General features: G+C 42.1%; 5 protein-coding genes and 1 long non-coding RNA gene across 14 annotated transcripts; 4 read left to right on the forward strand and 2 right to left on the reverse strand.

Annotated features, from left to right (window-relative positions):
* Positions 1–13402: 13402 nt before the first annotated feature.
* Positions 13403–43725, reverse strand: LOC141952452 (protein spinster homolog 3-like). Its single transcript, XM_074889868.1, has 12 exons — positions 43483–43725; positions 39726–39791; positions 39132–39268; positions 38461–38612; positions 37504–37570; positions 36384–36574; positions 34356–34508; positions 31081–31270; positions 25643–25708; positions 17984–18082; positions 15030–15198; positions 13403–14530 (listed from the first exon to the last, which is right to left on the reverse strand). Exons 1-11 carry the CDS (start codon positions 43688–43690, stop codon positions 15031–15033), a joined length of 1497 nt encoding a protein of 498 aa, XP_074745969.1. The 5' UTR covers positions 43691–43725; the 3' UTR covers positions 13403–14530; position 15030.
* Positions 43726–59678: 15953 nt separating this feature from the next.
* Positions 59679–86755, forward strand: UBE2G1 (ubiquitin conjugating enzyme E2 G1). Of its 6 annotated transcripts, none has more exons than XR_012631746.1 (7): positions 59679–59948; positions 74985–75087; positions 78119–78216; positions 79289–79467; positions 83169–83292; positions 84885–85076; positions 85408–86755. XR_012631746.1 is itself a non-coding variant. In XM_074890609.1 (7 exons), the coding sequence occupies exons 2-6, from the start codon at positions 62870–62872 to the stop codon at positions 83253–83255; spliced, it is 495 nt and encodes a 164-aa protein (XP_074746710.1). In that variant the 5' UTR covers positions 59680–59948; positions 62667–62869; the 3' UTR covers positions 83256–83292; positions 85408–86755. The 6 variants fall into 6 exon arrangements, 4 of the variants coding, with proteins under 4 accessions (XP_074746710.1, XP_074746709.1, XP_074746711.1 ...); XR_012631745.1 differs by lacking the exon at positions 84885–85076 and adding an exon at positions 85251–85286 and having other exon boundaries at positions 59680–59948; XM_074890609.1 differs by lacking the exon at positions 84885–85076 and adding an exon at positions 62667–62897 and having other exon boundaries at positions 59680–59948.
* Positions 86756–90169: 3414 nt separating this feature from the next.
* ANKFY1 (ankyrin repeat and FYVE domain containing 1) lies at positions 90170–124392 on the forward strand. 2 transcript variants are annotated; one of them, XM_074890560.1, is made up of 25 exons: positions 90170–90232; positions 95335–95527; positions 97108–97226; positions 99582–99717; positions 101243–101366; positions 102931–103080; positions 104020–104185; positions 106318–106522; positions 107286–107354; positions 108084–108283; positions 108696–108793; positions 109182–109404; positions 110371–110469; positions 111748–111901; positions 112826–112994; positions 114197–114315; positions 114660–114816; positions 115775–115975; positions 117039–117215; positions 117649–117796; positions 118051–118141; positions 118469–118593; positions 118809–118955; positions 119449–119539; positions 120252–124392. In XM_074890560.1, exons 1-25 carry the CDS (start codon positions 90223–90225, stop codon positions 120382–120384), a joined length of 3504 nt encoding a protein of 1167 aa, XP_074746661.1. In that variant the 5' UTR covers positions 90170–90222; the 3' UTR covers positions 120385–124392. The 2 variants fall into 2 exon arrangements, with proteins under 2 accessions (XP_074746661.1, XP_074746663.1); XM_074890562.1 differs by lacking the exons at positions 99582–99717; positions 101243–101366; positions 102931–103080; positions 104020–104185.
* Positions 124393–125264: 872 nt separating this feature from the next.
* CYB5D2 (cytochrome b5 domain containing 2) lies at positions 125265–130249 on the reverse strand. Its single transcript, XM_074890563.1, has 4 exons — positions 129979–130249; positions 129700–129840; positions 128442–128628; positions 125265–126891 (listed from the first exon to the last, which is right to left on the reverse strand). Exons 1-4 carry the CDS (start codon positions 130223–130225, stop codon positions 126675–126677), a joined length of 792 nt encoding a protein of 263 aa, XP_074746664.1. The 5' UTR covers positions 130226–130249; the 3' UTR covers positions 125265–126674.
* A 225-nt stretch (positions 130250–130474) lies between these two features.
* ZZEF1 (zinc finger ZZ-type and EF-hand domain containing 1) lies at positions 130475–192716 on the forward strand. 3 transcript variants are annotated; one of them, XM_074890710.1, is made up of 55 exons: positions 130475–131008; positions 135155–135299; positions 136428–136622; positions 138578–138749; positions 139393–139592; positions 140665–140875; positions 142323–142439; positions 142666–142844; positions 143849–143947; positions 144961–145052; positions 146057–146205; positions 146741–146852; positions 148046–148261; positions 149677–149777; positions 150093–150262; positions 151037–151170; positions 151470–151540; positions 152002–152116; positions 152735–152894; positions 153862–153983; positions 154070–154180; positions 154836–155002; positions 155616–155697; positions 156331–156532; positions 157734–157882; positions 158732–158972; positions 160468–160547; positions 161774–161867; positions 162424–162937; positions 163587–163751; positions 165028–165147; positions 165993–166154; positions 166808–166937; positions 167198–167336; positions 167543–167708; positions 168274–168536; positions 170119–170291; positions 170866–171013; positions 171582–171721; positions 172169–172446; positions 173521–173695; positions 174231–174363; positions 175964–176160; positions 176742–176861; positions 178123–178311; positions 178677–178777; positions 179305–179440; positions 180478–180837; positions 182686–182829; positions 183732–183900; positions 185782–185880; positions 186648–186813; positions 188347–188497; positions 189045–189116; positions 189598–192716. In XM_074890710.1, exons 1-55 carry the CDS (start codon positions 130646–130648, stop codon positions 189670–189672), a joined length of 8934 nt encoding a protein of 2977 aa, XP_074746811.1. In that variant the 5' UTR covers positions 130475–130645; the 3' UTR covers positions 189673–192716. The 3 variants fall into 3 exon arrangements, with proteins under 3 accessions (XP_074746811.1, XP_074746812.1, XP_074746813.1); XM_074890711.1 differs by having other exon boundaries at positions 171585–171721; XM_074890712.1 differs by lacking the exons at positions 178123–178311; positions 178677–178777; positions 179305–179440; ... (6 more) ...; positions 189045–189116; positions 189598–192716 and adding an exon at positions 177512–177712.
* A 15010-nt stretch (positions 192717–207726) lies between these two features.
* On the forward strand, positions 207727–213912 carry LOC141952706 (uncharacterized). The gene is made up of 3 exons (XR_012631699.1): positions 207727–207870; positions 211400–211516; positions 213529–213912. It is a non-coding gene; the product is annotated as an uncharacterized LOC141952706 (long non-coding RNA).
* Positions 213913–222209: the final 8297 nt, after the last annotated feature.

Below are 222209 nucleotides of genomic sequence, written 5' to 3' on the forward strand. Positions count from 1 at the left end.
GCAGGCACTCGCTGTGCTCTGTACAGCCAAAGGCAGTGACAAGGCACATTCAGAGAGTCTATTCACAGATGGGGACGTTGTCACTTAAAGTAGATGACAAAAAATGCTCTGCACAGAGTTTACTCTTTTAGCCGACAAATGGCAGACTGCTTGTGTGCCCATCCAAGGTGCATATAAGTTTTCCTCTTCATTGTGCTAGTCATTAGGTATTACTTTTACCCTAGACGTAAAGGGAACATAACTGAGAGGAATAGCAATGTCTGACATCAAGCCCCTCCACCTAAAGGGAAGCTCCTCTGAGACCCCTGCAAGCAACAACAAAGAGAGTAACACTGCTGGGGGTACGGAGGCTATCCACGAACCAGTGCACTCTTCTTGCATAAACACCAGTAAGGTCACCTCCCAAACACATGACGGACAGTTGTACATTTTATCTTCAGTTTTTGTATTCAAGATGAAGTAGTCACAGGCCAACAACTCATTCAAAGGATAGTTAACCAAAACTTACCAACACCATCACTAGAGATTCCCTTCCATAGTCAGCAGTCTTACTGTAGATGGAGAGAAAGATGCTTTATTTTTTTTCCTTCCTAGGGCTGTTCTTTGTTCCATGATGCTTCTTACACCTCTAGCTCATATGGCTGGATAAGAACTTGGAGCTGCTTGAATTTCTATTTCTCTACAGATACAGAAATCTGTCTTAATGCCTCAGAGGTTTTTAGTATATGTTAAATCAGCCTTAAGCATCCCAACACGTACCTGTTGCTGGGGACTCTAGTTAGTAACATCCTGAGCATGACAAACCAGAATTGGCTCCGAAACAAAGCAGCATTAGCTGCATTAAAGAATTTGTAATTTACAATAAAACAGTTGCCACTAAGGGAGACATGCAAACAGAAAATAATTGAGAAGCCTAACTAAAAAAAACGTAAGTTCTTACAAGACTTCAAAGACTACCTGTACGTGGGACAAGACTGAAGTAAGATTGCAGTGATCTAATTTAAAATGAGAGAGAACACATGGTTGCTATTAAAGGAGTAATCAGCATAATTAACATCACCTGTAACATTTAAAGCACTTGTAAACTAGAAAATAAGTATGTCTGAGCACCATGTGCCTTTATAAAACATTAGCAAAATAAATATTTGACAAGATTGTTTGAAAAGATTTTAAAATAAGAGTAGTGCAAGTGCAACATGAAGTGATTGACAGAGGTACACTAAATAAGGGCAAAGTACATAGCCCAAGATATAGTTTACAAGTATGTAAAATATGTAATTTATGTATTAAAAGCTACACTTCTGGTTTCAACAGTTTTCCTGCGAAGACATCAATGTTGAATACCCATTCCTGCTACTCCCCTACTAAGTCAAAGAGATCAGGATTCTGAAATGGTCAGGGTGAGGATGTTAGTAACAGGAGTTTAACATCCCTCTTCTGGTTTCTGCTGTACAAACATAATGTAACATGATTAATTTTCATAGAACTTTTTGGAGGTGAAATGTAATTAAATGACATATTTAACTGCATTGTCTAGCAGGACTCTGAATGACTGGTTTTTTATTGTAATAAACGCACTGCTACCCCTGAGTTTATCTCTCAGTGGGAGCTTCTCAGTGACATAGAGAATTTAGAGCTGCCACTCCAGCAGTGCTATGCCAGGAGTTAAACCAGGACTTTTATCACACAGGTGAGTAATTCCTACTTTGGAGAGAGCCATACAGACAGACTCACACAGTGATGTTAAAATAACACCACCTGTGGCTTGCTAGGAGTGTGTAGCTATTGCACTCCCTTATAGCCAGCTTAGTGTCTTCTCTTTAAAAGCAGGTGAATATATTTTCCCTTTGCCTCTTATCACTACAAGTCTTTTCACCACAGAGCAGATCAAGACTCTTATTTTTTAAACCAGCGTGTTCAGTGAACACCCTCTGCCAGGTTTGGCAAGTTTCCCTGCATGCAGGATTGTTTATTCTTGACAGACTCCAGCCACCTATGGAAATGAATCTTCATCCATATTTCATCCTTTCACTTAAGTAATTCCCTTTCTACTTCAGGTCATTATATTTTTATTTTTTTTTTAGAAGTAATCAACACATGTCCTTTATTGTGTGTTTTATCCTGTAACACAGAAAATAGGCTTGTTGTCACTGAAGCTCTACAAAAATACTTCCAAAGCTGATTTTCACTAGATTAGATTTTTCAGAAGCAGAAGCTATGTCTGACCAATAGACACTTTTCAGCATTCCCTATGTCCCTTCTGCTGTCACAGAAAGACAGATGGCCCTTCCGAGCACCATGTAATGCTAAAGTAAGAGTATGCTTCTCTCAAGCTCCAACTGTTGGGAAGCAATGGTCAAGACTCAGTTCCCTCTGCCTCCCCCCAATTAATAAGTGACCAGATTTTCCAGACTGCTCTGCACAGTATATCCATCCTGTAGGAATGCTGGCCAAATGTGTAACAATCTCAGCTGAAGACACAAAATATTCTGGAAAACTCAGCATTTCTTTAGGTAGCTCCTAGGGATGGTGCAATGAGTTTTCCAGTGGTTCAATCTGTATATTCCTCATGTGTCAGATTTGTTTAAAGTGAGATCTTGCATCTTGACCGAACAGACCTTGATGATATAAAACAATTCAATGCTAGTCTCAAACTGTACATCATTGATGTGTATCAGCATTTTTGCAGATATTAACAAAAAATTTTGCTTTCACTGAAAATTTTGGCAGCATCTTCAATCAGGGGAGGCACAAGAGTGATTTTATCAGATCAGACCAGCAAAAAACTAGTACCTCGCCTCCATCATGGACCAGCCTGGATTACTTTAGGAAAAAACACAAGAAACACTGTATAGGGTTTAAAACTACCCTCTAATCTTATAATAAAATGGTTCCCTAAGGAACTAAGAAACAACGTACCTGTTGTTCATCTCGTGGATTTTTTTCTTGTTGCCCACCAAAACCTTTGGAAATGTTTCTTTGTAGTTAACTCTGAGTACTGCTGGTACACAGGAAGGTACTCAGTGGTCTTCTGGTTTTGTTTTTATTTTGTTGGTGGGAAATGCTTTGCTTCAAGAAATCTTATGATAGTTTTGGACAACAGAGTTCCACAAGCCAATTGTGCAAGGACAAAATAAACAGCTGGAATTTTAACTTCATAGCATTCTCTCGTGATTTTCGTCCTCTTGTGATTCCTTGGTCTTTTATTGTGAAGGAGGGTGGGTGAAGCGTGTAAAACACATCATCTTTGCTGGGATAGAGCAGCAAAGTTTTAGAGAATCTTTTTCTATCAGGCACTGCATAAATGCAGCCCTTTCACTCTTGTTTTGTCTCCTCTTCAGAGCAAGTGGTCACAACCATTCAGGAACTACCTCTTCTGAATAATTTTGTCATTTGAGTGTGCACACAAAATTGTCACTTGCCATATCTTGGGTGAGGGGGTACAGATGTATCCTACTGCTACAGCTATTCCACTGGCTTGAGTCCAACTATCTTCTTAGTACTGTATTTTGTGTATATATATATGTGTGAAGCATCAGACTGCAATGTTTTATGCACCCATAAAATTACAATGCAACCAATAACAGACACTAATTAAACAATGCCCTCATTTTATAAATAGACCTAAATTGTCTCCAAGCGTACTACACCATTTTAAAAAGGAGTGTCACAGACATCATACTTTTTAAAAAACAAACACAGCCCAGGGTTATCACAAAGTGTAAAGTAAAACAATGTTTGGATAGCAATTATAACATTCTTCACTGTTACATATAAATATCAGAGGAATATTAATTACTTTGATCTAAGGAAGAGGCAGTGTAGTATTCCAGGTAGAGTTTAACAGAAATTTATGTCATGAAAAGCTTCATTAGCCTGAGTCATTTTACATCACATTAGCTTCAGACACTCTGTTTTAGCATATGTTCACTTTCTTCCACTCTTACATTCCACCCTCATCTGTCAAATCCTTCCTGAATGCTTTTTCTATACACCATCATTAGCTTCCAGCACCACCTGTTGCACACTACACCATTAAAAGATGCTGATTCAGAAAATACTTCATCTGGCACTAAAGAAACCCTCTAAGAGGAAGGCTGAAAGCAGGATTCATGTTGGCTACAGAAAATTCATTTTTCTAAACTTTAAATTTACATACCATGCTAGATAGAATTCCCTTTCACATCCTTCATGATACAGGATCTAGTCAACAAAAATTGGTGAAACTTCCACATCCCCTAGTTAGAGAGATCACTACACTGAAGAGACAAGAGGGCATCAACTCTTTGTCCTGGAACTCCTGTGTGAAAGCCAATAGCTTCCTACCTAACTAGAGTACATCTTTTAATCAGATATTTGGCAGCCCCTTTTCTCCTTTTTGTGGATCCCCACTATCTGCCTCTAATCCTATCAGCTCTCCTTTGATTTTCTCATCTTCAGCTTTCTTTTTGTTATAGCCCTGGCTTTGTGTGCCATTTTTTGTGTGCAACTTCTAAGTTATGGCACTAAGCATGTTTAAATTCCTGTCAATTAAAATTGCAGACCAGTGAGCCCTCCAGAGAACACTCACCAGTTTTCTGCTGGTTTAGGCTGTGAGAACTGAGGATTTGGAAGCTTTGCTTTCGTCTCTGTGGAGATCTGATCTTGAAGGTGGCACTCTGCTGGCCCTTTGCTGGCCCACATCCCCTGCTCTGGTGGCTGTTATTTCAAAGCCTTTCAGAACAGTCTTCTCCCCAGCTCCACTCTGAGTAAAGGCAGCAAGTGGTCGCACAAAGCAATCTGAGTGGAAGAAGCGTGTGCCTTCACTCACTCCCCTGTGAGCTCATAGGCTTCAGGTTCCCTAGGTGGCTTTTTTGTACATTCAGAACTGTCAGAACAAACTTTATTTTTTTTTTAGAAGATGGAAAATAGAAACTGGACAAATCTGGAGGAAAGTCAGCACTTCAATGCTATGAAATAGCCATGGGTTAGGTACTCCATCTTAACTCATTGCAGGACATTTTTCTAGTTCTAAAAGAAATAGCAAGATAATTGAAATCTCACCAGCACTGGCAACACTATCAGTGAATACCAGTGGGAACATTTTTAATTAGCATTTTAATTATCAGAATCTACTTTGGAGCCCTCTTAAAATCTTTCTAAACAGATCTGTGCAAAGAGCACCTTGCTGCTACACGAAAATGCAAGGCTGGGTCATAGTTTCTTTGGGTTTCCATCCCTACCAATGCATCAGTCAGTGTGCTGCAGTGAATGGGCAGTAACGCTCAGTTACTCTTCTAATCTACATTAGGAATGGTGCTGTAAATCCAAGGGCAAAACTGCAAGGGACAAGCCTAAGGGACACTAAACCCACCTGTGGCTGCTGCAACAGTGTGAGCTCTGGACACTCACCAGAGGGAAGCATGAAGCACTAGCAGGGAACATACCAGCCTAGGAGTTAAGACATTCAAGTTCAAATCCCAGCTGCACCTTGACTAATAGACTTCTCTGGGCTTTATTGCCATTAAAAAAACCCAAGGATGACCCTGATCCATCTTAGTGAATTACTACTCTGTTGGGTGTTTTTTTGGCTAGTTACAAGTGAACTGAGTGTTATATTCTTCCCTGCTTCCCTTTTAATTCCTTTCTAAACAGACATGATCTCATAAGATGGGAGAAAACTACAATACTGGTGCCAAAGTCCTCTTGTCGGTCTCTTCAGAAGCTGAGAGAACTACTGGCACTAGCCCAGGACCAGCAACAAAGAACAGTACAAGTTTGGATAGCAGCTAGACTTGCAAACCTAAGAGCAATGCAAAGTAAACCAAACACAAAATAGAATGATGATTGGCAGGGATATGATGACTCTACTGCTGGAAATGAAAGTGCTATGAATAATTAGCCACCTCTGACCCAGGAAAACATTGACTTCATTTACAGCACAAAACTGATTGCAGATGGTATTGGGGAGGAGAATCAAGCTATTCACTGTGCTTTCCCCTCGTCAGAAAAATTCATTTCCTCTCTACTGTTGAGCAGTGAAATATACCTGATTGGATCTGCTGAGACGACTTCACATAGAAGATTTGGAATGAAGAATTAAAGAGCCCATGGGGTGATGCTGAAGGTAATCCTATTAAAACAGTGCACTAGAGGGGAAATTGCACGTATATCTCCTATTTTAATAAAGAACTAAAATAAATCCCTAAAGGAACAAATTTATTTGGACATTTCTTTGAAATCTTAATGTCATTGTTGCTGAATGGGATGCTGGATATCAGTGTGCGAATGAGGACATTTCTCATTCCCTACTGCTCCTCCTGTTTGTTCCCATTACTGCTCACTTCTTCCTACACTGCCAGCTGCCTCCTGCCTTCCTACTCCACTGCTTTCCCTGCAGGGCCGCCAGCTCTCCCTCCTTCTGACTCATGTCCTTGCCGAGTGCCAGTTCTTGTCCAGCCTTGTCTGCTGAGAGCTCCCACCTTCACAGGGATGACAGCTTCATTTGGGGCTCTCAGCACGCCCTGGCCACTGTAATACATTGCCTATAGCCATGACTCCAAGGCTTAAGAGAGAGAAAAAGCAAAGATACATTCTCACAGTAGGCTGAGATACCTGTCTCCTGTATGCTCTTGTCAAACACCTTTACCTCTCCTCAGCTGACACCAGAAGAGTGAGGCATCTCAGACTGGAAAGAAGCCTGAAGATGAAGAATAGCATCTCTCATTATCCCCTGCCACAGCCTTTGGCGAGGGGAGGATAGGACAGAGCAAAGCCTGCCTGGGAAGAAAATACAGCTCCAACTAACTGTCTCTGGCAATCTCCATTGCCTTCAGCATGTACAACATGTTTGACATATGCAGGTACTCGTTGGAAATCAGATATTACAGCCCCTCTGTTGAATGCTGCCTCAGAACAAATGAGTTTTAACACTGGCTTTCCAGGGCCATTAGAAATGAAGTCTAAAGGCCAGGAGGAGGAGGCGGCATTTGGATCCTTTTCTTGCGCCTCCGCAGCATCATTGGAGGGCAGACATTTCTCACATCTGGAAGAAAAATAGGCACCTTAAAGTAGGCGCCTCAGCTTGGTTTTAAGGCAAGTCTGCAACGCTCAAGAAGCTCAAAGCACTTACTTGTAGTTAAAGAAGTCTGCTCTGGAATTGTTGGGACCACAAAAAAGCCAATCACTTGTTGAAGCAGACGCATCCTGTGGCCACACCTCTTCTCTAGGCAGTTAAAGCTCCCTGATAGATCTCTCTCTTCACTTAAACAAGCTTTTTTTTTTTTTTTGGTTAAACATTTGCTTTTTATGGAACATCAGCAAATGTAAATCTTTCCCCTTTCCTCCCATATCTTGCCCTTAAAAAAAGATAAAAGCTCCGTAATAAACTTGGCAAGTCCAGGCAACCCCAGTAAGCATAAAAATTTTCTTTTCCCCAGACAAAGATACAGAATTCCTTCAAAGCCACCAATGTCCATGCTTCAGTCCTGTTGTTTCTGTCAGTCTTGCCCTTTCCAGCAGCACTTTGAGCCTTTGGTAAAGTGCATCAAAGAACATTAGTCATCGCACTAAATCAGGAGACACAGACCCCCTAAGACAACATGACAGTGTTTAACAATACAAACTAAATTTACAGGGGAAAGCAGCTGGTATGAAAATAACTGCATCTGCTTCACTACCAACATTCTCCCACTTGCATGCGCTTAGCGGAGATGATGATGAATCACATTTAATCACATGCTATTAGAGGAGGATCAGACCACACAGTGTGACCAGGTTAATAGGTTGGAGATACGCATATCTGATGCCAAATTAAAACAACTCTAAAAATAGGACTGCAATCTTCTGTAGGAGCTATGCTTCCTTACCTTACAGATCAGGCAAGGAGCTCTGTCCTCCATGACTTCCAGGCAAACAAAAGGCCAAAGAAAAATAATTCCCTTGCTCAGAATCTTACCATGCAGTTCCCATTGAATTATCCTAAGTTATCCCGATTAAATGGAAGGGTGACTAAGAGAGACTGCTGGCTTGCAGAGGCTTTTGTGGCAAAAATCAGACCATGAACAGGATAAGAAAAGATAGATAGGATAAGATATTGCTTAAACACTATCTAGCTGCCATTAACCATCCTTTAGGTGAACCATCTCTAGTCATTCCTAATGCAAAAACCAGACTAATATGTTTACTATAAAAAGAACTGGATTGCTTACCCAGCATTTTTCATCCATCACCTCTCCTCCTCACCTCTATGCTCATACCCACATACCTCTCTTACATCATAGCACAGGGCTGTCTTCCTGCAACGCTCTTAAAAATCAGAGATGGGGAGTCTGTCCCATGATACTGTGATCCACATTTTATTTCACTACTGGATGAATCCACAGAGTTATCCAAATAGGTTGAAGAAATGTCCTTTCACCTGGTTTTTCCGAGGAAATATCCTCAGCAAGAACTCAGGGGTTCTTCTTCACTTCATGTCCTCTTTTACTACAGCTCTGTCTGCTCTCAGCTCTGACATACCAGTTCCAGTGACATCTCCTCTGTGGTGGGTTGTCAATACACACAAAGAACAAGTTCATTCACTGAAAATTTAAACTATAAAGGCAAAAAGCTATGAAGATGTTAACAGCTGCAATATCTACCAGACTGAAGATTAAGATGTACTCGCAGACCTGCATTTCTTTAAGTGATGTTTTCATTTAGCAGTAGAGACATTCCTGAAAAAAAATGTTTACAACCAAGACTGCAAAAATGAGGTGCCTAAGATTAGGCTTCTAAGCCCATAATTAAGTCTTTAAGTAAATGGCCTGATTTTCTTGAGTGTTGAACACACAGCTGCTCAGACCGCCTTCATTAGGAACGGAGGGATGCAAGGCTCTGACAAAAAGGAATGAAGAAAGAAAAAAGTCAGGCCACTTCCTAGGGTACATTATGGTGAAATTAAATAGCTAGCTTGAAGTCAGTACTTTCAAAAATGGTTACCTTCATCCATTTTACATCAGTTTCAAGTCTACTGCCCTACACGCTGCATACTGAAAACTATTCCTGCATACATGAATGCATTAATTTACCTTCCAATTCCATTTAAAAGCATTTTTCATAATAATATAGAAAAATATTAACTGTAGGAAAAAACCCACCACAATATATGAGCAGATAAAAGTCAGATCTTAGTACCACAGTATGAGCCAAGTCCTGTACAGGTCAGATTTGTTCATTGTAGAGAATCCTGATTTTACAGAGACAGTGTCCATTTCTGGAGCCCTGCTCTATCTCCACTGGCAGGGTTAGGCCTACAGGGATTTGGTCACATTCCAAATCCGTGTACATTTAACAGTGCATTCACAAAGGACTTTTCTACAGCGGAATTTGACAGCACTTACTTAATCTCTCAAAGTTACACCATTTTATTACTGCAGGATATGTAGTCCATTTACATACTAATAACAAAACTGTTATGAAAACATTAAATTACACAAAATGAGATGAAGACAATTTTGGTCAGCAATACAAGAATCTTTTCATATCAACCTTCATTTCACGTATAAACAAAAAGCTTTCTAAGAACCTTTCCAAGGCTCTATTGGATTCCAATAAAGATAATTATAGAACTGAGATGAACCCAGTGGCTCTCTTGTAATGGAATACAGCCAGTTCCAGCTACTTGAATGCCAGCACAACTTGGCAGGGACCCACAGCCTGTTCTTTCATGGCTTTTTTTTTACCTATCTATCTCAAGGGAGGAGGTGACTTCTCGCCAGGTCCCAGGCACCCTCACAGGCAGCAGTAACTTGCAGTATTGCAGGCAGGGTAGGAGAACCCAGTACTTGAAGGAGGTCTGAAGAGTGAACAATGTTTGCAAAACAGCAGAAGGAAAACAGCAGAAAAAAACTTTGCCATAAAAGTTTTGGGATAATGGGGGATTTTTAGGTTTCTTAATTATTTCAGAATTTATTTCAACAGATACTGCATCTGCATTTTAATGTGAGGAGGGGAAGTTAAAAAAATGGAGATAATGGATCTAAAAAAAACTAATGTCAGCTACAGATAAATTTGGCTGATCTGGCCTTTCTGTACTCATATTATGTTATTGTCAGGTGGACAGTGGCTACTTCTTTTAGCTTACTTTCCAAACAAAATCAGTTAATTATTCTACAGATTCTAAACTAAGAGGACATATATACCTAATCATAAAGGCACTGGGTGAATCTCTAGCCACTAGACAATGGAGTGAGTACAAGGGAAGACAAGTGCAGGGGAGACAAGCAAGACAGAATCCACCCAATTATTCTGCAATAGAATAGTAGGGGGGAAACTGCCAATTTGTCACTGCTGGAGTACGGACACAGGCCACCTATGAAGGTGCTGAAGCCTTCTTCAGTGGAAGTTAGGAATGAGTTAGAAAAACAGCCATCGGGGTTGGTACTGTCATAACTGATCCAGTCTCAGCACAGGTCCCTCAGAATGACAGCGGCGACCCTGACCCTTTTTTTGAAGCTAAATGACACTTTTGACACCCATGGCTACATCAGTAGCATTATAAAGGATCACAGCTGTTCTGTAAAATATTTTGCAAAAGACAATTCAGCTGCACAAGTGATTAGGGCAAAGAGGAATAAAACACAAGATCTTCTTAGGAGAGAGCAGCCTAGACAATATATAAATCTGTCTCCTGGAAAGCTGTGGTCTGCCATCTGCACACCTTCAGCCACAGTACAGAAAGATTTCTTAGGTACTGCGAAACCCCTTTCAGGAGCACTGCACAGGGCTACTTGTTGGGAAGGAGAGGGGGAGGGAGAGAAAAAGTTACATGAAACGTCTTTGACAATTAAAATACTGCTGATAGCAATCACACAGGACATCACTGGTGGAAGGAATCACTCTGGAGAAGCAGTTATACACCACGGTACTGTTGTATCTTAGACATGTCCTGCCCACTTGATGCTTTTACAGGCATTTAGCAGAAGCTGGAAATAATCACAACTCTGAAGGCAATTTTTAAACCCAGCAGAGTTCTAAAACTTGTTTAAAAAATATCCACATAAACAGCACTAAAGGTCAGTACCAATCACCTGTCCCTGCTTTGGGTTATGAAGGAAGGGGAGGAAAAGATCAAAATCATTACCTGAATGGACTTATAAAATCACACCTTTGGGAGCTGTTCCAAAGTGCCTCTTACCCACTATTTTGGATGGAAAGATCAAAGAAAAAATGTTAAAGGTAGGAGGAGAATATACAAACAGTTACAAAAAATACAAGTTTTGTCACCTTGTTCGATTGTCATCCATGTGGTGGAAGGGACACGGATTCCAAGCAGCTTGAATGCTGCAGAACTATCTCAATAACCAGCAGCTTCCAGCAGCAGCTCTTTCCAATCTAGACAGAGCAGCAAATGAAATAACTTCTTTAAGCCCTCCACCTTTTTCTTACTTCTACTCAGTTGGAACCATAGAAAACAGCTGGTATTTCAATTGATGCCTAAAGAGAACTTCTGTTCCTTCACCGGCCGTGTGACAGGACTCTGTGACTTTCTCCAACAGAAGCTTTTGATGGCATGCAAAAAGTGTAATGTCTTACATAGCTACAATGCACAAGGGCCCCCTCCAGCACTAAGAACCTGTTGTGTTAACTCCTCCGTGCAGAATTCGGTGCCACCTGCTAAGAAGCAAATGCAAGACATGCAGAAAATTTTAAGAAATTCTACTCCTTTTACATATCTTAGTGAGGAAATTTTATCTTTATTTAAGACACAGAACCAAACAGATCATGAAACCGTCTCCCTGCTTTGGAGGCAGAGCCTCCCAGGGCTGTTTCACCCAGGCACTGCAACTTTGCATGACCTCTAAGTCAGCAGTTCTCAGCAAGACAGAGGACAGTGCAGCTCCAGGGAGGCCCAGGCAGAGCTCAGAGCATCCAACCTCTTGGCTTAGATGTTAGTCTTGCTAAAATGCAGAAAAAAATTTAAGAAAAATAAAAGTCCTCTCTCCTTACAAAGAAAAGAGAGGAGCATTTTGAAAGATGGAATTGAACTAGTCAGCATGATCCTGCTAATTTCTAGGCACTGATTTTCACAAAGGAGATAAGAGTAGGAGTAGGAATGAGTTTGTCACGGACTTCATGTACCATCTACAGAACAGCATTTGGCATCTCTTGCTCATATGTCAAATGCATGCCTCCGCAGTATTCCAGATACAGTTTCTGATTTTATTTTTTCTAAGAAGAATTTAATGCTGACTTAATAAAAGTGATAAATAGATCATCTGTTTACAGGGTAAATCATGAACATACCAATACAGAAGTACTATCAAGCTGCTTAAATCCTCCCATAGCTGAATAATGGGTAAAACTACGCTCAAGATCTTGGCCTGTCTGCCTGAGTTTCAAGGAATCAGCTGTGGTGTTGGGGGCATCTGTTTTGCAGCTGTCAATGATTTTAGCAGTTGCAAAATTAATCTCTAGAGTTTGGCAACAGAGGTAGAATCTTGTGATTCTATTACTGATCCTCAGAGCTCTGTAAATCCAAGCTCAACACCTTTCAGAGTATCAGGTTACCTGATACTTAGATTTCTTTACCAAAACCAAATCATTACCTAATACTAATGTTCCCAGAAAATTTCAGAAATAGGCTGTACATAATATACGTGTCTATATATTGTGTACAAAAGACTTGAAGCACAATGCAAATCTTTATGGTGACATGCTTATGTGCAGCTTCTGAGAAATTCTGATAAAATACTAAGGAAAGATCTGGCACTGTTGTCACCAGCAAACATCGTAGGATTAAACAAAGTCAAAATAATTTTATGGCCTCAAATACTGATGTGTACTTGTCACAGAACTCTTCTATCAGTTTCTGGGCGTAAAGTGATGTAACATTAAATGGTTTCTAGTGAAGGTACTGCTGTACAATATATTGCGTGGGTGAATTTCACCTCACATCAGAATTTAACTTTTTGACAAAGCAGCTGTTTGCCAGAGCCATGTGGATATCATCAAACAGTACATGTGGTACAGTAACAGTGTACCAGATGAATCTCAGGATCTTGCAAGTCCAACCTCAAGTGTGCAGTGAGTTGAGAAGGCCTTAAAGAATCTTTCTAGACCTCTCAATTTCATCCTACACTGAGGCATTGGTGCAAAGTGAATTGTTCTCCCTCTAGCTGGAAGACAAATGCTACAAATTTCACCAGGTCTGCCAAATAGAAGCAAGAGGTTTCAATTCAAACACTGCTACCAGGTAGCTTAAAATATAGCCTGAAAATGTTAAGATGAGCCCTGGGGACCTCTACAAGCTGATGCGTCCATATCCAATAGTAAAAATCCCTTGTTGGACAGGGGTTCTCTGGCACAACATGCATTTCCAAAAAGTCAGTGATATAATGGCTTTGGCTATTTTTCACAACCAGAAAAATTTGCTCAGTCCTTCAGAATAACGACTTTTATTTTAAAGACAATTATTATACTCTTACTGAGTATCACAAGAAAGTTTCTCTATTATTTCCCATAATGGCATAAGTTCTGGCCAAATTTCACTACCTGGGTTTAAGACAGGTTTCAGAACAGATTTTTTAAACATGAGGGAAAGAAAGGGAGGAACAAAACCCTGCAGTTGCTGAATTATGCTGTTTATAATGACATTAGATATTCACAGTCATTACAGGAATATTGTGCTTCATGATCCTTATGATTTCCTGGGAGAATCAGTCAAGATTCATAATACTTCACAATTCACTTGCTAATATCTTCCTTGGGCTTTGGCTTTCAGGTACTGCTGGGAACTACACCACGTCAAACAATGAAAGTTGGCTACTAATCATGTCCTGTTTGGCACCTGGCATGATATTATGACAATACACACCACATCCAAAGTCTTATGCACTTCAGAGATAAGAGCTCAAATGGATAGTTATATTTAAGTGGTTTTACAGCTACTACTGTTCACTCATGAGAGGAGATACCCAAGGCCTGAGGATACACTGAAGAGCCTCAAAGGATTAGAAAGAGGCCATTAACATGTTACATATAAAATTATCACAACCCTCCACTCTTAAATCTGACACTGACTTCGATAGTTTCTGCCTCTCTTGGTCATTTCAGACAACTGAAAACACTTTTTGTACTATCTACATTTTCCAAATTTTATAGGCACATCTTATCCTGCTGAGAATTCATAGGCCTCCCTTCCTAATCTCCACGAGACATTCTGCCTTAAACGCTACTGTCTTGTTTAGGTTAGCAGTTGTGCCTGTGACAGCTCTATACACTGCCTTCTGGAGCTCCCCAGCTCCACAGAATACTCGTGCCTGTTTTGCAGATGGGGGAGGGTTGCCATATGCCAATGCAGTAGAAATTTTTGACTCACAGTCAAAAGCATCCAAAAAAGTCAGTATGCAGGATTTTCGGCCATATGGAGGAATTGTTATTTGGCCTTTTCTCTAGCTGTATCTCATTAAGCAAAAAGGAAAGAAAAAGGGGAGGATATTATTTTCTTCTTTGCAAATCTTGCCCCAGAGTTAATCTTCACTTGAAAGACAGCGTTCATTTCTGGTACCTAGAAAACCAAGAAGGAAGTTGTAAGAATCTCAGTGATTTAGGACAATGTTCTGTCCAATTCAACAGGTTTTCTTTAAGTCTTTTACACTTTGAATATGACTTCTTTCAGGGAAGAGGAAGACTTATTACAGAGAGCTAGGACTGGTTCTACCGGGCTCAGAAAGACCAGAGTAGAAAAAGAACCACCTTCCCTTCCATGAAGTCTGTAATGGTGCATTACAGTAAAGCTGTTTTTTTACCTCCATATACTGCAGCATTTTGAAGGTGTCACTAGTAGCACTTCCCTGATCCTTGAGTGTTCTGCAGTCTATTTTGCTAAATATGGGAGGTTTGTTTAATCTCAGACTTTGCTGGGATTTTGCCTTTACAGAAACTAATGTGGTATTAACATAATGCAGACATTTGTGTTTTAACTTTACAGAGCCAATATCATGGCTAGTGTAAAAACAGAAAAGCAATCAGATACTTGTTTAAAAGTTATAAAGACATATAGAAACCTCAAAGCCTCTCCGCTTCTTTACGATCTTCCTCAATGTAGAAAGATGTCAGGAGGAAAAAACCTCCTCCAAAGACACCAACAAAAGCACACACTATAAAGCTGTACTGCAGGCTCCAGAAACTCCACTGGAATGAGCAAGCATTCTTGGCCTGGATAGCATTGGAGATCTAGGGAGTGAACAAGACTGTCATTAATCTGGGATAGCATCATCCTCCTCTCTTGGTTTAAACAGACTGTTTACAGTGTGGTCCTTGAAAAGAATGAAACCAGGCAGATAGGGAGGAAAGCTTGCTACCGAAGTTTGTCAAACACAGTACCCAATACACCTGCACTTCACTGCTGTCCAGCTTCCATTTGGTCAAGGTATCTCATGTTCTTTTATACTTTCAGTTCCTCCAGTCACAAGATAAGGAAATACTGCAACCAATGTTTATAATGTTTGGTAAGCATTAACTCATTTTACCACTTTCTAGCTCATCTCCAGATAGTTAGCACAGGACAGACATTTGGCAATGACCTTTATCATTTCTTGATGTTATTCCATAACTTTATACCTCCCTAATCAGCATCAAATTGATAGAAACAGGGGGCTAGCATCAATTCAGGCACAAGCAGCAACACTCATTAAAAAGGAAGAGCTGGAAATTAATTTGACACAGGAGTGGAGTCTGCTTTTGAGCCAAAGGCATTTGAGGAATCATGGAGTGACATTATGAGGAACTGGGAAGAAGAAGATACCAGGCAGCTGCTTTGTGCACTAGCTGAAGGATGAGGTTGTAAAAGCTATAAATGATACACATGGATTTTATTTTTGTAGACAGAAAGAAAAGCTGTATTTAAAGAAATTCACTAAGATTCAATACAACCCAGGAATTTAAAATCTCTTCTTAGCATAAACAAAAAGATGAATGTTGAATGCAGTCATTTTTATTCCCTCATTTGTTCTTGATGGTTAGAATACGCTATGTGACTTGAAATACATAAATATGAGACTCTTCAACCTTTGCTGGATTTAGTATGATTATTTATGACAGTTTAGGCAGATAAGAGCAAGATCAACTTTAAATGGGCACCTAGGGACTACAGCAAGCATAATGGTCAAAATACAAACTTAGTGCATTTAATTTTTAAATGCTTAGTAAGAAATCTCTGGAGAGCAGAAGGGGGAAAAACAGACTCTGAAGAAGACTGTTCCCTGACTCTCCAGCCAGTTTTTAAGCTAAAGGATTAGCTGAAGCAGGTTAGTAAACAACAGCAAGACATGAATGCAGAAGATTTGGTGTTTAATCAACAGCAGACATGGGCAGTGTTGGTGTATTGGTTCACAGAAGCATTCCAGAAGACAATGTTGTGGTCTTAGCATAGGATCCCACTTGGACATACAATAGTTCTATTCCTGGATTTATTGTCTCTGTTCTTTGCAAAGTAGCAAGGTTACCTGAGGTTAATCTCATCTGGATAAGCTTTTTTTGTCTTCACACTTTTCGATTAGCTGCTATTTAGGGCAACTGCATGCAAGGTACTGCATAAGAAGTATTCTGCACACAGTTACTAGCAGGATGCAGCCACATCCAGCAGGAAGCCTCAGTTCTGCCTGTGCCTCAAAGATGGCAAAGAACAGTGGGTAAGAGCTACAGACATTTTAGTCTTTCAGGCAGGAAGCATAAATCAATAGAGTAGTCAAAGGAAGAATGCACCAGATATATTTCAGCTTTTAAGATACCTCCCATTTTTGCATATCATTTCAGGCATTTTTCATGACACAGGGATGTCGGTTATTATGTTCCCCCATCCATACAGCCCCATCAGTGAGAGGGCAAGAGTTTCATAATACACACCAATGAGCAAAGTGGTCTCTTCACTTGCCAAAAAAAAGAGAGCCAGCAGGAGGAATCTCTCAGTGAGAGCAGGCTGTCTTCTCTGCCAGCTACATGACATAGCTGAGACTCTGCTTTTCACCCAGGACAAGGGGGATCTCCTGTCTGGCTGGACCAGCAGCAGCTGTGCATGCAGGCACAGCTCACTCGGGCATTTCTGTCTGGCCCTGTCTAACCTTAACACTGTTAACATGTGACAAAGAAAGAACAGATATTCCTGAGGTGAACATCTTAAAGTAAACTTCCATATAATCAAAACTTTAAAACAACAACAACTCACTCTCTCTCCCATGTCCAGTAAAGCAGAAAAATCAAAGTGGGCAATTGTTTAGCTACTGTGTGCAGAATTACTGTGTCTTAAATCAAAAATAATGAAGGAAGGAAACAACAGTGACACATATCATCCACTGGAAATAAAACAAATGAACAGCAAGGAGAAAAGAGGACTAGGCTGCTTTGTCCAGAAGCACCTAAGATTAAGTAAATGTAGGAAGGGCAGAGAAACCAGGTCTCAAGCAATATGGGAATCCAAGGTTAAGGTCATTTGAAACCAGAGTTTTGAATGCCAAGTAGTATCAAAAGGCAACCATTGCAGTCACTCTTGTTCTCATTTTCAAGAGACCATTGACTAATTGCAAGATTCCAAACCTCAAGATCTGAACTAGGAGTTTAGGTTTTATGGTATTTGATTAAGTTCCATGAAACTCCTCACAAACTTAGCAGAAAGTGCTTAAATCCAAGTACAATACCCATAACACAATCTTTGGAAAAATGTATGCCTTCATAATTTATGAGTTTGCAAATTCAGAATCAAAATAAATTTCTACACACTGCATGGAACTACTCACACCTAAAGGTGTAGGATTATCTTCTACATACCTGCAGTGTCACAGGACCAGAAGTTGCATGCAAGTAAAAATGGTTAGAAAAATGTCTGTATTCTAGTATCAAGGCCACCAATTTGAATAATTTCTAGTTTTGGACCAGGAAGTGCCTACAATTCTGTAAGTGTCTGTCTTTCAGTTTCTAAAAGTTTTACTCTATGGAAAGCTCAATAAGCAGAAGGTTCACTTACAATCCCAATGAGATATGGGCTGCCTGCATCTCCCAGCAGATGGCTCACCAAAATCTGCAGGGCAATAGCTGTAGACTGTCGTCTTGGTGTCACCACATACTGAAACAAAACACAACCCACAAGAGAATGAATATTAACAGAATGAATGTCATGAATGGTCAGCTACTGATATAACAGCCTAGAGAGATGAATATATTAATTTTTATGTATTTCATATTCAAACACTGGTTACAAGTTTGGAGCCAGAGAAGTTATTCCGAGCAAAAGAGTACACTGGATGTTTTGTTGAGGAAAAAAACCATTCAAGAAAGCAACACACACGGCAGCATGACAATGGAGTAGAAAAAATATGACTTTCCTGCCTCCATTTGTAGACTCACAGCAGCTTGTACAGATTTACTTGGCCATGCAACTAGCAGAAACCTCCAGCCAGTAACCCTTGCAGTCATACTGATTTACCAATAAGGAGATGCAGCACTGACAGCCTCTGAGAAAAATCCCTTATGGCACTGTGTCAGCAGGCACGGTCTGGGGGGAAACTGGGGTATCTGGAATTTGAAATATCTGCCATCGCTATAAAGGATGTCAGCTGAGACCTTGCAGACCACATGAAGACAGAGGGAGGGGACCCAGCCTGTCAGACCAGAAGGTGCCTGATGGTGCTCTGATGACAGCTTTGACGGCAGAAGTTTGTTGCTTATAACCAGATAGCACCTGAGATATAGCTACTCTGGTAGCATCACCTCAAAATGATTATGCTTTTGAGTGCACACAGCTTAAATAACAAGTTGGAGAAGAAGATGTGGTGCACATCCAGAACACGGCAAAGCATAACATAGATTAGAACTATTTTTTAAAATGAAATGTAGTAATTTTGGGGTAATAAGGGCTTTATGTCTGTGCTACTAAAGATCGACTGTGCCTGAAGAAGTACAGAATGATTCTATGCAATTTGTGTTTCTCTCTTTCAAGAATACATTTACACAAAAAGCATTCAAAGGCAGAATGAGACAGAAGCAATTTTAAACCTTCATACCTTTGTTTTCCAACCACTTGCTCATAGCAGAGACAAAATGCTTAATATTCTCCCAGTCCTCTATTCCCCAATCTTATTTTTTGGGAAACTGATCTGAACATCACTTAGGGTGTCTCAAGCACTAATTAATAGGGTGACTGGTGTTTTACCAAGAGACAAACTCAAGGTTTACAACCCATATTGTGGCTCTAGAGCCACCTTCAAGGAAACACTAACATGCATGGCAAGTTGGGTTTAGAAGAAAAAAAATAAAAGATCCTGCTTTCACATTTGATTTAGAGTTTTATTATCATTCTTTGTGTTTAAAGAGGCCTCAGAATATTAGAGAAAAAAATATTTACCTACCACTAAGATGTAGCTATATCACAGTAGCAACATTAATGTCACTTCTTTAGGGTGAGTGGAACTGCATTAATGGACATTAAAACAGGTGGGTAAGTCCAAGACACCAAGGTTTATTACTCTTGTGAGAATAAGAGCAAAAAATACTTCAGTGCCACATGCAGTCAGGACCTATACATACCAGTAAGTTACAGCATTTTAACTACACTGAAACTTCAAAGCCATAGCATGGATGCAGAAACGGGAAGGACAATAAGCTATATTAATGTAATGGTTTGCATTCAGGGGTGGTTTGACAGAGGATGCTGTAGCACTGCATTCCTTTCCCTCTTGCAGCCCCCCATCTGCAGGAGCTAGCATGACATACATTCTTGGTATGAAGATTGGGCCACATAGATTCAAAACACCTAAAAATGTTATTTTGATAAAAACCCATTCATAGAGTAATCATGATTTACATCTTGTAATTTAAGTATCATGCCAAGCTTTTTCCATTGCTATGGTTTTCATGCTGTATGTCTCTCTCTCACAAACATCCTTCTACCATTTTCTCTCATGTTTGACAAGATGGATGTGCTGCAGAGTCTTTCCCTAAAATGAAGCTCTTCTGGGGGGTGCCAATCTGGATCATTTTTCTCAGCAAGGTCACCTGTTTTCACAAGGCTTGTATGAACTCAGGTCTTCCCAAGGTCTCAAACTCTTTATCAAACTTGGTTGAAATCCATGGTTTCAAAACTTAAAGAGAAAGCAGACACAGACTGTAGTAAGTCTTGTTTCCTTAGGAAGTGAGGCTATGAATCCCATTTAGATTTAACAGAGCATTTGATCTAAAATGAGAAAGAAAACATACAGATTTCCCCAACACAATTAGCAAAAATTATAGCCAACTTGGCTATCTGTCCTTTTATCTCTGCCTAGTAAACCCTTCTTGTAGCCAGGGTTTTCTAAGCAGTAACATGCCTTACACCCTGCTGGAATGCCAGAAACACAGCAGTGATGTCCTTTTTCTTACAGCCAAATTTCCTATGTTCAGAGAGGGAGTTTCTCAAGAGCTCACATAATTAATTCCATTCAGTGGGAGCCTTTTGGTCCTGCTTACACCATATTGCAACCAGTTTCAGTAGAAAACCAGTCCACACTGGCAGTGCCCCTCTGAGCCAGAAATGGCCACAGCCTTGGATACACAAATCACTCAATATCTTAAACCAGCATCTTTGCACCTAGTAAGAGTACTCTGTACAATGTGGTTTTATTAAAAGACATAACCTCCTTCCTTACTTTGTACACATACAGCTAGCTTGTATCCCTTTCCATTCCTAGTGTCTCCAAAGTAGATATTTCTAACCATGGATGGAACATTTATTTTTCATTAGGAAAATTTAGATAGAGTGCTTCAACAGTAATAAATATTAAAACAGGGATGTCTTGGAGATCTCTTCAGAGTTACAGAAAAGCACTTTAATGTCCTGTTGCTGTCACACTGCATCCAGACCCCTGCCAGCCTAAGAACAGTCATGTGAGACTGGCTGATCTGGAAGCTGAAATCCTTGTCATCCATGAGATGGAGGAACAGTCCAACAGCTCCTCCTCACTGTGGTCATGGCACACTTTGGCCTAGCCTGAGGGTGTTCAGTTTACCCAAGTTCTGTTTTCTCTCAGAACCTGCCTGGAGTACCAGTTGAGCAGCTGCACTTTGGGAAGAGGTTCTTGTACAGGAAGAGAGATAAAGAGTCTACAGTAGAAAACTCTGAGCTTGGGAAGTAGACCTTGCTATGACAGACTGTACCAGACTGGAGACTGACAGCTCTTGGCTCTCCAAGGATATCATGTCATCTGTCCTAGACTCAGATTTCTTTTCTTTTATTGATAATGACAGGCTGTGTTTGAGAAATACAAATCAAATATTGTTATGCACTTAATATATTGTGCGCGCTGCAGGCATGAGGAAAGATAAATGCACTTTCGCTCTCTCAGTGCCCTGCACCACTTCCATACCACATTTATTTAATATATCTGTAACTACAAGAGACACATGGAACAAAGCTGTAACAAGAAAAATGGAAGAGAAGGATAGGACATTTCCTGTAGTTACGAGGCTCATACCAACTCTGCCTGTGCTATTATTCAGGTTCTTCTGCACAATGGAAACCATATGCAAGAGCTCAAGCCACTGCAGAAAAAGAAGAAACCAAACACTCCCACACACAGGGACTATGAAATAGCCATAGCATCCTGCCTGTCCACAGTGACTGCCCAATTACCCACGCCATGTCAACAATGCGAATGACATCCTACACACTGTCATCTCCCAGGAATCCCAGTCCAGAAGCCTTGACAGATAAGCAGGATGCCCCAAACAGATATCGTTTGCAAACCCTGTCATACTGTCTCTGGAGGTTTTAGAGATCCTCCTGCAGACTGTGACAGAGTTGTCAGCTAAAAAAGCAGATGGAACAGACAGGCTGGTGAACGCTCTTATACCTCCCAGGGCACTTCCAAACAAAGACGGGGACATGTTGGTAGCCTTCCCAAACCCCATATTAGCTTCCAGTTCCAGCATCTCCTACACTATTAGCTGCCAAAAACCTAAAAGACAGAGTCCCATCACCTCACAGATGGCAAACATATTTCATAAGGGACACTCCATGTACAGCCTCCCAGTAAGCCAGCGTATTGCAAGCAGAGCAGCTACAGCACTTCTCCACTTGCACATTATGACTGTAGTTGTACAGTAGATACCTTCATGTTTACAGCTGAATAAGAGGCACAAAGGTTGCTACATGCAATGCATCTTGATGTATTAGCCACAAAGGAAGAAAGTCCTTATCATTCAGTCAGCATCTTCCTTTGTCTTCAGCTCCACAGGTCGCAGGATAAATGAATTTCTAGCTACATTGTCTGGCTAGTAGTGTCATGTGGGAAGAAAGAAACATCATTTTCATGGCAAAATAAGAACCTGCATTAGCAAATCCAGCCACATTATCAGAAATCCTACCAGTTCACACGGGAAACAACGCAAAAAGAGAAATTACTGTCGTTATCTATGGCACCCTTCAGTCAATGTAACAGCAGTGATACACTGAACCCATGGATTTTCAGCAGGATGAAGCACAACTCCCAAATAAGATTGCCACTGAATGAGCAGACATCCACAAATTCAGCTGAATTCCATCATTTTTCTGATAAGACAATTAGTAACATTTAGAATTCAACAGATCCAACCCGAAGCACATTCACTGAGTGTCTGCTCTTGGGGGAACACACCACTACAGAGCTCTGCTCTGCCAAACTTTTCACCTTCCCACTTGTTGCCAACTGATGCAATATTGCTTGTACCTTAATCTGAAAGATTCTAAAATAAATACAAATAAGGGGTGTCAGTCACTCGGGAGACAAGAGCTTCCTTCCCTTCTGGATTTACATGGATCCAGGATATGGCAACAACACTCCCGATAGACTTCCTGCAGGCTGCAATATGATGCAGCATTCCCCAAGCAAGCTGAGACCTGAGTGACTGCACTGAATGGAAGTGCAGCAGCTTGCAGATTTTGCAGTCTGGATTCAGAAAGGAACTGAAGGAAGAGCTGACAATAATCACCTGCCTTACTTTCCCCATTGTATAACAACAGTATCTAACTCAGTGATGTTGCCCTCCTCTTTAACAATGACAGAGGAGAGGATTAAAATGCAGATGTAGGAGTTCAAAGAAAAGTAAATTGAGAAACTTTTAAAAAAATCCTTCAGTGGTGCCTCAACTGATGTAAAAATAATTCTAATTGTAATAGTACTTGGTTCTGTTGCAAAAACCCAGTGATTTCAAAATAAACTGAAATAGAAGCTAATAAAAAATTTAATTTTGGACCAGTGAGTTTTTCTGCACCTGTTCACTGCTTCAAGGCTACAGCTCTTTTCTCATAGGATAATTGTTTCTGACCATTCTTTGAGAGTCAAAGAAGAAACAAAACCCTCTTGCTGCTGGTTGAGGTTTTAAGCAGACAACCAATTCACTAATGCCAACTGCAATTTTTTAATTAAAATTCCAGAGTGCAGAAAAGTGACATGTAGAAAGCAGCACCATGAAAGAGTATCCTGAGAACGTAACACAATAGTCAATATCAGCAGTGTTTTGTTGAAGAACCATGAAATATAAGTTGTTTCATTCTTTCATCTCAATCATAACGTAAAGAAAGATTCTTCAGGCTATGAAGTGTGAGGATAAACAGGCTCATGTCAACAAGGCCAGGTCAAGTCAGTGGAGGGGGTGTTCTATAGTGCTTCACAGCTAGTCCCTTTTGTCACTAGACGGTGCTCAGCATTTGGCTATATACTTTCACATGGAAGACTGCAATAGAGATACTTTTATCTCTGCTCAGCTTTTCTACCGCTTGTTTTTAGTTAGTTGTTTGGAATACCAAGCAAGTTGTACATCTGAGTAACTAAGACCATAGTGACAGCAACCTCAGTTGTAAATTTTTCAGTTCCTGTGGTAGCAAGCAGTGATGACAGCCTCGTAAGGAACTGTGTTCCACATGAGCCACAGGCTGCAAGTCTTCTTTACTGTCCTAAACTCTTATGACATGTTATTGTGCATCAGTGCATGTTCTGCTACATATTAATGCATTCACTGTGGTTCTTATATGAAAGATTTATTATGACAGTAGAGTTTGCAGTAGCAATTGGCAAATAGGTTTGAGCTCCCTTGGAATGAAAAACTGTTACATAAAACAGAAAATGCTCACATGTCTCTTGCTTAGGATCTCTTCAGCTACTGGTTTTCCATCATTAGCCTGAGGATGGGAAACAGTCAGAGATTTCTGTTCTGCTTTGCCCTGACCTTTGTGTCTTCTCTCACATGTCCTGACGGCTTTACACAGTTTCCCTACTCGCCTTCCATCAGTACCAACTGCATCAGCATTTTGCCCATGCCATGCTTGTCTCAACAATCTCTGTCTCTCAGGTAGCATCCTGCTTGAGATGTCTGGGTTACAGTCACACCCACCGTTCTGCAACACAGTGATCCCACAGCAGAAGATTCTCCAAAGTAGAGAGTCTGGGTCTCATTTGTGATACAGTACTCTACTCTTTGTAGAAAAAGATAGTGCCAATTTAAATGCTTTGTCTTATGCACATGGGCAGCAACAAAAGGATTGTCAATCATTTTAATAGCTCTGGGTCTGGTACTTAAATCAGCTTTCTGCAGTCTGATTACTAGATATGAACAAGGTAGACCATTTCCTTGCTTATTTGACTGATATTCAGGTTGTTCATACTATGGATTTAATAAAAAAATCATACAAACTACTTCATAAGACTGGTGACCTGCGTAATTCAGTGATAGTAACAACAGTATCTGTCCCATGTTTTACACAGACACTGATTAGTGACTGTGGAGCTACAGCATAAACCAAAGGTTGCTAATTTTTTCCTTTGAGTGAAAACTCAAGTACATTCAAAATTACTAACCCTAAAAGCCTTGGCAATAATAAATTAATAGCTGCTTGTTGATACCTAGACTAACTGTGCCACAAGATGTGTGCTTTTCACATCACTTCTTTTTAAAGAAAGTTACTGATGACAGAATTCAAATTAAATAATGCACTGCTATTCTTTAGGCTTGTGGTGTCAGTCCTGCAATCTCCAAGAGTCTCATAAGCGTTGCTCCTTGCCTAATGCTTTGGCAGTGTAGCACCACTTACGAATTTGACTTGCAAGTGCTGGAATTTATCTGCACTGTATTCTGGAATATGGGAACTTGCTAATAGTTCACAGAATGATGAACTGTAACAGATTCGCTAACTTTAGTTTACAGAATATTGACTTTCCCTCATTTGGATCATCTTTTCAAACTTTTGGAGCACAAATAGAAAATCTCCGATTATAGACAGAAAGTGACCCTCTCTGGTGCAGACCATGTTCTGGCAGACATCCAACAACACAGAGCTGTACAAAAAATCCAACCTAGTGTGGGTACAGGAAGCTCTAGATAGTTCCACTCACGTTCATCCAAATCAGTACAGCTCCTTTCTGGGCTTACAAGAAGCTCGGACTGCTGCACCACCACACCCGTATTGTTACTGGCACCCTTGCACAGCAGTACATTGTGGCATGTGATTGCAGCCCCAATGCTAGCAGGGTAACAATAGATATTCTTAGTAAGAGTTCATTCTTCTCTTCCTAGGAGGTGGAGGTCCTTCTGGCCACCGAGATGCAGGCTTATGAACAATATTATGTTGAGGAAGATGAAAAACTCAATATAAGGGAATAGTTTCACAAACACTTACCAACAGTATGTCTGTCACAACAGCCCAGTTTACAGATAGAAACAATTCTCCAAATGCAATAAAAATCTGCAAAAAAGAAGAAAGCAGTGACTGTACACACTGCATTGACCTTCTTTATTGTGAAGATGAAGGCAGGCTCACTGACTATGCTAATTGATGTAAGGGTTGTTGTGCCTAGCCACCTACTTATAAATGAAGCATCTCTGTCTATGTTTACAAACCCTAACTTCATCTTTAAAGGGGGAAAAGGAACCACAGCAGGTATGTGGGTTGTTTTTTGTCACAAATCTTCAGCAGAAGAGCCAAAATAGGAAACATACACCACCCTCCCAAATAAACATTAATGAACTGCTGAACCCAAGAGGAGGAAAGCAGGAACCTGTAAAGAGAAACACTCAGCACAGGTTTAAAAACTGGTCAAAGATCTCCCTTTGCTTAGGTTTCCAAATGAAACAAATAGAACACCTCTGTACCAGTGCAAGTACTCTTAAAGCTCCTCCAGAGACACAACTTCCAAGATGAAATGGACTCCAAGAGACAGGCAGCCTCAAAGCCTTGGTGCCCTGTGGGAATTCCCTAATTCATCACAGATGGAGACTCAGCCATCAGGAAAAGGGGAAGGGCCCCCAACAGTTCTTACACCTGTGGTCTTAGAAAAGATTAACTCTTTCAGCTAGCCCTGGACATAGATTTGAGCAGGCTGTACAGACTAATCGATACTTGAGGAAAGCATTAAAAACTACACTATCAAGCTGGAGCCATTCTAGAAGGCAGAATCTATTTAGTGACAGAGGTCACAAAGTCAGATGGCACCTAGGAAATAAAATCCATTACAACAACAGATGCCAGCATCTTGTTCAGTAAGGTCTTGGTCAAGATGTTGCATCTGGTTGATGAAAATGTAGTCCTAAGAAAGGCAGAGTGGCAAACTCTCAGATGTTTTCAGAGGGGTAGCTTACATTCTCCTATGAAGAACCAGACCTATTATGCATCTTCCTATGATACCCCTCCCTCCTCTGTGTTTCTTGCCTGTACTGTTCATGTCTTTTCCTTTCCAAACCAGTCTGGAGAAAAAGGTCCTTGAAGTACAGAGATATTTAGCATAGACCTTTATCCAAACATCTTTTCCTTCAAAATGCTTTATATAGGTTTTCTAATGTGCAGCTGAATCTCCATACATAACTATTTTTCTTTAAGTTTTATAACAAATATCACTTGTTTCACATACCCCTTGACTATGTCTTAGCTCTTGGATTTATGCATCCCACTAGCAAAGTCTTTCCACTGATACAACCTTGGCAGACCTTGCCCTGGCAAGAGACAGAATGCAATCATTCTTCTCCAGTTTCATGACTGTTACAATAACAGCCTATAGACTGCAAAAACCATGCTGCATGCCAGTCTTAGCTAGAAAGCAAGTGACACACCCTTTATTAGAGAACTTTGGGCCAAACGCAAATTGAAACGTGCTCATTAACGTGGGTAGCAATATCACACAGTTCAGCTTTTTGCCAAGCCACCTGGCAATTAGGACTACCAATGTCAAATCTTGCAGCCACCAGAAAAGATTAGCCCTTTATTATCTTAAGATAATACTCTCTGAACTCTCTTGGAAGACCCAAATTCATAAAGGATCTTCCTTTCCTTTTGCCCCTTGATTCCATACAAATAAACTTTAAATGTGCTATTACTTAACTTAGAACTGCAGCCTGTGAAGTGGTCAAAGTAGTACTCACAGAGGAATTACAGAAAAATGCAGAAGTGCAGTTGAATCCTGCTATACAGTGACAATGGCATGAACTTATGTAAATTCTGTCAGTTGTGCCATAGCTAGCAAAAGATAGTGTATGCTAAAGTGAAACACAAAGGAGAAAAAGAACAAAGGGATTTATTTAAATCCTGACTGCTATTTTACATATGACAAGATGCAAATCCAACAGTTAGAATAGGAGGTTCTGAAGACTTCCAAACTGTTCCTAGATACCATCAGTGGAGTAGATGACTATCTGCCTTTATACATCAAACGTTCTCCTTTATAGGAATCTTATGATGTTCAGCACTTTTAAAGTGTTTTTTCCAGTTCTCCTTTCTCTTCATGCTTTTTCCAAGTTATTTAGTCTCTACAAGCCCCTAAGAACAAGAGCATGTCATGCCTAGTGCAAGAAAAGAAAGCTAAATTCATCTTTAGGAAATAAGTTATACTCTCAACCTAGATACCAAAGGAATAGGAATTAATGAAAAATTATCCATGATAAGAAAACATGATATTTAGTGGTTAAGGCTTCATACTTCAGAGAATAATTATTTCATACATAATTGTGTTAACATTAAAGACCAACTTTGTTAGCTTTTCTTTTCTTTCCTAAGATCTTGTGTGGATTGCAATTGTAGGGTCACCAGAAAAATTTAACCCAGACAGCTTTGGAAGATAATAAAACATTCTACGGATTCTATTAAGGTATTCTGTCTGCAACCAATATCAATTTTATACTTTCTCATGCAGAATAAATGCAATATGGTTGAATAGCTAGCATACTAAGCCATCCAACTGCAAAAAAAACCCTGTAGTCAATAAAGAGAAGAGAGTTTTATGTTCTTTTCTTCAAAACAGGTGGACACATCCTGGAAGTACTGTACTTGGTTAGGGAGAAGGGCTGAGGATGGCAGGAAAACAACAGAGCAATGCTCTATTTAAAGTGCATCCTTCTGTTCCTACCATCTCTCAATATTCCTCATACTGTCTCAAGTTCTTATTTTAAATTAGTATAGAAAGGGTTTCCATTAAATTTGTCCAATCATGTTTGTGGCATGTCCATTCTAATCTGCTAAGTGTACCTAGAAAAGAGTGAAGCATTGTATTTTATTGCTGCCACCTTCTACAGGATCCCCAACATTTTTAACAAACACTTAAAGCTGGTCTCCAAAGGATACAACCAGAATAATGTCCCAAATTTTAAGGGGATTTTGCTTTGTAGATGACTGTTTACATTCATACCTAAGCTAATATGAAGAGAATTAGATTGTAATCAATGTCAGTGCCAAGCACACATTCTGATTTTAAACAGTCACATGCCTCAACAACAAATCAGGGAATCAGTATGGCTGGACCATAAGTGAGCAATGATTTCTGTCTTTTTTCAAAAAGAACCACACCAGGCAGGTGTATCAGAGACAAGAGCTGCAGAATGCGTCCTTCAAAGGCAAGCTGCAGGTTAAGACAGCATCCTGATACAGCATTACCATCAAAGATAGGTCTGTTTAAGTTACCGCAACACCAACTATTGTCCAAGGTTCCTAGTCGTGACTTTCCAAAGCATCTGCTGCACTGCAGAGAGCACACATATTTCATTTTGTTTTGGAGACAGGAACAGATTTAGACAGAGACTGCTCTGAGATAACGAAGCCAGGTAATTTTTCTCTTGTCTTTTCAAAGGCAGTCTTTGAAATCAAGAACTGGGTGTCCAGAGAGAGAAGAGAAATCTCATTACATTTCAGTTCACCTACCCCAACAGAAACCTTTGGAAGTCCAGCCATATTTCTGTGTTAACTTGAGAATTCTTGTGCTTTGAAACATTTCTTCCAGCTTTGGCCATAACTGATTAAACCTGGTTCCCTTTTATTATCCACCCAAGACAGTGGAAAGCACCATACAGAAGCCACTGTAATTGCACGCTGATGCAAGTCTGCTTTTTTGCTTCAGTAGCTTCTGCACTGTGAAGTGATGGAGACAGGTCTGCTAACATCAGTGTGCCTGAGTAGACAGTGACTGGAAAGCCAGTTTCCTGCTAGTGTCCTACACAAATGGAAGATTTGTTTCAGTGGGACCTTCAAATTAGATGCAGCAGCTGGCACGCCACTCCAATTCTCACACCAGTATGACTAATGTCAGATCTTGTTTAGAAAGCAAGGAGAGGCACGGCTGGTGCCAGAGAAGCAGTAGTTAAGCAGCTGTAGTGGTAAAAGTACTAGAAGAATCAGGTGCTTAGATTATGTACAATTTATTACCACTGCACACTGTTGACATTACATGTTGGAACACCTGAATCTAGCACATCAAACAAAAGACAAAATGGCAAAGTCTTTGGTTAAAAGACCAACTGGTCTGCCCATGGGAAGAAACTTCAGGAACACAGTTATCCATATCCCAGTCCAGACTTTCCTCCCAGATAACACACTGCCTGGAAACAGAATGCTGCTTGCAAGGGGAGAAACATTTTAAACAAATTCCTTTTTATCAGTCCTAATAAAAGGTATATTTTGGTAATTCAAAACCAATATATTGATTCACTCATCTAACACAGACTGGCAAGTGGAACTGTTGCTCTCTACCTTTAACGACAAAAAAGAACTGCAGAGCAGGACTATGTGGGAACCTGAGAAGCAGCAAAAGAAAATGGCTAATTCTTTTGGCACTCAGATCTCCACTTTTGAATCTAAAAATAATCTTCGATTTCACATTTTGCTTTGTGTACCCACAGTCGGACATGCAAATCCATTTGTTTTCTCCCTTGGTGTAAAGGTGTTTTTCCACAGGAATACACATTCCTGAGGAGTCAGAAGGAAAATCTCTTTGAATAAGTGTTATTCTTAGAAGCAAAAAAACTGCAAAACTGCCCTTTTGCAGAGAACTGTTGATTACTGTAATTAACTTTACTTGGATCCTCTTATTTATGTTAATCATGGTAATTGTGTCTATGAAGTCACAGGAAAAAAGCTTGAAGTCTTTCCCTAACACTTTAGCAGATTATAGTTAAAATAAGGTTTACATTCAGCTCCCTCTCACAGGGAATTTTTGGAACTATTCATTGTTCCTAGTAAGTTTCTGTTTTACCATTTACTGACAACAGAATTTAAGCGATTTATACTTCAGTTTGCATTGCCAAAAGCTTGAGTTTGAAGATCAGCTAGTGGTTTGGGGCTTTGAAGGTGATGGCTAAATTATTCTTAGCAAGAACTGTGCGTAGTGTACAGTCACAAGTACACCAATCTTTAAGTATTCAGAGAGCAAAAATAAGTCAGAATACTAAATTAGTCACATAGCATTAAAAATTAACATAAGATTGAGACTTCCTTTAACTACATTTTTGGATAAGGGACACTCTAGCTTCCTGCAGCTAACTACATAGGCTTACTATTCTCTTCTTTAGTGTGGGTGGACTGTATAGGTCCTGAGGCCCAATTTATAATGTTCTGACTGCCTGGGCCAAATAATGCACAACATGGCTCTCACAGGACAGAGCGCAGCTGCAGGCAGTATTAGAGCAACATGCACAGTCCTTAGCTGGTAAGGCCACCTTGTCACAAGTCACTGAAACCTCTTATTGGTCTAGAAGATTGCAGAGAATTCTGTAAAAGCCATCCCTTCCTCCTCCTCCCCCTTCCTTATGTCCCCAGGATCTTAGAAAACATTTTGCTAATGATAGCAGATCGGCACTTACAAATGTGGAAAGGATGTTTGTCTCAGCCACCATCAGAGATATGTAGAGGCACAGAGCAGAAATGAACATGCTTGTGGCACAGATCAGAGGATCAGCTTTATTGTTTATCTTCCTTAATCTTCTTGCAGCTTCTGCCCCAGTAATGACACCCAAGATTCCCGTCCCGATGGTGATGCCTCCAAATATTAAGCTGGTGACAAAGCAAAGGATTCAGTTGAGCATAGTAAGACCATACTGTGGAAAAAAATTGGTGTTAGTTTATACCTTTAGTTTCAGAGGACTCTTTACTGGGGGACTTGAATTTTATTCCACTTGATCTGACCCTCCCACTCTTTCTAAATGGATTTAATCCCAAGCCTCAACTGAAGCTATGCCTCTGCAACTGAGCCTCTATGCTGTGGAGCAGGTATTTGCCCATTTACAGAGCAGGTGTTATGCACCCAGGCTCAGAGAGGACTCTTCTCAGTATGACCTGGCTTGGCCATCCAGTGATTTAGAGGAGACACAGTCATCTTGGTTACCCTGTGAACCAATCTACTCAGTCATCCCTAAAACACAGATGGAATAACCCTGTATCACAATCTGCTGTCTTGGAAGAGATCCTATCACATGGAATTATATACATCTAAATTACAATCCTCTAGTTAGCACAGCTGAGATGAGTCGCTTCTCTGACTATGGGAAACATCTACCACTTCCCAAAAGAGTTGAAATACTGAATAGTTAACCAGAGGGAGGTCCATGTAATATTTTCTGAATGCAGAATGTCAAATGCCACACAGCATTGTGTGTCTGCAAATGTGTTCTCCAGGAATGACAAGTTCATGTTTTAAAAGTATGTGTTTGAATAGCTTAGAAGATTCAGCTTCCAAAGGGACTTCTGTATATGCTTTTCTCTCTGTCCCAAAGGAGATCGTAATGACAAAGCAAGTCTCTTGCTACACGACTAGTGATGCCACTGATTGTTTAATGCATTGTAATTCTCCTAAGGCAAAGGAGGACAGGAGCACAAGCGCTTCTAAATATTTTAGAGTGCTGCATGGTAAGTTCTGTACATTTTCCTAAGCTTCCTCTGACTGCAAAGCAAAGTAACCATCTAGGATATGATCTGTTCCTTTAAACTACAGTGCACCTACTTTTTAATTTCTTTCTGGCTGATTAGGAAGAACTCAATACTTCTACAAGGAAAAAAAAAAAAGTATTTCTATACAAGATAAAACTTTAAGCATATTTGTACTCTCCCTTTAAGTTCTTTGGGATTCTGATCCATCACTCAGTATAGCTTGATGGTGACAACATAGATTGTCTCTAGGCAGAATAACTATTTTAGAGATTTGTCCGGGAGAGGCAAGTTCCAAAGTGACATTAGTTGATCAAAGCATTCATGGAATTGTGTTTAGAAGATTCTTCTGTTGTAAACTGAAGTTGAAATAAACCTACAGCTGGAAGGGAACAGCCAAAACTAAATCCAAGCACAGTTCAATGGACAGGGAGTAGGAAAGTACAGAAGCCTAGTCCTGGTGAAAGGCTCCTTTGGGATGTTTTAAGGTCTGAGAATGCTCACTTATCTGTCTGATCTGTTCAAAAGTGTCTGCACAAGGACCTGAATAAAAACTTCATACTATTTATCTACCTTCAAAGGCTTGAGACCTGAGTCAGCTGTGGTGCTGTTTGAATTTGTGTTTCCAGTGAGTCTAAGTGACACAGCCCTGATCCTTAAACAAAGCCTGCAACTGCTGAACAGCCAGAGGGGAAAACGTCCTTAAAGTACCCCTGGGCAGGTCTGGGAATGTGCAGCTCAGTTCTTCCAGCACCATCAGCTACAGGTCTGACATGGTTGTTTATATCACGTTTCTTTGCATCCCACTGGAATAACAGTCTAAAACTGACCCTATGCTGCTTCTGGCACTACCTTATGCCAAGGCTATTTTTAAAGCATCCTGTAAGAAGCAGTACATGAGGTTAAACTATCAGGTGCTCCATTTTACTTCCCTGAAGACCATGTCTGCTCTAGCAACACTACCGTGGAATAATAATTCAGAAGGTGGATTAGAAAACAAAACATAGGCTAACACCTTCAGCTTAAAAAAGGAAGTAATTAAACTGTGTGCCTTCTCTGCCTACCCTGAGCTGGACTCCTGAGTTCTGCTAAGTAATGTGCCAGTGGTGACATCCGTGGAAGGACAGTTGCATTCCCCACTGAAGTACTTGTGGATGACTATTCAATCTATCCAGTTACACTGCAACTTGGAAACCAATTTTGAGTTGGCTCGGTTATTCCATTGCAGAAAAGCAAAAGAACCCAATTACCAGAGGACACCCTCAAGGTATGATTACTGCTTTTCTCTTTAATTGTCTTTGCCTGGAAAGACAAAGTAGTAAGCAGTTAGTTCTTGGAAATCCATCATGAAGGCAGCGACTGAAACCGGATTTGGGACACCTCCAGAAGAAAGGTAGGGACACTTGTATGGAGGCCACTGGTAGGGAGTTGGTACACAGAAGAGAAGTGTCCCAGTGCTCACTGTTACTGAGGGCAGTCGTGAAGACTCGAGAGGAACACTGAATACATTTTTCTATTCCGGTTAACACATTGTAAGGAAAAAAATTCTCTTCCTAGCTGGGGAAAAGTGATCTCCAAAAAATTGTATTATGATTATTTTGAAGTCCTCTCCTGTTGTAAATTCCTCTTGCCCACCCAACATTTGATACTTATTCATGAATCTTTCTTCATCTGGATAGCCTCTGTAAGCAGAGCTCTGCTGACAGATACTCACAAGACCAAATTATCCTGTTTTGACATAACATGATACTAGATCAAATTCATTGAGCTTGCTTTATGCTGGGAGTCACAATGACCTGACCAATATAGCAGCAGGAGTTTTAAAACCAGACTAACAAGAAGGTAATAGGAAAGTTACCAAAACACAGGATCTAAACATACTTAAATGAGTATTTAGGTAGGTTGGGGTGCACAGTCAGTTGTCAACTGAAGTCCCTTTGCTAAAGCTACTCCTTTCCCTGCAAGTGTTCCTGTTACTGCTTCTTTCCACTTTACTTAAATAGAGTGGCAGCATCTTTCCAGTTAACCGAGTGACTATAAACAAACAACTAGGAGTGTCTCAGCATACCTAGCAGCAACCTACTCTAACATTCACACCCAACTGTCTTCACGAGAAGTGTTGAGGGTCACATCCTACCTTCTGCCTTTGGAAACAAACTTGACTCAGCACTGTGCAGTGTTTCCCAGCATGTTTCCACAGTCGTGCACACCTCACCTGTTAGATGAATTGCTTGATTTTTGGAGGCATGGTGATACAGTGCCCTGGACAACCTGAGCCCTGTAAAGAAACTGCGGCATCCACATTCCCAGGGCTCCAGTAACAAAGGCCATGGCAGTCAGACCCAGCGAGGACCAGACAAAACTCCAACTGAAAGTTAAAAGAAAGAAATGTGAGATACTAGAAAGAATGGGGTGTGAGGAAAAAGGGAAAGCCTACCTGCAATATCCAGGATTTCAAGCAATAATAAAACAATTCATTCAGGCATCTTATAATCAAAATGCACTCCCTTGAAGATACTAATTTTGATGAGACTTTATCGATGAACTTCAACAGTAAATTACTATTAGACCTACTGATTTCATGCTAAATCCCAGTCCTGGTCTCTTGCAGATTTCATTGCCAACTTCTGCTAAAACAATTGCTATGAAATTTTTGATAGCGGAACTACAACAATAGAGAGTGGGCAAGAACTTAATGGCTTAGTAGCTAAATGAAAGTGTTCTATGTGCAAGTCTAAATGCCTCAGGATGGTTTTAAGTTGTTTGTGTAACCAATATAAATGAGAGTAACATCTAGGTCTTCCAAACTGTTAAGATGCAGTGGCTGAACCACTCCTTAACTCTACCTGAGGAAGTAAAAATGGACTCTTAGTCTGCACAGAGAGTTTTCAGACAAAAGGAGATACGTTGTAAGAAACTGTCCAAATCTTACGTTCCCTCCTGCCCTATTCTAGGAGTGAATTCACTTTTTACTGGTCTCTTTCTAGTTAATAGTTTAGGAGAAAATTCCCTTTGAAGGCAATAGGGAGGTATGAAATCTTAAGACTACATAAAAGCACTGCAGATGACCAGGTGACCAGCAGACTAGAGGATTTGTTAAGATATGAATCTAATTCTTCATCTTCTAAAGATAAAGGGCTCTCAGAGTTGAATAAAAGCTGAACCACCTGTTTTTTTGGCAGTATGTCCTTATGCTTTGGAAATCAATTGCTAAAGGAAAAGCAAATTAAAAGCTGATTTTACAACATTGCTGGAGGTTGTGAGGAACAACTTTGTAGGAAAACAACTTCGCCGTTAGTCAGAAAGGTTTATTTTTGATTCACCTCAGACTGTACTGCCTACAAATTGTGATCCAGCAACCTGGATCTCTAACGCACTTGGTATTCTGGATGCAGACAGGACGCAAATCTAACCGTCAATTAGAAAACGCTGGATCCTCCACGAGAGGGACACTCCACAGACAGAGGAGGTCTCGGGCAAGCAAGAGGGGCTTGTCTTTCCCGGGAAGCCCTGCCGGGGCGGGCAAGCAGCGGCGCCGTCCGGCGGCCCGGGCGCAGCCGCGCAGCGGCACCTGCCGTTCCCCCGCAGAGCCGCCGCTCGGCTCGGTCCGGCCCCCGGCGGGGCTACCGCGGGCCAGCGGGCTGCGGGCCTCAGGAGCCTGCCGCCGGCCTGCGGGTCAGCTGGGGTTGACTTTAATTTCTGTGGGGTTGAAGGGGAGGAGTCGTCTGGCAGCCAACAGGTTAGGCGGTCAGACACCTGCAGTTACTTCATGAGCCGTGTTGGGCTCTGGCCTCTTGTCTCAGAGGCACAGCAGGCTCACAAATACCATATAAAAGCTGCCAGAGACGTGCTGATTCAACCTTCCTCAGGCACCGAGAATTACAGATAAAGTTACACCTGCAAAATGTGCTTCTACCCACCTAGCTTACCCTATGTGTTAAAGCAAGAGGGAAGGGGAAACTTAGTAGAAAGCAGAGTTGGATTTAAATAGGAGCACACTGCTATCACAACTTTGCCTCCTTCCCCTTCCTCAGAATGGGAGAATAGCAGAAGCAAGGAAATTTTTAATCTATCGTGCAGCATTCCTGTAAAAGAGTGGAAGAAAGATTTTTATTAATTGTGTCTCAATAATCTTGTACACAGCGTGCGATACAAAGGAGCTGAGCAGGATTTGATGGCCTATTTCTAATAACGGAATGGTCATTCTTCAATGGAGGGAACCTTTACTGCTAAAATCACTTACTTCTTGGCAAGTGATACGACATCGTGACACCAAGTAGTCTTGGCAGTTCTCTGTACACCCGGTTTCTCAGCTGCTACTCGTATTGTGCCGGAGATGCTCAGTGCTCTGTGGGCTGCTGTCCTTCTCTGGGTCCTGTGAGGGACCAGGAGAATCAGAAGAACCAATGCTAGACCTCCCATGCAAGGAGTTACCTGTAGGCACAAGGCTCATTAGATCAAGGACACCTTTTTTCTTACAGTGAAAACTCCACAGCAACTCAAATTCAGTGTTAGAATGACATATCAGAGAATTGCAGGTATGTTCAGAAGCAGATGTGACTTACTGTTTGTAGGTCATATTTGTAAAGAAGAAGGGTGACTTTGGTGATTTATGGTGACTTTGGAGAAAAGATAACAGATCCTCCCTCCCCATCATACAGATATATGATTGCTCCCTCCAATTTTGGATAAAAACATGTGAAGAAAGGAAACTGTACCATAATAGTCTGACCACAAATGCAAGAATCACTGGTGCACTGAGTAACATCAGACTGTTACTCCAGTAAACATTCTTCCCTACTCATCCTGTACTTGCTAGTTAATTTTGTAGGTAAGTTAAGAGGATCTGACAAAGTACTTCCAAAGCACTAGGTGCTCAGTATGGTGAGAAATTATGATGACATGACCAGAACAGAAGAGGCTTTTTTCTTGAAACCCTCAAATAATAGAAGTTGTTCCCAACAGCATTTCAGAAAACAAACTCTTTTGATTTTCCTGAAGAATTATACTGGTGCTACCAGTATAAAGTCCATTTTAACTTCAGTTTCCTCTGTTTGAGGAGGTCTTGGTGAACTGACAACCATGCCAAGTGTGTCCTCAGGTAAGAGGAACACCAGCACCTGCCCTGGCTGCTGTACAATTTCACCTATGCCTGCTTTCATTCTGCAAGAGCTAGGCAAAAATCATCCACTTGTCCTGCAGGAAGAGTTCTCTTAAACACCAAGTTCATGACCAGTCAGACAGTAGAAAGTCCTCCCACTGCTCACTTCTTTTAACACAATGAGCATAAGTAATCTAAACTCCAGTGATGATTCTGATTTTACAGTGATGGCTCAGCCCCTGAGTGAAAGTGAATAACTCACCCTGAATGCCCAGTGCCAGTCACCTGTGACATCTGCCATGCCAGCTGCCAGGACATAACCAAGACCACTGTAAGCAACAGAACAATCAGTAGGCACCGAATTCTTGCTGGCTGAAATGACACATCTTGCCAGCTAAGGAGCACACAGAGAAGTATTCTGTCATAGTTTTCAAAACAGATAAACAGAAACAACCCTTATGGTCTATGCCAGTCTACTTGCCAGCCAGTACTAAAAAGACAGTCTAACCTCCTCAGAGCAGACTTGAGATGGTGGCAATAATGTCCCAGATTCCCCTTGGAATACAAGTTCTGTAGAATGACACTGCAAATCCAGATCAGACAGCCCATGAAGCAGTTTATTATTTACTGTTTTCTGTGCTAGCGACATGAGTTAAGCCCTGCAGGAATTCCTTTAGTTTTAATCTGCTTTCTGGGCTCAGCCTTGGCTGCCTGCTCTAATAAAGAGTATGCCTCTGAACCACTTAAAAAGTCCTTCTCTACCTCTTCTTCAGACACAATGTCAATTTAACTAAAAGAGCAGAGGGAACTGCCAATTCTTCCCTGGGAGACACTTAATGGAGCATTCTTGAAAATTTGTCAAGTAAACAAATATCTAAAAGCTTTTGTGTTTCAAAACCCAGAAATAAATTACCTACCACCATGCACATATTTCTTTTAGAATTGATTCAATATTTTATTCAAAACCTACCAGTTTTCAGAGTTTAGATTCTCCCTAAAAAATGTGGGCGGGGAAAAAGTAAATTTTTCTTCAAGATAAACACAGAAATAAGCCTAACCAGCTCTATAGAAATATGCTAAGCAAGTGACAAATCCTTCTGCAAGAGCCAATGCAGATATACATCAAAATATGTTTAATCAAGACTCAGGTCACAATGAATTGCAGGCATGGTCAGACAGAATTTCAAAAGGCAGGTCAGTTACTAGCAAGAAAACCAACCTTCCCACTGGAATGAAGATATAGAAGATAGACAACATTGTGGTCCTTTTTCCTTCCTCAAACAGGTCTGCAATGATGGTAGGTGCTACTGTGGAATAACTGGCCGTGCCAATGCCAACTAGTCCTCGTGAAATAAAGAATATCCAGTAATACTGCAGGTGAAAGACACATTATAGTACAAAAAAGCCCATGCAAGAAAGAACGCTTACTATTAAAGAGGTGCATTTCAGTGGACCAAATGTACGAGAGGAAATAAGACTTCACTGTCTTTTGCGTATGTCTGTGTTCCCTTCACTCACACCTGCTTCCCTCGTATCCCACTGCTGTGCTTTTTACTTTCTGCACAGTAGTGACTTCTTAGAGTGACACCCAGAGGGAATTACAGGATAGAGTTGATAGACCACAAGCTTGCTGAACAAACTGCTAGCTGCAAGGTCATAATCAACAAACAGTTGGGATAAAAATAAGACCCCATCATTTGCAACAGTAATGTGTGTGTTCTCCATTGCCCAGGCTGGACTCCACCGTCCCATAAAGCATTCCATTGAGTCCAGGCTTGAGGAGTGAGTGCTGAAACAATAGCTTTTCCAAACATGATCAGAGGGGACTCATCAACTTCTGCAAGACATATGCAGATTATTTTCATAGTACCCTCCAAAAAAGCAACATACCGATTCACTGATGAATGAACTGCCTAATGTTACACCAGACCAGAAGAAAATACCAGCTCCAAGGATGATTTTCCTATTGTACCGGTCACCGAGGTATCCAAAGATGGGGGCAGCCAGCATGTAACACAAGATGAAGACTGAAAATCCAAGAAGGAGCAAAGACAATATTGGTCAAATTATTTTTAGCCTATGTACTCCTCATCCCTCAGACAAACTCAGGTTATTTTTTAGGACAGAGGTTAAAGTCAGACTTTGTAGAACTAGTAGGTAGATTGACATTTAGAAAAAGATAAATGCAGATTCAAAAAAAACAATACAAAAATAAAATATGTGAATTGCTCAAGTTCTGTATTTCTTGAGACATTCCTTCATCTTTTGTGATTCACATGCTATAGGATTTTTGAAGGACTCAACTGCTTCCCTGAACCAAAGACTTTCGGTTTTGCATTATAGTCAGCCTGCCCACAAGTGGAAGTGAGCAATACCACACACATGTAGGAACTAGAAGAAATAAGTAACTAGATTGTGTTTTAGGAACAAACCCGTGTAGATGCAAGGCAAAGTAAACTATCTGAACTTAAGTGATTTTATTACCTGTTTGCAGTAGACCTGTATCCCCATCGCTAAGTTTGAAGTATTTCTGTATATCTAGCAGGATCCCTGCAACAGACAAACACCGAATGACAGCAAAGTACCCTGCTCATTCCTTGTAATTCTATTAATTTGCCAGCTCAAAGATGTATTTGAAGAAGAGTGCTTGCAAGAACTGCAGCACATTTAGCTTGTTAGTTTACATGTAAACCATTAGTCTACCACAAGCACAGATACACAAGAGAATTAAAAATTCTTATCACTATAGATAAAATTCATGATCTTCCACTACATAGGTCTTATGAGAGTCAGTTTACCCACTATTTTAATCACAACTGTTCTGTTTCTTTTGCACCATTAGTACATAAACACATAAACAGTTTACAGTCCAAGGTTTAATGGACACAATGTGGAAAAAAACAGTGGCAAAGTTTCACAGGCAGGAGGTTGCTATCTTCATGCAACTAATCCTAAAATTTTCTTAATAACCTTAAAATGTTAGGATGAGTTGAAATTCCTTCTGTTAAGAATACCTGTTAATATTTTCAGTATATACAGTATTCCAATCAGTGCCTGTTGGATTTTTCAGGATGCGAATGGCTACAGTCTTCATTAGCCAATGGTGGCTAAATCAGCCCCATAGCCAGGGAAATACTACTGTAATACAGATCATGGTTCTGATCGTGTAATTCTGTTCATATTTCTATCACAATTTTGCAAAGATCAGATGAGATATAGATAACTGCAGATTTACAAATTAACATTTTTAGTGGTGACAATGACAGACAGATTTCACCAAAAGTGATCATTTCTATTTGTGATAAACAGCTGACAGAAATTCCATCTTGATTTCTAACCATTCAATAGCTGTGGAAAAAGGTTAGAAGAGTTGTCAAAAAGTGTGGAAGAAAGTCACACAAGCAACAAACTGAGGGAAGATCCATGGATCTGGCACCTCAAGGATGCATGAATGCTGTTGAGACAAAAAGGTCATTTCCATGTCTACATCATGCCAAGGCTGCAGATCTACCATCTCACCTATCTTGCATTTCTTCATTATATTCCTGAAAAATAATTTAAAATAGCAGAAGATACTGCTTTGAATAAGCGTACCTTTGCTCCAATATTAAAAGATATCAATTAAAAACAATTTCTTCTCATGTAGCTTTGGTTTTGCCAAAATAGTCAAAATGAAAACTTTATTAAGAGGATGAAGCCACCACTTAAGAAAATAAGTTCTGTGTAACCTGTCTGCTATGTTCCCAGAAGCTGACCTGCAGCAGAATGGAGCTCAGGGTGAGGTTAGCAAGAGGTACCTGTTCTGCTCCTACAGGGTATTTTACGTGTTATGCCATACACTAAACTGCTGCAGCCACTTGAAAGCATTCTTGAGCCAGTTAAAGCCAAATGCAAGCTCTCCCACATGCTCTCCCCGTGGCTGCAGCATAATCACTCTCCTCACTGTTTACTGATGTGACTTGAAGTCAGTGTAGATCAAGGTCCAGCCTAACAGCAGCACCAGAGCTTTTAAAGATGTTTCTCCGTGACCCTCGAACATACTCTGCATTTAGGATTTTCTTAATGGTTTCAGAAGTTTAAGTCAGTAGCTTCATGCAAACATTTTGTATCATTAAAACAGGACAATCAGTTTTATCTATTCTTTCTGGTAGCTGATTATCAACACAAAGAAATACTGTTATTATAGGAACTTCAGTTTTAGACTAATAGAGCATCTAGAACAAATCACAGCTAACACAAGACTTGAACTGAACCACAACTTCATCTCAAACTAACTTTCACACTGAGCACCACTAAAATGTTATCCCCTCCACATAACTGAAATAAGTGGCCTGACCAGTTATTGGCAAATTACAACAGCTTGGAACAGGGTTACAGATCAGAGGGGGAAGAGTCTGCATGATCACCATTTTTAACAAACTGAAGACTCAATTCTAGCAGACAAGTAAGTAGAAGTGCTTGTTTTCTGTGTGAAGATTGATGCAAACTCTGTCAAAGCCTGTGAGCAAAACTGCCCGGAAACCACAACTTCATAACTGCCACCAGCTTACTTTTAAACAAATATTCAAGCCTCTCCTTTTTCACTTTCCTGTTAACTCACATTTAACAATATGTTCATATATATGGACAGCCAAACTCAAAAGTACTGATGCAGGAATTCTGCAGTGCAGCTGAATTCTAGCAGATGAATGGTATACTGCTGTGGTATAAATGGCAATTTACAGATTGCCTCCATGGCCCAAGAGGTCCTAGAGTTACCTAAAAAGTGTTTTAGTCATATATTGTAATTAAAGTAGATGTCCGATATTTCAAAGGCTTGAACACTATCCCCACCTCTGTTCTTGAATTCTTACATGTCCCTGAGGGCACCTCACTCACAAGAAACTGAGCCTGTTAACAAATAGGCAAGTTTTACTTCACAGGCCTTCTTGAAAATTTTAAGCTCTTAGCATGGACAGACACCAAAGAATAGTTCAAAGCCTGGAATGAGCCAAATGACTGCTTGCACTTAATACTTCCAGGTGTACACCCTCCTAGCAGCCCAGTTCTTGCTCAAAGATATTTTCATCCTCTTCTGTCCCCTGCCCTTCTCCAGGGAAAGTCATTTGACAATAAAACCCATACATTGAAGTTGTTCACTAACAGTCTTGCAGTATCATTCAACATGCAGTACTACTTGTTTCCTTCCCCCTTGTATGTGTGGTTAAGAGTTATTCAAAAGAAAAAAGATTAAACTCCTAAACCCACTAACTTAAATTTTTAAAGATACCGTTTGGTACTGTCACTAGATATTTAATTCCAAATTTAGAAATCCATCCTTTGGTTTTTTTCAAGGTTTTAAAACATTTATGATTTCCAGGCCACTCAGAAGTAAAATATAGCAAGCTCACAACAAGTGTTTCCTCCTAATTTATAAATCAGATCCCTGGAAGCATGGTAGATGCTTTGGAGTGATGCTAAACAGAAGAATTTACACAGACCACAGTTTACATGTGAGGAAAAAACATAGATTTCCCACCAGTTTACTAGAAGCAATTCTTTGCTGCTCATGGCTAGGTAAAAAAAATAATTTAAAAATCACATTTTGGAAGAAGGATATTATTATTAGCAAACACATTGTAAATTTGGTAGGTCATGCCTAAGGAAGTGTGTCTCTGTTCTCTTTACACAATCATGTTACGCTCTTCATTGCAGAAATCACACAATTTCCAGAAGATCATGAGAAAATTAAGCCTCCCCTAAACAAACCTGCACAAAGATAACACAACTTTTGTACTTTCAATGGGGGGAATGGCATCACTATTCTTTAGATAAAGGAATGCCATATCTAATCTACTAGATCCAAAGAAGGCCTGGTAAGCTGCTGTATACAATAAAGGGAAGCTTCTTAGTCAAATCTCTGTAGAATCCAGACACAAAAATAGACTAGTTGTTCTGTATGCTGAAGTCTGTTTATAAGAGACTTAGATTTAAAAATATGAATCTTAAGCATTTAACAGATATGATTTTTGTAAGCATTCTATTAACCATTAAGAACTAATACGTCATTTATCAGTCTTCCAAGATTCATAATTGGAAGTTTCATTAAGAGTATGACCAACAGGCTAAAGCAGATAAGTGAGAAACATTAAAAAGACATAAAGCATATCCTTACTTTAGAAAACATTTTTAACTACAGAGTAAGTAGAGCTGTTGAGAACTTAAATTTCTTTTTCCTTAGAAGGAGAAAATAGGCTCTCACCTGGTACAATGAACCAATCCATGAAATTTATTAAATTTGCATAGCACAGCACAGCAGCTATCATGTAATCTCTCTTTGCTGGACCCTTCCTTGACACAGACACGAATGGACCTTGTCTCACATGTGCTGCAGTAGCTCCATAATTCTGCTCCACAGGGGGCAGCTGGGGCTGCAAGCTTGTGTTTTCATGTGCACCAGGGTTTTGCATATTTCCCAGTGCAGAAAGTCACCATGAATTATGAAGTGTTTCCTTAGTGCACCAAGTCACAAGTCGATTTTATGTTCAAGCTATGAGGAACTTCAATCACTATGGTCATTTCCGGTGATGAAGCCCAGCCACTAAAAGCTGAAATTAAATGTTCCTTGCAGTAGGAAGAACTTTACAAAGAAAGAAGCTGCAGTCCTGTGTTTTTGCAAAAGTGCTGAAGTGCTGTACCTTGAAGACAAGGAAGAGGAAATGTAAACAAAAGCAAAATAATCCGTTGTGCATCCAAGAAATACAAGTGCACAACTTTGCAATGATCTCTCAGAAACTGCATATGCAAAATTGATGATAATCTTTGATAAGGTCTCAGAGAACTGCCAGAGGTAAAAACAGCCTTTCTAGAGAAGAGAGGGAAATCAAAAAAGAGAAGCTCATTTGCTAGATGCTAGACCTGGTACCTATCTTTGACTTGAGCCCTCCTTTACCACAGACTTCTTGTGCAACTCTGGAGAAGTCATTTGCTTTCTCTGCAGCTCAGATCTTTATCCCTGCCACACACCCATACACACCGCCCTGGCCTTTAAAATAGGGCTACCTAGCCTTGTCCTTGCCACCTGACCAGTCACTTCTCCCTGTTACTGCCCATCTCCTTTGCACTGGCTGGATCTACCCTCAGAACAAAATCCTTCCCAACAAGGTTCTGAGTTTTTAGGTCAAATCAGTAATTTAAGCAGAAGACTTACACTCCAGACCACTTGCTGGTTTTTTTTTTTGTTTTTTTTTTTTTTTGGGGGGGGGGGGGGGGGGGGCGGAATACCAAACAAATCCAACAAGAAACCAATCCAGAATGCTACAGTAAACAGAGAAAGGGAGATGGAAACAAAAACACTCTTCTTCAGTGCTGCTGGAACTGTGCACATTCCACAGTTCTGAATTGTGCAACGGGATTTCTTCCCCTTTCTCTCCCAAAAAGGGGTCTGAAAGGGGAAGAAAGGAGGACACAGGAAGGCATTCTAGTTCTTTCAGGGTGTGTAGATACCTTTCTTCCCTGTCCTTCTACTGACCACTCAGATTTGAAAAAGTATTCTTAGTTAATTCTTCCAGCATCACTTTTCCTATTATATTAATTATTTTTTAGACACATAAGTAGTCACATGTCTTCTGAGACATTTTTTGCATTACCAACTTCAGAAGGTAATTTATTTTTTGCACCCTATTAGGAAATTTTAAAGTGAAAATTAACAGTAAACTGTAAGAGTTTAAGAGTGAGGCAGCTAACTGGAGTGAGTCCTGATTACAGTTTATGACTCATGCATGAAGACAAGAGTCCACAGTTGGGTTTTTTTTAGAACTGTGTGTTTCACACTTCAGACTAAACAGAAAAACAAAATAACACCTAGTATTCTTGGCTATTTTGTAAAATCCAGACTCCTTTACTTTTGCATGCTCAACACTGTAGTATTTAATTCTATCTTAATTTCATTAAGATCTAGTTTAATTTAATCATGGATAAGTCTATATTATTTCAAGAGGGGTCTTTTTTTTTGGTAACAGCTCTCAACTTTCTAAGGGAGGATTTAGATATAGATCATGGGCATCTCTCCCTACTCCTGCTCAAGGGAGCTCCACGTAAATCAGCTCGTGTTTGAAAATATTTCAGGGTCAACTTACTATCAGGAAGCAATTTTTGCTCTCTGTTCGGTATTACCACTACTACCGTCTTCTCTGCTATAGACTGTAGAACCTCCACTGAGTAAATGTCACATTATTTACGCATCCCACTGCTTTATTAAACCAGTGAAGTCAAGAGTTGACTGTACTCGGGAGCAATAAAGAACCAGCACAATTTTGGAGAAATTAAAAAATTATCTACAGGCCCAACCGTGGATTTAAAAAGGTGAAAAAAAATGAAAATTCCGTGGCAGAATCCCGGTTGTTTTCAAAGCTGAGCAAGGTGCGGGGCCGCAGCCCAGCCCTCGGCGTGAGGGGGCGGCGGGGCCCAGCCCGCTCCCGCCCGCCGGTGCCGCGCCGCGCCGCTGGGTGGCGCTCACACACCGGCTCACACCGGCACACACACACACCGGCACACACACACCGGCGCACACACACACCGGCACACACCGGCACACACCGGCGCACACACACACCGGCGCGCACACACGCCCGGTACCCCCCCCGTCACCCCCCGCCCCGCCGTTGCTGACCAGCGCGGCAGCGCCTCGGCCAAGCGCTCCCCACTGCCAGGTGTTGATTTGCTTTCAAAAAAAACCAAATAAAAAAGAAAATCCACCAGCAACAGGCAGCAGTAGAGCCTGAACGGGGCGTTGGAGACTCAGACTGATGAATCTCAGCTGCTGGCGGCAGAGGGGTTCCTTAGCAAGAGGAAGTGAAACAGTACAAGTTGCACTAATTTTTTTTCATCTTTGTTCTCTTCAGAAGCAAGGCAGTAGTGGATCTGGCCTCTATATCCTTTAGTAGGAATATTTTCCATATTTGATGCCCAGCCACATCGCAAACCCTGTAAGGAAGGCCCCACAGGGCAGCTCGTCAGGATCTAACTCTGACTCTGGATAGCTGAAATGACTCTTGATCCAAACATCCTTTGAGTTTCTGGGGCACATCCTGTATTGCTCTCAACTCCTGACATCTACTGCTGGACTGGATGTTTATAGACAGACATAAGCAGATTTCTAACTGTAACTGTTGTGGCAAGAACTCAGTTCTGCTTTCCTAAAATAGAATATCCAAATTCCAAATTTTCCAAAGATAGAGCCTGGTTAAACAGAAAATGTTGCTCACAAACACCAAACCACCAGTTCAAAACTCTTCTTAAACTTTTGATTCCCTTTTTGCCCTTCATTAAAGATTTCAGACATCACTTCCACTTGATGCTTTTTGATGCTGTATTAGCTGGACATTTTTCTGTCTGCAGCACCAAACTTGTGAGCCAGGTTGTCATGTGGGACCTCGATGCCAAATATACCTCAACTCTGCCACCGTTACGGGTACCAGACATCACCCGCCCTTTGCATCGTCCTCCCTCTCTCCCTTACCTCAGTGTCACAACCCATATCCCTCCATCCACTCCACTGTCACTGCTGGGTACAAGTCTGCAGTCACTTCTACAAGGCCCTCTGGCTTAGCCTTACTCTGTCAGCTTTTGTAGCCACCATTCCTTGACAACTATCCTGCCTTTAACTGCCTATTTGTCCTTTTCTCTGATTATGATAGTCATTTTCACGCAGACAACGCCATACCAAAAAATTCCTGCAAAACTCTGTGATGATCCACTTTTGCTGTGTGGGTTACAGAATGCCACCCTACAATACAAGTTAACTTTTGTTAGGCAAGATTACAGCTCATTTCTTTATAGCGAAATATTTTGTTTATCCTTATTGGTTCATTTCTGTCAGTCAGGGTATGGACTGACTCTCTTGGCACAGTGCAGTGTTTGCCTACAATAGCTTACACGAGGGGCGCCAGGTGCCAATGCAATATAAAAAGTAGCTTTTTATCCCTATCATGCTCCTGTCACAAGCTCCATTCTCTTGATGGTTCATTTAAGCATGAGACCTCATAGCTGTGTCATGCAGTTAAATCCTTCTATGGTAGCAGCAAGTCAGAACCTGTTTATTCGAGGCATTTGGCACTCGTCCACACACACACAGCAACATATTTTCTTACACCATTCTGAATCTGGCTGTGGTACTGAAAGTTGTTTTGACGGTTGAACCTGACAGATGCAACTGAGACTCCCCAGATGAACACGCACATTTGGTGATGGCTTGAACTGGTTGGCTGATACTCAGCAGGCCAAGCCATGGGAGTTTTCTGTGCTTAGGAAGCCGGCTTGTTTCAACTAGAGCATTCAAATAAGTTCTCCTTGGCTACTGCTCTTCTAGAGCGTCCCGTCTGTCTGGGCACCCGCTCGGCATCTGGGCAGCAGTTCTGTTAGGTCCTCACTCTGTGCTATGTGTTCTGCCTGAGAGACTGAGGAACTGCCCTTTCCTGGCCACAACCCTACCCTGTGCTGCTGTTATTAGCAAGACACAAGCCATTGGTGAAGAGATGCCTGGTGCGCTCCAAGGCAGGGCTACGTTAACCCACTAGGACTCATGGAAGCAGCATGTGTAACAGCGCTGGTGTACTCTTGTCAGTTTAACTAAACCCAGGTGAGACACTGCCAACAAACGTGCCGTGCCTGCAATCCAGACACGGCTGTTTAGAGACAACTGATGGGAGAGCGTCCAAGTTTTCCCTGAAAGGATTTCCAAGTATTTACTACAAAATGCCTCTGAATGTATTTATTTATCCAAATCTCCATTAATGGTGGATGCTGCCACATCCATGAACAGTTTTGGAGGTTTTGCCAGAGCTTTCCCAGAAAGCTACATCAGAAGGGGCATTAATAGTGAACCAAGATGTTAGAAAGATATAAATTGAAAAATATTTTAGTATCCTGATTAACTCCAAACCATTTCTATACATGTAACAAAAAGAAGCTTATCAACCCACTGAATAGCAAACAGCAACAAAGTCTGTGAAATAACTGAATATGGAAATAATAGTAATTGTTAACTAGATCTACCAATACTGATTTTAGGAAGAAAGAAATAAACTGCTTTTGGTGTCTTTCCTCTCTCGTGCATCACCCAGAGAACATAAAGTAGCCAAAAGAAAAGACATGCTTGTGTGTGTTTGCAAGTGTATATGGGAATGGTCTGCATTTTGAGGTGTACGTATTTTAAACCTATTGTGATGGAAGCAAATTCATTAATCATAAGATTCTGCAAATATGGATTTCTGCAAGACTTACTCATTTTAGTGTCTGACAAGATCAGAAAAATGAAATTCAGCATAATTCTGGTAGGCAGACAGCTTAATAAATGCATGCCTGGACCTACCTGAGATATTCCACTCCAAGGAGATTCAAAGACAATGATAATGATTACAAAAGAGCTGCAGAGTGACAGAGATTTAGGTAAGAGGCTGTGGGGTTTTTAAGGTTTGTCATTGTAGCCTCTATCTGAACCAAGGCTGCACAATAAATCACTTTTGGTTTTGAACCCAGTCTGCAATGATAACACATAAAGACAAACTCAGACTTAGACATTAGTATCTGGGTTGCATATCTGGAGGGACAGTAGTTTGACCTACAGTTTAAACCAAACAGTAACCAACCTGACATAAGAGCAGGCTACTTGAGTAATGTAATCATGTGTCAAATTCAGCGCGATTTTCAGTTTCAGATATATTATTGAATCAATAGTCTCTCCTGTTCTCGTAAAAGGCCATATTGCAAAACTCCAGGGATGACTCATCTACTAACATGTATATTTTTCTTGCATTTCAGTCCGGGCTGATGTACATTTGCCAAATTGTTATTACCTTGGAATACACAGCCTGTACTAGCCAAAAGGGAGGGAACCTGAGTGCTCTCCTTCCGATGGAAGTTTGAGAAATTCTGTACCTGTAGTTTGTTGAATCTGTTCTATCTCAGTGTATTGCTTGTGGCCACATTTAGTCATGATTAACATACAGGTAGCAACTGCTAATGACGTAAAATACTGTTATGAAATATTTAGTATTTTAGAATAAAATTTAGTAGCTGAATAATCAAGACTTGATTGCCAACAGTTTCTTTCCAGACCTTTGCAGGCAGAACTAGCAGTATGAGCCATTACATGTCTGTCTCTTGCCTTTGCATGCATCTTGTGGAACAAAGACGTAGCAAGGGACTAAACCATACAGACTGTCCCGTACACTTCATGAGCAGTCTTCTGTTACCAAAACACTTCAAGAAAACCAGCTGGACCACCTGTTCCACTATACACTTAATTGGAAAATATCTGCTTGGAAGATTCTCATCTGTGAGTTTCAACAAATGCTACATTTTTAGTTACCGTATCCTTTTTACCCCCTCAGCCTGAATTTCTTTTTAAAATGCTGCCTTTCACATTGCCTGGGTAATAGCACAAAACACAGTGTGGATCCAGTGTAAGCATACTTTAGCCTTGTGATAGCAGCAAATAAAATTTACACATTCTAAATTATAAAATCCACTTTTTTCATTATTACTGACAAATAAGCTATATATAACTTCAGACTTCCTGGGATGCAGATCATGCTTTTGGTTGGGCAGGGAGGCTAGTTCAGACTCTTCTGCTACACCAATTAGGAAACAAACTGCAACTTTATGAAAAATTTCTTGGGGTGCTTACCTAAATAACTTATTTCAGAGGTAACATTGTCCTCAGTTGCATCCATATAATTCTGCTTCAAAAGGTACAGCAGAAGAAATGACAGTTCCAGCACATAATCACAGAGCAGTAAAAGATGAAGACACTACAATTCTATGAACTGTTCCCTCCTTCTCTGGGGGGAAAAAAAAAAAAAAAACCAAAAACAAAAACAAAAACCAAAAACCAACCAAACAAAAAAACAACCTTCTTTGCAAGTGAGAATATTTTGCATTAACATCAGACAAAGGAGGAAGCCGCGTATCACTGGAACAGAGCTTCCTCTTCTAGCTGAGATTTATTTAAACACAGAACAGCTCGTGGAGGTCAAGAGAAGTGAGGCATTATAGAAACTATTTTGCTAACCAATTTAACTGCTTTTGCCTGTACCATTTTTTAAACTCAAGCTTACTTTTATTGGTGTATCCTATAACTGGATTTTTTGCATTTTAGGATTCTGGATGTTTCTGCCACAATTATAGCAGAAAAGGCTGTGAAATCTGCATGGATCTGGGAAGAAAACTGTGCAATTAAATGTCTGTTTAACATATGTTTTGACCTTTTTGCCACAGTGAAACATTTATCCCCAGAAGAACCATTACTTGACCACTGCAGTCTTCACTTTTATACACCAGAGTCCTCTTAATTAAGAAGACAGCATAACAGATAAGGGGCCATTTATTATGAGTAATGACAAATGGACAAGCATTGACAGAACAAAAATGGAGGCCTTTCCCTATGAGGCCTTTTTTTTCCTAGCCTTACTACCTCCAGACTGAAAGAGAAGACTATTCTGTAAGTGAACACACTATTTTAATCACTACAGAGAATGTTAAGGTTAGAGTTAAGTAAAAATTTGAATAAACATAGATTTAAATTAAGAATAGTCTAATTTAGTATCAAGAATCTCTTTGCTTGCCAGAAGAGTATCCTGCAGAAACAAATTTACTGTCACTCTCAATGCTTCCAGTAAGTCAAAGTGCAAACTGTATTCACCCTTTTGGTAAGGGTAAGTACATGAACTCCCTATAGCCATGCATAATTGATAGCACTGGGAGACAAATTCTGCCAGCAACAACAGAAAACTTTCATCATTTTGAAGCTCTTAGTTATACTAACCCCAGGATGCTGATGATTATGACAGTTATTGTGCAAATAATGTGTAAATAATTGTGTAAATAAAGTTCTTAAAGTTATGAAGCAATTTAGATAGCAAATTGGGATTAAAATATGTCTATACTATCACTGATAGGTACCCACCTCAGGCAGAGGGTAGCTTCAACTTCAAGACAAGAGAACAAATGCAGAAAGAGGCCAGAGTCACTCTTCTCTGGGCATCTTTGTTTGATTTTAATCAGCTAGTGATAAAGAAGTCTGTAAAAACCTTGGCCAATCAAATGCCTGGTTTGAATGAAACAAAACCAAAAAAATCCATGAACATGGATCCATGAATCCAGGGAGCAAGAAAATATAAAGTGTGGGAAGGATATCAGTTATATTGGTTATCTAGTAGATGAAGAGTTGGGAAGAATTCCTTGCTCTGCTACCATCTTTGCTAAAGCAAAGGGACCTCAAGTTCCTAGCTCTAAAGCAAATGGTACCATTGATCCTTAAAAGGGAGAAAGAAAACAATAAATGTTAAAACTTTGAAACAGTTCTACTTAACATCTGATTTTTGTTAATTAATGCACAAGACGTTTTCAGGCTTCAGCACTTGGTTCTTCAGGCTCTGTTTTGCATACAATATTCTTTATAAAATTTGCAACCACAGTAATAGAACCATGATATGAATTATTTATATTTATTAATTACTTAGCAATACTAAACTAAAAAGTAGACATACTCCTACCTTACACTTTTCTTCTATCTATACATTCCATTCATTATCTCCTTCCATCCACTCTTTATACTACCAGTAATTTTACCTGGTCTGAAGATGGTCTCAGAAGGTCTTCCATATAAAATTAAAAGGTATATGAACAAAATCTGGCCTTTCTTTCTTGCCTGGAATCATGCTGGCATTTGCACACTTTACACACTTTCAATACAGCGTAATAACACAGAATTTCAGGCTGCTAATAAAATAATTTTATTTTCATGGCTTTAGTAGCTACTTTTGCTTATGACAAGTTCAGCACCAGTGAAAGAACTATTTTCTCTTTGTTCTTATGAGGCAGCAACTAGCAAACTCTCTACTCCATACTTCAAAGTAGCTTTTCAGATGCTTTTCATTAATACTTAGTTTTTAATCATGCTCTCTTCTAATGTAACACTGTTGTCTTAAGCTAAAAATAACACGTAGCAGAAAGTAATACTCACATAATGCTACAACTCTAATCAATAAGAGCATTAATATCAACTTCAGCTGGCGTATTTTCTTGAAAAAAAGCGTTACGAGAATTTATAGTTGTAAATCCCTAAGTTAAATAAAGCTAAGAAGAACCTTTGTTTCAAAGCCTAGAACAGTTGCAGGAGTTTAACTAGCTTCATCAAAGTCACTGAAGAACTGCAGTCACTCACTTTTCCAAAGTGTGAAAAAAATATTTTCTTTACCTCACAATAAGGCTTATGTCAATAGACTGTTTTCTGACTTAGTTCATTAAGAAGCTTCCTTAAGAAAGAATTAAAATTACAGAATAAGTACAGCGTAAATCAGCAAAGTGATTAATCTGTTCAAAAAAGCCAAATATAACTCAAGCCACCTGTGTTTTCACTACCTCCATTCCCCCTCCCCTCTTTTCTCCTCCTCTGAGAAGTTCATAGTGTAGCCTAACAGAATAACAAACCAGTCATACCCAGCAAGACATTAAGATCAAAAAAATCCGGCACTGTAGCAAGATTGTGGCAAGAAGTTACCAGACTCCACAGGTTGAGAGGCATTCACCCCTTTCGCCCACTCACCTGTTTCCAGAAACAGGCCTGCTTGGTATCTCCTTGTCTGCTTCAAAGCCCAGTTTTTCCTTGGGCTTCTGCTGAAATTAAATTCAATGCCAGAGTACCTGTGTATATTGTAAGAATTACAGTAGTATAATTTTCTAGTAGAGGCAAATATTGTATTATATGATAACACTACCGCCCATCAATGTCTGTAGTTATACTATCTTAACATATTTTGCTTCCCATATAGGACTAATCCTCATACATTGTATAACTGCATTCACATTAAGGGTTTGCCACTTGCACGATACCAGTATAAGTCGTGTTGCTTATGCTCGTGTACAGCCCTTGTGCGGGTTACAATTATATCCGTTCTCTGTTAATCTCTATGGTAATTTGCTACGAAATCCCTACCCGTCATGCATACATATTTTCTTCCCTTTTGTGCACTGTACTAATTTTGTACTAGCAAAGGCACTAGAACGTGTCACATATAAATATGAGTGCATCTCAAAGAACTGCAAGTTTACTGTTCTAGATAATTCCAGGAAACAATTTACTTTGTTCTGAGTCCTTCATATACCTCCTAATCAACAGTTGTCAGCCACAATTTGAGGTAAGTGGTATCAACTGTGATACATTTTGCAAAATGTGAGCAAAAGCAAAGAATTTACCAGTTTAAAAGGCGAAACAATTTTTAAAGTGTAATTCTTTATTTTAAACCAAGTATGTCTGTCCTTTTAAAAACAGCCCTATTTAAAATAAAATGTGAAATAAGGGCAGCCTACACTACAGTGAAATCTAGCATCACTAAGTACAAAATAGACAAGCAGTCCAGGCTTGCTGCAGAAATTTCAGAGAAAGTCAAAACACCGAACTGGTGGGTGTTACTGAGTAAGTGGCTAGAAATAGCATGTTGAGTGCTGAACCAGCTTTTTACAACACTAGCTTCATCTGCAGGTGCAGAAAGAAAGTGAATTCGTCATTTCAGTTTATTCAACAAGTTCATTTTGATGACTGGTTCATTCAGAGATGAGAACTAAACTGGGATTTGAAAAAGGAAGCCAGCTTGTTTCTCCCTTTTCCAAACCACGCGCAAAATCAAGATGCAGGATGATTAGCTCTAACTTGTGGGAGGATGAGATCTGGTAGTATTAATATCTTGGAAGTTGTGGGAGCTAAAACCAAATTTTCATCTCTAATGATTCCTTTGGGCATTTTAAATGAATCTCATCTAAATGTAACTTAACAGAAATAATCAGTTAAAAGCTCACAGCATCTAACAAGCAAAAGATCTCAAATAGACTTAACGACTCAAAAAACCAAAATCCAAAGTTTGAATAGATATATGTTGACGTATCTTAAATAAATGACTACTCCTGTCCTTCTCAATGACAAAAAGTAACATCCTGCCAAGCACAAGGAATCTGCTTTTAAGAAAAGAATTAAGAATTATAAATGTAAAATAAGATTAAAATTAATAATGTAAATTAAGATTTCCTGCTTGCCGTTTTAAATAATGAATCAGTTATTTAAATCTCTGGTATAAGCCAACAATAAAAAAAGGAAGTTGTGAAAACAGTATTTTAACTTCTGGCATCAAATTTATATACAAATAACCATTCTCAAATATATGTCCTTGTTTTCTTCGGGTAAGAATACTGCTGTTTATTTTCTTCCAGTAACATGCCAGCATTTCAGAAAAGGCAAATCAATTACTACCTGCCTCATATTTCACATCCTGGTATCTGTTCGAAGGATTGAAAACTGACACAGCAGTGGCTCTCATCACTGCTTTCCATCAAGTATATTAACTGATGGTCAATTAGGTCAGGCTTTGCAAGTAGCAAAGCAAAAATTTCTCACACTCGGTTCTTCAGAAATATGAGCTAGAAAATCGCAATTTTCATTTTAGTTTAACCCTCCCCATAACTATTTTGGCATTCAAGCCAGTCTTTCATCATTGCTTTAATTTCTGCTGCTTTCGTTTGCTGTCTTACTCTGAAGTCAACTGTTTCTCAGTAGCAGTAAGGGAAGAAATCCAGTGTATCCTGAAGAAATGATGTCCATGTTGTGTAAAATGAACACCTCTCAGGTGGGCATTTAACCCTGATCCTAACATTAATGATTAGGCAAACTCTCAGTTTCCCAGCTGAAAATGCTATCTGTTTAAGTAATAGTTTAAACGTATACAAATAAAGTTTAGAACAAGGTCATTCTGAATTATGCGGGTCTTAAACAGCACCTTCCTGCCAAAAGTCTGAGTCAACACCACTATAAGAATCCATAAGGATTTCCTGCAGTTCCAGAGACTGTTTTACCATGGCCATTCCCGTCAAGGTTGATTCATACCAGAAATCTTATCCAGAAGTCACGTCAAAACATTGTTTAGGTGTCACCCTTCACTGAACAACTTAGTCTACATCTACGTGCCTTCTCGCTGGCTCAAGCTATCATTTTCCACACTTCGTGCCACAACCGAAACCTTTATCTATGGTCAGTGACCTAGGTGGAATACTACTGGGTTTATTAAGGAATGACAGACAGACACATGGTGAGGTTTGAACGTTGAAGCCATTGAGGTTTCACGTATCAGGGAATGGAAGCCAGGACCAGTTCCTATTTCTGGCTCCAGTACAGGCTTGCTCTGGCGTCTTGGGCAAGACATTTTAGCACCACTCACTGCCACACATGTTCATCCTAACTATTTGGACTCTTATGGAAGAATGGAGATTCTCACCTCTACAGGAGATCATCAGGGATTAGTGTTAACCCAGCAGGACTCTGATCTGAGTTGGAGAATCTAAACATTGCTACAATACAAGTAAATATAAACATTTTCATCATACTCTGCAGGGAGGTATGTTCTGAAGCGATGTACTGTAGCAGCTGCAGCAATTCCCATACCAGCTTTCTCTCTGTTTGCCATGCTGCTGATTCACTGGTCCATTTTTTCCAGGAAACCCTGCTTCTTCACATACACCCCCACTTCCCAGTGAAACATGAGCCCAACAACATCTGAGTAACAGCTGAACTCTTGAACTTGTTATGTAGGAGTAGCCTTGAACTTACGCAAAATACTTCTGGCCAGACTGATGTGTTCAGCCCAGGTTTAGTCCTCTACTTTATTTATAGATTTATTTATTTATACCTAATTGGAAACGAATCAGCTTTTAGTCCTTGTTACGCTCTTATTCAAGCCAGCAGGGAGCCATGAACCAAAGACAAGATACAGTGAATTGCTGACTCCTTTTTCCCAAATTCTCTCTTAACAAGGAATTTTCAGAGCATTTGGCTTTATGATACGCATCCATGGTACTGGCCAACTGTTACCTTTGCATACAATATATGAAGAAGTCATTTGGATTTTACTACTCACAAGCAAACTCAGTCAAGGCTTATTCAAAGAGAGACTCCTTGGAGCAAACTACTTGTATATCAGCAAATGCACAGCAAAAACAAGTGTAAGGGGGTAGACCAGTACGCCACAGCTCAGCCAACCGATACTGTTTCCTGGTGACAATTTGGATCCAGAATATAAGCCCTTAAAAATTCTTAGCCTTACTGTTAAGAAAACAACTTGTTCGCTAGATATCAAATGCAAGAAACTCAAGCCTGCAAATGTTATAATGGACGTATAAATGGTCCCCATTTGCCTAACAGGAACTTTTTATAAGCCTAAAAACTGATCCCTCACATTTAAAATGTCTCTTCACTGACTCCAGCATGTAAAAGTAGATGAACATTGCAGAACATGTTACTGGGAGCTATGTCTATCTTACCATCAGCTTTTTGTTTTTGCCAAGAAGCTGAAGTAGGGGAGCAGATGTTGCTAGCAGTGTGAATCCAGCTGGAAGACTCTCCACTGAACAGAAACTATCTACTAGTGTAATCTGTGATTTGTGTCGTGAATGAGGAATTGGGGAAGAAAGTCAAACAAAAGACATCATATTCAAGCAAAGTAAAATGCGGAATGTGAAACCTTGATCCTTTTTAAGGTGACAGAAAAACTTCCAGGATTTCCTGTTCTATCCACAAGATGAATGATTATGATAATATACCCTTGTCAAGGGAAAAGATTAATGCAGTAAGGACCACAGCAAATGGCTGTAAGATCTGAACAGTCATTATACAAGAAATGGTCTGAGGAAAGAGAAAGTAATCTAAGTTCTTTTTGCCCTTCCATTTAATGCAGACTTGGGAGAGACAGTTCCAGAGAGGCTGCATGCCAGAGACAGTAGAACAAATTTAAGAAAACAATCTCTCCTATCTTGAGATCTTTTCCTAAAATGTGCTGCATGTTGCCTCAGCAAACAGTAGGATAAGGTGTTTGTGCCTAAGGTGTATAGAAAGTAGATATTAACAGAACAGAACACTTCATCTAGCCAGGGAAGGACTTCTATCTCTTTTCAGATAGCCTGTTGTGTTTAAGGACAGGCAACATGAACTGTGAGCCAACAGAGTTGCCACTCTGCTGTGGCATGACGGCTTCATTTTCATGACAAGATTCCACGGAGTCTTTATTGCTGTAAGAAAACACTAAACTAGTTTATGCCTTGGTCACACACCTGCCCTCACAGCAGTAGTGATGTTCTACATTTTGCAGCTTCACACAAGGTGATTTGACAGGGCAAGGTTAGAGTACTTTAAGTTGCCAATGCTTCCTATAATGAAACACATATTACTTCTATAAACTAGGGTTGAATCTGCTGCCAGAATAAAAGAATCCAGGTCATCTGTGCCAGCTCAGACCATATCCTTTCTTTCCCAATCCACAGCTTCCTATGTTCCTTACAAGAAAAATCATACGCAAGCCATAGGAGACCGTAGAAAACTTCCCTTCTTAAGATGTCTGCCAATGAGTGACCTAATGGTGAACAATTCAGGATAATTTTGATTAACAGAATGTAATAGAAATAGAGTTGTTTCATATAACCTTTCAATCTTCAATGCTGTAGTTAGGTCCTCTATTAATAGAACTGTCAGAAATGTGTATTCATGCCTGAATTGACATCAGGTACAAAAAGTAGAGTGAGTGAATTTAGTGCTGGCTTAACTGACATTGTGAACAAAGCCTACCTTTTATTCCTGAAAGAGAAATACCATCCACAATAGTGTCACTTCCCATCAACACGCCTGAATTCCAATCTGGGTGACTGTCTCTTAGCATAATAAGTTTACAAAATGCACTTGCACATGATAGCCTTCTGTGTTTAAATGAATAGATTGTTTTTTAAGATTGAATGAAGCTGACTGAAGCAATACAAAATACATTTAGGAATTAGAGTGAACCTACAAAGGAGAAAGGCTTTCACAAAGATTTTCTTTGGGTAAAAACATCATTTATGAGATGAATTTCAGTAATAATATCATACACCACCTTGTATCATCCTAGTTTAATCATTGAAGAGGACACAGATTTAATCAGAACTGCAAGAATATCTGGGAATAGTATTCTGATTAATTGTTCTAGCACAGCAATGAAACTCTCAGACTGTACTAGGCCTTCCAAATTGCAGCATGGGAAATGATTTTAGCATTGCCAACCAAAACCATCTCTCTTATAGGCTTATTCCCTTTCCTTCATTGCAAGCCAAATTTGGTGTCCACAAACAAAATAAACCCCTTGTAGTCGAAAAAATAAAGATGGCTGTTTTTATAAAGGATTTCAACATTTTGGCAAACCGATACAGGATAAATCCCTTTGTAGTAATTTCTTTCTGCAACAGAGCAGGGAGTTTCCTACTTTCTGTCACTGGTAATAATGGTTCATCCAATTAGCCAGAAACTGCTTTTCCTTGAGAATTAAAATGTAAACTCACAGAATCCAATAGGATGCTCGAAGCCTGGGGCAGAGAAGCAGAGTAGCCCATACTTTTTATCTAGAGTCTCACACACCTATTTATCACAGTATATTTTTCACAGTCAACACATGAATATACAGACAATTTGTATTTTTGTCAGTCCTTCCCTGACCATTTACTTAGTTCTCTGGGACAAACTATCTTAACTTTTATCTCTCAGACTTGCAATCTTCCAAAAGCTCCTTTTCTGAAGGCTTTTGCTGGAGATCCAAAACCAAGCCTACATCCCTCAGAGGTAAACTAATGCAGGAGAGCCCCTTTACCTCACAAGCACAACAAGGGGTTTGACTTAGGCCTTTTACACCTCTTTCTCTTTTCTGGGCACATCTTCAGTGCAGCAGCACGCTCCCCCTCACACAAGCATCCCCCACAGACAAAAATCTCCTACATTTTGCAGCAATCCTGCATGAGCAACTTTCATCCAGCAGCTGCTAACTGTTCTTTTTAGCCCCTCCCCAAAAACTCATGTATTTTACTGGGCTGGGGAGATGACAGCAGCCTGAGAGCAAGCCAGGCTTTGAGGAGAGACAAAATGCCCAGATAGCTTTTGTTATTTACTGCCCTGTATCTAATAGTCTTGTGCAGTGGGGTAACTGAGGGAAGACGTGTCTCTGACAGGGAGCAGCCAGATGTCCCTCAGGGGAAGCCCCTCTGCCCTTAGAGGAGCCAAGCAGAGGCAGCCAGTACAGCAGCCAGCAGTACCACCACCATGCTGTGGAGGGACGGTGCGCTACGCCTCTCCTTGAAAAAAATTCTCCTCAGCAATAGCTCTTTTTCTCCTTCCCTCCCTCGCTGCAGGCTACGGCTTTAAAAGAGAGGGGAAAAAAGGCGCGACCTTCTTAACATGGCGGCCGAAGGACGGCTCGCCCCGCCTCCCCGCCCTACGGCCCTTCTCAAGATGGCGGCGCGGAAGGGCCGGCGGCCGGTCCGGAGTGCGCCTGCGCGCCGCGTCCCGGAGTGCAGCGAAATTCCTGGCGGGCGGGGGGAGGAGGAGGTGGTGAGGAGGAGGAGGAGGAGGAGGAGGGAGGAGGGCGGCGGCGGCACGGAGCCACGGCCGCGCGCCCCTGCCAGGGACCCTGCGTGCTGTGGCGGCGGCCGGCGCGGAGCCAGACCCCCGGGGGGCGCGGTGCGGGCAGGCTGAGGGCCACTCGCCGCCGCCTCGGGCTCTCGCAGCACCAGGAGCCGCGCCGTCCCCGCCGCCGCTGGGACTCCCTCCCCGGGCAGAGAGGGGGAGAATGACGGAGCTCCAGTCCGCCTTGCTACTGCGGAGACAACTAGCAGGTACCCGGGCTGCCGGCCGGCGGCGGGGAGGGGGGCGATCCGCGGCGGGGGAGCGGTGGGGAGGGGGGTGGAGGCCGGCCTCTGAGGGGCCGGGGCCTGCCGTGGGGGAAGGGGCGCCGGCTCGGGGGAGGGGGCGGGCGGCCAGTGAGGGGGGGGGGGGGGGGTGCGGGGGAAGGGGAGATTACGGCCCCCCCTCGCCGCTCTCCTGCCCAGCCGGGAGCTGAGGGAACTAGGCCGAGGGGGGGAGGGGGAGCCTGGCTGGCGATCGCTGCCAGGGGAGCCGGGGGGAGGGGTGCGGAGGACCGTCATGGCGGGGGGGAGAGTTTCCTTCGCTGCCCCCGTCCCGCCGGGGAAGTGGGGGCTGGCAGCGGCCCTGCTCGCCTGTCCCGTTCCCCCCGCCTCCCCCCCCCCCCCCCCCCCCCCCCCCCCCGCCCAGCGCCTGGCAGCCTCCCGGGTCCCTTGCGGCCCTGTCTTCCCGGGGCGGGTGGGGGAGAAAGGAGTCGGAGCCTTCCTCCCCGCAGCGTGGGGCATGTCCGCGGGGAAGTCTCCGCGGCGTGAGGGGATGTTTGTCAGGCACCGAAAAGAAGCGGAGGAGGGACGGTGCCCGCCGTGGAAACGGCACCTCAGGCTCGGGGTAACTCGCCCCGCTCCACACACCTTCCTCGGGGGACCTGAGGTGCCCCCGTCCGGCCTCCCCTCCTCGGCTCCCCCCCCCCCACGCCCCTCACCTCCCGTGCCCTGCGCCGGGAAGGGCGGATCGGGACGGGGAGGCCGCTTCTCCCTTTGTTATCAGGAGAAGAAGAGTCAGGGGCTCTGCAGGCACGGGCTGGGGAGAGGGGGGAGGACCGGGCAGCACCGGGATCCGGGCGGGGATGGGGGGGGGGGGGGGGGTGGAGGCGAACGCGGCTGCCCGCCGCGTGCTGCGGGGGGGAGGCGCAGGGAGGGGCGAGGGGGTCTGCCGGGGGCGAGAGGGCGGGACGGGTGCGGGGAAGGAGGAGTTGGGAAACCGGGTTCGGGGACAGGAACGGCCGGAGCGCCGGGCCCGCGGCGGAGGGGCGCGGGGCGGCCGCTCGGCTCCGCGTCGCGAGTCGCCGCGCCCCCGCCCCCTCCCTTTGTCCCCGGGCGGGCGGGCGGCCGCGCGCGCTGGCCCTGCCTGGGCCGCCGCCACCGCCGAGGGGACCTGGCGCGGCCCGGCCCGGCCGCAGCGCGCATGCGCGGGGCCGCCCGGGCGGCGGGGCGCACAATGCAGCTCCATGTGTCGCTCGCTGCCAGATTTAAAGAGAAACGAGCCGGCGGCGGGGAGGCTGCCACCGCGCCCTCCACCCGTCGCACGTGTACCCCGCGCCCTCCGCCTCCTGCCTCTCGGCGGCCGGCATCCCCTCGAGAAAACGCACAGGTCTGCCCGGCACCTTGGGCGACTCTGATCGCCTTTTTCGTCCTTACGTAAAAAATTGCTTCATACCCAGATAAGGAAATGTGTGCTAGGTGTACCTAAACTCGGGCAAATACAGCGCTGGCTGAAGTTTGCCGAGGAGCCGTATAAAGGGACGGGGTCACTGAGCGGCGCAGGAATTCCTGGAGGAGGATTTTGGCCTGAGACTTCAGAGATGTCTTTGAAAGCGTGAGGGTGGAAAACAACATTGTTAGCAGTAAGGAGGTGAAGTTGCGTAACCAGGTATAGCAAGCTAGACGATGCGTTTGTTGCATCTGCAGCACTTATCTTCTGGTTTTAGTTGATAAGTTTGAGAAACTTCAATGTAGTTAACTATTAGCACAGGATTTTCTACCCCTTTTAAGGTGATATTCTTTAAAAAAAAAAAAATCTCACATGTACTGCAACTGCACTCCTGAACATAAGCATGCACCTCTTAATGCCGTAGTAACTACTGAAGTTGTTACTGACATTCAGTGAGGTGTCTGCGTGTCCGGATATGCTAATAAGACTAGGTGTAGGCTTACTACAGGAGCTCCAGACTGGATTTGATGCGAAGCTTCTCCTTCCTATAAATGATCCCTCTAGGGAAACAGTAGTGTAGAATAGTTACTCTCAAACGTGATAAAAATGAGCATCTGGTAACCTAATACAGTTCTTCAGCTGTCTGGAATTTCTCTTTTAACTGACTTAATTATGCTTCATGAAAGAAAGTTTGACATTTAGTTGAAGCTTCTTGGAAATAAGCGTTACCAGTCAGCTTCTGTTGTGTAGTTTTTTTCCTTGTCTTGTGAGGTCTTAAGACCTTCTGTAAGCACAAGCTGCTTGGATATATAAGTAGACTTGTAGACTGTCAGATTTGGGGGTTAATTTCTGTTTACCTTTGTGCTCAGTCTTCTGAAGGCTTCATGTGTAATGGTAAAAACTGGTAAGCTTTTCCAGTTGCCCCTATTACTGATACTGATTCAACTTTACTGACTCAAGTACTGCAACCATTTGCATGTAACATGCAAGTCTTTTGTGGGTTTTTTGTGTTTTAGGTGGTGTTGGTGCCTCTGGTACCCTTTTACATGTATTAAAAAAAAAAATTGAAACCATGTTAAAAGTGATTGTGAGTGTGCATACTTAGGTGTGTGGTGAGTACTGAAGAAGAGTCTTGAACTCTTCAAAAGTCGCATGTGGAGTATCTGACCTGAGAAAGAAAATAGTTTCTTCCATATGTGATAACCTAAGAACTTCTGAACTGAGCTGAAACTAGACTCTGACACTGCTTTTTCTGATGGCAGGCTACTTGAAGTCGCAATGCAGAGACTGAGAGCTTCATGATGTCTGATCTTCCTTCCCTACTGCTGACTGTCTTCTTCCAAGTCTCAGCTGCTCCAATGTGTCCCTTTGTTTACACCCACACTACTTGTTCTACCTCAAACCAAAAATCAGCATTGTGGTATTCTTTCCCCTGGTGGGGCTGATACTTCAGTCCTTCTGCTACATGCAGCTTTTGCATTATATCAAGTGTGGTGAGTCATTGGGTTGTACCTAGTGGTTGGGTTTTGGAGGACAGTGAACAGGCAGTGGATATGAGTTATGTGATCTAAACTAGTTTAAATTGCTGTAGATCACTCACTTGTCAAATTAGCATTATTCAAGCATAAGAGATCTGGAGTCAGAGCTGTTAGACTTGGAGCAAGACATCCAGAAGCGAAGGGAGGTTGAAGGGAGAATCTGAAGCCCCATATAACGGTGGAGCAGTTGAGGAATATAAAAATCTCTTAATGGGCGAGACCCTCATAGCTTTTTTCAGTGACAAGAGGAAAAAACAATGACAGGAGGAGAAAGGAATGTAAAACAGTAGTTCTCAGAACAGTTACCTGTTTTGTCTCCCATATGCTTTGGTTCTTAATAAAGGCATTATGAGGAGAATGGGTATCTATGGCATGTAGCACTTCAATGAGTTGTTTTAATTCTTGAAGACTTTATTAAAGTGAAGGTCAACTGGTAAGCCTTCTTGTTTGTCAGTGAGGCTTAAAACCAAGGGTCTTATTAAAAATACACAGAACAAAACTTGACAATCCTAGGTTGCTCCCAGAAGTGAAGACAGATTTCCATTTTTTTTCTGGAGCAAGCTGGCTTGTATTGTAACTTGAGCAGGTAACTAGTACCACAGCACCATAACTACAACATGCTTGTCAACTGAAGTGGCATGTTCTGGATGCTGATAATGCTCTAAGAGAAGGGATATTTAGTGACAGTCACAAAATGTAACTTCAAGTTAGATGTGGGTTGGTTTTTTGGTTTGCTTTTTTTTGCCCTCCAAATACTAAGTAGCTTAATGGTGCCTTTGCTAATGAAATTTTGAGCTATATCACCAGGGAATTAGTATAGTAGCTGTTTCTGTATTGACAAGTAGCTGTTTTTATATTGACATGTGCTTTCCCCTATTTAGGTGCAAGAACATTTCAAATCAAGATAGTCAGAACTTTGGGTAGTTTTTATATGTTTTCTTTTTTTTTTTTTTTTTTTCCCAAGTGTTTAAAGAAGGTGTTGAATGTGGGGATCTCTGACTACCAAAGCCAGTTAGAGTGCTAGTCTATGGATATTTGTAAAGCTAAATGGCTGGTCCTTCTCAAATCAACTTAATTGTAAGCTCTAGCAGATGCTGGAAATACTTAAAATTCAATAAACATATTTGTTCTTATAGATGTCCTTTTATTTTTGAAGGAGAAAGGTACTTTGTTGTGGATTGGTAATAATGTGAAATAGAAGCCATGACCTGTCTGTTTCTTCTTATGGGTAAGGTGCAGGAAAAACTAAAGGAATGAAGTGCCTCTGAACTTCCAAAAAAAAGTCAACAGCAAGTATGTAGATTGGTATCTCACTAGATTAGCAGAGTTTACCCCCCCAAGGGAGGTGGGTAGAGGATTAACTGTGTTCTCTGTACAGCCCCAAAACTTTATGCTCTTTAGAAAGAAGCAGGAGACAACTGAGAGTGTAAAGCTTCTCTTCCAGTCTCCAGAGCGGTCAAGCCCAAGGGTTTTGCAGACTGAGGCATTTCTCTGAATGCTTTTATTTCATCTTTCTGCCAAATCCTTGCTGACACAGAGACTTGTTAGAGTAGGCAGACTTGTCTAGTTCAACCAGCAAAATCATGTAGGGAGGATGCAGTTAAATTGGTAGTGCACAGTGGAACCAGAAGTGCGAGTCCTCTTTAACATAAACATGGATCACTGAAAGCAGGGGAATAACCGTGCCTTTGTTGGCCAAAGTTGTACTGTGTTGTAAATATTCTCCAACTTAGGATACAGAAAACCCCACACTAATACTTATCTCAAACATGACAAACATGGCATTATTTCAATTTAAAGTGTATACAGCTCCTATTTCAAAGCAAAAAATGTCTCATTAAAAATTAACAAGTTGGAAAACTGTGTTAAATGCTTAGTGTGACAGTTCAACAATTTTTACTTCCTTGTGTGGAAAAATCTTGCAGTGTAATGTTGAGCTAGTTGAATTTCTGGCAATTACATAGGATTTACTTTCAAAATATTTGAGTAGTGAATTCTGAGGGAATTACAGAATTAAGATCACTATAGATTGAAGCCGAGACAGCATATCTCTTGGGTGGCTGGTGGTATAAGAAGCCTTTGTTTACAGTTGAGTACTGGCTGTTGGCTTACAGTAGGTTTGTCTACAAGCTAATCATTTGAGTGGCACTGATCTGAAGCATTAAGTTGATGCTAGTCTGCCTATTAGCTTTCTTGGAGAGGTCTGTTTGTATGATCAGTGGTATTCTGTATTATCCTGAATAGTTAGGACTCCAAGGTCCCGCATGGGTCAGACTTAACTTCAGTCATCACTTAAAATGCTATAACCCCCCTGCATATTTTTTAAAAGAAGTCATTCATGTTTTTAGATAACCGTCAATCTTCGTTGCTCTGATGCTTTTTGGGGTGCTTATAGATACAGCATGTGTGTACCACTCACCTTAATGCTCCTGCAGTGTAGGGCCCCATTACAGCAGATAAGATAATCCTGTTTCTTGTGAGGATGTGTTGACAGACTCATCAAAGTTAGCTTGCGTCTTGCTGACTATATAGATAATGTCATTGCTAAAACACATGCCTTGTTACAGTGACTAGAGTCTGAGCAGTACAAGCAGCTGGAATTTCTGCTGCACTGCAAATAACATAATGGATGTGACTTGTGGCAAACTTTACTAGCTGCATATGTTAGCTTTTCAAATGTTCCTCTTGCAGAAATGAGCTGAACTCTGCCTCTTCAAAGAAAAAGAGTATTTATGGCAGCAGTTGCAAGGGCGAAGATTCAGGGATGCTGGCAGTTTCGGGAAGTGAGGTTTAGGTAAACCTCAGAATGGAGGGGCTTGATGACTCAATCAGTTGCTTGAACAAGATGAAGCAGTAGCAACCTGCTTCATAAGCTTACTCCTTGATGGGGCGGCTACCAACAGCCAGTTGGCTCTGGGTAGGTCAGTTTACTAATCTTTCAGGGGAAGAACTAAGTTTACCATAAATTATGAGTTCTTTCCTTCTCTGCCCCCCCCCAAACAAGGCTTTGTAAGTTAAACCAAAATATGGACATATCTGGATCTGAGTGTAAAGTGATTTCATTCTGTTCTGTTGGAGAATAGGGGAGTGGGAGAACACTGCTGGAGGTCCTGTGCAATAAGGAGCAAAGTTAATACCTATTGGGAAAACGCTTTCATTAGAAGAATTCCCGCTTTATTGAGAAGATCTTTATTGGGAGATGTTAAATCACCCAAATCCCACTAAAATGTCTTGCCCTGTGTGATTGATAGTGATTCCAACTTTAGTATTAAAGAGTTATCTGTTGCAGAACTGTAAACTGTAAGGATTTGTTGATTTGCTATAAATTCCTTATTTTTTTGGTTTAAGAGGAACTGATCTAGGATATACTAAGTGAATAGTCTTCAAATAAAACCACGTTGTAATTATAACTGATTCTGCCTTGACTCTTCTGTATTTCTTCGTGATTTTTTTGATAATGCAAGAACGTCTTGAAACAGTACATGCATATTCAATTAAGATAGGATTACTTTGTCCCTTTTGCAGTTGGTACAAGTTGTTTTTTAGTTCCCCCAAAGCCCTATTCTAAACAGTTTGACAATAAGCTAACTTCATAGGTAAAACTTGTTTACCTCAAATAGGCATTCTGCTGAATTTCCTTCCTCTGATGTGTTTAATGCAACTTCTGTTTTGATACAGCATTTTGTTTCCAGCATAGTGATTGGGTTCTAATGAAATGGAACTGAACTGAAAGGTGGCAGCTGTTCTCAAAGTATGAACTAACCAAATATTGAAATGAGTGTGTGAAGTTAGATGCCTGGAGAAAGAAGAGCAGGTGACTTGAGTGAGGAAGAGGGCATGTGACTCTTGAAACTTGCACTGTGCTTTTTGTCCCAACCTCTGGGAACAGAATCTGGGTAAAACTTTGCATGCAGGCCTCTGCTGTCACAATGTTGCACCTGTTCTCTGCTTCAGTTTTCAGTGGTATGTGGATATCGGTCAGTAGACCGGTCTTGGCAAGATCTTTCACTTATGCAATCTAGTAGGTCTGAGCTTTAGGCTACTGTGCAAGTGTAAATGTTCATATTTGCTTCTCCGTCCTACTCAGGTCCAAGGCTGGAACAGAGATCAGATATCCAGACCTTGTAAGAACACTAAGTATAGCAATCCAGTTGAAATAGGATTCTGTAAAAATAACTGGTCTCCTGGGCATGGATGTCAGCAGGGCCTGTACAGGTTTAGAAAAATAGTAAAGGCTTTTTGATAGAAACCCTTTATAAAGGCTTTCACATACGGTCTTTCTGTATGTGAATCGTTAGTTAAGGGAAACCTATTTCCATGCAGTCATCACAACACCTAGTAGGTCAAGCTGGCTGTTTTTTCAGCTGGCTTGCACTTGGTGCTGATCTAAAAGGGTGATGCTGTCAGGAGTCACTTAGAGAAATATCTTAAAACAATTCTGAATAACAATGTGGCTCAAATTGGGATATGCAAACCTGTTATTCATATTATAAGCAAGAGAGAAAACAAGCTGGAAAAGTGTCCTTGACTTACACAACAACTTATGCATATGATGAGGAAAGCGTCTGATGAACTAACTCCTCAGATATTAACATCTCACTATGGCATAGTCTTGTGATACAGACTTTCTGGTGGATTTCTTAGAATAATGTTCTATTCCTGTCCATAGATTTAAACCACATGCATCTGAGAGCTCTTAGCTCTGTTCAGCGGTGCTGTTTCATGACTGATGTGTATGTGACTGCTCAGAAGATACTTGGATGGAATTTTTTTGTAGCTTCAGTCTGTTGGTAATTTGCAAACAGCTGTTAAGAAGTTAATTAACTTTTCCTGCTGCCCATGCTAAACTCAACTACATTAATATGACTGGCACCTAGGATGATGCTTTTCTTGCCAGATTCTAGCAGTTGTTGCAGTAGACATCTGAAACTCTGTACGCTTCTTTGTAGGTGAGAGAAATAAGTGCATGTAGAATGTGATTCATCTGACCTGTTTTTGACATCTGCTTTGGGATGAGATAATCGTGGAGTCTCAGGAACTGCTTATCCTGATAAGATCTCTGTTGAACACTGCTGAGGGTGACCGTCTCAAATACAGGCAGATGCATGTACCCATCGAATACTTGTTTGACTCTTGAGTGGAAACATGCATCAGACACTGAGGACAAAATGAAAGTGGCATTTCTGTTACACTGAGTGTGATAGATGAATGTGGCCCTGTGCTGCAGTTGGCTCTTCATGGGCAAACCACTGAATGTGTCCTGGTGAGATACTTGCTTCCTTTCAGATGTGGACTTCAGAATCAGGGTTCTTCCAGTCCTTTTAACTATCCTTGTTCTTCCCCTCCTCATACCACTTCCCCCCAACATTCAGACCTTACTGGGAAGGTACTTGTTTTTTTAGTAGACCTGTTCAACCTCCATTTTAACCTGGGTGATGTAACTGTGCTCGATTCTGGTGTGATGGGATGCACAGTGTGCTTCAAGTAACCTAGCCAGAGAGGGCTATTCAGGAAACAGTTTATCTAATTTTCTACCAAAATTACATGACTGATACTATTTTGAATGTATGTTCTAAATTTACTGCCAAGAACCTTAATTCTAGAAGCATAACTGTTTCACAACTTTAAACGATACTATGGAATTCAAAGGTTTTCATCAGTATGTTTTGTATTTCCAGTGTTTTGTGGAAGCTGATTTGAACAGGAAAGTAACTGGAACACCACCTTCATCTTGAGAGAAAAGACTTGGGGGCTTAGTAGGCACACTGCGCTCTGCAGTTACTTAAGTTACTGAGTGAGACATTGGCTTAATGGCAAACACGTTGTGGGAGGGGGAAAGAGACCTTCCTTCTGTGTATGGAAAGCATGGGACGTTGGAAGAGGACTGGGTTGAGTGTGTGTACACAGAAGGCTTCTATGAAGAGTGCTGCAGAAAGAAAGCATCTCAAATGGGTCATCTCTGTCTTTATGACTCTCAGGTAAAATGGCGCATGGGAACAGATCGTGGGTTAGGTAAACTCAGCTGGCAGGTCAGATCAGTAGCTGGATATCTGTGGTCTAATTGAGACTGTGTGACAGAGCTGGCTTTGAGACCTTTAAGTTGAGATTGATGCCTAAAGGAGCATCGACAGTGTCTATTGGTGGGCACCTCCATGGACTTAAAGGACTATGGGAAACTCCTTGAGAACTGGGACAGTACCAAAGACCTGCAAACTTCTGGTTAGTGTGTTCAGAGGCAGTTTTCAACTAAATAGCTACCCAGAGCTTTTAATTGTCTGTCTTCACGTGTGCCACAAGTCATGCGAACATGGAGCTACAGAATATACACAGTCAAGAAACTTGATTCTTAGCTTATGTCGAGAATAATGTGACACCTTATTACTAAAAGAATTCCAGTCTCTAGTCAAGTTTCTCTGGTACTATAACCCTAATCCACAGACCTGTAGTGGCAGTTATAGGAGCCTCTGCCTCCTCACTTTGAGCTTGTGCCACTGTCCTCTTGTTTGCAGAGCTGAGCTGTGGTCCTGGCTAGAAAGCCGATCAGGAGTTAAAAAAAAAATCAGATAAGACCTCCCCCCCCCCCCCCCCCCAGCCTTGTCCTCCATCCTTCCAAAACTGCTTCGCTGTGCAAATCCTTTGAAGGCTCTACAGGTGTAGCTGAGGAGATGGCAAGCAAAGTGTGTTGGTGCAGCAGTGCACAAAGCTGTGTAGCACTGCACTGAGATGATTTCTGTGGGCAACTTGCCTGTTAGTGCTAATTATACAACCTCCCTACAAATTATCTGAACTGAGAGGAGAACTAGATTTGTAGAAGTCTGTAACGCTGCCCTTATCAACAGGGGGTGACATGTGGAACACTGGAAATTAGTTGCCAGGCTAAAGTTAAGAGTCAAATCTAAAGCTGCTACTGAACTGGTTGGTAGAATCTTCTCTTAAGACAGGTTTGTCTTTACTGCTTCAGTCTCACTCCAAAATAATTACAATGTCTTTCTGAGACTAAAATTGTTCTGTCTTAATTGCTATCTTGTCACTGCCGAAGTGGCTACCAGGAGTGTGTGCGTATCTCGTGCTACGTTTTGTCTGAACTTTTTGGATGAACTTATGGAGCAAGACAGAATGTGATAGAAGTAGATAATATGGAGGGCTCTGGGAATACATCTGTGCAAGGAGATCATGTTACTTTATCATTATCTTAGCCCTTATCTAGAATCAGAGACTTACAACTGGGTATGCAGGCAGAAAGGAAAGTCTCGGAAATCCTGATTGTCCTCGTTTAAGTAATATAACTGTATGGAAGTCACAACTTGGGGTATGGAGGAGTCTAGAATGAGGATTTTCACTCTGTACAGTTGTTAGAAGCTCCTGGACTAGCGCTGAGACTCACAAAAAGCAGCCAAGAAAAAACAAGCCTAGTGTATAGCAAATGTAAAGTTGTAATATGGCCTACTTGTTCTGGGAACTGTGTGTAAGCCAGCTAGATGATTTCTTCAGAAGCCTTAGCTAGGACTTCAGCTGTCTGGTCTCTGTGGACTCAATCCACTGGCTGCACAAAAGTCAACCACTGTGCAACTTACTAAAGAGGCTGCTATTAAAAATAATGTAGAAGCTTATATTTTTGAAAGCTTTTTACTGTAATGTAGCTTAAAATACTCTGAAGTGTTCATATGCAGTGGCTGGCTGGGTGAATCGTCAAGCTGAAAAGTTTAGATGCCGTACATAGCTGCTACATGCAGCCATGGGGCTCTTTCTGCTTAGTCATTTTTGTTGACGCTGTTTTGCTTTTGGATTGGTGAAAATCTCTTGGCTTATGTAAAGGCAGTTTTAGTGAGTGTGGGAACATCAGTAGCTTGGTGTAAGCTAAACACTGGAAACTGGAAGCACAGTATATGGTACTGTGTTGGCTCAAGTTTAAGGCAATGGTAAATTAGTTCTGCTTTAGTAAGAGCTAAACCACTAAAGGAGCAGTGTGTTGTGCTGGCAGATAATGTGGGAGGGTGGGCATTGGACATTAAAGTCTGTTCTGGATTTAAACAACTCAGTTGGATTATGGGCCTTTAGTTTTCCCCACCTCCCAAATCAGGTATTGGTTCAGGACTGGGATTAAAGGAATTGAATGTCTAATTTATAAGCAGCCACAGGATTCTGTTCCCAGTTTGTTGCTGCTTGGCAGCTGTCCAGGTTTGTGCTGCTTTGGCTGTCAGCTGCTGTTGGAGCTGCGAAGGACTCTACCTGAAACTGTTTCTAGACTGAATGTAAGAATTTATTTTTTTCTTTGGGAAGAAAAATTTCATATTATATTAAACTATCAGAAATGCAGAAAATACTGGCAGAAATACTAAACCATAGAGTGTAGTACATAGTAGTAGCAAGTAAATTGCACTTACTTAGGCACGAACATGATGGAAGTGTGCTAATGTACTCATTTATGTTTAAAAAGTACAGCGTATCTCTAGTTAAAGAAAAAATTTCAAAGAAGAACTAAGTGTTGAAAAAATAATGTGGAGGTATTCAGTTCTTTATAGGTGTCTGACTTCTCTTCTAGGACTTGTGGGTTAGCCCTTCAACAGAGCTTTCTAGAGGACCTGCACCAGGAGCTTGTTCCCCCTCTCCCTGCCTGGAGGAGGGAATCGAATCCTATGCTTTAGGAAGCGTATTCATCATCTGTGTGTTCATCTAGGAAAACTCTATTCAGGCTGCAAGTAGTTAACTACAGTAGCTGGTGGGAAATGACAGATGCAGAGAACAGGTGTCTCATTTTCTGGAGGGCAGTGTCAGTGTCACCAGAGGCTCGGGTTGGTGGGCAGCAGTCCCTCTGCCTAGCAGCAGACTTCTGTGGCTGAGCAGAGTGAGTGTGTGCTCCTTTCTTGCCGTGGTGGCATCGCTATTCATTTGGGATTTTGGTGCATGGATTTCACTACTGTGTGTCTCAACTCATGAAGAGATAGGTGGTACTACTAGTTAACTTTTCTGATATGCAGCATTGGCTATATCCAGGAGAAAACCAAAACCAACCAAACCCTAGGGTTCAGTGTTTGCAAGTTTTAACGAGTAGCAGCTCTTACCTATCCATGGTAAAGCAGCCAAGGATGATGTTTTCATGTCCCAGTGCAAAATTTTCCTGATATTTCCTTTTCTGTCTGCCAACCAGCCATTAGTAGATGTTCAGTTTAGCACAAATAATCTGGATGGAAAAAGCTCATTTTAACTTGCCTATGGTAATTCTACATACCTCTACTGGAGAAGATGCCTAAGCTTATGTCCATTGTTTTACCTCAAGTTAAAATATTTGTGCAAGCAGTAGCTATTTGAGCTATGCTTCTGTATTGCTACCGTGGAAGGAAAATGAAAACCTTTCACAAGCAGAGACCGATGTCACCTCCTGTAAAAGTAGTAATGTCGTAATTTGCTTTATAGACCACATCTACTGAGCAAATTTCCATTAACTGCTGTAGCTGAAGATTTTTGTCAATGGCTGTCCCTTTCACACAGTTTACAGATTTTCTTCATTACGAGAGTTGGCACCCAGAATCTTATTCCTTCTCAAAGATCTCTAGCAATATAGTGCTGCAAGGTCTTAGGTATGAGTCAGTGTAAGAGCTGACTTTCAATGGGAACAAGCACATGAAAAATATTTCAGAGGACTTAAGGATAAAAAAAGTTACTTAGAGGCTGAGACAGATGTAAAAAGAAATGAAAATAGCATGAATCAAGAAATAGAGAAGAAAATATGTATGCTTGACTTGAAAACAGTGTGGCATATTTAGATAGAAGCATGCTGAGTTTTCCAGAGTTTTAACTTCTGGGAGGCTTGTTTACAATCTTATCATTGAGAAGTGGTAACTAGCAAACAATAAGGAAGCTAAGTGGGAGCAGCTTGAGTTTTAGCGGTTTACACAGAATTCAGCATAAACCCTTTTCTCCCTGTGGAAATGCAGAAATGAGGGAACTTGTATTTTGGAGGCTTGAATTCAAGTTTGAAAGTCTTAAGGTGAGATACTCAAATCTAATATTTGCACTCTTTTTGTTGTCTCCTGTAGTTGTGCTGGATATTCTTCTGTATTACAGTACTAATATAATATACGAAAGGATGACTGAAATGTCCTGAACAGAGGTGGCTTTTTTGTACAAGCAATAGATATTTTTTTTTTATAAAATCCTGCATGAAAAAGCAGGCTATATTCAACTACTAATGTGGTGGAACTTTTAGTACCTGATGCTGGAGGAATGTCTGTAGTAGGGAGGTAGTAAGGGACTGCTAAAGTCTTCACTTCATGCAAGACACTTAGCTAGTCTGTTTGCGCCTTTCACCTAAAATTAAGTAGAACTCGGGCTCATGCAGCTGTTTCCACAAAGTTTCATAGATGCCAGAGGGTGAAAACTGTTCTGCTTAGTGGAGGTGTGACCATGCTGTAGTTTTTGGTTTCCTTACCTAAGTCTTTGTCCTGCAACTTGAAGAATGAGTGGTTGAGCTGATCTGTTGACCCCTGCTGAGCAGCTTCCAAAAGCCCTTCCCCAATACATTTCTTGCGATTTTAGCATTGAGTCATCTCTGTGGATAAATCTGACTCTGAATTACCAATGGCCAAAGTCAATATTCCTGCTATCTACCTCTTTCTGACCTTTGTCCTTCATGTGAGCTGAGCACTTTCTTTTCCCTGCGTGGATTTAGACTCATCTGTGTAGGGCTTGAATTGATTCTTCCTGCATTTTTCTAACCATGCTTTAAATAGTTAAGAGCTTAACTGTCAAACAGTGACTGCAAGCTTATGGGCAAATCAGTTTGGACTTAATGGTAGCCTTTTCTCCATAAAGGTATGAGGTTCTCGCTTGAAGTTTGTTTGCATGTACCTGAGGGCATTATAAGGACCACTGAATTTAAGTCTGTAATGCCTAGAAATCAACACAAAATACAGCTATTGGGTCTGCAGAGCAGGAATGTGTAAATTAACTGTGCTGTGGAATATCATAATGGGGGCTGTATAATGTCTGACAGGATTTAAAATAAATACAATAGTAATTGTAAAACAAATGAAAAAAAAATCCCTGATTTAATTTGGAAATTACTGACCAGTTGAAGGAATAACTTTTTCTCTCCTTCCCCTGTCCTGAATTCCCAAGATCCATCGGGACTTTGGATGTGCTGTTGGAAATGCTGGATCAAGACTTTCGATTTGACATCAATATGGCAATTAAATTAGTTTTTGACCCAAAAGCTATTGGTTAAGAAATGTTCTTTCCCTTCCCCCCAAGCCCAAGTTGAGTTGTAGGCAGAATTCATTTGAGGTGTTTATTTCCAAATCTTATGCTTTTTCCTGGAGCAGGCTGAAAACAAAAAGTCAGCAGAGTCCACATAAGCTTCTATCTGGCAGTAACTGTATGAAGTGGCCCATAAACTTAGAATCCTCTATTGCTCATCACTAGTGGATAAAATTGAAACAAAAGAAAAAATAAAACCCAAAACCTAAACAGCATAACAGCTTATAGTCTATGCTTTCTTCTAGTAGTTCAGAATGTAGTAAATCATTATCTCCAGAATGCACTGGGCACAGGTCTCAAACGCTTTCAGATTCTGAAAAAAATCATTTAAGGGAAGTAGGATGTTACTTTTAAATAAAAACATAGTGTGACTTTGTTCTTCTGTTAACATTTTCTAGAGTTTAAAGATAGACTAGTTTAATCTGGCTTCTCAGGGTTCTTATAAAGCAGTATGGCTTTTTTGTTAGTAGAAAATCTGTTTTCAGACTTGCACACACACCTATTGGTCTCTAGTTCAGGACACCACGTCCCACAGTTCTGAGTTATTTTGGCCCTTCTGCTCATGATGTACGTAGATACAGAGTCCGACTGTGGGTCTCTGCTCTGGCAGCGTGCTGTTGGGTGTGGCAAGGAGTTGAGGATACTCACCCAGGCCGTAAATCCATCAGTAGGCGCCAAATCACGGAAGGTCATGGGGTTTTTTGGTCACTATAGAGGCATGAGCGAAACCAGCGAATGCATATCATAGACACCTAAAGTCACTCTTAAATTCTTTTTCCTACACAGAGCTCAACAAAAATCCAGTGGAAGGCTTTTCAGCGGGCTTAATAGATGACAATGATCTTTATCGATGGGAAGTCCTTATTATTGGTCCTCCAGATACACTATAGTAAGTACTGATACTTATACAGAAACTTAAGTGAACTCGGATTTACTAGTTCTAGTTTGGTCTAAGTGAGAAGTTAACCTAAATCTTCATACTAAGTTAGGTAATGCTGTTCTGTTGCTAGTAAAATACCTGTAAATAGCTGAATTTGCTATGTAGAAGTTCTAAACTGCTTTGCTCCCCTGGGAAAATGCAACACTAATCCCTTTGTACTTGTGTAGAAATGAGAAAGACTAGGCTATACTTAGAGACAGCTTCTATTTTCTTACACATTTAAGAAAGGCACGTATAATCCACTATTTGCTGTTACTGCTGCGAGGCTCTAGTTTAGCTGTTAGTACAGTTTTAAACCATTACAACTTCATGCTGGTGATTGTAGGAAAATATTCAAGAGGGATGCAGTTGGGGAAACTGCAGCAGACCGTAGAATTAGCCTCAAGTCCTGTCAGGTGGTGTGACCTAGAGTACTTCAGTGTTGATCAAATGGGAATTGTTGGCAAACCTTGCACAGTGGGCTTCAAAAAGCTTATATCTTTATCTTAAGGACTGGGTTCTTTAATTGACATTTGAACACACAACTACACAGTTCATACAGTAACTTATTTTTTTGGACTTCAAGTTCGCTGTCTTTTTGCACTGCTATATACCTGAAACACTCTGGCACATGCAGTGTGGTGGTTTTGTTTTGGGTTTTTTGGTTTGGTGGGTTTTTTTAACAAAAAAAAGAGCTCTGGCTAATTGAGAGAACAGTTTCTCTTTCTCATAGAAGTTATAGATGATCATCTACTCTAGCTCCTGCGAAAAGGTTCTATGCCCAGAAGAGGCCAGTTTAAAATGTAGCTCTTGAAGATGAACTCTGTTCTCCTTCATTAAGCTGTTCCAGTGGTAAATTACTGATACAAAAAACCTGGTGACACTTACTTGAGGTCAATTTTAGTTCTAACATGAAGTATACCTCTGTCCGCAGACTTCTGAATAAGTACTTAAGCACAGTAATAGAATTGCTTTGCTTCTCCTCAAGCTCACTATATTGTGATTCTCAAGTCTTGCATGAGATCAATTCTCCAACTTCTGTTGACCTCTTTTGAGCAGTCTTGTAGTGGGTCCGTAATATTCTCATGGCCATTTTATAAATGCTGTCAGTAAAGAAATACTGTTTGTAATTGAACCTCTTCTTAGATGCTAAAATTGCAATAGCATTTTTTCCCACTTCAACAAGCTCTTTTTGAGGCTTTTTAGATAAGCTCTCTTCTGTTCCAGGCCCTAGTTGCTGCTTTTCAGGGTAGTAGTATACTGAATCCTTCCTCCCTGGTCTGTTTTATGACAGCAGTAGAACATAATAGTTTAACCAGGCAGCTTAAAATTTTCAAACTTTAGTTTCATTTCGGGTTCCACTTTATTTATTCTGAGTTTACCTAAAAAGACTTTAGACTCAGTGCATGACTATTCTGATAGAGACCCCTTTATCAGGAATATTGCTAATAATGGCACTGATCTCCCTTAATTGACAGCTGTATTTTGTTAACTGGTTTCTAATGTGTATCCAATTAAAAGAGGTGTATTTATATGTAGTTGATGAGGGGCAACCAGGGATGCCGGACAGCCTAGTAGATTTTTGGATCTGCTTCTTTAAAAAGGGAAGGAAGAATTTTCTCACTTTGAAAGAAAGAACTTAACTGGTTTGGGGTTATCAACAAATGTAATGTAACTCTCCTTTGTCTTGACTAGTATGGATGTTAAAATAGCCAGTGTTTCTGGAATTCTTACCCTTCCCAGGATCAAGGATTCCTTGGAAACTGCCTGCCTTTTCTAAAACTTGTGGAAAATAAATGCTGTGGGTTCAGATTCCCTCAGCTGTTTTATTCTAAGAGCCAAGTCACTTAAATGTAGTGCTTTTTGGGTCTGGGGTGTTTTTTTTTGAGACACTTGCTAGAATTGCACATATTTGGTTAGTGGTTGTAAAAGTTGTTGTTTTCTTAGTAGCCTGTGGGCTTTGGATACTGATTCCTACTCCTTTACAAATACAGGAAAAAAAAAAATTTGCACTGCACAGCTTTGTCTTTACACCGACTCTTTTGTCTGTGTTGCTGCTGAGGAGTAGCTTGTCATACTGCACATCTCATGCCACCTTCTTTGGAGGTTATGTTCCAGTTTTTGTAATGTCTGCGTCTGTAATTTCAAATTTTGTTACAAACTTCAATTACAAGGAGTGACAGTAGCAGGGCAAACATTACAGTACTTTCATTAGCAAAGTATTCCATCTGTAAGGCTTTCCATTTAGTACAGGCCTTCACATTTTTCAAAAGGGACTATTCCTGGGTATTGAAACCTAGCTATTAAAAAAACCAAAGCACCAACAGACTCTTATCTTAATTAAATATGGGCCTGTAACTCCACATAAAAACTGGATGTTTTTTGTTTATTACTGTTTTCCAGTTCAGTGGGTAACTGTAATGCAGAACTCTTCACTGTCATGTCTGAGTCCCTTTAGCTCAGTGTTGAAAAGGTAGTATTGGAAGTCTTTTTACAAAGTAATGCTGTAGACACAACTATAAAGCTTTCTGTAACTTTTCACTGAGGCTCACTGCTGCAGAGTGATACCAAGAAATTAGGACTGAGGTGTCTAAAGGAATAAAATAAACAGGTATCTGCTGGGCTGTACTTGAGAAGGGGAGTTATTGGCAATATTTTCTTTTTGCTGTTAATAAATGTACTGTGGGGAAGAATGTAAGTTGTAATTTCAGATGGTGAATTCCTTGGCAGTTTTTTGATTTTGTATGTGTGGTTTTTCCCCTCTGGAACATCATCCTAATTCTAAAAAAGACATAGTGTTGGGGAACTGGCAGTATCTTGTGAAAGGATCTTCTCAATCTAGAAACTCTTTGCATTGCATATGGAAACGTTGGTACTGTTAATTACCAACAGCATGTGGAGCTGTGTGAGGGGTAAACTTAGAGCTTTTGATATATCAGTAAGTTCCAATCTTCAGCTTAAGCTTACAAGAAACTCTACTAAGATATTTTTGATTCCCCAGTGAAGGTGGTGTTTTCAAGGCTCATCTTACTTTTCCAAAAGACTATCCACTGAGGCCGCCAAAAATGAAATTCATCACAGAAATCTGGCATCCAAATGGTAAGAAATGTCGAAGTTTCAATTTCTTTTTGCAATTAAGAACTAAAATGCAATGAAGACAAATTACATTTCTGTTCATGTTAGAAATATGAAACTCAGCATTTATTTTGCCATCTTCACTTCATAAAGAAGTAATAACCGTGGCAGAGTTTTTAATAGTGCTGCTCTGAGAGACTGCTCCTAAAGTATTTTCAGAAGCTACTGAAAGTAGCTGGTAACAGTTCTTGGTAACTGTTCAGGGTTTTTTTTTCTTTTTTCCTAAGTGCGAAATTCTGGTCTGAGTTGAAACTTGACTTCTATAGCTGCCTTTTGTTACATGTTTCATCTTAGTATTACTAACTTGGTAGTTCAGTACAGAAGGCCCAAGTTTGATCTCCACTGAAGCATGGAAGGAAATAACAGCATCTTTTAGTCTCTCCAAAGAAGACTCCTCATAATGTTTCATTTACGTATGGACTGAAGGATATAGATGAGAGTTAAAATAAAATGGAAGAAGGTTTTTACTGGGAAGGAGGCATGCTCTTCAGTTTCTAAAGATGTTATTGAAGTTGTGGATGTTGAAAGCTGGGAGGAGACCAGCAGAGTGCTCCGATCATAAGGGACAGGGGGAATATTTTGATGCTGTGTTGGTTTCAGCTCTGGAAATATCAGAGTACTTGTCAGGCAGTTTCTAATTCCAGCAGCCTAAATCATATTCCAATATATTGCAGTAACATCCAGCTGATGCTGTTGCTGTGGAAAAAAAGTCACTCTCTAGTTTGCTGAACTTAACAGAAAAAGCTTTAGTGGAAGCCTATCTAAATAGTCTTGAAAGTTGCAGCATGATGTTAGAATTTCTTCCTCCCCCCATGTGCCCTCTCTGCCGGAAGTCCAGCCATAATAACAGACTTCCACTAAGCCCCATTTATTACAGATTGTGTTCTGTAATAGTTAATTACTTTCCTTTTTTATAAAGTGTCTTCACTAGCATGTTTTCAAACTAGCTGGAGTGAAGATTAACAGTTCCATAACTATTCTGAAGAAATGCCAGCGTGTTGTTCATTACTGAAATATGCCTTGTTCTATTTTGTAGTTGACAAGAATGGCGATGTCTGCATTTCAATTCTTCATGAGCCTGGAGAAGACAAATATGGCTATGAAAAACCTGAGGAACGCTGGCTTCCCATTCACACAGTGGAAACTATAATGATTAGTGTTATTTCTATGCTGGCAGATCCCAATGGTGATTCTCCTGCTAATGTTGATGCAGCGGTAAGATTTTTCTTGGTCTGCCAGTTGTTTTCAGTGTAGAAACCTAAACTTGCAATGGAGTTTGCTTCTAGTTTGACAAACAGTACAGTAACTTGTGGAAGAACTTTTTATATCACAGGCTAAGGCTACCTTTTTGTTGGGAAAAGCAGTCATGTTGTGAAAGAGAATTACTAGTTAGCCCTTGGGAGATTTCTTACAGATTGCAAAGGAAAGATGCTGTCAGATTTCAGAGGCAGTGGTTTAATTTCTGCTATGCAATAATGCATTTATTTATAGTAAATAACTTGTGCACAGAGATACTTAATGGATAAACCTCAGCTCCTTTAGTCTTGCAAAATTTAAGGAAGCTGGCTGTAAAATCCTGTGTGGCTATATACACATAGTGGTCACAACTGTCATTAAGTTCATCTGCGGAAGTTAACATATTCTGGAACCTTTTTTTGTTCCTAGTATGTTGGTATAATGAACCAAAATTTTTGTTTTGGAAATTACATAACCTGTTAACAGATTTATTGATTTGAATGGAAGGAGAAAATGTGGGGTCCCTCGGTATAATTACGATGTGACTATCTGCATACACCTCTCTGCAGCAGCCTTCCTGAATCATGGATTAAAGCAGAAGGTTTGACTCTGTAGGTCTGTATTTTGAGAACATACTTGAAGGCTTCACTGGGCATCTGGCCTTCAACTCTGGAAGTTGTCCCAGATTGGAATGGCTAAGGAGTAGGGAAGAATGGTCTGGTTTATAGTTGACCTGGGTGAATCTGCAGTAAGATTTCTGTCATAAGTGAGATGCAAATGTTTCATGCAGCATAGTGTTTCTGGAGCGTGGCCTATTCTGCGTGGGTGTATAAACACAGCTATCAGCTCTCTAGAAGAGCTGCATTTATAGCAGAATAGCAATTAGATTAATAACTATTTGTGGTGGGGAGGGAAAAAATTCTCAGTTCTCGGGTGAGTAGGGGAACAGACTTCAGGCCCCATTCATCTGAGATACGCCAACATACTTTACTTTGAATTACTCTTGAATTGCAGTTCCGCAGTGACTAATATGTGCTATCCCCTCACAAAAGAGAAGTTCTAGGTCTTTTAACTGGGGGAGTGAGGAAAAGGGAGATGGCAATCAAAGATGCAAAGTTTTCTAGAGGAATGTTACCCTGCTCTGTCAAGCTAACTATACTTTCCCAAAGTGGGTGGGACTTCAGTTTCCTGAAGCCTTTGATCTACTATGCTGCTAGTATTTCCAAAGGTGGTTGAGCTCTGCTGAAAAATAATCATGGGAATAGTCTTATGTGGAACAAACTTAATGGGAATTAAAACAAACACACACAAAAAGTTGTAGTGAAGAATTCCCTCCTTCAACATTCTTTTGAGTGTTGGACCCCCCATTTTTGTGTCATGTTACTGGTGGAAACAAATACCCAGGACACGTGGACTTTTTCTGCTGGCAAACCTGAGAGCACTGGAAGGAGCAAGTTATTAATGAAATGCTAAAAGTACAATTAGAATTCCTCAGTTTACAAACTCATGTATGTTGAATGTAGCTGACCTAACACTGGAGAAAGCTTATACTTTTAGCTATGCTTGTCACCTTCCTAGCATCACAAGCTTTTTAATCTTTCTGTATTGTGCCCCACTCTCTGCCAGCTACTTCAGGACTGATTTTTATTTTTCCCCTCTTTTTTTTCCTCAGAGAGAGATATTAGAAAACTATGAATTTGTTTACCTAAACCTTAGGGTAAAGTTTGAAAATGTCTTAAGGAAATACAACATTTTCTAGCCCAACTTGAAAGAACAAAAACTTAAATCCAAATCCAACTGTGAAGGCAGTACTGAGGCATCACTTTAGATGCTAGGAACTATTTTTCTGACTGTGGTATTAGATGTTCCAAGTAACTTAATGTGCTGCTTGAGCAGCTTTGCATCTCCTGCTGGGTTGTAGATTGCATCCTATTCATATTAACCAGAACATACTCATCAGGGTAATGAAGAATCAGCAGCTCATGTGCTTTATACTGAGCTGCTATCAAGGTGTCTTCTACTTAGTTTACTAAGTACAGGTTTACTGCAGCAACAGTATTTGGCAGTTACTAAAATATACTTTGTCTGCTTTCATTAATTTCTAGTTTTAAGTGAGCCTAGAGAATAAGGTGTTACAGGCAGTTCACAGCATTATAGGAGCAGGGCATATACCTGCGTCCTGGAAAAATGTTGGAGTACTGTTTCTTGGACTGGGATTAAAACGAGGGACAGGAGCCTGAATAGATACTGTGAGAAGCAAATGGAACAGTTCATGACCCCTAGATAAGAGTTTTGGAGAAATTGCTGTCAAACTGGAAACTGCTTGATATTCAATTCTGAACACTTGCTTCATAGAACTACAAATATAAAAGGTAGAAACAAAAACTAAGAATCTGAAGCTGGGAGGGAACAAATTCAATGCTTTTCTTGGCCTTAAGCCATTTTGTATAAGCTGTCCTATATCCCAATCCAAGGAACCAAATGCTTGCTGTGTTAACTGCTGAAAAAGAACAAATTAATTAGTACCCATATTTGTGCTTTCACTGGAAAGATAAGACATGCTGGGCTCTGCAGCATGGTAACTGGCTAGGTGAGCTTGGAGGTGGTGAATGTTAGGATATGCCAGTTATCCTAACTTTTTCTCACTCGTGTGCTACAAACTTCACTCCAAGTAGAGGGTGAGAAGGTGGTGTGTGCTAGGTTGCTTCCTCACCCCTGCAGTAAGAATATATTGCTTATATCAAAAACTAAGAACTGTAGAACTTATTTCATAAAATAAGGGGTTCTTCATATTTTCCCACCACTTCTTGCCTAAGTGTAAGGCAGTACCCAACACGTCAACCTTGGTCACATCATGTGATGCTCCTGTGTTTTCATCTGAGCTCATCACGAGGCTGGCACAAAAAACTTAAAACTGGCTGCGCTTTTTCCTGTAGGCTTTTGTGATACCATGGTGTGGACACCTCCGAGTTTGGACTTACCTCTTGCCTATCTTCCTGTTCATCTTTATCTTTGTTCTTCATCTATGCACTTCTGAAATCACATACCTGTCACAGAGACCGTCCCCATAGGTGTGCTGAGTATTCTGTTAAGGTCTTTCTCATGGAGCCAGTATCTTGCAGCCATATCTAACTAGGAGGTGTTTTCTTTCTAAGGACACTGCTGTGTCTCTTCTGAATACCGTGACTTCTGTATTTCTATCCTGGAGTGTCCTGGCTAGATTGAGTTGAAACTGTCTAAAAAAATCTCAGAATAAGTACTGGCTCCACAGTAGCTGTGTATATTTTTTCATCACTGCAGTTAAAGACATTTTCTCTAACCCATAACAGTAGTTTTGGTCTACAGTTTGAGTTTGCTGCTGCTTTGCAGGCTGAAGTAAATAGATGTCAGGCTAGACATTGTGAAATATTGGTAGCCACCAGGTTAGTCTTGGACAATGCCTAAAATCCAACTGGCAAAGGCTGTGTCCTCACTGTCTTGTGAGCAGCTTGCATAGAGACTCAGAGCAAGCTTTCAAAAGTCCTGAACGTCACAGGTTTTCAGTGACTAGCTCAGTGATTGTAAGCAATTTTAGGTGTTGACTAGATGGCTAATGTCTGAAAACATAAACACCAAGAGTCTTCCTAGAACTTGTACATTGTTATAGGACTGACATCTGAAAGCTGTCTATTCAATTACAGAAAGAATGGAGAGAAGACAGAAATGGAGAATTTAAAAGAAAAGTTGCCCGCTGTGTAAGAAAAAGCCAAGAAACTGCTTTTGAGTGACACTTATTCAGCAGCTAGTAGCTTCACTTTTTTCAGGGTAAGTATCCTTCTAAAGACAAGTCAGTTACCTGAGTTGAGGATTTCCTGCCTAAGTGTTGCTGGATTTATTTTTTTTTTCCTCAAAAGCAAAAAACCTAAATCTTTCTTCTCAGCTGCATGATCTCAGTGGAGTCCTTTGGCTGTATGTGATACTAAAGACTAAAAGAGTTTTCAAGAGCAGTAACAGCCCCTTCTGCCATGACTGGGGAACTTCTCTAGTACTCTTGCATTTTTGCTGTTCAGGAGTTGAAATTCTCTTTATCAATATTCATCCTGCTTTATTAATAGCACCTAGGGGTTACTAGAGCTATAATAGAAGGGAGTAATCATTCTTTCTGTTCATTATTGTGAAGAACGCTTGTTTGAATCTTAAAAGCATCCTGTCTTGCTATCTCAAGTTCATACATAGATATATATGTGTTTATCTTGCAGATGTTGGTGGCATGTTGCATGTAGGCTTTAAATAAGACTTCAGTGAGTTTGTTAGGAACCATTCAGAAAGGACTGCTTCAGGGGTATCTATGGGAATTTTAATAGAAAGTCTGTTAGCATATCAGAAAGGATCAAATTGAGATATTACCCATCAATAATATCAAGAAAGGTGGTATTCTCTTCAGCAGCTCAGAAAACTTTTACTGAAGAAGGCTTAGGAATAGCCTCAGAATAACAGCTGTATTCTGTTTGGATGCTGAAGAGCATGGACAAGTCTTAACCTGAGAGTAGGTGACATGATATTTGTACTTTATGCCACCCTGTTAAAAACGAGTTTCTGACTCAAGATGCTTACTCTAATTTGAACAATCCCATCCTAGTTTTAATGGGGCTTTTTTTTTTTTTTTACAGTAAGTTCTTGTAGAAAACTGTATTAAAATGTCACCCTTAAATACATGGCCTTTGGTCACTTTAATCTTGGTATGCCAAGGAAAAACTTCCTCAAATAGCTAATAATTTTCCACTAATTCTTTTCAAAGCAAAACAGAGCTTCATGTTGAAGCTGCCTTTTCGTAATGGTTGGTTTGGCAGATAAACTACTCTGACCCATTTGGCTGGAGAAGCCCAAACCCACATGTGCTAGTTAGCTTTGGGTTGGGGAGGGAGAAATGGCACTGTATGTAGTTTAAAGGGGTTGTACTGTCTGAACAACTAGAACAGCTTACTGAATGCTCCTGGGTTTTTCTTCACCAAGGTTGTACAGGAGATACTTCCTTTCTTACACTTTTGTAAGAATTGTGGGGGTTGGGGGTGGGGGAAGGCTCCATCTGTGACAAACTAGTACTGCAGTATCTCTTCTCTGCAGAAATATTTTGATTGAACGGAACTTTCTCCAGTAGAGAGGAAGCATGAAAAATGCTTAATATTGATCAAAAGACTAAGCAAAGGAACTGAATGTCTTGTACAACTGCCTATAACTAGAGCGTAAGAATTGTAATGCAGCTGACAGCTCTTTCTGTCTTGGAGAAAGGGAGTAACTGTAACACTCCAGAGTATCCTTAACTAACCTCCGCTCTGTTGCCATGTTAAACTTGGCCATAGTGAAACAATGCTCATGACAAATATTTAAGTAATTGGCTGTGTTGCTTTTTTTGGAAGGCGAAAGCTTTTCTAAGTCCTGGTGACTCCTCCTAAGTAAGTGATGGGCAATGAATTGGATGAGAAGGGGCCATATAGCTGGTTTCAAACAAGCACACTCTGACTTGGTAGCTGTGGTGTTACTGCTTAATGAAGCACTGCTGTGCCATTTTGTGCTGCACTTTGCTGTTGAAGCAGCATCCATCATTCACAGTAAGTGATTCATGGAAGTTTCAATGATAAATTTACAAGTGTTTAGCCCTATGTGTGAATAATCAAACGTCTGTACACTATGCACTTGACAAGCAACATGAGTAACAGGAGCCTGAAAGTCTGATAGTTGAGCTTGGATACACAGTATGCTGAACTAACTCGAGTCTTTCTCAGGTGATGATTTGGGATTTATGCATCTTCTGTTTAGAGGTATGTAAAGTTCTTGAACAAGTAATGATTATCTTGCTTGAGCCTGAAACACTATTTAACATATTTAAAATAATTGAAGATGATGAGGGGTTTTATTTTAATACTTGTGATTTCTTTGTAGGTCTCCAATTGAGAAACATGGCACTGTTTTTTTTCCTGCACTCTACCCACCTATTGCTGGACTTCTGTTGTTACAAGTTGGCAAACTGGCTGGAACTGGGCTGCAATAAAACATGCCAGTTATCAATGCTGACAAGAGCCTAACAAGTGCCAACACACGATGATTACACATTTTGAAATCTAATGAACTGCTTTAACCTTCAGGAAGAATTGTAAAGATGTGTACATAGCACAACATGATCCGGATAATATATATACTGTTCATGTACATCCACAAATACACATTGTACCAAATAATGCTGTCTGTAGTTAGGAATAGAATTGTGTAAATTCTAAAGATTTTAGCAGGTTTTTCTCTCCCTGTTCATTGTTTCCTAGCAGTTTAAAAAAAAAACCAACAACAACTTGTGAAGCATGTCAAACTAAAACCAACCAGGATAAAGTTGTTTCCCCTCCCCCCCTTTTAATTTTCCTTTGACCCACTGAGGCTTAATTAAAATCTCTTGCTTATTAAAGTTTAGTATCTCTTTTTTTTTGTTTTTGGAAATGTGCTCCCTTTTATTTCCCCCATCAGAACTTAAATTTTTCCTAACTAAACCCTGAAAGGATTTGATACCAATTATTTGTGTCTTGTTTTGTAATGACCTTTGTCAACTGAAAGGTGCTTTTTTTTTTTTTCCCCCCCACCCCTTTCTTAAACCCAATTGCACACACTTCTTGAATTGGGTATAGCAATAAAACTGGCCATGGAGCACCCTTGAGCAGCCTGCTGGATTTTTAACTTCCAAGGGACTTGAGCGCTTTCATTTGGAAGTTCAGTTGACTAAGTTAGTCCAAGATAGGAATGAGCTGTTTTTATGGGTGAATTTTTTTTTTTTTTGCCTTTTTCACTGCCTGTTTGTGGGGTGGGGTGTGTGTGGGGGAGGCTTGGTTTTTTTTCTCAAGGTTGAGTTCAAGCATGCACATCTGTAGGCTTTCAAATGACTAACTTCTGGGTTTGGTATCAAAAATAGTTTCCCTCCTTTTCCCTTTTCTCTTTTCTGTGGCCCTTCATATTCTTTGCCTTCTACTTCAGCGTTTTCCTCACCTAATGTACAAAGAAAATTGCGATGTATATTTTCATGTAATTTGATTTTTGGAATTCTGTCACCTTCTGTAGTGAGTTCTTCCAAAATATAATTTTTTCCAATAATAATGTGTCAAACTGGCTGTCTTGAGTATCTGAATAGGAAGGGTAACTGCAGCTGGAGCACATCTTACCTAGAAATCTTCAACAACATCAGCAAACATTTGTTGAATTTGTCATACTGTATTTCATCTTGAAATGATTAAAAAGCAAACAAAACACACACCTTTCTTCCTATTGTAACCATCTTTGGCCCTCCAGTGAGCAAATACTAATCTCAGAGTATCTGGTAGCAAAGAGTTTTCCAAGCCTACCTGAAATACCTTTCTACCACTGAAGCTTTATAGAGGAACTTGTAACTACTTGACTGTTCTCTGCTCTGTCACAGGTTTACCGCAGCTTTTTACAGCACAGCGTAACCCACTAATAAATGGAGAGTTCCACTGTTAAGGAGTCACCTTGTAAGAAGCCTTCAGTACTAATTTGCTGGCTGGCTTGACTTCATTTCAGGTTGCTGTGCAATGTGCATATATTAAAAGGCATATGTTACAGGTTTCTTGTGGGGTGGGCTGGGTGGAAGGAGGTGACAGTTATTAGTGGCAAGACAGCCATATGGGACAAAAAAGCCGTTTAAGTATAAGATGACTTACAAATAAGGGTATTCCTTCCTCCTACAGGTGGTTCAGATAAACATATATATGTGCTTAATGTCCACATTTACATATTTGGTAACTAATTATTTTGAGAAATCTTTAGTTAAATTTGCTTTTAATTGGATAGGCTGCTCATGTAGGCTGGCAGATGCACACAGTACTTCAGAGCTGTTAGTGCCCAGACACAATAGCTGATTTTAGTTCCCATTTGAGTGCTTGTCTGAAAGTGCTTGGGAGGAGGTTTCTTGCCCACCAGCTGGCTACCCTTTATTTGCAGAATTTCAGTGGCATGGTGCCCTTCTTTCCACAAAAAAAAAAAACACTGGGAAGAAGCTACTCTTCCTAAATGTAGCAGTGGACTTCTTCCCCGAGGGGCTGCCCTTCCTTTTCCCTTTCCACAGCGTATCTAAAGAGCTGGCAGCAATTCAGGATAATTGGTACTTGCTGCTTTCAGCGAGTTCAAGAGTGTTTTGTTTTGTCTTCCCGAGTAACAGGTACAGTTCACAACTGACTCATCTGTAAACTTCATAAAATAGTTTAAAGCTTTATTTTTCTCACTTGTTCTCTAGAAGAGCTGCTTGTTTGTTCTTTAAGGGGTAGGCCTGGAAACATTAGTCTTGCTTCAGTGGGATGGAAGAACTGTTAATTCCACAGCAGTGTCGGGTCCCCTCTCTGTAAATTATTCAGTTATAAACCCACTTTAGTTTGGCTTACCGAGATGGTTTGTGATTTCTCATGACCCAGATATTCCAAAAGAAGGAGTGTTACTGTGGGATACTGTTAAGATGTACAGGCTGCAGGTATGGCTAATGCCCAGTGCTCCATGAAGGAGGGAGGCAGCTGAGGGTCTGGTGTCAAACATCTAGGTTGTAGAAAGCCTCTGGCAGGCACAGAAGTGGCCCGCTTAACTTTTCTGTGATAACAGTTGCCTTTTTGTTTGTTCTTGCCCCACACATGAAAGGGATCTGGCTGTGATGGCTACAACATGGCCAGAAATTTCTGTTTAGCCTCAAGATAGGAACACCATTGAAGAGATGTAGTACGTACAAGTAGTACTTGAATACTAGTTGAACAATCAAGTAAACCAGCATTCTTACTCAGTTTCACTTGTACCACAATCTTGTACTTAGTTGAGTTTATGTAGGCTGTCAGCATATTGGATTATACTTTTTCTAGTTCTCCAGAGGCTTGTAATTATGGCTGAGTTTTTGTGCTGTTTTTTCCCCCAACACCTGGTGGCCTGTTTTCCAGATAACACTGCATCACTGGGGGAAAAGGAAAAGAAAAGCATGGAATTTTAGTAAATATCAAAGTAGTATGTCCATCCTGATTCCTTTTTTATATTTCTCCATGCTGCCCCTTACGCATCAGAGAAGATCTCTGTAAAAATCAGAAGGGCTGTTCAGCTGTCATGCTAAAATTCTTTCCTGCTGTGATGCCTAGAAAATGCTTATTGAAACTAGACAATCAATAAATGGAGAGCATTAATTCTGAAGTGATTATAAGTGTATTTTGGTTTTTTTGGTAGGCCAATGGGAGGTGGACTTTTATTGCGTCTGTACCATCTGGTGCACTGCTCTTGGTGCGGTGCCATCACAATGCAAATAGAGGAGCACCTCAAGTCTTAAAATTTCTGCGTATCTTCAGAAGCACAAACAAGTGATTTTAAACCAAACCAGAAGATGCTTGGGTTTTAAAGAGAGGCTGTAATAAGACGGCTTCCTGCCCAGGCAAATCCTCAACAGAAGATGGCATTGCTGATTCCCCAGATGCAAAACATAGCAGTAATTTGAAATCAGATCTCTGTTGTTACTCAGAAATTCAACTAAGACTAAATCTGATCAGGCAGTAATAACTGTTTCCTTGCAGTTACTCAAGATGATCAATAGCACCCATAAAGCAGTTGTGTAAGTTAGCTGTGTAGCAAAGTCGTGCACATTTGTGATTGAGCTGTGAAAAATGAAATGGATCCTGTTTCATGGTATGTCTAGAAGCTACAATCTGGCTGCCCTAGGTCTAGGCCTAGTGCTGGTTTTGCTGTTTTATCCAACAGGCACAGAGAACTAAGGTAAGGCAGAGCAACTTTTCAAAGATCACTTATGGTGCAGTCAGGAGAAAATTATGCCTGTAAAACAATACTGTGCATAATGTGCTTAAACATTTATTTGAAATTTGCTCGTTAAAGCAAACAACAGAATTGCTGTTTGATCAGTGTAGAATGTTTTCTTATTTGTTGCATCTAGGCAGGAAAGATGAGCACTGAAAACAGTCGAGGGTCAGCTACGTGGTACGTACGGCTTGAGAAGATGATCTCGGTACTATTACAGGTCATCGCCTGTCTCACTTCTTACCCACAGGGCACAGATCCACTTGGTGGGACTTTGAAACAAAAGCAACGCGAACAGCAACCAGAAGACCCCGCCGGACTGAAAACCCCCCGCTGGCACTTCCATTAGCTGGGCTGGAGCTGGGGCAGCGGGAGAACCGCCCGTTGCTGCTGGGCTGCGCTACAGCCGCGGCGCGGCGTTGGGCGCCGGCGGGACCCCGGGGGAAGCCAAGGCCGCCGCCGCCGCGCCCAGGCCCCGGGGGCGTTTTCCGCGGGTGCGGGGCGTTTTTCTCCAGCGTTTCCCAACCCTCCAGCTCTGCCTGTCGGCGCTCTGCTGCAAACGCGGCCATCGCGCTGTTCCAACAGCCACCACGAGGCACCTGCAGGATCATCCGGGCAGGGCGCCTTATGGAGGGGGGAGGAAGAGAAACCCCCCGAGCGGTTAAAACCAGCTGCCGCCTGCCGCTCCCGGCCGAGGCGCCTCAGGCGCGGGCCGGAGGGCGGGGCGGGGCCGTTCCCCGGCTGAGGCGGGGAGGCGCGGCCGGTATAAAGCGGCAAGTGCGGCGGGCGCCCGGCGTGCCCGCGGCTCCCGCGGAGGGCAGGCGGCGGCCGCAGCGCGGGGGGGTGCAGCCGCGCGGGTCTCGCGAGAGCGGCGGGGCGAGCGGCGGGGCGGGCGGCGGCTCTCGCGAGAGCGGCTGCCCCGGACCCAACATGGCGGAAGGTAAGGGGGGGAGCCCAGGCGAGGGGCCGGGCGGGGCCGCGGCCGCCGGGTGCACGGGGAGTGCGGCCGGCCGGGGTGGCTTCTCCGCACGCAGGGGACCGGGGGCAGCCCCCGTGCGGGGCTCCTGCAGCTCCCCTATGTGGGACTGGCTCGGCCTTGCCCTCGGCGGGTGGGGCCGGCCGTCCCCGAGGTGAACGTGAAATGGCGGGAGGGGGGGCTCTGCCCGGCCCCGGGCCGCGGGCTGTCACCCCCGGGGGTCGGGCGGGCTTGGCACCGGCGCCTTTGCCCCGCAGGAGCGGGACTTCTGGGGTAGCTTGGCTCTGGGCTGCTGTGGGTGGTGGGGGGGCCGCCGGGACATCCCGCTCCCCGCACTTGGTGGGTCAGGCGGGAGCCGCGGTGGGCGATGCCGCCTGTCCCGGGGCTGCCGGGGCGCGGAGAGCCCGGCGCGGTTTGTCGGAGTCGCTACGGGCGGCGGCTTTTCTTGGAGTGAGGTGGGGCGGCTGTGCTGCAGCCTCCCGGTCACTTGCTGCTGGGAGTCCTTTTGTCAAATTTGGGCTCTGATGAGATCTGCGGAACTCCTAGACTGGTTTTGGTTTGCCATCAGTTACACCATTTCAAAATGAATTTAACTGAGGTAATGGAATTTGAAAAAACACTTGAATCTTTACAGTCCTGCATCTTTCTGCAAGACAGAAGCTTCCTCTTTTCCTCCCTGGAGGAAACTGAGTCGGCAAACTGAGCTAAAAAGCCCCAAGTTACAAAGGAAATGAAGGCTCTAACTCGCAGTGTTAAAAGCACAGCCTTCAACTCCTGAAGTGCAACTCTCAGTGGTAGAATTTTAAAACCACTTGTGGAAGATTAACTAGGATGTAGCAGATGCTGATCTTCTGGCATGCATCAGCTGAGAGGATGCTGCAGTCAAGCTGATTTAATAAATCCTTAGAGCAACTCCCTAACTTTGTGTGCTGAAATACCGCTGTTTCATATTTAGCTGACCAGCAGCTTAGGCTTGCTTTTAAGCCTTGGTGACCCAGTTCTGGTGGACATCATCTGTCAGAGATGTCTGTGGGTGCTGAAACTTTCCCCACTGAGACCCTCAAGGATCTGTGGCTATCGTTCAGGGTCCTACTCTGCAGAATGAACCTGCAGGTGATGCAAGTCCTGTTTCAGACATCTGTACTTCTCAAAGATTCTTTCCTAATCCAAGTAATTCTCTGATCTTGTGGCTAAAGAAAGCACATGACCAGTGGGTGATCCTGCATGAACAGGAGTAATAAGCTGGAGTTGTAGCTCTCCCCACTCAATTCCTTATGATATCTGGGTAGAGGGGCTCCTTCTGTCCCTTCAGACAAAGCACTTATCTGCAGCAATACTTTTCTAGTTAAGGACTGGTGATATTGGAGAGTCAGATGAAAGGTGAAGGCTTATTAAGGAAGGGACTTTGTCAGACTGTGGTCATCTGCTCAGAAGCTGAGTGCTTTTTCTTATGGAAGTGTTGTCTCTGGGTACAGAAGTTCTGAATTAGATTTATTGCAATTACAAGCTACAGATTGATTGAACAGTTTGTAAAGACAAAAGCCAAGCTTGCTTTTGTAATTTCTGTAAGAGTTCTGTACCATCAATACCAGAGGATACTAGGTAATATGCAGGCATGGGTAAAAATTGTTGGATTAATGCTTGAGTCTGGAGCAGGAGGAGGTACGCTGTAGTACTTTGGGGTGGTTGTCAGGGTAAAGATCATAAGTGTGCAAAAATGAGGAGGAACTAGAAAGCAGTAACTAGTATAGCCTTGGGGAGATGGGAGTCAGAGTGTGGAGCAGTGGATGGAAGGACCTGACCTGAGAGGGTAAGGAAATAATATATTTTTCTGAAATATTTCACTCAGGTCCACTTCATAAGTAAACAAAAATTTACCCATATTGCTTCTGTGACTGTTTTTGATGGGTGGGATGGGCAGTGTAATGGGTTCCACTGCACTCTAGTTTTTGGTACATCCTATCTGTTACCCCATTGCCTGTTGCCTCCCTGCTTATCTCTTTGGATTCAGATATCTAGCTGCCCTTGAGTACTTCTGTGCCTTCTATAAGAAAATGTCAGTAGCCTTTTCTGAAGTCCTTTTTAAAGTCTTTGATATGGAACATAAACTTCTGCCAGTTCATGAGAGGCTAGTCTATCTGCCAGAAAGCTGTTAACAAACACTGCTTTTATTCTCTTGTCTAGCCATCTGTTAACTCTGTACCTGGACTGTGGGCTCAGAAAAGGAGTTGCTTTGTGTATGCCTCTCTGCTGAACGCAAGCATCCTCTTCACTGATGCATGTGGATTGATGTTTACCCAGAGACTTACTAGTCCTGTCCAGTGAGGCTGTTCTTTCAGTGTCTTGATGCAAGGATCTTCATTAGATGTGTGTATGCATGCAGTAATTGTACATTATACTTGGGAGGCAGTCAGGTGAATGGTCATACGTAATGTGGGCTGGTAATAATATGTGCTCTGCCAAAATGATGCCAGCTTGGAGATACAATGGTCATCTTACATTGATTTTTAAAAAGTGATGACACTTTGCCCCCTTCCAAAATTGAGGACTGTAGACAGTAAACCAGGAGTTGTGGTGCTTCTACCTGAGATTGAGCAGGTTCCACTTTTGAAGCAATTCTTATTTTAAGCAACTCTCTTATTATCTCTTTAAATGAACAGTATACAGGGAAAACTTGAGGCTTTGCTGCTTTGCAGTGAATGTTGATTAACTGGACATTGAGGACTGTCTCGAATGTGCACTTGCAATGTGCTGTAAGATCAAATATTGCCTGCAAGTGTGCAGCAGTAGCCACAACACAACTGGTGTGCCTGTTGTGTAGATGAAGAGAAACTCTTCTTTTCCAGCTCTTGTAATTCTTAGAGTAAGCAAATACCTATCAGTCCCTCTCACTGAGGTTGCAGGAGGTGTATGCTGTCAAGCTGAAAAGAAGATTTCTCAAAGCTTCAGTTCTTTGAGGTACTTTCACTGCCAGTAAGGACTGTCTTGGATTGCCCTGGAAGCAGCAGTAACAAGCTTGATTGTCAGATATGCATAAAGCTTAAGCTACTGCTGTTTGAGGGTTTAAGGTATTTCTGCATTGTGTGCTATTGACTTCAGAGTAATTTGGAGCCAGTGAGCTGACTTTGGCAAAATGACAGTATTTGAAATGTTACCTTCTGATATCAATTCTTTATTCCCACCTTCACACTCTCATTGCTTGACTGGAAGATGCAGTATTTCTTTAAGATGATACATGCTATGAGGTTCAGCAGGCAGTGTCTTATTCCTAGCATTTGAATTTGTATGGCACCTAAAAATCTCACTGTATGAATAGTGGTCGTGTTCACACACTAATTTTTGGTGCAGTTCTCAGTGTCTCTCTGATCATTCTTGGCTCCTCTCAGACTTCTGCTCTCCCTGCTGTAACAGTAGGGCTTGCTTTGTGCCACCCTTGACACCCTCCTTATGAATCAATTGGGACGGAACTGTTGCTCAAGAGACATGTCCTTCTAGTTCTGGGAACACTGAAACTGCATTTATCTTTAGATAAAAAGACAGACCAGAGCAGAATTTCAAACTGTCTTTGAGGCTTGTTGTGGTATTGGTAGTGCAACTCTGAAATCATAGAATAAGGAAAGAATCCCAAAGGAGATGGTATCTATTAACTTTTAAAGGATGAAGCTAAATAAAAGGCTGTTGAAGGAAGTACACTGCCAAACCTGCTTAGGTAGTATTAACTGGGGAGAAAGTAGGGTAAATTACCTTCTGTTTATTCATTACAGTACTTGTTAAGTTAAAAGACTTATGAGGGAGCATTTGCTGCAGCAATCCGTAGAGGAAAGACTAAATGAGGCATTCTGTCTGCAGCTGAGCTGGAGGAGGATGCTCTGCCCTGGGGACCTGTGTTGGAGCAAGGCCAAGGTCAGCTATGCTGTTGAGCTTTTTTACAGAAGCAAGAAGAAAACACTGGTCAATAGAGCTCAGTTTTTCACTGTTTGTAGTAGTGACTTACATTTAGTAAATATTTGAGGAAAACTGTTGAACAATGAATTCCTGGCTGATAGGGAGTAATCTTGTAGGAACTTTCCCACTTAAAATCATTGGTTGGCTTGCAAATTTCTCTTCCCTGCCCCCTCTTGTTTTAGGACTGGTTCTGGATTTGTACCGTATTTGGAAAATAATGATGGGGGGAAATAATCAGTTAAGCACAATGATAGCTACATATAGTTTGTGCAGCTAATCCATAAATAAGTATTCATAAATTGGACTGGTTTTAAGTACCTGTACAGATGTTTCCTTGCAGCAGCAAAGTAGAGGTTTTGTACCAGTTAAGTGTGGTGGAAAAGTGGGTTCTGCAGTGGGATGGAAATACTTGATCAGGGATCAGACTCCCAGGTGCTGTCACTGTGCTACTCCTGGGTTGAAATAGCCACCATGGACCCGACTGCGTGTAGCGGTGCCTTGTCAGTGGAGGAATGTGTGTGTGCCAGTAGCAAGAGGAGTTTTATATATTTTTGACTGGCCTTTAAAACATAGATTCTGGGGAGAATCTGTTTTCCACTCTGGCCATTTCTTAAAGAGTTTCTTAGCTGACAGTGTGAGGAGTTCTAAATGTGTCAGTTAAGTACTCTGGGGTAGGCATGCTATGTCAGCAACTGTTCTCATGCTCACTTGTGGTTGATGCCTCAGCTGTAAAGTCAAACAGCATCTTAACTGGAAAAATGGGTAAGAACCAAAGAGTTAGTCTTCTACCCCACCATAATTCCCACAGTCATGGACTCCCATAGTTTTAGAAAGCTTATGACATTTCCTGAATCCTGTCCAGTCAGGACTTTCTTTGTAAGTGGCTTCTATGACTGTGTTCTGATGATTTTTTTCATGTGTTTATGGCTAGCAGTGGTATAAAATAAAAGGCTTAATATGGGGGGCAAGATGCTCAAGTAGCGTGGAAGAGGAGAGACTCTTACTGGAGTGTTTCATGATTAAACTAGATGTGTAATGTGCTTGTAGGGTTAAGTTACCCTCAGATGCAAAACAAAGGTGTGCATGTTTCAGCCTTGTAGTAACACTGTGTGCCTCTGCAGAGGAGGTGGCCAAGCTGGAAAAGCACCTGATGCTTCTCCGCCAGGAGTATGTAAAGCTGCAGAAGAAACTCGTTGATACAGAACGGAGATGCAATCTTCTGGCTGCCAAGGCTAACCAAGACAATGCCAGCGACACCTTCATCAGTCGACTTCTTGCCATTGTAGCTGAACTCTATCAGCAGGAGCAGTACAGGTAAGAAATGCCCCTTTGGAGAAGGGGGCATTACAGGAACCTTTGGCTTTATTGACTGTAGTGGGTACTAGTCTTAGACAAGGAAAGTGCTTTCTCTGCTGCGGGATAGGAGTAGGGTCCTCAGTTCCAATTGCAGTTGGAAGAGTATGCTGAGATTGGGTAGCCTACTGAATCCAGTTCTTGAATCGAGCTCTAAGTAGAAATTCATCTGAGACTGACATTTAAGACAAGTTTAAAGAAAACTGACCGTTTTCACTGTCAACACCAAAGCTTCCTTGGAACAGAAGTCATTTTAAACTGATCTGTGCTTAGTTGATGGATTAATTACACAATGTGCCTTCTGCCAACTGGAAAGCCCTCCTTTCTTGAAAGGATATGTCTTTGAAACAAGTTCTGTACTCCTGTTGAGGGTAAAGAAGCTTGATTAAATTAGCTTGTCTGGTTGTGTGATGTAACAGGTCTTAGTGATATGTGTGACTTAGTGGTATAAATGATATTGTATCTCTGAATCTCAACACAAAATTAGGTTTAATGGTTTCTTTTTCATAGGCATGTTAAGGATCACCTTCAATACCCTAGATCCCTTTACTCATTTAGTTCCAAGACTACAATGACACTTGCCAATTTCTTTGTTATTAATGAAAGCAATACCAATATAGTAAAGGAATCCAGTCATGTAAGGGGAAAATACATATTTTTGATTAAAATTTCCTTCCCCTAGCATCTCTTCATGAGCCTCCCTGAGAAAAGGCTCTGTGTCTGGCCAGAACTTATAGGACACTGGGTGAAAGATTTGTTAGATAGTATATGTCAGAAGAGTTGGATCACTTTATTTCTGTTCAGCTTTTAGTTTTAAGGGCATAGAGTTGTTGTCAAAAAGGACCTGTAAATCATAAAATGACAAAGGTAGCAAGTCCTAGTGCAAGTTTTGTTAAGTAACATCTCTGTATTTTGTACTGTAGTTTATAGCAGTGCTTTGATTTAGAAAATGGCCTGGGAAGTACGTACACAGTCAGAGCATTTGCAAGCTATGGGATTTTAAAATAAGCAGGGCAAGTACTTCCTAACTATGAAGGATAACCTGGTGTTAAAGGGGTCAGGATGAGATCAGTGTTCTTGACAGCTGGTCTCCTGGGAACTGGGCGTTCTTGGAGTCTGCCTTGTACTCACGCTACTGTCAAACATCATTTGTTCTCTTGCTGGTCTTGCCTGAAACCATTGGTGCTTAGCTGACAGTATTAGTATGGACACTGTGACATAAATATTTAACCTCAAGATTGTTGAATTTTTCTTATCTTCTGCAATAATTCCATTGCAGTTTATTCCTAAATGGTTAAAAAACCCCACTCAAACACTTTAAGTGCTAATGACTCTTTGCATTTCTCCCTAGAAAAATAAGAATTGTATCATTTGGCAACATGTTCTACTTAACCAATTAAATGTGTTTTGATGTCTCTTGAACAACTTGAACCTAAACGTGGGTACCAGGACACAGACACTATGGAGATGCGGAATCTGTATGTATCTAAGCACAGGGGAAGTGTGTGTTATACATGTATGTGCTTTTTTTCTCTTACCAGTGATCTGAAGATAAAGGTTGGGGACAAGCGCATCAGTGCTCACAAATTTGTCTTGGCGGCACGCAGTGATACTTGGAGTCTTGCCAGCCTTGCCTCAACAGAGGAGCTGGATCTGTCAGGTCAGTCATTGCTTACCAGTATGGTGCTTCGGTTGTCTTTAGGATGACTGAAAGGGCCTGTTGGGAAAAGGTTACTTATGTACCTTTTGGACTGCTGCTATCCACAAAAAGTGGTGCTTAATCTGTTAATTATGGAGCTCTGTCTCTGAAACATGGTGGTACGCTTGTGAACTTGGTGCTAGTGCTAGTTAAATCAATAACCTACCTTCTTTCTCTTTAATGAACAGGGGTTGAGAATGGTGGCCTGTTTATCTTTCCTAGAGTCAACTACATAATGAAAAATCTATATGGAGGAGCTTGATTTCTTTCTAAGGACAGGGCTTTTTGAGGCAGTGTGCATAATTTCTCTGAAGTGTGTCATGGGAATACCTTGCTTCTTGTTAACATAGTGTGTGTGGGAAATGAATACCAATACTGATGTGTTCTTGAAAAGTATTTGCTTTTGGCACTTTGATACCTTTGCAAAATAGATGAGGAAGAGAAGTTTTCTAAAACACAGTCTTCAAGATGGTGTTTTGTTCTGCTGTAGCTGTTTCTTGCATGTACTTACATGGGGAAGTGTTTGTGCAGGTTGAACCTCTTGACAGGCTTTTCTTCTGTACTTAACAGTATTGAAGAGTCTTATACAATTAATTTGTGAGCAATAAAAACAGGCATGAAGTTAAGCAGGTTTGCTGGCTGGTATGTTGCATATTAAACATTGGCTTCACTTTCTGCACTTAATCTTATCATGAATCCTACGTGCAGACAAACTGGAAAGAAGCAAGTCACAGCAAGCTAGCTTTATGAGACAGCATTGGCTTTCTTACCAAAGGATTTATGGATCCTTCTGCAGCCACAAGAAAACAGATGCCAGGGAGGTTTTAAATTGAGTGCTATGCTAGCAAAAGATTATTACCAAAAAGCTCTTATGTTAATTGTAGTTTTGTTGCAAGTGGCATTTCTAGCTCCATGCTTAAACTAGTCTGAGAATCTCAAATGTAACACTTCCTACTAGAGAATGATCATTAAAATAAGTGCTAGTGATACTTTCTGCTGTGTAAAACTGATTTTTTTTTTTTTTAAATAAAATTTGATAAATGGCACATGGATTAGATTATAAAATGGTTGTAGCAAGCAACAAGCTGTTCCCTAAAAACAGTCATGGTTTTCTTAAGAGGTTCTCCTAAGAACTTGCAAGCTAAGATTTCTGGAATTGTAACTTCAAACTACAGGCAGCATTTAAAATTGAGTCTTTTTAGAGTTCATGTAATATGGAGAATTTTCTACTCTTTAAGAAGAGTAGAAAGAGATGAACACAGGTTCTCTTGTTGGGAGGGAGAAACTGAACTCTTATCTCTGCCAAGGCAGAGCTGATATTACCACTCAAGTAGTTTTTCTGATTACTTCAAGTTTGGCAAAAGATGCTTGCCTTACTAAAACCTCCCTGTTCCTTAGGAGGCAGCCTACATGCTATGCCAAGTACTGTCTGGTACTCCGCAAATAACCTGGGGCAACCCTCCATGTATAGGAGATGTTTTAGGATGGGTATTTCAGTGTCTTAAACATGTATGGTTTTGTTTTAAAAACAAACAAAACAGCTTAAGGGACTAATGTTATTTTTCTAAATGAATGGTATTTTTTGTTGTAATTGGTCTGATCTTACACTGTGGAGTAATTCTTATCTACATCCTTGTAAGTAGGATTGTCACTATACTTCTGACTAGGTGACAAAGGTCCCTGGCCAGTGGGTTTGTATATCTCGTGTCCAGTGGTGTAGGTTTCTATTTTTCTTGCTGTGTAAAAACATCAGGCTTGTGATCAGTGATGTAAACACCTGAAATCTAACTAGCTTCTTAAACTGACTCTTTTGGACCTTTCTTAGAAATGGTGCCCAACAGTTTAAGTACTTTGCAGGCATTGTAGGTACTTTTGTTGGAATGCAACAGTTCATAACATATGGCTATAATGTAAAAGAGGGAGGATTCTTAACTCGAAAAGGGGATTTGTGCTTGTCAAATGTAGATGTGGATTTAGCCATATGTGAGGGACCAAAGGCTGTAAAGGGACATCGCTGGCCCCTAAATATGCAACATTTGTGTGGCAGGTATATGTTACAGAGCTCCCTGCATTCTCCACAGTGTTCCAGTGGAAAAAAGGTTTTCCTGCTTGGTGCCAGCATTCTTACAAGTTTAAACTTCTAACCAGTTTTGCTTCTCTTCTGACGTTTTGGCTGAACTAAAGCAGTACAGTTTCAACAAGGCTATCTTTTTTTTCCATGGTAGCTGTGACTTTAACAGTCAGAGGAATAGCAGCTACTTGAATAGACGATTGTTCTTTGGGTGTTCTAGTAATCCCTGTTGCTCCCCGTACCAGATGCTGACCCAGAGGTAACCATGGCAATGCTGCGGTGGATCTACACAGATGAACTTGAGCTAAGAGAAGATGATATCTTCTTGACAGAGCTCATGAAACTAGCTAATAAATTTCAGCTCCAGCTGCTTAGGGAAAGGTGAGTCTTGGTAAATACAGTGAATCTTCCTGAACCCTTGAACCTTGTTTGAATAGAAATAAGATGGTAGCTGCTGGCAATTGGATAAAACTTTGCTTTTTCAAAGATAATACAGCATGACATTCAGTTTATCACAGGGAATGAAGCCTTGCACTACACTTTTAAACTGTAGCGGTTTTTCTCGTAGCTTTTATGTTTACTTTCCAGTTCCTCTCCCAGTCAAACGAATAACCCTAATTTGGCATTAAGAGGAAACAGAGATCAGTACATTAGTAACAAGCTCTGCATTGTTGCAAGAAAGGAATTGTTAAAGAGAATGCTAGGAAGAGTCAATGGCAAGTAGCTTGCAGTATTAAAATACTGCAGGTGAAAAATTTTTAACTTAAATAGCTGCTGTTCTGTGCATTTTGGCGGCAACTTTTCTTCATAAAGAAGGTTGATGTAACAGTACCATGCTTTGCCACTTTGAGATTATGATTACACCATTCTAGTAGAGGCTAGGTTGTTATCTTGGATGTATAGAGTGCTCTAAATAAACATTCAGAGTTAGCAAGAAACCTGAATGTACGAATTGAAACCCCTGCAAGTTTTGTACAACTTCAAAGCCTTGAATTTAGTCAAAGATAAAGTACCCTTTGATATGATAATCTTTTGCCCAAGGGGTGTCTGGGGCTGTAGCAGTACATGGCACTCATAATCTATGATTTAAGTGTGACTCAGCGTGAAGCAAACTAAATTGCTGTCAAGTCTTCTGAACAAAGAAGTTGATATGTATAAGGCCAGTGCTAAAACTGCCTTAAAGTTTTGTAGCAGCCTAAAACAGTCTTCATGTTGTACTACCTAAACATTCCTCAGTTGTTGTCTGGTCATGGAGGTCTAGTGACAAGTCCATGTGCAGTATGCTACTGGTAATTATTAGATGGCTTGGTAGGTATCTGCACCTGGAGACAAGTATTTCCATTGTTTTGGTCTTGATATCTACTTGGAGATCACTGACATGTTTAACTTCATTTTGAAGTACTTGGATTTTCTTCCCGTAAACTCTAACTAATAGCTTTCCACCTATAAAGATTAGGTGGATCTGCTGTTAAAGCTTATCCCTTCTCTTCATTAAACGAATAGCTGTATTTGGCATGCCTTTTTCTAGCTTTGACACAAAAGCTGCTTGTGATCACTGATTGTAGTACTTGTAAAGGTAGACATCTTCCCTGCTTCATATCAGTGAATGAACTACAGTTTGCTCCCCTGGGAGAACTCTGTCTCCACTTGGAGGCTCCTGCAGCATGTGGTGCTATTATGGGACCTTGGCTTAGATGGACTCTAGCAGGAGTCTGCTCTTATGGAAACTGACTTGCAGAGCTTCTGATTAAAGTATGTTTATGCTGCTTAGCCTTATAGTAAAGCAAGGCCAAGCCTCTTTTTACTGGCATCTAGGAAGAGGAGTATATAGGACTGTTACAGCCTGGGAGAGTGATCACAGCAAAGCTGTTCCCTGATTACTGAACACTCTTTCCTATTTTGACAGATGTGAAAAAGGAGTTATGTCACTAGTTAATGTCAGGAACTGCATTCGTTTCTATCAGACTGCTGAGGAGCTGAATGCTAGCACTCTGCTGAACTATTGTGCTGAGATAATTGCTAGTCACTGGGTAAGTACTGTCATAAGGAAGCAAGAGGAAAAATGTTTGCAGAGTATAGGAACTTAATCGGTAGAATTTGCTTAACTTACTGTACTGTCTAACCTCAGGAGTATCTCTTGGTATGCTAGAAGTCAAGCATTCCAGTTGGGGTGGGGATTACATGGATTCCTGATAACTTTCAGTGACTGAGGTGACCTATTAAGCTGACCCTTTTATGTTTGCAAGGAGGAACAGCATTGATAAAAAGCTGTCAAATCTGCCAGCCCTGCCCCTGGTGAGAGTGAAGGGGCTGCTTCTGAGGCAGGAGTGACTTTTCCCTTCCCATCTGTCTTGGTTATCTTCATAATGTGTGCTTTTGACATGGTGTTATTTGGTATTCTCTGCAATACTAATTCATAATTATATGTTTGAAACAAAGCACAATAAATGGCTCCTTCTCTAAAATTTTTTTTGTCTTTAGAGGTTATGTCCGTTATCTATCTTGCTGTGAATGTCTTGACTGAGGGGGAAGTTGCTTATAGCCTGAAGAGTTGTTCTGTTTGTTGGGAATACTTCACTGTAAAAAGTTTCTTGCTTTCCTGAACGTGAGCCAAACCAAAGGGACTGTATTCTGATAAGCAAGAGGGTTGCTTATCAAATCTGGACTGCTCAGAAGTTCAACTGTAGTTGGTCTCTTTCTGTACAGCTCACAAATCCCAGGCCTACTTCTACTTCTAAAAATAATCCACGGAAACCAGGCAGGAGTTTATCTTCTCTAATGGAGGCAGTGGCAAGGAGTCTTGCAACTGACTTGGAAGTTTCACTTGCTCTCATCTGTTACTTTGAGGAGAGTTTGATTAACTGAGTAATGGATTAGCCTTTAAAATAAGACCTGTCAACACCAGATGAGTGCATGAGGATTTAGGTTATTCTAAATCTAAAATGCATCCTCCAGATGCAGATGTTTCTTTGTTTGGCAATGCCAAAGCAGAGGGGACTGCTTTGATCTGTGAATATATGAAAAGATTCTTGTATCTGAAACTGCAGGTCAGCCATTTTAACTCTTTCCTGCTTATGGCTCCTAACTTCTGACACTGTGTTCTATGTGAAAATGAGATAGTGCTCATCTGACTAAACAGAAACAAACTCAAACCTAAGGTCTTCATACTGTTTAAGTTGCTGTTTACTTTTATTCAGAGTTTTTCAAAGTTCTGTGAAGTTGTCAGTCTCCAATAGTCATAGGCCTTTTTGTCACAAAACTAATCTGTGATTTAAGTCCAGATGGAGAATTACTATAGAGGCTAGATGTTAATCTGCTGTAATGTCTGGTAAAATGTTAGTTTTCCACGTCTGTAGGCAAAAGGGAAGAAAAATTTCACTAACCGGTCTTGAAGCTAAAACGTAAGATGTAAAACTTCCTGAGTGTTTTTTCTTAGTCTTAAAAGGCTCTCTTGGATCGTTCCTGCTGCTTGTGATGTAATCAAAATGGAGCTTTTAACTGAACTCGTTTTGTGAACTTCATAATTGCATTGTGCAATGCCTTGTTTGTAAGTAAAACAGTATTGCTTACCCTTTTCCTCTTTATTGGCTCTAGGATGACTTGCGTAAAGAAGACTTCAGTAGCATGAGTGCTCAGTTATTATATAAAATGTTCAAGTCAAAGACAGAATATCCTTTGCATAAGGCTATTAAAGTTGAGAGAGAAGATGTAGTCTTTTTGTATCTTATTGAAATGGATTCACAGGTATAGTGAGACTCACTTGATGTATCTTCTACAATTTGCTGTTTCAAATAACTTGTTTCTGACTACCAGTCTGAACCTTGTTACTGGTTTTGTTTTTTTTTTTGTCACTGATTCTTATTTGCATGTTTATCCTTGCCATAGCTACTTCTATGTATGTAATGGAGGTCTAGCAGTGAAGGCTTCATAAAGACATAATTCAGAAATGATTCGTAACACTTTTAAAATGTCTTGCATGCAATAGATTATATCTAATAAAATCCAAGACCTGATATTGCTATGCACATTTAAAGGTGAATGGTATAATAGTCAACTTTGCTGCTTCATGGCAGTTCAGTAAGCATCATTTCTTTGAATGAATGCTTTTTTCTCATCTATTGCATGTTTGAAGTAATGGGTATTTCTTCTGTTTGGATGAACACTAAACAGCTAGCAAATAGGTTGTCCCTCAAGAAGGGGGAAGGAAAAATTATTCAAGTATTAATTATCAAGAATTATTCAATTAGTCCTTTAAGATGCCTCAGATCCTAATTGGAAGCTGGGACTGTAGCAGTACTTAGCACCCTTAGGTGCTAATCCAATTGGGATTTGAGGTATTTTAAAGGGATAATTGAAAAATTATTCCTAGTACTATGTTGAATATGCCTATATAGGTAGCATCTTTTAAGAGTGTACTAGTTTTGCTTTCTGTGAGTTAAACAGGGCTTGCAAACAGAACTCCTTTTTTCTCATTGAACAGCCCTCTGGGTAGACTTGCATGTGGTGATGCTAGTCTTCTGATTGTTTTCCTGTGTAAGGTGCACTTACCTAGATGTGACACTAGCATTTTGCATTAGGACTGAAGGTCTAACATTATGGTAGTTGGAACGGGCTGTTAAAATATTATTTTGGGCTGGTGAGCATAGCTCTGACTAATGTCAGTTGACTGAATTTGTGTTGTAGCTCCCTGGGAAGCTCAATGAATTGGATCACAATGGTGATCTTGCTTTGGATTTAGCCCTTGCCCAAAGATTGGAGAGTATTGCAACTACATTGGTCAATTACAAGGCTGACGTAGACAGGGCAGACAAGAGAGGCTGGAGTCTGTTACATAAAGCCATCCAAAGGGGTAAGTAAATAGGATATGAAACCTTGTTAACTTGCAGTTGTTCCTAGTGTGGAATATATGTTCCAAAGTCTATTCCTGTGTCACTTTGTAGTTGACACTTCAGTTAAAAAATTGTAGTCAATGATGAACTTTGTCCTATTTCTTTCCTTTTTTTTTTTTAAACTTTAAACAAACTAACTCATATTTGGGATCTGAAAGCTAGCCTCCTGGCTAGTAAACGGAACTTACAGTACATGACATCCAGAAGCAATCTAGTGGAGTATTGTCTGCCAAAGGAAGAAATGTAGGGAGATACTGAGAGTATTCTAATTTGACAACACAGTGTCTTTCTGACAAATAGTTGAATCAAGCATGACAGCCTAGTCACAAATAAAGATGAATCCTTTTTCTAGACCTGTGTTGAATGTAGCATATGCTGCTTTGTGATTGTGGTTAACAGCAAGGGTCCTTGCTACTGGACAGCACTTTTAGGGGAGGAAAAACTGACTAGAAGAAGATAAGGAGCAGGTAGAGGTGCTTCTGTGCTAGTCTGAATATCTTCAAAGCTCCGGTGAATAGTGGCATAGTTAGAGTGGAGTCTGAGTACAACTGCATGATTATCTTGAGCTGTTCTCCACCTTAGAGTGGAAAATGCATCTTATGAGAACTGGAGCACAGTAGGACCTGGTTGCCATGGCCACAGTACTCTGAAGGCTTCGGAGCAGCAGCATCTTGGCCTCTGGCCAAAGTCTGGTAAAAATCTGTAGTGAACGCCTCGTGGTACGAGTTGCCTGCAGTGCTGTCTTTGGCAGCTCTGTTCCAGAAAGCCAAGTACAACAGGAACCTTACCTGTGACTGGACCTCACGGGTGTTGTAGTGCTACAAATTAAAAGCGTAAGTTTATTTTTAGCAGCAAGCTCTTTTGGACTCTTAGAAGTAGATTAAGTTTTGTGAGCTCAAAATACAGCTCCCATCTTCTTCTTTTAATCTCCTACATATCTAAACAGGGTAATGCTGGTGTCTGATCCTGTGAATGAAACTTCAGCAGCAGGAATAGGAGACCTTCTAGGCATAGGTCAGTGTTGTGATGGCTGCAGCCCTATAAAGCACTAGAAAGATTGCAACAGGCTGCTCTTCATACTTAATACTAGCATTTGTCCTCTAGTTCTAATGTCTGCTTTCAGTCTAAGCTAGAGCTTGGAGAATGAATGCTTGCTTTTGAGTAACCAAAGCTTCAGTGAATTAATCACTGTTAACAATCACATGTTCTGGAAATGGTGCTAAAGCAAATTGTCTGAACTTGCCACATGATTCTTGTTTCTTGTGATCACTGGAGAGTGGGGGAATGTCTGATATGGAAATCAGAAAATGAGATTTTGGTTTTTGCTGGCAGAAATACCACGGCAATCTATATTGCTTAGACAGGCAGTCTTTGTTCTCTAGTCTTGCATTCAGGACAAGCAACTTGTGAATATGTCTATTCGAAGTAGTCTTTGGTGTAAGTGGAATTAGTATTATTCTGAAATCATTCTCTCATCTTGGTGTTTCAAGTCCAAGGTTTCACATACTGAAGTGGGCCTAAACTCTGACTTCTCAGAAGCTCTCAAGAGGGCATTCTTAGTAATGCCGTGCATGGTGGGTCCTAACTGTTGAAGCCCTTACCCTATACTTTTGAGAGCAAAGGCTGTGTTATTGCTTGTTTATGTAGCAAGACTGAACAGATGAGGACTAACCTCAGCTACACACTTTTGACTGATGCCCTGCAATAGTACCTTTTGTTCAAAAACTACTTGTATGTTTAGTCTCACAGCTGGTCCAATTTTGCATTAAAGCAGCAATGGATTTATCTTGATAGAGGAGCTAGCAAACTCAGTATCACCATAGGTAAACCAGTATGTGAACTTGAGTGACTTGTAACCTCTGGGCAAAACACTTTCTCCAACGGCTTGTTATGAAGTATTATTAATCCTGACTTTGCAGCGAAGTGTACTTGAAAAGTTACCTATTTCTAAGCCATTCTGAGAACAGACGCATGTATTGGAATGATTGTATGGTATGAAGGGCAATCATGTATCCATTTTCTGGACTTGTATAAAGTATATAGGGTATATAAAGTATATATCCATAAATAACATTGTTTTGTTTCACAAAAGGAGATAAATTTGCTGCAAACTTTCTCATTAAAAATGGTGCCCGTGTGAATGCTGCTACACTGGGAGACCAGGAGACTCCTCTGCACCTGGTGGCGTCATACAGCCCCAAGAAGCATTTGCCAGATGTCATGGCAGAGATGGCACAGATAGCAGAGTCCCTCTTGCAAGCAGGAGCCAATCCAAATATGCAAGACAACAAAGGAAGGTAAATACTGGGTGAAGTCAAGTCTGCTACCAGATAATACTGTAGTGGTTAGATGCAGCCTGCTTAGAACCTGCTCAGGTCTGTCAGCAAAGCAGAGGTAATACTGGAAGCAGGAAAGGTGAATTCGTTAATCCAGTTTGAGACCTGTGAGTAGCACTCAAAGCAGAAAGCAGTGCAGGCTGAATGGTACCCTGTTAGGACCAACTAAATATAGCCTAGCTATAGAAAGCTGGGGCAAGTTGATTGTGTTAGAACACATGGCACACAAATAATTTGCCTTTATTGAATCACTGAACAGTAAAGCAAGCCAAGTAAGATGACAAATAGTATTTCTGAAAGGCCTCTCTCTGAAGCTGTCAGTGAAACTGAAATTATCTGAAGTGTAGGGCCTGTAAACTGCTTTACAGGTTAGGTTGGGCTGGCAAACTGGTACATAAAATGATATAGAAGACTTAAATCAACTAATCAATTCTGTTAGGTCAAGCTCTTGTGCTTTTCCCATGAAGGTTAGCTCTTACATTAGTGTAGAGTTGCTTACTACTAAATTAATTGGAATCATGTCCACTAAAAGGGTAGATTGCTCTTCTTTTTTCTTTTTCTTTTTTTTTTTTTCTTTTTTTCTCCAAGATGTACTTGTGCCTTTCTCCTGAAAGCAGAGACAAAAGTTAACCCCATAAATCTGTAGTGGCATCTTGGTGACCATGGACAAAATCTTAAGCATCTCACTTATTACTAATGTAACTGTATTTTGCTCTAATTACAGGACCCCATTACATGTGTCAATTGTGGTCAGGAATGAACCTGTATTCAGTCAGCTTCTCCAGTGCAAACAGTAAGTCTCACTTAAATGTAAAATACACTGAGGTTACCTTATACAGTGAAGATAGGAAAACTGGTTCAACAACTCTTCTATGCCTTTTTGCCTTATAATAAGGCTAGCAATAGGCTTGGGATGCAAAAGTGTAAAGGCTTTGCATAACTTAAGATGCCAGAAGCCAAGTATGTGTTTGCCCTACTGTAAAGAGGAAGGAAACTACATCTGTGTGTTTTTCAAAGACAACTAGGTGAAATAATGTAGCAATAACTTCATTCATAGTGGAGCTAAAAGGAGTAATAAGACTCTTAAAACATCTGAATGCTTTCTTGAGTTCAACTTGGGTTCTGCTTAAAGCTAATACAGGGTGGCTAAGGGTGATGAAGTAAAATACTTCGTTTGATTCAGTTTCTTGGTAGTTGAATTTGCAGCTCTTGTACACAATTTACTCAAAGACAAGGGGATTTACCTCTGTTACACTTAGTGGGAGCCCAGATCTACCAGGGCCATGCTTATCGTAGGAGCAATGAGCTTAAATCTAGTAGTCACTAAAAGGTGTCTTGCTTGTTTCAGAGTATTCACAAATTCTCTGTAGTAACTGGAGCTATAGTAGGCTTCTTGGCAAGCAAAAGTTGTCAGTGGGGTATTAGACAAACTAGTACAGCTGTTCAGACACTTGAAACTCAAGCTGCATTGGCAAACCACTTTTTAAGGTATAAATTGGGGAACACTAATTCTTATTTTTAGGCTAGACTTGGAGCTGAAGGATCATGAAGGAAGCACAGCTCTGTGGCTTGCAGTTCAGTATATCACTGTATCGTCTGATCAGTCTGTAAACCCTTTTGAGGATGCCCCTGTTGTAAATGGAACCTCATTTGATGAGAACAGTTTTGCAGCAAGGTTGATCCAACGAGGCAGCAATACAGATGCTCCAGACACAGTAACAGGTAAAACAGAGGTTTGTATTTCTGTGTAGGTGAAAGGCTTGTAAGTTAATTGTTCTGAGGAGCTGAATGAGGTTTTGACAGCATTTGCTGCATAATAAATAGTAGGTGGTAGTAGCTTTACTCAGAGCTGGAACACTGACAGTCCCAAGCTGAGCTTGACTTGCAGGAAGTAATAGAAAATCTGGGTTCTTTGCCAGGTCCTAATATCCTCTTTACAGTTTCAAAATGTGCAATTGCTAAATGGTAGTGCACATGACAGTGCAGTCTTGCAAGGGGACTACTAGTAGATAGGATTTTCCTTGTTGGCTTCAAATTTTAATGTTGTAAGGTAGTGGGGAAGGTGCTAGCACACTTGTTAGTATTGAAGTGTGGTTGGAACACCACTCTAACAGTGTTCCTGGTTTTTCTTTAGGAAACTGCTTGCTTCAGAGGGCAGCTGGTGCAGGAAATGAGGCAGCTTCTCTCTTCTTAGCAACTCATGGAGCAAAAGTCAACCACCAAAACAAATGGGTAAAAGCAGAAACTGTTGTCTGAAAGTTTGCTTATTTATCTGCAGAAATGTTAGAAGAGATCTCTCATTGCTAACCATAGCTTAAAGCAAGTTGGAATACCTGCTGAGCCTTTTGCCTATTTTCAGATATTTACTAGTGATCAGACAATGTTGCATTCTTGTGGCACTGTTCTTGCAGCATCACCAGTTGTTAAGAAGCTTTTAACACTTTCCTCAGTGCCTGTTGCGATAAAGTCCTTAATATAGGCTAACTCGGGTAGTTTGAAGTCCTAAGGAGCTTTGCCTACTAGACGTTAAGCTTTTCACACCAATTCTTGTGGGCATAGTAATTTAAAAGCTGCTTCTCCTCATGTCTCAAGCTGTTAACCTAGTACCTGTTTACTAAAGGGAGAAACGCCATTGCATACGGCCTGTAGGCACGGGCTGGCAAACCTGACAGCAGAACTTCTGCAACAAGGAGCCAATCCAAACATCCAGACGGCAGAAGCAGTGCTTGGTCAGAAGGATGCATCTTCTCCAACAGCAGAGAATATTTATCTGCAAACTCCCCTTCACATGGCTATTGCTTACAATCACCCAGACGTGGTGTCAGTCATCCTGGAACAAAAAGGTATTATTTTTTTTCTGGTTCAGACTGTATTGATGCTGTAGTGGATTGGTGTGCCAAGATGGCATCTAAACTGTGTTTTGACAAACTACTAATCAAGCATGTCTTCCTGTAAACATTAAGTAGAGTAATTAATAAGACTGGCTAAACATAGTCTTAAACTCAAATCATCTGCTTGTTAAGACTAGAAAGTTAATTTGCCCACGAATCTTTCTAAATTCACCACTGTAGGTAATGGACTTGAACACTTAGCCCCAGGTTGTATTCTAGCTGTAAACTGAGATCCCTTTTCTCTCCCTGTCAAAGTATTTGGTTCAAGTAAATGCTGGAATCCAATATGGATAAAGGCATCTTTCCATGGTGAGAGTCTTTGCCTTCCTCAACTCTTTCAGTAAGAGGATTTTGTACAGAATAATGGTGGTATTATAATAGAGTTGAGACTTGAGTACTGATATACTAGCAGATGACAGTCTATTAAATGCTACTAGTTCAGCTTCTTTCTAGCAGCAGGAAGGGAGTTTGACAGCGGAAGCAAGGCCTGTTTTGTCTCCTGCCATAAGTGGGATTTAGAAGAGAGTAGGTGAATTGGGAGAATATCCTCCATCCCAGGGAGCTGAGAAGGTTGGATGCTGCCACCATCTTGCAGTACAGCCTCCACTCTTCATTCTCAGAGCTTTCTATATGCCACTGTATTTGGAAATGAAGGTAGAAAGGAGGCAGGTTAAGTCTCTTAGCAAGAAAGTTGAGTGTTATTTAGTATAAGTGTTAAGATTAGACAGTAGTGGCAATACTACCTGAGTCCTAAGCAGTATCACATCTGGGAAACTGAAGGAATCTTGCTCAGATCTTTCAAACTGAATGCTAAAGGAACAGCCAACTTCAAAATGTGATGCTGCTACTTCTGCAGCTTTCAATGTCCAACTGCAGGTCAAGTACAATAATGCTCTAATTCCTTATGCTTTTTTGTAGCTAATGCTCTTCATGCTACCAACAACTTGCAAATTATTCCTGACTTCAGTCTAAAGGACTCGAGAGACCAGACTGTGCTGGGATTGGCTCTTTGGACAGGTATGTGCCTTCAGAACAAGATGTGAATTTACAAAGATACAGAAGCTATGATGTGGATAAGATTTTTATTTTTTTTTTTTTTAATTTTCTTTTTTAAGACAAAACGGCAGGTGTGTGCTCATGTCCTGACTTGTGCCGCTGGTGAGAAGCTATCAAGGAGAGCTTTAGATGAGTCTTCAGCTTCTAAAACTGAATGTTCATATCTGACTTACTGATAGATTTCTAGCCCTGCAGCTTCCCTTGTTGACTAGCAGGTAGCCTGGAGCCTCTTGCCCACAACTGTACTCACAGTTCTGTGGAACTGTTCCCCTGAGAACTCCCTGGTAACTTTCATATGAGATCACTCTACCATCTCTTCGTGGTTAACTCTGTTCTAGACACTGGTTAATAAAGTAGCTCACCTTCTCTTTGTAAAGGTCAGCATTACTGTAAGTAGCTGCTAAGGGGAATGGAACTTGAAATACTGATTCAGAAGATGCATTTCTTGTCTGAAATGTGAAGGGGAATGGTTTGGGGGAAACTAGATGTTTTTGTTTGCAGCCAAGTGACATTTCAACAGTATCAGGGCATCGTCAAAAGAAAGAGGTGGTGTGGTCACTACTGAATCAATTTAAGTGTGGTCCTACTGAGCTGGAAATAGCAGCTGTGTGGGGGATGACAACTCACTCTGGATTTAAGAGATGAGGCAGAATGCTTGGTGGTGTTGCTCTGTACAGGAGTGCTAGGTGTCATCTGTGTATGACGAACATCTTTACTGTCCAGGCTTTTCACTTTCCTTTCCGATGAAAGGAAACTAAAATGTAGCTTTCTTCCTACCATTGCCCTTATCTGCTTCTGAGATAAAGGAGGAGGAACTAAGCTAAACATCTAATACAGTAGTATTCAAAAGAATAGCTTATGAATGAAATACCAAAGTTAATATGTTCCAACAAAAGTCTGAAGTGATATGAAGAATTAAGCTAGGTATGGTTAAGGAGGACTGTACAACATTCAGGTTGGCAGAACTAGTGGGAGAGCTCTGCTGTATACCAGACCATATCTTATGTCTTCAAGCAAGACTGAAAGGACTCAGTAATCAATATTCAATGTCTGTAAATGAATATTCAAGAGTCATGAGTTGGTTTAGCTCATGTATGTACATTTTAATAGGTTCTAGCCTTGATTCAGTGCATCTCCTACTGAAATTACTGAAAATTGAAAGCTTGAAGCTTTATTTATTGATCTTCAGTGTCTCTTACAGAACTGAAGGTAAAATACTAATGAGCTTTAACTCTTCAGGCATGCACACAATAGCAGCTCAGCTGCTTGGATCTGGGGCGTCCATCAATGACACGATGTCGGACGGACAGACTCTGCTACATATGGCGATACAGAGACGAGACAGTAAGAGTGCACTCTTTTTGCTGGAACATCAGGCAGATATAAATGTCAGGTAAGATCTTAACTAGTAGGTAGTGCAGATAGCGATGACTGTCTTTATATAATGGCTTGAAGTTGATTTTAAATCATGATTTGTGCATAGTTACGCGTTTTGTGCTTTTTATATGGCACTAGTTATGGCTGAGGGATTACGTATGTGAACTTGGACCTATATATAGCTCCATTGGTCAGTATTTCCTCTTGAGGCTGCAGAGGGAATTGCCACTTAATTCTAGGTAGAAGAGAATCCACTGTAACACTCTCAAGTCCTAGAGACATGGTGTTGAACGTCTATAGTCTCATCTATTTGCTGGCTTGTCAGAGCTGCATGTGTTCTACCATCTAAACTAATTAGATGTAGCTCCAACAACAAGATTCTGATAGAACTTGCCTCCTATCTCCTAGACAAGTTGATATTAGACTTAACAAAACATTTATCTGCTTACATGACTGACAAGCTGTCTTTGAAATTTGGCGAGCTATAATGTAATGAACGTCATGGGTACAAACTGCCTCGTGCTGCTGTTCTGACTTCATTTTTTAACAGTTGGTATTTCTGACTGTTGCTTGAAGTCTTACCACAGTGCAGACAAAACTGTTTGCTTCTGTGGCAGTAGGCTTGCGCTGAAGGAACTCTGTTCAAACAGTGGCTGCACTTAAGGAAATGACAGTGTCTCTGAGCTAAGAACACTAACATGCTTTTCAAACTTCAGGTATCAATCACTTGCTACTGAAGGGAGGGGGGGAAAGAAAGGTAAACTGCGTAGCTGTGATGAAAAACTAACATGGTGCGTTGCTTGGCTGTGGAGATACAGTCTTACCACAGCAAAGATACACACGTGAGATGATGTCTATTGACAAAGCCAAGAATTTACTGTAACACAAGGCCTAAGTTTATAATGCAGTACTAACACACTTCAAACTGTACCTATTACAGAACTCAGGATGGAGAGACTGCCTTACAGCTAGCTATAAAGAACCAGCTCCCTCTCGTGGTTGATGCTATTTGTACCAGGGGAGCAGACATGTCTGTGCCAGATGAGAAAGGAAATCCTCCTTTATGGCTTGCCTTAGAAAATAACCTGGAAGATATTGCATCAACTCTGGTAAGACTTTCAGTTGATGTAATTTAGTCTCACTTTTGTGCATCTTGCTAGCAACAAAGGGCTCATCAGCAAAAACAAACTCGGTGCATGGAAAGACCAGAGTAGTCCTATACCACTATCTAACTTGTAGAGGTTTTTCTTCATCAGAAATTCCTTTTTCTTGGGAAATCTTTTATAACACTGTACTCTGCATAGCCAAATATCTTGCAGCCATGGTAATAAAAATATAGAATTTGCTATCTGGATTCCTGATCCTGGAAAGAGTAAGGATCTACTGAAAAACATCAGTCTGTAGCATACCAGACTTGTGTAATAAAACTAAACACTCATACATATGCTTTAGAGTATGTGCTGGTTTTTATTACAGCTCAAAGTTCCATCAAAAAGGCCTTTAAAGGTGTATATTTACTTCTAAGACTCTTTACTCCCAGGCATAGGTGATCCAGCAGGAGAATTCTCTTAGGAGATGCAAGTAGACTTCCTTACGTCTCCTTCATAAGGAATTTATGTGAAAGCTTTGTCTCTGATAACCACAGTTATTGTCTGCTAGAGACAACTATTTAACAGCCGTGCTGATGACCTGAGAAATAAATCTTGTAACTATACTTGACCATTTGTGCTAGTATTGGGTAAGAATCTTTATGGAGTCGACACTGAAACTACTCATGTATAAGCCTTGTAAATAGTTTGTAAAGTGGAGTGGAACAAGTCTTATTTAAGTGCCACATAGCTTGAGTAAGTAGTTCTGTAGTAGAAAATGCAAATATTAGAAATACACTTCCTGGAAAAAACTATCTGTTTAGCTGAATGTATAGGAAAGCAAGTAAATGGGCCAGACCTTCAAAGGCAATGTCTGCTGAGGCTTCTTGGCTCACTGTCGGTGCTTGTCACTGCTGAAAGTGAAGTAAGTCTTAGCCAAACTGGGTTAAGACCTGTCTATTCAGTGTATTTGGGTGAATATCTGATTGATAGTAAACACTACCTAATGAAGTATTACATAGCAGACCAGTAAAATATTGGTCAGGAAGACATAAAGTAGCTTCCTGAAATTCAGTGACTGTAACAAGAATAGATAAAGCATCTCAAATTCTACCTCTAAGGGATAATGTTTCTGAAGCGTTAGTCAAGGACTATATAAAGTAGTAGAAGCCTGCTGGAGACATAAAAAAACCTTCACTGCCTCATTGTGCTTCTCCTTCCAGGTTAGGCATGGCTGTGATTCAACCTGTTGGGGGTCAGGACCAAGTGGCTGCTTACAAACTCTTCTTCATAGAGCTATTGATGAAAACAGTGAACAAATAGCATGCTTTCTTATTCGCAGGTCAGACCCCCTTCTAAAATAAAAACCTTCTAATGTGCATGTACATATTTTCCTGGCATAAATTAACTGAACGTTATTTTGAGCCAGTAACAGGTATGTGCTTCATTAGACTTGGTGGGTGGATGGCAGTTACGGAAATCTGACTAATCTTAAAGACATATTCTGTTATCAATATTAGCATCATGTTTTTGATGACAAGAGTCTAGCTAAAACCAGGAACTTGATCTTTTGTAGAATGTATCAGCAGCTGCTAGATCATATCTTGTAAACTTTTTTGACCCTTGTTCGGAACAGTTTAAATCTGGATTAAACGTAATAAATTGACTGTATTGTGTTTGTTTTAGTGGTTGTGATGTGAATAGTCCTAGAAAGCCAGGCCCAAATGGAGAAGGAGAAGAGGAAGCTCATGATGGACAGACACCCCTACACTTGGCAGCCTGCTGGGGACTAGAAGAGGTGATCCAGTGCCTTTTGGAGTTTGGTGCCAATGTTAATGCTCAGGTATGTAGAGAAATTATGCATGGTTTCTTTGGAGTTGATTCTTTACTGTAGTGAAAACAAGCTTTCCTCTCAGCTGTGTATTTTGCTTCATAGGAAAAAAATGTCCTTCTATTACGGCTGAGGCAATGTGATGACTGGGTGCAGTTCTTCTTTCTTTCCTGTCCCTTGTTACCAGATCTAGTGCTTATCTGCCCATATGATGGGTTAATTCTGGAAGCTATACTAAAGGAAAACCATGATACGGAAAACTTCTTGCGGTGTTAGTTTTCTGATGTAATGATTGGAATTCAACTCTTTTGTCCCTAGTGTGAATTAAAGGCAGGAGTAGGACTGTATCCTGCTGCAGTTAATCGTTAGACTAGCTATAGTGTAAAACTCCAGAATACTCTACTTTGTTAGTGTGTTTGGGAAGTGTCTTCTGTTAGAGTAAACTGAGGTGATGTAAGTACAAATTACATTTCATTTTTGATTACACAGTAATCCTTAAACAGAAGCTTGACAGATAACAACAAAAGAAATTAATACATAACATTTCTGGGTCCTGATGCTATTGGAAAATGACATCAAGATGAATGACAGAACACATAGTCACAAAGCAGCCATGGCTGTAAACTGCTACTTGATACAGACAGGTGATTAAACACCTTATTTGAATTTGCTAGGCTTAAGTTTGAATGCTCATCTCTGCCCTCAAAATGTCTGACTACATGGGAACTGTTACTCTGAGCTACTTAAATGGCTGTATAGTACAGGATTGAGGCCAACTATTTGGAGAAACAAGTACCAATTTGCTTTACACTGTGGATTGGAGCTCCCACTGCAACTGTTTAGTGTCCCAGCCAAAGGCAGCTGGGTGTGTCACAGAATTAAACTAATCAGTTTCTTCAACTCTTCAGAATTAGGGAAGGATTTGTGTATTACTGAATCTTTATATACAAATTTCCTGGTTTCCTTCTAGGATGCAGAAGGAAGAACTCCAATCCATGTTGCCATTAGCAACCAACATAATGTTATCATTCAGCTTATGATTTCACATCCAGATATTAAGCTAAATGTACGTGACAGGCAAGGAATGACTCCCTTTGCATGTGCTATGACATATAAAAATAACAAAGCAGCTGAAGCAATTTTGAAGAGGGAACCAGGAGCTGCTGAACAGGTAAGCTGGGGAGTATTCAAAGCATGCTGGTCTTACTGCACTAGTTTGTGGTAACAGGTGTTCCACAATCAAATTCTGCTTTAGCCTTTTGTGGCTTTACATGCAGTAACATTTGCCAGATGCCAGTTTTCTGTAGCAGGATTTATTGGGAAACTGTAGGTGTGTACATGCTATGTGTGAGTAACATCACCAAGGGTTAGTGTCTCATCAAACCTTATCTCATCTTGTCAGTACTAAATTGAGGAACGGGCATATGTGTATATAAGGAGAAAGTTCTAACTGTACCCTTGTCTTGGGCTGGACTAGTACAAAAATAATCTATTACCTAGCTCTCCTAAAGCTATCCAGAACAGAAACCCTGACCTAAAATAACTGCATAATAGATGTTCTGCTGCATTGCTGAACTATAAAACCTACAACTGTATCTTCAGGCTTCTGATGTGACACTTCAGGCAGGTGTTCAGGAGTTTCTTCCTACCCTGTGTAAGTTTAATTACTAGTGAAGTATTTGAGTGCTTAGTGAGCTCTTGTAATATGTCTAAAACGTGGTTACAAATACAGCCAGTTCTAAATGTGCTTTAACATCAGATTCAAGGCAAAGATGAACAGCAACATGCACTTTGTATTAAGCCATAAAATGAATACAGTTTGCATTAGCATGGCAGGACTGTGTGTTGCATCCTTCTCCAGTGTTAACTGCCAGATTGACTCAAGTTTGTTTCATTTAACTGAGTTTATCATTAACTACTGCTTCAGCTGTTAACCTTTTGTCTGTCGTAATACTCTCAAGTGAGTGGTCAAGAAATGACAAGGTTATAAAGTAGAAATAAAGTAGTGTGAAGCAGACTAGAGTGAGCAGTTGCAGCTGATTATTTCTCAGTTCATTTACTTGATAGTCACATCTATCAAGTCTCTAATGTCAAGCGGTGAAAGGAACAACACTCCACAGTTCACCTCAAGAGTAGAGGGAGCAAGTATCTCTCAGTGAAAATGTCCTACTACATAACAACTTGCTGTTCTACAGATATAATGGATTTCATTTCATGTGCCTTTTCTGCCACAGGTTGATAATAAGGGTCGGAATTTCCTACATGTAGCTGTTCAGAACTCGGACATTGAGAGTGTGCTGTTCCTGATAAGCGTACAGGCTAATGTAAACTCCCGGGTCCAGGATGCCTCCAAACTAACACCACTCCACCTGGCTGTACAAGCTGGCTCAGAGATCATTGTGCGTAATCTGGTATGTACCAGAGAGTCATTTTTCCTCTACTTAAAAATGCACGTTCTGCCTTAATGCACATTGCCTGTAGGCTGGAGAAGTCTGCTGAAGGTGACACCGCTTTTTCTGACACAGAACTCAGACTTGCGTAGAGTTCCCTTTAGCTTTTACTGTTAGCTGAGCTGCGTCAGTAGCCTTCACATGAGCATGTTTGATTTGCAGCAATCACTGGGTAGTGTGGCTTACTTTAAAGGAAGTATCTTACCTCGCACTTTCTGCAGGTTTGAACAGGAACACAAGTTGCAGCAGCTCAGTAACGATAGCATTTTGTATATGCTGGAGGCCTAGAAGTATCTCTGTACAGTGGAGTCTTGTGTGCTTCATTCACCAAAATAAACTGTTGGCTGATAGCCCCGAAATATCTTTGAACATATTCTTTCTTGCATCTTGACAGCTGCTTGCAGGTGCCCAGGTGAATGAACTGACTAAGCATCGTCAGACTGCTCTTCACTTAGCAGCCCAGCAAGATTTGCCCACCATTTGTTCAGTCCTTCTGGAGAATGGAGTAGACTTTGCAGCTGTAGATGAAAATGGAAATAATGGTAAACTACTAAAGTTATACAAGTAGATGGAAACACTTCTTTAGGTGTGTTCAAGATACCTGCTAGTGGTAGAGAGAGCCCACTGAATGGGCTCGCTCTTCAAAGGTGAAAAAGAAAGTCCAAGAAATCAAAGCTGGTGGAAGGAGTTTTGGGGAGGGAAGGTGCGGGAAGCGGGAGTGCTCAGTTTTAGCAGGCTGTAACTATTGCTGACATTAAGGACTTCATGTTCTTGAAGCTTCTCTTTCACTTTTCAGCTCTTCATCTGGCAGTGATGCATGGCCGTCTAAACAACATCCGTGTCCTCCTCACAGAGTGCAATGTAGATGCAGAAGCCTTTAATATTAGGTAATTAGTATAGTCTTAGCAGATTAAAAGCATCACAATGTATTTTTAAGTATGTGCTGGTATGACTAGATAAAAAAACCTAAAAATTTGGTTTGGATTATAGTATTTCTACACTAATTTTACAGTGAAGTGTGCAGAGCATGCAGTGTCTAAACTGTGTGGAATTTATGTATACCGAGAAAAGGAAGTTAAAGGAGGCAGCTGTGTGTGATAAATGATTCTACACCTAAGTAGCTCCGTACAAGTCTGAACCAAACTTGAAAACAAGGAGAGTTAGATGTGAGTAGCAAGCAGACTTTGATTAGGATAACAAACTCTTTTCCCCAGAGGCCAGTCACCAATGCATATTTTGGGACAATATGGGAAAGATAATGCAGCAGCCATCTGTGACCTCTTCTTGGAGTGTATGCCAGAATACCCTCTAGACAAACCTGATGCTGAAGGAAACACAGGTAGGTGAGATTCAACAGCTATTACACTTGAAAGTTACTCAAGTTGTATTAATGGTATTCACTTTTAAAGCTTTAGTTGGCAGTAGTATGTTAAATACAGTAAGATGCAAACATTACACAGAAACTTAAAGGAACTAAAGGTCCTACTCTGGACTGTGTGTAATGCAAGACCTACCACTCTGTTAGCAGGGAAGTATCTGGCTTTTATTTTTCAGTGCTCCTGTTGGCTTACATGAAGGGGAATGCTAACTTGTGTCGTGCAATAGTGAGAGCTGGGGCTCGTCTTGGTGTTAACAATAATCAAGGAGTCAATATCTTCAACTATCAAGTTGCTACAAAACAGCTTCTCTTTAGACTGCTGGGTAAGTACCACTTGCTACAGTTGGAAGGTGTTTTTAGCTTATGCTTCCGAGATACTTTGGTGGAGGAAAGAACTCTGGACATCTGACTTAGATTACAGAAATTCCAGAGGGTCTGAACTTCTGAATATTCTACTACTTTAAATGGGGGGTAGAAATACAAATTTTTCTCATGACCAACTGAAAAGTTGACTAATCCAGACCTGACAAATAGTACTTTTTCTGGAAGGATAGACATGGAGGCTCCTGGCTGGAGTTGAAGTCTAATGTAGCCTGCAATGTAGATACTGCTTTTTAACTTGTGCTGTATAGTCACCATGGATAATGTGGTGTTGGTGAAAGCAACTGTACATTGTCTACAAACAAGGCTGCAGCTACTGCAGGAATAGTTAATTACACTGGATGCAACCTAAAACTGGAAAAAGCCTCCTTAATGTTACAGTGTATTCAAGAAGTGTCTGAGCGCATTTTGCCTTTACATTTTTGCCTCTAACAGATATGCTGACAAAAGAACCTCCCTGGTGTGATGGCTCCAACTGCTATGAATGCACTGCCAAATTTGGAGTCACGACAAGAAAGCATCACTGGTAATATGACACATCTTGCTGTGCTTACAAGGAAACAGATTCCTCTTCCAAATGTAGCTAGGCTTGATCCTTCTGGTGGTTTAGGAAACCTCCATGTTAATGTAGGTGTGTAACCAGTAATCTAGCTGAAACATGCCACCCTGCCCCAGATCAGTAACTTGTGGTCTGCCTAAAATCTATCTTAAGCAGTTTGTGCACTTAATACTCTGATTTGTTGGAACTGAGAAATCATGTCAAAGTTCCAGCAGTGAAATGGAGGATTTGGATGCCTGCTTTCAGTGGTGGGGCTGACTTGCTCTGAAACAGGTGATGTTTGGGGCAGTCGCTGCCAGCTTAGGTTGGGGTGCTGTTTGTAATGTGGAAATGACATGAGTTGCGTTTCCTTAACTAGTCTGAACTTCTACAAAATATGCTGGGTTAAATGGATGTTAAGCTAAGATTATTTTTTTTTTCCTCTTAGCCCAGTGTTCCAGAGAAACTACACATGCATCAGTTGAAGTAGTACAAGGTGACTGACTAGTATAGAAGCAGCATGTGTTTTTGGCATTAGTATTCAATTATTACATGAGAGATATCAGAAGGTACAAGAAAAATGTAGCATTTCAATTGCCAATGTACCTCTTAGTGATACTATCATTGACAAAGAATATCAAGCAGTAAAACCCTGGTGTTCACTGTGTTCACTTTTCTCCCACCTCTCTTCTACCAACAGCCGACACTGTGGACGCCTGCTCTGCCATAAGTGCTCAACAAAGGAGATTCCTATCATAAAATTTGATCTGAACAAGCCAGTTCGAGTTTGCAACATCTGCTTTGATGTCCTGACTCTGGGAGGAGTCTCCTAGTATGCTGTGGAAGTAAAGGGATTCCCAGTCAGTGCTCCTGACAGCAGCTCTGCTTACAAGCCCTCTGGATAGGGAAGAGGAGGCCTATACATGTCTTCTGCAATAGACTGAACTAATTAAGGACCCTGTTATGATATATTCCGGTATAAATGACTTTGTATGACTGTAAATGTATCGGGCTGTGATAGACTTCACTAGGAATTCGAGTGGATCGTTGAAACCAAGTGACAAAAGAATTTAGACCCTCTTCTAGTTGCAGTGGGGTATGGAAGCTAAAATTGTTAGGCCGATGTTTGAATCGACATAAAACAGGTCTGTCCTTGACATGGTGCTTTGCACTGAGCAACTCTATTAAGTCCTGTGGCTTTCAGGCTGCTTAGTAGAGATGGCATTAAGTTTCAGGGTAACCAGGTATCTTTCTTTGCTTTGTCTTAAAGATAAATGTTCCCTTTCTCTAGAGAAGACTTCTTGTGAAGCTAGACTGAGCTGTTGCAACCACTGTTCATTTCAAGAAACTCTTCAAAAATGGGGGTAGTTGTAAGCATAGCTCAAGAATTGTGGCCTTACAACAGAAAGCTTTACAACATCTGATGCAAAGCAGTCAGAATTGCAGATCCACATCTTGATACCTCCTCAGTAAATGTCTCATTAGCTTTAGCATGTTCAAGAGAGGTGCAGGATTGTTTTAGCTGGTAAATACTCTTGCTTGTACCTGCTAGAGCTGTCAGTCTACTTTGTTGCACTTTCATATTTACATTGCTAGTCCTTCCCATTCATGAAACTGGTATAAATGAACATAAGTGTGCTGAAAGGCCTAAGCATATGCTAAATGGAGAAACACTAAAACTGGTTAAGTAGTCTAACTCACAATACAGCAATAAATGCTGAAGTGCATTTATGAATCCCGTGAGGGAGAGTAGCACTTTCCTTTGGTTTAAAGACCCTGGTTAACTGCTGCAGGAGAGTCTGTAATCCTACCCACGTAGAATGTGCTGCCCCTCTAGACATGAAACTTGGTCCATTTTCACCTGGATTGCTGGTGAGTGGGAGTGTATTTGGAGGCTTCCTATTAACATTAAGCCTCTGGCCCTGAAGGAAGGATTCTGAATTGGCAGTGCGGTGCCAGGCACTTGGATTAAGCTGCAGTGTTTTAATCCAAGCTGGTCGTGCTCTCTTAAACATGCTGAATCTGTAAAAATCCAACACGACGATGTCTAGGTAAACAGGAAAGTACTTTACTGATAGACAGGGTTATGATTTGGTGGGCAAAGGCTTCAGTCAGAAAAAATGTGTACTTAAGCAAAACTACATGCCATGTTAAGGCTGTTTTCATCCGAAGAAATGAACCTAGTTTAGACTCAACTCAGCATTCCTCATCTCCATGAACTGTTGTGCATTTACCTAATGACTGTTATCTCCAGTGTACAATATGGACGAGTTGGTGACACGCTTGGAGTAGTGGCTTGTCAGTCTTAAAGGGTAAGATGAGATGATAAACTGGACTGCTGCTTTTATGGGAGACTTGCTTGAGGTTTTTCTCAGACTTGTACAAGAAAAGGATGGGAAGGGGTGTAATTGCTGATATTTGCACGATGAATTTCACATCAAGTCTCACTTGATCTGCACTTTGATCTTCCAATAAGTATATAACTGGAATCTCACCCTTGTAACACTAGAGAAGAATGATGAATGATAATACAAATTTGCTTCAATGTTTAATGTCTGCTGCTGTCATGTTCCAACAGAATGCCCTGGGTAGCACAACTGGTCTCCGTAACAGTTACCAATACAAATGGTGCATCTCTGGCATAGTATTCCAGGTGAATGAGATGGAAAATACTGGTGTCCGAAGCATTTAACTTCAAGTTACAGTTTGGGGGGTTTTGAGTGATGGAAAACATTGTACTTCTAGTCCATTGCTTTCGGATGTTTCAGAGTATCACTGGCTGCAAGTCTCTAGCAGTGAAAGATAACAATGGAGAGACAGTGCATTTGGTGAAAGAAGTCTTGACTGTAGCATATCCCATAATAATATGTTGACTGACTTCTTGGTTTGGAGCTGCAGAGCCGTGGAATGGTAAGTGTGTGCTCCGAATATTGAAAGATAGTGGTAGAGGAGTGTCCTTCCAAGGCCATAGCCTATGGGCTTCAACTTAATTGGAAAACTGCACGTGTAATTGCTAAAGCATTTAAACTTCACTTTTTTCAGTGACTTCTCTGATGGAAGGGGCAAGGGAACAGGAGCTCAGTTCTAACAGAATAAGCAACCTTTTAAATGATGAAAAATGTAGATCTTGTGAAAATTCAGCTTAACTGAATGGCAAGTTTGAGGCTGGCTAGTTGCTGTTTTTAAAAGTAGAAAGCTGCCTGAAACTCTGGGAAAGATCTGGGAAACCATTGTAATGCTCCTCATTTGCTGTTTACAGCCAATACTGTACTAGCTTTCTTACTGAAGTCTGAAAGGAAAATTAAGGTTATTGATAAACTAATGTACAGCCTGAAGTGTTCATTAAATTTAAAGCAACTACATTCAGCAAATTTGATCATTTTAAAGTGCCTTTGAGATTTCCTTCCAGCCAACTCTAAATAGCTTTCTGCCAGAATTCAAGGGCAAAAGCTCACAACTTGAACCAAAACCCACGTTAGTTCTCTTCTAGCTCAACTGAAGAGGTTGACCCCACCAGACAGCTGGTGGGGCTCAATCTTTTGTGCACTCTGCCTAGTATTGGTCTGAACTCTCAGACCCCTGAGATTTTTTGGGGAGTTTTGCTGGCAATGCTCCACTGCAGGGTACAAATGTGAATGGAGGCACTTGGTAATGTAGTAGTGGTCAACACATTTCTAACTCCATAAACAACTGCTCTTCCTTTTTGTAGCATACTACAGTTGTGACCAAAAACCCCACCCCTCTTACCCCTGCTGTCTTTAAGTGGTATCTATTAACTTGAGAATCAAGTCTGCCAAGCATTGAACAAAAGGGTAAATGGAAAACAAACTTCTGTCCCTGTCAAACCAGGCTTCAGGCACTTCAACAGGGCTGCATGGGAAGTCTGTGGTGGTTCATAGTGTAGCTTTTTGTTCTGAGACTAGATTCCTTTTGATTGCAGTCATGCAGCACTTACACAAGCACAAAATGTGGTCTGGCTTAAGTTCTAATCTGTGTATCTGAAAAAGGTGTAGTCACTGTTTCACACCACTAAGTGGAGTGAGGATGTTAGTGTTGAAGGTACTAACAGCATAGCAAGTTGCTGGCTGAAAGCTGACAGATGCCTTAATGACTTCCCGTGCTGGCTTGTACAACTTCTCACCTAGTGCTTATGAATTAACATGTAACAATACGGGAGGCCAAGGCTGGACTCTTTGTAGATCAAATGTTAATAGGCAAGTCCTCTTCTTCTGTAACCAGTAGAGTTGGGTACTGCAGCAAACTCATCTCTAGAAAAATCAAAGCTTGTATGAGTGACAATAACTCTGAACCTTCTAATACCCTCTGAAATAGAAAAGGAAGTCTTAGAACAATGGCATTTTTCTGCAACGTTTGTCTGGAGTCATTGTAAAAATGTATTTTTCCAATATGCATTACTTTGTTGTGTAATTATTCTACTTGTAATAAAATGCATAACTAGATAATGCATTGTGAGGTGGAAACCTTGTTAAGAAAGTATCTTCTGTAGACGGCTGCCCCGCTGCAAGCTCCTTTACAAGCCACGAGGAACACTAGGGATGTAACATTCAACTGGGCCTGACAACTTTATTTGTTCTGAAATTATTCCAGGTATTCATTTTAATGTTGTGGAACTGCTACAACTGTTCTTTTGGCTGACAAGGTCTGGTGTTCTAGTTTGTACCATGTAGTCATCTCGAATGCCTTATACTAGACTTATCTGTAATCATTCTTATGGAACAATCTGAACTTCCTACAGGCCAGAGCTGGTTCACGGAGTAAACTGGTTCTCAGCTCAGATGCATTAGTCTTTTATTAATAAAACTTACTAAAGTATGGGTGAATGATGAGCTTCATTAGAGCACTCTCTATGTTTACTTGATCCTTGTGTAACTATTTTCTTCCTACCCTTTTCTACCATGGGAGAATCTAGCTGAGCTTTTGAGTAGAAACAAGGTAATCTTGGAGCACTTCAGGTCAGGAAGGGAGTCTCCTTGTTTAATAGATGACTTATTCCTAAGGCAAGACAAACTTCCCCCACCTAGCGTTTCCAAACACTAAACTGAGGAATAAGCTGTGAAATGGTTTCAACCAACTTTTAACTTAAAGTAACGCTGTCCCATCTTGCCCTCCTGCAGCAGCTTGATTTCCGTTTAGCTCTTAAGATCAAAACCATCCCCTCTGCATTTCAGTACTGCTCCCGTAGTGCTTGAGCATTACAGTAAGATGAAGCTTGGTTAGAAGTTACGTAGCTGATACACCTTCACTAGGACTCCAATTTGTGACATTGACTTGCCCTTACAAACTGCTTTTTACAGTATTTAATAATTGTAACTTCCTACAACTTCTAAAGACCCATTTCTGGGGATGGTTTGACCTCTAAAGGCAAGTTCTTGTAAAAGAGGTGTCCAACAGCAAAGGCCATACTGATCCACTAAGTTGTGGAGACAAGAAAGCACTGCTTTGCTGCTCTTGCCTGCAGATTTTACACAGCTTTAACTGTTCTGTGAAATGTGCCCAAAGATGCCACAAGCCCAGGGCTGAGCTTCAGTTCTAGAAGTGTGACTGTGGCCTCAGCGCTGTGTGAGGCTCTGCTGCCAGGCGGCTACACAGACACCTTCCCTGCTGGCTCCTACGAGCTGGTACATCTGCCTGCAAGGGTCTTGGAGGGTTTTTCTTCAAGATGATGGTAGAAAAGAAACACAGCAGAAGCATGTGGAAAAAAAAAAAAACCCAAACATTTATTACAACAACCCTGTAAATGTTTAAATTGCGGCGTGGCTCCCATCCACGGCAGCTACAGCCTTGTCTGATCCGAGGTGAAAGTGCTGTAGTATGTCACTGCCACTGCAGTGATCACTCTTGCTCCTGTAATCTTACTAGTTACTAATTGCTTAGATTTGTGGGACTTTCTTTAGAGGTGGTAGTAGCTCAAAACTAACTCAAAACAGGTGGCAGCTGCCTTAAGAACTGAACACAGCTGTGCTGCTGCTGGACACTGTGCAATCTGGGTGTCACTCGAAGCTGCCCCTACACCAGAAACTGATTCTAACATTAGTTTCTGAAAACCAGCAACTGCTTCCCTGCAGCCTGGTGTTTCTAGCACCTAGGCCCTATGCAGGTATTCCCTTCTCCTTTTCAGCCCCCCACAAAAATGGCAGTAACTTGCCCTGCTCTTCTGGGAGTCACTCATTACTGAATGTTACTGGCTGTAACAAAAGAGATACGGACTTTAAGGGAGCTGGGCCTGGCGAGGGTACATCCAGCCTCAGGTTACAGTCTGATGGGCACGCAGCGGGTGGGAGGAGGTCATACACCAGAACGGAAAGGTGGATTACAGCAGGATGGTCGACATAGCGTCTGTTATTGCATATTTAAAACTAGCAATTCCCTATCTCAGTAGTTTGAAAGTAGTGACTCAGGGGACCAGGATGGTGAGGTTAATGTAAAACAATGATCGTCATAGGTGGTGTCTGCTATCTTCTTTGCAGAGTATCCAATACAAACACTACATGAGGAAATACAGCTCTGACCTTTGCCTTCTGTACATGAAGATTTTGATAAAGCTTGTGTTTAACTAAACTGCGCAAGTTCCTAGATACTACGTACCTTAATTATAGGAGAAATTCAGGCTTCTCCCTGCTACCTTTAAACTCTTTGGAGTACATCAGGTGCCTGGGAAGGAGCATTAGCATGATGGTGCAGTAGGCAGAGTTCAAGCGACTGGAGGACTGTGCATAAACTGAGGTCAGTGATGCTGCAGCAGCTCTTGCACTCACTGCCTTAAACACAACACACTGTACCTGCCGTTCTGCACACAAGCAGCTATTTCCTGACAGCACAAAGAAATCGGCTTTTAAACATAATTCAGGCTGTGCATCTTACAGTTTGTTGCCAGATGGAAAAATATGTGGGTATAAAGCACTAAGAAAGAAAGTATCCCATTGCTGATTTTTTTAGCCACTAACTTGGCTAAAGTGTTTTCTCCTCCTCTCATCTCCATGTGTTAAGAGTCACAAAACCCATGAAACTGTTACTGCTCCCTTTGCACAGGCAGGTGGAAGGGAATGGAGCTGGAGCTGCCCACCCAAAGGGCAACGTTTTGCTGTGGGACTCGGATGCGGGGTCACGGTGCCGTCAGGACACACTGCTCGGCCAGCGGATGGCAGCCGTCGTACTCCTCCAGGTGAGGGTTATCCAGGTCGCCTCTGTCGTTGTGCTCGGCGGAGTCCGGCTGGCCCCACGGGGGACCAGCAGTCCTCACACACACACAGCGACTCCCCCTTGAACCGGGGCGGTACAGCTTCCGAGGGACTCCAGTCCAGTCTCTGTTCACTCCCCCACTAAGAATGGAAAATTAAAATAGATTACAATTCAAACCCATGAAAATGCTTCCAGGAAACTGAGAGTCATTAGATAAAAAGACAATCTGGGAGAGGTAGAACAACACACTCACTGAGGTAGACTTTGCTCCCAACAGCCAACATCCCACAGCTTTCTGATACCTTCTTATTGGCTGTGCTTCAGAAACCTGTGGCCTGAACCTGGTTTCATCAGTGCTGCTACATGCTCTCACCCTTCTGGGAGCAATCAACTTCTGCTTCCCACGTTTCTATTGCTGGAAAAGGAATCATAGCCTTATGTAGCACAGTGTGTCTAATGGCAAAATGCCTTTTTTGGGGGTAGCTAATTGCTCACAGATAACCACACGCCGCCTTCTGTGCCGTGACTGAACACAGTGATTTTAAGAACTAGGGCAAAAGAAAAAATAAAAAAAAGTCTCAATTTCTTCTGCAACTACTTCATAGTGTCTCTTTATGGGCCAAATCCTGCCTGTTCCCCTAACTACTCCATCTTTTAAGCCTGTAAACTCTTACACAAGAGACTTAAAACACCCAGTCCCAAGGCCGCACCCAAGCTCGTTCACACGTAGAAGCGGATCCCCCAAGGTAGGCAGTGCTGCTGGTGTACGGAAATGAAGACTAAGCATTTTGCAGTGTGGTCTGTGAAATGATTTAATCTTAAAACAAAATAGTTCCTAAACTGTGAGAGGAATACAACTAAATAGGCCAAGTAGGAAATGACTATTCAAAGCTCAACCTCATTTTTGTGTGGTTTTAAGTAAAAACTGTTGTGGCAGTAGCCTGTGAGACAGGCTGTGAAACTGTCTGAAAAACATCAGCTAATCCTTGCATTCCTGACAGGTGAGAAAACCTGATCAAATGCAGCAGATGGTCCTAGTGGGATTTCTGTCCTGTTTTCCTGAGAACAGGAGGATCACGTGCACATGTGGCAAATTCTGAAACCTGATTTTGATTCCAGTGTGACAGAAGAGCTTTTGCCTCAGAAATAAAATTCCTAAGAGTATCAGTGATCAGGATGAAAGTTTATTTTCCTTTTACCCGCTCACCGGGTCAGGGAGCAGAGCTCCCTTCCGCTACCTCACACTGGAGAACATTTTCGCTAGCCCAACCTACACCTCTGGGCAAGTCCAGCCTGGGTGGAGGCTATCAGCAGTTGCTGTTACTGGCAGGGAAAATCTAGTGACTGGTTCACACAGCAGCAGCGGCCCAACCTGGCACAGGGAGAGCTGCTCCTTGCAGGTTGGCTCTGCCTCTGTCAGAAAGCACAGCCTGAGGAATGCAGACGGGGAAGGGACCGTGCCTGGTGCATCCCAGAGCTCGGCACGTTAGGACCAACCTACGCCCTTCTGCAGAGGAGTCAGCAGACCTGACCTACAGACCATGGAGCGTGGTGACTGCAGGAGCCAGGACATCTTCCTACATCACTCCTGCTAGGAGAGGCAATGACAAAGCTCAGGGCATCCAAGAAAAGGGCAGAAATTGCTCCACTACAAAGGGACCAAGCATGACGGTGGGAAGGCAGAGTTTACCTCTGTCTGGAGCACCAGAATCGGCTGCCCTTAGCAGAGCTCCATTCAGAGTTGCAGGGTGGAAACTGCTGCTTCCTTTGCTCACTTTCTGCTTGGAACTTCTGAGCTTCCTCAATCGCAGCCTCAGCCTCCCTCAAGGCTTCTGTTGGTGCCCCGTTTTCATCATAGAATCTGCCCACCAGCTTCCCTGGAAAAGAAGATCAATTAAGACCGCAGTGCTTCCAGGCAAGGAAAATGAATAATTCTTGTTTTTTTTTTTTTTTTTAATTTGTTATTTAAAAACAGAAAAAGGAGGATCCCACCATGGTGCAATTTTAAAACTTAACTGAGCTTACATCCCTTCCATTCTTGGACTACACAGCAATTTACCCATATTAATAAATCCACACAGGACAAGCTTAGGCACAGACTCATTAAAGATCAGAAAGTCAATGCCACTTTCAGCTGCAGAACCCAGAAGTCTTTCCCACCCATGCACCTCATTCCCAAAAATAGTTTCCTTGCACTGCTGCTCCTACTGTCTCCAGAGTCCTGCTAATTTCAGTACTTGCAGCACTGGCTCCATGCCTTTTGCTCAGCAGAGACAAATAAAAGCAGGGCAGAAAGCTGCAGCTCACAGTCCAGGGCAGAAAAACTGTTACACTTTGCCTTGGAGGAGAGTGGAGACCAAACTAGGTCTGATTCAGCAGCCCTCCAGCTTACAGGTTTCAGTACGCTGGTCCCCAGCAGCCACCTGCAGCACAGGTGAAAGCCCCTCACCAAGGTGGATGTGTTGCAGACCAAGCCTGGCACTACACAGCGCTGCACCCTCGACCTTCCATGGCTGTGCTGCGGGCCTGCCCTTCCCCACCCACAGAATCACAGAATCATGCCAGTTGGAAAAGACCTCGAAGATCCTCCAGTCCCACCATGAACCTCGCACTGACCGTTCCCAGCCCCACCAGATCCCTCAGCGCTGGGTCAACCCAACTCTTCAACCCCTCCAGGGATGGGGACTCCCCCCCTGCCCTGGGCAGCCCATTCCAACGCCTAACAACCCTTTCTGTAAAGAAATGCTTCCTAATATCCATTCTAAACTTTCCCTGGCGCAACTTGAGGCCATTACCTCTTGTCCTATCGCTTGTTACTTGACTAAAGAGGCTCATCCCCAGCTCTCTGCACCCTCCTTTCAGGGAGTTGTAGAGGGCAGAATTCCTAACAGCCAGTCTAATACCCGCTCTCCTCCACACGTGTTTCCCTTGCGGCCAGAACCACCTACCCACGGGGTCGTAGTTGTCGCTGTAGAAGGAGAGCCAGCTCTGGATGGCGAGCATCTCGCCCGGTGACAGCGCCGAGACGTCGTCCACCAGCCCCGCCTGGGTGAAGTCCCCGGTGGCAAACGCTCTGGTGGCATCTCTCCCTGTGAGGTGGGCAGGCGGTGAGCCCCCCGCGGCCAGGCCCTGCTTGGCCTCACCAAGCCCCCAGCCAGGCCCTGGCAGGCCCCAGCGAGGCCCAAACGCAGGGCCCCGGAGGTCCCCCCCCGCCCCACCGGAGGTACCTGCGAAGCCGCTGTAGGCACCGCCGGGGCCGTAGTGCCCGCGGCCACGCTCCACGTCGAAGACGCGGCCCAGCACGGCGAGGTAGAGGCCGGGCTCGCCCGCCGCCCCGCGGTACCGGGCCAACTCGGCGGCGCTCAGCAGGCGGCCGCGGGGCGCCAGCAGCCAGGCGCGGGGATCGAACCCGCGGCCCAGCAGACAGGCGGCCCCCAGGCACAGCAGCGCCGCCGCCGCCGCGCCCCGCCGCATGGGGCCGCGCCACCGCGCCGGGCGGGTCACGTGTCCGCCACGAACGCGCCCGACCCCTTCACGACACTTTCCTCGCCGCACGGCAGCGTGGCGGCGCCTGACGGCAGCGTGGCCACCGCCCCGTACGTGTGCGGGAAGGGGGCGCGCACACACACACGCGATCCTTCCCGCGGCTCTGCTTTACGGCGTGTGTCGCGCGTCGCGCCGTGCCTTCCCGGGGCGGGGCGGGGCTTTGCGGCGCCGGGCGTCGCTTGGCGGCAGTGTGGCGCGGCCGCCGCCGGCCGGGAGCTGACAGGTGCGGCGGGCCGGGAAGTTGCTGACTAAGCCGGGCCGGGCGGAGCCGGGGCGGCGGCCGGACGGGGAAAGAGAAGCGGCTCTGCCAAGCGTCGGCTCGCAGTCGTCGGCGCCTCCGAGGGGCTCATGGGGACGGCAGCGAGCCACAGCAGCGAGGAGGAGGAGGAGGGCGCCGAGGAAGGCATGGAGGGGGCGGCCGCCGCGCCTCAGCCTGGTGCTCCCTTCTCGCCCGGCGCCGCCGCCAGCCCGGCGCCGCCGCTGCCCCCGGCCGAGGTGCTGCTGGACCAGGCCCGGCTGCGGGAAGCCACGGCGCGGCTGCGGGAGGCGGCGCTGCCCGAGTCGCTGGTGTCGCGGCACCACAGCACGCTGGTGCGCTGGCTGGAGGAGCGGCTCAGCCGTGGCGACGAGGCCGTCAGCCTGGAGCAGTTCTGCGAGGTGCTGGAGAGCGTCTCCCGCCTGGCGGCCGGCTCCCGCGGCGAGAGCGAGGAGGTGAGGGGGCGGCGGGCGGCGGCGGGCCTCGGCCCGGGCTGTGGCCACTGCGCGGGCGCGGAGCACCGGCCGGGAAACCGCCCTCGGGAGAGATCTGCCCGCCGGGCCCGCGGGGAGGGTGGTGGGAGGCCCGGGGGTGCTGCCGGATGTGGGTGCCCCTGAGCCCGGGGGTCTTGTGGGCGCGGGGTGCGAGCAGCGTGGCCGTGACACTCCCGTGGCGACCCCGGTCACCCGTGTCTGGGAACGGGGGCGAGGCCAGGCCGCAGGGTGCTGCAGCAAGGTTAAAAAAGTGGCTGCTGCCTCTGATAGGCAGGCTGTCAGCTTAAAGATACGTGTTTTTTTTAAAAAAAAATTACGTCTGTTTTCAGTGGCGATGCTTAGCAGCTGCTTTTGAATAAAACGGTTATTTGCAACGGGATTTCTGCTGTTGCTGCTGCTAGTTCAGCTGGTGGTAGCACAGGTAGGAAATTCTGTACAAGTAATTCCTCTGAGATACTTCTTAATGGTATCAGCAAGTCAAAGTTTACCAGACTTAATTTTATTGTTGCTTTTTGCAATCAGCAGTGGAATTGTCAGGTATCTCTTTGGTATCCCATTACTTATTGTAAAGTAAGAGTTTTGGAAAACTTGTAAGAAAGTAGCGTAAGAGAGTTCTGCCTCCACAGACAGAAGGTCTTCAGGTAAGGTTTTAATGGTAGAAGGGAGTACAGTTTCCTTTCTGCCATGGGAAGGGTTATGGAGAACTTAACATCTAGAACATTTAAGCTTTAGCTTTACTCTCTAAGCTAGCATTTAAAATGCAGTAGAATACCCAGTTGGGAATTTCACACTCAATTGAGAAAGAGGTTATGTCTGAATTTCTTACTGCATGCAGTTCCTGAGTCTCACCAGTGACTTCCTTCTGCCTTTGTATCCCTCCCGAGTAGTAGAATATCTTGGCAAAGTGTTAAATCACACATACGCTACTTGGAATATTAACAAGACTACTGAAAACTGGGAGGAGATTAATTTTGTTGTACAGATAGGTACGTTTGCACCAGACTGTTTTAAGTACCTGCTAAAATGCGACCTCCATTTCCAGTTCCTTTACAGGAGCCAATAAAGAACACTTCTTCATTTGTACCAACAGTAAGAGTGAAATTAGTACATGGGGGTTCTTTCTGTTAATACAAACAACTGAGCTTTGTGGGCTGCAGAAATAGTTGAGGATTGTCTGAATTGCATATCTTCCTCTGCATGAAGAATATGGTGGTTTGGGGTTTTTTTTCCTGCTCTCGGGAGTGGGGAAAAAACTTGTCAAAGGATTTGTCATGGTACAGATATGTGGTCACATCTAGTCTGTCCTGCAGAGTTGAGATGTTGGGAGTTGTGTGGAAAACCTTGATGTCATTGTTTCTATAACTGGCACTAGCTCATGGGCTGTAGTATTTTAGATTCCCAGGATGTATTTTACCCTGATGAGAAGTTAGTTTGTGGGTGGCTGGTCAATAGGTTTCACTTTTTAATGTTTATAGAATCCTGTCTGGCATAGGCTGTTTTGATCTGCCCATTAAGTTTTTCTGTTCTCAGGGTGGGGCTTGTGAACACAAACTTGAATGCTTTATGGGCAAAATGAGCCTCTGTTTAAATGCAAAATCTATTTTCTAGATAAACTGAACCTCTGAATCCTTTTTTATTTATTAGTGCTTCAGCAGCTATTATGTAATGTGTCCAGCTTTTGCTTGAAACATTAATGCTGCAGTTCTGCTGAGAGCAAAGGATGGAATGCAGAGTTTTCCTAAGTCACACTTGAGATCTTCTGTCATGCTGTCCAACTCCTGAGATGAGCGGGTGATTTTTCCATGTGCTGTGTTTCCTAGCCATCACCTTAGCCATCATTTCCCAGGAAAGATGTTTCTTTTATGTTTCTTCATGTTTGGGGTTGAACTGGGTAGGAAGTGGATGGACTTAATGCTTTTGTTTAGGAGCAGAATGCAGCTGGGTTGTGGTACAGCTGCTACTGCATTTGCATCGTGTCCCAGCCGTGAACACAGAGCAAAAGCTCCGAGTACAGGTTTGCATACTGATTTTTTCTTCTTTTTCTTTTTTGCCCCATTGCACAGGGCAGCTTGTCTGAGCAGTGGAAATTGTGTATGTTTTTTGTCAAATATAGAGTTTAAGTTATACTGAACAGTCAAAAAATAATTTTGGAGTGCTAGGGTTGGTGCACTCTCCTGAGACCGGTAAGAGTTTAAAAATAAAATAGCAAAATACTGCATTAAGATGCAAAGAAAAGCATATATGTGGTAATCTCTCCTTACATGAAAGTATAAGAAATTGGTTTAAAGTAGCTATCAGCAGATCCAGCCTTGTCACATTGTGTGTGGTCTGTTTTCACTAGTATCACAAAACTTCCTCTCTTGTTCACTTCATATTTTAGTAATCGCACAGTCTGACTTCAGATATGAGGAGGAAAAAGTTACAGTGTCAGGAATGGCGTGGTGCAAAACTGTACACTGAATTGTTTTGGCAACGGAGTTATGTTTGTTAAAATTAATTCCCTGAGTATTGTTGTCCTCAAGCAAAGGTCTTCATTTTTTTGCTTCGGTATCTACCTGATGCCCAGCATCAGTCATCTGTACTAGCTGTGGTACCTTCTGGATGCCCAGTGCCAGTCCTCTTTGCTACTAAGAATAACTTTTTTAAAGGTGATTATTGTTAGCATGGGTTCAGCTGTATGTTTAACAAGAGTTGATAAGACTGCTAAGCTAAAATTCAGCTCTGTGCTGTAGAAGTGCCATTGGAGCTTTACTCAGGTGAAATACGGCATTTCGATTCTGTTGTCTTCTGAGGACTTTGCTCTCATTTAAGTGGTGTAATTATGCCATGGTTAATTGGCAGGTTATATTTTGATCTAATCATTTCAGATTATTTCTCTCTAGGATAGTGCTTTTAATGGTACATTAAGATTGATAATCAGGTAGCAAACCAAGAGATTCAAGCATAAGCTTCCTCCCAAACAGCAGTGATTTCTTGACTCTGTCAGACACTTGTGAGATCTGTTCTGAGAGGCCGAGTTTCCTTGGCCATGTAGCTGAACTTGAAATACCAAGTTCAGGTCTGGGAGACTGAAGTCTTGCTTGTAAAGAAATAGCTTTTGTAAGTGCATTCCCAATTTACATGAAGAAAATGGATGCTCCAGAAATACTGCATTTGGGGGGGGGGTGCGGGGTGTACACTCAGGTTTTTTTAGCAATTAAACAGAAGTTTGTTTTAAAATTAACTACGATTGTAAAAATATATCTAGTTTTTTTGATAGTAGTGTATCATTGGATCGTGAGTTCTCTGAAGTGACTAGGTAAAAAAATTTACATTTATGAGCTTGGTTCTGGTTTATCGGCTTAGCTGAATAAAAATATCTTGTTACTTTTGTTAGTACAAAGATGTGAAATGCATAGCTGTGTTAGTTACTTTTTATACATGCTCAACACTATTTTTTTATGTTAAAAATTTATCCTGAGGTCAAAGTTAATAAAGCTGGCCATCGTTCCCCTCAATAAGAAAAAAAAAAATCTGTTCTAACTCTCTCCATTATTTTCACAGATACTTTGATAAACTATGTTAAACTGGTATTTTGTGTAGGAGGACAGTATATGGAAGGAAATACACATCTTGAAAAATATTCTGGTTGTAAGGACACTTTCTTAAATAAAGGAAATCTTTAAAACCTGAAAGAATTTGGGTGGATGCAGTGAGATGGATGCAGCAGTAATGAGTAATGGATGGTATGGCTTTTAGAACTAACTCAGCCTTTAGTGGAAGAGCTTTTTAGTGTTCTTTTGTGGGCACCTTGTTCATAGTCACAGATGTCGGGTGGATGGATACTGCTGATTCACTGGTATAGATGATGTGCTGTCTCCACCTAAGCATAACTACAGTTGACTTTTATAGGAGAGCAGTGCAAATGCCTTAAAACTTGCTAAAGACTGCAGATTTCCAGCCAGGCTGTTTCCTGTTGTCATGAGTTCAATACCATGGAAAATGGATTCTTTTGATTTTTATTTAATGATGTTATAATGTTTATTGCTATGGTTTCTATGAAATACCTTGAATTCCTGCTTGAAGTAAATATGCTGAAATAAATTTTCTTTTTTTGTTCCTCTTCAGGCCTTTGCACAATTTGATGCTGAAGGAGATGGCACCGTAGATGTGGAGAATATGCTGGAGGCTCTCAAGAATTCTAGTGGAGCTAATCTTCAAGGGGAGCTTAGCCATGTAATCAGGCAACTGCAAGCTTGTTCACTGGTTCCAGGTATGAGAACGGAGTGACAAACAAATGGTTTCCCAAGTCCTGCCCTGTATAAGGGGTGCTGCTTCAGTAAATTGCTTTAATAGTGTTGCTTGTCCTAATCTTATCAAAACCATACTCCAGGTCATTCTCACTTCTCTAGTGTCAAACAAGTGAAGTTGCTGTAAACTAAACATTTCCCATAATTATATCCAGCTCACTTACTTTCATAAATAACCAATATTTTCTTCTGTTTGTGAATGGGGGGCTTCTTATCCTTGTTTGGTTTATCACACAGACAGAAAACAGTTCCTTGTGAAATTTCGGTGAGTGCCTAACTAATGCAGTCTTGTACTTGGTAACTGGAGGAATAAATCCTCCACTGAGTCTGTTTCAGGTGATGAGTCATATACTTTATTATTATTATACTGTTATTTAGCATTTGAAATCTTGCTAAAACATAATTCATGTTTTATAGCATATAGTTTGGAAAGTGTCAGTTTCCAGAATTTGATTTCTGGGATAAGTATCAGTTACTGGCTTTCCTTCCAAGCTTTTGATGATAAGTGGCTAAAGGGGATTTGCCTTAGAGGATCAGACAAGAAGGGTTAGAGAATTGGGTAGTAGATAAGTCAGAGGAAAATACTTATGGAGTACTATTCTGTGCATCTGAATGCACTGTGATTCAGAGTACGGCTGTTCAGGAGCTGAAATTTCTTCTGAAGTCTAACGAAAGCATTAGGCACCTCTTTGGGAATAATCCACAATGCCAGAGTGAGATGCTTAGCGTAGCTCAAGGTGAGTGATGTGAGTACATCAGCTCGTTAGCCAAGCAGCAGCTGTTTCACTTGGATATTGAAGGTAAGGGTTTGGAACTTTCGGGTCAGCAAAATAAGTGTAAGAACTCAAGATTTTGGGTAATTGTTTTGAACCCCTTCAGGTATCTCAGGTAACTGACAAAAATATTTGTCTGTGCTTTTCGCAGTCCTGTGGCAACGGTTGCAAACTGGAGCTACTTATGGTGGAATGTAGTTCCAGTATTGGCTCCCATGCTTAACTGGGATTTACCTAGTAATAAGATATAGAGCAGAAAAATGATGACTTGGTCAAGTCAGATGTTGCAGCAAAGATACAAATAATGTTTCTTTCTAGGTTTTATAGATATATTTTCTGAATCGAAAGAGTGTCTTGGTCTTCATGCTTCAATGATACTGAGATTCTTGCACCGGAATCGGATTTCTAGTACTGCCATCCCTTACCCAGTGCTGGAGTACTTCAACAATATCTGTACTATGCGGTCTTCTGTGTTGAAGGATTCTTTAGATCGACTTCTGCTAAAAGAGAGAGGTATGTAATATTTTTCTTTTTTTTTCAGGATGGTAGTGTAAGCATAGCTTGAAGAAGAAATTAGAGATAAAATAAAAAGCTTTCTTTGTTGTTTAATCTTTAACAGGCATGAGTGTTTATGAAGTTGATCTGCATGCTTCTGTAGTGTTTTTGTTGGTCTTTTGAGGCACATAAATTGATTTTTATAATTGCCTAGCAATCTGAGTACCACACTGGGATGTTTTTCATCTTTCTCCTGACCTGTTTCAGAATTATCTTATAATCATAGAATGGTTTGGGTTGGAAGGGACCTTAAAGACCATCCAGTTCCCACCCCCCTGCCACGGGCAGGGACACCTTCCACTAGCCCAGGTTGCCCAAAGCTCCGTCCAACCTGGCCTTGAACCCTTCCAGGGAGGGGGCAGCCACAGCTTCTCTGGGCAGCCTGTGCCAGGGCCTCACCACCCTCACGGGGAAGAATTTCTTCCTTATATCTCATCTAAATCTGCCCTCTTTCAGTTTAAAACCGTTACCCCTTGTCCTATCCCTACACCCCCGATCAAGAGTCCCTTCCCAGTTTTCCTGTAGCCCCTTTAAGCACTGGGAGGCTGCTCTAAGGTCTCCCTGGAGCCTTCTCTTCTCCAGCTGAACCCCCCCAACTCTCTCAGCCTGTCCTCACAGGGAAGGTGCTCCAGCCCCCTGAGCATCTTCAGGGCCTCCTCTGGGCCTGCTCGAGCAGGTCTGTGTCCTTCTGATGTTGGTGCCCCACAGCTGGACCCAGCACTGCAAGGGGGTCTCACGAAAGCGGAGTAGAGGGGGAGAATCCCCTCCCTCGCCCTGCTGGCCACACTGCTCTGGATGCAGCCCAGGACATGGTTGGCTTTCTGGGCTGGGAGCACACGTTGCTGGCTCACAGTCAGTTTTCCACCCACTAACACCCCCAAGTCCTTCTCCTCAGGGCTGCTCTCCATCCACTCCTCGCCCAGCCTGTATCTGTGCTTGGGATTGCCCTGACCCATGTGCAGGACCTTGCACTTGGCCTTGTTGAACTCCATGAGGTTCACATGGTCCCACCTCTCCAGCCTGTCCAGGTCCCTCTGGATGGCACATCCCTTCCCTCCAGTATGTCACTGCACCACACAGCTCCGTGTCATCGGTGAACTTGCTGAGGGTGCCTCGATCCCATTGTCCATGTCCCCAACAAAGATGTTAAACGACACCAGTCCCAACCCTGACCCCTGAGGAATGACACTCATCACCACTCTCCACTCGGACATTGAGCCATTGACTGCAACTCTCTGATTGCGACCATCCAACCAATTATGATGATTACTAACTTACAATATTCTCTGTTTGGTCAAATATCTCAACTAGTTGCTGGAAACCTAGTTTTCATGTGAAGGTGAATGTTTTCTGAAGTTGACTGTTCAGTACTAAGAAATAATTTATTATTTTGGGGTAGAGGTAGTGAATCTTTTATTGTATTTCCGATGGGGCTGTCCTGGTGGCCTCCTTCAAGGGATAGCTCCATTTCTTTGCAGCTTGACTTAGTATTGTCAGATCCCTGCACTTCTGTTGAAACAGATTGAGTGACCTGGGGAAACAGTCTGCTTTGTCCCTTCCCTAGAACAGCTGAATTGAGGCTTTCTCCATTGTATTTTACTTTTTACTCTCATCTGTATTTTGGCATAATAATAATAAAGCACTGATGAGGACAGTAATGAAAGGAGGAGATAAAGGCTATTGAACTCCAGACAAAGTAGGTGTTTTCATACTCCAGGTGGTAGACTGAGATTATTGTGATTTCATCTGAAAAGAAACTTTCTAGTTTCTGTCAGAAACACTTCTTCAGGAGCTGTGTTCTGTGCCAACAAGTTATTTTATATGAGGTAGTTATTATAAAGATATAACAATTCTCAAAACAAGCAAAAGAAGAATATGATGAGTGATTTTTTTTTTTTTTTTTTTCTTTGCAGAATACCCCAGTGACTTGAATGGTAATCAGGAGTTGGACAAACTGAAGTCTGTCACAAAGTGCTATACTCACATAGAAACCTCATCCAATTCTGCGGATATTGACAAGATGACAAATGGAGAAACTACATCCTTCTGGCAGTCAGATGGGAGTGCTCGCTCACATTGGATACGGTGAGCGACACAGCAACGTACAGCTGAGTTTTGGGGTAGTTAGTCCTGAGGTATTGCAGCTAGTGGGGTGTAATTGAAAAAAATTGTGGAATTAATGAGTGACAGATGAATATAGTTGAAAGCAGAAGTCTTTAACCTCAGCATAAAGTTTAAAGGCCTAATCCATGCTGACACCTACCCTTGTTTTGTAGCTAAGTTTTACAAAGTGTTACAGATGCAGTGGTCAATACTTGAATAGAAGCACTTTGCCACTGTCTAGAAAGTTACTGCTCCATGAAACAGAAATGTTTAGTGTTTTTTTTGGTAGTATGTATAGAATGAATACTTTTTAAAAAAACTAATCTCATTTTGGTCATTATTGACACTACATTTTTATTCATGAGAGATGAATTCTCAGTTCAAAATCTGAACAATAGAGAATTCTACATTCTCACTGTCAGAGGTGACTGTCTTTTAAGACAATTACAATCTATCGAACTTGTTCACCATGATATGGGGTTGGTAATGCCTATGAAGCTTTGGGTAATTTCCAGTGGATTTATTTGTGTTTGTTAAAGTGGAAACTGAGTGAAGCTTAGTGAAACATGAAGTGCTTGACTTATCTTCTCTTTGCAAGATCTGTTTTATCTTCTTTACTCTGCAGTTTAAAGATGAAACCAGATGTTGTTTTGAGACATCTGTCCATTGCGGTGGCAGCCAATGACCAGAGTTACATGCCACAGCAAGTTACAGTGGCAGTGGGAAGGAATGCCAGCAGTCTGCAGGAGGTCCGAGATGTTCACATTCCAAGCAATATCACTGGCTACGTAACACTGTTGGAAAACGCTAACATTAGTCAGATGTGTGAGTCAAAGATATCATTGGTATACTGTTTTGCTGCTTTTTTTGAAGGTGAAAGGTTGGGTAGATCATAGAATAATGTGTTGAAATGTCAGTCATTAGAGCAGAAACTTTAGCGCTCATCCTTGGGTCAGAGAAATGGCTTTAACTGTAGTTTAATTTCTAACCTGTAAGAGAGTCTTTCTCATGGCATCTCTCTGTAACTTGGGCTCGAAGGTTGAAAAGCTAGAATGGCTAAAGATGCCGTTTCAGCCTCTCAACTCGAAGACGCTGGGCAGTCTTAAAATATCTTTGCTTGCAGAGTGAAAGCATATGTTGGATAATAGTATCTAGCAAAAAATCTGCTTCTGAGCCACTTTTTTTTTTTTTTTTTTTTTTTGGTAGCGAAACTCTGAAGCTGGTCAGATGATTTTTGTAAAGCAGGTTTTATGCTAAGGGTTTTTAAGCAGTGTTATTTTTAAGTCTGGTAGATCTGTGGGTGCTACATTGGAATCAATCAGAGGAAAGCTGCTCCTTCCTAAGATGGTTTCTGCAGCTTCAGAAATTGTGTCCCTTCAGCTCAGATAGACGCTTTTCACAAAGATGAACTTTCACTGCCACAGAAGCGGGCAGCCAGGATGTTGTTCCCTGAAAGTAACTAGGACAGTGTTAGCTATGCAAAATGGTCAAGAATTGCTGTGAAAATTTTTATGTAACTTAAAAATTTGCTTTTAGGCTTTACTCTTTATCTTCTCCACTACCGCTGCCAAGACGCTTCCTATGTATGGAGGTAAAACGTACTGGGGAAATAATCTGTGATCTATTTTTCACTTTGAGGGTCCTTTACTACTTTTTTCCTAATTTCTAGCTGGACAATATGTAATGGATCATATAGGCCATTCAAAGGCTAAATTTTCCAAATCATAGGGTGCACGGTGAAGAAACACGTGGATAGCTGTCTGTATGTGGGTGTACTGTTAACTGTGGCTATTTTTCTAAGAGGTTTTGCAGTAATTATTGTCTTGAATGTCTGGATTCTTCTAGATCTAATCCAGCAGAATAAATGGGACAAAAATTCTATTTTGTGTTTTAACAGATGTACAGATAAACATTAAACGTTGCCTTAGTGATGGATGTGACACTAGAATCCATGGGCTCAGGGCTGTCGGTTATCAAAGAGTTAAGAAGGTGGGCGTCTCTGTGTGCGATGCTTCGGCTATCTGGTACTGGTCTCTGCTGACCTCACTGGTAACAGCTTCCATGGAAACAAATCCAGCATTCGTTCACACTATTTTACAAAATACTCAGTAAGTACCAAACTTCCATGGTGTGTGATTGATTTTTCTTTTTAATACTTCCAGCTTCAGTGAGCTAATCTTATCTTGTGTAACTGGTTTCCACTCCCTCCATTAAGGTGTTTGAACATCTTTTCAGCTATCACACTGTTTAAATTTTGATATTTCTGGAACAAGTATAATTCTCCTGCCTGTTGTATCTAATCAAGTTGTTAAGCCATGACTGAACAGACACTGAAAAACATGTTTCTTACCTATCCTTTGACTTGTAATCGTTTTGAGAAGCCTAAAATAAGTTAATTTTCTTTGTTAATTTTATTATAAATATTGGACACTTCCCACTTATGAATGGAGCTTAATTTAGCTAAATTTAGCTAAATTTTTGCATGTGTAATGTCTTGTCATGCATTACGTGGGGGTATAGTTGGGTACATGTAGTATCTCTGGGCAGATGTTTGCTTGGGGTGGTTGGCCATTTTCTGTGTAACATTTCCTTGTTTGACTGCCAAACACTTCTGCTCGATGACTTGAAGGATTGGAATCCTAATAAAATCACTACACACCCACATCAACTTTTATAGAGCTTAGTTAGCATGATGCCACCATGCTTAAGAGCACTGCTGTCATTAGGTTAATGAATACTGTAGGCTAAAGTCCATTAAGCCTATCTCTTAATTTGTGTCATCTATGAAACCTCTTTAAAGTGTAGATAACTTTATACATGCTTACGTCTGAGGAAGGTTCATAGGTGCAAGCTTTACTAAAACTGAGGGCCTTCAGTTTTGCTACAGTTTAGATATTTTTTTTAGAAATGTAACATGAATACTGAGCTAATAAAGCCTAAAAAAGTTACAATGGAAAAATCTTGACTAAAAATATGCTTTCAGGAATTACAAATTCAGTGTTTGGAATTATAAAGCAAAAAACAAACTTTAGTATTGGAGAGAATGACTTTGATGAAAGCACTTAAGAATATCTATTTTCAGGGGTTATTACATTATCTTAGGAAATCAAACAAAAATTCTCATCTGAGCTAACCAGTTTCTCTCTTAGTTTCTGTAATTGTTCTGAAAGAATTTAAAAGCAATTTTCCTTTTATTAACAGAGTCTTACTCAATTCTAGAACTATTTAAAATGAAGAAGTACTTGGACACTAAGCTATTTCTAATGCTGTCACAGATTTAATTCAAACCCCCTTGATTTGTTTGTCTCATTAAATCTGAGATCATGAGACTGAGATTCAAGATTACCTAGCAGTCATTGAACTTTCCCCACCTAGAATACAATACTGTTCTTATCATTTGATTCTCTGTGTAAATAGATTTTCTGCATTCAAAATCTATTCGTAGAGACCTACTCATAAAAAGCGTGAAGATTTCAATGTCTAATTCATTTTAGAAGGCTGTTTTCTCTTGATTCTGTCTGGCTTTCTGATGTTATATTCTGACCTTTTTACTAGGAAAGCACTGCAACACATGCCACCTCTATCCCTAACATCAGGCTCTACAGATTTTTCAAGCTTCTTATCTCCAAATGTTTTGGAAGAAGTCGATAGCTTCCTTATAAGAATAACAAGGTGAGATTGTGTTGATGTATTTTAATGCAGGGGAAAGTGGTTTAGAAGAATTTGTATAGCAAATTCATCTCACTTTTACTCACCTGCTCTTTTCTTAGTATCTTGAAAAATTCAAAGACATTAAGAAACAGGCACGTTAGATTTTTCCACGTGAGCATTATTTGTCTTTATTTAAAAACATTGTCCTGAGTTATCTTTTCATACTGTTGTTGTTTTCCCTCCCCAGTTGCTGTACTACTCCAGAGGTTGAACTTACACTCTTGGCCTTTGCCTTAGCCAGGGGGAGTGTTGCTAAAGTGATAAGTTCCCTTTGTACAATCACTGATCATCTGGACACTCCATACAAGGCTTCATCCCTTATCGCTTCCATGGCAACAGTCAGACAGAGCCTGCTGTATAAATACGGTAAATAAATCATTGTTGGATCCTTTACTATATATACTTAAGACAATATGCAGCTTTGAGTTGGTTTATTTGTTCTCCTGGGGCTTAAAATTATAGAAGACTTCTAAATTAAGATCTGTTACCAAGAAGATAGCTCGTGAAGCTGAACTGCCCTAAAAGTTGGTGATTTGATCAGCTTTCTGTGATCTAAGAATTGAACCAGGTGGCATGATCTTGAGGGAGGAAACATGAACTTTGTAGATAACAGCCCCTATATCAAGATGGTGATAGTGTTTGTATGGTATAAAAGGCAAATGACATCAAGTATTTTTATTCTTCCAATAACACACTTTTTTGTATCTTTAGCCTTAGTAAGTGGTCTCTCTTGCAAACATGCACAAATTTAAGATATGTTTTAAATGTAATGTCATTAGCATCTATTTACAGTTCTGAGTATGTCACAAGTGCAGAGCTGTGCGTGGTCTGACATAAGGTGGTAAGATTTTGCTGTGTCGACTGTACTTGTTTGATAAATCTGTATTTTCTCAGGTGTCAACTTCTGAGATTATCATTAGTGTCTCAAGAAGAATTTTTCCCTTTGCCTTTTAGTATGTTTTTTCTCAGGACTTCTTGGCTTGTGCCAAAGAATACGTTAATTATTTTATAATTATACTATCAGTATTTAGTTTCAAAAGTTTTGAAAATTGTTTTGTTTTTCCCAGAGTAGCCGCTGCTTTTTGCAAGACAGGAGTGGTGTTTCATGTGTGGTGAATTCCAAAGTGTGCACACAGTTGAAGGAACATTAGTTGTCATGATTTTCATTGTCCTTCTGTTTGTATCTAAAACTTGACCTATTTTAGATTAATGGATCTGTTATACTCCAGTTTCTTTCCCTTTTTTTGTCTGGCAGTGTTAAGAAATCTCAGTGTTGTAATTTTTTTCATTTTTTTCTGTGTGAAGAACTTAAAACTGGAAAATGGGCTTTCTGTGTAATGAATTTGATAAATCTTGATTTTCTTTCTTAGGAAAACTATTGCGACTGACTTTGCAAGCATGTGATGTAAAGGGAAAAGAAGATAAATCAGGGCCTGAAAACCTCCTTGCAGAGCCATGGACTGGGGATGGTAAGAACCTGAAATTAAAATCTAGAATATTTAACCAGACACTGAGGCTGTTAATAAGGCTGTGGTGCTGTTGCATGTCTATTTGCTACTACTCAGCAGTTTTATGAGATGGAAGATCTATGATTAAAAACCAAACCAAACCAACATGTAAATTCTATTTTACATCAGGGTGAATGTCTCAGGAGCCAGTTTATTGTCAAAACAAACAAAAGATTGGATTTTGGGGACAACTATTGATATTCTATGTGGAAGTGAGCAATGAGCTGTCACAAAGAAAATTATACTAGAGCACATTTTGTGGGTTGAAGTCATGAATCATTCACTGCTAGTTTCCCAAATATTGATGGAGAAATATGGTAGAAATCATTGAAATTTTCACTGACTGTACATAACTATTAATTTTCCTTTAAAACCTGTCTTTGGTAACGCAATGTTTTTATGTACTGGATACAACCTGAAGGAGGAGATTTGTGTTTCTTGACCGCCTTTTTAAGTGAAATGCCACTTAATCTTTTTAAAAAATTTGTGTATTGTCTTGTGCAGTGCTACTAGTAAATGAAAACTATTATGATAGAAAATCAGGCACATTCTAAATGCTTATTTCACCCCTTCTTTTGCTCATGTTTATTGTTTGAGTTTAGTTATTTTGTGGATTGTCTTCTGATATGTTATGGATCACAGTCTGAGGAACAGTGAGTTGTATTAGTGAACAGAGCCATAAGCCAAAGTAATATTTGGGAGTTACTAGCAAACTTCAGTGGGGAACAGTCTTGAAATAGCTGTAGATACTGCATGGCCTGGAGAGACACTGGCTGGAGACACCTGTGTGTACTCTGAGAGTGTATAATAACATGATACAATCTTTTTTTATTTGGAAACATTTCCTAATGAGGATTTCACTAGAAAAGCATAGTGTGTTTTCCCCGGCTTTAGTCCACAATCTTAGTATTCTGTTTTAAACACCTTGTACTAGCAGCCTTTCCAACCTCATTCCATTCCCACTGCTGCTTTAGGTTTTCTTACTGAAACTGGGAAGACCAGAGCAAGTATCATTCTTTCTACTGGAACTGAATCTTCATTTCAAGTGACACAAATTAGAATAAAGGTATGTAGTTCCTCTGTGCTTTTCAAGTAGAAGGCTTGCTTTTTTTCTCTAATGGTAGAGTTGAATTAGAATTTTCTTTTTGTATGCACTGAAATTTTAAATTAGTCATGCAGTATGTAAGTCACAGGGAACTTAAGGAAATGGAGGCCTTAAATTGTTTAAGGGTACCATAAGCACGTAGTAAAGACCTTTATTTTCTATTGCTTTTTTCTGTATCTTGTAATATACTCAAGCTAGTGAGCCATAGGTGTAGAATTTCTCTCTAAAGAGTGTGGATTTATTTGTAGGATTATATACCTTGTACTTAAAAATAATTTTTGAATAGTGGATTTCAAGCTATATAACATGTGAGTTCAGATTAAATGTAGGGTCTTTTGAATTCTTTTTAGAGACATCTGTGTAATTTGAACACTTAGTGCAATTTTTTCTGGTTTAAAAGTAAGATCTTGTGATTTTTGGCCAGGAAATTTCATGGCCAGGACAAAACTGTGACGTTTCTGCAGCTGAATCTATTTATTTATTTATTTAAGGCAAAGCAGTAGTTTAATTCCTGGAACAAGGGTGCATATTTCAATGTCAAAGAGAATTAAATGTAGATAGACTTCTGGCAAGTAAATTCTTATTGGAGCTGGAGAGGCAGCTAAGCTGGTTTGCAGTGTACTGATAGTGAGATACATAATTTTAGTTTTGTTCGTGTTTTTTAAATTTAAAAATATGCAAAATTAGAATGAGAATTCATATGTGAAGTGTAGTTAATGGTAGGGTGGTAGCAGAGTGATAAATGTGGCAAATATTAACCGTGTACCTGATCCTGGTTCAGTGAGTTACAAAAGTTTTCATAACATTTCTCTAAATATGTTTCATTTTTCTTTAGGTAAAAAGTGCAAATCCAGAGATCACTATTGTCAGTATTTAGTTGCTTTGCATAACTTCTTTTCTGTGAAAGCAACACCTTCTTTTATTGTCAGCTTTTTTAATACATTGCCCTGGATTTGTTCTTTTAGGTCCGAAGAGGTGCCATTGGGGCCCAGTGTGGGCTGGTGTTTGCTTATAATAGTGCTTCAGAAAAGTTCCATGCAGAGGAACACTTCAAAAGATTTGAAAGCTATGACAACTGGAAGCTGCGGGAATTCAAACAATTTTTAAAAAACAGGTATCGGTGGACTTTTTGTAATGAATACGTGAAAAATAAATGTTACATTGGATCTTCTTGAAATGGCACTTGAACTACTGAAAATTCTTCCAAATGACTTAGAAATTATGCATTATTTAATTGTTACTTGTTTGATTTTAATGAACCTCAAGTTGATGCGTTTGAGGAAATATGTATATAGCTGTTGTCTTCAGCTTCTTGATTTAAAGACCCGTTTAAAAAGGGATATAACGAAATTGCTGCTTGAGGCACAGATCACTGATAATGGAAACAATTCATAGGAAGATCATATGCTAATTAGCCTTTATTAAATTACTTTCTCAAAACTATTGCTTAGGAGTGAGGGAAGGTTAGGGACCATGACTAAAAAGATTTCCTTAATTTTCTTACCTTGCATGTGCTGGAGTTTGGGTATGTGAAAGTCTCTATTGTCACATCTTTATAGCCATAACGTGCAAAAAATATTTTGGTACCAACAGTTTTGCAGTTTCTTTAAACTTTCGTTACAAAGTTTGTTACATTCTTTTATAAATAGAAGCAGCTGTTCGGGTGATGATTTGGGAGATGATGATCCGATTGGCTGGTTTGAAGTGGAAGAAGAATGGGATGAAGTTGATGTCAAAATGCAGCAATGCAGAATTTCTCAAGTAAGAAACCATGAAAATCCATTGGCCCAGTCACAGTGAGCAGAGGCTATTCTCTGTGCTTTGCTGTGATGCCCGTTGAAATAAACAGGTCTGTCTTGTGCAAGGAGAACTCGTCTGGGTAGAAGCAGAAATCAGCGGGCCTCTAGTTACATGGATGGTTTGACTTTTGTCCTCTGAGTTTTAATTTTTTTTTCTCTGTATGTACACATACATAGCTGTAGTTAAATGGTGCTTCAGGATCAAATTTAATGCAAAATTACGTTATAGTGCACAGACTGGTGGTTTCATCATGAGGAGATATTTCTGAAAAGGATTACAGGATTGTTTCTTTGTTCTAATATCTAGAAGAATTAACTACTGCATAGTTACAGCATTTACTCTTTCAGAGTCAGGTTCTTCAACCCTTGTTTTAAGGGACAAACAAATTACTGAGCAGTTCCATCAGTTATGTTGATTTCCTTGAGGATTGTGGGACTTTTCTGTTTCAAGAGTGTCAGAATATGGGTTTTGATTTGTAGTGCTTAAATAGGAAACTTTGCTTTTAAGACCCTGCATTTATCTTGTTTCTGGAGTCAGTTGTTGCATAGTTCCCCCATACTTTTTTGTACTGTGCAAATCAGCAGAAGTGCTGGCACAGTTATAAGTCAATTGGGAATTTTTCTAAAACTCGCTGCTTGCTAGGACATTCTGCTGCTGTCTGTGTAACCCTTAGTCCCCGAGACTTAGGAGTGTGCAGGGTTGCTAAGTACATTTGGATGGCAGATCTTGCTGTTCCCTTCAGCTTTGCGTTCTGTACCTCACTGTGGACAGATTGCATAAAATATGTTTTAAATATTACATATTGAGCCTCTGCTTGTTTTTTAAATGCAGCTAATAATTTTTTAACCTGCAAAAATGCTGTAACTATAGAGCTAAGGTACACAGTATGCAGAATGAGTGGAACTGATAATGAATTAACTAACTTTGCAGATGCTTGGGAGGTCACAGAACCATCACTGTTACTTTATTGGATGTGGGAAGAGTTCAAGTTTAGCCTGAATCTCAGGCTCAGTATTTTACACTTCTGGAGGTGATTGACAGGGCATAAGGCTTGTCCCCCCCAACCCCAACTGCAGTCTCCTCACATGTCTTTTAAAAGCTAAATTTGTACTAGCTTTTAAAACCAAATCTTGTGCTGTGTTTATATCCTTCAGTACTTGATGATAAAGTTCTTGTGCACAAGACAAGACACAGCTGAACGGCTCGGAGTTCAAGGCCTGAATGTTCTTGGGTACCTTCGGCCTATGCGAGATGAGCCCAACAGGAGCATGAACTGCTTGCAGTGCAGGAAAACTGATGATGATACAGTTTGTGGCACGACTCTTCTCCTGAAGACCCTTCATTTCATCCAGCAGCTGGCACAGGACCTGGTACTTTTACTTCTTAGTTCTTTTTAAACGTGTATTTACCATGCCAAAAGTAATAAGGCTATGCTAACAGTAATTGTGACTGGATAAAGAAGAGTATTGGTACTAAGTACTGGCAGTTAAACAGTTAAAACCATGCTGTGGAGCAAAACAATGGTTTCTGGAAAATAGCATACTGTGTATGTTTACTGAGGTTGACTAGGAATATGCTCACTTTGGGTCCAGAAGAGAGTTAAGAAGCATTTTTTAGGATCAGGTTACAATGCTGGGTGAAGTAGATGCAACAGGAGAATGCTGTACTGTCTATTAGATAGTGTAGCTATTTCTGAAGCATGCATCTGGAAAAAAGCATAAAGAGGTAGCTAGGAAGGTCACATAGATTGAAACGTGTCCTCTTTTTATCTGAAATAATTCGGTAAATATCTAGGGTGAGACGTGTGCAGTTGAGAGATGTGGCTGATAGGTGCTGATGTCTGTCAGCGTGATGTACCCTACTTCTGAGGATACGTGTCAAAATCATGTTTTGTTCATGCAGTGCATGCATCTGTGCCTTAGCAGCTTCGATTCTGATCCATGCGCAGTTTCACCTTGGCTGTGTGCTGGTTTTGGCTGGGGTAGAGTTAATTTCCTTCACAGTAGCTAGTCTGGGGGCTCTGTTATGGATTTGTGCTGGAAGCAGTGTTGGTAACAGAGGGATGTTTTAGTTATCGCTGAGCAGGGCTTACACAGAGCCAAGGCCTTTCCTGCCTCTCACCCCACCCCACCCGCGAGGGGCTGGGGGTGCACAAGGAGCTGGGAGGGGACACAGCCGGGACAGCTGACCCCAACTGCCCAAAGGGATATCCCAGGCCGTAGGGCGTCACACTCGGCATGGAAAGCTGGGGAAGGGTTGGCGGAGGGGGGGCACTGCTTGGGGCCTGGCTGGGTTACATTTAATTACAATTAATTACTATTAGTACTACTATTATTTTATTTCAATTATTAAACTGTTCTTACCTCAACCCACAAGTTTTCTCACTTTTATGCTTCCAATTCTCTTCCCCATTCCGCTGAGGGGGGAGCGAGTGAGCGGCTGTGTGGGGCTTAGTTGCCAGCTGGCTATTACTTACTTTCAATCAAATTAGATGAAGAGGTAGAGGTTGTAAAGTCTTTTGGTGGTGGAGGACAGGGATGAGGGACTAGGCATCTAGTAAGAGGAGAGAGAGTTCTTATTAGTAGCTCTGTGAAGGAGGTTTCAGCATGAGCTGTCACATTTAGACACTGGAATATCCATCAAAGAACTTACATCGGAATTCATGTTAGCTGCAAATTTATAGGAAACTAGCCTGCTTTAAGCCCAGTGCTCAGAGATTTACTTTTTATAAATGTGTTCTGTGTAGAGTTAATTTTCCAATCTACATTTTCTTTGCATTTTTAAGGTTCAACAGAAGGAGACTGGATTAAAATACAAGTCATTTTTAGATTTCACAGGCCTTGATTTGCAGCTGTTCTGGAATTTTTACAATAAACTTCACCAAAAGTAAGTCACTTCTTTACTGTGTGGTGAAGCACTAATCTGTGTGTGTATGTATAAATAAAGTATGCTTAGTTTAGTTTCAGCAGTTTCTTCTTCCTAAACTACATCATTTACATAAATAGCATTTTCCTACTGCTGCCATATGGGTTTTTAACTATAATGTTATGTCGAAGCTTGAGATGTAGATTAATTTAGCTGGTAGCTAGACCATTTTTGGCTATGTGCTCTCTAGTTGGTGACTTTCATTGCATTATCCATTTGGTGCAAAAGAACTTCTTTCCTAGTTTTTGCTTCTGTTTGTTTTATGCTTTCTTACAGCCCGAGGGAAGAATGTATCTTTGCTCAAACACTGCTATTGCAGCTTCTCCAGAGCTGCTTTTCTGTACTTACTGCAGACAATAATACTGCTAAACCTCAAGAAACTTCTCAGAGCAAAACATCTGGTCACACAGAAGCTGCAGAAGAGCTTTATAGACATCTGTGTGAAGGTAATTTATATTGAATATATTAACTGGTTTGTCTGTTCTGGCTTACAAGTGTGTTACAGTAGTTACAATTTGGAAAAAGATATTTATTCCTAGATGCCAAGTCAGCTACTGGTTCTTTGTATCTTCTTCAGGTCAGCGTGTGCTAATTAGTCTATCACAGTGAAGCTTTCCTTGACCCTGTGGAATGGTTTTATAGACTTTCTGACAACATGTGGTCTGGAAACAGCTGCAATAGAAAACTTCTTTCAAACATGTCACCTGCTTGAACCAGCAGGGGATGTGATCCTTTAACTATGATGTTACTGTGGTTCATTTATTTCTGGTATTTCATATAAGTGATCTTACAAGGAGCCTGTAAGGTTTACAGAAACACGGGGAAGATTCTGGAGCCAAGGAGGAGCATGGGAATTACACATTAGATTTCATTGGAAGTAGGATGGCACCCTCTTTATTCAAGTGTAATTTTTAATTACCTAACAGTCTCCTGAAAAGCAAGCTAGAGATACACCAGTTAATACAGAATCTGTCACATTTGAAAACTTTATTAACTTTGATAGTTGTCAAGTCTTAACGTTCCTAGAATTAATTTGCTCAGTGAATAAATATATCCTTAGAAAAATCTTCCTTGCTAGGAGTCAAAAAGCTTTCCCTCATTTTCTGTGTATATAATGGGATTGCAAGGGCTTGAAGTTGTGTAAATTCGGTTATGCCTCTAACATATTAGATGGAGTATTAATTTGAACTTGTAATTTTGTTTCCTTTTTATATGAGCAGTAGTGGATATGGGGGACAGTAACTTCATGCCAATGAAAATGCTAAAAGAGGAAGTTAAGAACACCTTACTCAGTGGAGCAGCAATCTTTTTTCCAGATAGAGAGACCAGGCGACACCAGCTCTTCACCATGATGGTAAACCATTAACTGAGAAATTGATTGTTTAGTACCTGCTTTCTTTATGCAGAAAAGAGGACAAATCTGAGTTCTTGTTGTCAGAAAACATACACTTTGTCCTGTTAAAGTAAAAACCTTCTTTTTTTTTTTCTTTGCCTCTTTCTACCCTTCCCCTTCTCTCTCTGCAGCTTATCCAAAGAGGAGCTAACCCTGCCTTTCTTACCAAAAACGAATAGTAGAACACAGAAATTAGAATTATTTCTCACAGAGGAGGAAAACAGAATGTATCATAAAAATAAATCTTTTTCTTTTTCTAGAAAAACATCACAGAGCAAGAACATAAGCAATCTGTACATCTTGCCTTCAGATCCTTGTGTACCCACTTCAGGTAAGGGGTCCTGAAATTGAAAATAATTGTCTGATACCCCACATCTGTTGTTAAGTTCATATTTAATCCTTTTTAGAAATGTTATTCCCCTGGAAAGTAATTCTTCAAAATAATCAACTGACTGCTTTAGAAAGGAGAATACTACTACTACTTAATATGTTTATTAACTGAGCAGCTGTATAAAGCACTGCCCAGGGTTGGTACTGAAATCACAGTATATTGCTCTTAGGCTCCTCCTAGACTGTTGTCCAATTTTAAGTGATTTTCTTTTTTTTTTTTTTTTTTTTTGTCCATGATGATGGTTGGTATTGATTTAATCAGTCTGGAGTCATCAGAACCCAAACTTTTGATTTTCGTAGTAATTATACAGTAGGATCTCTCCAGATTTGTCACAAGGATAACTAAATTTGTGTTCTGGAACTGTGCTACTTGTTGGTCATTGAGGAGATCTTTGTTTGTAGCGATCAAGATCCAGGTGGACTCCTGTTATTACCAGAGAAAGGAATTTCTGCAAATTTTGACATAAGTGAAGTGCTGTCAGTCATGGACACCCTTCTGCTAGTGGCAGCAAGAGAGGTATTGTCTTTGCACTGTTTCTCTTCCTTCTTCTTTGCCATAATTTTTGAGGGCATTCAAACACAAGCTGCATGCCTGAGATGTATGCTAAAGAGCTAGCTTTCCTGTCCTTCTGGATAAAGCTGTTCATGGCAGTTCAACTCTACAGGATTAGGTTTTCCATGCCATTGAATTATTTTCCTTTAAGCATTAACATTTCATAATAGTAGAGTAAGTAATGTATAAGATGAGGTATTTTTCCATAGTGTTGAAAAGACTTTATGGCACCCTATCAACATTAGGAAACAGAAGTAATCATCCCATATTGAGAGGTTAGAATTGGTCATGCCACTAAGGGAGGTGTAGATGGGGGAGGGTCATTTACATATGCAGAAAAAATGTGCTGAGAACATCGAGTGACTCATGTAGCTATTCCTACTTAAAACTGCGATTTATCAAAACAAAATACATGAGTTGCTTCATGGCATTATATGCTGCTTGTCAGTTGCATTTAATCTGTTTTGTGGGGTGAGTGGAGTGATCATGTCCATCACAGTTTACTTAGTACATATTGTGTGTTATTCTGCAGCAGAAGAGGATATCCTTTTGTAACGTTTTGTAACATTCTTTATTTTTCAGTGTGAGATGATGATGCTGGATGTTGCACAGCAAGAGTGTGGCACAGTCTTGTCTTCCTTATTCTGGTCCGTCCAAGGTAGCCTCCTTTCATGGTGCTACCTGCAACTTAAGGGGAGTGATAATTCAGCCAAGGATCTTGCAGTAGAAATACTTAAAAACTGTAAGTGCTGGGATTGAATACAGAATTGAGTGTGGTGTAATACAGGACTTTGGAATGTGATTTTACAAATTGCAGTGTAATAAGGGTTCACCAGTGGTTTCCTGAGGCATACTCATAACTGTCATAGCATTTCTAATCTTTCTAGGAAGGAATTTTTAGGCATATTGAGCAACTTAGAATTTTAGCCATACTGATAATTTGATGTTGGGAGAATCTTCAGAAAACATTTCAGTAAGTTTTGGGATCAAATACTGAAAAAAAAACCCCAAAGTACAAACAGTTACAAATTTCCATTTGAACATTTTGGTTTCTTTAAATGTCCCTTATTTTGATAAGCTCCTGTGTGGTGATATGTATTTTCCTAGATGTTTGTGATAGCAAGAAGAAAGGAACTTACTCTAAGAAGCTGGGCACTTCTAAGGGGTGTTTTGCTACAGTGGCTTGTTTTGTTTTGTTTGGTGGGTTTTTTTTGTTTTTAATGCAGCAACTCAGTATTGAGTGGTTAATTTGGCGAAGTACTTAACTGAGGTGTAATTTTATGTAAAATTACTTCATATTTATGTTATTTGTAAATAAATGTGTTGTGTTCCCATCTTACATTTTAAAGTGGAGTAAGGCAATAGCTAAAAATTACTAGCCTCACTTGTTACTTAAGCTGCATTTCTTAGTTGCATAGGGAGGCTACTGGATACACTGAGATTGTTTCAATGATCTTGGAGTGTTTAAGTTACTCATCACTCACCTTTTTTGTAGTATCGTTGATAAGCATGACTTGTTTCCACAATAGAAATATCACAGAAAACTAATCTGAACTGTTTTTGCTCTTGAGTGTCACTGCCTTGGGGCAGCAGATGCCTTTCCTGCTGTCTGTCTTCTTGTGCACGTCACCACGCACTTAAGTGTTTGATAAAGCAGGTTGTGGTAGCAAATCCTTAAGGTGGCTATTAAGGGTTTTTTTTCTCTTTAGATGTGGGCCAGTTCCTGTCAAATATCAGAACGATTTTGCAGTCACTTTTATCTCAATATAGTGGCAAAACAATAGTAGAAAAAATAAGTAACTCTGTCTTTGCTATGGCAACTCGTCAGCTGGTAAGTGACCGTTGGGATTTTGTACTATTTCCGGGTAGCATGGCTACGGTTACGTACATTTTCATGAGACCTGTGTTTTCTCCTAGGTCATCTTCCTGTTGGATTTTTGCACTTTAGACATTCCATACTGTACTCTGCTGCAGGGATTCAGCACTTTGATAGAACCACTAAAAAGCCTTTGTGGTGAGCCTCACAAGGTAAAAGATACAGGCCCTATTAAGTACAGTGAAACAAAAGCAGAATTGCAAGAAAGATGTAGAAAACTCAGGTGATTCTATTGGTGAGCGTTTGAAAGAACTGGAAAGCTTGTAAAAACATGGATGTGTAATGAAATGTTGAGTGAAGAACTAGAAATATATCTGTACTGATACAGAAGATGAGCAAAGTGACCAGAAAGTGCAACTGGAGTGTGAAGCCTAGAAGGTAGATAGGAAGGAGGGATTCTGAGGATGAAGAGGAAAACAAATTAAAAATAGTATGTGCTTAACATTTTTAGCTTTATTGCTTGTGGTGATGCAAATAAAGTCTGTATGTCTGTAGTGTAGATGTTTAAATCTGCATTAGTCATCCAGACTCTTTTTTTGTTATTATTGGAGACTTGTAGGTACTTCTGGGGTGAGACTATCTCCTCCCCCAGTAGACTAGATGAATTTTGCTTTAGAAGTGCTTCCTTACCATGATTATCAAGGGTGTCTTTATAACTAGTTTAGGTGTAAATCAATGCTGTAGCCTTTTAAATGCCACTCTCTATGTATAGCTGACAACTTGAAAGTATAGACACAAAAATGTAATGTAGTAATTTTTTTTTAATGCTTTATATTTATATCTCAAGAATACATTTTTATTGTACAGATGGAAATGGAAAGCTGGCAGCAAGAACAGCCTGTAGTATTGCGAACGTGGACAATGGAATCACCTCATAACTATGAAAATAATTGCCATGAGGTCTCAGTCTTCCTGTGTCATGGGGCAACTTACTTTGAGGTGGAATTTGATGAAAAATGTGAAACTGAAAGGAGGTAATTTAATCTTGTGCTGTGTTAGATCCCAGTATCTAATTGCACAGGGGTAATTGATGTTTCAATGTGCAGGGAATACTTCTTGCATTCCAAGCATGCCATTTCAATTTCTTCGTTGTCCTGAGTAATATACAATGTGTATTTTTAATGACTCCTTGTGCTGAAAGTCACTTTTCTCCTGGCAAATGTACAGACATGCTGTTCATACAAATTTTGCTTCCTTTGGCCTTGATCTATTTTGTAATATTGCTGCGACCACCACAGTTTGTGCTTGTGGTATTTATTTTGCCCTCTTTAGGCAAAACTATTGGCTTGGTTTCTCTTGGTAACATACCAGGCTACTGCTTAGTTAAGGCATACGCCAGATATTAAAATTAGCACCCATTGAAGGGTTGGGAAAGTTCTGCAGGAAAGCAGGTCTGTGTTTGCTGGGACTCTTGTATTGAAACATGAAATGAATTCCTTAGGAGACACATGAAGCAATGCAGGTGTGTGGTTCAGAGAGATGTGACGGGGTACACTGAGATGCAGCACTTGTGAAAATCCAAAAGCAAACATTTTCCCCCAGAACTTAAAAAGTAAATTTGGAAGTAATGAATTGCAATTTTCACAGGTATGATTACCTGGAGTTTACTGATGCCAGAGGTGCAAAAACTCGTTACGATACAAAGGTTGGCACTGAGAAGTGGCCTAAGGTGAGCACCTTTAAAATTCTGAACCAAGTGATATATCCAATCTTAGGAAATTCTTATGATTCTTATGGAAAACCTATTGTCTAAAAGGATGTGTGCTTTCATGCGTGTGTGTGTTCCCTCTCAAAGGTGGGGGGCAGGAGGTGAGGAAGAAAGTCTGCAGTGATGCAAATAAAAGGAGTGAATGAGTAAAAAAATCCCTCTTTGTTGCTATTATCAAAGGAGCAGTCAGTCAAAATGAAAAGTAATAATTACATTTAACTGCCAGTAGCTACATGGGTAAAACTTACTCGTTGACACTCTGCCAGTGCCATTTTTTGCATCTTGAGACAAGCGTAGTGCTTCCTGTAGCTACGCTCTTTCTTCAATGACACCTCCTCAAGTGGGATACTTCTCTAATGGTTTATGGCTCCAACTTGTAAAGTTCAATCATCTATAAAATTTTTCATTGAATTATTTAACAGAAATTTTACCTGCTTAGTATTGTGGGTTTCTCATTCAGATGGTGGGGGAAATTAGATCTGTTATGGACAGAACATAATACTGAAAAACCACAGTTGCTGAAGGAAATTCATTACCCTGAAACGTCTTCCTGTCATGTACATTTGGCAAAATGACTGTTTTGTTGCTCTGTAGAAAGTGACCTTTAAGGCTGGCCCACGGCTGCAGTTTCTCTTTCACTCTGACAGCAGTAATAATGAGTGGGGCTACAAGTTTTCCGTCACTGCTTATGGCCTACCAGATGTTGCCGTTTCTTGGGGCTTGGATTTACAGCTGCTTGTATCGCGGTTGATGGGGCGCTTGGCTTCCCGAAGTATGGCACTGAAATCTCTACGAGGTGAGTGCATTTAATAGCTCTAGAAGTTGTGATGCCAGATAAAGAGGACCTACAAGGACCTTATGTTTCAAATCCCCTGTGAAAATGAAGTTCCTTTTGTATTTCTTTCTTGACTGAAGATGGAAGACTTGCTGTGTATTGCTGCTTAGCGAAGTTTGGTGGCTGAGCTGTACCCACTTTGTGGCAAGCCTGGCTGCTGTTCTGTGGGACAGCTCTGAGAATGTCACAGGGATCACTGTGATTTCTCTAATATTCAAAAGCCAATGTTAGAAAGACATGGACACCTGGAAGTAATCATACTAAGCTGAATTACATTTGTAAAGAAATAGAGAGTTTGCCCAATCTTCTGTCCTTCCTGTTCTTTTTTTCTTTTAAAATTGTTCCCTAGTGCTGTGATTCACCCTATGTTGGTGGTAAGAATATGGAGCCAGGAAACCAAAAAAATACAGAGCTTAGAACAGAAATTATTTTAAAAGTTTCACATGAGCATTTGGTATTGATTTAAATTTAAATTCACAAATTAATCTTGGCTAATTCCAGAAGTTAAGTACATATAGGATTTGGGCCACTGAAGATAAGTCAAATACAAAATATGATATGGGTGCCATAAGGAAAAAAAAATGACTGAGTTGTTTATTCTTTAATTTCAAACCCAGAACATTTATATCTAGCTTCCTAAATCTGAATTCATTCACCACTTTGGAGAAATTAAACAAGATTAAAGAGCTCTTGCTGCAATCAGGTGGTCAGTACTTACCTCGGAAAATTAGGCAGGTACTTACCTGTGAATTTAGGGAACTAATTAAAGTGCTCTTATCATAGAATATTTTCTTAATATGAGCATGCTTACATATATCAAATTATTATGTCTTTAGTAGGAGAAAAAGCTTTTAAACTCTCTTGCAAATTGAGGAATTCCTATGATTATAATTACAGTGAAAATGTTTAAAGTCCTTTCATAATGTAACTTTGTCACTATAGGATAAGATACTGATGCTATCATTAAAGAAAGGGTACAACAGTTTTCTGCACCACATTAGAGAAACAGAAGTTAGAGAATATTGTTAAAGTACTTGTTCAGTCTATTTGCAGTACTTTTTTTTTCCCCCTACTGGATGTTTAACATTTATTATTCTCATTAATCTGTAAAAATGAACAAAAATATTTAGTAACTGAAGTGTCTGTTCTGAATTTCTTGCAGAATTAGGTAGTGAAGCAGACTTGCCTCCTTTGAAAGTAACATCAGTTCTTAATTCTCCGCTGTGGAAACCTGTCTTCAGGCATCAGATGTGTCCTGAAGCACTCCCGGGAGCCAGTCAAAGCAGTAGACTGCACCAGGATAAAAAAAAGGTACTTACAGCACTGCTTTCGTTTCATTGGCATCAAATTCCTGTGTATCACACAGTTTCATTCAGACTTCATTAGTTGATGTGTCCTTAAGCGTATGCTGTTGTGCTAAAGTTGTCATCGCTTGTGCCATTTAATTCAAATATGAAGGAGGAAAGAAACTGTTGTTCTGTGCCCTTTACTAGTTTACATTTTCATGGAATCATAGAATGGTTGGGAGGGACCCTCAAAGATCTAATTCACACACACACACACCCCCCACCCACCTTAGGCAGGGACATAACAGAATCACAGACTGGTTTGGGTTGGAAGGGACCTTAAAGACCATCGAGTTCCCACCCCCCTGTCACGGGCAGGGACACCTTCCACTAGCCCAGGTTGCCCAAAGCTCCGTCCAACCTGGCCTTGAACCCTTCCAGGGAGGGGGCAGCCACAGCTTCTCTGGGCAACCTGTGGCAGTGTCTCACCACCCTCACAGGGAAGAATTTCTTCCTTATACCTAATCTGAATCCACCCTCTTTCAGTTTAAAACTATTACCCCTGTCCTATCCCTACATCCCCTGATCAAGAGTCCCTCCCCCCTTTTCTGTAGCCCCTTTAAGCACTGGGAGGCCGCTCTAAGGTCTCCCTGGAGCCTTCTCTTCTCCAGCTGAACCCCCCCAACTCTCTCAGCCTGTCCTCACAGGGGAGGTGCTCCAGCCCCTGATCATCTTCATGGTCCCAATGACATCTTTAATTAGATCAGGTTGCTCAACTGCAGTAGATACGCTGCAAGTTGACTTAATTGTAGAAATGAGCTGCAATAATTTTTCAGGTAATATTAAAGTAAATGTTTTCTAACATTCTTTCCAGGCTAGGAGCTCTCACCAGGATGACTGCCGTAACTTTCTTATCAACTTTGCAAAATCAGATCCTGCCCAGGACTTCAGTGGGCAAAAATCTGAACTTTTCAAAGGACTTATACAGGCATGTAAAAAACAGACCCCAAAGACAGATATAGTTGCTGGTTCTACTGTTGATCAAGCTGTGAACTCAACATTTGCTGCTTTGGTGTATCTCACTCCAGATTTATATGAGAAGCTTCAAAAATATGGTAACTCTAATATTAGACTATCTTAATAATGAAGACAAAGTTTGTAAAAGGCTATCTTATAGTTCAGTTTATAAACTTTGAAAAATCGGTTTAATGTGACAATTTTTAATAAGATGTTCTGTATAAAGAAGTCATCATTTAGGTAGACTAGGTAAGCCTTATCTCTAGAGTGTTTATTTTTTATTAATATATGCTTTTATCTTCAGAGCTCTGCCCAAATATTAATAACCTTCATAATCTACTGACTAAGTCTTATAAAGATATACCCAAAGAGAGTAGTGATGAATTCGGAACAGTGTGGCTCCCAGCGATTAGAGGTTCTTATATCATTTTCCCCTCTCACTGTATCTTTTCTAAAAAGCCAGCACCAACTTACATATGTTTTTAAATGTTGGGGGTAGAGGACATGTGAGGTAGTGGTAACTAACCCTGGCATCCTCAAAATATATTTTTTTTTTCTTTAATTTTTATTTTTTTTAAATGAAAACAACATTCCCTTTTAACTTATATAATGTCCATCGTATTACAATTTATATATTTTTCAGTAGGTAAAATGAACAACTTTCTAACTTATACTATCCTTCCATTAAGCTCATTGACATGTTTGAAATATTGGATAATAAGGTGTTACTTGGCTTTGAAGGGTTTCATTTTAGGCTTTCACTTTCTGTCACAGTTCTGAAGCTCAACATCTTACATTTTGAACTATAAAGTTATTGGGTAAAAATGATTGACACAAAGACTGACATGATGACTAAAAGGGTTATTGTCTTTAGTCATTTTGTCTATATCTGACAATTGATCTAATTTTCTGGGTAAGGTTGAAAAATGTGTAGCTCAGGGAAATATTAATAAGTTAATAGCTTCATCTGTTGGTCTTGCTGGGGCAGATTAATTTCAGGACCCATGTTCACCTATGCCATGTGAAGAATGTACAAGTGATACTGAAAAGAAGGGAGGAAAAAAAAAAAAAAAGGAGATGGAAGACCCTGAATAGGCATGTCTTTTTCTCCATAGTTATTGTCAGGCATGTTCATGGAAACTGTTTTGTCAGGTCTTTTAATTTTTGTAAATTGATCTTGAAAGTCCATTCCAGAAATTCATAGCTTAAAAGAGGAAAAAAATATTGATAACTAAATACATCTATACATTTTTAATACTAAACATTTCTCGATCATTCTAGTATCAGTTTGTATTAGTGATATTTGCATGTATAGGGAGAGGTTTTCATTTCCATGACAGCAGGCATCAATTTTGGGAAGAGATGAGAAAGGTATTCATAATTTAAATTTGCAAATAATTCTGTCAAGGTGCAGTTTATGTGTTTAAGGCGTATGAAAGTTGGCAGGTTTTATTCCCTATTTTTCTTACAGGCATAATTCCAAGTATTGACTAAGAGACGAAGGGAAGGCTCTAGAATAATTTTATTTAAGTAGTCAAGTTGTGTAAAAACGGAGCTGTAAATAAACAGAACTCTTCTTTCTCTCATTTCCAGTCAACAGTGGAGGCAAGGTGCCTTTGAGTGATGAGTTTGCACAAGTATATTCCCTGGCTGATTCAATTAGAATATGGATGGTAAGATCACTTGGGAGGATATCTATTAATATCATTTACCTTAATATTTTACAATGCAGTGTTAAGGAGTAGGGTGAGACCATGTTTTCCTTCAGTGATTCTAGATCAGCTGTTTTCACTGAGGAAGAACATATATTCACTTCTAAACTTTGAACTTAAACACTTAAATGCATCCTTACACTCCCCTCCTTCTCTCAGCCCCAGATGTGTCATCGTGAGTATTTAAGACTGAATTTGACTCAAAATCAGTTAAATTTGTGTAATTTTTTCAGCAAGAATGTGTGTTGTTAATTGGGAAGATTCTTACATAGCAGTTGGAGTTCTTTTGAGGTATAGCAGAGAAAGAGATGTCTTAAACATCATTCTCACAGTAATGCAGTGCTAACAGAAAAGAAAATAACTGCTTCTTTGACAAGCCAGTAACTAGCTTCAGTTCAGGGTATGTTTTTTGCATGTAATTTTCCTTGAAACATAAGCCTTATGTCAAGAGCTGGTGTCATCAGCTCACAACCTGGTGAGAGGTGTCTTTGTCATCACCTGCAACTGCAGAGAGCCAAAATTCATTTAGATTTCACTAGTCTGCAGGAGATTTGAAATGTTAACAACTATGTGGCCTTTGAGAACAGCTAATTCAGCCTGTGGCCCGCTTTTCTGCTGCTGTTGTGAGCCCTTCAGATGTGGGCTGGTCAAATTAACCATTCTGGTATCTTGTGACCTCCTCCCTCCTCTTTCCTGCCCGCAAGAATTCCTGGCAGCTTGATACACTAGAGCTGCAGTGAGTGCAGATGCATGTTAAGATGAGTAATTATGTTGTACTCGTTGCATGACAGGTGATGTCTGCGTCTGACAGGACTCACTAGTTACATGACATGATGCTTTTGGAGAACCTTATCTTATGACTAGATGTGTATCTTTTCCTGAGTGGTGGGGGTAAAGGGGAAGCCTTCTGTTTCTTGGAGGGCTGATGCACATCCAGTCACAAGACAGGGGAGGGTCTCAACCTACAAACCTTGAGCATCTTGGTATGAGGCTGTGTTATCTGTTCTGATAGTTTAGGTACTGCTCTTTTAGACTACTGGGTGTTCTGTTTTGCAGTAGGGAATAGTAAATACTGTCATCTGTTCCTGAAATTAAATTCCTTTAATGTGATGCAGTCTTCATACTGCCTTGCTGTATAGATATACAGGGGAAGTCATATTTTAACTATTTTAACATCCTGTCTACAGTTGGAAATGAGGCAGAAATCCCTGATGGGTAGGGGAAATGATACTGAAGAGAAGCAGAGCACAGAAGCAAGTGAGGTGAATCCAGAAACTCTTGGTAAGTGTTGCCTTTCCAAATGTATAAGCATTCCAGGTAGTTTAGTAAAGCATTGCCTTGTGAATCTTGGTCATTATTTTTGCTGTAAAAGGTAAGTTAGCAACTGGGGTTACTTTTTAATACCTTAAGAGATAAACTAGCATACATTACATGAACTATCTGACATCATATTCTGCTATTCTTTGCAGAAAATTCTATAGGGAGTGACTTCTTAGTTGAATCACGTGGTTCTGAACTTATGTTCACCTATTTTTGTAGATACTTGTTACCACAATGAACTGATGTTAGAATAGCAGCTGATTGTTATTGGAATAAAATGTATTTTCATTGACTAGTGCGTGCTTCTTATGGTTCAGTGTGATAATTCTAAATTTTCAAATGCCAAATTTGAATAAAGTAACTTGATAGCGTCATGATCACTATAATAAGAAAAACAGTATTTTCTGGATGTCTTGGCTCAGAAGAAACAAGATAAATCACTTTCTTCCTGAGCAGAAGATAGCAAGTTTGGTGTTCTGTTGTCGTGATTTTAACTCTTCCCATTTTTGTGCCGCAGCAAAACTTTGTATGCAGAAGAGCCTTTTATTACTGAATTTTTTGCCCGTAAGAGCAAAGACGAAAGATTCTGCTTCAGACAGAGTGGAAGCCCAAGATACTGATGATATCCAACAGTATGTCAGTGCTGAACGCCAAAGAAAAGGTTCTGTTGTAGACACGGACTTCCAGGCAGCACATTCATTGTCTTCCAACGGAGTAACTCATCCTGTTTCAAAAGAGGGGGGCCAAATGACACAATCTGATACAAAGATTAAACAAGTTCCAGACCCCCTCCAAACAGAAGCATCTGCATTTCATAGTAAGCCTGTTGAGAATACAGTTTCACAGCAAGAAGATATATCATCACCTCCTTCTACTCCTACACGAAAATCTCAGCTCAGCCGTGGAAGACTAAGGCTGCTGTCTTTCAGATCAATGGAAGAGCCGAGAGCTGTGCCTACTGTGAAGGAGAAATATCCTATATTGAAAAACATACTAGACTTTATTAAGGATCAATCACTTTCACATGAAAGGTAAGCAAATTAAAAATGATGCCCATTGCAATATACAGAAACTTGTCTTCAGACCTCTTCAGGTGGAATAAAACATCCTTTAGCTGCAAGATAGCATTGAAAATAATTTTGTACCTAAATAGCTGTCAGATTTATGTATCAAACTTCAGTTATTCACAGCCATGTAAGGACTTGTAGAGAGTATTATTTCCTTTGATTCACTCCTATCATGTAGAACTACAGAATGTGAAAAATTACTTGGCTGTTCCTTGTCTTGCTTCCTGAGATCTGTTTGCGGTGGCATTTTGCTTCTTATCTACGAACAGCAAAGACACGGTATATCAGTACTAGAAATCCTTGATACCAAATATTGAGTAGTGGCATCTCTTATTAAATTACCTGGTATTCTAAAAATGTAAATCAAAAGAGAGATTTCCAATTCTCAGCTTGTCTATTTTAGGCTCTAAAACTTGGACTGGTGGAGGAAGTGCTGGATTCTGGTTGGAACTTTATCCCTCACTCCAACTGCAATATACCACTGTTGAAATACAATTGAAAATTTAGATACCAAACTCTTGTTTAACTAGTCAAGTACTTGAATTGTGGTTTATTTGGGTTATTTTAAGCACAACATTTTGAAGTCCTCATAGATGTTTTTTGCTCTTCTTAGTGTTTTAAAGGTTCTTGCTTTGAGAAAATCCCAAGGGCAGAGTATTATGGAAGTGCTCAAGACAATCCGCCAGTGCCTAGACTCACTTGGGCAGCCACACTGTTTTCATCCACCGTGTGTACTTTTTCTCTTAGAACTTCTAGCCTGTCAGAAAGATTTTACAAAGTAAGTAATCATTTAGGCAAGTCTCAGCCATGTGTTTCAATATGTCTTAGTCCTTGTGTTTTCCTAGTCATGTATGTTGTAAACAGTAGAAAGTTAGTGGTTTTTAATCCATGTGGATAATAAAAATATGATCTGAGGATTAGTTTTTAGGCTACTATGCACATCTTGCATGCTTTGTTTAAAAAAATTTAATAATTATGTTCAAGTGGGACTTAGTTGTACAGCTATTCATGCCAGTGGGTATCATGTGGTTCGATCACAACATGGATACCTAGATACATCTTTACAGTTCCAACTAGCTCACAGCAAACTCAAAAAGGCTGTAGAGTCTTCAATTATTGCTTTAGTTTTAAGTTTCTCTCTGATTCTAGACTGGTTTCTTTCTCGTCCAGTAAAGCTGTAGTGTCTAACCCATTGAACTTGGAATTACTTATGTAGCATTGCATCTTTAATTTTTGTGAACTTACATTGTAAGTCAAGATAATACCTAGCAGAACTAACTTTCAGGAGTGGTGCATGTTATATCTTGTTATTAAGCATTTGCTTGTTCATGAATTTTCATAACTTTGGATGTGAAACCTGTAGAAGACAAACTTTATTGTGGGGCGATATATCCCACTTGTGTGCCAGAGGCTGAAGTGATGGACGTGCATGCTAAGGCCCACAGTTAGCTGTGTACCAGTTACAGGGTGTGCACATGCACACACTAACAACAGGCAAAAGGATCATATTGATGATATGCATGTGCAATATTGTTCTAAGTAAGGAAAGAATTTGGAAGTTTTTTCAAATTTTATGTACAACTAGAAGGCGCTACAACTAGAAAGCACTGTCTCAAAGTAGGAGCTAATACCATGCTGGTTTGGTTCATGAATTTAGGTCTGATTTCTATTGTGTGTCTGGACAGTGCTGTCTGAACTCTGTCAGCTGGTTTCTCACTTGTCAAGAGCTTTTTATGGTCGTCTTGCAGTGCACTGATTTCCTTTAAGATCTTGATTAGATTTTTCTAAAGCACCTTTTTGATATGAAGGAATGTTCTTTCATTAGTGCCATGAGAATATTCTCTTTGCCTGTTTTGTTTCTTAACTTCTGATTCCTGGTACAGGATTCTTTTGTTTTTCTTTGAAAATGGCAGACTGCATTTTAAATAAAACTAACATCCTTCCCACTTGTGGGGAGTGCTTAAAACCTTGTCTGTTTGTGAAATTTGCCAAACCATGTTACCTAAAATGTAGCAGTGAATTCCAGACTATTAATCTGAGTCTTTAATTTCTAGCTACTTTGGAAACTTGGAAGGCTGTGGTGCTGAGCTACACAAACAGATTCGAGAGTCCTACTATCAGCTTGTTTTGTTCCTGGTAAATTCTGTGAAGGGATTTAGTGCAATTAATGACAGGTACAGTACATTGCTTGCATTACTTCTGTGAGAAATTTTTTTTCTGTTCTTCCTCACCTCTTCCCATGTAATTTGTTATTGTTTCATTCCTTAATTAAGTTTGCCTGTACCTTTCATTATTTACAGAACTAAACAGGGAACCTTGATCTTGTGATCAAAAATGCCAAGTGACCTTTTTATTAATACTGTGTGGGAAAGCACAAGAAATTTATCAGTGTTAAAACCTTGAATTATTGCGTTTTGTAGTTATAATTCTTCAGTGTGTTTCTGAAGCTTTGCTGTAAAATACTAGAAATAGCAAATTTATTTACTTGACAAGAGTCATGCCACAATAAACACCACAATTCTCCAACCATGATTTAATGTTAAAGCTCATGTTTTAGTAACATTCTAATTAGAATTATTGGGATTTATAGCCAGGTGTCCTAAAGAAACTAGAATTTTGCAACTATAACGTCCGTTTCCCTGCTAATAACTTCCAAGTCCTTTGTCCAGTTTCAGCTGAACATGGCAAAGGTTTCAAAGAGAACAAGTTCCTGCAAACATCAGGAAAACCTACTGCAGGGAAGAGACAGACCCTCTTGCTAATACTCAGGTTATTAGCATAAGCTCTGTTTCATCTGGATTCATAGAGGATATCATCTTTGTTTCAAATTGGCTGTGCTTCTTGCTAAATTTTGTCAGTTTATGCATTAATAAACCTGAGTTTCTGCCATATAGTTAATTTAATGCAGAGTAAAGCCTCAAAATCGGTGTACAGTGATTGCCTGCCCTTCCTCCACAAATATGCTATTTCAACTTCAGGTTAGAGCTGTCATGTTTTATTGTCTTGTGTTTTTATTTAGATCATTGCTTCCTGCCTTATCATGTGTGCAGACAACTCTCCTTCACCTTTTGGATATGAGTTGGGAACCAAGCGATCTTTCCTTTTTTGTTGAGATTCAGTTACCACATCTTCTTATGACTACATCACAAGAAAACATAAGTATTCATGACAGTGTCATTTGGTGAGTCAGGAAGAATGTAACTTTCACGAGGTACTAACTATTGACACCATTTTTACCAAGAAAGGCTCCTGAACTTTGTGCTGGAACAAGCACTGAAAGTACTATTAACAAATATGGCATAATTTTGGCCAGTATCCAAGGGCTTAACTGAAGTATTTGAATTTTTTTTGCAGCATTACTAGTGCAAAAACTATTAAAATTCTATCTTTAACCTGATTACTGCTGGAACACTTCACTTGTTTAGCAGTGTAGCAGGAGGTAGATAATGCTGTTTCTTGTCTTGATAAATACCAAATGTTTTTAATACTTGCACGTTACAATTTTATCACAGTTGTACTTCTTACACGTGAGCAAATGTGAAGGCCAAAAAGCTTTTACAATGTCTCATCTGATCTGCTGGCATTACCAAAAGCAGTTTTCCAAGTGTAGATTTTTCTGACTTTGCATTATGTATTTAAAAACTTGTCACAGAGGCAAGAAACAGGTGTCTATATGGTCATTTATTAACCAAGTGAACTGGAGTTCCCACAATTCTGTTTTTATTAACACGTTATAGCACTTTGTTCTTTTTTTTAAAAAAAAAAAAATCCCAAATGATATTAGAGGGAAACCTGATTGCATTCAAACTTAATTTTGAGCTTGTTTTCTTTTAGTCAGTGGAGTGAAGAAGATGAAATTGCAGACTACAAGCAAAACTGTGAGTGGATGGATGAATGTCAGGATGTAATGTTTGAGACCTGGTATGAAAAGATAGCTCAAGCTGACCCCGAGAAGCAGAGAAAGGTAACCTCATAATTTTCTTATTTATCTGCAGAAGGGGTAAAGAGGAGACTTCTAAAAGCTTAAAGGAGAGAAAGGAATCTGACAAACTGATTTTTCATGAGTTGGATCCCTGGCTCCCTGTAGGCCTTCAAAAGTCTAAAATGATTAAAAGAACCCCATCTCTTTTTTTGCAAGGGAAGTGTTCTGCTTTCTGTCTAAAAAGAGCTTTCTCAAAGTCAGAAAATAATACTCAAGTAAACTATGTCCATTTATTGCTCTAGATGCACATGTTTGTTGCTCGTTACTGTGACCTCTTAAATGTGGACATATCCTGCGATGGCTGTGATGAAATTGCACCATGGCATCGCTACCGCTGCCTGCAATGCAATGACATGGATCTGTGTAAAACTTGCTTTCTTGGTAAGAATCATTAGAAAAACCCTCAAAACCCTATTCTTGAAGGCAAAATAGTGTCTTCTAAATTATACCTAAAATAAAGCAAAATACGTTTCTTCTGGATGTTTTAGAAATGTTAATCTTTTCTTAATCTGAATGTGAACTTGAAATTAAGAAAGATCCTTTATCAAAAAGGATTTACAGGGAAACCTTAAAATATTTCTTTACAGGTGGAGTTAAACCTGAAGGACATGAGGATGACCATGAGATGGTTAACATGGAGTATGCCTGTGATCACTGTCAAGGGGTTATCATAGGTCGGAGAATGAACTGCAACGTGTGTGATGACTTTGACCTTTGCTATGGATGCTATTCTGCAAAGAAATACTCTGACAGGTATTAAATATGTGATTTTGTTCCCCCACTTCACTTGGCAGAAAAGCTGTAATTAGCAACTAAGTAACGGGTCATTCTCATGTTGCTTCCTGGAAGGTGGCCTCTGCCATCAGAACACCTAGTTGGGTGTCCTTTGGGGAAACATAGCAAATACGTGACCAGTTCAGGAAAAATTTCTGTAGGTTGAAAACCTCTGAAGTAACTTAGTAGCAGTTGTTTTCTAGCCATGGCTGTGAAAATTGCAGGAGGAGAGTAACCAACCCTGAGTGATAAGATAGAAGAAATGAACAGTGCTGTGGTTGGATGACATAGGTTTCAGTGCTTGACACCAAAGATCTTAACAAATTTAATTTCTAGAGCAGGAGCCCTTGTGGCAGTTCAGGTTCTGTTAAATGAGCACTACTGAAGTCAGCGAGTCTCTTGACAGCACTTGAAGGTCTACAGTTTGAAACTCTGGAATGTGTTGGGTTTTTCATAGTTTTTTGTAAAGGTGTCATGTGTTACTAACTACATTGGTTAGCCAGAAAGTGGCTGCATTTCAAAATTGTGTACGTTCTCCTTTCAGTCACTTGCCCACTCACAGCATCACAGTGTATCCGATGGTGACTATTCGAATCAGCGACCGACAGAGGCTCATCCAGCCATATGTCCACAATTATTCCTGGCTGTTGTTTGCAGCTTTGACTCTGTACAGTGCAGATTTGGCAAACAGGGAGGAAGTAGAAGGAGAGAAACTAGATTCACAGGTCCTCAGTCATGCCAGAGTTCTGCAACATCAGTGCATACAGCTCATCGGAGACTGCTTGATGAAAGCACAGCACGGAAAAGGTGAGTCAGCTCCTCCTTCACTGAAACAATGTTTTCTAGCAAGCCAGAAAAGTCAGTGATTACTCACATTGAAGTTTCCAAACGAAAGGGGAAGCTACTGAGTACTTCACTGAGAAAAACTGTTTATGTAGAAAGCAAATGTAGAACAAGTGTTCAGGGTCACTGGAACATGGAAAATAGGGTGCTTGAGAAAGTTAGCTTTATGCTTACATAAATATTGGAGACAACTTGGCAACTCTTTGTGTTTTTTTCCATCTTAGATGTTGTATCAATCAGTATAGCTTCATGTTCTGTTCCTAATGTGTTACTGACAGTTGAAGGACTTGAAGGAAAGCAAATAACTTGGTGGAAAATGTTTTTTGTTCTGCATCTCTTGGCAAGAATTTTTTAACCCTATTTGTGGTATGAGATAAGTTCCTGGGGATGGTGTCCATTTGCCTGGAAATTAAGATTTCTGTGAACCAGGACCTACTACAGAAAATAGGGTGATACAATAGAGACCTATGTTGAATGTATCAAAAATTCTAGAATCAAGTTCAAATAAGTTTATTGGCAGTTTTTTTTAAGCAGGTCTAATACAGCTGAACTATCAGCACCACTACCACCACCACCAATTACTTCTGCATACTCATTTAATCTGTTTGTTTTTAACATACAGTTTTATTGTATAAATATTTAAGTGATCAGAAGATTAAAAGCTAGGACAAACTTCCTTTTCGTATTTTACACTGTTGGGAGGTATCTCTAATGCTGTGTTAAATTAAGACTTCTAGCCCAATGGTGTCTTTGTGAAGTGGAGAATGTCACCACCTGTTCATCACTTATTTAATGGAATTACATAATAAAGTGAACATGATGGTGAACATCTCTTTCTGATGGAGTTGGTACTCAAAAGAAGAGCGTGAGGGGAAGTTTGCAGTTCTCTTTCAAAATATTTCAGTTCTGCTTTTTGCCTATTGTCATGGTTTAAACCCTGCCAGCAGCCAGACACCACACAGCTGCTCGCTCACCCTCTCTGGCCCAGGGGACTGGGGAGCAATTAGAGCGGTAAGGGGAGACTCATAGGTTGAGATAAAAACAGTTTAATAATTGAAATAAAACAATAATAGAAAGTATAAACGGGTAATGCACAATGCGATTGCTCACGACCTGCCGACTGATAGCCAGCTCACTCCTGGCTAGTGATCCTGAAAAACCAAGATCCCGAAACTGCAATCCCAGAAGCGAGAGAGAACCCCTCCTTCCCGGCTGACCCTCCTTTATCTACTGAGCATGACGTGAAGTACGTCATTGGCCAGTTTGGGTCCAGTGCTCTGGCTCTGCTCCCTCCCAGCTTCTTGTACACCTGTGCATGGATGGGACGTGATAGGACATGGGGACTTGGAGAGTCCTTGATCTCTTAGCATCAACAGAAACATCAGCATATTACCAACATTCTTCTCATACCAAATCCCATACTGAATCCAAAGCACAGCACTATTCTAGCTACTAAAAGGAAAAATTAACTCTATCCCAGCTGAAACCAGGACACCTATCTTGCCACTCAACAGCTAAATAGCTTTTATAACTTTCTTGCTTTCAGGTCCAAAAAATTTAGCTCTCCTCTGCATGTTACCAGAAGGTGAATCCTTCTCGGAGAACGACACTGTTTCAGTCAGTCCTCCCACAGATGGTGCTCCAAAAAGTCATGCTGGTGATAAAGCAGTGAAGGGAAGAAATGAGAAACCAAGCACAGGCTCTTTTATGCACTGTAATGTAAGTACCCATTATTTCCAGAACCCCTGATATCAATTAGGTGTGTGATCTTCAGGAGCTTAAACATCCTATTCTGGATATGCGACTGACGTAATGGATAGTAACGATTTCATTTGTAGGTTAAAGTTGGGGGGCAAGGGGACAGTTGTTGGTTCATTTTTTTCATTAGATCCAGCTGATCAAAGACAAAGGCATCACCTTATGTTCTTACAGGCAACTGATTCACGAAAGCGTTGGAGGGAAGGGACAAAGATTGTTCTTTCTGGAAGGGTTGTCGTTTCCCCTAGTTGTTAGTACTGTTGAGGTTTCCTACAGTTTTGTAGAGTGTATAAAACTATTACAGTGTAATAATTTTATGCACAGAGATACAAGCAAAATAGAAAAAAGTATTTTCACTGTATGAAAGCTTAAGACATATATACATCAAGAAATTCTTAACTGATGAAAGGTTTTGATAATCGAGATAAAATGTTTGTCAAACACAAATGACTGGCTGCTTCCTTCCATGGTTGTTTCTGCAGGTATTAAATTTTGTTTTAATCTTTTAGTGTTTTAATCTTTGTTTTATTTTTAGGGGAAAGGACATACTCGCAACGAAATCCAGTCTCCTGCAGAAGATAAAGTAGGAAAGCAAGGAAGTGAAAGCAAAGCTGTCTTTGCAAAGAAACCTGTTTTGAGACAAGAGTCAGACGTGTCTGGGGATGATAATGTTTCTCCAACAGGTAAAAAATTATCTCTTGTTTTCCCTGTCACAGAAATATCCATTCAGATGCAAAACAAACAGCTGTATTTTATTTCTAACCCATTTTTGTGTATTTGCAAATGTCTTTAATGCAGACAAGCTGTCTGCTTTGTAAGAACCTGCCAAGCATACTGCTTTGAACAACTATTACCTTGCAGTCGGTTTAAAGGATTCTAGAAATCAGAGTAGAATTGCACCAGTATATATCCATGTATGTGGAGATTATAGTTCCTGTTGATCTAAGACAGTACTTTTGTATTCTTATGTACTTGGAACCAGAAATTAAGTGTCTTATTCTATTAAAGAGTAGCATTGTAAGAATTATGATAGTTAAATGGATCTGTCTGTAGTACTGCCCTTTATGTTTTTTAATAGATGGTGTAAATCTCTTTACCTACTATCTTTTATACACTTGCTTTTCAGATTTTAATAACATTTTTTAAAAAGATTTTTTTATTCTGAGATTGTAATTATAAAAAATAAGCTATCATTTATTTTATTTCTAATGTCATTTGGGGGATTTTCTTATTTTGTTTTAACTTAAAAAGCAGATGACTGCCTCTCAGAGGATTCAGCCCAGAAGCAAGCAGAGAAGGTTTTAATACCTAGCCAGGAACAAGTTTTTGCTGAATGCTCTCAGAAGAGGATTCTAGGATTGCTGGCAGCTATGTTACCACCTTTCAAATCAGTTAGTTCTTTTTACTTTCAATCTGTGTGGTTTTCTAGGTGTCACAAATAACATGAATAAAATTCATAGCAAATTAAATCTGGGAGATGGGCTGTTGTTGCTTACGTGTTGTAAAATGTGAATCAGAATGTCTTAAGACATTTCACATTACTAAGGAATGTTAGGGCTTGTTCCTGGGTGGGGGGAGCGGGAAGGGAATTCTAATTTATCTTAAAAGCAGTCTATCTTAGCTGTTCAACACTTGCAAAGTTTAAATCATCAACTTAGGTTTATGTGTCAGGTCAGCTTAACAGGTCAACAACTGAAGTAGGAACCTAGTTTCTCATTTCCTTTTGTCCCCTTTGAAAGAGCATTGCAATAGAAGCTTTTGTATGTGCTATGACTTTGACTGAAAATCTTTTTTTTCCCTGCCTTACTGAGATTTTTTTTTTTTTTTTTTTTTTGTAGGGCTCCACAATGTCTCTGATCAACCTGGAACAAATACTTCCACTGATGTTTCAGGTTGTAATCTCAAATGCTGGCCACCTAAATGAAACTTATCATTTAACATTAGGCCTTCTGGGCCAGTTAATCCTGAGACTTATGCCTGCAGAAGTGGATGCTGCGGTGGCTAAAGTCCTTTCAGCCAAACATAATTTGTTTGCTGCTGGAGATGGGTCTACAGTGCCAGGAGGCTGGAAGACAACTCATCTTCTGTTCAGTCTGGGAGCTGTGTGTTTAGACAGGTGCTTTTTACTTTAAACCTATTAGTTGCTCTCTGATGACTAATACTATTTTTCTTTCATGTGTGCCACATGCATAGAGGCTTTTTAATAGAAAGTCGATTAAACCTGTACCCTGATCATGGAAAGGGCTTAGCATCTGCAGCCCTTGTTGCAGTGAGAATCTCTTAATTTCCTTCCAAAAGAAGGCTGGCTGTTGAAGAGTGGCTTAATTTTCTGTGCCTGCCTACGTAGCATGTTATGGTGGAAGGAGTAAGGTTGGGAAACTTCAAGGAAAACCAAAATACAGTCCTATATTTTTTGTATGACACTAATTCTGTCCCATTGATTACATCTCTCTTGTGTAACTTCGGAAAGGAGGAGAATGTGTCATGTGGTAACTGTCACCAGTGCTGAGTTCTGGATCTGGCCCTTTTATGTAAAAGCAGAGAGATTTTTGTATAATAAAACTGCACTGGAAAAAGCAAGGAGGGGCAGGGCAGATGTTCCATTTTGAAGATCTTGAGAAATCTCTCAAGCGTTCTAAGATAAATGTCATGCCTGTTAAATATGACAGTGTTATTTTTCATTGTAGCTATGTTTCACAGGGAAGGTTCATAAACAAATGGAAAACCCTATGAAATTTAAAGCCAGAATATCCAGAGGATCAGCTGAGGGAAAGGATTTTCTCAAAGACTAACTTTAGAGCAAGGAGGCCAGTCTCTAGATCATTTGTGTAGTCCACAGAGGGAGAGCAGGTAGTCAGGTATGTGGGAAATAAGCCACTTGCTGCTGTGCAAAGAAAAACTGCTGAGCAGTAAACTAAAATTAGGAATTAAAGGTGACAATGTTCAGGCATACTTTGGTTTGGGACTGTAAATCCTTTAAGAAAACAGAGTAGTATTTATGCTCTAGTGATGAAAAACAAACCAGAATTCATGTGTCAGCTGACATGAAAGCTTCAAATATTTGGAAAAACAGTTACTATATGAAAGCTATAGCTATGACAGATCAACAGTGCTACACTGCCTTGAGGAAAAATAGTTTCAGGTAAGTTTGTAGTCAGCCCTCCTAATACAGACTGCTCTTGCTTTCCAGTCGTGTAGGTCTGGACTGGGCAAGCTCCATGGCAGATATTCTTCGATCTTTGAACTCTTCTGCGCAGTGGCACAATGTGATCGCTGCTTTCACTGACCATTGCATTAAGCAACTGCCCTTCCAGCTAAAGCACACCAATATCTTCACTTTATTGGTGCTGGTTGGGTTTCCTGAGGTAAGTGGCCTGTTGATACTAAAGGAAACGAAATTGGTTAGAGCTTTTAGGTTTCTGTTTCTAAACACTACAGATTTCATCAATTGGGGACGTCCATTATAAACTGTCAAAACCCGGTGTGTGTCAGAGTTCACATCCTTCCACTTGCGCACAATTAATGTTTATCTAATGAAGAATGATGTAGCTGGTTTTGCCTTGCACTTCTTTGAGTGGTACTTATAACTATCACAAGAAAGCCAGCTTCCTACATTTGAGTATCAAAAAGGGCTTTTTGTACCAGCAAAACAATCCAGTCTCACTCTTGATAGTCATAACTCTGATATATTACCTATGTAGCGTTAAGTTGGTTGTTGCAGGCATTTTTATAGAAGTGAACTGCCACTTTCTAAAGATCAGCAAATACCTGGCAGTGAACAGATTGTTCGGCTAAAAAATACAATACCAAGTATAAGCAGATGTAACCAATATAAAAGATGACTGTGTATTTGCAAGTAAGTTTTCCAAATAATAACTGAATCTTTTGCTGCAATTTCAGGTGCTGTGTATGGGGACTCGTTCTGTGTACATGGATAATGCTAATGAGCCTCATAACGTGATCATCCTGAAGCATTTCACTGAGAAAAACAGGGCAGTAGTAGTAGACATCAAAACCCGAAAGAGAAAAACAGGTTCTGTGACATTTTTATTTTATCAAAGAATCACAGAGTATTTCCTTACAGTTTCTTATGGGTACCCAAAAGCATATTTTAACTAGACCACTTTGTGCCAGTCTGCAGAGTCTGAATTCCATTATTAGCAAGTCATCTGATTTTCTGTTCATAGGTTAAACATTGTGAAGCTTCTGCAGTAAAGATTATGGAGACTCATTTTCTTTTTAGAACTCTGACATTTATTTTTATTCAGAAAAGGATTTAGGAAACTGTTGAGACCCATTTTTTAATTGAGAAATTTCAGAAATAGGCTTTTGATTAAGCAATTTTCTGTTTTGAGATTTGCTTGCTGCTTGTGTCTATCCTTTACAAAGATGTGCTTCATGTTTTAAAACAATTGCAAATTTAAAAAATGTTCATGCTGCCTCTGTATAGTATAGGAGAGGTACTCAGCCTGAACATTTTTGGAATAGTCCATTTTGTTGCTCAAAAAATACTCTGCATATTTATGAAGTGCCTGTTTCTACTGTGAGTGAGATGTGCTACCTACTAGCAAATGAAGACCAAGAACAAACACACACACCCATTATCAACTGATTGCTTCTGAAATGATGCTGTGTCAGCTGTTTATTCCTGGTCCTGTAAAAAAGCGTGCTGTGAGGACAGGCCTAACTTGTTTAATCATGTGCTTTATAAAATGTCTGTCTTGCTGTCCTCCTGTCTGGAAGAACTTTTCAGAACAGTTTGGATACTCCTAAAATTCGAGACAAAAGTGAAAAAGAGCTATACAGCATGAAATAGTGTATGCTCCAGGAAATGTGTCTGGATATTTTAGAATAATCCATTCTAGGGCACATTGGTAGATTGTGTTGGCTATCATGGTGTCTAAAGGCTATGAAAAAAACCCCAGCAAAACCCACCAGAAGACAACGACAAAGACCCAGAGCTAGATCCTGCCTCAAGGGTCCCATTCATTGTACCAGAGAGAATTTTATTCCTGTATTTCACCTTGTTAAAAGTTAGTCAAGCTATAAACATTTAACATATAACAAATCACTTGGATTTCCATGAGCGAGGGCTTTCCGCTTTGGCATGTATGACCTAATATTGTGAAGTTAATAAAGCAAAGGTTGTGCTAAGATTTGACTATTGAAGTTGTTTAAAAGACCCTTGGAAAAATCAACAGACTAAACTGCTTTTTGATATTGAAGAAAGATTTGAATATAAAAGCTTTTTTTTTTTTTTTTTTACCATTGACATTTTAACAGTAAGATCAGCAAGATCTATTCCATCATATCAACTACAGGTCAGAATTTTCCCCATTTTAACTGTAAAATACAACACGTGCTGCTTTTTGTGCTGTACTGTTTATGTGCAAATATGTGCAGACAATCAACTGTTGCCAGAAGTTACCTAGGGGTTTTTTAACTTGCACTGGGAAATGAAATATTTTCTCAACTATTCGATGAATCTGAGATCATTTTAGTGCAAGACCGTTATTAGAACGTACTTCATGTATGGATCATGTTCATCTCTCAGCCTACTCATATCTACCGGTAAGAGATGATTTCACAACATTTTAAGATGAACCTAGTGAATTGTGGTTTTTCTCTCGTAGTGAAAGACTATCAGTTGATTCAGAAATGTGGACAAGAAGGCAGTGATTCCCAGACCCAGCTGAGGCAGTACCTCCAGCACTTTGTTCTTATATCCACGCACCTTCTGCAAACCACCATGGACAGTAGCTATGCTGAGGCAGTGGAAGCAACTTGGGTCTTGTCTCTCGCTCTAAAGGGGCTTTACAGAACACTTAAGGTATCTTTTGCCTGACACATAGAGTATAATAGATAAATAAAAGTTTGCATTCTACCTTGAGCTACAAGAACTTGAGCGTTGACTAAGCGCATTGGGGAACTAAAGTTCATTTCTCTCACAGCTGGCTCCTTTTATCCCCTGTCTGTAGGGGGTTGAAAATGTTGCTAGGCTTTAAATAGCATTCGTGAGTCTGAATTGAAAGTTGGATTGCTTTTCCTCTTTGGGGGCTGACCATTCATGAAAGCTGAAGAAGAAATTTATATGGATAACACTTGATGAAGTGAAGCTGACTTGCCCCTTTTCTTGCTACTGAAGTATTTGAGGAGGGGATCTGGGTTTTTTTGGACTGACAGAGCAAACCAGATATCCAGTTACAACTCTGTGTGTATCATAGATGATACTCTTAAGGTATTTTAAGTGAGGATTTATATTTTGGGGTTTTTTAGGGAAATGAAAGAAAAAGTTTCCCAACATAGTTTGAGCAGGAAATTTATCTAAGGCTGTGTGATAAGGCCTTGCAAGCATTGTGATGCATCATTCCTTCTTTACTTATTTATTTGTGTGTGTGTCTGTGTGTGTAGATTCATGCCTTTAAGGAGATCCAAGCTGCTTTTCTTCAGTCTGGTTTACTCAAGCTTCTAGTGAAGAAATGTAGCAAAGGAACCGGTTTCAGTAAGACCTGGCTTCTCAGAGACTTGGAGGTAAGGAAAGTTACCTTTTGTGAAATGTCAGGCTTCACACAGTGGCATGAAAGGTTATGACACTGCACTTCCCTTTTGTAAAGAAAGTCTCAAGAGTATTTCTAATTAGTCTTTATAAAAGCATTCGCTAACTGTATGCCTGAATCTGCCTTCCTCTGTCCATCATAGTTGTGCAGGTAATAGTCTAGCTTCTTTAAAGCAGGAGCTGATTTTAATTAATCTAGTTGTATCTGAAAGAAATTTGCAAGATGAGACATTAATCACCTACTCAGTTTCTTTTATGAGTTGTATTTAGACTGTTCTTGAAAATTCCATTCTTCGATTTAAAAAATAATAATTAATCTCAAAGAAAAACAGTACTTGCATTACTCACTGACATGTACAAGGTATTACTGCAGTGCAGTATGGGGAGATCGATATGCATGTGAGCACATTCTTTCTGAATGCTTGTTAGTTGCTGGAAGATGAGTGTGGTTCAACTGTTTTATCATAGGCAAGAGTTGTGTTAGTTTGTACTTAGGACAGTAGCAACAAGAGAGAGAAAGAGTGAAACCCTGGAATTCCTCTGAAAAGTTGCCCCAAGTGGTTGGTTAGAAATACTGCAGAATCAGAGCTGGACTTGTGGTTTCTTCCTGCCTCCTGACCTACAGCCAGAGGACCAGCCCTGACTCAGAGAGGCGTCCCACCTGCCTCCCCTTTGGGCAGCAAAGTACCGAATGAACGTTCTGCCTTGAGCACTAAAATGTCTCGCCATAGCTCTGCCCGCACTGCTGCTCACAACTGCAGCTGACACAAATTGGAGGACCAAGGAAGCGTGTAACATCATTTTCATCCTGTTATGAGTACTAGTGTTGTTGGCTGTGCTGAAGCCAAAGGTGTGTTTTCAAAGGAGGAACGTGTGCAGGGGCATCGCTGGCTTTTTGGTGATAGTCACCTCTGCTGTGTTCTTGTCTAAGAATCCTCAAACATTTGATGTACTGAAATGGCTAAATAATTATTTTCTCAGTTTTTTTACACCTGTGGCTAATCACTTAACTTGTCTTTGTAGCAGCCTGGCAGGTGTAACTCATTTGTGAAGTTAGAAATGGTTTGGTTTTGTGTTTTAGGGGGTTTTATTGGTTTTTTTTAGGTGCTGCTTCTTTTTAGAATAGCACGTGTTAAGCACTGTCCAAGTCTTATAATGTTCTTATAAAATGCTGATTGCAGATATACTAATAATATCTACAGCTGTCACACCATATGTTACCTCTTTTCTGTGTAGATTTTGTCAATAATGCTGTATTCCTCAAAGAAAGAGATCAGTTCCCTGGCTGAACGTGAGGATACTGAACTGGAAGAAAGGGAACAAGATCAAGATGTAGAACAACCCATTGTTGGTCCTGTTGATTTAGAGCAGAACAAACTTGATCCTCTGGAGGGTTTGGATGAAGCCACCAAAATATGCTTCTTGGTACTTAATTTTACCTCCTTTTGAAGTTACTGTGAATTTGCTAGTTGCATAAAATATTTGGTAGTTTATATGGCTGCTTTTCTTTGGAATTTACAGAATATATGGGTCTATGATTTCAGTGTATAGTTATCTAAAGGAAATAAACTAGAACTACAGTAATGAACACTATGAAATCATTATAAAGCTTTCTGCTAAATTACTTTTCATTTTTACTAATCCAGATATTAAGTTCATTAATTCTCTACCTATATGATAAGTAGGAAAATGATACCTAGGTCATCCTTAAAGAAACTAATCTTTTCTTTTTCCCCTGGAATGTCATCTTTTTCTCTTTTTTTTTTTTTTTTTTTTGTCTCCTTGCTCAGATGACGCATGATGCACTTAATGCACCTCTCCATATTCTTCGAGCCATGTATGAGTTGCAAATGAAAAGAACAGAGTCTTTTTTCCTGGAAGTTCAAAAGAGGTACGTGAAAGACAGGGTCCAGCAGAAAAACAAGGTTGCTAGATGTGGGTGGTAACCCAAAATCTAATAGGTGCCAATAGAAATTGATCCAAAGATACAATTTGGTTTCAATGTATGAAAAAGTAAGGAAATAAACTCCTACTAAGTTCTATTTACGGGAACGAGTCACCATCTTCTAAAATACGTTGCATGTTCTTTTCACTATGATAATTCCCCTGTGAAGATCGACTGTGTCTCTTAAGTTACCCTAACTGGGGAAGATTAGAGAGCTTATGTGAGGTTTCTAGTCATCAAAGCATGTCGTGGAGCCACCATGTTCTCACAGAGATGAGCAATTTTATAACATTTAAAACCTCTGACTTGTTAGAACAGGGAAGCTAGTTAACATAATATGATAAAAATAGGTAGAGTTTAATGATTCTAAAACAGAAGGTGGGACGATTGAATTTACATTTAATTGCACAAATATAGTTTGCATTACTTTTGAAACATTTGTGTGGTTTTTTTTTCTTCTTTTGCCTTTTAAGGTTTGATGGAGATGTAATTACAACAGATGAGAGGATCCGAACGCTGGCTCAGAAATGGCAACCCAGCAAGCGTTTGAGGTTGGAGGAGCAGAGTTCAAAAGCAGTAGATACAGATATGATAATCTTACCATGTTTGGTACGTATGTCTCCACAAAAGGGAGCCGTTGTGAAATAATTAATTTGGGCATTGAGTAACTTCAGTTTTGTTTAGTAACTTCAAACCTGACGGGGGTTTTTTTTGTTGTTAATGTTTTGTGTCAAAATGAATGAGCAGATATAACAAGAAACAAGTATTTCTTTCTTGTAATTTCTTCCTTAAGGAAGTAAGAGAACTTGATTCTCAGGTCAGGAGAACAAATGATGATTGTGCACTGTAATTTCCTCTCCTTATATAAGAGAGATTGTATCTAATTACTGTAAGCTTATGCTGTTAAGTGTTATTGCTGTAGTGTATTATTGTTATCTTACAGTAATTTCAGCAGGACAAAGAAGCAATGAATTTTTCTTGTAAAGTAGACACTGCAGTTGAAATCTTTAGGTTTTGCATTCAATAGCATGATCCCACAGCCCTTCGCTTTATCCTGGCTGCTGATTCCTGGCCATGTGGTATCACCAGCGTGGTTGTCTATCAGTTGCATAACAAAGTGGATCAAGGGCTTCCTGGAGTAGTTTCACGTAATTGTAAGAAAAAAAAAAATAGGCCTTACAACAGCTCATACAGAGGCTGTGAAATACCCACCCTGGAAGTTCTCCGAACTTAACTGAACAAAGCCTTGATTTAGGTTGGATTTGGACCAAAGGGTCTCCAAAGGTCCCTCCTAACTTGCTTCATTCTGTGTCACAAATAGCATGGCACTTTGTTGCTTCACCTCTGTTGATCAGCTTAAATCAACGCTTCGGTGAGATTCTAACTGCTGTTTCTGCTTGTGTGTACAGTCATGAATGCATCAGTGTGTAGTGAAGTCTGTGGACAAAAACAGTCTTTCTGAGGAATTCTGTCTCTGCAGGGGCATGAGAGATCACACTTCTGTGTTCTTTGATGCATCTGATTTTCATTATGTAAAAGACAAATTCATTTGTAAATTCGGCTTGCAGTCTATTGGGCTGGTCAGATCTCCAAACATAACTAAGTTTCTCAGAGCCTATTTTCAAACTTGCGTTTCTTTTTTGCAGTCAAAGCCTGCGCTATGTGATAAAGCAACAGAAGAAACCAATCCGGTCGCCCAGAAACTGATAACCAACACAGAGAGTGATCTACAGCTTAGTTACGCCAAGCAGCGTCGCACTAAGAGTTCAATACTCCTGCACAAGGAGCTGGACTCTAGAAGTAAAAAGGCTGTGAGGGACTACCTGTATCGTGTCAATGAGGCAACAGCTGTTCTTTATGCCAGGCATGTGCTGGCATCATTGTTAGCTGAGTGGCCGGATGATGTGGCAATAAATGAGGAAATCCTAGATCTTAGTGGCCCAGCCCATATGACATACATACTGGACATGCTCATGCAGCTAGAGGAAAAGCAGTTATGGGAAAAAGTAAGTGGATTTCACTTATGCATGTGAACGAGCCCTGTGCTTACATGTCACGAGACTCTAACAAAAACACTTGCAGTTCCTTTCTTAAACTAAATTGAAACTCCAAAATTTAAATTACTTCTGAAAAAGCAGTTGGAATCTGTCAGTGTCTTAATGTACTGATTTTGTTAACAGAAAATGGAAAAACTAGCTCCACGGAGACAACTCTTTCAGTTATGAAAGAGCTATATGGCAAAATTAAATCTCATAGAGAAATTGGTAAACTAGGCAGTCCATTTTGAAAGCTGCTTTTTGTTAGATCTCAGTGTGTATATTGTAATACCTGCTGCTCCATCGATGAGCTGACTGTTGCTGTGGTGGAAGTGATCTTGGAATTATAATAGAATGTAATGAAAATGTCAGCTCAGGGCTTCACAGCACTCGAAGCAAATCAAGTGCTGGGAATCTTCAAAGAAGGAATTAAAAATAAAACAGAACACATTGGTATGCCACTGAACCAATAGTATGCTTTCATCTGGACTACAGCATGTGACCTGACTCTCTCATCTCATTTGAAAAAAAAAATAAAAATGCAGTGCAACTGGGAGAGGTCTGGAGAAGAGTGGCAGGGATTATTATAGCCATGGAATAACTTCGGTGTGAGGAACCAACTACTTTTCTTCACCTGGATCTTTGTCCTGTGGGGGCATTGAGGGAGGAGGAATAATGTAAAACTGTCTTCTTCTTTCTTTATAGTTTTAAAACAGTAAGCAGCATACAAAAGTTAACAGCAAGTGTTATTCACTGGCCCTCCCAGTAAGAAAACAAAGGAGTGTCAAATTAAGTTAATAAGTGGTAGGTCCAAAGCAAACCAAAAGAACTGGTTCTTGACACAGTATGTCATTGAAATTGTTGCCACAGGGTGTTTATATAGGTTCAGAAAATGACAGGATGAACTGATAGAATAAATATCTGTTAAGGTGTATTAAATACAAACACATATCCCTTTTCTTAGGCTATTCTGCAAGTGTGTGGAGGCAAAGAACTCATTCAGGGAACTATGCTATGTACTACATTTGTTTTTTAAACTCCTTTTCACCAAGAAATCAATTTTTGACTGATTTGGAGACGTACCTTTTGGTCTGAGCTGGTATCACATTTTATAGGAGTTAGAAAATTGTAGGTGAAGAGATGTAGCAGGTTGCTGTAATGACCTGGAAAGGGCCTCGAGTAGCAAGATTCCTGTTTCAGTGCTTTTGTGCACTTTTGAAAAATAAGAAAAAGTGGAGACTCAGGTTGTCTGAATTATTATTTAATGTGTCCTGATAAACTAAATGGCATTTATTTGTATTTTTAAAGACACAGCTCTTGGCATCTAGTGCTTTCAAACACTGCAGCCACTTAGCTGATACTTATTAACTTCTACATGAAGTGTACATTTTGAAGGCTAAAACATATGACACAGTCTATTCAAATCAAAACCTGTAGGTATAGAAGGTAAAGGTGGCTGTTTAGTATGTTAACAAAGGTGTCTATTTTCCTTGTTTACTTTCCTTTAGTTTACTGTTAATTACTTTATGGATTAGCCTTGATTCTAGCATTTGCAGAAGGAGACATAGCTCATAGCTCTCATGTTTTTTTCAGATAGGCTGAAAGATCTGGAACAGGGGACAGAGTAAAAACTGCATTTATGGAGATGACACTTGTAGACATCATTTGTGAATTTGTCTTGTTTCTTGCTAGTAGCTCGATTCTCTCTTCTGAAATGCTGTGTGGCTAGAAATGACTCGTGTCAGTCATCAGCATATAAGTTTGTAAATGTTGTTTTGACAGCAAATTGTATTTACATGACATGTTGCTTCTCCCCAGATTCTACAGAAGGTACTGCATGGGTGCAGTGAGAGCATGCTAGGAACAATGGCACTGACAGCTTGCCAGTTCATGGAGGAACCCGGAATGGCAGTCCAGATGCGTGAATCTAAACATCCTTATAACAACAATACTAATTTTGAGGTAAGTCGTGCAGTATTACAGTGCAGTGGATTTGCATGACTTGAAGACTAGTTGAAAAACATCAAGGTGGTTGGAGCAGAAGTCTCACAGTGTTCCATGTGTATATCTGTGGAACTTCTGTGCCTGAAGCACCTGTGAAATAGCTGTTCAGTCTTGCTTTTGAAAAGGCTGATGTCAGATGACTGAGGCATTGCCCTGTAAAGAAATATGTTCAATAAGGCACTTCACTGTAGTCCTAATTCAATCATGTGAAAAGTGCATGACTTAAATGGTTTTACTATGCATGTGTTTGAAGGAGATCATATCCTTAAATGGTTTCAGGGCCTTAATGAGCAAATATTTCTACCCTTTCATCCAAAGGTCTCTTTCAGTTGGCCTGTTACTTCCTTGTGCTGCTAGATGAAAGCTCAGAGAGGAGTCTTTTTTTTTTCTTGTATTTCTTATTTTAGACTATCTTCTCCTGACACAAACAGTTTTTGATTTTTCTTCTCTTGATATTGTTTGAAAGCATTTTCCCAATATAGTTTGGTAAGTAATTATTGCCTCTGGGCAGTCTTGGGAACTTTTAATTTCCCTGCAGCTCTGACTCTTCTGATTTTTATTTTTAAAATGCATATAAACTTTTAGGTTCTGGCAATGAGATCAATATCAGCAACAATTACTGCTTTTAAAAAAACAAAGCATTGCTAGCAATTAATTTTACATGCTTAACAGCTAATGCAAACAATAGGCCATGCTTCACATTTGTTAAATTAGCTCTGGATGAAAATATCAAAGATGTTTTTTTCCTTTGAAGACATTGTTGATATTTGTTATATCTCCCTTGTTTGTAAGGTGAAAGTTAAGTAGCTTCTTGGTAATACAGTATTACAGTATACAAAGGTCATCTGTTTATTTCTCAGGATAAAGTTCACATTCCTGGTGCTATCTACCTCTCAATCAAATTTGACTCTCAGTGTAATACAGAAGAAGGCTGTGATGAGTTGCTCATGTCCAGCAGCAGTGACTTCCAGCAGGACCGGCACAGCTTCAGTGGGTCTCCACAGAAATGGAATGATTTTGAGCTTCCAGGTGAATATGCAGTGTTTCAAAGTGCAAATGTATAGGATGTTGCTGGTATCCAGGACTCTTGAGAAGAAACTACTGAACGATGACAGTTAAATGTGGATGTTCCTGAGATGTCTGGGAAAAGAAAATCCTTTTCTTGTCTCAGTCTGTTTGCTCTGACATGCTGCTCTTGCATTTGTTTCTTAAAAGTAGGCTTATCTGTTGTTCTGCTGCTTGACCTTCTTTTTTCCACACCTTAGTCAAAGTACACACTTAACTACTGAAAACAAATTTTGATCTTGATTCTGTTCCAACATGGTCCTTGTTCTGCACGATATTCACTTACATTGTTTCCGCCTTGTCTTACTTTCCACAGGAAGCACGTTTAAAAAAAAAAAAAAAATAGGCTTATCTCTTGTCTCAATGCTATACTAGTGCTCAGAGCAAATCGTGTGTGCCAATGCCTTGTCTACAGTTGTTGCCACAAAGCATAGCTGAAAAAAAAAAAAAATCAGTCATTTGACTGACAATTTCAGTCTGTATTCTCTAAGCAGGTTTTTGATAACACAGTAGCAAATGCCAGTGAGCTGAAGGACTGCATGGTCCTATGCTTCTTGTGGTTTGTTTTTTTTTTTAACCTAGTGAGTGCTGTGGCATTGCAGGAAGCTTTTGTCTTCAAGTACTGTCAGTAGCTGTAAATAGGCTTAGGATCTTTCTTAACAAAGCAGTTTGGGTTACAAGGTCCTATTTAGAAACAAATGTGTACTCTGTAGAAATATTTTTGACTTTTATGAACTCCTTTCTGTCCTCCTTTTCCTCTCAGATAGTTGCAGAGGTTTGCCAAGAAACTGAACTTTGAGGCTTATTGTTTTGGAGCAGCCTTGGCTGTGAAACTTGAGTTTCACCTTGTGAAACTTCATTTCCAGCCAAGGCTGTCCGGATTAAAGCTCTTGATTTCACTCAGCAAGCCTTAGCTGAAACCAGGCATTTGAAGGCTTCTGGGCTTTTAATTTGATGGCAGGGCTTTCTCAGGACTCCTAGAAATAGGAGAGAGCGATGGCTTCGTTTCATGATGAGAAGGGGAACGGGTTTTTAGATTTTTCAGGATTTAAAAAAAATTTAAAATGTTTTCAAAATTTTTCTTCTTCCTGAAACTTTGAAAATTCTGCTTCCCAATGAAAACTAGCATGCTTATCCCAGGGTGATAGGATTTTTCATGGAATGAAAGGAAATTCTAAGTTTTAACCAGATCTGCTATTGCAGAGCACAATAGGTATGGGTATGTTTTGTTCAGCATTACAGCTAACTACCTCTGTGAGGCTGTAGATGCTGCAGTGGCAAGAACTTCTTGAATGTTCCACTGCCTGATTGTAAAACAGTCAAACATTTTGATAGTTCTTCCACTTTTAAGTGGTTAAGTTTAACAATTTTGTTCCCTAGAGTAAAAGTGTGCAATTCAATTTTCTGACATGTAAAAGTAGTGCAACTTTACTTTCCCTTTTTTTTAACCTTTTGTTTAAGGGACTGTGAACTTGACTGCCTATGTAGAAGTTCTTTTTTCATAAATCATAATTGATCCGTAACACAATTGAGAAAGTGAAGTTTAACTGTGTACAGTATAGAGTTTCTTTAACTCCCTCTTCTTCTATGTAGCTGACAAAAATGTCAGACATTATCCTTTTAAGTATCTTTATACAGTGAAAACCATTCTGCATTTTGTTTCAGCCTCCTGTTTGTCATACCATTCTGTGCATTTCATAGTTACCAGAAAGTAAAAGATCACCTCTCTTGAATGATGTTATCTAGGATTATTTTATGACAGACTTTTCATTTGAATTGTATTTCGGATAGTAAAACTAACTCAGAAGGTAGTAATGTGGATTTTTTTCCTTCCCTTGTACACAGGAGACACACTCTATTACCGATTTACTTCTGACATGAGTAACACTGAGTGGGGTTATAAGTTTACAGTGACAGCAGGTCATCTTGGAAGGTTTCAGACAGGTAAGCACTGCTCAGAATGTAATGGAAAGGGCTTTTTGGAGTTATTTTGCCGAGCTTTAACAGACTTGTGGTTATTTCTTTGACTTAGAATTTGCTTTCTCCAGTGTTTTAGAAATAACACGATTAGTTTTGTTCAAGCTGAAACTTGACTAATGTCTCTTATTTGCTGTGACTTTATGCTAGAAATACCAAATCTTCACAGACACTTGGAGATAACAACTATAATAATACCATTTGCATTCAGAGTCTCATTATATGACAGTAATTAGACACAGCATTTAGTAAACACCCCAAGGTGCCATAAATGGAGACAGAAATAATTGTAACTGTGTGTTTAAAAAGTAGTTATCCATTAAAATAAGCTGGTTCTGGATCTAATTTCTAGATATAACATGAAAAGTTTTATTAGTTTATTTTAGAGTTTAAATATTTTTAATGAAATTGAGGCTGGTGGATGATTTGCAATTGGCAAAACTACTGCATGTCACATAATAGTGAAGACCTGTGTTTTGTTTGCCTTGTTTGGGCAAAACTTTAATTTCAGATAGGATTCTTTCTGATTTTTATCTAAGTTTTGCCCCAGAAAAGACTTGTGATATCAAGATGTAATCTAGAATTATCTCTGATTTTTTTTGGTATTTTTCTTCAATATTTCTTGCTTTCCAGAGCAATACTTGGTATATAGAGAAGAGAAAACTGAATATATGATCAGAATGGGTCCCTACAAAAGTAACAGCTGTTTGAATTTTTTTTTTTTTTTTCCCCAGGGTTTGAAATTTTAAAGCAGATGCTGTCTGAGGAAAGGGTAGTTCCTCATCTCCCACTGGCCAAAATCTGGGAATGGCAGGTTGGGGTAGCGTGCCGTCAGACTGGTCACCAGCGTTTGAAGGCTATCCACTTGCTCCTGAAGATAGTGCAGTGCAGTGCCCAGAGGTAAGTGCGCTGGTCTACGCTGTACACTAAAGGCAAAGGGCAGGAGAAGAAAAAGTGACTAAACTGATGTTGTTCTGAAGCCAGAAAACCATGATTTGAAGGAGGTGTTCTTAATTCACCTTTCAGACACAAGTCGTAGTGCCTCGATAGCAGAAACTTCTTATGAGGGTTTTTTTTAAAACACATTTTGTCTTCTTTCATGGCTTTTAAAAAAGGTCCAGTGAATTCAAATGTTGTTGTAAAGACAAAAAAAATCACCCTGTAACAGGACAAAAAATACATTCCATTTAATTCTCTAGAAGTTTATTCTCTTTGTATTAGTCGTCCTTCAGAATTAAGGTGAGGATGGAATAATAAACTGGTGAAATTATGATCTGATTCTCTATAAAGTAAATAACTTTTAAATTATTATTTTTAGTTGTACCACTAAGCCTGTAACTGAGTTTTAGAAGGGATAGGTGTGCTAATGCAGAAAAATGTATGGCGTGGGTATTTCTTACTAAAATACACATTCAGAAGACTGTTGAGCTTTTATAGTGTTTTGCAAATGTGTGTTGTCACATTAACTGAATAGAAATGCTGGAAACACAACGATGCTGGAACGCTGACACTTACCTTGGTTATGTCCTTTCAGTTCAGAACAAGCAAAATCATGAAAATAACAGCATCCTACTAGCTTACTTTGCTAAAGAGAAGTCAAAAAGTATATTCACATATAGTAGTAAAAATGGACAATTACATAAAACCATTGCTTGTCTTTGTAAATTTTAGATACACCAATCTACATCCAAGTCTGAAAAACTGATTTTGGTATTACTTGTAATCACAGTTTTGTTATTTTTTTCAAGTTCCCTTAGTTTTTTTCATGAGAAAAAGTCTGCTTTGTCATGTGGACAACAAATTTAATTGCTAAAAGATCAACTCTCTGCTGTGCTTATAATATTTAATATTTTTCGTGTGTTAATTGGATGATAGATTCTGAAATTGAGTTGCCCCCTTTTCCCTCCCTACTGAACAGTATCTGTATGACAAGTGACATTTGGGTTAGCGAGCTTTAACTCTGGAGTAGGAAGGAGGCAGGGTTGGAATTGTTTGTAAAGCTCTATACCCATTTTTGTCTGTTTGCCCTATACAAGGGCATCACCTGCTCAGTGCTGTAGTTCGGTATTGTAGAATTTCAAGCAGTGGAGCTGGAGCATCTAGCAAAGTGATGTATATAGTTATTTTACAGTCCTTATTTCAGGAGACCACTCAGTTTTAGACAACTCATTTAGACATATTTGTGGATATAGGGTTTCCTCTGCTGATTCAGAATGAAATTCATTGTGCTGAAACACCTGACTGAATCTAGATTTTAAAATACTTCTTGTGTTTCTTCTTTCATTTATACATTTAACTGTCAAAACTGTATGGTTTTGTTCTCTTAAATTTGTTTGGGGGGGGGGGGGGGGGGGGGGGGGCGGTGTTCTCCTCCCAGAAACAGGCATAAGATCATGGTTACTCACTATTTCATTTAAATTGCTTTTTTTTCAGGGACTGTGACCTCACCTTGTTGAAGCCACTTTGGCAGCTCTTCACCCATATGGAAAACAACTTGTGTCATGACATGGCCAAGCCTGGTATTCTCCTTCCTCTTCATCGTGCACTTGCAGAACTCTTCTTTGTTACAGAAAACAGAGTTACTGTAAGCAGTTCCTGTATTTGTATCCCTCCTCTCCCCAGTGCTGGGAATGAGATGTAGTTCAGTTTTAAACTAAATGCAGTTTTCCTTTATCTTGGCAAAGTTCATCAGAGCTTTAGAAACATTAAATGCTTCAGGAACATTAACAACTTCCTCTTGTGGAGTCTGGTAGCAAATTCTAATACAGGGGCATGCTGTTGCCTTATCCATTGTGGGATCTTAAGTAATAATCATGACTCTTCCTTGTGTGATTAAGGCAGCAGGCCCTAAAGCCACTCTTAATTCTGAGAGGAATGCTGATTTAATAATTAATATAAAGGTATTTGAATGGGGTTTTCCTTGGGTTGATTTTGAACATTACATATGAACAGTCTGTAATGAACTGATTTCTGTGGTCACAAACTGTGTTCTAGTCCAGGAGAGTCTTGTGTGTCATTCTGATACCTTTGGTTCTTGGGGACTGCTGTAATGATCAGCATTTTAATGTTAATTAGGAGGATGATATCTTTGGTAGAAACGCTGGTATTTATTGAATGCTTTCTGGCTGCAGGAGCTTGGATCTCTACAGGAGTATTTGCTTGCCTTAAATACTGAAGATCATCTTCATCGCTGCACAGCACAGGTAATAAGATTGCACAACCCCAGAGACGTGTGGTTTTGTGATGTTTTTCTGGTAGACAGAGATAATGAATGATTTCTGATTGCCCACTGGAGTTTTATAAAATAGACATGAATGTACTTGGGCTTTACAATGCCATGACAGGCCTCTGAAAGTTGTGAATGAACTACACACAAATGCTGTTCTCCTTTAATAGTCAGATGATGTGCCACAAACAGGCTGTTGGGTGTAATCAGGCTTATCTGTTTTACCAAATTAACCTCTCGACTGCCAAAACGTGGAAATGGGGAAGGGGCCTGGTCTTTCAGCAACTGGAATTGCAGTTGCCTTGCTGAAACTGCCTGGAGGTGTGACAATTACTGCACTACCAGGAGATGACCAGGTAGAAACAGGATGGTTATTTATCTATTTCACAGAAGGATTTCTTTACAGTTTTGTCTCAGAGAATCTTTGACGTGACTTTGTTTTTCCTTCTCTCTTCTAGGCCCTGAAAAACATTGCTGCTATCAGCCTTGCCATTAACTATCCGAACAAATCAACAAGTTTCTGGAATGTTTAATACTGGCTCAGGCCGGAGTGCATGGGATAGAGTAGTTTGTCCATAGGAACCTTGGAACAAACATCTTAACTCCGTTCAGGAAAAGTTCCTTCAGCTTCAGTGTATGAGCACTCTGCAGCCTTCCTTCCTTCCACCTTGATGTAGAATTTGTAAAAGTAAAAGCGCACTTCAATGAAAAAGCACATCTTGAAGTAACTCACGCGTCGCCTACAGTTATGTATGCACATATTGTAGCATGTTAGAGTAAACAGAACAATATTTTTTTTATTCAGAGGAAGTAAACGCAAGAAGGTAACTGAAGTATGAGAATGGAAGGCCCCCGCGTTGGTATCATCTGCTCCCAAGGAAACTTGATCAATGGAATATGACAGCTTTGAAAAGACTGCTGAACTCGGAGTGATGCCGTCAGCAGCATCTATTATATATCATTGAAGTGAAACAGGCAGACCAGAATCTGGTGGGCTGATGGTCCACGCCTGAATCCTGTCGTGTTTGCTTTTGCTTTGAAGGCTACTACCCAAGGAAAAGAACTTTAATTCTTACTAAACTCCAGGTTGTAAAACAAATTCTGGGTGGTTCCCATAGCAGTTAAAGGATTCCAGTTTCAGAGCATCCTTGTGCAAGAGGTTAATGTTTCTCTTGTTCTTTGATTCGATCAGCTGGATCATCTATTCTTACCTTAATTTATCTCCAGTGCGTTATTCTAAATAGTACATTATTCTAGAGCAGAGAGCAAAGGCTGGCCTCCATTCACAAGGCAGCGGTGATATGAAGAACTGAGGAACTTACATGTTTCTTGAAGATCACGTCTTTACAAGAAATTATTCATGAGGCTTTTTTCTTTTAATTATTTCGATACTAGTGGCTTAGGAGGTCCTTCTCGGCAACGTTGGGAACCCAGACTCCCAGCACTCAGGGTGGGGGTTAATGATCAATCCAGTCTTATCTTACAGAGCAATAACTGCATTAGTCTTAGTGAACATGGAATGAATTGCAGACCTTCTATGCTGAAATAAATTGGCTTTCTTCCTGCTCAACTATGCTGGTTATTCCCTTTCCAAAGAGTTAAAAAGAACATAGGAGGATTTGGGGTGTGTATTTTGTATACCATTATACAGTATGTAGAGCTGGCCTTGTCAAGTATGAATTCAGAAAACTCTTTACGCTAATTATTTTCTTCTTCCCTTCCTTACCTCAACATTAGGATATGAAAAAAAGGTAACCAAAAGCTTCAGTAGTAGCTGAATGCAAGTTGTGTAAAGGCAGTGGCTCTTTCAGAAGGGAATATGCTTATTGACCTCACTTGTCCAAAAGATGAGTGGTGCCTAAACAGCAACCGTGCAGAGGAGCACTGCTTTGGGGGATGGCCTCGAATTGATGGTCTTATCAGCTGGGGCTGGAATTTTAAAGGTGGTCCAGTCTCCCTCTGAGAGGGAAACATAATACATCCCCTTTTTTGAATGGCCTCTAGTGCAGTAGTTAAAGATGTTTTGACTTCTGTTCAGCCAGGTGAGTGCAAAGTGAATGCCTCTTCAGGGGATGAGGCTGAATCAGAATGTTTGTTCTGCCTGAAAGACTTAAAACTGAAGACCAAGAAGCACTATGCTGAAGCCAATGCCTTCAGGAATGGAGCGGCCCTCTTAGCAAATGAGAATGCCAGAATTTGGGAGAAATGTACTATTTATCAAAGACTGAAAGGAGATGGAGAGATGGTGCTCTGAAACCCCTCCTCGAGTATACTGTAGCCGAAGGTTAAAGCCTGCCTTCCTTCCTGAACGAGATCACGATGGGAAGGGAATTATCAAAGTTGTGGCATATCTTTAACGCATGGATCGTTTTGTTCCCACGTCGGAGTAATGTATTTGAGTTTGCAATCTCACTGCAGGGGTGTCTGAGAGATCCCTGAGGAACCAACTGTTTCACACTTTCTAATAGCATGAACAGATGCTGAGAACAGGGAGTTGCTCCACCAAAATGAGACACTCTTAAGTCTACTTTAGGGAGTCGTATCGATGGGACAGGTGAGCATTTTGAAATTGCTCTTCTTGAGCAGTAAGACTTTCTATTCACTGCCTCAGTGTGAATCCATGGCTAAGCAGTCAAGGATATGCAATGGGCTGATTTGCTAAGGCATGTAGCATGCTGCTGAGATCTGCCATTTTAGTCAAAGAAGGCTTTTTTCTTTTTTCATATCAGGGATGAAGACTGTAAATAAACCATTCATAGAACCTGTCATGGCTCTATCATATTTGCATTTTTTTCCGTTGGACCGTCTTTTTGCTTTCTATATGAAGACATGAGGCTGCAAGGATGACACAGGAGTGGCCAGTGTTCCTTACTAGGTGTACCACTTAACTTACTCTACCAGCAGTAACTGGCCTCGTGAGTCAGTCATCTTGCCCTGAGGGACTGTCTAGGAACAGTGTCCACTAAATATAATTTCTACCCACTAGATGGAACTGAAGGACTGTGACCTGAGTTGACACTGAATCTGTTGCTGCCTTACAACTCAATCATTCATTATGGATTTTTTAAGAGACAAGAAACACTGATTTTTTCTTTTTCTTCTGATAGTTTTAAGGAAAGGGGAAGAGAATACCAGAAATGAATATTCATGATCAATCACATTTTGAAAATCCTGCAGCAGTTCCAAGTGGATGCGGATGATACTATTGAATAGTATAAAACTGTCTGGAAAACAGGTATGCTGAAAAAAAATGTGCCTAATATAAAAAAAAAAAAAAAAACCACACACAAAAAAAGTTGTCCTGCCTGAATCACCTATGATGTGTTTAAAACAAACCATATTGTTCCTAATAATACATTTGACTTGCTTTCATTAAACACTTAAAAAAGAGAGTTTTATAATTTCTTTTCTTACGGGTTTACTACTTTGCAATTTTTATCAGTTGTTTAAAATATATCAGACCTTTAGATTTATTCCAGTTCAGTTCAACATGTAAAAAGAAAGCTACAGATATGGGTAAAATATGCAAATGAAGAGAAATATATTGTAAAAATTCTATAAAAACAAAAAAGTATAACACAGTGTCTGTTTTTTGTTTGCTTTTCTCCTCTCCTCACTGAATGTTAAATGCTTGAAGTTGCAGTGAGATCCAGGATTTTTCTTATGAATCTTGATTTTCAATCACAGACTGGTTTGGGTTGGAAGGGATCTTAAAGACCATCCAGTCCCACCCCCCTGCCACGGACAGGGACACCTTCCACTAGCCCAGGTTGCTCAAAGCCCCGTCCAACCTGGCCTTGAACCCTTCCAGGGAGGGGGCAGCCACAGCTTCTCTGGGCAACCTGTGCCAGGGCCTCACCACCCTCACAGGGAAGAATTTCTTCCTTATATCTCATCTAAATCTACCCCCTGTCAGTTTAAAACTGTTACCCCTTGTCCTATCCCTGCACCCCCTCATCAAGAGTCCCTCCCCCCTTTCCTGTAGCCCCTTTAAGTCCTGGGAGGCCACTCTAAGGTCTCCCTGGAGCCTTCTCTTCTCCAGCTGAACCCCCCCAACTCTCTCAGCCTGTAAGCAAACCTGCTTTTCCTCATGCAGTTAGTATATATCTGATATTGTATCAAACTGGGCAGGGTACATACTTCTGGAGTTGTCTCTTAAATTCCAGCCTTGCTGTTTACATTCCAGTGGCCTTATCCTAAAAAATGAAGTTTTCCATTGGTTTTACTGTATTTATTTACTTTTAGACCTGAAACACACATCTGGGGCCCATGTAAAGCTGAGATTTGTATCTCTTGATTCTAATTAGTGGTGTTTTATCAGCAAAGGTGTTTGTACCTACCTAGTCCAATGAGCTTAGTGTAAAAGCTTATTTACCTTGGGTTTGGCTTGAGGAAGGGGTTGTTCAGGGAACCATAAGTAAGGAAGTCGACATCTTTCTGTATTTACCTAAAGCTGTAAGTTCTTACCACTGGTTCCATGTGCTCAGAGAATGGTCTAATTAGTTAATTTTATTAAATACAAATAAATAGTATGATTGTGAAGTTGTGGGAGAGTGGGGATCATTCCCTGAGACAACCAGGTTTGAGGTTTCAGCTGGTGTAAACAAGGTGATAAACTGAACAAATTCAGTTTAAACTACTGAATTTAGTGTGGTTCCAGGCATAATGTCTGGGAACCACTGTTTTTCAGATCAAGTTAATAAAGACTGTTTTTCTTCCAAGATTAGGCTGCAGCGGGTGACTTTTTTTAACCTACTTTTAGGAGAAAGCTACACTATGTTTAAAACAGAACTGGCCCAAATGCCCTGAGTTTTCACAGCCTGACTCAGAGGTAACATTTCCAGTGGGTCTTGTATCTGTGCAAACATGAGGGCAAGACCTGCTCTTTTATGTCATTTTAAATCTGGAGTGACGGTCTGCAAATCCATGAAGGTACCCTGCTATAAATCTGGGATAGTGGAGCAGAGCAGGGCCCAGTAATCTGATTTGGTACTTTCCCTTTCTAATGATGAATGTTGTTTCTTGCAACCAGAAGTGAGTGGTGGTGTGTGTCTGCCGGGGAAGCCACCAGCAGAAGCGTCGTAACTTGTTTTCAGGGGACTAACAACTGCAACCATGGGAGCCTATAAAAAACATGACCTGGTCTTTAGGTAAAAGCACAGAATGTTGGAAAACAGATTAATATATGTAAAGAGAATGCTTTTCAACACTTGACCGGTTAGTTTGTAGGAGGTCAGGCTGGATAATAACTGGAACAAAGAATGTGCATTGGTAAAATGGCCTGGAAAAACAGGAACTGTGCTGGGCTTTGTAGGGGGAAACAGAAATCTGGCCCACCTCTGAATTTAAAGTGAAGTTGTCAATTCCACTTCAATTGAATAAGAGAGAAATCCACTGTGAATAGGGAAGGAATTAAGTAAGAGGTGAAGGAAGTAAGATTAAAGCTCATTGTTTCCATGATGGTCAGGTCTAATCGGGTCTATTCTGCAGTAATCTCTCCTGATTTTTACCTAAGCACAAATAATAAAAAGCTGGTACCCAGCTCAAACCCAGACTGCAACGTTGTGGTGGGGCTCATAAATGGCTATGCACTCTAAGGAGGAATAAGAACTTTAAAAATACCACAAAACCTTATTTCCTCCAACTGGAAACATCAACAAGCATTCCTGATAAATAGATGGAAATCTCAGACAATTTTGTAGTGCTCCTTACGTGTAGAGATTCGTTCTTTTTAAATTCAAGGGCTGAGAATGTTTGGATTTAGGTAACAAGGGAAAAGAAGGTGAGAAAGGGTAACTGGGCTGTCTTGGAGACGGGGACTTTCCACCTAAGTGTTAGGCAGTTTGCTGGGGTATTTCCCCCACTAATGCTTTTCTGACAGCTGTAATTATTTTTTAATTTTTTTTTTTAGGCTGGTTTCTTGCTTCCATTTTCCACTTTACTGTCTGACTTTCCATAAATCTTTCTGCATTTTTTTTTTAACATTTGCAGTGCAAATAACAAATATTTAAGCTTGCATTGCATGGAAAAAGTCAATTTTATGAAAACTAAAGAAATGTAAAATTAAAGCACCTCAAAGGGTTGTCAACAGTACCTTCTCTCCCAGGCTTATTTCCAAAACACTTTGTTAGCATCTCCTAGCACCTGTATCATCAAACGTGCTTACGCCAAGCCATTTTGGTACCTGCATGAGTGGTAGATGAGATGCTCCATTTCACACGCAGGGTGTGGACCCATCCGGCAGTGACTGCCCTCTCCTCTCTTCACAAGCATTCTGGGGACTGTTCCCCACCCCTACTTGCAAAAGACTTAATCAGGGTGAGCTTCATTGTGTTCTCTCTTCTGATGGCTCTAGGCGGTGACTATAGTAATACATTTTCAGTTGTCTCTTGTGACCTGCTTTAGTGCATCTCTGTGCCTTGCTGCAAGCTCCCCCCAAAGCCACGTTTTGTGGCTCCTTCCCTTGGCAGAGGCGAGACGGGCGGCGTTTCCCTGGGGATAGGGAGAGAACTGGCACTTGGGCTTTCTGGTGGTATCTGAGGACGGCCCTTTGCTGCTCTCAGATGGTGGTTGCTCTCTTCCAGGAGTGTTGGTAGGGTCAGTGCTAAACATCCCACCTTCTCACTACTTCGTGCCTCCTATCTGACACGCAAAATCCTGTTTAGCTCTTTGTAATGAGTCATTCCCCTCATCTTTAACACACCTCTGTGGAGGTGGGCTGGGAGCTCAGCTTTCACCTTCCAGGCACTCAAAGGTTTTAACCTCCTCAACCACATAAAATTTTTAGGAACCAGCAAAACACCTTATTAGACTCCAAAGGAGCTGCTGCTCTGCTCATCTAGTGGCATTGCTGCTGCGTCAGGAATGTGGACAAGCGCAAAACGAAGTGCAAAGAGGCGAAGTGATGCGCTGGGTGTTTTGGTAATTATTTTATTTAAATATATGCTCCATATGTTTTTAGCCAGGCCCAGTAAGTTTCCTCAGACTACGTGACAGAGTTATTTCTGTGCTGTCGGACAGCTGCTGAGGGTTGCTCTGGGAGGGCTTTGCAGGTGTGGGCTGTAGTGCAGTTACTGCCATCAACTGCGAGCTGTTGAAGCTTGATCTGAATTTCTGGGTGACAGATCCCATGTTAATGCCTGAGGAATCACAGGAAATACTTCCCCTCATGATTTCCTACCTTCTAATCAGTAAAAGCATCCTATATAGATTTTTCTCTCTCCAATAAGTCATCTCCTATGGTGTGACAGCTATAATAGAGGGATTTCAATATGCGTATATAGCTAGACATTTATTAGGGCTTCAGTTCATCACTGTGCTTATCTTAGACTAAATTAAATATGGAATAAAGGTGTAATCTTAAGCACATCTAGATAAGTGTTTAAAGGTAGGCTTTAAATTGGTTTTGTTGCCTTGGAGCCTAAACAGACTCCACTGTTCACAGAATCACAGACTGGTTTGGGTTGGAAGGGATCTTAAAGACCATCCAGTTCCCACCCCCCCGCCACAGGCAGGGACACCTTCCACTAGCCCAGGCTGCCCAAAGCCCCGTCCAACCTGGCCTTGAACCCTTCCAGGGAGGGGGCAGCCACAGCTTCTCTGGGCAACCTGTGCCAGGGCCTCACCACCCTCACAGGGAAGAATTTCTTCCTTGTATCTCATCTAAATCTGCCCTCTCTTGTTAGGAAGTTGACAAATTGTAAGGCTTTCTCTTGCATCCAGCAAATTCCACACAGGCAGAAAATAAAAAGATGAATTCTCGAGTCAGGAGAAGTGTTGAATCAGGAGACCTTTAGTCTCACCGGCTTGCTTGAGAATAAGTCATGTCTGCATTTCTTACCCTTCTCCTTTACATAAACCACCCACAGAAAACTCATTAATCAAAAATGTCAATGGTTTCACAGAAATCCCCCCACACTCACACCTTGGGTTTTATGTTCCTCAGAGTAGCAGGTTGGGCTCTTTTCTCTCCATCAATTGAATTTTTCTATTTTTTTAAATGATTTTGTTCCTTCATACTGTGAGTGTTAATATTTAAAGAGAAAAGAGCAGTTCATCCTCCATGGGGTCAATTTTGGGTACACTGCTGGATTTTAAACAATATCGCTTTGCCTTCAATAATCGCCCTTCTTGCATTGCCTCTGAAAAATTGTGTTTTCCTCCACTCATTCACCAGTCTCAAAATACACTGTGATGTGTTTGATCTTTTGGCACCTTATTTTTCTGCAAAAGCTGACAGCATCTCAGAGGGTGTGCTCTTTGCTTGCCGCCCTCCCCAGCCGGCCGGCTCACTGCTGCAGCTTCTGCATTTTCATTCGGTCAAGGGAAGCAAACCTCCTGCGGAGGCCAGACCCAGGGAGCTGAAAATAGTCGCTTTGTTTTCCAGAAACTCAAAGACTCTTGGAGAGTAAAGCAAATCCCTTCTGAATTTTGTGCTAATAACATTTTAAATCAGCAGAGCCTACTGTTCAGAGGTTATAGCCTTGCTTTAATTAAGTCTGCACAGAGGCAAGGGGGAGATCCATGGATGAGGAGCGTGGACTGATGATGAGGAGGTCCCCCGTGCTTGTGCTTGCCGTGCACTATAGGAATTAGAGATGCTGCTCTGCTCCACAAGGTCTTCTCCCAGCCAAAACCAGTGTTAGAAGGGCACGAGAAAGATCCCTCCAGTCCTTTGGAGGTTTTTGCCTGCTTGCTTTCCAATGCTCAATGCACCTTTGTGCCCCCTGGGCCAGCCAAGGTTGCAGGGCAGCTGCACACTGTGTAAGAGCCATCGGTACCTGCTGCTAGAGGGTTTCTTCTGCAAAAAAAATGAGGCGTTTACTTCCCAGCTCGTTGCTTCAAGCACACCCAGAGCCCTCGCGAGGCAGCCGAGCGCCGAGGCTCGCTAGCTGGGAACGGCGTGTCCCATCGCGGGGACCGGGAAGTGCCTGTTCTTGGTACGGCGACAACCATGGCATACGGCCTGGGCAGGGCTGCCCGCCCCCGGAGCAGCTGCCCGCGGCGCTGGGTGCCCGCTGCCAGCCCAGCTCGCCTCCGGCAGCTGCCCACGGACCACCACGGGGGAAGCCGGGTGCCTGCCCGGGCTCCTGGGGGTCCAAGTGTAGGTCAGCTGGAGATGCGCCGGCTTCTGTGGCTAAAAGCAGCTCTACAGCTTCTCCAAGTTGTAAGGGCCATGTGTGTTGCTGCTGGGACAGCTCTGCCCTTTGCAATATGCGTTTTATTTCTGGGCTCCTGAGCAGGAGGAGCTTGCTTTCCCTGGCGGAAAGTCCTGCTCTTGATTTCCCCCAGAAAGCAGCCTGCTACTCCTTGCCTCACCCTGGGGTGCTGTGCCCTGCGTGGCAGCCCTGGCCTTACCTGGACTTGTATCAGGTTCGTTCCCCCCCCTCAGGACACGGCTCCTGGCGCACGAGTGACCCACCAGCCATTTTATTGCCCCGATGGACACAGCCACGATGCCACCACAGGCTGCCAATTCCTGCAGTTGTCCACCCAAGGTGGTCTTTGGCTTTTTTCCTTTAATCCTCTTTTGAGAATTTCAGACAACGGCAGAGTCTCCCCTGGTTTAGCAGGACTTCAGCCCAGCTTGAGCTAACAGAGACCAGAGAGTGGTGATCACTTTGCTTGCGCAGGTGTAAGCCGTGGGTGACCATCCTAACTTGACTTCTGGCTTCTGGTTTTTACACCGCCTTTTGCCTGAGGCTGTTGGGAGTCTCCTGGGGAAGAAGGCAGATCCCTGCTGCACCCATAAAACTGCCTGCAGTTTCCTCTTCTATTTCAGGGACTGATTCCCGTGATGTTCCTGTGGTTGCCCATGTAGCATCTTCTGGTGTTGAGAGCTGCTGTGCTCTGGGCAGCCCTCCGGCTGCCAGATCCTGAAGGGAAAGACATCACCACTTGCTTGTTCTCTCAAATATCCCTCAGGCTCCCACACTAGCCCTGAAATAGAAAATTTGCTTGCCTGGGCTGCTCTTACCCCGGGCTGCCATGAGCTGCAGGCATGTTCCGGTGGCACTGAGCGGCTGTATGTGGAGTCACACAGTTGTCAGCGCTGATCCATGGCTTTAATTACAAACTAGTCTTTCGGTAAGTCTCGGGTAAGTCAAAACAGGCAATTGCAGCTCAGCCCCAGCTTGTGAGCAGTTCGGTTCAGTCTTCAGGAGCCCTCATCTGTGGCAAAACTTGACCTGAGTGTGAATCTCTGGGCAAAGGCCCAGTGGTGTCCCACCACCCATCGCCCAGCAGCAAGCCACCGGCTCCCCAGGCCTTGCTCTGCCCTCGCCGTGCCACAGCTGAGCCCTCTGGTCTTACCTTCTGGTGGCACAGCCAAGCTCCTGTCTCAGATGCGCCTCCTTTGGCTGTGTCAGATGTCCCAGGAGGTTTTTGCTGAGCCAGAGCCCCCCTTTCTGTAGGGGCCACAGGAGGAGGAAGGCAAGACAGAGGACTGTGGCTGTTTGGGGGTGCTGCACCCCCGGATGCAGTGTAATGGCTCCGGTATCGAGTCCACCTGCTGTTCATCACAGTTTTGCGTTCAGCACTGCCATCAGGGCTTTCTGAGCGGCCGCACAACCTGGCAGCAGCATTTTGCCTCTCCCATTGCAGGTCCCTGGGATGGGAGCAAGAGAGGAGGGTGGCATCCAGCTGAGCCACCAGGCATTGCACCCACACTCCCCACCCAGACTTTGGACACCTCTACAAGCCAGCGAGCATTAGCCCCAGACTGTGACTGCAAACGGTGACGCTGGAAGAGCAACCTCCTGGCGAGCAGACCTGGGGGCTCCCCACAATAACCCATCCCCCTGGGCTGCCTGCTGCAGAGCTGGGGCCCTGCTGTGGTGCTGGGAGCGATGGAGCCGCCCCGTGCACAACCACCCCATTTCCACAGGCCGCCGAGAAACCCCACCCCAGCTCAGGCCCTGGGGGATGCCGGAGGTGGCAGGTTTGTGCCTGGTGCACGTTCCCCCATCCTGCTTTTTCAGCTACTGCCTCCCATAGCCACTGCGGCAGCCCCGGCACCTTCCCAGGGAGCCCTGCCAGTTAATAAACCACTTTTAATCTCTAAAGAAGGTTCTTTGTGCAGCCTTTTGTCAACAGGGCCTGTCCCATTGCTATAGCTACGGTCTCTTTGCCGCCGGACACACCTGTTTGTTTTTCCAGCTCCTTTCTGTTGCCGTCAGACTTCTCTGCCACCTAAATAAAAATACTGAGAAAAGCCCTGCCCTGGTCCTGCACCCTCATTGCCCTTCCCTATTAAGGAAACTCCTCACTCCCTGGGGACCATTTTTTTGCAGGCAATGGCCTCAATCAGACTGCTCAGCTAGAATCCCTTGGCACAGCTTTGTTTTCTGGCTTTTACCCTTAAAATTATTGTGCTCATGGTGGAGTGGGGCTGGGATGACACGGGTTGCAGCGAGGTCCCTGGGCGAAGAAGACACCTTGGGAAGGGCTGGGGACAGTGATGACCCCATAGCCCATCAGCAGGAATTTTGCAGATACACCACAAGGTTTTCTCACTGAATGCTTCCCCCTGCCTTCATGCATAAAAATCCCCCCAAATTAGTGCTTCTGGGATATTGGCCTCGTGCACCTGCTTGGGCAGCAGGAGCTGCCCTGGCTCCTGGGCTGCTGTGTGGAGCGGAGCAAGGGTTTTTTCCCCCAGAGCACCCTGGCCCCTGGGCACCAGGACCCTTCCCAGGGGTTCGTGTCACCCTTTGGGGATGTTAAAAAACCAGCTTATATATTGGCTTCATGAGTTGTGGCTGCTGCGTGCCCAGAGAAAAGCACGCAGAGGTGGAAATGATCTTGGGGGAATTTCCCTTCATTTGCAAACCTTGCCCCTGCACAGGGTGTTTGTCCTGCACCAGGTTCAGGATGGCGATTTGCGATGGATATCAAAAGCATTTCCATGAGCAAAGAGGGCTTATCTTGATCTTTACTGGGGCAATCTGACCATATGGATCCTGCTTTTCTCTTCCTGCATTTCATTTCTTCCCCCTCCAGATGCAGCTGAGGTTTGTCCCTGGCACGGGGGCCGTGGGATCCACCGTTCCGGCACAGCCAAGCTGCCGGTATTTGCTTTCCCTGCTCTGTGCACCGAACCTCGGCGCGGCTGAGTCACGCTCTCCGCTGCCGACTGACTCACCGCCGCGCCGAGATCACCGGGAAACCTCCGGAGCCAGGCAGAGAAATCCACCCACGGGCTGCGAGGTTTAATCCTGCAGCGCCGGAGCTCCAGCCCTTCCCACTGGGACCCAAAGCGATGCTGAAAGGAGAGGGGAGAAGCCAGTGGGGACACACAGCCCCAGCTGGGCACGAAGGCGTGATGGTCCTGGCAACAAGGATGGGCTGGAGACAGGGAGCAGGTTTCCAGGATTTGGCCCTACTTTTGTGCAAGCTGGCAACAAAATAATTAAATAAAACCTTCTTATTTCACCAGAATGTTATCGCTATTTATTGTCCTGCAGCTTTGGCATCGCTGCTAAATCTTTAATGTGTTGGAAATAGTGTTTTTGATTAATACAATGAATTTGGTATGTGGTGTGTGCGTTACCATTTGCAAAAAAAAAAAAAAAAAAGACCTTTAATGCTCTTCATAAAACAAGTCTGGGTTTAGCGACGCTGCAGAGGTCTTGCACCTTATCCAGTCCGGTGCTGGGCATCCCCCCGTGCACGTGCTGAGCCCAGTCGCCATGTTACAACTGTCAAATCTTGCCTGAAATTCAAGCTATTTAGGGTCTGCTATAACATGAGGCATGTCCCCAATGCCAGCTCTGTGGGGACACATGCGAGGGCTGCTGCGGGTTTGCAGTGGTGCTGCACATCTGGAGCAGCTGCTCCAGGAAGGATGGAGCAGTGTTGGGGTGCGTAAGCAGGAAGGGCAAGGGGAACAGCTGGAGTGTTTCAGCAATGGTCTGGCTCTCCCGCTGCTCATCACCCTGCGGCCAGACAAAACCAAGCTGTCGTTGGGTGGAAAACAGGCTTTTCAGGAGAAATCGGTCACGCTCGGTTGGATGTTTCTGTAAATGAAGAGGGCTGCGGGGAGCGTGGCATGCGGTGTGGCAACGGCTGCTGACCTGCCCTGCAGTCGGATTTGTCTTTTAGCAAAACATCCAGTTTTGATATTTAAGATTTCCAGCAATGGAAAATTCACAGCAGCCACGGGGCTGGGGAGCCAGGCGCTAATTGGCGGAACTTGTAGAAAAAGCATCCCTCCAGCTCTTTTCCATCGGAAAATTCAAAAGCTTTCTCCAACTGTTGATTTCTCATAAAAACTAAAGCAAAACACGCTGGGTGGGGAGGCAGGGGTGAGGGAAGATCTTGACAATGTTGGAGCAGCCCTTTTCACTCCATCAGGACAAATATTTACATTTTTTCATTTTCAAGTAACTCTTGTTTGGAAATAATTTGTTTTATATTGCACTCTGTTACCACGCTTCGAAAAAATCACAAAGAAAACAAAGTGATTTTGCAGAAATACAATGTTTTGGCCAAAACAGAATGACTTTTTTTTTTTCCTAATATTCCCTGGGAACACTGACATTTTGGGGCCTTTTCCAACTTGGAAATTTCAGAGCAAGCTCTCGTCCCTGTTTGTCCAGCTACAGCATAGAATAATAATTCTCGAAGGGTTAATAGATCTTTTAATAATTTTTTTAATCAATCCTTGGCATCCACCAGGCACTTGCACTGCCTGGTTCTCAGGACTGGAGCCATCTGCGACGCTTCCTACCGCTGCTCAAACCCACCCAGAGCATCTGCTGCTCCTGTCAGTGTCATTGCTGTAATTTAGTAAATTAGTTAGAAATCATCAATAACTGAGCGCTGCAGGTAACACCTATAGATCTTGCAAGCAGCAGTTGAAAAGAAAATCTTTTCCTATTGCAAAACCATCCACTGCTGGGCAAGTGCAGGCACATTTTCTCCCTAGGTGAGGATGTAACGTCCTTCCAGGTGTGTGAATCGCTGCAGTTACTTTCCCTGCGCTGGAGAGGGTGGGAGTGATTCGAGTAATTAGTGCTGGGAACACGACCATAACTAATGGGGCCAGGCAAGGGCTGTGTGGTCGCGTCCCTGCCCGTGGTGGGAACACGAGCCGCATTGCTCGTGGTGCAACAGTTGAGAGGTGAGGGATGGGAGATGTCCTGGGAAGGCTGCGGGCTCAGAAACAGCTCTTAATCATCCACGTGATAACCACACCATGGTGAAATCCAGTCTCAGCTTGGGGTTTTCCTTTGGGAGGTGGATTTGAGACCCACTGAAGTGATGGTCCCAGTGACCCTTCTGCGGGTTGCAGCAAAGCGGACACGAGTGCTCTGCATCCCCAAATTCGTGATGCCACACCTGTCCCCAGGGCAGTGGCTCCAGTGGTGCAACACTTGTCATGCCTTTCCTTCCCAAAATCTCCCCTGGCTCCTGCACACCCAAACTCCTCCCATCCCAACATCTTTCCTGCTGTGAGCGAAGCGTGTTTCGATACATGCCAGGCTCCGTCCCTCTCACCCCGCAGAGTCATTCCCATCGGGAGTGTTGCTGCAGGGGGTCTGGAGGGGGATGTCTGGGTTGGGGGGGAGCTGATGCCAAGTCTCCAGCCCCTTCTCAGCAGCATGAACCTCCCTGTCCCCAGGGTTGTGCTCGAGAAAAGCCTTGGGGGGCACCAGCAGCTCCCAGCTCCCGTCTAGTCCAGGGGTGTGGGTTTTGTGTGGGGTCCAGGGTGTGGGTTTGGGGACAGGCAGCTCACTGCCCGTGAGCTTTCTGGTGGAAAACTTCCCTTTTGGTGAAAACATGCCCTTTGTGCATCAGGTGGGAGGAAGCTGATCTGGGCTTGCAGGTGTAGGCAGTTGATTCAGGTGTCTGGAATAGAACTAAGCCCTGCCTAACCCGTAGGGCTGGAAAAGGGCCATTCCCTCCTTTAAAAGGCCTTTGCGGGGAGCCCCTGTCCCTGGTGATGTCCTGCCTAGGGTGGGATGTGCAGTGCTGCCATGGGTGAGCTTTCACTCTGCTTCCAGTGGGTCCAGCATCGCCTCACACCCCATATCTCCTGTTCCTGCTTCCAGCTTTCCCGGTGAGCAGGTTTTCTAAGCCTCTGGTTCTTTGTGCAGCTTTTTGGGATGCTGTCCCTGTCTGAGGCCTCCAGATAGGGACCCATCTCGGGGTCATGGGTGCATCTGCACCCAGTACCAATCCCATGGGGAACACTGTTATGCTGAGCTTCTGGGGGGACAATGTGTGAACAGGGGCTCCTGCCATGTCCCTGCAACATTGCTGTGGGGCACCCCCAAGTCCTGGACCTGTGGCACCAGTGCTTGGTACAGGGCCGTTGGCACCCACTGCAGCACCCCTTTTTGGGATAGTCCGGAGAAGAGGCTCAGCAAAGCCCAGGGGAGGCCATGGAGGGGGCACCGGGGTGCCCTGGCAGTGCTGGGGGGGGTCTCAGCTCACGTGGGGCCATCTGCCACTGCCTGTTCCCTCCTCCCCTCTGGCACATCCCCTCGCTTGAGCACTTCCTTCCTCCCATCCCGTTTTTCCAGTGATGCTTCTCCTCTACTGCTGTCTCCTGTCCCAGCAGCTGTTTCGTAGCACCAGTGATTTTGACTACTCAGTTAACTATTTATCCAGATGGAGCGGGTCTGTTGTCGTGTGCCTGGCATGTTTTTTCCATATACAAATTCTGCGCTGAAGCAGAGAGGACAAAGCCCAACAAGCTCTGCGAGTCATCCCGAGCGCTGGGCGTGCTTGCTTTGGCTGGCGTTCAGCCTCCCCAGGTCACAGCCCCTGCTCCAGCCCCTGCCCTCGCCCCCTTTTACACTGAATTCGGGGGTTTTGTCCTCCCTCTCCCCGCTCTTTCCCTCGTGCCAGTCACGCCGTTGATCCTCGCCCTCCTCACCCTGGCCCAGCTGCAATAAGGAACTGGCATGCCTTTATTTTCCTAGCACTTAATTTTAATGAAATGCAAATCCCAAACACTTTGCAAACCCAACGACCCGTGCGGATGTTAATTGCCGGGGCTGGGGATGCTGTTTGCTGTCCTGGGAAGGTCAGGATGGGACCCCTGTCCCCACGGGGGGTGACAGGACAGCATGACCCTGTGGTCTTTCCTGGCTCTGCCCCAAATCAAGGTCATGCCAGGTCCCCAGCCTCCACGAAGGAGGGTCAGGGAGGATTTGGGGACACATGCATCCTCTCAGGGGACAGAATGTTTCACTGGGGCTTTGGAGCTGGGTACCTGCAGCCCCTATTAGGGCACAAACCCACTGCAGAGCTCAACTCCCGAATATGCTTCTTTTTCACCCATTTCTGCTGCTAGATAAAGACTCTGGGCTTAAAGCTCCCTTTTCCCCAGCAATGTGATGTGATCACCTCTCCAACCCTTGGAGACCCCCATCTCCATTAGGGACAGGAAAAGGCTTCACCTGAGCAAATTCCTCAGAGGATTTTCACCTCCATCCCATCCTCCAGCAGGACTGAGGATTTGGCCACAAGCAAAACCCATGGCTGGTGGCCAGCAGAGCCGAGAGTGCCCTTGCACCCTCAGTCCCCTGGACCACGGCAGGGCCCAGGTTTGGCTGCTCAGCAGCATTTGCATTGAAAATCCCAACTTTGAAATGCAAAAGTGCCTGGCTGCAATGAGAGACATTGCAGCAGGGAGTTTATAGCAAAGCCTAAATATTTATCCAGAAACATTGTGTTTTCCCTCTGGTCTTGAATTTCATGATATTTATTTCCTTTGCTCCCTTCTGGGCTGGGGATGAGCAAGGAGAGCCCCCAGCTCAGTTGTGCTGGAGGGGACATTTCTCACCATCTCACAGCAAAACTAGCTGAAATTCAGAAAACGATGCCAGAACTCCCTCCTTCAGCAAACTTTTTTCTTTTCAGCTCTTCGCAGAGAGCCTGAAGTTTCCGAGCGCACTTGTCGCTCAGTGCATGAAAGGAAAGTTGGCAGCTCTCTGGGCTATTGTCAAACCCCCTTACGAAACTCAAGGATTTCGGCTGCATTTCCTACCCACTGACCTTATCGAGGTTTTGCATGTTCTTGGCGTTTCTTCATGCCACCGGGGCGGTTGTACGCTGCAAAATGCTGGTGGCACTGGGGTGAGGGGCCCTTGTAGGTGTGCGTCCCCTGTACGTGGGTATTTTAACGGAGATAAACAACTCCCGGCCCAATCCATTTAGCAAATTCCCTGCTATTTCTATTTGTGAGTGGTCAGCCAAGGTTTGCTGAGGGGCTCACGCTTGTTTGTTGCTTATGGCTGGTTGCTGAAGGCTTTGCAGCAGCAGTTTGGGGTGCATCCCGGTACCACTCACATGCCCCGGGGACACCTGGGGACCTCGAATGTCAGATCTCACTCACAGAGCACAGGGTTTGCCTTCAGCGCGTCTCCTCCTGACATTCCCACCCTGCCTCTTAGCATGTCTGCAAAAATACATGTGTAAGTCGATGCAATGATGCCTCACAGTGGGTGTGCAGGCAGGGACAGCTGCTCTGGTGCCTTGTCCCCAAGGATGTCCTCGTGAAAGACCTCAGCAGCACATGTCGGGGTCTGCTGGCCTCCATGGGAAGTCATCCCGTGCCAGGGTCACCCAATGCTACAAGACAGGACCAAACCCCCAGGGATTTGCCCCAGCCGTTGGAGGCATGGTCCATCTTTTTTTCCACAGGTACATGTCCCATGAGCTGCCCGAGGTTTGGGTCACACTGCTGACCTTTATAAAGTGGGTTGTGGGGCTCATTAGTGGGGGATGAGGGACACAACATGGGCTGGATCATCTTTTCCCCCTTGAGAGCTCTCATGCAGGAGCAAAGCCATGTGCAGCGGGTGCCATGCTGGGTGCATCAGTGAGAGGTTTAATACTTGGGGGGGGGTGGTGGGGGTGGGGGGGTGTTTGGGGCTTTGCATGTGCCCTGGGTGAGGGTATCTCTGGGGACTCCACTGCCCACCCGAGACAGAGAGGTGGCAGTTTGTGCTCGGTCTGCACCCCGCTGCCATTGCTGGCATCCTGTGGAGCGCTCGCGAGGAGGTGACCAGGAAGGGACCAGGTGCGGGGAAGCGACAGACACGGGGTCATGACGCTGCCTCTGCCAAACTGCAGGACCCACAACGCCCCAAAGCGCGTCCCCCAAAGGCTTTCCCTGGGGGAGCATCAAGATCCACAGGGCTGGGATTACCAGGTGCATGGCGAGGATGTGTCCATGAGGATTTGCATGATGTAAGAGCGAAATCAGGTCAAAATAATTTATCTTGGGTCTGTGCTGCTCGCAGGGGCACGCTGCTGCCCCGGAATGCTGCTGACTGAACCCCCTGTGCCAGGCCCGCAGCCGGAGTGACCGGCCCCACCGTGTTTGTGTGAAACACAAGTGCACCCTTGGCCAGCAGCCACCGAGCAACGGTGTGAGGGTGTTCAGCTTCCTCGAGGCTGCCTGGCTGTGGAGATAAGCGCCAGAGCAGGAAACGTCTTGCTCCACACTGGGCTAGAGCAAGTTTTGGCTCCCCGACACAGGGGGGCTGGGGCTGCGAGCTTAAGGGCAGCAGCCAAGCTCCTCGCCAGTGGGGTGGTGGTGGTGGGGATGTCCCTTTTGGGCTTTCCTGTGAGGTTCCCTCCTGGGGACGGTCCCAGCGTGGGTATGGTGGGACTGGAGGAGGCAGCGGGAGGAGGCTGAGCAGCAGCAGGGCCAGGAACAACCTGCCAACATCACCATCGTACAGCTGCGTAACCATCCGGCTGTGACCCCGCAGGTAAAACATGAACACCACGGCATAAGCACCACACGGTCTGTGCCGTGCTCACCCTTGCAGCACCCCAGCGAGATGAGCCCCCCCTGTTTCACGGGGGAGTGCAGGCATCGCTCTGACCAGCTGCAGAAACAAGGACATCTCTGTGTGCTCAGTCCCTCAGCATCACTGCTAACAGCCAATCGGCCTGGGAAAAGGGCATATGCTGCATGCTTTGCACAGGGTTTGAGCGATTTCCTAACACCTTTCCGGGGTGCAGAAGGCGCCTCTGCCCGGCCAGCTCTGGTGCTGATGTCGGAGCAAGGCATTGCACCCTCTCTTGCAGCCGGCATTGGGAGCTGCATGCATCCAGCACGCCGCTGCTGAGGTTTGTGGTGGGCTGTGTTTTGCCAACAGCATTTAGTAAACAGCCCCACGCATGGTGCACAAGAAAGATCCTAATCTGGCTCAAAACAACCCCACAAACCAACCCAAAGTTATCTCCACAAGCCAAGTCTGCAAATGAAGGAAAAATTCCTACACCCTCTGCAAAACAGTGTCTGCTCTCCTCCTTGATGGAGCTAATTGCTCTGTCTACCAGCAAGCTGCTCCTGGCAGCCTTGACCGGGACATTGTGTCCCAGGGACCGGCTGTTTCCCCGGGATTTAGCACCATCACGGCCACCAAAACATTTGCTTGCTGCCATCTTGGAGGTGGGATTTGCTTTCAGAGGGGAACAGGCAGGGAGCAGGATGAAATGGTCACTGTGGCTGGAGGCTGCTGGAGGGTTTGCAAAATAACAGTTCTTGATAAGAGACCCTAATATTTCATAGAATCACAAAATAGCAGGTTGGAAGGGACCTCAAGGATCATCTAGCCCAACCTTTCTTCACAAAATCATGGTCTAGACAAGATGGTCCAGCACCCTGTCCAGCTGAATGGAACACTTAAAGTGTCCAATGTTGGGGAATCCACCACTTCTTTGGGGAGATTGTTCCAGTGGCTGATTGTTCTCATTGTGAAAAATTTTCCTTTTGTGTCCAATTGGAATCTCCCCAGGAGTATCATGTACGCAGTGTGGGGCCTAATTTTTCCCTAAAGGGCTCTTGCACACAAGCTTTTCCTGGAGGGAAAAAGAAAAATATTAATTGGAGTGTAAAATTAAATTATTTGGAGTATATAAAACAGGGGGTGCACACAGGGCTGAGCATCAGCCAGCACATCCCTCGACAGCATTTTTTTTTAATGTAGGGAAGGTAGGAGAGAGCAATGGTTTGGCTCAGCAGGGCCAGAATTAGCCTGGCTGTGCCTGGGGTCAGGTCTGCGGTGAGCTCGAGGAGAGGGACCTGACTCATGCAGTCACTGTCAGATCATTTAGCGGGTTTATTTCTTTACTGGTGATTAACGGCAGTGTTTCATTTCTAATGGAAGGAAACAGGGAGGAAATGGTTTCTTGCCTTCATTTGTCAGGGATTTGTTTAAACGGGCGCTAGCATTCCCTGGAAATAGGTCACGGTTGTGTATTTTCACGGACAAGAAGCTGATTGGGCTGGGGCTGGATGTCAGATGTTTGGATGGAGGAGTGCTCGCAGGCTTTCCTGTGCGAGGCCATTCCCCTCGCCTTTCCCATCCTCATCCTCTCGGCCCCGTGCCAGGGACGCCCCACGTCCTGCTGCTGGCGGCCGGGGCGAGATGGTTTGCAGTTCCCAGCCAAAGTAGCCTCTGACTGCTATCAAAGTAGACTCTGACTACTCTCCCCTACTATAGGGGATCAGCGGTTAATTAGGTGGAAAATAATTTTCCTGGTATCTCCCTGCAGCGGGGCTCTGCCACGGGCAGTGTGGGGTGTGCGAGGAGGGTGCATCACCTCCGGGAAATGGGTGCCCCCCAGCGTGATTTTGGAGCTGGTAGTCATCGGGCACAGAGCTGTTCATAGAGAAATCCCATTTTTGAGTGGAGCGATGGTGTTGCCAACAACTCCCCCTGCAAAACAGGGACTTGAAAGAGTCTGGTTCAGGCTCCAAAAAGTCCCAGACCTCCCATGGAGCCAGTGCATGTGCTTTAGATGCTTCCAGATGGAACATCGTGAGCATGGTGAGCCTCGCGGCGGTCAAAATAGCCCTGAAACTCTGGTCCTCGGTGTGCCTGGAGCCTGGGGCTGTGCAATGGCCTCGCTGGCACAGCTTTGCAGGGTGCGGGGTGTATTCACGGCTGGTTTGGGGGGTGTGGGAAATCCAAAGCTGCCTGTTGTACTACTGCAACCCCTGGGCAGGCAGGGCAATGCCTGCTGCTAGCTGCTGCGGGACAGCAAGGAGAAAAACGGAGCTCTGCAGCCAGCTGAATTTGGATGACGTGGGGGAAATGGATGGCTTTTTGGGAGCAGAATAGTCAAAATCTTTCGCTGCAGGTGCCTTTGCCTGTGGGCAGCCTGCGGAGGTGGGAACCTGCCGCCGTGCCTGCACAGATGCCCTGGGAAAATTCCAGCAGGGGCTGGCTCCTGTGGCACAAAGGTTGCCAGGCCAAGAGGCAAGGCTGGGGCAAAGCCACTGTCCCGTGTCCTTGCTGCTGCTGGGGCAGCAGCTGCAGACCTGAGATGGGGTCACTGCTGCTGGAGTGTTTGCCTTGTGCCATGTCTCCTGTGTTGACCATTCAGTGGGACACAGTGGGGAGACATGAAGGGGTTCATCGGGGCTTTGCCCCTCGTGGCTGCCCTGATGTGGTCGATCTGGTGCTAGGGGAGAGTTTCAGGGGTAAATAGGGATGTCTGGTGTTTTATAAATACCAATTTTTGGTCATTTTTGCGCTTTGACCATGAGATGTTTCTGTGAATTCAGAGCTCAGGGCTGGGGCTGAGCAAACCCAGAGCGTGGGGTCACGTGGGGTGGCTCTTGCCACCATCCCAAAACCCACAGCAGACACACTCTTTGATGTCCTTGAGACCCACAGCAGCCAAAAGCGTTACTGATAACTGAGATCTGAGCCATTTGAAAAATGCATTTGTGCACTGAAAGGACTCAGCCTTTGGAAAAGTTACTCATCTTCCTCTTCTTCTGAAATAACACCATTCCTCACGGCCGTCCTTCCCCAGCATCACCGCACGCTCTCAGCCTGGCCAGGCAGCCAGAGCCCGAAAATCCTAGCAACAATGACATTGTTTTCTATATTTGCATCACTTAAGGCTGAACAGAACCGATGACACACCGTGGAGCTGGCAGTGGAGCTGGTATTGATGCCATCTGCAGAGAGCCGCCTCCTCACCATGTTAAAATTAAATTTCCTTAACTGTTTGGTTTGTGCTTCTCTGGGGCTGGCGTGCAGGGTGCTCGTGGTGGCCACAGCGCTGTCCAGCCAGGAGCCCGGTGTGGCCCCAAACTGGGGGATGATCTTTGCATCTTGCACCGAGCATGGATGTGGAGACACCACATCTCATCCCCTTTCTTGGCACACGTTGTGTGCACAGGCTCCTTCCAGACATCACGCCCTTCCATGAGCAGTTTCCAGCAGCGAATGTTCTTGTGATTTTTTTTTTTTAACTCTTTTCTTTTTATCACAGGCTGCCTCTGATGTGGGAGACAAGGGCTCAGCTCCACTCTGTCTTCAGCGAGATGCAGGCTGGTGGCTTGCAAACCCTCTTAGGCTCTATGCACCTTTGGATGCTTATGTTTTAAAAGTCAGTCTGGCTCTTTGTATTTTACTTAAAGTGCACTTGGGCACTCATGATCTTGTGTGATCAGGTTAACTTGGTGGGGAGACAGCTTCTGACCTCGTAGGCAAGAGTCATTTTACAGGCTGGGAAAGCAGCAGTGAAACACCATGGCCTTTGCTTTCGAGTTTTGGGGGGTGTTTAGTCGTGCAGAGCCATGGGCCTTTGGATGCCTGCAGACACCAGCACGGTCTGGCCAGGGCTGAGCAAACGTCTCCCTGCTGCATTAAACCTCCCCAGGGAAAATCCACCCACAGTGGAAAAAACTTGGCTGTGGCTGCAGGGTCTCTCCCAGACCGGCTTCGTGCTGCTGTTGTGTAAAGCTGAGAGCGGTCAAGGTCGGGTTCCTGGCGATCCCTCGGAGACGCGGGAACTTCCAGCACAGCCGAGCTCCGGCGAGGGGGGTGAAGGAAGCCAAGTCCTACAGCCCCATCCCACCGGTTGCAGATGCCCTGTGTGGTCCTTCCTTCAGAGACTGGACCTTAAAGCAAAGAATTGTTTGGGTTTTTTTTTAAATAAATTCTGGATTCTAAATGCATGAATTCTGGGTTTTACATTTGGAGAGCACTCACTGTATGTCTACAGCTAGAAACTTGGAGTGTAAAAAGAATGTAAAAGCCAAGACTGGTGTGAGAGACTTCCAGGAGAAGAGGCAGGCAGGCATGCAGCACACCAACTCGCACGAAACCGCTCGTCCCCCACGCAGGGGGGACAGCGCAGCCCCAAAATGCTGTCGGGGCTGCAGGGTGCCAGTGGAGTCCTGCACCACCAGCCACAGCCCAGGGGGACACACACAAAGTGGCAAAAGTGGGGAAATGCGGTGGCGGCTGTGGCTGTGGGCAGAGCACGTCCTTCTGCCCTCCCCCTGACGGCCCTGGGGTGAGCAAGGGAGCAGAAATAGCATCGCAAAACTACAGCTGGGAGGTGGGAATGAGACAGCGGAGGGACGAGGCTGGGGTTGGCTCTGTTTAATCGCTGGGGTTGGGCTTGGGAGCAGCGACGCCACCGGCAAAAGGTGAACTTTAAAATCTGCTGACTGCTCCTCGCTGCCGGGAAGGGGAGCCGGGCCCGTCAGGGGTTTATTTCCCTACCTGTAGTGGGTAACTTTTGCTTAGTAAATGATGAAGACTTACAGATACTAAAAATAATCAAAGTAAACCAAAACCATCCCGGCCCCGACGGCCCCACGAGCAGGCAGCCCTGCATCAAGCGAGCCCCAGAGGAGCCCGTTTTCCTTTGACAGTATTTTTCTAGTTCCTCAGTGCAAGACCAATGCTTTGCACGTTGTTGGCTTTTCCTCTTTGCAGCTTTGCACAGGAGTAAAAGAAATGGCTTTGGGAGATGGGTTATCCCAAGGCGCTCATCTTTTTCCCTCGAGCTGTGGGGTTTATTGTTTAGTGTCCTGCCAAGCACCGAGCCCAGCACAGACCTGGGCTGATGGGGAGTGTTTCCCATGGCCATCACTGGAAGCAGAGGCCATCGCACGGCAGCAGCGCTCTGGCCAGGTGACATTTTAAGCATCATCGATTTTTGGCTTTCCCACCTCACCAGGTCCCGCAGGCAGCTGCCTTTGCCTCGTGTGCCCGTGCCCAGCAGCAGAGCCGCTCAGCATCCTTGGCTCTCTCTCGGTTTGGGGTTCAGCAGGAGCAGCGGAATCCCGGGGTGATGGAGAGCATTTTCTCGGCAGCGGGTGCTTTTGCCGCCTGGGCTGAGCGTGGGAGAGTGCCGCCGGCTCTGTTTTAATTGGCAGTAGTCAATTGGCCCCGCGAGTGCTGGGCTTGATTATCGCTGCCGGCGTTTACGAGAGGGTACGTTTTCCGCTCTCGCGGTGAGGGCAGGAGCCAGGAGAAGCCTCCGCGGCCGTGCCAGGGCTGAGTCACCCTGGTTGGGAGGAAAGGAGTGTGTGTGTGTGGGGGGAATTAAACAGTCAATCATGCTTTCAGCAAGCCTGAAATCATGTGTGATATTTTTATTTTCAGATTCCCGGCTTCGATTTTTGTGGCAAGGTTGTTCCCGACATCCCGACCGCAGTGACGCCACACCGAGGGCAGCCTCCGCCGCGCCGGTGCCGGGGGTGGTGAGCGAAGCCTGGCTCCATCCATCCACCATCCCAGAGCCCCCGCTCAACCCTGCCCAATGAGCCAGAGGGACATTTCGGCAGCTAATTTGCTTTGCAGCCCCTTGATCACCCAGGGCAAGGAGGCCGCCTTTTCCTCTCAGCTCCCCCCTTTCATGCATACGCAGTCCCAAAGGCTTCGGCACTGCAGAAATCCCCAGGAGCCACCTGCCATGGCAGGGAATTGTGTGCAAATGAGAACTATCTTTTGGGAAAACCCAGGAATGGAGGGAACCTGCTGGGATGGAGCAGCCACACGAGCTCTGCGCTCGGGTAAGCAAGAGAAGAAGAGCAATATAATCTGTGCCTTTATAAACAGTATATATATATAAAAAATAAAAGCAGTCAGAGTTGGCCCATGGTTTGAGAAGGACGAGATGTGGTGTTTCCCCTTGGTGAAGCCACAGCGGCTTTTCATGAGATTTGGGGTCAGCAGTCAGGCTGTAGGAGGGGGAGTTCCAGCCTGAGCTGCTGCCAGCAGAAGTGTCCCCAGTGATGGTGGCCCTGGCTGGGGACCCAGGTTGGACCCGCACAAACACGGCCAAGACATAGTTTGCGTTGCTGGAAGCTGGCAAGTCCATTTGAGCATTCCCAGGGTCATCCCGGCCGGGCGCTGAGGCAACACCAGGGCCATTGCTCGCTGTGTTACTGTACATCTCGGGAACGTGTTTGCTCCCAAAGCCCTGGTCCCTGGAGCCATGCAAAGAGGAGAATTTCAAAGGGTTGTTTTTTGGGGGTTGTTTTCTTTATTTTTGCCTCCTTAGCCCCTGGTTTCTGGGCACAGGCACAGCCTGAACCCACTTGGTCCAAGCCCAGCAAAAAAGTAAGATCAACTAAAGCGACTTGATTTGGAGGGATGGTCAGGAATGATGTCTGAGCCAGGAAACCATCACCAATCCCTTAAGCTGGAAAAACAGGCCAAAAATGGTGGACAAAAGCTTTACATCTGCCACAAAGGCCACCGCCTTCAGCATGAGCAGCCGATAGCATTTCTGGGCTCGGCATCCAAACCAAAACGAACTGAGCAATCGCACATGTTCTTCCTTTGCGGAGCCAAAAGCTGTTCCTCTCATGCTATGTATTTGCTCTCTGATTAATGTAGGATATATTTTTTTTCAGAGAAGAGAATCGGAGAAATCGACAGCAGCATGTTAAGTATTTGGCAAACAATTTCTTTTACGTTGCGCGTAGGTAGCGCTCGATATATTTGCAAGTTATATATAGCTAAATACATATATATCACACTCCACATAATGTTTTCACTTTTTTGCAGACTACCTGCAAAACACAGACACTATCAGAAGCTGTATATACAGTCATTACACCACCAACAGCCAATTCTCTAAAGCTTTTTGATGCAAAACATTTTTGTGTTTTCCGGGCAAAGACAACAGGATTTTGGTCCTGACTTGCCCATACTGCAGGCAGAGATGTGGTCCACGTGTTTCTGGGTATCAATGTACCTGGAGCTGTAAGTGTGTTGGTAATTCATGGCAAGTTTTCAGACGTTTGAGAAATTTCTTTGGTGTGGGGATCAAACTGGGGTGGTGGTGGCTTGGCTTCTCCTTTAAAGACAAAAAGTAAAGTAAAAATTTTGGGAAAGAGAGATACAACAAATGAAACCTTTAATTTTTATTGGGTTTAGTTCCTCCACTTCTTAAATAGAGCTAAACCTGTGTTGCTTTAAAGGGAACAATTCCCTTTTTTTGTTTAGGAAGTGTTGAAACAAGATCCTGGGACTTTTGGAAAAAATAATGCTGCTGCTTTTTATTTTTCCCCTGTTCCTTCCAGCTTGACTCCCCAGACAAACTCGTCCCTTTTACCTCTGGTTGCATTTTTTTTGCTAAAACAGCATCAGTAAAGTCACTGCTGTATTTTCCCGATTCACAGAGAAATTTGCAGCCTGAAACATCCATCCCGATGCTGTACAGAAATGTGCTGGGTTAGCTTTTTTTTTAATTGTGGGCTTCCCTGCCCCGAAGTGGAGGGTTTGTGGGGGTTTGTCTGGTTTTCCTTTCCAGCGCTCACGAAAGAGAAAGAGGAAGGAAACCCGCCATCACTTGGCCTGATACTTGGTTAAAAATAGCAGGGCTGGCTGGGCCGGGGTTCCCATCCTTGCTAAAGGTCACTTCCCCAAGCCCCATGGCTGAAAATATGCCACCAAATGTCCCATTTTGGCACATTTCTGATAGTTTGGAGGCAGCAAAGAGCCTGGAGGAAGGAGGGATGTTCACCGCCCTGCAAAGCTCGGCTCCGGGCTGTGTATGGGGTTTATTTTCCATCCTAGTGAACCACATCCAGGGTCCCCTCCTCTGCCTCAGGGTGTGACAGCCACAGTGGGACCTCCACAGCTGAAGAGCTGAAGCTGGCACGTCCTGGCTCCCTTCCTCCACTGCAAGGACTGTGTCCCTCTGGCCAGTGCATGGGTCCTGCCCCTCTCAATCCTTTTTTTTTTTTTTTCATTTTAAACATTTTTTAAATTTTTATTTTTTTAAAAAAAAAATATTTTTCCCTGCACAGCTCGTCTACTGTCTGAGATCAGGGCAGTCCCAGGGCTCAGCAGCATGGCCTTGGTGGCTTGCAGGGGGACAGGAGGCAGGGAGAGCTGGTGCAGGCCAGGAGCCAGCTCCAGTCCTCCCTTCTGCATCACTCATCATGGGCAGCTGATCTCCAATCTCCTAGGAAACTGCGGGAAGGACTTGGTGCAGTCTCGAAACCCCTGTTCTCCCCATTTTCCACCCTCCAGACCTGGGAATCACCCTTAAAAAGAAACTGCACTGTAAAAAACTAGCTCCAGCACATCATCCCACATAGCATGTTGGGTGCTGATGTCCCCTTCACTTCTAAGAAGGCTGTTTGATGCTGGGATGGGCACCCTCCTCCGCAGGCCGGGATGCAGGAGGGCCGAGGGCATCCCTTCGGGCAGTGCTGCAGCTGGTTTGCACCGGAGGGATGCGACCTGTGGGCGTTTTTGGCTTCAAAGCCACCATGATGTGTTTGTCCACTATCGAGGGAGATCTGCGGTCGGAGTGGGCCAGTTCCTGACACTGTGACATTGTGTAATTCCTGCTTGGTAGGAGAGAGAAAGGGTGCGTAGATGGGAAAGAAGCAGAAGCAAAACCCCACTGATGCTGGTTCAGCGCCAAGCGTGCTGGCCAGCCCTTACCTTCCCCTTGGTGAACGTTGCATCTCCATGGAGAGCCGGAATCGTTCATCCTGCCTAGTTAAAACCAGACGTTTTTCCATTTTTGGCTTGTGCTTTTGCTGGAGGGAAATGTGGAGTGAAATTTTGCCCGTAGCGAAAGGGCTGAATTAACCACCTCAAACATCAGCCCAGCCCCAGGTACGTGCCGGGCTCTCAGCTTGCTCAGCGCTGCCTTGGAGCCTCCTGTTGTGTTATTTGCTTTCGCTGTTTCCTAAACTCCCACAAAAACCCCGGGAATGACACGCCACAAAGGCTGGGTTTTTTCCAGGCGGTATTTTGCATCAGGGAAAAACCCACCTGAGCGTCAGAGCGAGTGTCACGGTGTTCCCCCTTCGATGGATATTAATGTATTTTCCTACCTTTGAAAGGGACTGGAATACAGTTTAAAAAAAAAAAAAAATGCCCAATATAGGTCTGGATTCATAAACAGAGGCTCCTAAGTGCGCTGCTGCTGGCTGTGGGGAAAATGCCAGGGAGTTCAGAAACGCCGCAGGATCCTCGCTCAACTCCAGCTGGCAGAGCTTGGGCAATCGCTTGAGAGATGCCCCAGCTGGGGCATTGCACTTAGGAAAGCCCCATTTCCAGCTTAATTACAGACAGAGACATGAAAGGAAAGGCAACTTCAACGTATACGCTTTATAGTTGCCAATGTAAATATGGTCTGACACTGGGAATCCTATTCCTCGTAGCCATTTGCAGTGGGAGCAGAGCTGGAAAATGGGGTGACTGCCCTGTGCATCCATCGCCTCCCAACAGAAAAGCCTTGTCCGTACAGACTGTTCCTCCTCATTTTCCCTAGCTTGCCTCGGAACCCTGTGCTAGCCAAGTGTCTCCAGGATCTCTGTCTGCATCCACGGCCCCAGGTGGGCTCTGCGGAGCCGGGACGGCTGCAGCCCCGTGCTGCAAATCCACATCGTCCCTGCACCCCAGCGGGACGCGTGGCAGGGCTGGCGTTTCCCTGCCACCTTCCACGGCTGCGTTTATGCTCCAAAAAATCCCAATGGTAATCACACTCTACACCACCTCAAGGTGCACAGGGCAGCAAAGGGCACACAGTCGAGAGTATGTATATATTTCCAGCAAGGGTGGAAATACCAGAGCTCCAGCCCTGAGCGTGGTGTTGGTGAGGATTGATGTTTCAGTGCTCTTTGGATCCAGCCCTCGGGGAGCAGGATTGGCCCACAGCTGCTGGGAGTCCTGGCTGGGGGATTAAAATTAAACCCCTAAGCCTGACTCTGAAAGGTCGGCCGGCATGTAACATTTAGAAAAGCCTCAAAGTGTTATTTCAAGGAGTATTATTACTTTTTCTCCATAGGAAAAGCAAATATCTAAGCTGCTGTGGAAAAAAAAGCCATTCCTGACTATCCCCTGTGCATGGGGATTCGCTGCACGTGAACTGGGGGGATGTGGTGAGAGAAAGCCTGGGAGCGGATGGCAATGGCATTGTCACCTTTAATTAATTAATGTCACTTTGGGTGACAGCCCCAGAACCCAGGGAGGGAGCTGGAGCAGCACACAGGCAGCTTCACCTAAGCCGGGTGGCTTTATGAAGGTGAGAGCTGTTGACAGAAGAGATTCACACCTCCTTGTGTGGCATTAGCCTCTTTCTTTGGGGCAGTTAACCCTGAAGGTTTTTTTTAGGCTCACAGCTCCTCTCTTGGGAAAAACCCACGGGGGAGGTGGGGGATATAAGTGTGCAGCTGCAGGTGTGTGCAGGGGAGGGTAAATGAGATTGCAGAAATGATGTTAAACGCACACGCCAAGGGCTGGCTCCTGCATCCATCACCCACTCGTAATTCCCTTCTGGATCAAGATGAACTTGACCTGAGCGGGGAGTGCAGATGGGGACCCTAAACAGTGTTGCCGCAGAAACAAAGAGGATGAAATAGTCCACCGAAAGCCCTGTACATTTTCTCCCATCCTTCAAGCCGTAATTGCCACTGACAGTCCTTAAACCCGCGGTTAGCCTGCGCTCAGGCTCAGTTAGCGTGCGATATCCAGCTCTGTGTCGCGCGTCGGAGCCGGAGCTGGAGCCGGAGCCTAGGGCTGGTTACCAGCACACAAGCGGCTCTCTCAGCCTTTCCAGCAAACATAATTTTTTCCCCATCTCCGAGGAACAAAGTGGAGACAAAAGATTAATCTTCCATGGATTGTAAAATCCTTGGGGCGAGGAGCGTGGCGTCGGTTCAGCGTTGCTGGCAGCCTTTCTGCTGGCTCCGACGGGCTTTGGCGCAGCTCTGGCCATCCCACTCCCCTCGCCCCCAGCCCAGGAGCACAGCAGTGCAAATCCACAGCTTTCAGGAGAATTAGTCCCAATTTCCTTTTGTAGAAACAAGATCAAAATCAAAACTGGCTGTAGGTTTCCGTGCCTCATACAGTGCTTGGTCAGCACTAGCTGAGCCCTGCTCTCCCTCCTGCACTGCAGCCGCAGCTAAAAAACCTCCTCAGAAGCTTGGGAGGTGTTAAACCCACTCCTTTCTTCTTTTTATGACCCTCTTAAGCTTGTCTACTTCCAAAACTTATTACCCTGAGTGAAGCCAAGATAAACAAGGAGGTTTGCCTTTCATTTCAGGGCTGCTGTGCTGCAGAAGGGAATCCCCCAAACTGGGGGGGGCTGCCAGGGATGGAACCCCACTCCCCCCCAGCCCAGCTCACTCCAGTGGCCACAGGCTCTTCTGTTACAATACTGAGGGTGTTTTCATTAGAGACCCTTTTCCCTCACTGGTGATTGTTGGACTGTCTAGTTTACGGCTTCAAGCCACTAATAATTTTAATTATAGGTGGGGTCAAAGGTGCCGCCTATTACGAGGGCTGCCAGATGTTGTCTTTGTAACTCTGTTCTCAACGGCTCCCAACTTTGTCAAACTTTAACTTTGGGAGCTGGGGCATCGTCTTTGTGCTCTCCTCCAGTACAAGGACTGGAATCACCTGATGAACTGGGAGGAGCAGGAACAACAGGAGTGGGTCTTCATGCGGTGCCAAGCAGAGCTGCGGGGTGCCCTGCCTGAGGGCACGGTGAGGGCAGGAGGCAGCATGTCCCCAGGGCAGCCGAGGCAAGGGCTTGGAGGATTGATCATTGGGGGTCACTGAATAAAAGGCTCAAATGCTGCAAGGGTGCTGGTGGAAGACACCATAGGTGCCTGCCTGTGCCTTGCCTGGTCGTAGGGGCTCACGGTTGGGGTGGGTCGCTGCTGGGGAGCCACTGCTGGGCTGGAGGGACCTGTGGTCTGAACTGCTGCAGTTGCAGAATGTGATAAAGGGGTCAGGAGATGCTGGGGAAAGAAATGAGGGTCTCCTGGTTGTACATACATGGTCACACAGTTTGACCTCGGTGTGTCTTACCTCTGCTCTTCATCTGCACAACGAGGCTTAAATCAGACCCTCACATTCTCGGGTGCAGATGAAGGCAGCGTGTGGTGTAGGGCCTTGCCTAAATCACACCCAGGAGGTGACAAAGAACCCTCTTTCCAAAAACCTCGTTCTAGGGGCAGCACATTTGTCCTGGAGCAGGGTAATGAGGATCATCTGCCTGTAAGCAGGTGATGCAGGAGTCTCATCTGACCCCCAGCTAAAGCAGCTGCTTTGAGGGCAGCTCCTGAGTTTTGGGGTTCATCTACTGCATTAAGTCCTCTGTGCACCTTGCCAAGAGCATGTCATATTTTACTAATATCAGATTGCATTAGTTCTCCTCAGGCACCTGGTGGAACTGCTCAGCCCTGTAAGCTGGAGAGCCCCGGGGCAGACCCCAGCCAAGCTCAGCACTATTGCCCAGGGGACTCAGCAGCAGAAACACCACTTTTCCCCCCAAAATGGTCACGAGAAGCAGATGAATACAATGACAGAGCTTGAAGCGAGGCCAGACCGCAGGGCTGGGAGCTGTGCTTCCTGCAGGAGGTCCTGTGGCACCGCTCGGGGGGGCCCGTCGGGCTGCAGCTCGGCGAGAGCACCCCTCCGCCTCCCACGCTGTTGGCTGTGGTGATCCGAAAAAAAAGAGTTTAACAAACTAAAAAAAATGAACCTACATTTCCTTCAGTACCTCTGCTCCAGTGGGAGCTGCAAAACATTTTCTATAAATGAATCTACATAGAAATAAATAAGCTAGAGCTCCTCCCCGAGATGTCTGCTGCCACTTCCTTGTGCTCGCTGCCGTCTCTGGGCTCTGCTTTGGGTATGTTTCCGCAGAAGTTGGGTTCATCACCCCCCAGCTGTCTCGCCTCTCCACCTTCAGCTGGAGAGCAGTGCCAGTTACCATCAGCCACTCGCTTCTTCCAGCAGCAGGTGCAGTGGGAAAACTGGAAGTACCTGAAAAGTCAGAAGTTGATGTTCACATGGGGACAGTTGCTGGGTGCGGGTTTTAGACGGGTCACAGGAAAACTGCTGGAGTGAGGAGCCTGGTTAGGTGCACTACGTGGAAAAGTCCTGCAGAGGAGGGGGTGGTCATTACCCTTAGTTGGGTTGCACCCATGGATTTTGGGAGCAACCCTCCTTTTCCAGATTAGAGTAACTCCTCACATTGCTGCTGCTGGTCTCTGCTGCATGGGGGATCTACTAGAAACAGTCATTTTGCTGCTAGAAACAGTCATTTAAGTAGCCCGTTGTGAACAAGTGTTGCAAAAGAAAGATGTAAAGCACTTGTTGTGCAACTGGGGTGCTGGCCCCTCCTGAGCTGAGCAGGAGGGGATGGGGGGGCCTGCATAAATAGGGCAGTGAGAGGGGCTGAGGCCAGCCGTGTTGTGCTGAATCGTTGCAAAAACACAAGTGCCTCCAGAACGAGCCTGTTCGCTGGAATACAGATGCTCTGCCTTCTGCTGCGGGGACGAGGAGTGCTGAGCAGTGTGAAGCAGGATGCCCCGGGATGTCCGGGACACGCACCGTGGGACTGCTGCTCAGGATTTACCATGTGCGAGGTGCCTTGGTTCCTTCCTGCGTCTCCCTGTGGTGACATTTTACATTTCACGTTTCAAAAGATGAAGGCGGCGCAGCCCAGCTGCCTCTCTCCAGATACGGTGCATCGACGGGGACAGTGTCGGTGGGGGTTTTAACAAGTGTCAGGCAATGATCCCTGTTCCCAGGGCTCCTGCTGCCATCAGACACTGCTCCTGCTCTGCAGAGGGACATGGCCATGACCCTGGCTGCTTCCAGCGGGGTGGGAGGTGCGGGCTTGGGTCATTCCCACCTTCCGGCTGGGAAAGGGGTGATGGGGGGGGGCCCTCTCTCCCCGCACAGCTTTGCCTGAGCAGGGGCTGCGCAACCCCTGCCCTTATCTCCTGAACGAGCACCAGCAACCTGGGGACGTTTCCCTTTCGGCGGGAGGATTCCCCTGGCCGCCAGCATCACTT

The sequence above is a fragment of the Strix uralensis genome, chromosome 20 (genome assembly GCF_047716275.1).
Source record: "Strix uralensis isolate ZFMK-TIS-50842 chromosome 20, bStrUra1, whole genome shotgun sequence".
NCBI classification, from domain to species: Eukaryota; Metazoa; Chordata; class Aves; order Strigiformes; family Strigidae; genus Strix; species Strix uralensis.

Excerpts from the sequence above, each read along its gene's own strand:
- ZZEF1 (XM_074890710.1), top strand. The coding sequence starts at position 130,646 with ATGGGGACGGCAGCGAGCCACAGCAGCGAGGAGGAGGAGGAGGGCGCC. Across the intron at positions 139,593-140,664 it reads CGCTAACATTAGTCAGATGT|ATGTACAGATAAACATTAAA; the intron begins GTGAGTCAAAGA and ends GTGTTTTAACAG. Across the intron at positions 166,938-167,197 it reads ACCCCGAGAAGCAGAGAAAG|ATGCACATGTTTGTTGCTCG; the intron begins GTAACCTCATAA and ends TTATTGCTCTAG.
- CYB5D2 (XM_074890563.1), bottom strand. The coding sequence starts at position 130,225 with ATGCGGCGGGGCGCGGCGGCGGCGGCGCTGCTGTGCCTGGGGGCCGCC. Across the intron at positions 129,841-129,978 it reads TGCCTACAGCGGCTTCGCAG|GGAGAGATGCCACCAGAGCG; the intron begins GTACCTCCGGTG and ends CCCACCTCACAG. Across the intron at positions 128,629-129,699 it reads CGACAACTACGACCCCGTGG|GGAAGCTGGTGGGCAGATTC; the intron begins GTAGGTGGTTCT and ends CTTCTTTTCCAG.
- UBE2G1 (XM_074890608.1), top strand. The coding sequence starts at position 59,903 with ATGACGGAGCTCCAGTCCGCCTTGCTACTGCGGAGACAACTAGCAG. Across the intron at positions 75,088-78,118 it reads GGTCCTCCAGATACACTATA|TGAAGGTGGTGTTTTCAAGG; the intron begins GTAAGTACTGAT and ends TTGATTCCCCAG. Across the intron at positions 79,468-83,168 it reads CTGCTAATGTTGATGCAGCG|AAAGAATGGAGAGAAGACAG; the intron begins GTAAGATTTTTC and ends ATTCAATTACAG.
- ANKFY1 (XM_074890560.1), top strand. Across the intron at positions 111,902-112,825 it reads CAGGCAGATATAAATGTCAG|AACTCAGGATGGAGAGACTG; the intron begins GTAAGATCTTAA and ends TACCTATTACAG. Across the intron at positions 115,976-117,038 it reads AACCAGGAGCTGCTGAACAG|GTTGATAATAAGGGTCGGAA; the intron begins GTAAGCTGGGGA and ends TTTCTGCCACAG.
- LOC141952452 (XM_074889868.1), bottom strand. The coding sequence starts at position 43,690 with ATGCAAAACCCTGGTGCACATGAAAACACAAGCTTGCAGCCCCAGCTG. Across the intron at positions 25,709-31,080 it reads CAAACATCCTTTCCACATTT|ATTTTTATTGCATTTGGAGA; the intron begins GTAAGTGCCGAT and ends TCTTTTTTGCAG. Across the intron at positions 18,083-25,642 it reads TTGTGACAGACATACTGTTG|TATGTGGTGACACCAAGACG; the intron begins GTAAGTGTTTGT and ends GTTTTGTTTCAG.